The 260,200-nt window shown below is 38.8% G+C and overlaps 2 protein-coding genes and 1 non-coding gene across 10 annotated transcripts; 2 read left to right on the plus strand and 1 right to left on the minus strand.

The window, feature by feature from the left end:
• The first annotated feature begins 37,539 nt into the window (after nucleotides 1-37,539).
• Nucleotides 37,540-39,361, plus strand: CD24 (CD24 molecule). The gene has a single exon (XM_032620944.1). It carries the CDS (start codon nucleotides 37,620-37,622, stop codon nucleotides 37,854-37,856), a length of 237 nt encoding a protein of 78 aa, XP_032476835.1. The 5' UTR covers nucleotides 37,540-37,619; the 3' UTR covers nucleotides 37,857-39,361.
• A 70,237-nt stretch (nucleotides 39,362-109,598) lies between these two features.
• MBNL3 (muscleblind like splicing regulator 3) lies at nucleotides 109,599-238,104 on the minus strand. 8 transcript variants are annotated; one of them, XM_032620138.1, is made up of 11 exons: nucleotides 237,233-237,335; nucleotides 236,914-237,108; nucleotides 178,485-179,389; nucleotides 141,812-141,976; nucleotides 128,811-129,002; nucleotides 127,385-127,621; nucleotides 124,345-124,495; nucleotides 122,488-122,523; nucleotides 119,977-120,071; nucleotides 118,971-119,044; nucleotides 117,080-117,208 (listed from the first exon to the last, which is right to left on the minus strand). In XM_032620138.1, the coding sequence occupies exons 3-10, from the start codon at nucleotides 178,659-178,661 to the stop codon at nucleotides 118,988-118,990; spliced, it is 1,110 nt and encodes a 369-aa protein (XP_032476029.1). In that variant the 5' UTR covers nucleotides 178,662-179,389; nucleotides 236,914-237,108; nucleotides 237,233-237,335; the 3' UTR covers nucleotides 117,080-117,208; nucleotides 118,971-118,987. The 8 variants fall into 8 exon arrangements, with proteins under 8 accessions (XP_032476034.1, XP_032476035.1, XP_032476029.1 ...); XM_032620139.1 differs by lacking the exons at nucleotides 236,914-237,108; nucleotides 237,233-237,335 and adding an exon at nucleotides 237,882-238,104; XM_032620137.1 differs by lacking the exon at nucleotides 237,233-237,335 and having other exon boundaries at nucleotides 236,914-237,159.
• Nucleotides 165,158-165,264, plus strand: LOC116748232. Its single transcript, XR_004348242.1, has one exon. It is a non-coding gene; the product is annotated as a U6 spliceosomal RNA (small nuclear RNA).
• Nucleotides 238,105-260,200: the final 22,096 nt, after the last annotated feature.

The following is a 260,200-nucleotide window of genomic DNA, read 5'->3' on the forward strand; positions in this document are numbered from 1 at the left end:
GAGAATCTGCCTGCCAATGCAGGGGACACGGGTTTGAGCCCTGATCTGGGAAGATCCCACATGTCGCGGAGGAACTAGGCTCGTGAGCCACAACTACTGAGCCTGCGCACCTGGAGCCTGTGCTCCACAACAAGAGAGGCCGCGATAGTGAGAGGCCCGCGCAACGCGATGAAGAGAGGCCCCTGCTTTCCGCAACTAGAGAAAGCCCTCGCACAGAAACGAAGACCCAACACAGCCAAAAATAAATAAATAAATATTTAAAAAAAAAAAAAAAAAAAAAAAAAGACTGGCCTCTGGCTGACAGCAAGCAAGGAAATGGGGACCTCAATCCTACAACTGCAAGGAACAGAATTTGGTAATCAACCTGAATGAGCTTGAAAGTGAATTCAATTCCAGAGCCCCAGAATGGAATGTAGCTGATGACACCTTGGTATTGACCTATGAGACTCAAATCATAGAAACTAGCCAAGTCAAACTGTACCTAGACTTCTAACCTGCCGAACTAGGGGATAATAAATGGATGATATTTTTTTAACATCTTTATTAAGAGTATAATTGCCTTACAATGGTATGTTAGTTTCTGCTGTATAACAAAGTGAATCAGCTATACATATATATACATATATCCCTATATCCCATCCCTCTTGCATCTCCCTCCCACCTTCCCTATCCCAGGCAATGATTTCTTTGGTAATTTGTTACAGTAGCCTTAGAAAATGAATATAGCACCCTTTAACTCTGAGCTCAAACATCATACTTCTGGGAAGGCTTCTCTAAGGCCTTCTTCCGGGTTCCCATAGTTCTCTATATGTTTCTTTACAATGGCAAGGATGACGTTATATGGATGTCATCTGGGTGCACAGCTGCTTCCCTCCCTAAGTAGTGAGTACCTTGAAGGAAGGGACCATGTCTTATTCATTTTGAATTTATGTCTATAGCACTTAGCACAGTGCCTGACAGTTAGCAGGTAAATATTGCAGAGGAAAGAAAATGAAAATGGGAGGAGGAATATGTGGCTAAGAGGCTGAGAGAGAAAGGGTAAAAGAAAATGGAATGGCTGCCAATAATTGCTGAGTCAGAAGAGCTTAGGAGCAGTGTGGTAGTGATAGTGGCTGGAGTTGTAAATAAATGCAAAAAGGAGACCTAGGAGTTAGAAGGGATCCAATCAAAAAATGGGCAGACTTGAATCGACATTTTCCCAAAGAAGACATACAGATGGCTAACAGGCACATGGAAAGATGCTCAACATTGCTAATTATTAAGAGAAATGCAAGTCAAAACAACAATGAGACATCACCTCACACCTGTCAGAATAGCTATCATCAAAATGTCTACAAATAATAAATGCTGAAAAGGATGTGGAGAAAAGGGAACCCTCCTACATTGTTGGTGGGAATGTAAATTGGTGAATTTACATGTACCAATGGAGTACATGTATTGGTACATGTACTCCATTGGTACATGTATGGAGTTTCCTTTAAAAACTAAAAATAGAACTACCACATTATCTAGCAATTCCACTCCTGAATACATACCCAGAAAAACGAAACCACTAATTTAGGAAGATACGTGCACCCAAGTGTTCATAGCAGCACTATTTACAATAGCCAAGACATGGAAGCAACATAAGTGTCTATCCATAGACCATTGGATTAAGAAGATGTGGCATATTACACAGCCATAAAAAAGGAATGAAATTTTGCCGTTTGCAGTAATGTGAATGGACCTAGAGAATATTATGCTTAGTGGAATAAGTCAGACAGAGAAAGACAAATTCTATATGATATCACTTATACATGGAATCTAAAATACAATATAATACAATTGAATATATATACAGAACAGAAACAGACTCACAGACATAGAAAACATGCTAGTGGTTACCAAATGGGAGCAAGAAGTGGGGAGGGACAAATTAGGGGTATGGGATTAATATACAAACTACTATGTATAAAATAGATAAGCAACAAGGATATACTGTATACCCATTATCTTGTAATAACCTATAATAGAATACAATCTGCAAAAATACTGAATCACTGTGCCATATACCTGAAACTAACACAATACTGTAAATCAGCTATACCTCAATTTAAAAAAGAGTTAGGGGCTTCCCTGGTGGCGCAGTGGTTGGGAGTCCGCCTGCCGATGCAGAGGACGTGGGTTCGTGCCCCGGTCTGGGAGGATCCCACATGCCACGGAGCGGCTGGGCCCGTGAGCCATGGCCGCTGGGCCTGCGCGTCGGGAGCCTGTGCTCCGCAACGGGAGAGGCCACGGCAGTGAGAGGCCCGCGTAACACACACAAAAAAAAAAGAGTTAGAAGGGAATACCAACAATAAACAAGCTTGGAGGACTCTAGAAAGGCTCTAAAATCGCAGACATTAAGTTCCACCCACCAATTATGCAGCACAACTTCCAATGTGTTTTTTAGTTCTTCACTCTACGGGCCTAACCGCTCCATGGCATGTGGGATCTTCCCGGACTGGGGCACGAACCTGTGTCCCCTGCATCGGCAGGCAGACTCTCAACCACTGCACCACCAGGGAAGCCCTAGTTCTTCACTCTTAAACAAGAATGTATAACTAAAGGTCACCAGTCACTTGAAAGAAAACTCTAACTTGAAAGAGTTAGGCCAACACAAAGAGAAAAGAAGGAATTGAAACAATGTAGAGAGAAGAAGAAAATGTCTATGAAACAATAATTAATATCTTTAAGAAATAAGGCAAGATATTGTATCACTAAAACAAGAACATGATTATATGAAAGAAAAATTAAAGAACAAAAGAGTTCCTGAAAATTAAAAATATAATAGCAAAAAAAAATCAATTAATAGGTTTGAAGATAAAGTTGAGGAAATCACATAGTAGAGCAAAAGTAGAGCAAAAAGATAAAGAGATTTCATTCATCAAAATGGCTTGAGTACTTATTATGTGTCAGATACTGTTCTACACTCTTGGGCTATATCATTACATTATCATCATGAACAACAACAAACAGATAAAATCCCCTGTCCTTATGTAGCTTACATTTTGGTGGACAGTATGAGAATAAAGAAAAGTTGAACAATCCAAGCTATCCATCATCAAACTAATAAAAATTTCCAGAAAGAAAACAGAAAATAGTGGGAGCATACTATCAATGAGATAATGCAAGATTGTTTTCCCATCTCCAAAAGACATGAGTTTCCAGATTTAAAAGGCCCATCTAGCACAAGAGCATTGTGAGATTCCAGAATACTAGAGATAAAAAAAGAACCTGAAAACTTCCTGAGAGAAAAATAAAATAAGTCACACACAAAGTATTGGGCTTCTCAATAGCAAAATTGAAAGCTAGAAAACAACAGGGTAATGCCTTCAAAATTCTGAGCAAATGATGATTTTCAGCCAAGAATGTTATCCTCAGTTAAGTTGTCAGTAAATCAGAGGGCAGAATAAAAAACACTTTCAGATACGCAAGGGCTCAGAAATGTTACCTATCATGCACCCTTACTCGGGAGGTGATGCTCAACCCAAACAAGGATGTAAACCAAGAAAGAGATTCACAAAACAGGGATCCCATCCAGGGGAGAGATGAAAGGCATTTACAAGATAACAGCTGTACAGCAAGTTCCAAAAGCAAATGGTTCAGGTTGGAGCAGGCCAGAGGGCCCCAGGAGGGATATTTCTAGGGAGAAAAAGCCCTCAAAACCCAAACAAAACAGCACAACATAACAAAACTTTGAGATAATCTGAAAGCTTTGCTTTCCTAGTTTACTTCCTGGCTCACCAGTGAATAACATCTATGTACTCATAATGATGCAAACTTTAAATTGTGATATAACTATTGGGAAAATAGAGGAGGGGAGGGGAATTGTAAGAAAATTGAATCCCCATCTACTATAATATGACTCCAATATATTAATTGTAATGAATCAAAAGACAACAATGAATGCATGTTATTTAGCAATATGGAAGTAAGTGTCAGAAGAGACAGTTAAAAAATTGAAAGTGAGGTAGGGCAAGTTGGGAGGAAGGGAAGACAACGAGATGGGGTCTTGCTTTTTTTTTTCTTTAGTAGTATAAGCCTTTAGACACAGTAGTATACCATTGTAAATCAGCATATATTAGATACAATAATGATTAATTTGAAAAAGAATCAATGGGGGTTAACATAAGGACAACAGGTGTTATTTTTTTTACATCTTTATTGGAGTATAATTGCTTTACAATGGTGTGTTAATTTCTGCTTTATAACAAAGTGAATCAGTTATACATATACATATATCCCCATATCGCTTCCCTCTTGCGTCTCCCTCCCTCCCACCCTCCCTATCCCACCCCTCCAGGTGGTCACCAAGCACCGAGCTGATCTCCCTGTGCTATGCGGCTGCTTCCCACTAGCTATCTATTTTACGTTTGGTAGTGTATATATGTCCATGCCACTCTCTCACTTCACCCCAGCTTACCCTTCCCCCTCCCCATATCCTCAAGTCCATTCTCTAGTAGGTCTGTGCCTTTATTCCTATCTTACCCCTAGGTTCTTCATGACATTTTTTTTCTTAAATTCCATATATATGTGTTAGCATACCTCCAGTTTCTAAATCCTCTGCCCACGGTTATCCTGTGGTTTTGTCCTGGCCATAATCAGAAAGGAAAGGTCTGATAAACTCTTTCACACCGAGATCCTAGATGCTTAAGGGGCTATCCTTGAGAAGGAGTGTCCTGGGGAGTGGAATATATATATATTTTTAAAGAGGAGTTTGGAGCAGGGCAACGCTAAGCAAGGAATAATTTCTAAATATGTATACATGGGCATTAGCACAAGTCCTGACCAGAATGGGATTTGGTTACATGGGTGGGCGGGTGATATACTTTGTAGTGTGGGAGATTTCACTATGTTCTCAAAGAGAGTCATGTAATGAAACCAAACATTTGTATTGCATTTATAAAGCACTTTCACCTAGGTCATTTTATCTGAGTCCCATAAGGTCAAGATCATCCATGAATAAAGATGGAGCAGCGCTAAGATCCAGGACTGGCCACCAGTGATTCTCTGTATCACTCCACCAAGGTGCTTTCGTGAGAATTTTATGTGGACCTCTCCCTACTGCCCCTAAAAGACTCACTTGGCCACTGAACTAACGCTGCACATGCCTCAGCTCTTCCAGAATCTCTCCACCAATCTGCCCTGCCCCCTGATTCTTTTCTTTCCAAGGCAAGCAAAGGAAAGGCAAGAGTATCAGCAAAGGACAGTCAGGCAGGTGAGGTTGGGTGGAGAAGCAGTTGGGGAGAAGCAGAGACTCAGTGTCCTTTCTGTTTGGCGACTGGAATTATAAACATGGCACCTATGTGCTCTCAGTGCTCATCTCATCAGATTTCCAGACTTGAGCCCTTTCCAGTGCCTAACACTCAAGGCAGAAGATGGGCCTTTAGGGTCCTGTGTACTAACAGAAAAATGTGAACAAAGGCATAATTGGTGCCCTTTGATCAGCAAACCACCAAAGTACAAATGTGGCAGTCTTCACAGAAAGCTTATCAGCCTTCCCAGCAAGGAACCAAAAACGACGTGCAGGGTCTGCCCTGTCAGGGCTTCCCTGATTGTCTCCACCCAGACACCTGGCAAGCTAGAGGCAATGTCCCAATCAGCACCTTGAGAAAACCTGCCAACCTCAGCCAGGAGCCTGGGAAGGTTCCCCACTGTGGGAATATTGGGAGGGGCCAAGCTTGGGAGGGGAAAGAGAGGAGTGATGAGAACTTTGTGCCGAAGTTCTTCAAGGGGTGGCCTCTGGGAGTGCCCTGGCATCTACTCTTTGGCCCAGTTTTGAGAATCTGGATCTGTTAACTATTGGCCCATTAGTGTTTGCATCTCCTCAGGCAGGCCTCCCTGTGAAGCTAGAATGGAGACGGATGGTGCCTGAGCAGTAAGGATGCCTCTGCCACATTTCTTCTATTTTCTGATAGCTCCTCCTTCTGTCTTTGAGACCAATGTAGGAGGCTGTAGATCCCAGTTTACCCCCTCCGTCCGTCTAGGAAAAACAATGAGATCAACAGAAACACATTCACATACAGGCATTTGAGATTTAATGAGACTTCACCCGGATGCTTTGCATTTTAACAGAGGAGACATGAGAGAGAGAATCTTTACATAGAACTTAAAGCACTAATACATAGCCTGTGGCTGCCTGCATTCAAAGACACATGGAAGTTTAGAGCTTGCAGAACCCCTGGAAATCACCTGTCCACACCCTCCCTTTACAGAAGGGGAAACTGAAGCCCAGATAGAGGAAAGGACGTGTTCATAGTGTTTAAGGAGTTAGTGGCAGAGAACCCAAGTTCTTCTATTTGTGGTTCCATCGTCCCCTGAAATGTTTTCCTTCTCTGCATAGTTAAAACTGTTTCATCACCACTGGGAAGGAAGGAAGAAAAAGGAAGTACAAGGTAAGCCACTTCCTTTTTTCTTAGTTCTGGGATGGATTTTATTTTATAAAAAAAATTTTTTTATTGAAGTATAGTTGATTTACAATGTTGTGAGACATTTCCTTTTAAAGAAGTAACTCAGAGGTTGCAGGCATCACTTCCCGACACATACTTAATTATATGACCACACATAGCTTCAAGAGAGGTTGGGAAATGTAGTCTTTATTCTGAGGAGCCAGGTTCATTGCTAAATCTCAGAGATTTATGTTACTAAAGAAATAAAGCAAGAGAATGGCAATGGTAGGAACATCACAGTCTCTAAACACGTGGCTGATTTGCTTCCCTGGTATGGGAAAAGGCAATTTTAGAGGGGAAGTTGTCTGATTGGTAGGCTAGGGAGGGTCTGAGCCAAAGCCAATTAAAGAGTTAGTAGTGCTTCAAAGATTGCTGGTTTGGGTAATGGGTCAGAAAAATATGTTTACACATTCTGGATTTGGCCACTCCCCAAAATTTAGCAGGACAGGATAAGGTGATACACACCTGATAAGAATGTCCCCAGTAGAGTCACTGGCTATTCTTTAAGCTGCATCACTCAGATCTCCTTACTCAGTTCCACTTTGCCTGACTTGAAAATGTCAGGTCAGTCTCCCTGTCTGTTCATATTCCTTGAGAAGGGCATCTTCTCCAGCTGAACAGAGAAGTCTGAGAAGGGGGATCTGAATATTTCTAGTCGGGTCCAGATCACTGCTGTCATTCTTTTAGGTTGGCATGTCAAGTGCTGGGAATCAGTAACATGGCATGGCTGTAGACTCACAGCTAGACAGAAGCAGAGATGCGAGCTGGATCAGTCCACTGAGATGAGGTGTAAAGCAGGGACAGGCACATGTTCAGGCAAGCAATCAGTGCCAAAAGGTCTACGATGAAGGGGAAACCTGGCCCAACAGAGGAGTCCTTGCAATAGAGGAGTCCAATTAGTGGACTGGTGCCATGGAATACAGGAGTTCAAGAAACTGGCAGTCATCTGTCCACAGGGAGCAGAGTCTCAGCCACTGACCAGGGCTCAGAGATAGGGCTCTAGCCCCCAAGCAGTGGGGCAGGTCTGAGCACTTCAGGATTGCAGGAAATAAGGAGTCAGGATAGGGACCAGAGCAGATGTAGAGTATTATGAGCTATGGTGTTCAGGTAAGGAAGGAGGGACAGTGACTCAAGAAGCAAGTATCCCAGGGCTTAAGCTTCATCACAGACTGCAGGAGAGAAAGGAGTTTATTATGCTTGCATCTCAGAAGACAATTCCTCCCAGTCCCTGTTATATCTATTATCCTCTACTCTATGTTCCAGTTAGAAAACTGGGTATCATCTTTGACTCTTCCCTCATCATCTTAACCTATCCTATTCATGATTAGCAAGTCCTATGTATTGTATCTTCTGATGTTCTCCTGAAGCAATCCAAATATTTCCAGCCCCTCTGCCATTACTTAGTTCAACCAAACAAAATCTCTCTCCTGAATTAATGCAACAGCTTTCTCACTGGGCTCCCTGACTCCACTTTTGCTGCCCTACAATCTATCTGTTATATGCTGAATTGTGTCACCCAGCCAAATTTGTATGTAGATGTCCTAACCCCCAGTAACTCAGGATGTGACTATATTTGGAGATAGGGTCCTTAAAGATGTAATTAACTTTTTTTTGATAGCTAATTTTTAATAGTTGTATAATTACAAATGGTCTACTAAACTACCAAATGTGTAAAGTACCAAATAACTAACAAAAAGATCCTTTAAAACATACTTCAATTTTTCTAAAACACAAACCCATTTTATTTTCTTTACTTTTTTTATTGGGGTATAGTTGTTTTATAATGTCGTGTTCGTTTTTACTGTACAGCAAAATGAAATAGAGTTCCCTGTGCTATACAGCAGGTTCTCATTAGTTGTCTATTTTATACATATTAGTTAGTGTATATATGTCAATCCCGGTAATAAAGTTTAAATAAGGCCATTCGGGTGGGCCCTAATCCAATGTGACTGGTGTCCTTATAAGAAAAGGAAATATAAGAAATAGGTACAGAGGGAAGTCCATGTGAAGGCACAGTGAGAAGATGGCCACCTACAAACTGAGGAGAGAGGACAAAGAAGAAAGCATCCCTGCCAACACCTTTATCTTGGATTTCTAGCTTCCAGAATTGTGAAAAAATTAATTCTGCTGTTTAAGCCACTCAGTCAGTGACACTTTCTTATGGCAGTCGTAATAAACTAGTACACAATCCTCTATACTACCTCCAGAGGGACTTAATGCAAAGTAGGTCATGTTGGTTCTCTGTTTAAATCCCTCAATGGGCTCCTGTTTTCAGTTTCACCAAGAACAACTAGAAATTAAACTAAATATTTTTTAACATCTTTATTGGAGTATAATTGCTTTACAATGCTGTGTTAGTTTCTGCTTCATAGCAAAGTGAATTAGCTATGCATATACATACATTCCCATATATACTCCCTCTTGGGTCTCCCTCCCACCCTCCCTATCCCATCCCTCTAGGTGGTCACAAAGCACTGAGCTGAGCTCCCTGTGCCATGTGGCTGCTTCCGACTAGCTATCTATTTTACATTTGGTAGTGTATATATGTCCATGCCACTCTCTCACTTTGTCTCAGCTTACCCTTCCCCCTCCCCGTGTCCTCAAGTCCATTCTCTACATCTGCGTCTTTATTCCTGTCCTGCCCCTACGTTTTTCAGAATCATTTTTTTTAGATTCCATATATATGTGTTAGCATATGGTATTTGTTTTTCTATTTCTGACTTACTTCACTCTGTATGACAGTCTGTATGTCCATCCACCTCACTACAAATAAATCAATTTCGTTACTTATTATGGCTGAGTAATATCCCATTGTCTATATGTGCCATATCTTCTTTATCCATTCATTTGTCAATGGACATTTAGGTTGCTTCTATGTTCTGGCTATTGTAAATAGAGCTGCAGTGAACATTGTGGTACATGACTCTTTTTGAATTTTGGTTTTCTCAGGGTATATGCCCAGTAATGGAATTGCTGGGTCGTATGGTAGTTTTATTTTTAGTTATTTAAGGAACCTCCATACTGTTCTCCATAGTGGCTGTATCAATTCACCTTCCCACCAACAGTGCAAGAGGGTTCCTTTTCTCCACACCCTCTCCAGCATTTATTGTTTCTACATACTTTGATGATGACCATTCTGACCAGTGTGAGATGATATCTCATTGTAGTTTTGATTTGCATTTCTCTAATGATTAGTGATATTGAGCATCCTTTCATGTGTTTGTTGTCAATCTGTATATATTCTTTGGAGAAATGTCTATTTAGGTCTTCTGTCCATTTATGGATTGGGTTGTTTGTGGTTTTGATATAGAGCTGCACGAGCTGGTTGTAAAATTTGGAGATTAATCCTTTCTCAGTTGCTTCCCTTGCAAACATTTTCTCCCATTCTGAGGGTTGTTTTTTCATCTTGCTTATGGTTTCCTTTGCTCTGCAAAAGCTTTTAAGTTTCATTAGGTCCCATTTGTTTATTTTTGTTTTTATTTCCATTTCTCTAGGTGGTGGGTCAAAAAGGATCTTGCTGTGATTTATGTCATAGAGTGTTCTGCCTGTGTTTTCCTCTAAGAGTTTGATAGTGTCTGGCCTTACATTTAGGTCCTTAATCCATTTTGAGTTTATTTTTGTGTATGGTGTTAGGGAGTGCTCTAATTTCATTCTTTTACATGTAGCTGTCCAGTTTTCCCAGCAACAGTTATTGAAGAGGCTGTATGTTCTCCACTGTATATTCTTGTCTCCTTTGTCAAAAGTAAGGTGACCATATGTGCATGGGTTTATCTCTGGGCTTTCTGTCCTGCTCCATTGCTCTATATTTCTGGTTTAGTGCCAGTACCATACTGTCTTGATTACTGTAGCTTTGTAGTATAGTCTGAAGTCTGGGAGCCTGATTCCTCCAGCTCCACTTTTCATTCTCAAGATTACATTGGCTTTTTGGGCTCTTCTGTGTTCCCATACAAATTGTGAAATTTTTTGTTCTAGTTCTGTGAAAAAATGTCATTGGTAGTTCGATAGAGTTTGCATTGAATCTGTAGATTGCTTTGGGTAGTATAGTCATTTTCAAAATATAGATTCTTCCAATCCAAGAACATGGTATATCTCTCCATCTGTTTCTATCATCTTTAATTTCTTTCATCAATGTCTTATAGTTTTCTGCATACAGGTCTTTGGTCTCCTTAGGTAGGCTTATTCCTAGGTATTTTATTCATTTTTTTGCAATGGTAAATGGCAGTGTTTCCTTAATTTCTCTTTCAGATTTTTCAACATTAGTGTATAGGAATGCAAGAGATTTCTGTGCATTAACTATGTATCCTGCTACTTACCAAGTTCATTGATTAGCTCTAGTAGTTTCTGGTAGCATCTTTAGGATTCTCTATGTATAGTATCATGTCATCTGCAAACAGTGACAGCTTTACTTCTTCTTTTCTGATTTGGATTCCTTTTATTTCTTTTTCTTCTCTGATTGCTGTGGCTAAAATTTCCAAAACTGTGTTGAGTAATAGTGGTGAGAGTAGACAACCTTGTCTTGTTCCTGACCTAAGCGGAAATGGTTTCAGGTTTTCACCATTGAGAACAATGTTGGCTGTGGGTTTGTCATATATGGCCTTTATTTTGTTGAGGTAAGTTCCCTCTATGCCTACTTTTTGGAGGGTTTTTATCATAAATGGGTGTTGAATTTTGTTGAAAGCTTTTTCTGCCTCTATTGAGATGAGCACATGGTTTTTGTTCTTCTATTAGTTAATATGGTGTATCACATTGATTGATTTGCATATATTGAAGAATCCTAGCATTCCTAGGATAAACCACTCTTGGTCATGGTGTATGATCCTATCAATGTGCTGTTGGATTCTCTTTGCTAGTACCTTGTTGAAGATTATTGCATCTGTGTTCATCAGTGATATTGGCCTGTAGTTTTCTTTTTTTATGACATCTTTGTCTGCTTTTGGTATCAGGGTGATGGTGGCCTCATAGAATGAGTTTGGGAGTGTTCCTCCCTCTGCTGTATTGTGGAAGAGTTTGAGAAGGATAGGTGTTAGCTCTTCTCTAAATATTTGATAGAATTCGCCTGTGAAGCCATCTGGTCCTGGGCTTTTGTTTGTTGGAAGATTTTTAATCACGGTTTCTATTTCAGTGCTTGTGATTGGTCTGTTTTTATTTTCTATTTCTTCCTGGTTCAGTCTTGGAAAGTGTGCTTGTCTGAGAATTTGTCCATTTCTTCCAGGTTGTCCATTTTATTGTCATATAGTTGCTTGTAGTAATCTCGCATGGTCCTTTGTATTTCGGCAGTGTCAGTTGTTACTTCTCCTTTTTCATTTCTAATTCTATTGATCTGAGTCTTCTCCCTTTTTTGCTTGATGAGTCTGGCTAATGGTTTATCAATTTTGTTTATCTTCTCAAAGAACCAGCTTTTAGTTTAATTGATCTTTGCTATTGTTTCCTTCATTTCTTTTCCATTTATTTCTGATCTGTTCTTTATGATTTCTTTCCTTCTGCTAACTTTGCGGGGGGGTTGTTCTTTCTCTAGTTGCTTTAGGTGTATGGTTAGGATTTTTATTTGCAGTATTTCTTGTTTCTTGAGGTAGGATTGTATTGCTATAAACTTCCCTCTTAGAATTCCTTTTGCTGCATCTCATAGGTTTTGGGTCATCGTGTTTTCATTGTCATTTGTTTCTAGGTAGTTTTTGATTTCCTCTTTGATTTCTTCAGCAATCTCTTGCTTATTTCATAATGTATTGTTTAGCCTCCATGTGTTTGTATTTTTTACAGATTTTTTCCTGTAATTTATATCTAGTCTCATGGCATTGTGGTTGGAAAATATACTTGATATGACTTCAATTTTCTTAAATTTACCAAGGCCTGATTTGTGACCCAAGATGTGATCTATCCTGGAGAATGTTCCATGAGCACTTGAGAAGAAAGTGTATTCTGTTGTTTATGGATGGAATGTCCTATAAGTATTAATTCAGTCCATCTTGTTTAATGCGTCATTTAAAGCTTGTGTTTCCTTATTTATTTTCATTCTGGATGGTCTGTCTATTGGTGAAAGTGGGCTGTTAAAGTCCCCTTCTATGATTGTGTTACTGTCGACTTCCCCTTTTATGGCTGTTAGCATTTGCCTTATGTATTGAGGTGCTCCTATGTTGGGTGCACAGATATTTACAATTGTTATATCTTCTTCTTGGATCAATCCCTGGATCATTATGTAGTGTCCTTCTTTGTCTCTTCTAATAGTCTTTATTTTAAAGTCTATTTTGTCTGATATGAGAATTGCTACTCCAGCTTTGTTTTGATTTCCATTTTCATGGAATATCTTTTTCCATCCTCTCACTTTCGATCTGTATGTGTCCCTAGGTCTGAAGTGGGTCTCTTGTAGACAGCATATATACGGGTCTTGTTTTTGTATCCATTCAGCCAGTCTATGTCTTTTGGTTGGAGCCTTTAATCCATTTACATTTAAGGTAGTTATCGATATGTATGTTCCTATTACCATTTTCTTAATTGTTTTGGTTTTGCTATTGTAGGTCTTTTCCTGCATTTGTGTTTCCTGCCTTGAGAAGTTCCTTTAGCATTTGTTGTCAACCTGGTTTGGTGGTGCTGAATTCTGTTAGCTTTTGCTTGTCTGTAAAGATTTTGATTTCTCCATCAAATGTGAATGAGATCCTTGCTGGGTAGTGTAATCTTGGTTTTAGGTTTTTCCCTTCATCACTTTAAATATGTCCTGCCACTCCCTTCTGGCTTGCAGAGTTTCTGCTGAAACATCAGCTGTTAACCTTATGGGGATTCCCTTTTATGTTATTTGTTGTTTTTCCCTTGCTGCTTTTAATATGTGTTCTTTGTATTTAAATTTTGATAGTTTGATTAATATGTTTCTTTTCATGTTTTCCTTGGATTTATCCTGTATGGGACTCTCTGTGCTTCCTGGACTTGATTAACTATTTCCTTTCCCATGTTAGGGAAGTTTTCAACCATAATTTCTTCAGATATTTTCTCAATCCCTTTCTTTTTCTCTTCTTCTTCTGGGATCCCTAAAGTTCGAATGTTGGTGCATTTAATGTTATCCCAGAAGTCTCTGAGACTGTCCTCAATTCTTTTCACTGGTTTTTCTTTATCCTGCTTTGTGGTAGTTATTTCCACTATTTTATCTTCCAGGTCACTTATCCATTCTTCTGCCTCAGTTATTCTGCTATTGATTCCTTCTAGAGAATTTTAAATTTCATTTATTGTGTTGTTCGTGGTTGTTTGTTTGCTCTTTAGTTCTTCTAGGTCCTTGTTAAGTGTTTCTTGTATTTTCTCCATTCTATTTCCAAGACTTTGGATCATCTTTACTATCATTACTCTGAATTCTTTTTCAGGCAGACTGCCTATTTCCTCTTCATTTGTTTGGTCTGGTGGGTTTTTGCCTTGCACCTTCATCTGCTGTGTGTTTCTGTCTTCTCATTTTGCTTAACTTACTGTGTTTGGGGTCTCCTTTACGGAGGCTGCACGTTCATAGTTCCCGTTGTTTTTGGTGTCTGCCCCCAGTGGGTAAGGTTAGTTCAGTGGGTTGTGTAGGCTTTCTGGTGGAGGGGAGTGATGCCTGTGTTCTCCTGGCTGAGGCTGGATCCTGTCTTTCTGGTGGGCAGGACTGTGTCTGGTGGTGTGTTTTGGGGTGTCTGTGATCTTAGTATGATTTTAGGCAGCCTCTGTGCTAATGGGTTGGTTTGTGCTCCTGTCTTTTCAGTTCTGTGGAATAGGGTGTCCAGCACTGTAGCTTGCTGGTTGTTGCGTCTAGCTGGGTCTTAGCATTGAGATGGAGATCTCTGGGACAGCTTTCGCCATTTGATACTACAGGGAGCTGGGAGGTCTCTGGTGGACATGTGTCCTGAACCTGGGCCTCCTACCTCAGAGGCACAGGCCTGACACCCAGCCAGAGCACCAAGACCCTGTCAGCCACACAGCTCAGAAGAAAAGGGAGAAGAAAAGAATGAAAGAAATAGTATAAAATAAATAACATAAAATAAATTTATTAAAATGTTTAAAATTATTAGAAATAAAAAATTAAAAAGTAATAAAAAAAGAAAGAAAGAGAGCATCCAAACCAAAAAACAAATCCACCAATGATAACAAGTGCTAAAAACCATACTAAAAACAGACAAACAAAAAATGGACTGATAGAACCCTAGGATAAATAGTAAAAGCAGAGCTATACAGACAATATCACACAAAGAAGCATACATATACACACTCACAAAAAGAGAAAGAGGAAAAAAATATATATAAAAAAAAGGAAGAGAGCAACCAAATCAATGAACAAATCTACCAATGATAATAAACTACATACTAAACTAAGATAAACATAAAACCAGAAACAAATTAGATGCAGAAAGCAAACTCCAAGTCTACAGTTGCTCCCAATGTCCACTGCCTCATTTTGGGATGATTCGTTCCCTATTCAGAGATGCAGGGTACATCAACTTGATTGTGGAGATTTAATCCACTGCTCCTGAGGCTGCTGGGAGAGATTTTCCTTTCTCTTCTTTGTTCGCACAGCTCCTGGGGTTCAGTTTTGGATTGGCCCCACCTCTGCATGTAGGTCACTTGAGGGTGTCTGTTCTTTGCTCAGACAGGACGGGGTTAAAGCAGCAGGTGATTAGGGGGCTCTGGCTCACTCAGGCCATAGGGAGGGTGTGGTACGGGATGTGGGATGAGCCTGCAGCGACAGGGCCCAGCATGACGTTGCAACAGCCTTAGGAGTACTGTGTGTTCTCATGGGGAAGTTGTCTCTGGATCACAGGATGCTGGCAGTGGCACACTGCACAGGCTCCTGGGAGGGGAGGTGTGGATAGTGACCTGTGCTTGCACACAAGCTTCTTGGTGGCTGCAGCAGCAACCTTAGCATTTCATGCCCATCTCTGATGTCCACGCTGATAGCCACACCTCACGTCCATCTCTGGAGCTTATTTAGGCAGTGCTCTGAATCCCCTTTTTGCACATCCCAAAACAATGGTCTCTTGCCTCTGAGGCAGTTCCAGACTTTCCCGGACTGTCTCCCAGCCAGCTGTGGCACACTAGTCCCCTTCAGGCTGTGTTCACGCAGCTAACCCCAGTCCTCTCCCTGAGATCTGACTTCCGAAACCAAAGGCTCAGCTCACAGCCCCCACTCACCCCAGTGGGTGAGCAGACAAGCCTCTCAGGCTTGTGAGTGCTGGTTGGCACTGATCCTCTGTGCGGGAATCTCTCCTCTTTGCCCTCTGCACCCCTGTTGCTGCGCTCTCCTCCACGGCTCCGAAGCTTCCCCCCGCCACCCCCTGTCTCCACCCGCGAAGGGGCTTCCTAGTGTGTGGAAACTCTTCCTCCTTCACAGCTCCCTCCCAGAGGTGCAGGTCCCGTCCCTATTCTTTTGTCTCTGTTTTTTCTTTTGCCCTACCCAGATACCTGGGGAGTTTCTTGCCTTTTGGGAACTCTGAGGTCTTCTGCCAACGTTCCGTAGTTGTTCTGTAGCAGTTGTTCCATATGTAGATGTATTTCTGATGTATTTGTGGGATGGAAGTTGATCTCCATGTCTTACTCCTCTGCCATCTTGAAGGTCTTCTCTGCATGTCTTCTTTGGAGAAATGTCTATTTGGATCACTTGTCCATGTTTTTGGTAAGGTTATTTGTGGGTTTATTTATTTATTTATTGCTATTGAGCTGTAAGAGTTCGTCATATATTTTTGATATTAACCCCCATCAGATATATGGTTTGCATATATTTTCTCCTATTCTATACATTTCCTTCTCACACTGTTGATTATTTTCTTTGCAGAAGCTTTTTGTTTTGATGCAACACTGTTTGTCTATTTTTGCTCTTGTGCTCGTGCTTTTGGTGTCATATCCAAAAAAAATCATTGTCAACACCTATGTCAAGAAGTTTTACCCCTGTATTATCTTCTAGGAATTTTACATTTTCAGGTCTTATATTTAGTCTTTAATCCATTTTGAGTTGATTGTTGTGTATAATGTAAGAGAACGGTCCAAGTTCATTCCTTTGAATGTGAATATCCAGTTTTTCTAGACCATTTATTAAAAAGACTATCCTTTTCCCATTGTGTATTCTTGGCACCTTTGTTGAGGGTCAGTTTTGACTGTATATGTGTGAGTTTATTTCTGGGCTGTTTATTCTGCTCCCTTGGTCTATACATCAGTTTTTATGCCAGTACCATACTGTTTTAATTACTGTAGCTTTGTAATGTTTTGAAATCAGGAAATATGATATCTCTAGCTATGTTCTTCTTGCTCAAGTTTGCTTTGGCTATTTGAGATTTTTTGCATCATGAATTTTAGGATTATTTTTTCTATTTCTGTAAAAAAAATGCCATTAGGATTTTGATAGGCATTGCATTGAATTTGTAAATCACTTTGGGTAGTATGGATATTTTAACAATATTAAGTCATGTAATCTATGAACATGGGGTGTCTTTCCATTCATTTTTGTCTTCTTTAGTTTCCTTCATTACTGTTTTGTAGTTTTCAGCATACAAGTCTTTCACTTCCTTAGTTAAGTTTCATAAGTATTGTGTTCCTTTTCATGGTATTGTAATGGATTTTATTTTTTTGGCCATGCTGTGTTGCATGCAGGATCTTAGTTCCCCAACCAGGGATCAAACCCATGCTCCTTACAGTGGAAGTGTGGCTTCTTAACCCCTGGACTGCCAGGGAAGTCCCCTGGAATTGTTTTCTTAATTTCTTTTTTGACTTGTTTGCTGTTAGTACATAGAGAATGCAACTTATTTTTGTATGTTGATTTTGTATCCTGTAACTTTACTGAAATCAGTTATTAGTTCAACAATTATTTTATTTGTTGTTGCTTTTTTGTTTGTTTCTTTGGTTTGGTGTGTGAAGTCTTTAGGTTTTTCTATGCATAAGAACATGCCATCTAAAAACAGACATTTTTATTCCTTTCTTTTTCATTTGGACGCCTTTTATTTCTCTTTATTGCATAATTGTCTTGGCTAGGACTTCCAATACCATGTTGAATAGAAGTGGCAACAGTGGACATCTTTTCCTTTTTCCTGATCTTACAGTAAAAGCTTTCAGTTTTTCACCATTGAGTATAATGTTAGCCGTGGGCTTATTATATATGGCCTTTATTATGTTGAGGTAAATTCCTTCTATTTGTAGCTTGTTGAGAGTTTTCATCATGAAAGGGTCTTGAATTTCACAAAATGCTTTTTTTGCATCTATTGAGAAGATCATATGATTTTTATCCTTCATTCATACACTGTTAATGTAGTGTACCACATTTATTGCTTGCATATGTTGAGCCATCCTTGCATCTAGAGATCAAGAAGGTAAGTAGGAAGTCTCAAAAAAAAACCAAAGTAGTGTGTTCGGCAGTCTCACTGTGCTAAGTAGATAAGGATTAGTGTTCAAGATCTGCCAAGGGTAAGGGTTTTGTTGAACACACCAGATTATCAGCAGAAAGTTCTGGACAGTAATGCCTTAGAAGTGGGGGCAAAAGTAAAGTAGATAGGCTTTACCAACACTGAACCTGGTTTTGATTCAGCTTAGTCACTGATTCAGTAAAGGTGATCTGCCCTTACTTGATCTGCTTAACAGAGAAAGGAGTGCATCCTCTCTGAGGGAAGATAACATCATCTGGAGCCTAGATAATTATTTATACACAATTGGTTAACACTCATTCAACACTATCTAGGAATTACAAGAGACAAGGTCATATGACTGAAAACCTAGGAAGAAAAACACACAGTAGACACAAACCCACAAGTGATCCAGATATTTAAGTTAGCAGATAAGGAATTTCTAATAACTACATATTCAAAGAATAGGGGAAAAGGTGGAGAAAATACATGAAAAAAGAATTTAATCCAATCATTGGAATCTATAAAGAATCAAATGGAAATTTGGCCTGTGACTGGCAATAACCAATAGAATGCAGCAGAAGTGAAGTTGTGCCAGTTCTGGGCATATTCTTTAAGAGGACTGGCAGTTTCCACTCCCTGTCTCTTAGAACACTCTCTTTGGGGGAATGTTGTAAGAGGTCTGGCTCCCCTACTGAAGGTGTCATGTGGAGAAGAGAGTCCTTGAACTTTTATGTACAGGAAGAGAGGGTCAGGCATCTCAGAGACCCAGGTGAGCCTCTGGATGACTCCAGCTGCATCTGACTACAACTGCATGTTAGACCCTGAGTAAGACCAGCAGAACTGCCCAGTGGAACCCAGTCAACCCACAGAACAGTGGGAGAAAATAGATTGATGTTATAGCCATTATATTTTGGGGTAGTTTGTAAGGTGACAATAAGTAATAGAAACACTGTCTTTCATAACTTCTCCATACCCCATACTATAAGGTAGGATAATGGAGATCTGATATCTGACCCTTCCTCAATGCACAAGGCCAGTTTTCCTTGCTGGAAACCTGTTCAACTCTACAAGAAAAAGGCTTTGCTCCTGGATCATCCACACTTCTGTGTGAGCCAAGCCTCAGTACAGTATCTTCCCAGAAGGTAGTATTCCAAATATCCTCTTGAGTTCTGCAAGAAAGACTTCAGTCCCAGATGCTGGCATTTCAAGCATCAATAAGCAGGTGAGGAAGATCTCTGAATGATCAGTCGCCCAAATAGGTGGTCTCTTCCCTCTACTTGTTTGCCTGTCCAGAGGCTGATAATTGCTCAATGGTATTACCTTCCTAGGGAACCATATTCACCCACTACCACTGCATACCCTTACAGGTCCTGGTTTCACTCAAAAATTCTCCCATATGAATACATGATGTCATCTTGAGTTCTGCATCAGATTGAGTTCAGAGGCATAATTCTGCTGCCTATTTAGAAGACATATCGCTGCAGGCTTTATTTACTAATTTTCATTTCCCTAAGAATTCCACTTCAGCAGGTCCTGTGAAAACAATTTGCTGCTGTAATAATTTCAAAGTATCTTTTGGAGGCAGCTGATAGGCATATCATCCAAGAAGACCACTTGTATAAAGAAACCTTCCTTGAATTGTTTTACGTGGAATGCACATCTTTATTTTATAAATATAGCCAACTCGGTTATCTAGGCTATTAAAGGGCTAGTGATGTAAATAATCTAAAACATTGGAGAAAAGGTCATTTATATCTGTTTTGGGACTGTAGTATCAATTTTTTTCCAGCAGCAGCAGGTGTTCCTAATTATGATTTTGCTTAGGCTAATACTAGAATGAACTCACACACTCTGAGCATATATGTACCAAAAACATGTTGGTAACTGAGCAGGGAGAGCTGACCCAAGATTCTTTTTTTTTTTTTTACATCTTTATTGGAGTATAATTGCTTTACAATGGTGTATTAGTTTCTGCTTTATAACAAAGTGAATCAGTTATACATATACATATGTTCCCATATCTCTTCCCTCCTGTGTCTCCCTCCCTCCCACCCTCCCTATCCCACCCCTCTAGGTGGTCACAAAGCACCGAGCTGATCTTCCTGTGCTATGCAGCTGCTTCCCACTAGCTATCTATTTTACATTTGGTAGTGTATATATGTCCATGCCACTCTCTCACTTTGTCCCAGTTTACCCTTCCCCCAACCCATATCCTCAAGTCCGTTCTCTAGTAGGTCTGTGTCTTTATTCCTGTCTTACCCCTAGGTTCTTCATGACATTTTTTTCTTAAATTCCATATATATGTGTTAGCATATGGTATTTGTCTTTCTCTTTCTGACTTACTTCACTCTGTATGACAAGACTCTTAAGAAGGTGTTTGTTGTACAATTTGCCTACAGAATCTTGAATCCTCTTTTAATGGATCTATCACGTTTCCCATATGAACTGAGAGCTGGTCCTCATTTTGACAGGCTGCATACCTATTCCAAAGATGCTATCATTTCTCACATTCTCAAAATCTCTCTTCATGATTTACCTCCAAAATCTGCCCTCCTTGTTTTCCCCTGCAGTCACAAGAGAATCTGGGCTGCTGTATCTACTCGTCAATTGTAATGTCTGTCCCTGATGGACTTTGGGGGCCAGTTGCGAGGCATGATAGGCAGGCAAGGAAGGCCTCACTGGGATCAGCCATGAGCCTGCATGGCTTCAGCCACCCTCTTTATCCTCATTACTCCTAAATTCCTATACCTGGCTCAGACCTCTCTCCCGAAATCTAGTGGTGTGTGGATATGCCTATTTATCTCCACCAAATGTCCCACAGGACCTTCACCTGAACTTCTCTCCCTCACTCCCTTCCAAATCTGCTCTTATGTTCTTTACATCAGTGGCTGATACCACTATCCATCTAGTCCTCAAGCTAAGAACTTAGGAATCCTCTTTTTCTTTTCCTTTTCTGTCATTACCCACCTGCTCTAGTTCTTGCTGATTTAGTCCCTGATTATCACTTCTGTCTGTCTACCCCTCTCCACACTCTTTTCCCCTCAGACCAAGCCTCCCTTACCTCTTGTCTGTTCTGCACAAACATTCCCATAACTGGCATCCTTGCATCGAGTCTTACTCCCCACCCTCATCCATCTGCCACATAGGAAAGACACAGAAGCACTGTTCTAATACACATATCTCATCAAGTCACTCTATGGCTTCCCATGGCCATCAGGACAAAGTTCAAAATCCTTGCCTTGCCTACAAAGGCTCTGCACAAATGTGACCCCTGCCAACCTTTCTAGCTTTATGTTATGTCTCTTTTCCCTTCTGTCTCTCCACTTCAGCCATACTCTATTTTTCTCAATCTCAGAACATACCAGGCTCTCTCATCTCTGGGCCTTTTTCAGGGTCTTTCTCTATGTCTGAGGTACCCTTTCACTTTCCCCCTCATCTGGCTAAGTCTTCCTGCTTCTTCAGATCTGGATCCAAATGTCACTGACTCAGAACAATTTTCTCTGATGCTCTAGACTTTTAGGTCTCCTTGGTTTATGCTCTAATAGCACCCTGGATGTTTCCTTTGTAGCTCTCCTCAGACTGTGAGGGCCACAAGAAGATAGAACATGTATGTCTGTGTTCCCTGCTCAAGTCATTAGCACAGTGGTTGGAACAGAACAGGAGCTCAGTAAATATACTCTGAATGGCTGACTAAGCAATAGCCCCTTAACTTGTCTCCCTCCCTCCAGAGTCTCCCCTTCCAACCTGTCCTTTCCACTGCCCCCAGGGTGATCTCCTAAGCCTAGGATCTCCATTCAAGTCACATTTGAGCTAAAAAAAAATCAATTCTCCCCCTCTCCTACTGAATGAAGTCCAAATGCTTTTGTATGATGTGACATCAAGATCTTCTGTGATCTGGTTCTAAACAACCTGGCCAACGTTATTTGTCTTAGTTTCTGCTTAGAAGAATAGCCTACACTCCAGTCAAAAGGAACTGTGCACTTTTCCCTGCCCTCACCTTGCTCTTTCTAACCTCCGTGCCTTTGCTTTTGGTGATAAATCCTCCTGGCAAAGCCCATACCGCGTCCTGCATACTAAGTCCCATCTCTCCTTCATGAGCCCGCTTAAAAGCCTTCTCTGAAGTTTTGGCAGTTCCGCCTCCCAGCTGGAAATGACCACTTCTTCCTCCGAACATCCCCAGCCCTTTTTACCTTCCTCGTGGCACTGATCCCATTACATGCACACAAGGTGCATTCTCCACTAGGCTGAGAACTACAGGAGAGAAGGCCCTGGCCATTTCTGTGTGGCTGACAGGACTCAGGCAACAGGAGAGGTGCGGGGTCTATTTGCCGGCCTACTGCTTGCTTCATAACCTTGTACTCTTAAGAGTGGTCCAAAGACGAGCTGCCTCAGTATCATCTGGGGGCTCGTTAGTCATTCAGTCTTAGGCCTCTCAGGCTTCCCAAATCAGAATCTGCATTTTAACAAGATCCTCAGGTGATCTGCATTTACATTAAAGTGTAAGAAGTCGTGCACTGTTTTATTACACAAGGGAACGTGCCTCCTCCAGAAAAGACAAACACCACATCTTGTAATTCGTTGCTCTCAGACCTGGCACCAATTTACAGATCAGCTGCACAGTGTGTGTTGCTGTTTCCATTACCAGAAGAGCCAATTTCATCAGGCTCTTAGTTTGGGACCCTCCCCTTCTCCCACGACTGGAGGAAGCCTATTTTAAGCAAGGGAAACCTTTCCTCCTATTAGAGGGCTGTGGATGCACAGAGCTGGCCCCAATCAGGGAGGGAAGCTGCGATTCTTCCCAGCTTGCCTTAATCAGTACAGTCTCTGGCCAAGCTGTGCATCAGGCCTGGTGTCCTCTGTTAATCATCAGTGAAAGGAACACCACGGAGTGATGGCAAGTGAGCTTTGGGGCTAACCACTCCTAGAAACATCTGGAGCTGGCAGCAGATCGTGACTATGAATACGGATGAGGGGAACGATTGAACAATTTGAGTTAATCATAGTTTTCTGTGTCTTGTACAAAACGTATTTGGGTTTTGATCTAAAGAGGCAAACAAGTAAGCAATACTTGAGCTTCCTAGGGTTTAGAAGAAAGGTCAAGACTCCATCAAAAGAACTTTCTTTCCTGAACTTTCTTTCTCCCCAGATGGTTTGAGGAAGAACACCCTGTCTTCTTCCCTAGGCCTTAATTATCAGCATAGCTCCAGTGCTGTACTCAGCGCCCATGTTGTCTACGGATGCTGATGGGTCATGTGGAGCAATATTTCTTACTTCCCTGCAGAGCAGCCTGATCACTGGAAGGGCCCTCAAGTCCAGGCAAAGAAGCTCAAATTGGGAAGCGGCAAAACCTGCCGTTTTTGCCTCAAGCGTGTATTTGCTGATGAATTCCTGCCCAGGAAACCTCCAGCTCTCTTTGAGCTGCTCGGCTTCTAGTCAGAACCACACCCAGACTGAGGCGGGAGCGGCTTCAGACTAGCTTCTGTCTGTCACTGGGAAAGAAAGACAAAAATGTCCCCTGCCACGGAGATGACAGAAAAAGCAAGGCTTGTTAGCAACCATGCTGTCACAGGCCCCTGACTGTGCATTTAATCAACAGTGTCTATTGTCACATAGGGCTTTGCCAGGCAAAGAAACAACTGGTTTAAATGAGAAAGTGGAAGATGACAAACAGGCCACTGATGGAAGCTGGTCTTCTAAGAAAGCTGCCCCTGGACGAAATCGGGAAATAGACACATTGCACATTTTCTCTTCACCTATTTCCCTTTGCTAGGTTGATCAGGAGCATATATATATATATATATATATATATTCCTATTGGTATGTATATATATCTTTCTTGAGAGAGAAAGAGAAAGAGGGGGAGAGAGGGAACAAATTGAGATTTTAAGGAGTTGGCTCATAAGCTTTTTGGGGCTGGCAAGTTCAAAATCCTTTTGGCAGGCCAGCTTGATGGAAACTCAGGCAGGATTTCTCTGGTACAGACTTGAGACAGATGTCCCCCTTCTCCAGTACACTAAGGCAGTTCTGGTATTTCAACTTCATTTAGTAAAGGCCATCTTTTGGTCCATGTTTTATATAAACAAACTGCTAGACTGGGCTAGCGCCAGCTCTCCTTTCTAATTATTCAAGGTTGTTGGACTGGTCCACAGAGGAAATATCGTGGGGTTCCCTGTAGAACCAGGAAGCCAGGAAAGGTAGACAGGGACATTTGTCTGATGCCCCCAGCATGCACAGCAGGAATCTCTGGGGCAGTGTCAAGAGAGCCAAACTCACAGGTTGTCATGTCTGTCAGGAGACGTCCATGGTAGGCAGTGACTCAAGAGCTATTCTAAGGCCACCCTTTGCCTTTTAAGTCACAATAGTTTGGCCCTCCCTGTTCTGTACTGCCCGGCCCTGCTAAGCTGGCCAGCTTTTCTGAATTGAAAGAGTACTCACTAGTCTCTTCCAGCTCTCACTACTCTAGGGAGCCAGAGAGTTGATCTGACTGTGCCTGCCTGTTCCCAGGAGAAAATTGTTGTGATCTCAGGTTCAGTAGAGTTCTTAGATATAATACCCAAAGCACCATCTATAAAATTGAAGTGATAAATTGGTCTTCATCCAAAAGAAATGTTTATGCTTCAAGAAAAGGATGCCACCAAGAATGTGAAAAGATAACCCACAGAGTGGGAGATAACTTTTGGAAATCATATATCTGATAAGGGTTTATAACCCAAATAAAGAAGTCTTACAATTCAATTATAAAAAGACAACCCAGTGAAAATTTAGACAAGGATATGAATAGAAAATTCTCCCAAAAAAGATATAAAATGGCTATTAAGTACATGAAAAGATGCTCAACATCATTAGTCATCAGGGAAATGCAGATCAAAATGACAAGATACCATGTCACACTCACTAGGATAGCTATAATCAAAAAGAGATAGTGTGCATTGGCAAGGAAGTGGAGAAATTGGGGCCCTCCTACATTGCTGGTGGAGATGTAAAATGATGTAGTCACTTAGGAAAACAGTCTGGGAACTCCTTAAAAGTTGAGCATAGAGTTACCACATCACTCAGAAATCCCACACATGGGTATATACCTAAAAGAAATGAAAACATATATCCATACAAAAACTTACACAAAAAAGTTCACAGCAGGGACTTCCCTGGCAGTCCAGTGGTTAAGATACCGTGGTTCCAATGCAGGGGGTGTGGGTTCAATCCGTGGTCCGGGGACTAGGATCCCACATGCCGCATGGTGTGGCCAAAAGATTTTTTTAAAAGTTCACAGCAGCATTATTCATAAGAGCCAAAAAGTGTAGACAACCCAAATATCCATCAATCGCTGAATGGATGAATAAAATGTGGTACATTCATACAGTGAAATGTTATTTGGCCATGAAAAGGAATGAAGTATGTATACAAGCTACAACATGGGTGACCCTCGAAAACATTATGCTAAGTGAAAGAAGCCAGTTACAAAAGACCACATACTGTATAATTCCATTTATATGAAAATATCCAGAATAGGCAAACTTATAGATGCAAAAAGTAGATTAATGGTTGCCAGTGGCCGGACAGTGGGGGGAATGGGGAGTGACTCCTCATTAGTATGGGGTTTCTTTTGGGGGTGATGAAAATACTCTGGAATTAGATAGTGGTGATGGTTGCCCAACTTTGTGAATACACTAAAAACCATGAATTGTATAGTTAAAGGATGTAAATGTGAATGTATGGTATGTGAATGATATCTCAATAAAACTGTTACCAAAGAACAAAACTGTCCACAGTTCTCTGTTGCTCTTAGCATTAAGTCCCGAGGTTCATTGCCTGGAACATTAGAGCCTTCACTCCTACATACATGTGCAATCCCTGGCGTGCATTGTGCCACACCTAGCCACGCTAGATTGCTTTATCTCCACTCTCCCAACAGGCTGTGCATGACTATACAACTGTGCCTTTGCTCCTATCGTTGCCTCTGTTGTCTCCTCTGCCTTGTGTATTTGGTGAATGGCTACCTATTTTTCAGAAAGCAGCTCAAGCCTCTTCTCTCTCCCTGATCTCCACTCTCTTAGGCCAAGAAGGGTTACTCTTCCCTTCTCTCTGCCTCAACTGTTCACAGCACACACCTCTCGCATTGCACTTCTTACACTGTGTGGCAGTTGTCTGTGTTTACCTATTTGTCTGTCTCCTTAACTAGGTGATGAGTTCACCGTGGGCAGGAACCATGTCGGATTTAGCTCTCTACATCCAGCACCTAGCAGAGGGCCTGATACACAGTAGGCTCCAGGTACATACTTGTTGGTTGAATGAATGAATTTAGGTAGACTATCAGTTACTCATATCCTCTTGTCACTCCATTTTATCAGAGTGATATCCAGTGACTCGGGAGCTGGCAACAAGGTCTGAACACGTGGAAGAGGAGGGCAGACATATTTGGGGAGCATGGAGAAGGCAAGTCTGGCCAGAACACTGTAGTGCAGAACCCTGAGCAACCAGAAGGCCAACAAAGGCATGTGGCCTGGAGAGAGGATGTTGTCCGGGGGAGGGGGTCACTGAGGTTGAAAAAAGTGGACAGAAAGGGGAGGGAACATCAGCACCCCAGCCTTCTCTTAATCCCACTTGCCTGAAATCATTGACTCACTGGGTGGGGAGCTCCTCAAAGGCAGGGATCGTGTCTGATTCCCTTCTGAAGGTCTGTGCCTAGCACAGAGTGGCATCAAATAGCTGTTTGATGAATGGAGGATCTTTGGTTACCTCTCAGGGTCATAGCAAATTTTCTTCTGGAAGTTTTAGAGTTTTGGCTCATACATTTAGGTCTATAATCCATTTTTAGTTAACTGCTGTATATTATGTACACTAAGAATCTGAATTCCTCTTTTTGCATGTAGATATCCAATTGTCCCAGACCATTTGTTGAAAAGATTATCCATTTCCAATCGACTTGCTTTGCCATGTTTGTCAAAAATTAATCAACCATAAATGGACTCTCAATTCTCTCCTACTGATTTTTTTTTGGCCTACCCTTGTCCCAATACTAAACTTGATTATTGAAACCAGATAGTTCTTCGTTTTTCAAAATGGTTTTGGTTATTCTAGACCCTTTGTATTTCTCTACAAATTTTGGGATCAGCTGGTCAATTTCTACACAAAAGCCTGCTGTGATTTTGATAGGGCTTGCATTGACACTATACATCGATTTGGGGGATATTGCCATCCTGACAATATTGAGACTTCCAAATCCATGACCATGGATTTTATCTGCATTTATTAAGATCTTCATTGTTCTCTCACTATAATGATTTATAGTTTTCAGTACACTGGTCTCTTTCACATCTTTGGTTAGATTTATCCCTGAGTAGCTCATATTTTTGATGCTATTGTAAATGGTATTTTAAAATATTTAACTTCTGATTTTTCATTGCTAATATAGAAATATAAGTGAATTTTGTATAATGATCTTGTATCTTGTGACTTTTCTAAACTATTTACTAGTTCCACTATATTTTTATGCATTCCCTGGGATTTTCCACATACAGGATGAAGTCACCTGCAAATAAAAACAGTTTTACTTCCTCCTTTTCAACCTGGATGCCTTTTATTTCATTTGTTTGTTTGTTTGCTTACCACACTGTCTAGAACTTCCGATTCAATGTTGAATAAAAGTGGCAAAAGCATAGACTCTCACTTTGTTCCCCATCTTATAGAAAAATATTCAATCTTTCACCATTAAGTGTGATGTTAAGATGTTGTTTTGTTTTGTTTTTGAAGATGATACCTATTAATTCTGACCAAATCGTCTATTCCTAGTTTGTTGGCAGCTTTTGTCATTAATGGGTGTTGGATTTTGGAAAATGCTTTTTTTTTTTTTTTTTTGCATCTATTGAGATGATCATGGTTTTTTCCCCATTATTCTATTAATATAATATATCACATTAATTAATTTTCAAATGTTAAGTCAACCTAACATAGCTGGAATAAATTTCACTTGGTCATGTTTATAATACGTTTTATACGTTGCTGAATTTGGGTTGCTAATATTTTGTTAAAAATTGTATCTTGACAATGGGTGATGTTGGTCTGTATTTGTGGGTTGTTTTGTGTGTGATGTGTTTCTCTGGCTTGGACTCAGGGTAATCCTAACCCCATAGATTGAGTTGAGAAGGGTTCCCACTACTATTTCTCGGGAGAGATTGTGAATACTTGATATTACTTCTATTTTAAATATTTGATAGAATTCACCAGTGAATCCGAGTCTGGACTTTTCTTTGTGGGAAGATATTCAGTTACTATATCAATTTCTTTACTGGGTATATGTTTAGTCAGACTTTCTATTTCTTCTTTAGTCAGTTTTGGTAATTCATGTCTTTTTAGAAACTTTTCCATTTCGGCTATGTTGTCCAATTTTTGGCATAAAGTTTCTCATGGAATTTTCATAATCTTTTAAATTTCTGTCATGTTGAAAGTGAAATCTCCTCTTTAATTTCTAATGTTGGCAATTTTTGTCTTCTTTCTTTTTTTTCTTGTCAGTCTAGCTTATTATTTGTCAATTCTGTTGATCTTTTTGAAGAATCAAGTTTGATTTAATTGTTCTCTAGATATTTTTACCTATTTTACTAATTTCTATGCTAATTTTAATTATTTCCTTTCTTCATCTTGCTTTGAGCTTAGTTTTCTCTTCTTTTATTGGTTTTATAAGGTGACACATATTATTGATAAGACATTCCTTCTTTTCTGATAGGCATTAAAAACTAAATTTTCTGCTAAGCTCTGCTTTAGCTGCAACCCATAAATTTTCATGTGTTACATTTTCATTTTTTCAGTTAAAAAACATTTCTCATTTCTTTCATGCTTTATTCTTTGACCTATGAGTTATTTAGAAGTGTGTTGTTTAATTTTCTAGTATCTGGAAGTTTACCAGATTTCTCTCTGTTGTCAATTTCTCACTTAATTCTATTTTGTTATTAAATATACTTTGTATAATTTCCATCCTTTTAAATTAACTGAAGCTTGCTTTATTGTCTAGAACATGGTCTATACCAGAGAATATTACTATGTGTTCAAAAAAATATGTGTTCTTCAGTTGTTGGGTAGAAGTTCTTATACATATATATATATCAGTTAGGTTGAGTTATTTGATAATTTGTTCATGTTTTCTACATCCTTGCTGATTCTCTGCCTAGTTGTTCTATCATTATTGAGAATGAGGTATTGAAATTTATAACTATTATTGGTGAATTGTCTTTTTCAATTTTGTCAGTTTTCAATTCATGTATTTGGATGCTTTGTTATATAGCATCCAATTTATAATTGTTAGAATTCCTGATTTATCCTTTTATCATTATAAAATGTCCTTAATTATCTATATAATATATCCTGTTTTAAGTCTATTTTGTATGATATTAATGTAGCTGCTTCAGTTCTATTATGTTTGCTGCTTGCATGGTATATCTTTTCTCATCATTTTACTTTAAAATTATTTGTGTATTTGAATCTAAGTTGTATTTATTTTAGAAAAAAATGTAGTTGGGTCTTGCACTTGTGTCCAGTCTGACAATATCTGCTTTTTGAGTGGAGTGTTTAAACTATTTACATTTAATGTAATTATTAATATGGTTAGATTTGCATTTACCATTTTGCTATTTGTTTCATATATGTCTTTTAAAAAATATTAACCTTTTGTGCTCTTCCCTAACTGCCTTCCTTCACATTAAATACATAATTTTGAATGTACCATTTTAATTCCTCCGGGTTTTTTAATAATATATTTTAACTGAGTTCCTTTATGATTTCTCTGGGGATTACGAGTACATTCTTTTAACTTATCACAGTCTACTTAAGATTAATATTAACTTAATTCTAGTAAAATATAGAAACTTTGCTTCAATATAGCTTCATTTTCTTCCCCTCCTCTTTGTTATTTTATTGTCACATATACTGCACCTCTATATATGTTTTAAACCTAACAGTACAGTATTTTAATTGTTGCTTTATAAAGTCTTATGACTTTTAAAGAACTTAAGGGACAAAAAAAATCTGTGTCTATAAGGTCTTTTATGTTAACCTGCCATTTCTGGTGCTCATTAATTTTTCCTGTGCATTTAAACTCACTGTTTGAAGTAATTTCTTTTCGGCCTGAAGGAAATTCTTTACTATTTTATATGAGGCAGATCTGTTAGCAATGAATACTCTCAGTCTTTCTTTATGTTGAAAGGTCTTTATTTAACCTTCATTTTTTAAGGATAGTTTTGCTGTATATAGAATTCTTGTTTTTTTTTAATTGAAGTATAGTTGATTTACAATGTTGTGTTAGTTTCTGGTGTACAGCAAAATGATTCAGTTACATATGTGTATAGGTATATTTTTTTCATTTTCATATTCTTTTCCATTATGGTTCATTACAGAATATTGAATACAGTTCTCTGTGCTTGTATATAGAATTCTTGACTGGCAGGGTTTATTTTTCCTCCAGTGCTTTGAATGTGTCATTCCACTGCCTTTTGGCTTCAATTATTTAAGATGAGAAATCAGCCATTAAGAGTATTGGTGCTCTTTGGTATGTGACTAGTCATTTTTCTTTTGCTGCTTTCAAGATTTTATTTTTCTCTTTTACCAGTTTGACTATGATATGTCTAGATGCGAATCATTTTGAGTTTATTCTTTTTTTTCTTCTTTGCATTTATTCTACTTGGGATTCATTAAGATTTTTAGATGTGCAGAATAAAGTTTTTTGTTAAATTTGGGAAGTTTTTTTTTTTTTTTTTTCCGAACACGCAGGCTCAGCGGCCATGGCTCACGGGCCCAGCCGCTCTGCGGCATGTGGGATCTTCCCGGACCGGGGCACGAACCTGTGTCCCCTGCATTGGCAGGCGGACTCTCAACCACTGCGCCACCAGGGAAGCCCAAATTTGGGAAGTTTTTAGCTATAATTTCTTCAAATATTTTCTCTCTCTTTCTCTTCTCTCCTTCTAGTACTCCAGTTACACATGTACTGGTATACTTGATGTTTCCCCACAGTTTTCTGAGTCTCTGTTCGTTTTTCTTCAGTTCTTTCCTTTCTGTTCTTAAGATTGAATAATTTCTATTATTGAGTCTTCTAGTTGACTGATTCTTTGTTCTGCCACCTCAAATTTCCAGAATTTTCCTTGAAAATCCAGTATTCCCATTTGGTTCTTATTATGACTTATGTCTTCTATTGAGAATTGAGAATCTCTATTTATTAATTCATTGTTGTCATTCTTTCCTTAATTATTTAAGCATACTTTCCTCTGGTCATTTGAACATATTTGTAATAGCTGCTGTATCATCTGCTAAACACAATGTCTGGGGACACTCAAAATTTCTGTTTAGTGCTTTTCTTCCCTCTTGACTATAGATCATACTTTTTTCCCCTTTATATGTCTAATAAGTTTTTCTGGATAACTGGAAATTTTCATTAATAGATTATAACAACTGTGGATTCTGATGTTTTACCCCTGAATATCATTGTTGTTACTGGGTTTTGTTTGTTTGATTGTTTCTTGATTTAGTAATTTTCCTGGGCTAAATCTATGAAATATGTCTCCTCTACCCATTTGCAGTTGCTAATATCTATTTTTTAAACTTTATTTTTTTTTATTGTTAAACCTGGCTTTCTAAGGGTCTCCCTGTGTCTGCATAGGTTAGTGGTCATCAATCATTGGACCAAGATTGTGCTCTACCACCTTGAGCTGTACCCAGCTGATGAAACTGTGTGCACGTAAAGGAGGACGTTAAATCTTTATGCTGTTTTCAAGTATGCCTTTACTTTTTCTTTCAGTTAGACCTTCACAGATCTCCTCTACACATTGTGCAGCTTCAGGTTCAGCCAGAAGTGTATGGTTTGAACTCTCTCGGGTCTCTGATGCACATGTGTGCCACCACAGCCAGGAATATACTTGTCCCAAACATGCAACTTCTGACTAGTAGAGATGTTGGCCCTCCCCATACCCTGGCTGCTCATGTGCTCTGTGATTGTTACCTGTACTAACAATACTGTTAGACATAGACATTGCCCATCACACTTTTGACCTTGTCTGAGAAGCTGCTAGTCCTCATGGCCTGCTCTATCTTGTAGAACTTCCATGCTGACTGAGCTGGATGGGAAATGGGAGCAGCTCCAGGCCAGACACAGATTTTATTGTTCTTACCTGAAGTTCAGAATTTTTTCAAACATAAACACTTCTCAGATTGTTGTGTGACTTTTGTTGATTTCCAAGGCACTAAACTTGTTGTTTTTGTCAATTTTGTTCAGTTGTATAGTGACTTTTGGGGAAGATTTGCCTGTCTTATCATTCAGCCATAGGCATGTGGAAGGTAAAAGAAGAAAGTGACATGCAATGGTTTGCGGGGTTGAAAGATCAATCTAACCAACATATGGAGCAAGGCCTTTGTAGGACAAGTTTGAAAGCAGAGAGACCACTTAAAATGCTGTTGAATTAACACAAGTGAAAGATGATAGGACTATGAATGGATTGTTGCCAGTAAGATGAAGGAAGGTGAAGGAATTGGGCATCGATATCAAATGCTGAAGCCACAGGCCATTTTAGTAGTCTAGTTGAGAGTGTATAAGGCCAGAGCCAGGAGAGCGTAAGTAGAAATGGAAAGTAAGAAATATTTTGAAGATATATTGCAAAGGAGGCGTTGTAAAGACTTGATGCCTGATGGGAGAACTGGAATGTGTCGAGAGGGAGGGAGGGGAGAGTTTGGGTCTGGATTACTGGTAGGATTAAAGCACCAGACACAGAAGGAACAAAAGAAGGACCGGTTGTGGGCAGAAGGAAGACAGTTTTGGAAAAATTTAGTTTTGGAAAGCCATGAGGACATCCAAACAGAAATGCCCAGTAGGCATAGGAGATTTAGATCTGTAGGTCAGGAGCAAGACAAGGCTGCAAATGTAACAGGACAAAAGACCTTTCACATTCATATTTGGATACAGTTGTCTCCATAAATCAGGACATCTTTGGTGTTACTGTTTTCAAAAACAATGTTTGGTCCTCCATATAGAATCTCTTTTTTAAAAAAAATTAAGATACATTTTATTACATCTAGAAGATAGGTGGTCACTCCTTCCTTTTCAAAGACAAGACCATGAAGAGAGGTAAGAAGATTCTCCCAAAGTCACAGAGCTGAGTATCAGAGCGAGCATTTGAACGTAGGTGTTCTTATTTATTTCTATTAACCCAGATTTCCACATCTTTAAAAATGAAAGTGATGATGATATTAAATAAGATAAAGCCTTTGAAAGTGTCCTCTTCAATGGATTGTTGTTAGAGAAAAGGTTGGAACAGGTCAAACAAAAAACTGTTGAAAAATTCTAGCAGGGAGGCAGTAGGTTTCAGTGTTGGGAAGCACACAGATCAAGATTCTTGACTTCAAAGGATTCAAACTGACTCTGGCCAAGTGAAGCAGCAAAGAAATTTGTTGGTTGGGCATTGAGTGGCTCCCAGACTTAGCAGGAAGGCTGGGGAGCCTGGTTCAGGGAAGAGGCAGGAACTAGGGAAGCTGAGTGGCCATATTCACAGCCACAGGGACCTCCATAATCTCTTATATTTGCCCACAATCCCAAGAAGGGTTTTTGTTGTTGTTTGGTTTTGTTTGTTTTTGTTTTAAGGGAATTGGCTAGAAAGTGGTCATGGGGGAGGAACATATAAAGATTAGGTAAAAGAGTGAGATAGAGGGAAGAAATTGGGATCATATGAGAAAGAAAGGACATAAGGCATACCAGAAGCTTCTTCTATCATCAATGTCCTAAATTGTGATGTGAGAACTAGACCAGAGAGCAATTGTGTTCATTCTCCCCATCCCTCACTCCTCAATTTTCAACAAAAGGTTCACCTAGTTTCATGAATATCTGTGTTTATATCTCACTTGCTTTGGCCTTGTCTTTGTCTTTCTTAGTTTCAGGGGCTTTTTTCATTCTTCATCAGTTCAATATTTCATCCTTTGGCTGGCCCACGTTTCTCCAAAAGGCTGGCAGCTCCATCTGAGAATGCAAGGGCCAATTGCCCCCAATATACCTCTGAAGTACCACTAGATGGCAGCGTCTGGGAACTTTGCTAACTTGGCCTAGATCTTCACAAGTGCCTGACTGCTGAGTGGTGGGGAGTTTCACTTCGTTATTCTGCTTTTACACTCTTGCAAACAGTTGCTAACAAAAGGAATTATACCTAGCAGGGTTCCTTTGTCCATCACAGAAGAAAACTGTAAAACACTCAGGGCTGGGAAATCCTGTTCTCTAAGCTGGTGTTTTCCCCCCACCCCACCCGCCTCAATTCTCACACAATTTCCTAGCTGCAAACCTTCCCTAGATGTCCTTTTATTACCTCTTCAGCTGTTGTTTTTTGTTTGGTTTGGTTTTGTAGGCAGATTCATTTCCCCTTCCCTCCCCAGCCTGGTCATCAAGCTGAGTTGATCCTCTTTCCTCACTTTGAACAGGGGCTTGTAGAGTCATGTGCTGTCAAAGCCTCAAGGGCTCTTATACGTCACTGAGTCTAAACCTATCATTTGCAGACAGGGCAATTGAGGCATATAAAGGAGCAGAAACTTGTTCAAGGTCATATAAAGAATTCAGGGCAGAGTCATATGGGTCAGAGTCTCTTGACATACTTGTAAAAAAGATCAACAAAACAAACATAAGATCATTTTGATCCACAAATTGTGCTAGCACAGCTATATGCCTGAGGACGGAAACAGAGGCAAGAGTTGTAAGATATGCCATCTGACCTCCAGGCACTTAGAATCTAGTCAGGAAGCCAGACTTATATACAATAAAAAAGAGATAAGGTGGTAGAAAAATGCTAACGTGGGTGAGTTGGCTCAGGGATTCAGAGAAGAGAGAGCTCTAAGGGGAAACAGGGCCATGGGTGGAGGTGAAGGGGTAGAGAATTAGGTAAAACTTGGAGGTGAGAAATTCAACAACTATAATTATTCAGAGGTCAAGGCCTAGGCTGACTTAAGCAGATGATTCTCAAAGACAAGTAAGAGATAAGGCTAGAGTGGTGGGCTGGGACTAGACTGTTCAGGCTTTTAAATGTCTGGCTAATTTCCTACTAATACTGAACAGGAACTTTCAAAGGCTTTGGATCTTCAGATTTTCTATTTTCAGTGGGAACTTTCCACTAAGTTTGATTCCCTAAGAAGCAGCCTCTTCGCTTTGCCCTACTTTCCCCCAGTAGTCTCAGCCCCACAAAGATGAAGTTGAACCAAAAATTAGGCTGGTGCTTGTTTCCACTATACCTGTTTCCTAGCGACATAACCAAGAGTAATCTGGACATTCTCTGGCTCTAAACCCTATTTACTTCATTTCCATCCCCCACCCACTCGTAGGAGTCTGAGCAACAGGGCTCTGTATCCCACAGCTCCCTTTGTCACCAGGGACCTTCCAAGAGAGTTGGAGAGCTCTTAACAGCTGAGCAACACCTAAAGGAGGTGAGCGTGATTTCACATAAATTCCAAAAGAGGCCTCCAAACAAAAGGTCTCTTTAAAAGCAGCCTGAACATGGGAGCAATACAAGACCCCTTCCAGATTGTCAAGAGCACATCAAGGCCCAAGCAGTCTGACCAGCCACATTTCAAAGCGAAACAAGGCTGCTCTCTGAGCTCTCCCTTCATATCCAGGTCTGTTTTTCTACCAGGATACAGTAGATATTCCTGCCTCAGAACCCTCCATCTAGTTTTACTCCTGCCATTTGCTGCCTCCCCTTCCTTCTCCCCAGAATACTATGCCTTACATCTTGGCTTCTGCTTGGTTCAGGGCCTGGCACATAGTAGGTGCTCAATAAATGGCATTCTCTTCCTTTAGACAGGTCTTAGAGATTATCTAGGCATTGGACTCCATGGAGTCACTTCAGGGGCCATTCGGGATACAGGTCATTGGGGAGCAGGCAGGCTGCAGACCCCCATGCCTGAGTCAACAAAAGGAACTCTTTTTATATGTTAAATAATAGTTTGGACACTGGATAGGATTTTGTTTTGGAGGGAAAGGGAATGTTCTCACTGATCTAATGTCTTCATTTTCTAGATGAGGTCAGTGAGGCTCAAAAACACTTTAAGTACAGTCAGGAAAACAATCCCATTTACAATAGCAATAAAAAGAATAAAATACTTAGGAATAAACCAAGGTAGTGAAAGACTAGTACACTAAAAGTTATAAGACGTTGAGAAAGGAAATTAAACAAGACACAGATAAATGAAAAGACATCCCATGTTCATTGATTAGATGACTTAATATTGTTAAAATGTCCGTATAGTCTTAAGTTATCTACAGATGCAATGCTATCCCTATCAGAATCCCAATGGCATTTTTATTACACAAACAGAAAATATCCAAAAATTTATATGGAAACATGAAAGACCCTGAATAACTGAAGCATCTTAAAAAGGAGAACAAAGCTGGGGACATCACATTTCTTGATTTCTAAATATATTACAAAGCTACAGTAATCAAAATAGTATGGCATTTTATACTGGCCTAAAAACAGACATATAGATCAAGGGAACAGAATAGAGAGCCCAGAAATAAATCCCCACATTTACAATCAGTGGATCTTTGACAAGGGTGACAAGAACACAAGATGAGGAAAGGATGGCCTCTTCAATAAATGGTCTTGTGAAAACTGGATAAACACAGAGAGAAAAATGAAATTAAACCCTTATCTCACACCATATAAAAAAATCAATTCCAGGGCTTCCCTGGTGGCACAGTGGTTGACAGTCCGCCTGCCGATGCAGGGGACATGGGTTCATGCCCTGGTCTGGGAAGATCCCACATGCCACAGAGCGGCTGGGCCCGTGAGCCATGACCACTGAGCCTGCGCGTCCGGAGCCTGTGCTCCGCAACGGGAGAGGCCACAACAGTGAGAGGCCTGCGTATAGAAAAAAAAAAAAAAGAATCAACTCCAAATGGATTAAAGATTTAAACATAAGACCTGAAAATGTAAAGCTGCCAGAGAAAAACATAGGGGAAATGCTTCTTGACATTGGTCTTGGCAATGATTTTTTTAGATATGACACCAAAAGCAAAAGTAACAAAAGCAAAAATAGAAAGGTGGGACTGCATCAAACCTAAAAGCTTCTGCACGGCAAAGGAGACAGTCAACAGAGTGAAAAGGCAACCTATGGAATGGGAGAAAATATTTACCAACCATATATCTAATAAATAGTTAATATGTAAAATATATAAGGAACTTGTACAACTCAATAGCAAAAACATAAATAAATAATCCAATTTAAAAATGGACAAAGGAATTGAAGAGACAGTTCTCTGAAGGAGACATACAAATGGCCAACAGGCATAGGAAAAAGATGCTCAACATCACTAATTATCAGGGAAATGCAAATCACAATGACAGTGGAATATCACCTCACATCTGTTAAAATGGCTATTATCAAAAAGATGAAAGATAACAAGTGTCGGCAAGGATGTGAAGAAAAGGGAGCCCTCGTACACTTTTGGTGTGAATGCAAATTGCTATACCTATATGGGAAACAATATGGAGGTTACTCAAAAAACTAAAAACAGAGCCTATCATATATACCAATTCTGGGTATATATTCAAAGGAAAGGAAATCTGTATCTTGAAGAGATATCTGCACCTTCCTGTTCATTGCAGCATTGTTCACAGTAGCCAAGATGTGGAAACAACCTGAATGTCTGCCAGTAAATGAAAAGATAAAGAAAATGTGGTATAACTATACAATGGAAAATTATTCAGCCATAAAAATAAAGGGAGCCCACCTTGCCTGCGCCCGCCCGGAGCCAGCGGTCCTTTACGTACCCCGCATCCAGTGAGACGCGCTGCGCACCGACGGAGCGGACATGGGCAAAGCGATGGTGGCCAGGCTCGGACTGGGGCTGCTGCTTCTGGCGCTGCTCTTACCTACGCAGATTTATTCAAATCAAACAGCTGTTGTAACGCCTTCAAGTAATTCCTCCCAGCATACCTCAGCTGCCCCCAATCCAGCGAATGCCACCACCAAGGCAAGTGCCGGTACTCTGCAGTCAACAGCCGGTCTCTTGGTGATCTCGCTCTCCCTTCTACATCTCTACTGTTAAGAGACTCAGGCCAAGAAACATCTATACTTCCCATCCTCTTAACCCACTTCAGATGGCATCCAGACATCCAGTGTGACAAGGGAAAAAAAAAAACAGGTCTTCATTGAATGAATCTGCTAGTTCCACACCTTATTTTATTGACAGAAACTGTTGAGGATCCCAAATTTGATTGGTTTGAAGAGCATGTGAAGGGTTTGACTAGATGACGAATGCCAATATTAAATCTGCTGGAGTTTCCTGTACAAGATGAAGAGAGACAACATCCAAAATTAGTTAAGAGATGATTTCCTTAAATGTGGCTTAAGAAGTATGGACACATAAAACTCTACCTTGAAAGTGAGAATAGATTTTATCTTACCTAGAGATAAAGAATGGGATGTGGAACAGAGATTCAGTTTTCATTTGTTCATTAAATTTATAAGGCCATAAAACAATGAGGTAAAACAAAGCTTCTGTGATTCTATTTATATGTACATTAGAAGGAACTCCCAGGTGTTACTGTAAATCCTCAATGTGTTGTTTCAGCAGTACTAATTTAATGCTGATGTACTCTAGAGAAAATTTTATGTTAAGCTATCGCTGTTCTCTTGGGAGCTGAACTCTTTCTTTCCCTTGGGGTTTGGGTTTGACATTGCATTTGAATTTTTATATAGTCATTGATATGTACCAGGGCAATGATGGATTGGAATCTACCCCAAATCCAAGCATAATGAGTACATTTTGCTTATATATTTATCAACTATTCTTATTCAAAAAGAGCAGTAGATTCATTTAGCTAAACAGATAACAAAGAGTAGAATTACATTGATCTCAACTAATTCAAAATGCTTTTTATTTCTGCATATGTCGGATACTTTTTACAGTTTAAAAAATGATCTGTTTTGAAGGTAAGATTGACAGATCTTGAAATTAAAAAGGCGCAAATATGTGAAGGAGCTAAACTATAAATCAGATCTATTTGGCAAGGGAAGACTGGAAGCTTGCTTTCATTAAATTCAGAAAAACTTTTGTACTCTTTTCTGTAAATACTTCTTTTTAAACTGAATCAGAATAGCCACATTTGGAACACTTTATGTTACCATTCAATATTTTTAGATAGTTAGAACCTGGTCCTAAAGCCTAAAATGGGCTTGATTTTGGAAAGTAAATCTTTTCACAACTGCCTTGATGCACAGAAACCTTTTTAAAAATAGACACTCCCTAAAGTCTTTTGTTCGCATGGTCACACACTGATGCTTAGATGTTCCGAAATCTAATATGGCCACAGTAGTCTTGATAACCAGTCATTTTTTTTTTCCATCTTTAGAAATCTACACTGGAACAACCATATCCAACAGATCTCAAGCTACTGTGTGTGTGAATGAACATTCTCTTTTGTTTCATGCCTGAATGCTGTACATCTATTTTGGATTGTATATTGTGTTTGTGTATTTATGCTTTGATTCATAGTAACTTCTCTTGTTATGGAATTGATTTGCATTAAACACAAACTGTAAATAAAAAGATGGCTGAAAGCAAAAAAAAAAAAAAAAAAAAAAAAAAATAAAGGGAAATCCTGCCATTTGCGACAACATGAATGAAACTGGAGGGCACTACACTAAGTGAAGTAAGCCAGACACAGAAAGACCAAAATTGCATGATTTCACTTATATATAGAATCTAAAAGAGCCAAACCCTTAGAAGCAGAAAGTAGAATGATAGTTGTCAGGGGCTAGAAACAGGTGGAAATCAGGAGATGTTGGTCAAGGAGTACAGTTTCAGTTAGGCAAGATGAATTAGTGCTGGAGATCTAATGCACGGCAGTGTGAATGGAGTTAGTAATACTCTATTGTGTACTTGAAATATACTAACAGGGTAGATCTTAAGGGTTCTTACCAAGAAAGAAAGCAAGGAAGAAATAGAGGGAAGGAGGGGAGGGAGGGAAAGAAGGGGAGGGAGGAAGGTAGAAAAGGGAGAAAGGAAGGAAGGGAAGGAGGGAGGGAGGAAGGAAGGAAGAAAATGGTAACTATGTGAGGTTATGGATATGTTAGGTTGACTGTGGTGATAATTTAACAATGTATACCTATATCAAAATGTAAGTTGTACACCTTAAATGTGTACAATTCATATTTGTCAATTATGCCTCAATAAAGATGAAAAAAGGGAATTCCAAAGAATCTTTATTTCTGTTTACCACTGGCTTTTAAACTAAGAGCCTAGGATTTCCACTGTGGCCTAGTGGTTAGGATTCCAGGCTTTCACTGCCGTGGCTCAGGTTCAGTCCCTGGTCAGGGAACTGAGATCTCACAAGCTGCACGGTGCAGCCAAATAAACAAATAAATAAATAAAAATTTAAAAATAAACTAAGAGCCTTATAGCCCCCCAGGGCTTAGTGGAAATGCCTTAGGTCTCACTAAGAAAATGATTCTATCCTCTTCCCCACCCCCCATCCAAACAGCTTCACTTTTATCTGTTTTCTACGTTGTAATTATACATAGAGTTCATTTAAACAAAGGGGTCCATGGCTAAACTTGACTGTTTCTACCCGTGAATCAGCTTAACCCTAAATACCAAAGGGAGAAATATCTAGACACCAAAATATAAAGGGCATCTCAAAATCAGGGAGCAGACTGCTGCCAAGAGACCACCTCAGACATGATTTAGTAGACTGATTAACCAACCCAATGCATCTGAGATAGGGGGCAGAAAAAAGGTTAAGCAACTGAAAAGAAAGAAGTTATATTGGTGCCATGGCTTTATCTGGAAGGTAAATAGAATACAAATATAAATGAGGAAGCAAGGGAAATGGGTACAGTGATGTTAAGCTATAGTCGAGAATGACATTCCTGGGGCCTGAGAGAGTTTGGATAGCCTCTGTCTGAAAATATGCAAACTGAGGCTGTCATGGGCAGGGGCACAGGTAGCAGGAACTGCCCTTAATGTTCTTGCTTTGCCACACACTTGCTACCACACAAACCTTCCAATCCTAGTTTTCCTCCTTTTCAATTGACAATAAAAATCCCTGTCCTTTGCCTCACAGAGATTGAGGGAGGCTCAGGTAAGACACTGGATATAAAAGAGCTAAAGATACTTTGGAAGGCTGTGCAAATAGTAGCTACTATTATGGTCCAAGTGTTCTGTTCTTCAGCTGTTTTTGTTTGTTTGTTTGTTTTGCTTGGTTTTAAAGCTGATGTATAGGTGTAACTTGAATGTCTGAGAAGGGTTTCCTGCTGCAGACCCATCATATCCGCTGGTCTGAAGTCCCTAATTTGGCCATTCATCAGCTATTAACACTGCATCCTGATTGAGCTTATCACATAGCTGGGTACTGGGGGAGGGCGCTGGTTCAACAGTGGGAGAAGGGGATGCTGCCTAGAGAGGTGCCCTCCCTGGAGAATATTCAAGATCTGGCATCAGGGACAGAATCACAAATGTTCTCTCTGTCTCTCTGAAAGATATTTGCTTTATATATATGTTTGTGTGTATGGGTACAGGTATATATATACAAACATTTATAACAAAATAAGGAGGACAAAAACTGGTCACATAATCGTAGCTGTTATTTATAACAACCTTCTTCTACTATTCATTCCACATTACTTTTGCCTTCAGCAAGCACCTCAGCTGGTTATGGTTCTTTACCTGGTGGGGTGACCCAAATCATTCCTGAAGGGTCTGTGCCATTATTAGTCCTGCCTGGATTGGATGTTGTAGTTTTCCTTTGACTTTAATCATAGGTCACAGTAATATTAAGAGACACTCTAAGGAATCTCCTGTATTCCAGACATAGTCTTCCTTGCCTCTGTTGTGGAGGACTGGTCCAATTTCCCCTGGGTAGTCAGGATCACTCATCCCAACCAGTACAGTAACTGTCTTCTTTGCTTATGGACTCAGAGGCACAAGGAGCCCAAAATGCCTATATTGCTACAGCTGTCCTCTTTGGGGTAGTGCCTATATATCATGCAGAACTATCCATAAAAGAGAAGAGCCTTTTTTTCCTTTGTCAGCTGATCGTAGGGAACTCCCATGAGGCCATAGGTACAGATTGGGAGAACAAGGTATTGAAGCAGGATTGGGGACCATGGGCATTTGGGCCACTTCTTTATGTAACTTACTTGTGCCTTCAGGGCCTGCTTGGGCCCAAATCATGTATATGTCACTTCCATTTGATGATGGATGCTACTGTGAACGCCCAACTTTATGGCTTGGTGGGTCAGATCACCGAGTTCATGATGGGCAGCTCAGGTCACTTGGTAACTTGGTGGCCCATGGTTAAGCGTCCAGTCTCTACAAAGGCCCAGTAACAGGCTAAGAGCTGTTTCTCAAAAGGAGAGTGGTTATCGCAGAAGATAGTAGGGCTTTGCTCCAAAATACTAAGGGTCTGTGCTGTCACTCACCTGTGGTAGCCTGCCAAAGGCTCTACACAGCATCCCTATCTGCCCTGACACTTCAGGCACCTTTGGACCTGCTGGATGCTCTGGCCCAGGTGGCAGAGCAGCTTGCATGACAGCCTGGACCTGGTGCAGAGCCTTCTCTTGTTCTGGGCTCCACTCAGAGCTAGCAGCTTTTTCAGGCTACTTGGTAAATAAGCCGGAGTAACACACCCAAATGAGGAATATGTTGCTTCCAAAGTCCCAAAAGACTCATCAGGTGTTGTGCCTCTTTTTCGGTTGTGGGAGGGACCAGATGCAACAGTTCAGCCATCACCTTAGAAGGGATATCTTGATATCCTCCAAACCACTGGAATCCTAGAAATTTCACTGAGATAGAAGATCCCACAATTTTTGTTGGGTTATTTTCCCACCCTCTAACACGATGTCACTGCACTCTCTTTCCATTTACATAATGTCCAACCTGCTGGCATCTATATCTTTGTTCCTTAGCATTACATGCTTTTTTCTCTGGCTGCTTTTCAGATTTCCACTTCATTGCTGGTTTCGAGCAAACTGATTATGATGTGCCTTGCTTTAGTTTTCTTCATATTTCATGTGCTTGGAGTTCATTGAGCTTCTTGGATCTGTAGGTTTACTGTTTTCTTCAAATTTGGAAATGTTTCAGCTATTAGTTCTTCGGATATTTTTTCCGCTCCTCCCCCCACACCGAGGCTCTGATTATATTGTGTATTAGGCCACTTGGTGCAGCCCCAAGGTTGATGCTCTATTCATTAATTTTTTTCCCTCTCTTCGTGTTTCATTCTGGATAGTTTCTATTGTTATGTATTCACATTCACTAATCTCTTCTGCAATGTGTACTTTGCCATCAATCCCAAACCACTGTATTTTTCATCTTAGACATTGTCATTTTCATTTTTAGAAGTGCAATTTGGCTCTTTTTTATATCTTCCATGTCTGTAATTTTTTAACACATGAAACACAGTTATAGTAACTGTTTTAACGTCCTTTTCTGCTAATTCTAACACAGTTATTCTCCTCATTATGGGTTATGTTTTCCTGCCTCTTTGCATGCCTGGTAATCTTTGATTGGATGCCAGCCATTATGACTTTTACCTCATTGCATGCTAGGTAATTTTGTATTCTTATAATATTGACTTTTGTTCTGGGATGCAGTTAAGTTACTTGGAAACAATTTGATCCTTTCACAGGCTAGCCTTTACAATTTGTTAGGAGGGTCTGAAACAGTATGTAGTCTTAGGGCTAATTGTTCCCCACAACTGAGGCAAGGCCTTCCTGAGTACTCTACCCAATGCCCTGGAATTTGGAGGTTTTCCAATCTGGCTGGTTGGGAACAGGCACTATGCTGGCCCTGTGGGAGTGCTCAGCACTGTTACTCCTGATCCTTTTGGGTGGTACTTTTCCCAGCATCAGCTAGTTTCCTCACATGCACTGTATTTGGTATTCAGCTAAATATGGTTGAGGAACCCTTTGTAGACACTGAACGTTCTCTCTCTATGCAACCCTCTCCTCTCTGGTCCTCTGTTCTGAGAACCCTAGCCTCCTTACTGTCCCCGTATTATCAGCTCCATCTCCTCAACTCTGGGAGTCTGTCAGCCTGTGCCTGCCCCTTCCTGTGCCACAGCCTGGAAGCTCTCTCAAGGTAGTAAGCTGGGGCAATCACAGGGCTCACCTCATTTATCTCGCATAGTTCAGGCATTACTGTTCTTCAGTTCCTGATGTCCAGTGTCTTGAAGAATGTTGTTTCATATATTTTAATCTAATTGTTTTGGTAATTTCACGTGGGAGGGTAAGTCTGGTTCCTTTTACTCATCATAACCAGAAGCAGAATTCCATCTTCAAGGAAAGTTCTTCTAAGAATCTCTCAGCTTCTTCATTCATGCTGCCGGTGATCTTTCTATTGAGCTTTTCCCCCTCTGTACCCATGGGCTACATTCAGGACACACACAGAACAGAGGCCCCTTTGTCTCTAAACAAAAGGATATATCGTACCTCTCCACCCTGATGGACACTGTCCTTGTCTCTTCAGATTGGCAAACTGACATCTCACTTGGCTGTAGGCTCTGACAATTTCCTCAGAATGAAGTTTGGTGCCTCCTCCCCCCAAAAACTGCATTCCTTGATTTTTCTAGTTTCCTTCCTTTTAACGTCAGGCATACTTAGAAAATTACCAGGGGATTCCACTGGATGCCGTCACGTCACAGGGCTCCTAAAATTCTCCTCCAACACCACCCAGTCCTAGAGGGGAAGGATGATGGAGGGGAAGTTGAAATGGAAAACTGTAGTCTTAACTGATTCAATTTAAACTATTTTACTTTTGCAAATTTTATATAAACATGTCCATGGGAACAACAGTGCTAGGTCCATTCCCAGGGCCTTGGAAGGAGTCTACACATGAGGGGCCCTGAAGATTTAAAGTTTATTAGCTATATGGTAAATGCACCTCAGCATACATCATTTTGACATTCTGCCTTAGTTCATATGCTGGAATCTTCCTTTTAGAGTCCATCTCTGTCTCTCCAGTGACTTCTTGCCAAGCAACTGATCTCCACATTTGAACTTTTAGTAATTTGTTTTGGCCACTCAACTACCTGCTTTCCAAAACACACAAAGAAGGTCATTTGCTCTTGATTAAGTTTTGAAAAACAATATGTACAAATATGAGATGTCCTAAGATAATTTTCAAGGAGACAATGATCCATGTCTATGAAAAATTTTGTCTTTGCCCACCCATCCTCACAGTGGTTATGGTGGACGAGTCTGGAGCTTGGCTCTTGAGAAGATGGTAGGATAAATTCAAGAAAAACATCTTAGAAGTGAATACAAGACTAAAGAATAGAATAGACCAGTGTGAATGGCATGACAAGGGTGATAAATGAAGGATAGAGTCCAGGTTCAGGGACCAGGAAGAAATTGGATCTCAGTGGACGCATATCAGGAACAAGCATGTATTCTTGGACACGAGTTAGTGTTCATAATTCATTTTTATGGGCCAATGGCTGTGTGGTAGTCTCACGAGGTTATTCAGTCCATTAATATAAAAAACTAGTCCATTCATGTAAACAAACCCCCACGTATCCCAAATCTATCCCTCTTCATGAGAAGTGAGCGTTATTACTCTTTGGCTCTAGCTTTTAACCACATCTCTAGAATGAACTTTAAGAAAATTAAAGATAGAAATTATTATTTCATCAGCAACTAGCAAAGACTAGAACAGAATAAAAGTTTAGTGACTATATGTTGAAGCAAATTTATTACTCTGTATTTTACTGACTGTACATTCCTATCTCTCCCACTACACAGGGGCCATTCTTATTCATTTTTCTACCCTTTATGTCTAGCACTATGCCTGGAACTTTGTAGATTCTTGATAAATGATTTCTGGGTGAATGGGAAACCTTAAAAGTGCAATGCAATGCTTTGTGAATCACTTCAAAGTCACAACTTGCAGCAGTGTTTAACACTCCTCCAAGAAACTAACCTAAAAATGTCCGCTCTACTTCTTGAGAAGGAGAGAGCTAGGGTTGATTTAAATAATAAGAGGGAAAATGGAATTGCCTGAACCAGAATTTCAGGTGTGCCTTCCTCACTGTAGCTCACTTGCCCAAAAGGAAATGGAGCCCATCCTATAGTTAGCTGTCGTCACCTTCTTCAAGTCCATTGATCTTTTCTTTTGCAGCATATAGTCAGATATTAGACCCATTCAGTGAATTTTTCACATCAGATATTGTATTCTTCCATTATAGAAATAATTCCATTTGTTTTTTTATATCTTCCATTTCTATCCTCTTAGTGTTCATGTTTTCCTTTCATTTTTTACAATGAAATGCATTCATAATTATAATATTTATATTTATAATACCCTTTAAAAAGTCCTTGTCTGATAATTCTATCATCCCTGTAATTTCTGAGTCTATTTATAGGGACTGATTTTTCTCCTGGATATGAGTCACATTTCACTGCATTTTCTGTGTTAGTAATTTTTTATTGAATGCTAGACATCATGAATAATACATTGTTGAGGGTCTGGATTTTGTTATGTGCCTGCAGAGTGTTGAAGATTATCCTGGCAGGAAGTTAAGTTACTTGTGGATCATCTCGATCCTTTCAAGGATTTTTTAAAGTTTTGTTCATACGGTTCTAGTATAGCCTCTAGACTAGTGCTAATTTAGCCCACTACAAATGCATGACCCTTTCATTCTTTTTCTTTTTGAGGATAGTTAATTTATGATGTTATGTTAGTTTCTGGTGAACAGCAAAGTGATTCAGGTATATATATACACACAGGTATATACATATATATTCTTTTTAATATTCTTTTGCATTATAGCTTACTACAAGATTTGAATATAGTTCCCTGTGCTATACAGTAGGACCTTGTTTTTTAAATATTTTAATTTTATTGGCATACAGTTGATTTACAATGTTGTGTTAGTTTCAGGTGTACAGCAAAGTGATTTGGTTATACATATACATGTATTCATTCTTTTTAGATTTTTGTCTCATATAGGTTATCACAGAATATTCAGTAGGGTTCCCTGTGCTATACAGTAGACCCTGTTGTTTATCTATTTTATATATAGTAGTTTGTATCCGCTGATCCCAAACTCCTAATTTATCCCTCCCCCTTTCCCATTTGGTAACCATAAGTTTGTTTTCTATGTCTGTGGGTCTATTTCTGTTTTGTATATAAGTTTATTTGTATCATATTTTAGATTCCACGTATAAGTTATATCATATGATACTTGTCTTTCTCTGTCTACTTACTTCACTTAGTATGATAATCTCTAGGTCCATCCATGTTGCTGCAAATGGTATTATTTCACTCTTTGATGGCTGAGTAATATTCTATTGTACATATATACCACATCTTCTTTATCCATTCATCTGTTGATGGACACTGAGGTTGCTTCCATGTCTTGGTTATTGTAAATAGTGCTGCTATGAATATTGAGGCAGATGTATCTTTTCAAATTATAGTTTTCTCTGGATATATGCCCAGGAGTGGGATTGCTGGATGATATGGCAACTCTATTTTTAGTTTTTAAAGGAACGTCCATACTGTTCTCCATAGTGGCTGTATCAATTTACATTCCCACCAACAGTGTAGGAGGGTTCCCTTTTCTCCACACCCTCTCCAGCATTTATTATTTGGAGACTTTTCGATGATGGCCATTCTGACCAGTGTGAGATGATACCTCACTGTAGTTTTGACTTGCATTTCTCTAATAATTGGTGATGTTGAGCATCTTTTCATGTGCTCATTGGCCATCTGTATGTCTTCTTTGGAGAAATGTCTATTTAGGTCTTCTGCCCATTTTTTGATTGGGTTGTTTGGTGGGAGGGTTGTTACTGAGTTGTATGAAGTGTTACAAATTCACTTAACAAGGGCTTAATTTGGAAATTAAGCCCTTGTTGGTCACATCATCTGCAAATATTTTCTCCCAGTCCATAGGTTGTCTTTTCATTTTATTGATGGCTTCCTTTGCTGTGCAAAATCCTATAAATCTGATTAGGTCTCATTTGTTTACTTTTGCTTATATTTCTATTGCCTTGGGAGACTGACTTAAGAAAACATTGGTATGATTTATGTCAGAGAACGTTTTGCCTATGTTCTCTTCTAGGAGTTTTATGGTGTCGTGTCTTTTATTAAGTGTTCAAGCCATTTTGAGTTTATTTTTATATGTGGTGTGAGGGACCCTCTCATTCTGCTCTGGGTGTTCAATATGGCCTCACCACTTTGGTAAGAATTCAAAAGTCTCCTAGCCAGTGTTAGTTCTGGGAATTATTCATATTACAGTTCCCCAGTAGTTTTTCCTTACCTGGCCTTGTGGAGTTTCAGCATATGCATGTCAGCTTCATATTTAGCAAAAGACTCAAGGGCATTTCAAGCAGTTTTCTGGGGTGTTTTCTCTGCATAGCTCCCTCTTCTCTGGTTTTCTGTCCCATAAATTCCAGCTGTTTCAGCCTCAGTGAACTCTAATCTTTGTCTTCTTAACTTAGCAAGACTACTATGTTCTGCTTGAGGTTCCCCTCCCTGAGCCAATGGTCTGGAAAGTACATCCAGTCAGAAGGCTAAGACAATCACAGGACCTTATTTATTTCCCACATCTAAGGAATCACAGTTCTGCACTTTTTGTTGCCCAGTGTTTGACAACAATTGTTTATATATTTTGTTGAGTTTTATAATTATTTATGCAGAAGGTCAAATCTGCTGCCATGTATTCTGTCATGGCCAAAAAGACTTCTGTCAACTTTAGAATTCATTGACCTACAAATTTATGTTCAGAATCTTCTGTATTCCGAAAACTTGCACAAGCCTCTTAGATAGCCTCATCCACCAAAGGGAAGGAAGCAGAAGCAAGAAGAACTACAATCCTGCAGCCTGTGGAACAAAAACCACATTCACAGAAAGATAGACAAGATGAAAAGGCAGAGGGCTATATACCAGATGAAGGAACAACATAAAATGCCAGAAAAACAACTAACTGAAGTGGAGGTAGGCAACCTTCCAGAAAAAGAATTCAGAATAATGATAGTGAAGATGATCCAGGACCTTGGAAAAAGAATGGAGGCAAAGATCGAGAAGATGCAAGAAATGTTTAACAAAGACCTAGAAGAATTAAAGGACAAATGAACAGAGATGAACAATACAATAACTGAAACGAAAACTACAGTAGAAGGAATCAATAGCAGAATAACTGAGGCAAAAGAACGGATAAGTGACCTGGAAGACAGAATGGTGGAATTCACTGCTGCGGAACAGAATAAAGAAAAAAGAATGAAAAGAAATGAAGACAGCCTAAGAGACCTCTGGGACAACATTAAACACAACAACATTCACATTAAGGGTCCCAGAAGGAGAAGAGAGAGCGAACGGACCTGAGAAGATATTTGAAGAGATTATAATCGAAAACTTCCCTAACATGGGAAAGGAAATAGCCACCCAGGTCCAGGAAGTGCAGAGAGTCCCATATAGGATAAACGCAAGGAGAAACATGCCGAGACACATAGTAATCAAATTGGCAAAAATTAAAGACAAAGAAAAATTATTGAAAGCAGCAAGGGAAAAACGACAAATGACATACAAGGGAGCTCCCATAAGGTTAACAGCTGATTTCTCAGCAGAAACTCTACAAGCCAGAAGGGAGTGACATGATATACTTAAAGTGATGAAAGGGAAGAACTACAACCAAGATTACTCTACCTGGCAAGGATCTCATTCAGATTCGATTAAGAAATCAAAAGCTTTACAGACAGGCAAAAGCTAAGAGAATTCAGCACCACCAAACCAGCTCTACAATGAATGCTAAAGGAACTTCTCTAAGTGGGAAACACAAGAGAAGAAAAGGACCTACAAAAACAAAGCCAAAAAGTTAAGAAGATGGTCGTAGTAACATACATATCAATAATTGCTTGAAACATGAATGGATTAAATGCTCCAACCAAAAGACACAGGCTTGCTGAATGGATACAAAAACAAGACCCATATATATGCTGTCAACAAGGGACCCACTTCAGACCTAGGGACACATTCAGTCTGAAAGTGAGGGGATGGAAAAAGATATTCCATGCACATGGAAATCAAAAGAAAGCTGGAATAGCAATACTCATATCAGATCAAATAGACTTTAAAATAAAGAATGTTACAAGAGACAAGGAAGGACACTACATAATGATCAAGCAATCAATCCGAGAAGATATAACAATTATAAATATATATGCACCCAACATAGGAGCACCTCAATACATAAGGCAACTGCTAACAGCTATAAAAGAGGAAATTGACAGTAACACAATAATAGTGGGGGACTTTAACACCTCACTTACACCAATGGACAGATCATCCAAACAGAAAATTAATAAGGAAACACAAGCTTTAGATGACACAATAGACCAGATAGATTTAATTGATATTTATAGGACATTCCATCCAAAAACCACAGATTACATTTTCTTCTCAAGTGCGCAAGGAACATTCTCCAGGATAGATCACGTCTTGGGTCACAAATCAAGCCTCAGTAACTTTAAGAAAATTGAAATCATATCAAGCATCTTTTCTGACCTCAATGCTATGAGATTGGAAATAAATTACAGGGGAAAAAACTTAAAAGCACCAACAAATGGAGGCTAAACAATACATTACTAAATAACCAAGAGATCACTGAAGAAATCAAAGAGGAAATCAAAAAATACCTAGAGACAAATGACAATGAAAACACGACGATCCAAAACCTATGGGATGCAGCAAAAGCAGTTCTAAGAGGGAAGTTTATAGCTATACAAGCCTACCTCAAGAAACAAGAAAAATCTCAAATAAACAATCTAACTATACACCTAAAGGAACTAGAGAAAGAAGAACAAACGAAACCCAAAGTTAGCAGAAGGAAAGAAATTATAAAGATCAGAGCAGAAATAAATGAAATAGAAACAAAGAAAACAGTAGCAAAGATCAATAAAACTAAAACCTTGTTCTTTGAGAAGATAAACAAAGTTGATAAATCATTAGCCAGACTCATCAAGAAAAAAAGGGAGAAGACTCAAATCAATAGAAATAGAAATGAAAAAGGGAAAGTAACAACTGACACTGCAGAAATACAAAGGATTATAAGAGATTACTGCAAACAACATATGCCAATAAAATGGACGACCTGGAAGAAATGGACAAATTCTTAGAAAGGTATAGCTTTCCAAGACTGAACCAGGAAGAAATAGAAGATATGAACAGACAAATCACAACTAATGAAATTGAAACTGTGATTAAAAATCTTCCAACAAACAAAAGTCCAGGACCATATGGCTTCACAGGTGAATTCCATAAAACATTTAGAGAAGAGCTAACACCCATCCTTCTCAAACTCTTCCAAAAATCTGAAGAGGAAGGAACACTCCCAAACTCATTCTATGAGGCCACCATCACCCTGATACCAAAACCAGACAAAGATACTACAAAAAAAGAAAATTACAGACCAATATCACTGATGAATATAGATGCAAAACTCCTCAAAAAAATACTAGCAAACAGAATCCAACAGCACATTAAAAGGATCATACATCATGATCAACTGGGATTTATCCCAGGGATGCAAATATTCTTCAATACACGCAAATCGATCAATGTGATACACCATATTAACAAAGTGAAGAAGAAAAACCATATGATCATCTCAATAGATGCAGAAAAAGCTTTTGACAAAATTCAACACCCATTTATGGTAAAAACTCTCCAGAAAGTGGGCATAGAGGGAACCTACCTCAACATAATAAAGGCCATATACGACAAACCCACAGCAAACATCATTCTCAATGGTAAAAAACTGAAAGCATTTCCTCTAAGATCAGGAACAAGACAAGGATGTCCACTCTCGCCACTATTATTCAACATTGTTTTGGAAGTCCTAGCCATGCCAATCAGAGAAGAAAAAGAAATAAAAGGAATACAAATTGGAGAAGAAGAAGTAAAACTGTCATTGTTTGCAGATGACATGATACTATACATAGAAAATCCTAAAGATGCCACCAGAAAACTACTAGAGCTAATCAATGAATTTGGTAAAGTTACAGGATACAGAATTAATGCACAGAAATCTCTTGCATTCCTATACTCTAATGATGAAAAAACTTAAAGAGAAATTAAGGAGACACTCCCATTTACCATTGCAACAAAAAGAATAAAATACCTAGGAATAAACCTACCTAAGGAGACAAAAGACCTGTAAGCAGAAAACTATAAGACACTGTTGAAAGAAACTAAAGATGATACCAACAGATGGAGAGATATTCCATGTTCTTGGTTTGTAGGAATCAATATTGTGAAAATGACTATACTACCCAAAGCAATCTACAGATTCAATGCAATCCTTATCAAATTACCAATGGCACTTTTTACAGAACTAGAACAAAAAATCTTAAAATTTGTGTAGAGACACAAAAGACCCTGATAGGGCTTCCCTGGTGGCGCAGTGGTTGAGAGTCCGCCTGCCGATGCAGGGGACGCGGGTTCGTGCCCCGGTCCGGGAAGATCCCACATGCCGCGGAGCGGCTAGGCCCGTGAGCCATGGCCGCTGAGCCTGCGCGTCCGGAGCCTGTGCTCCGCAACGAGAGAGGCCACAGCAGTGAGAGGCCCGCGTACCGCAAAAAAAAAAAAAAAAAAAAAAAAAAAAAAAGACCCTGATAAGCCAAAACAGTCTTGAGGGAAAAAAACAGCACTGGAGGAATCAGACTCCCTGACTTCAGACTATACTCCAAACTACAGTAATCAAGACATTATGGCACTGGCACAAAAACAGAAATATAGATCAATGGAACAGGATAGAAAGCCCAGAGATAAACCCACGCACCTATGGTCAACTAATCTATGACAAAGGAGGCAAGGATATACAATGGAGAAAAGACAGTCTCTTCAATAAGTGGTGCTGGGAAAACTGGACAGCTACATGTAAAAGAATGAAATTAGAGCACTCCTTAACACCATACACAAAAATAAACTCAAAATGGAGTAGAGACCTAAATGTAAGACTGGAAGCTATAAAGCTCTTAGAGGAAAACATAGGAAGAACACTCTTTGACATAAATCACAGCAAGATCTTTTTTGATCCACCTCCTAGAGTAATGGAAATAGAAACAAAAATAAACAAATTGGACCTAGTGAAACTTAAAACCTTTTGCAAAGCAAAGGAAACTACAAACAAGACGAAAAGACAGCCCTCAAAATGGGAAAAAATATTTGCAAACGAATCAATGGGCAAAGGATTAATCTCCAAAATATACAAACAGCTGTATCAAAAAATGGGCAGAAGACCTAAATAGACATTTCTCCAAAGAGGACATACAGATGGCCAAGAAGCACATGAAAATCCGCTCAACATCACTAATTATTAGAGAAATGCAAATCAAAACTACAATAAGGTATCACCTCACACCAGTCAGAATGGCCATCATCAAAAAATCTACAAACAATAAATGCCTAGATGGTGTGGAGAAAAGGGAACCCTCTTGCACTGTTGGTGGAATGTAAAATGATACAGCCACTATGGAGAACAGTATGGAGGTTCCTTAAAAAACTAAAAATAGAATTACCATATGACCCAGCAATCCCACTACTGGACATATACCCAGAGAAAGCCATAATTCAAAAAGACACATGCACTCCAATGTTCATTGCTGTGCTATTTACATTAGCCAGGTCATGGAAGCAACCTAAATGCCCATCGACAGATGAATGGATAAATAAAATGTGGTGCATATATGCAATGGAATATTACTCAGCCATAAAAAGGAATGAAATTGGGTCATTTGTAGAGACGTGGATGAATCTAGAGATTGTCATATAGAGTGAAGTAAGTTAGAAAGAGAAAACAAATATCGTATATTAACACATATATGTGGAACCTAGAAAAATGTTACAGATGAACCAGTTTGCAGGGCAGAAATAGAGACACAGATGTAGAGAACAAACATATGTATACCAAGGGGGGAAAGCAGCAGGGGGTGGGGTGGGAGTGTGATGCATTGGGAGATTGGGATTGACATGTATACACTGATATGTATAAAATGGATGACTAATAAGGACCTGCTGTATTAAAAAAATTAAATAAAATTTAAAAAAAAGAGTTCACATGCCACAACTAAGGAGCTCACATGCTGCAACTAAGACCTGGCACAACCGAAAAAAAAAAAAAAAAAAACCACAGTAAGTTAAAACAGAAAGAATATTCATGGCCAGAACCAGCCTGTCTCCCTACAGGGAACAGTTAAACAGCTCACAGTTCTTGTCCCCTGTGTCTCCCTTTCCTGAATCCCATGAAGGCCACCGCTTTCTGCAGCCACATTTTTTCTTCAGATGGAGCCCAGTACCATGAATTAGGTTTTTTCTTTCTGAGTTATAATCTCCAACCAGGCATGCTTCCTTTGATTGCACTTGATTATTCCCAAGTTTCCTTAACACATCTGCAATTCCTTCCCCAGGTGGTGCCTGTCATTCACTGTGCAAATTCACCACAACTTTCACTCCTGAGTGATGAACTTCCATCTAACCTCCCAGGAGGCTCTTTACTAGCTGTGTGACTTTAGGCAAGTTACCAAACCTCTCTGAGCCTTATTTTCATCATTTATATTGTTGATACTGCTTACCTTGGATGGTTGTATGGAATTAGAGAAAATTATAATAATAGTAACAGCAGCAAAAGTTTATTAAGTTCTTATTGTGCCAGATACTATGGTCAGCATTTAACATGCAATTATTTGCTTGAGTCATCTCAGCAATTCTATCACATGGGATCTCTGACTATCCACCCCTCCCAAAAAAAAAGAATCTTCTGTATTACCATACTGTGCTAAATCCCAAATTATATATAGAAGAGAAGTAAAACAGCATCCCTGACTTCGAGGAGCTTACAAATCAGCCAAAGGGAAAAGATAAACAGGTACGAAGTCACTGTTCCCTTTACTTGGAATGTCCTTTGCGCTCTGCCTTTGTGCCTGGCCAACACTTCCTCATCTAGCTCAAAGACAACTTCCTTTATGAGGCCATTCCTTGGGTAGGACCAACAATACTTTCCTTTGAACGTAACATTACCCTACACATTGTACCTTTGTTCTTTAAACACTTTCTAATATTTCTTTGTTTAAATATTTGTCTCCCTCCCTAAACAGTGAACTCCTTTAAGACAAAGGTCATGTCTTTTCCCCAGCACCCAGAAGAGGTGGAGCATGGAATAGACATGCAAGGCAATAAATAGTAGTTAAATGAAGGAATTAATGAGTAAATATTTGGTTGTGAGCTAATTAATGCATAACCAAATGCTAAACAGAGTAGTACTCACTCTTATGCAATAAAAATTGAACAAAAAGAGAACATGGAGCATTAGAAAAGTCAGGAAAGTCTTTGGAAATAAAATGATCTTGAATCGGTGTGTTTGGCAGAATGATGGTCTCTCCCAAAGATGTCTATGTCCTTATCCTTATAATCTGTGAATACATTACCTAATAGGACAAAAAGGAATCTGTGGATATGATTAAGTTAAGGTCCTTGAGATGATGAGATTATCCTGGATTACTGAGGTAGGCCCAATGCAATTACAAGATTTCTTAAGAGTCATAGAAGGAGATGTGCTGAGGAAAGAAAAACAAAAAACTAGAGTCGCACAGTATGAGAAAAACTTTGATCTGCCATTGCTGGTGTTGAAGATAGAGGAATAGAGATACTAGCCAAGGAATTTCAGAAAGGGAAACCTCTAGAAGCTAGAAAAAGCAAGAAAACAAGCTTTCTCCCTAGAGCCTCCAAAAGGAACAGTCCTGCCAATACCTTGATTTTAGCTCAGCGAGACCCATTGTGTACTTCTGACTTTCAGAACTGTAAGACAATAAATCTGTGTTGTTTTAAGCCACCAAGTGTGTGGTAATTTGTTACAGAAGCAATAGGAAACTAACAGAGTTGGACGTAAATGGTTGGGCTGAATTTGTGTGGGCCTACAAAGGAATCTGGGCTGAAGAAAGAATTGGAGACATTTGATGAAGATCCATGGGATTATCAGAGCAGAGATTAGCAAGTCAAGTGGAAGGCTTCTGGACAACTGGAAATGAAAACATAAATAGAACTGGTCTCCAAAAGTCATGCAGAAGTCAGACATTGGTCTTGACAGACTTAAAATGCAGGCACACAGACCAATATTCCCATGTGCAGAGATTTCACAGAGGGCAAGAATAACTATTTTATTTCACTCTCTCTTTGGGGGAGTTTTCTGAATCCTTTTACAAAGATGAATTTCGTTGCAACCAGTCTTCTCAAAGTGTGCTGATAGAATATTCATTCATGTACTTATTCATCCTCTGCCCAAATATTGATGAGCCACTAAATGCTTTCACTGTGGAGGCATGGTCCCTGCAGTCTAGGAAACCATGTCTAGAAGAAAAGATAGATAACTTGAATATAAGTATAGTGGTCAAGGTTCTTTTTCTCCTTAACTCTCTTCATTTCTTCTCCTCAGTTCTAGTGGGGAGAGTGCTTTTAGTATAATGATGCATCAAAGTCTCGCCATTAAAGGTAGTTCAACATTAGCAAGAAGGAAGGTCTTGCAGACGTAGAGAATGGACTTGAGGACAGGGTGAGGGGGAAGGGTAGGCTGGGACGAGGTGAGAGAGTGGCATGGACATGTGTACACTACCAAGTGTGAAGTGGATAGCGAGTGGGAAGCAGCCGCGTAGCACAGGGAGATCAGCTCGGTGTTTTGTGACCACCTAGAGGGGTGGGATAGGGAGGGTGGGGAGGAGACGCAAGAGGGAGGGGATATGGGAACATATGTATACGTATAGCTGATTCACTTTGTTATATGGCAGAAGCTGGCACAACATTGTAGAGCAATTATACTCCAAGATGTTAAAAAAAAAAAGAAAAAAGAAGAAAGATCTTATGGCTGCCCTATGCTAAATGCTTTGAAAGACCCAAGCCTGCTCCCAAAAGAGACTGTAAAGAGCCATTGGATGGAAGGATCCACAATCATATCCCCCACCACCACCACCAAATGAAGAATCCCCAGGCTTGACTACACTGAAAGCTTCAGACCGTATGAAAAGCCTGCAGGATGGAGCTGGGAAAAGCTGAGGGGAGAAGAGGGAGATCAGGGACTCTCATCACAAGTGGGCTTTGATTGGACTGAAAGAAAAGCCCATGGGTACCATCCTCTGGAATCTGAGTGTGTTTATGATGGGATACTCTTTAGAAATGGGATCTCCTTGAAGATCATTACAAGATGTTACATAAAGCAAAATGTGCCAAGTGTTATAAGAGTGACAAAGTGACATGGTGCGGGGGGGAGGTTCCACACTGATGTAATCAAAGAAGTACCAAGCATGATTTCCAACCCCTCAAATATCTCTCAGAACCTGAAATTCTACCATTGATCCCTAACACATCTGTCTTAAGCATTGCTTTCTTTCCTCATTATCTATTTGAAAGAGCAAGTCTCCCCAGTCTTAACGAGTTGGTGGAATGACAGATGGGACTGATAGTAAGATGGAAGATGTGCCTCTTTGTTCTCATTTGAAAAGGCTCTGCTTTTTATCATTTATAGATATTTCACTACTTACTGCTGCTGATGTGGTCTTTGCACTTTAGAATTCCCTGAATATGAAGTAGAATGCACATTAAAATAGAATGCAAATGAATTGCTCTGTGCTAGATTCTGGTCAAGGGAGAGATTGCTGCTCAGGTTTTGGTTCAGTTAAAAGTAAATTTCATACCTTGGGTAACAGACCCTACTGTTTTTTTGTTGAATAGTCAGTACATTTATTCCTCATTTTGGAGGGGGTGTTTAATCTTTTAAAAATAGATTTATTGAGGTATAATTTACATACCATAAAATGCACTAACTTTTTGTTTATTTTTTATTAATTTTTATTGGAGTATAGTTGCTTTACAATGTTGTGTTAGTATCTTGCTGTACAGCAAAGTGTATCAGCCACATGTATACATATATTCCCTCTTCTTTGGATTTCCTTCCCATTCAGGTCACCACAGAGCACTGAGTAGAGTTCCCTGTGCTATACAGTAAGTTCTCATTAGTTATCTATTTTATACATAGTAGTGTATATATGTCAGTCCCAGTCTCCCAGTTCATCCCACCCCCTTCCCCTCTTGGTAACCATAAGTTTGTTCTCTACATCTGTGACTGTATTTCTGCTTTGCAAATAAGTTAATCTCTACCATTTTTCTAGGTTCCACATATAAGCGGTATTATACAATAAAATTCATTAATTTTAAGGTTTGACTGTGCAACCATTATCACAATCCAGTTTTAGAAGATTTCCTTTAAAAATTTTTTTAATTTATTTTTTAGACCCTACTATTTTAAGTGCTACAAGATTTTCATTTTGTGTGCTTAAAAAACAGGTCTCTGAATAAAGTTGGCTACTCAGAAAAAGCATAGCCATGACATGAACAAAATGATTATACGACCAGAGCAGCTTTCATTGTCTGCCAGGAATAGTAGGCTAGATGCTGTCAGTGAGGGACTGCTTTTGATACTTCTAGATGAACTTTATTCAGATTTTCCCTTCAGACTCTCCTAGAATGTTAGTGCTCATCAAGTCCCATGTGAAAGTTTCTCTTTCCCTCCTTCTCTTGGGGTACATATCTTGGGTGGTGTCTCTGGTGAGGTCTATGCCTAAATGCCCCTCTGCACTATTCATGGGCAGAGGAAGTACAGCAGAGAGTGTAGGGAGCAGCTCACAGGAGACTAGCAAATGACCCTCAGGTACCCCCATGCCCCAGGCTTCTTCCTCTTTCCGCTCTCAATCACATCAATCCCAATAGAAGGGATCCAGGCCTGAGTTACATGATTAGAACAGACTTTCCTTTGTCAAATTTGGCACTATCCCTTAGTAACCAGGCAGAAGGTAGCCAACGGCAGAGTAGTGGAACCATAGAGGCAATTTAAAGATACAAAAATGCCTTCAGAGACCCATTGTTTCAGCCCTGCTGACCCCAACTCATCTGGCTCAGAGATTTCTTTGGGGCTAGGGACTTCAGGAGAGCCTTGGGAACAGTTGAAGAGATTGGGCATCAATGATCCCAATAACTTCATTTCCTTCCTTTGCCACTCCACTTTGTTCCCAAACAGAACCCAAGAAGTAGGATCATAAAGAGGAAAGAGGATTTCTCTGGAGTTCAGAAGACTGGGTTCTGATGTCCAGGTGAGTCATTATTTAGTTGTGTGACCTTGAACGAATACCTTTCAATTCTTTGGCCCAGTTTCTCCTTCTGTAAAATGAGGGGAAGTGTAGGCTACATTGCTAAGGATCTTGAAATCTCTGACATTCCAAGACTCAGAATAAAGCATACACATTTGCTCTACCATTTGTATCTGGCCTTGGGCAAATCACTTAACCCTCTTTGCACCTCGTTTCTCCATCAAGAATGTGAGAGGCTGGGGACTTCCCTGGTGGTGCAGGGGTTGAGAATCTGCCTGCCAATGCAGGGAACACGGGTTCGAGCCCTGGTCCAGGAAGACCCCACCTGCCGCGTAGCAACTAAGCCCATGCGTCACAACTACTGAGCCCACATGCGTAGAGCCTGTACTCCACAACAAAGATAAGCCACTGCAATGAGAAGCCTGCACACCACAACAAAGAGTAACCCCCACTTGCTGCAACTAGAGAAATCCCACGCTCAGCAACGAAGACCCAGCACAGCCAAGAAAGAATGTGAGAGGCTGGACTATGTTGTCACTAAGAGCCCTGCCATTCCTGACATTGTGTACAACATTTCCGAAGGCCAGAGCAAGTGCTGACTATCTGAGATGGCAAGTCCTCATTAGGTATTTTGGGAGCAGAAAGTTGTCTCGCCTCCCAGTGCATGTGCTCACGTGTCTGGCATAACTCACTAGGTTGGTCCAATTTTCCAATAGTCGCATTTTTGCTGGTTTGATTTATTGTCAGGACAAGTGTGCAATCCATTCTGGGAATGTAATTAAACAAGCAGCTAGAGATTCCAGAGGTTCTGATTCTCCCCAAAGGAGGAAATACATTTGCAGTGGGAGCTAGGTCCCAAGGGATGCCTCCCAGGAGCTAGTGACTGCCAGGCATGAGAATCAGCCTTGTGAGGAGGTGACCAGCTACATATTACGCAGTGAGGATTGCTACTGCATAATACCATCTTCTCAGGTGCTGTTATCATGCCTCCAATTCTCCCATTTAAAATCCATCCATTTCAGTATTTGCAGATTTCAGCCAGAGGTTGCAAACTGGTGTCCTGGAGGCTGACTGCAGCCTGCCAACAGAACTTACTTGGCCAATACAATTTTAAGGAAGATTTGAATTTGAATACCTTTAGGCAGAGAAATGGTTCACCTGTAGGCCATATCTTCACCATTCCTTTTTATATTACAGCTCACTGTTTTACTGTGCCCCAGGATACCTTAATGCCAGTGATTTCTGTGAAGCCAGGTTTCTGCTCCCCGCTTGGTAGCTCCTCCCCAGCTGGGGGTTAGGTACTTGGGAAGCTGATCTTCTTCCAGCCGAGCAAGAGGGTGCTAGGTAGGAGTTTAAAGGTTAAAAGAGATCTTATATGTCCCAATGCCTTCCTGGATTCCAAGGAGGTTGTTTTTTTTTTTTATTTTTAACATCAAGGAGGTTTTTATATCCTGAAATAACCTAGTTACCTTGCCTCAGCCCATCCAGAGGGTTTTAATCTGTACACCTTGGGGCCTAAATGTGCAGCTCCCTGGTGGGGGTGACTGCTGGCTCTGGCACGGAGGCTCAAGCAACTTCTCCCAAGCCCAGCCCTGACTGGGGAGGGGAACTTCTGGCAATGGCCTCTGGCAACAGAAACATGTCCCAGGACTGGCCTTTGACTGGAGAGAGAGGAAGATGACAAAAAAGCTTGAAGAATTATTCCATATTCTGTGTCATTTAAACTTCTGTTTAACTTCTCAGAGCTTGGAAAGAAGCCTCTGGAAATGCCTTTTGGACATAAAGGTCAGATTTTCCTTGGAGTCAGGAGAACGCTTTCAGGTCATGTGCAAAAGTTTCCTTTCAGTTTACCAGTCACTTAACTGTTGAACTTGTTTTTCCAGCTCTGTGCCTTCAAGTTCCCTCCAAGTCATCCTGGAGAAACTTGACAGGAGATAAACAGTATGTTATTTAGGCTTGAACTATTTCCCAGATAAACCTGTAGCTTACCTCCTGCTCTACAGAGGAAGGTCCATAGGGAGCAGACACTGGGAAGTGAGATTGGGGCTAGATGTAGGGAAGCTGTTAATAGTGGAAATGTTCTGAGAGCAAAAGAAAATCCTCTCAGAGTCAGAACGGCAAACTTCAGGACCATTGGCGCAGCCACTTCCCACCCATTTAATTAGCATTTTCTCATCTTTTTCCTGGATAAGGCTGAGGAAAACAATACTATTCCCTAGTAGAGCAGGCCTATAGAAATCCCTGGAAATCTAAAAATGTCTGTTCCCAGTGTTCGGCACCTACCTCTACCTTTTAGCCCTGCTGCCCTCTCTCCAAATTTCCATCTCTAGTTCCCTTTACTCATCAGAAAATGTTTAATGATATTTAAAGAAAGCAGGTAACTGCATAATTCATTTAATAAATTCTGATAAGACTGGTTTCAATTAGAAAAGTTTGGGTTCTTAAAGTTCATGGCTCAACTGCCCAGGTAACTTTTCACCTAATTCATGAATATGTGTTCATCAGGGTTCCAAATCTAGCCACCTTTCCTTAGCACTATTTGTACTTCAAATACCATATTTCCATGATTCTAAAACATCATGAATTGTAAGACATTCAGTCAGCAATAGCTTTACAAAACTTCACTGTAAGACGCATGATTATTTCAGAAATACTAAAAAGAAAAAAAATGCTGCCTTAATATCAAGGAAATATGGTAGAGTGGACCTTCAAGATGGCAGAGGAGTAAGACCTGTAGATCACCTTCCTCCCCACAAATACATCAAAAATACATCTACACGTGGAACAACTCCTACAGAACACCTACTGAAAGCTGGCAGAAGACCTCAGACTTCCCCAAATCCATGCAGTTGACAGGGTCTTGGTGCTCCGGCCAGCTGTCAGGCCTGAGCCTCTTAGGTGGGAGAGCTGAGTTCAGGACTTTGGACAACAACACACCTACTGGCCCCATGTAATATCAAATGGTGAAAGCTCTCCCAGACATCTCCGTCTCAATGCTAGGACCGAGCTCCACTCAATTACCAGCAAACTCCAGTACTGGTGACCGCATGCCAAACAACAGGCAAGACAGGAACACCCCACCCATCAGCAGAGAAGCTGCATAAAATCAAAATAAGGTCACAGACACCCCAAAACACACCACCAGACATGGTCCTGCCCACCAGAAAGACAAGATCCATCCTCATTCACCAGAACACAGGCACCAGTCCCCTCCACCAGGAAGCCTACACAGCCCACTGAACCAACCTTAGCCACTGGGGACAGAGAGCCAAAACAATAGGAACTATGAACCTGCTGCCTGCAAAAAGGAGACCCCAAACACAGTAAGTTAAGCAAAATGAGAAGACAGAGAAATACACAGCAGATGAAGGAGCAAGGTAAAATCCCAACAGACCAAACAAATAAAGAGGAAAAAGGCAGTCTCCCTGAAAAAGAATTCACAGTAATGATAGTAAAGATGATCCAAAATCTTGGAAATAGAATGGAGAAAATACAAGAAATATTTAACAAGGACCCAGAAGAACTAAAGAGCAAACAATGATGAAAAACACAATAGATGAATTAAAAATTCTCTAGAAGGAATCAATAGCCGAATAACTGAGGCAAAAGAACAGAAAAGTGGCCTGGATGATAAAATAGTGGAAATAACTACTGCAGAGCAAAATAAAAAAACAGAATGAAAAGAATTGAGGACAGTCTAAGAGACCTCTGGGAAAACATTCAATGCACCAACATTAGAATTAAGGGGTCCCAGAAGAATAAGAGAAAAAGAAAGGGGCTGAGAAAATATTTGAAGACATTATAGTTGAAAAACTCTCCTAACATGGGAAAGGAAATAATCAATCAAGTCCAGGAAGAGGAGAGTGTCCCATACAGGATAAACCCAAGGAGAAACATGCCAAGATACATATTAATCAAACTATCAAAAATTAAATACAAAGAAAAAATATTAATAGAAGCAAGGGAAAAGCAACAAATAATATACAAGGGAATCCCCATAAGGTTAACAGCTGATCTTCCAGCAGAAACTCTGCAAGCCAGAAGGGAGTGGCACGACATACTTAAAGCGATGAAATGGAAAAACCTACAACCAAGATTACTCTCCCCAGCAAGGATCTCATTCAAATTCCATGGAGAAATTAAAACCTTTACAGGCAAGCAAAGGTGAGAGAATTCAGCACCACAAAACCAGCTTTACAACAAATGCTAAAGAGACTTCTCTAGGCAGGAAATACAAGAAAAGGAAAAGACCTACAATAACAAACCCCAAACAATTAAGAAAATGGTAATAGGAACATACATATCGATAACTACTTAAATGTAAATGGATTAAATGCTCCAACCAATAGACATAGACTGGCTGAATGGATACAAAAACAAGACCCATATATATGCTGTCTACAAGAGACCCACTTCAGACCTAGGGACACATAAACACTGAAAGTGAGGGGATGGAAGGAGATATTCCATGCAAATGGAAATCAAAAGAAAGCTGGAGGGCTTCCCTGCTGCCACAGTGGTTGAGAGTCCACCTGCCAATGCAGGGGACACAGGTTCGTGCCCCGGTCCAGGAAGATCCCACATGCTGTGGAGTGGCTAGGCCTGTGAGCCATGGCTGCTGAGCCTGCATGTTTGGAGCCTGTGCTCCGCAATGGGAGAGGCCACAACAGTGAGAGGCCCGTGTACCCCCCCACCACCAAAAAAAAGAAAGCTGGAGTAGCAATTCTCGTATCAGACAAAATAGACTTTAAAATAAAGACTATTAGAAGAGACAAAGAAGGACACTACATAATGATCAAGGGATCAATTCAAGGAGAAGATATAACAATTGTAAATATTTATGCACCCAACATAGGAAAACCTCAATACATAAGGCAAATGCTAACATTTCCCCATAAAAGGGGAAATCAACAATAACACAGTCATAGTAGGGGACTTTGACACCCCAATTTCACCAATGGACAGATCATCCAAAATGAAAATAAATATGGAAACACAAGCTTTAAATGACACATTAAACAAGATGGACTTAATTGATATTTATAGGACATTCCATCCAAAAACAACAGAATACGCTTCCTTCTCAAGTGCTCATGGAACATTCTCCAGGAGAGATCATACCTTGGGTCACAAATCAAGCCTTGGTATATTTAAGAAAATTGAAATCATATCAAGTATCTTTTCCAACCAAAATGCTATGAGACCAGATCTTAATTACAGGGGAAAAAATGTAAAAAATACAAACACGTGGAGGCTAAACAGAACACTACTTAATAACCGAGAGACCACTGAAGAAATCAAAGAGGAAATCAAAAAATACCTAGAAACAAATGACAATGAAAACACGACTACCCAAAACCAATGAGATGCAACAAAACCAGTTCTAACTGGAAAGTTTATAGCAATACAGTCATACCTCAAGAAACAAGAAACATCTCAAATAAACAAGCTAACATTACACCCAAAGCAATTAGAGAAAGAAGAACAGAAAAACCCCATACTTAGCAGAAGGAAAGAAATCATAACGATCAGATCAGAAATAAATGAAAAAGAAATGAAGGAAATGATAGCAAAAATGAATAAAATTAAAAGCTGGTTCTTTAGAAGATAAACAAAATTGATAAACCATTAGCCACACTCATCAAGAAAAAAAGGGAGAAGACTCAAATCCATAGAACTTAGAAATGAAAAAGGAGAAGTAACAACTGACAGTGCAGAAATACAAAGGACCATGAGAGATTACTGCAAGCAACTATATGCCAATAAAAAGGACAACCTGGAAGGAATGGACAAACTGTTAGAAAACCACAACCTTCTGAGACTGAACCAGGAAGAAATTGAAAATATAAACAGACCAATCACAGGCACTGAAATTGAGACTGAAATTGAAAGTCTTCTAACAAACAAAAGCCCAGGACCAGATGGCTTCACAGGCGAGTTCTATCAAACATTTAGGGAACAGTTAACACCTATCCTACTCAAACTCTTCCAAAATATATCAGAAGAAGGAACACTACCAAACTCATTCTAAGAGGCCACCATAACCCTGACACCAAAACCAGACAAAAAGGTCACAAAAAAGGAAAAATACAAGCCGATATCACTGATAAACATAGACACGAAATCCTCAAGAAAATACTAGCAAACAGAATCCAGCAGCACATTAATAGGATCATACACCACGATCAAGTGGGATTTATCCCAGGAATGCAAGGATTCTTCAATATATGCAAATCAATCAATGTGATACACCATATTAACAAACTGAAAGATAAAAACCGTATGATAATCTCAATAGATGCAGAAAAAGCATTTGACATCAACACCAATTTATAATAAAAACTCTCCAGAAAGTAGGAATGGAAGGAACTTACCTCAGCATAATAATGGCCATACATGACAAACCCAGAGCCAACATCGTTCTCCATGGTGAAAAACTAAAACTACTTCCACTAAGATCAGGAACAAGACAAGGTTGCCCACTCGCACCACTACTATTCAACATAGTTTTGGAAATTTTAGCCACAGCAATCAGAGAATAAAAAGATATAAAGGGAATCCAAATCAGAGAAGAAGAAGTAAAACTGTCATTGTTTGCAGATGGCATGATATTATACATAGAGAATCCTAAAGAAGCTACCAGAAGACTACTAGAGTTATTCAATGAATGTGGTAAAGTAGCAGGATGCAAAATTAATGCACAGAAATCTCTTGCATTCCTATACACTAATGATGAAAAATCTGAAAGAGAAGTTGAGGAAACACTCCCATTTACCACTGCAACAAAAAGAATAAAATACCCAAGAATAAACCTACCTAAGAAAACAAAAGACCTGTATGCAGAAAACTATAAGACACTGATGAAAAAAATTAAAGATGATACAAACAGATGGAGAGATATACCATGTTCTTAGATAGAAAGAATCAACATTGTGAAAATGATTGTACTACCCGAAGCATCTACAGATTGAATGCAATCCCTATCAAATGACCAATGGCATTTTTCACAGAACTAGAACAAAAAATTTCACAATTTGTATGGAAACACAAAAGATGCCAAATAGCCAAAGCAATCTTGAGAAAGAAAAACGGAGCTCAAGGAACCAGGCTCCCTGACTTCAGACTATACGACAAAGCTACAGTAATCAAGGCAGTATGGTAATGGCACAAAAACAGAAATATAGATCAATACAACAGGATAGAAAGCCCAGAGATAAACCCACGAACATATGGTCACCTTATCTTTGATAAAAGAGTCAAGAATATACAATGGAGAAAAGACAGCCTCTTCAATAAGTGGTGCTGTGAAAACTGGACAGCCACATGTAAAAGAATGAGATTAGAACACTTCCTGACACCATTCACCAAAATAAACTCAAAATGGATTAAAGACCTAAATGTAAGGCCAGACACTATAAAACTCTTAGAGGAAAACATAGGCAGAACACTCTATGACATAAATCACAGCAACATCCTTTTTGACTCACCTCCTAGAGAAATGGAAATAAAAACAAAAATGAACAAATGGGACCTAATGAAATTTCAAAGCTTTTGCACAGCAAAGGAAACCATAAATAAGACCAAAAGACAACCCTCAGAATGGGAGAAAATATTTGCAGATGAAGCAACTGACAAAGGATTAATCTCCAAAATTTACAAGCAGCACATTCAGCTCAATAACAAAAAAACAAACAACCCAATCCAAAAATGGGCAGAAGACCTAAATAGACATTCCTCCAACGAAGACATACAGATTGCCAACAAACACATGAAAGAATGCTCAACATCATTAATCATTAGAGAAATGCAAATCAAAACTACAATGAGATATCATCTCACACTGATCAGAATGGCCATCATCAAAAAATCTAGAAACAATAAATGCTGGAGAGGGTGTGGAGAAAAGGGAACCCTCTTGCACTGTTGGTGGGAATGTGAATTGGTACAGCCACTATGGAGAACAGTATGGAGGTTCCTTAAAAAACTACAAACAGAACTACCATAAGAACAGCAATCCCACTACTGGGCATATACCCAGAGAAAACCATAGTTCAAACAGAGTCATGTACCAAAATGTTCATTGCAGCTCTGTTTACAATAGCCAGGACATGGAAGTAACCTAAGTGTCCATCAACAGATGAATGCATAAAGAAGATGTGGCACATATATACAATGGAATATTACTCAGCCATAAAAAGAAACAAAATTGAGTTATTTGTAGTGAGGTGGATGGACTTAGAGTCTTTCATACAGAGTGAAGTAAGTCAGAAAGAGAAAAACAAATACCGTATGCTAACACATATATATGGAATCTAAGAAAAAAAAAGGTGATGAAGAACCTGAGGGTAAGACGGGAATAAAGGCACAGACCTACTAGAGCATGGACTTGAGGATATGGGGAGGGGGAAGTGTAAGCTGTGCAAAGTTAGAGAGTGGCATGGACATATTTACACTACCAGACGCAAAACAGATAGCTAGTGGGAAGCAGCCACATTACAAAGGGAGATCAGCTAGGTGGTTTGGGACCACCTAGAGGGGTGGGATAGGGAGGGTGGGAGGGAGGGAAACGTAAGAGGGAAGAGATATGGGAACATATGTATATGTATAACTGATCCACTTTGTTATAAAGCAGAAACTAACACACTGTTGTAAAGCAATTATACTCCAATAAAGATGTTAAAAAAATCTACAAACGATAAATGCTGGAGAGGGTGGGGAGAAAAGGGAACCCTCCTGCACTGTTGGTGGGAATGTAAATTGATACAGCCACTATGAGGCACAGTATGGAGGTTCCTTAAAAAACTAAAAATAGAACTACCATATGACTCAGCAATCCCACTACTGGGCATATAACCTGAGAAAACCATAATTCAGAAAGAGTCATGTACCACAATGTTCATTGCAGCTCTATTTACAATAGCCAGGACATGGAAACAACCTAAATGTCCATCAACAAATGAATATGTGCCATAACGAAGATGTGGCACATATATACAATGGAATATTACTCAGCTATAAAAAGAAACGAAATTGAGTTTTTTGTAGTGAGGTGGATGGACCTTGAGTCTGTCATACAAAGTGAAATAAGTCAGAAAGAGAAAAACAAACACTGTATGCTAACACATATAAATGGAATCTAAAAATGAGAAAAAAGTTTCTGATGAACCTAGGGTCAGGACAGGAATAAAGACACAGATGTAGAGAATGGACTTGAGGACATGGGGAGGGGGAAGTGTAAGCTGGGACGAAGTGAGAGAGTGGCATGGACATATATACACTACCAAATATAAAATAGATAGCTAGTGGGAAGCAGCTGCATAGCACAGGGAGATCAGCTCGGGGCTTTGTGACCACCTAGAGGGGTGTGATAGGGACGGTGGGAGGGAGATGCAACAGGGAGGGGATACGGTGATATGTGTTTAAATATAGGTGATTCATTTTTTTATACAGCAGAAACTAACACAACATTGTAAAGCAATTATAGTCCAAAAAAGATGTTAAAAAAATAAAGTAAAATAAAAACTAAAGGGCTTCCCTGGTGGTGCAGTGGTTGAGAGTCTGCCTGCCGATGCAGGGGACAAGAGTTCGTGCCCCAGTCCAGGAAGATCCCACATGCCGCAGAGCGGCTAGGCCCGTGAGCCATGGCCGCTGAGCCTGTGCGTCCGGAGCCTGTGCTCTGCAACGGGAGAGGCCACAACAGTGAGAGGCCCGTGTACCACAGAAAAAAAAAAAAAAAAAAACTAAAATATATATATATATATATATATATATTCACCAGCTGCATTAGACCCTCGCCAAAAAAAAAAAAAAAAAAAGGAAATATGGTATCACTTTTCTGTTGATACTCCTGTATGATTTTTGGTCTTCTTTGTTTTTCTCTTTTTTTTTAAATTGAAGTAGAGTTGGTTGTGTTAGCTTCAGGAGTACAGCAAAGTGACTTTGTTATATATATTGATACATACACACACTCACATACACACACACACACACACTTACACACACACACACACACACACACACACGTATATATTCTTTTTCAGGTTCCCTTCCCCTATAGGTTATTACAAAATATTGAGTAGAGTTCCCTGTGTTATACAGTAGGTCCTTGTTGGTTATATGTTCTATACGTAGTAGTGCGTATATGTTAATCCAAAACTCCTAATTTATGATTCCCCTGCCTTTCCCCTTTGGTAACCATAAGTTTGCCTTCTATGTCTGTGGGCCTATTTCTGTCCTATATATAAGTTCATTTGTATCATTTATTTTTAGAGTCCACATATAAGCGATATTATGTGATATTTGTCTTTGTCTGGCTTACTTCCCTTACTATCATAATCTGTAGGTCCACCCATTTTGCTGCAGATGGCATTATTTCATTCTTTTCTTACGGCTGAGTAGTATTCCATTGTATATATATACCACATCTTCTTTATCCATTCATCTGTCAATGAGTGTGTTCCAATGTTTTTTCCATGTCTTGGCTACTGTGAATAGTGCTACAGTGGACATTGAGATACTCCTGAACTTTTTTCTGCCCCTCTGACCATTCTCCTGAAGTATATATCTAATGCCCACTGGAAATCTTCATTTAGCAATTACTTACTGAGGACATATTATGAGCAGGTACTGTTTGAGTCACTGGGGATGTAACAAGAAATAAGACACATAAAGTAACTACTCTTATGGAATTTACAGTCTAGTGGTAAAGACAGATGAAAAGAACACGAATCAACCAATAATAGTAATCATAATAATTGATATGCAGAGAATAAGCCCTGCTACTTAAATGGAGAGTGCCGGAGCAAGGGGATGTTGTAACTAGGGTGGTTAGTGAAGACCTTTCTGGTGAGGAAACATTTGAGCAGATTTCTGAATTATCAAAAGGAGCCAGTTATTGGGTGATCCAGGGAAGAGCAGTCCTGGCAGAGTAAATAACAAGTGTAAAGGTCCTGAGGTAGGAACATGCATTGGCATGTTTGAGGAACAAAAAGAAAGTCAATGTGATTAAAGGGCAATGAGCAGTGGTGGTTGTAGAAGAGGTAAGAGAATTAAGCAGTAACTGGGATAGGGCCCGGCAGGCCAGGATAAGAAGTTTGGATTTTATTCTAACTATTCTTCATATAAGCATTATTAATAATAGCCAAGAGTTGAAGACAACTGAAATATATATATATATATATATATATATATATATACCAATGTGGTATATCCATACAATGGAATATTATACAGCTATAAAAAGGAATGAAGTACTGATAGCTGCTTCACAGATGAACACTGAAAACGTGTTGCTAAGTGAAAGAAACCAGACACAAAAGGCCACATATTACATGATTCCATTTACATGAAATGTCCGGAATAGAGAAATCTTTGGAGACAGCAAATAGATAAGTGATTGCTTAGGGCCAGGGAGTATGGGGGCAGGGGTTATAGCTAAAGTGTGCAGGGTTTCTTGTTGAGGTGATGATAATGTTCTAAGATTGACTGTGGCAATGGTTGGAAAACCCTGTGAATATACTAAAAAACATTGAATTATATACTTTAAATGGGTGAATTTTATGTTTTGTGAATTATATCTCAAAACTGTTAAAATGAAGAGTTGGGTTTGGGACATATTAAGTTTGAGGAACAGGTAGAGATATTAGGTAGGCCATTGTATACTCAATCTAAGAATTAGAGAAAAGGTCTAGGCTGGAAAAATAAATACAGGAGTTCTTTGGATCTTTATTTCTTCTCCTCATTCCTAATGAGAGAGATTTTAGTGTAATGATAAAGACTTGCTATCAAGGATTCAATATCAGCAAGAAGAGAGGTCTTAAGACTAATCCATGCTGAAGCCTCTGAAAGACATCAGAGGGGACTGCAAAGAGCCATTGGATGGAAGGATCCACCATAACTCTACAAGAGTGATGACTTCCCAGCCCTGACCTGTATTAATTTTTTCGTAGGATTCTTTTCATAAGTTCCATTATGGGCTTGCTGAATATACCTCTTTGTTTTCATGTTAGGGGGTTGCTCTAAGATTTACCATATGCATCTTTTACTTATTAGATCCTCTTTTCAAAAACATGCTGTATCAATTCACATATAATGTAAGAACCTCAGAATTGACTTCCAATATACTTCCATTTCCCCTCTCACCCTTTGCACTATTGTTGACAAAGATTTTAATTTACATATTCATAAACCATACAATATTGTTATCATTTTCTCTTTAAAGTGAATTATCTTTTAAATAAACTAAAAATCAGGAAAAAAATTTGCCTATGTATTTACCATTCTGGAACTCTTCATTCTTTTGTTTAAATCCAAATTTCTATCTGTTATACTTTCCTTTAGGCTGAAGAACTTTAATACTTCTTGTATTACAGATCTATTGGCCAGGAAATCTGTTAGCTTTTATTAGGAAATAGTCTTCATTTTGTGTTTATTCCTGAAGGATATGCTCTTGAAGGATATTTGGAAGTTTAAAGACAAGTTCCCTTCTGACTTGTGTTGGTTTTACCCGGAAGCCTAGTCGTTCTTATTTGTGTTCTGTATGTTGTGTCTTTTTCTTGTCTGGCTACTTTTGAGATTTTTCTCTTTATTACGGCTTTACAGAAATTTTATTATGATGTGTCTGTGTGTTGTTTGTTTGGTGCTTATCCCAATTGGGTATATTGAGATTCTTGGATCTGTTGGTTTATAATTTTCATCAAATTTGGAAAACAGTTGGTCACTATTTCTTCAAATATATTTTCTACCTCCTCACGTTGCTTCTTCCTGGGATTACAATCATGTAAATGTTAGGTTGCTTGGTATTATCCCAAAGATCTTTGTTATTGGATTTGTTTTTGTTTTTACTTTTTAATTTCTTTTCTTCATTGTAGTTAGATTCTATTGCTATTTCATCAAAGTCACTGATCTTTTCTTCTGCAATGTCTAATTTGCTATTAAGGTACAAACTCTCAACAGTATACTTCCATTTCAGATATTATGCTCTTCATAGTAGATGTTGTATTTTTCAGATTTAGAAGTTACATTTCTTTTAAAATATCTTCCATCTCTGCTCTCATTACGTTCATATATTTTCCTTTATTTTCTTTACCATATTTAAAATAGCTATTTTTCAAAGTTATTGTTTACTAATCCCATCAGCTCTGTCATTTTTGGCTTTATTTCTATTGACTGACTTTTCTCCTAGTTGTTGGTTATATTTTCCTATTTCTTTGCAAGTCTAATAATTTTTGAGCTGAGAATAGTATGTTTGATCAATGTCTGGACTTGTCTTCCTTCAAAGAATGTCAGGCATTGTCTGGTAGGCAGTTATGTTACTGGCAGTTTATTATGATACTTTTGAGTCTTGTTTTTAAGCTTCGTTATAGCAGATCTATTGTAGACTTTCCTCAACGCTTGTTTAGCCCTAATATAAGATATGCCCTTTCTTGGGTCTTTACTGAATTCCCTGGGTATTCAACAAGTTGGCTCTCTCTACCTGTTTGGAACTCAAATGTCTCCTACCCCTGTGTGAACTCTGAATTTTTCAGCTTACAGCACCCTGGTAGTTTCCCTTTGGCCTGTGTAATTTCACCATATGTGTGTATGTGGCTTAGCATTCAGCAACGGACTCTGTGGTACCACTATTGCAGATTTCTGAAAGTCTTTTCCTGCATGTCTCCCTCCTCTCCTGTGCCTTGTCCAACAAATTCAACTCATTTCAGTTTTCCATAACTCCAATCCCTGTCTCCTTGAACTCAGTGTGTCTCCTGTGTTCTGCTTCACTTCCCTCTCTTTGCACTATGGACAAGAAAGTAGGGCTCAGCTCGATTGTTCTATTCTCTTATGGATCACATTCACCTCTTTTGTCCAGTTTTCTAGATGTTTATGGTGGGGCAATTGGTTTGATAACAATTACTTCACCATAGCAGAAGCAGAAGCCCTCTCAAAGTATTATTATTTTTCAGAGTATTATTTTTAGAGCACATTTCTGACTTGGGTTCTTTCTGGTCTCTGTGCCTTTGCTCATGTCCAAATCATATCCATTCTTCAAAACTCGGTGTATGCTATCTCCCTGATGCAACCTTTCATTTACCTTTCAGTTGGAAGCAATCTCTCTTTTCTTTCTTTACCAGAGCACATCTAAGCATTCCTTCATTTACTCAGTGAAAAAATGAACAATCATATAATGAGCACTTTGTATGTTCTAGGCACTGTGATAAGCTCTGGGGATATAGAAATACAAAGTCCCTCTTCTTTAAAAACACATTTTTTGAGAGTGGAAGACCATGTTGTGATAATATTTGTGGCAGAAGGATGCTCACTGGACCATGTGAGCCTAGTGGAGGGACACCAAGTCCACTGGGGGAATCAAGATACAGATTTCTCAGTAGACTGGATGATAGCTGGAAGAGGTGGGAACAAAGAATGTTCCAGAAAGGAGGAACATCATGTGCTCTTAGCACTTTCTGCGTTGTATTCTTATGTCTGTGCAAGTCTGACCCACACTGTTACTTTTCAGCCCCCAGTGCCTTTAAGGTTCTGGAGTCCAGGGATTGTGTTCTGTTTATCACCTTCCTATCCCCAATACACGCACTATTCAAAACATAGTGTGCAGCAGATAGTAACTATTTAGTAAATATTTCAGGTATAAAATTGGAGTAGCTTATTTTTTCAATGGTGGAGCTATGGTCAGAAAATGACTTGGAAATACCAAATCCTCTCAAATGGGGTACACCAATAAGGTCCAGAGAAAGAATAATTTCTCCCCTGAGACTCACTGATCCCTAGGACATAGAGGATTCCCATTTTTGAGCTTTATAGAAGAAGCATGTCCTATATATGGCTGAGAAATGGTATCCCCACTTGGCTACTACAGATTTTTGCAATGCCTTCAGACAATCCCTACAGACATCTATAAGCCATGTCTACAGGGAAGCTCTCAGGCAGGCATTTTATCTTAGGTCAAAATGAATCTGTCAGGCAGGATAAATAATCTGGCTAATTCAGCTCAATTTCTGTGTTTCTGTCTTAACTATCCAGGTGATTGCCTGAATCCTTTGCTTGGGTTCTGACATAACTTCATTGCATGTGTAACATTCATTTCTGCTGGCTCCCCTATGGCAATCAACATTCTGATTGGTGTGTTACACTAGAAAGGGGTCTGTTAACCTGGGTTCTGTTTTCAGCTCTGCAAGTCATGTCACCTCTCTGAGTCCTACTTGGGAAGATGATAATAATACTTAGAAGCTCATTAGTTATGTTCATGCCTCACATTTGATGTAAAAGTATTCAAATCATATAACCTGCTTCAAGATGTTTGGAGAATGCTTATATATAAGTATGTATGGTTTTGGTATTAGTAGAGACATTGTAGTATGGTAGAAAAATTAGTAGTCTTATGGTTGTGACTCTGTAGAAATGAGCTTTGTACCCTTGAGGAAGTCATTTTCCTCCTTTGAGACTTAGTTTCTTTATCTCTGCTTTGGGCCATTTCTGGGTACCTTAACTGAAATGCTTCTTACCCTGTGGCATACAAACTGCTGTTAGGCTGCTAAAGTGGTCTAGTTGAAGCCCTACATTTTTAGATATCCAGGTCCAATATTTAGATGTTGAGGTTCAACATTTTAGCCTTTAGATGGTAAGAAAAGGCTCCAAAAAAGGAAAAGGGAAACTGAGACTTTTCGAAATGCGTAAGGCTGAATCTGTTGACCCAGAACCCGAAGATCCAGCTAAGAGTGCCAAGACAGAACTGTCTAGGGAGAAGAAAGGAGTGTGATTCTGAGGGTTAGGTTTGGAAAGTGGATTTTATTTCACAAAGTCTAAAATGGGGGAGAGGAATACTTATGTCCAACCTTGTCCCATATAAATAAGAACTTTACGTTAGACCATCACAAAAATAATAGGAAAATTATGGCTGGAGGCTTCCCCACACGGATGTGAATAAACCAGTGCCACAGCTTTGAGGAACATCAAAAAGGCCAACTAGAATCAGTCCACATGACCGCATTTGGGAAATAACACCTCCCAGAAAGGATGACTATTGGGAATTTTAATGGTAACAATAGGCCTTGGAATGTTCAGTGACAGTTGGTATCAACAATGGCAAAAAAGCAGTCAGTTTGAAACAGACAGGAATGAAACATTACACAGTGATGAGGTGGATTCCCTAGAGCAACGGGTGGATTCCTCCTCACCCTTGGCATTATTAACATTTTAGGCCTGATCACTCTTCATTATGGGGAGCTGTCCGTGCGTTGTAGGATGTTTAGCATATACCTGGCCTCTACCCAGCAGAGGCTAGTAGCACTACCCTAGTTGTGACAACCAAAACTGTCTCCAGGCATGGCCACATGTGCCCTGGGAGGAAAAATCCTCACTTGAGAACCAGTGCTCCAGAGAAGGACAGAAGAGTGAAGGTGGACTGAAGCTCAGGGCATCAAGTTGAAACATAGGTTCTTTGGGGCACCTGTTTTTGCACGCTTCACCTAGATGACTTAGGAGAAGTTGAGAAAACGACTGAGTAAACTAAAAGCCAATAATAGCCAAGTGCAAAATGGAGAAGAAAGTAGTGAGTAAGGTATCGTAGGAGTCTCTCCTCCCTGCAAGCCAGGTGGAGAGATTTCTATTGTATAGTAGGAAGAATATGGGCTGAAGATTCAGACAGACCGGTTTGTAATCATAAGGTTCTAGTTGTTTAGTCCTAGCCAAGTGACATCACCTCTCTGAATCTCAGTTTCCTCATCTTACCTATGAAAATTGGATTTTTATTTTAATATTTATAATCATAACTTCCTACTAAGGAGGGCATATCTTTTTATTTTATTATATATTTATTTATTAACATCTTTATTGGAGTATAATTGCTTTACAATGTTTGTTAGTTTCTGCTCTATAACAAAGTGAATCAGCTATATGTATACATATATCCCCATATCCCCTCCCTCTTGAGTCTCCCTCCCACCCTCCCTATCCCACCCTTCTAGGTGGTCACAAAGCCCCGAGTTGATCTCCCTGTGCTGTGCAGCTGCTTTGCACCGGCTATCTATTTTACATTTGGTATTGTAAATATGTCCATGCCACTCTCTTACTTCGTCCCAGCTTAACCTTCCCCCTCCTCGTGTCCTAAAGACCATTCTCTACATCTGCGTCTTTATTCCTGTCCTGACCCTAGGTGGATCAGAACCTTTTCTTGTTTGTTTGTTTGTTTTAGCTTCCATATATATGTGTTAGCATACAGTGTTTGTTTTTCTCTTTCTGACTTACTTCACTCTGTATGACAGACTCTAGGTACATCCACCTCACTACAAAAAACTCAATTTCGTTTCTTTTTATGGCTGAGTAATATTCCATTGTATAAATGTGTCACATCTTCTTTATCCATTCATCTGTCGATGGACACTTAGGTTGCTTCCATGTCTGAGCTATTGTAAATAGTGCTGCAATGAACATTGTAGTACATGACTCTTTTTGAATTATGGTTCTCTCAAGGTATATGCCCAGTAATGGGATTGCTGGGTCTTATGGTAGTTCTATTTTTACTTTTATTTTTATTTTTTTAAAATTTTGTGGTACGCGGGCCTCTCACTGTTGTGGCCTCTTCTGTTGCGTAGCACAGGCTCCAGATGCGCAGGCTCAGCGGCCGTGGCTCACGGGCCTAGCCGCTCCGCGGCATGTGGGATCTTCCCAGACTGGGGCACGAACCCGTGTCCCCTGCATCGGCAGGCAGACTCTCAACCATTGCACCACCAGGGAAGCCCTATTTTTACTTTTTTAAGGAACCTCCATACTGTTCTCCATAGTGGCTGTATCAATTTACATTCCCACCAACAGTGCAAGAGGGTTCCCTTTTCTCCACACCCTCTCCAGCATTTATTGTTTGTAGATCTTTGGATGATGGCCATTCTGGCTGGTGTGAGGTGATACCTAATTGTAGTTTTGATTTGCATTTCTCTAATGATTAGTGATGGTGAGCATCCATTCATGTGTTTGATGGCAATGTGTATATCTTCTTTGGAGAAATGTCTATTTAGGTCTTCCGCCCATTTATGGATTGGGTTTTTTGTTTTTTTGATATTGAGATGCTTGTGTATTTTAGAGATTAATCCTTTATCAGTTGCTTTGTTTGCAAATATTTCCTCACATTCTGATGATTGTCTTTTCGTCTTGTTTATGGTTTCCTTTGCTGTGCAAAAGCTTTTAAGTTTCATTAGGTTACATTTGTTTACTTTTATTTTTATTTCCACTTCTCTGAGAGGGGGGTTAAAAAGGATCTTGCTGTGATTTATGTCAAAGAGTGTTCTTCCTATGTTTTCCTCTAGGAGTTTTATACTGTCTGGCCTTACATTTAGGTCTTCAACTCATTTTGAGTTTTTTTGTGTGTATGGTGTTAGGAAGTGTTCTAATTTCATTCTTTTACATGTAGCTGTCCAGTTTTTGCAGCACCACTTATTGAAGAGGCTGCCTTTTCTCCATTGTATGTTCTTGCCTCCTTTAGCAAAGATAAGGTGACCATATGTGCATAGGTTTTTCTCTGGGCTTTCTATCCTGTTCCATTGATCTATATTTCTGTTTTTGTGCCAGTACCATACTGTCTTGATTACTGTAGCTTTGTAGTATAGTCGGAAGTCTGGGAGCCTGATTCCTCCAGCTCCGTTTTTCTTTCTCTAGATTGCTTTGGCTGTTTGGGGTCTTTTGTGTTTCCATACAAATTGTGAAATCTTTTGTTCTAGTTCTGTGAAAATTGCCACTGGTAGTTTGATAGGGATTGCACTAAATCTGTAGATTGCTTTGGGTAGTATAATCATTTTCACAATGTTGATTCTTCCAATCCAAGAACATGGTGTATCTCTCCATCTCTTTGTATCATCTTTAATTTCTTTCATCAGTGTCTTATACTTTTCTGCATACAGGTTTTTTATCTCCTTAGGTAGCTTTATTCCTAGGTATTTTATTCTTTTTGTTGCAGTGGTAAATGGGAGTGTTTCCTTAATTTCTCTTTCAGATTTTTCATCATTAGTGTATAGGAATGCAAGTGATTTCTGTGCATTAATTTTGTATCCTGCTACTTTACCAAATTCATTGATTAGCTCTAGTAGTTTTCTGGTAGCACCTTTAGGATTCTCTATGTATAGGATCATGTCATCTGCAAAGAGTGACAGTTTTACTGCTTCTTTTCCGATTTGAATTTCTTTTTCTTCTGTGGCTTAAATTTCTAAAACAATGTTGAATAATAGTGGTGTGAGTGGGCAACCTTGTCTTTTTCCTGATCTTAGAGGAAATGGTTTCAGTTTTTCACCATTGAGAATGATGTTGGCCTTGGGATTTTCATATATGACCTTTATTGTGGTGAGGTAGGTTCTCTGTATGCCTGCCTTCTGGAGAGTTTTCTTGTTTGTTTGTTTTTTGTGGTACGTGGGCCTCTTACTGTTGTGGCCTCTCCCGTTGCAGAGCACAGGCTCCAGATGCGCAGGCTCAGCAGCCATGGCTCACGGGCCCAACCACTCCACGGCATGTGGGATCCTCCCAGACCAGGGCATGAACCCATGTCCCCTGCATTGGCAGGCGGACTCTCAAACACTGCGCCACCAGGGAAGCCCTCTGGAGAGTTTTTATCACAAATCGGTGTTGAATTTTGTCAAAAGGTATTTCTGCATCTGTTGAGATTATCATATGGTTTTTATCCTTCAATTTGTTAATATGGTGTATCACATTGATTGATTTGTGTATATTGAAGAATCCTTGCATTCCTGGGATAAACCCAACTTGCTCATGGTGTATTATCCTGTTAATGTGCTGTTGGATTCTGTTTGCTAGTATTTTTTTCAGGATTTTCATGTCTATGTTCATCAGTGTTATTGGCATGTAGTTTTCTTTTTTTGTGACCTCTTTGTCTGGTTTTGGTGTCAGGGTTATGGTGTCCTCGTAGAATGAGCTTGGGAGTGTTACTCCCTCTGGTATATTTTGGAAGAGTTTGAGAAGGATGGGTGTTAGCTCTTCTCTAAATGTTTGATAGAATTCGCCTGTGAAGCCATCTCGTCCTTGGCTTTTGTTTGTTGGAAGATTTTTAATCACTGTTTCAATTTCATTGCTTGTGATTGGTCTGTTTATATTTCTATTTCTTCCTGGTTCAGTCTTGGAACGTTGTGGTTTTCTAAGAATTTGTCCATTTCTTCCAGGTTGTCCATTTTATTTGCATATAGTTGCTTGTAGTAATCTCTCATGATCCTTTCTATTTCTGCAGTGTCAGTTGTTGCTTCTTTTTCATTTCTAATTCTGTTGATTTGAGTCTTCTTTTTTTTCCTTGATAAATCTGGCTAATGCTTTATCAATTTTGTTTACCTTCTCAAAGAACCAGCTTTTAGTTTTATTGGTCTTTGCTATCATTTCCTTCATTCCGTTTTCATTTTTTTCTGATCTGATCTTTTTGATTTCTTTCCTTCTGCTAAGTATGGGGTTTTTCTGTTCTTCTTTCTCTAATTGCTTTCATTGTAAAGTTAGGTTTTTTATTTGAGTTGTTTCTTGTTTCTTGAGGTAGGATAGTATTGCTATAAACTTCCCTCTTAGAACTGCTTTTGCTGCATCCCATAGATTTTGGGTCGTCGTGTTTTCATTGTCATTTGTTTCTTGGTATTCTTTGATTTCCTCTTTGATTTCTTCAGTGATCTCTTGGTTATTTAGTCATGTATTGTTTAGCCTCCATGTGTTTGTGGTATTTCTGATGTGTTTGTGGGGAGGAATGTGATCTCCGCGTCTTACTCTTCTGCCATCTTGAAGCTCCCAGATATTCTATTTTGTCCCTTTTTCCTCTTGGTAGTACTATTGTACCCCACCTATTACTTTAAAAATTCTTCCTTTAATTCCCACCTCCACCTGCCGTATTGACAGAGGATTATCAGTCTCTGATGTGACCTTTCAGCACTAAAAGGGTAACCTTGGAGACTCAGTTTCTCTCTTCCTTATCTTGTTCCCCTTGCTTACCATGGTGGCATTTCTTTGATGTGCACCTTGCAGCTGTACCTGTAAGATATTATCCACTGTGTCTCTATGTCTTCCCCCAAGCCCTCAGCCATCTGGAAGGATGATTGCTTAATCCTTGTGCTCCACCCTCAGTTAAAGTCAGAAACCTTTGATCTGTCCTGTTCACTAGATCCTATATCATGACATATAAAACTCCTGACAACTACATTTTTATTAAATTTGCTTTCCTGGGTTTTAGTCGTAGCACTAAAATTCAGTCCCAACATACAATTATTTTTTAACCTATTATCAGTGTGATTTTACAGTTACTATAGCAGTAAAATCTGCACTCAACAGCATTATTACAATTTTCCCTTACTTAGAGGATATATTTGGTTCATGTTTTCAAGTCAAGGAAGGAAAGAAGTAAATAAAATGATTGCCATCAACACTACTGCAGTCTTTTGTATCCTTAACAGTCATCACCTGTGATACATATACCAACGGATTGCCTGTAAACACACAAAAGCCCTTCTTGGAGAAAGTGGGCTTTTTGTTTCCATCATGGTGAAGGCCAGGTCCTTTGGCAGGACAACTGATGACAAAGATAGGAAAGGATGAGAAGACCTAGCTTTGTGCACTCTACACCAGCACCCTGTAGATACATGAACATGAACAGTGGCCTGACCCCTCTTAGCTTCCCGAGATCAAGTGACCCAGACTACAATTTGCTATTGATGAGTGGAGCAGCCCTGGGCTCTGGCAGGAGCAAGTGGGTGATGCAATCCTGCCCACTCTTAATTAATCTTTCATTTTACAAAATGTTCCTTTGTGCAGGATGTTTAGGGGATGGTAGACTTGGCCAAACTTTTTATGCCTGTGAGTCTCAGTTCCTATGACTCCTGAGAAGCTGGGTGTCTGGACCTGGTCTGGTTCTCCTTTCTATATACCTGTAGAGGAGCAGGGATTATCTGTATGGAGATGGCTAGTTTGGAGAGTTGGTTTCTGGGTAATCCATGCTAGAATTGAGATATTACATGTGAAGCAACATGGGAAGCATTAGACAAGAAAATCAGTTAATACTAATGGAAAAGTCCAGAAGGCCAGTGGCAACATGAAGATTGAGGTTTAGTGTCAGTGGGAGACAGCCAATGGGTCCTCTTGGGTCTTTGCCCATAGCCTTGCAGATAGGTAGATGCATCGTGTGTGAGTTGATTGGGTTGGCTTGGCTTATGGCCCCTGTGCATCTAAAAGCCTTATTATTTCAATTCTGTGTATCTACTGCCTAGCAAATATCCACTCATCAGACTCAACACTAGGATTCCTTCAGGAAGCCAAAAAAGAGGCTCATTTTAATGGATTCCCTTCTACTGTTTTCTTTCAAGAATAAAACCCATGGCTCAATACCTTTGTTCTCAACTTCCCCATTCCTACCAACCCCCATCAGCAAAATTTGTTTCAGTTTCAGTATCGTAAAACAATAACTGTTTTTGGTTATTTTGAAAGGCTTTATTACATTTAAACTCTTAAAATATTTCTTTCTTTTTCATATTCTTCTCAGAGCAAAAGTGTATCAAAAAGAGCTAAGCAGGAAAAATGAAAACTCCACTTCCCTTCTGTCCTGTTGGAGGCCCCTGAAAAATGAATTGAAGTCTTGCCACAGAACTTCCATAGAGTTGATTCTAGATAAAGTTTTCATTAAATCGGACTCACAAATACTGAAACCCAAAGCAGGAAATAAATTAGTGTTAAAAATTTTTCAAATGTTGTATGCCAGAAAAATAATGCATAGATGTGTGAATGATGTGACTTTGTGTAATAGAGGTGAACATCTAATCTACAAATACAGACTCATGTAAATTTAATTAGTACAAGTAAGACATGCTTCTCCATGGCAATCTAGACTCAGGAACAGTCAGAGGCTTTAACACAAGGTCAGTGATATTTGGCTCTGAGCCCCACAGATTTTGGTTAATAGACTACAACCTTCTTCTTTGTCTTAGGCCTCTCATTTTCCGTTATAATCAAGGAGCTCTTTCTTGGCCTGAACTGCCACTCTCTGTAGTTTTGCACTTGCTCCATTGGTCCGCACCTCCAAGGTTCCACTTCCAAGGTTCTACTTCACAACTTTCAAAGTTGGAGCACAATCATTATCCTTCATTGATTTCAGATTTCGTGGTCAAATACAAATTGTCTAGCATTCAAGAGACTACAGATTTAAGCTCCTTCTGTCCACTCTCCAACCCCCAAGAGTACCTTTCAACTTTATGGTCTTCTTTGAGGAACATTGGAAAAGTTCACCATGAACCATTTGTGGGGACATTTTAGTGACACCTCTTCATGCTGCCCTGGGAATATTCCTCTCATCCTCCCTGACCTGGAACCACAATACAGGATGTTTTGACTTTCTGACTCCATGGTGAGTGATCTGACTTCTAAGGATACCATTCCATCCTCCTTCCAGAGGTTTTATTGAAAAGTCTTTTTGTGAATTGCTCTTCAGTGCTTAAATCCCCTTCCCTCTTGCTGCCAGGGTGCCCCTTGTAAGTTGGAGTCCATTTGGCTGTTCCCTAATATCCTCAAGTTTCTAATGTATATTTCAAATTAGGGCCCCACACAAGAACCTTGCAGTAGTCTCCTCCACCCAACCTGTGACACTTTTACCATCTCTTTAAAGCTTTCGCATTCACCCAATATCTCCCCTTTTAAATGATGTCCTTGGAAGTGTTTCCTTAACTTCACTATCCACTCTGAACTCTGCATCTTGGCATAGAGTAGGTACTCAAATATTTGCTGAATGAATCAATCAGTGATGAAATTATGGAAGGAAGGAATGATTGAAACAGATTTCCAAATGCCAAACAGTACTGAATAGGCAATAGAAGTGAACCAAGACAAAGGTTCACTTTGGGGTTCATCCTTCCCTATCTTTGTGTTTTTGTTTTGTGAAACCACAGTAGAGGGAACCCTAATAGTTTCCTAGTTTAGAGGTATGCTGTACCCTGCCGAGGTGGCAGTAGCTATTTCAAAGTTGACAGTGTTTTCCATAAATTAAAAGGTTTTCATGATTCAAATCATTAGTCACTCCAACATTCTTGAATTTGTTCCCATAATCACTCCCTAATTTCAAGGTAGCCACAGACTGTGACTGACATGTTCGACTCCTGGTTTACAACACCAAGCCTAAGAGACCAAAATCCTAGATTAAAAATATGGCAAAAGACAAGTAAGGCAAGGTCAACTTCACTCTCTGTGCTGATCCCATACCCTGATTCTTTTACCATCTCTTAATAAAGGCCATTGAGTTCAGACTGAAGAGAAACAAAGAGATATTAATGGTCACAGCCTACTTTCCCAAGGGCCAGGGAGATGTGGACCTCATGCTTTTCTACTATTTTGACTTCTCCCAGACACACCATACCTTCTGAAACACCAGGGGTAAATTCTGATTGCTGATGCATCCAACCAATAGATAACAAGCATTATCACAGTAACAACATAACAGCAAGTTTTCCTCAGAATTACTTGCCCTGTATATTTGAGTAATGCCTTCTCAATATCCATTTGCTCCTTTTTATTAAAAAACAGAACTCTTTATTCAGGGCAGCCTATCCTGCATATTAGGGGTAGCCATATTTCAGAGTTAAGAGGGGTAGCCAGTTAAATGTAAACAGAAGTCTAATAGATAAGGCTATTAGGAAAGCTGTTTTCCTTCTAAGAAGATAGAGATTCAGCTATCATACACAGTTTTGCCTTTGCTCTTTCCCCCTTTTCCTTGTCTGGACCGTGGATGCAGTGCCTGGAGCTACAATAGCTACCTTAAACCTACAGGAATAAAAGACAAATAGTAAGAAAGACAGAAAAGGAAGATTGGATCAGGACTGCTCTTGAGCAACTAAACCAACCCTGGGGTGCCAACCACCAAACTTGTAAAAGGAGAAGGGAAAACTCCTTATTTGCAGCCAAACACTCCTAAGTGATCTCTCTCTTTAACTCTGAGAGCCAACAAGTTCTTTCTCAGGGCAAATCTCTGCCATGCAAAGTTCTCACCTTCTCTTACCACCAAGAAAGGCCATGTTGAGAGATTCTGTGACCATCTCAGTTACTTCTGCTGTCCCTCTTCTCACTCTTCTTCCACAGGTAGTTTTGTTTTCCATGGAAAGAGGTTGAGAGTCACACATTCTTATTCCACAGGGGGAGCTTCCACTGAAGTTGAGGGAACCCAACCTCAATCTAATATACAGGCTACCATTATCTATGGCAAAAGTAGAAAAATAGTGATTTGAAGGGGAAGATAATATCTGTAGAAATATTTTGTGTTGGCCTGCCCAGTGTTTTAAGGCATTTGAATCCATTGCCAAGAATTACAAGTCATGGGCTTCCCTGGTGGCACAGTGGTTGAGAGTCTGCCTGCCGATGCAGGGGACACGGGTTCATGCCCCGGTCCGGGAAGATCCCACATGCCGCGGAGTGGCTAGACCCGTGAGCCATGGCCGCTGAGCCTGCGCGTCCGGAGCCTGTGCTCCACAACGGTGAGAGGCTCGTGTACCCAAAAAAAAAAAAAAAAAAAAAAAAAAAAAAGACAAGTAAGAATATTTTTCATAATTTCTGTATTTCCAGCATCTCATGAAAATTCCAAAGAACTGACAACACTGGGCCCTAATGGCAACAACTGACTAAAGTAGCACCTTCTCCATTGAGAAGGGAGTATGCACTTTGCAGATTACCAGAGTTCCCAGCTTTCCTCCACATGGCCCGCTGTCTACTGACTGTGCTCCCTACAGCCAGTGACAGGGGGTAGGGTGGCGGATGTGCTGCATGGCTGCATCTCCAAAAATGTGTGTACATATTTGTCAAAACTCATTGAACTACATACTAAAGTGTGTGCATTTTATTGTTTTTGTTTCTATAAAAGGAATGTTGAACAGATTAGACAGTAAGCATGTATGTCAATATAAGTAAACATTTTATGTATAAAATATTAATCATGTCTAATTTATTGGTCTAAATAAAGGACAAAACAAAATATTGGACCAAATGGCCTGTTGTTGGCAGGCATGGGAGGAGCATTGCTTGGAGTTAAAATGTACTAACATCCATGTTTTTTGTGGGGGAGGGAGATTAAGGTATTATTTTCAACTTTAGGCTATGTTATGAAAGAAAATTGTACTGATAACGACTTAAAGAATATTACTTGAGAGACTTTCCTGGCGGTCCAGTGGTTAAGACTCCATACTTCCACTGCAGGAAAAATGGGTTTGATCCCTGGCCAGGGAGCTAAGATCCCGCATGCTGTGCAGCATGGCCAAAAAAAAAAAAGAAAAAAAGAATAGTAGTTGATATATAAATTCAAACTGTTATAGGAAAAGGGAGTGGAATGTGAAAAAGAATAAAATACAATAATTTTACCATAACAATCATAAGAGAGAAAGAATTACAAGAATAGAAAAAGAAGTTTGAATAGAAATGAAACAGTAAGATGGTAGAGACAAATCCAAATATATATAATCTCAATAAATAAACATTTCTAAGAAGGGTTGAAATAATAAATTATCAAAAGATATACCAGAGGGGGAAAAAGATGTACCAGGCAAAAGAGTAGAATAAAGAAAGCTAGGATAGGGGCTTCCCTGGTGGTGCAGTGGTTAAGAATCTGCCTGCCAATGCAGGGGACATAGGTTTGAGCCTTGGTCTGGGAAGATCCCACATGCCACAGAGCAACTAAGCCTGTGCACCACAACTACTGAGCCTGCGCTCTAGAGCCCGTGAGCCACGACTACTGAGCCTGAGCACCACAACTACTGAAGCCTACAGGCCTAGAGCCCATGCTCTGCGACAAGAGAAGCCACCACAGTGAGAAGACCCCGCACTGCAACAAAGAGTAGCCCCTGCTCGCCACAACTAGACAAAGCCTGTGCACAGCAACAAAGACCCAAAGCAGCCTAAATAAATAAATAAATGTATGTATTTATTTATTTTTTAAAAAAGAAAACTAGGATAGCAATATTACTAAAAGATAAAAAAGACTAAGACAAAAAGCATTATTAAGGCTAGAGATGGTCACCACAGAATAAAGGCTAAATTCACCAGAAATATATAGTAATTCTAAACTTGTTTGCATACATATATAGCCTTGAAAATTCAGCAGTGGAGTAAGAGAGAAACAAACAAACAAAATATAGAAAGCAAATAGCAAAATGGCAGGCACACAGTCCCACCTTATCAGTAATTATATTAAATGTAAATAGATTAAGCACTCCAAAGAAAAGGTAGATATTAGCAGAATGGATTTTTAGAAAATGATCCACTATATGCTCTCTAAAAAACACACACATTAAATTCAAAGGCACAAAGAGTAAAAGGAAAGATCAATGACCTAAATGTATGAGCTAAAATTATAAAACTCTTCAATGAAAACATAGGGATAAATCTTTGTGACCATGGGTTAGGCAATAGATTCTTAGAGATAACACCAAAAGTACAATGTCAACAGAAAGAAATAGTGAAACTGGAATTCATCAAATTAAAACCATTTCTGCTTCAAATGATACTGTCAATGAAGTAAAAGTTAACCCACACAATGGGAGAAAATATTTGCAAATTATATATCTTATAAGACTTGTATCTAGAATATATAAAATATTCTTACAACTCAACATTAAAAGCAAATAAATCAGTGCTAAACTTTTGGTTTCCGGTTTCCCAAGTAAGGAACTTGAAAGTCACCACTACGTTCTAACAACAGGTAAAAAGCTGAACAGACTGAAAAATCAACAACTTTTCTTAGATACGTAATAGAGAGGCGAGGACACAGGACAAACTGCTGCCCCCATGATTGGAGAGGCAGACAGGCAAATACAGGGAGTCATGGCTCACTAGAGCTGACTCACAAGTGAAAACTGCCGCGGCAATCGGTGCCAAGGTAGGAAAACCCAAACTGTAACTGACAAATTGCTCGAGGTTCAGTGTAGACAAGACCGAAAATTAAAAAATCCAAGGGGGCCCAGTCATAGAGAGGACCCCATGCTTTTGTGAGTTTTACATCCAGGAACTCAACCAGGTTCTCACAGTAAATGTTGGAGGAAAATTCTATAAAAAATTAATAAACAAAAACCTCAATTAAATAGCGTTAGGGGACCAGAAGGGGGAGCTCCTGTGCCCTGTGAAGATAGCAGAGCCCAACAGGAAGAAGAAAGACTCCTATTCTTTCCTGGCAAAGACTCAGCCAATGAAAACACATGGACTCTTTGTTTATTATAACCCTCCCAACTTCCTTTTCCTCTCTGTAAAAGAGTTCTCCTTCCCTTTGCCATGCAGGACTTAGCTTGCTATGGTTGCAGACTTCTGAATTGCGATTCTCTGCTGATCCCAAATAAAACTATCTTCCCTGGACAAATATCTGGCAGTCTGTTTGTGTCAGGTCAGCAATTCCCTTGTTCTTCTGGCAAGGGGAGAGGAAGAAGAAACCATTTAGAAATATGCCAGACATTCTGTTTTTCTTTCTTGTTTTTTTTCTTTTATTGACTATTATATGTAGGTATAGTTTATTTTTTCTTTTAACATCTTTATTGGAGTATAATTGCTTTACAATGGTGTCTTAGTTTCTGCTGTACAACAAAGTGAATCAGCTGTATGTATACATATATCCCCATATATCCTCCCTCTTGCGTCTCCCTCCCACCCTCCCTATCCCACCCCTCTAGGTGATCACAAAGCACCAGGCTCATCTCCCTGTGCTATGGGGCTGCTTCCCACTAGCTACCTATTTTACATTTGGTAGTATATATAAGTCCATGCCACTCTCTCACTTCATCCCAGCTTACCCTCCTCCATCCCAGTGTCCTCAAGTCCATTCTCTACATCTGCGTGTTTATTCCTGTCCTGCCCCTAGGTTCTTCATAACCATTTACTTTTTTCCCCTTTAGATTCCACATATATGTGTTAGCATATGGTATTTATTTTCTCTTTCTGACTTACTTCACTCTGTATGACGGACTCTAGGTCCAACCACCTCACTACAAATAACTCAATTTCATTTCTTTTTATGGCTGAGTAATATTCCATTGTATATGTGTGCCACATCTTTATCCATTCACCTGTTGATGGACACTTAGGTTGCTTCCATGTCCTGACTATGGTAAACAGAGCTGCAATGAACATTGTGGTACATGACCCTTTTTGAATTATGGATTTATCAAGGTATATGCACAGTAGTGGGGTTGCTGGGTCATATGGTAGCTCTATTTTTAGTTTTTTAAGGAACCTCCATACTGTTCTACTTAGTGGCTCTATCAATTTACATTCCCACCAACAGTGCAAGAGGTTCCCTTTTCTCCATAACCTCTCCAGCATTTATTGTTTATAGGTATTTTGATTATGGCCATTCTGAGTGGTGTGAGGTGATACCTCATTGTACTTTTGATTTGCATTTCTCTAATGATTAGTGATGTTGAGCATTCTTTCATGTGTTTGTTGGCAATCTGTATATCTTCTTTGGAGGAATGTCTATTTAGGTCTTCTGCCCATTTTTGGATTGGGTTGTTTGTTTTTTTGTTATTGAGCTGCATGAGCTGCTTGTAAATTTTGGAAATTAATCCTTTGTCAGTTGCTTCATTTGCAAATATTTTCTCCCATTCTGAGGGTTGTCTTTTGGTCTTATTTATGGTTTCCTTTGCTGTGCAAAAGCTTTGAAATTTCATTAGGTCCCATTTGTTCATTTTTGTTTTTATTTCCATTTCTCTAGGAGGTGGGTCAAAAAGGATCTTGCTGTGATATATGTCATAGAGTGTTCTGCCTAAGTTTTCCTCTAAGAGTTTGATGGTATCTAGACTTACATTTAGGTCTTTAATCCATTTTGAGTTTATTTTTGTGTATGGTGTTAGGAAGTGTTCTAATTTCATTCTTTTACATGTAGCTGTCCAGTTTTCCCAGCACCACTTATTGAAGAGGTTGTCTTTTCTCCATTGTATATTCTTGCCTCCTTTATCAAAAAGAAGGTGACCATACATGTGTGGGTTTATCTCTGGGCTCTCTATCCTGTTCCATTGATATATATTTCTGTTTTTGTTTCAGTGCCGTACTATCTTAATTACTGTGGCTTTGTAGTTTAGTCTGAAGTCTGGGAGCCTGATTCCTCCAGCTCCGTTTTTCTTTCTCAAGATTGCTTTGGCTACTGGGGGACGTTTGTGTTTCCATACAAATTGTGAAAATTTTTGTTCTAGTTCTGTGAAAAATGCCATTGGTAGTTTGATAAGGTTTGCATTGAATCTGTAGATTGCCTTGGGTAGATTAGTCATTTTCACAATGTTGGTTCTTCCAATCCAAATACATGGTATACCTCTCCGTCTGTTTGTATCACCTTTAATTTCTTTCATCAGTGTCTTATAGTTTTCTGCATACAGTTATTTTGTCTCCTTAGGTAGGTTTATTCTTAGGTATTTTATTCTTTTTTTTTTTAGCAATGGTAAATGGGAGTGTTTCCTTAATTTCTCTTTCAGATTTTTCATCATTAGTATATAGAAATGCAAGAGACTTTTGTGCATTAATTTTGTATCCTGCTACTTTACCAAATTCATTGATTAGCTCTAGTAGTTTTCTGGTAGCATCTTTAGGATTCTCTATGTATAGTATCACGTCATCTGCAAACAGTGACTGCTTTACTTCTTTTATGATTTGGATTCCTTTTATTTCTTGTTCTTTCTGATTGCTGTGCCTAAAACTTCCAAAACTATGTTGAATAATAGCAGTGAGAGTGGACATCTTTCTCTTGTTCCTGATCTCAGAGGCAATGGTTTCAGTTTTTCACCATGGAGAATGACGTTGGCTGAGGGTTTGTCATATATGGCCTTTATTATGCTGAGGTAAGTTCCCTCTATGCCTACTTTCTGCAGGGTTTTTATCATAAATGGGTGTGAATTTTGTCAAAACCTTTTTCTGCATCTATTGAGATGATCATATTGTTTTTATCCTTCAATTCATTTATATGTTGTATCACCTTGATTGATTTGTGTATACTGAAGAATCCTTGCATTCGTGGGATAAACCCCACTTGATCATGGTACATGATCCTTTTAATGTGCTGTTGGATTCTGTTTGCTAGTATTTTGTTGAGGACTTTTGCATCTATGTTCATCAGTGATACTGGCCTGTAGTTTTCTTTCTTTGTGACATCTTTGTCTGGTTTTGGTATCAGGGTGATGGTGGCCTCGTAGAATGAGTTTGGGAGTGTTCCTCCCTCTGCTGTATCTTGGAAGAGTTTGAGAAGGATAGATGTTAGCTCTTCTCTAAATGTTTGATAGAATTCGCCTCTGAAGCCATCTCGTCCTGGGCTTTTGTTTGTTGGAAGATTTTTAATCACAGTCTCAATTTCAGTGCTTGTGATTGGTCTGTTTATATTCTCCATTTTCATTAATATTGTTTGATCTTGATCCTGCAGTTTATTTTTACTCTAACCCTTCTTCAATATTTCTTACATGGTCACAGTTCTTCCATGTACATCAGTCATTTACAGCTCTAAAAATATTAATCTCTTTTTTTCTTAATTGTGATCAAATACACATAACATAAAACGTACTATCTTAACCACTGTTATGTGTACAACACGGTAGCATTAAGTACATTCACACTGTTGTGCAACCAATCTCCAGAACTTTTTCATCTTCCAAAACTGAAACTCTGTACTCATTAAAAAAATTATCTTACATTATAGGTTATTACAAGATATTGAATATAGTTTACTGTGCTATATAGTAAATCCTAGTTTCTATCTATTTTACATATAGACTTGCAAATACTTTCTCCAATTCCATAGGTTGCCTTTTCATTTTGTCTAGACAAATACTGTATGGTCTCACTTATATGTGGTATCTAAAAGAAAGTGAATTCATAGAAATAGAGATGAAAACGTTAGCTAACCTTATTATGGTAATCATTTTGCAACATATACATATATCAAATCATCAAATCATACACCTTAAACTTACATATGTCAAATATGTCTCAATAAATTTGGAAATAAAGAGAAAAAAAGAAAAGTGAAAAAGAAGAATAAAACATTACTTCTGGTATCCGAATATTTACAGACTAACTGGGAAGGGGACAATGCATGCCTTGAAAATAATCAGCATGGGAGTAAAAAGAAAAGAATGATTTGTGTCATTCCAATGCTGAGTTCGTGGATTTTGAGATAGGCAAAAACAGTGTGGATCAGAAAACCACAGAAGTGAGAGGAATGGCTCTAGAGTTGTCAGTAAAGAAGGTATTTTCATCAGTAGTCTTTTGTTTATGATAGAAATCCTACTCTAGGTGTCTAAAAAATTATGTGGAGAAAGTTTTTTCATTTGTTCACACAGTTAAAAAACTTCTTGGAGTCAGTCTGGCTTAAGGAAAAACTGGGTTTGGGGGCTCAATGATATCATCCAGGTGTTCCCCATGTTTCTCCATCTTTCATTGCCCACATCTCAGCTCTGCCTTTCCTTATGCTTACATCATTATCAGGCAGACTCTTTCCACATGATGACAAAGATGGTTATCTGCACCTCCAGGCTTAACAAGCCCAGCAGAAACAGAGTGACATTTATTTCCTAATAATTCTAACAAAGTCCCACGTGTAGCTCATTTTGTCACGACTTGTGTCACCTCTCCATCTCTAAATCTGATACTGTGCCTGTTTGGTCTGTCCTGGGTCATATATCCCCCTCTGGAACTGGGTGGGGTATGGGGTAGGGGTTTGAACTCTGCTACAACTCTATTGATTGAGTTAAGAGGAGTTGGGGTTTCCCAGAGGAAAATCAGGATTTTGTTACTTAAAGAGGGGGAATAAGGTGTTGGGCAGTTATAAATAGCAGTTGTTTATTTACAGTGTCTTGACAAAACATAGCCCCAGATTTGAGTCACTTACAGACTCTTTGGGAATAGAAGATTGTTAGAGGGAGCATTTTTCTTCCTTGTGTCTTCCTTCCAAACTTGGTCTATAAAAAGAGGGACTTTCACCCCTTCATCAATATTGAATAGAGCTTATGCTCTTTTTTCCTACCTCTCACTCACTGTTTCTATCCAAGAGGAATGACTTACATGTTTGGTGAAATTGGGAAAAATGATTGAATTTGGTTAGTTCAGACCTGCCTTCCCCCAGTGTGACAATCTCTAGGTCCACGTGGCTGCAAATGGCATGAGCAACGTGGTAAATGCACCGAGACTAGGCTTCTTTGTTCTTTGTCTTGGTAGCAAGTCAGTCCAGTTTGATGTGGGAGAGGGGCAAAGTGACAGCCATTAGAATCCCATTTGTGGCCACAGATCCAGGCCACATTCTCCAATCAAGCCTTAGCAACAATAAAGCTGATTTTTTCGTCTCTGACTCCATGTCTATTTTTCAGATGTTTCTAAATGAAGGTGGTCAAAGGGATATGACCAACACAACTGGAACTGGTGTGCAGGGGTAAGAAGTATACCAAGTTGGAAATCAGGTGACCTAGGTTCCAGACAAGCAGGTAGGTCACGTCTCTTCTCTGGGATTCAGTTTTCTCATTCATAAAACAAGTGAGTGAGCTTTGGAGAGCTCTAAGGTTATCTCCAGATTTAGCATGTCATGATTATCACTGGGCAATAACCTGAGTCCTGAAGGCAATATATGATTCAGATTTTGAAAGACAAAAAAGTGAAAAGTTGGGGAGAGGCTAGCAGGGATGAAAGCAGCAAAAGAAGAGTTAGCATGGTGAATATGAAGAATAGAAAGAGGAAGGACTGATTGTCCAGCCCAGGCATTTGCAGACTGATTCACCCTGACAACCATTATAGTTTACATAATCACATGTAGGAGGAGTTTCACTGACGCATGTCTTGAAAAATCTTCTACTGATCTGATGAGCTTTATGATCCGATCTTAATAAAGGTTCCAAGCAGGAAGATGAAAAGTATCACTAAATATATTTTAAATCTCTATAATTCCTATCTTAAAGAACAGCAAAGTGATGGGATCATGGACTAACCACTTGTGATTACGTTTTTTGCCTGGATTCCTTGTCTAATGAACATAGCAAGTTTTTTCCTTAGGATCCATTTCATGAGTTTAACATTCATTATTTTGGCTTCTCTGACCTTGTCCTGTCTTTGATTCTGATTCCAGATCTAACATGTCACTGTTATCATTGAGCAATGATAAGAAAGCAGAATAAAAGATATTATATATAGTTATATATAATATAATACAATGTATTATAATATATAATATATATCATGATACAATGTATTATAATATATTATATATCATATGTATATTAATAATATAAATATAATAATTAAGTATTAAAATTTAATATAAATATAATATATATTATAATATATATATGATATAATCTCAGCTTATATTTCTTGCTTACTCAAGTCCTGCACTTAACAGCTCTGAGGAGCCCATTTGGGTACATCACACTCATTCACCGGAAAAGCTATGAATGTGTTGATCATGTCTCATCATGTCTTCATATCTTCAGGCAAAAGTTCTGCCTTCCTAACCTAGAATCCTTCGGGCTGGTACCAGGGTATATTCAGAGACATCTTTTATATTCGTCTTTAGTATTTTTAATTATTGATTTAATGGTTATAAGAGCTCTTACTTGAGGCCATAATCATCGTTTGAAGGAGAAATAGTGGCAAGGAGGCATTTGTTCACCAACAGAACATATTATTAAGTTGGGAGTTCTTTCTGAAAAAGACAGCATCTTACCACTGTAAGATGTGTGGAAGGCAGGGCCTGACCCACTATGTAGCCTGACCTGATACTAGAACACTTCCTAAGCTCCAGCCAAAGCTATTTTTTAAAAAAATTTATTGGAGTATAGTTGATTCACGATGTTGTGTTAGTTTCAGATGTACAGCGAAGTGAATTAGTTATACATATATCCACTCTTTTTTAGATTCTTTTCCCATATAGGTCATTACAGAGTATTGAGAAGAGGTCCCTGTGCTATACAGCAGGTCCCTATTAGTTATCTATTTTATATATAGTAGTGTACATATGTCAGTCCCAGTCTCCCAATATATCTCTCCCTGCCCCATCCCCAGGTAACCATAAGTTTGTTTTCTACATCCATGACTCTATTTCTGTTTTGTAAATAGGTTCATTTGTATCATTTTTTTAGATTCCACATATAAGTGATATCATATAATATTTGTCTTTCTCTGACTGACTTATTTCACTCAGTATGACAATCTCTAGGTCCACATTGCTGCAAATGGCATTATTTCAGTCTTTTTTATGTCTGAGTAATAGTCCATTGTATATATGTACCACATCTTCTTTATCCATTCCTCTGTCAATGGACATTTAGGTTGCATGTCCTAAATGTCCATGCAATCATGTCCTCCCAGCCAAAGCTATTAAGTGTTCATTATTTAGCATGATCCTGGGCTGTAGTCTTTGACAGTCCTAGTGACTACTACTCCCCCAGCCACTTTCTGAAAGAAATCAGCCCCAGGATTTTTTCTGCATAAAGTTGCAAGAGCCTATGCCATATACATTGAGAGCAGATAACCCTAGGAATAGAGTTAGCTCCAGCCATGATATGTTGAACAAGAGATTTGCACATAATTAAGGATAACTTTATCTAAGACTGTTTGGCTTGAAACACTGTCTTATAATAGTGTCCTATATTAAAATGTACTGGTAACAAGGGCTAACATCTATAGAATGGATGTGAAGACTCTCAGTCCTTTTGTGGCTTATTGAGAAACCTGGTCTTACAGGACCTATAGATGTAGAGGAGGTAGAGAAGAAGGAGTCTCTAAGGTTCTGAATGAAAGCTGATAATCATCCAAGTCTAGGGATTACTGGGATCTAAAATACCTTTGTGGATAAGATGATAAGTTCCATTTAGAAGCAGTAGAGCCTAAAGGTGGCGTGCAGACTCAGGAGCCAAACTGCCTGTGTTTGAAGACTAGCCTGCCAATAGATAGCTATGTGATCTTATGTAAGTGCCATCAATTCTCTGTACCTTAATATCTCCATCTGGAAAACTGGTATAATAACGGTATCTGCCAGACTGAATTGTGAGGCTGCAACAAGTTTGTACATGTCAACACTTAGAACAATGGCTGGCACATAGTAAATGCTCAAAAAGACAAAAGCTCTTAGTATTATTTTATCCTGTTTCTTAAGTGAGGCAAAATAACTTGTTGAGGTGCTGTTTCTTTTCCCCCTATTTTCCCTTTCCTGTATTCTAAAGAGGACTCCAGGTCCTTTGTTCTCTCTTTCCTGGGGAGAGAGTAGGTTGGGGTTCAGGGCCTAAAGTCTGTCTTCCTAGCTTTTGTTTACCTGGAATCCTGAGCCTATTGTAAGGATTGTGCTCAAAGGAGAGGAAGGAAGTAGTTGACTTTAGAGTAGGCAGAAGGACTGTGATTTCTCCAAGGCTTGGGAAGAACTGACGGCTGCTAGTTTGGAAGTAGTAAGGATCTGGGGCCCCTTCCTGGCAGAACCCCTGGGGGTGATGTATCTGTGGTCAACCTTAGGAGGCTAACTAGACTCTAGGTACTGTGGCTTTCACCTAGGCACGGGAGAAGTGTAACTGCTTGCTTTTCTAGTACCATGCAGACTTGGACTAAAAAACATGATGGCCTGAGGATTAGAGATACTCTTCCTGTTTGACACTTGCAATGCAAATCTCCTGATCCTCAAGAGGGAAGAGAGCTCCAGGAAGTGACTGGAATTTAATTTTTTGCAGTTCTGGAAGTGCAGAGATGTGGAGTTGAAATAAATTTGATTTAAAGAAAATAAAGAAATATAATAGTTTTTGTATACTCAAGTCTGAGGAGTACATCGAAACCAATTACACAATAAACCATTATTACCAAAAGTAATTTAGTTTTTTATAGGGTCTTTTTTGTCATATTAGAAAGACTAAATGATATATAATTTTGTGCTAAGAAATAAATTACAAAGAAAAGATCCTTAAAGGGAATGAGAGGCCAGAGGGGTGGAGTGGGTAGCATCAAGGATCTCCCCACTTGAAGTCATTGTTTGTAATGGTGGACTCATTGATGAAGGTTTCCTTCAGAGTTAAGGTCAGGCTTTGGGGCACATGGCATCTGTCACTTTAGAGTATATATTAGTTTCCTAGGGCTGCTGTAACAAGGTACCACAAACTGGGTAGCTTAACACAACAGAAATTTATTCTCTCACAGTTCTGGAAGCTGGAAGTATAAAATCAAGGTATCGTCAGGGCCATGCTTTCTCCAAAACCTCTAGGGGATAATTCTTCTTTGTCCCCTCTAGCTTCTGCTCTTTGCTGGTAATCCTTGGCCTATCTTGGCTTATAGATGAATCATTCCAATCGGTCTGCATCATCTCTGCCATGAAGCTTCTTCACTGTAAGAAATGTCTTCTTCCTTTGCACTGCTATGACATCTAATTTTCAACTTTCTTGTGGTATATATGTTATAGCACAGTTATTTATGATTATTTCTGTAGTAGGCACCTTTTCAGTTGTCTGCTCAGACAACCAAATTTCTACCTTGGAAATAATAGTACAAAACAGCAAGGGAGAGTTCTGTCTGCCATATTCATAGTACATGATCCTTGGCCCCTGATCGTAGCTCATTTGATGAGGGGTGGACAACTGACCAAATTGAATCAGTAAAATTCTCTCCCTAGGGAATTTGAATTTGAGACTCAGGGATTCTGGTGAGTCTTAGTGCTTTTGATTAAACTGAAGATATGTTAACCCAAGCATTGCTAGGACCAGCAGAAAACTCAGAGAAACAAAGAAAGTTTTTCTGAACAAACGAGAATGAAGTAGATGTGCAAAGAGGGATGGCTGTAGTGTTAGGAGAAATTAGAGGGAAAAAAATCAAGATGTTGGCATTTACTACTTACCTCCTGTTGCTTTCACCAAAGTTCTACAGGAGAGGAATTAACTCAAACTAGACCTGAGGAGGTCTGCAAGTAGATATAAAAAGAGATACAGTATTTCTAAGGTAAGTACTTTCTGCCTATAGACTGTAGTTTAAATTGACTGATTGTCCCATAATTTGGAGCCTTACAGGATTGTAAAAACCACAGGCTCCTGTATCTCAAAACTGAAGCTGGCACAATCAGTGGCAAAGAATGGCAGGCACAGCAGAAGATACATTAGTGGTCTAGGCCTTTCTCAAGCAGGTTCTGTTAAAAAATCCTCTGCCAGACCAAAGGGAAAACTCTGTTGACAATGACCCAAATATGAATGATGTCTCATCAACCAAGGTTATTTTAGGGCTAGGGAAATCCAAGTGCAGAGATAAGTAGATAAAAAAGAGATACTTTAAAAAAAAAAAAAAGAAAAGAAAACACAGTGGAGTGTAAGAATAGGGCCTGGAAAAATTCAGATCCCCCTGGTATCCCCCAAGCACCTACTTTTATCAAAAGGAGAGGCAATACCTCAGATGCCTCTTAAAATAAAGGGGAAGATTAGCTGTGCCTCTGCTACCCTAAGGTAATTGAGGGACTAGGGGACCTCGGCAGAGTCCTAGGTCCTGTTGCTAAACTTAAGACAGAAATTTCTAGGCTAGTGTGAAGATTCAAGGATGTGAGTTGACGACAACTCTTCCTTTGACTACCACCCCATGGAAGAGAATTTAAATCAAATCTATTGTGGTAGAAGGTAGAATTTTAATTGCCTACCCCAACATCTATTTTCTCCTTCTTTAGTAACAGATTCCCGGTTCTTATCTGGGCATATTGCCATTTGGAATGAAAAACTAGACAACATTTCCCTACCTCTCTTACTTAGGCAAGGCCATGCATTTAAGTTCTCGTTAATAAGACATAGGCAATAGTGTTTTGTGGGCCTTCTGAGAAATCTACTTAGAAGGGAAGAGGCTTTCCCTTCTTCACATTTCCCCATCCTACTGCCTGGAATGTGGATATGATAGCTGGAGTTCTCTCAGCCATCTTGGGCCATAAGGATGACAACCATACCCTAGGGATAGTGGAACAGAGAGCCAAAAGGAAGTTGTGTACTTCATACCAGCTCTGGATGATTTACGTCCAGACTTATGAAGGAAAGAAAGAAACTTTAATCTTGAGTAGGACACTATTCTTTGGGTTGTTATCTTATAGGAAACTAAATTTAATACTAAGTGATATATCTACTAATTTTAAGGAAGTACATTGCCAGACAAAAGCAAAGCCTGGCCAAAACAAACAAAAAACCCAAAGGCCTATGATTTTTCAACCCCTAAGGCAATCCCCAAATCACTGAACTCACATCTACAGGAAGTGAGTTGCTGAAATGGTACAGTCCCCAGAAGGGTAAACCTTCCCAATGCCCCTTTCAGGAGTAGCCAAGTAGGAAAATGGACAAGGGAGATACTCTCAGAGAACAGAATCTGAGATATCCAGCTGGTTTGAACAAGAACTCACTCTATTGCCAAGTCAAGGAGCTGTTACTATTCATGTATGTGGTACATAAATGGATATGATATTGTTTAAGTAATCTTTGTATATTGTATCAATTTTTTTTCCATTTCCAAATGGGAGGTTTTATTTAGTTCATCCTGTTTTCCCTCTAAGGAACCAGCTCTCTCTCTTTCAGTCCACAGGTTTGAGCAGAGATGTCCCATTCCCTGTCCCATTCCCTGGTTCAAAGAGTAGGTGCATAAACTCTAACCTGGCTTCAAGAATGGGCATGTGATCTAAGCTGGTATAATCATGTGCCCAAAACTAGGCCAGTGAACCAGCCCTTGGAATTACAGTGGAACTATTGGGAACAATGCACTCTCTTCTTCTGGATTGCTAATCTAGTGAGATCTAAGTGTGGACCTTCCAGTGATAAACACTGAGCTTGAGCACCAGCATACAGCTGTGCCTGAAACTAAACCATCCATGGACCTTTCAACTATATGACCTAATAATACATGCCCTCCTTTTTAAAACCAGTTTATTTTGAATTCAATCATTTATAATCAGAAGAACTCTGACAAATAGACACCCATATCCTCATAATGCACCCCTGCCCCCATTATACTTATGCTAAGAATCATTTACTGATAGTAGCTTGTGGTTTTTTCTCAGGGCTATTGGTATTTTTCCCTCCCATATTTATTCTTCCTTGTCTGATCTGCTTTTTTTGTAAAAAAAAAAAAAACACATCTTTATTGGAGTATAATTGCTTTACAATGGAGTACAATTGCTTTAGTTTCTGCTGTATAACAAAGTGAATCAGCTATACATATACATACATATATCCCTATATCTCTTCCCTCTTGCATCTCCCTCCCTCCCACCCTCCCTATCCCACCATCTAGGTGGTCACAAAGCATCGATCTGATCTCCCTGTGCTCTGCAGCTGCTTCCCACTAGCTGTCTATTTTACTTTTGGTAGTGTATACATGTCCATGCCACTCTCTCAATTTGTCCCAGCTTACCCTTCCCCCTCCCTGTATTCTCAAGTCCATTCTCTAGTAGGTCTGCATCTTTATTCCCATCTTGCCCCTAGGTTCTTCATGACCATTTTTTTTTTAGATTCCATATATATGTGTTAGCATACGGTATTTGTTTTTCTCTTTCTGACTTACTTCACTCTGTGTGACAGTCTCTAGGTCCATCCACCTCACTACAAATAACTCAGTTTCATTCCTTTTTATGACTGAGTAATATTCCATTGTATATATATGCCACATCTTCTTTATCCATTCATCTGTCGACAGAAATTTAGGCTGCTTCCATGTCCTGGCTACTGTAAATAGAGCTGCAATGAACATTGTGATACATGACTCTTTTTGAATTATGGTTTTCTCAGGGAATATGCCCAGTAGTGGGATTGCTGGGTCGTATGGTAGTTCTGTTTTTAGTTTTTTAAGGAACCTCCATACTGTTCTCCATAGTGGCTGTTCTGATCTGCTTTTAAGCCACACGTGAGAAGCCAACTCCCATCCTGTTTGTTGATGCTGCTTGTTTTTAAGCATTGCCTTGTGTAAAGAACTATTCTGGATAGTCCTAAAGGGAGAAAGAATAGAGGTGAAGGCTTGGAGATGCAAAAGACAGAGAAGGCAAAATGGGAGGGAGGTTTGGAAAACTTCCTGGGAGACCTAGAAGACCAAACAGGAGGAAGGGTATTCAATTAGAAAGCTACTGCTATTTTGTTGTGCACTCTGTACCCTCTCAGTGCTCTGGGGGATATGGCAGAACCTCAGAAGGAAATGACTGGGTGGTACAATGAGGGAGGCAGATCCTAAGAACTGTGGCTCCCAGTCTTGCAAGTGGGATTCTTATGTCCAAGCTTAGAATAGAAGTAGCAGTGGATTCATGTGCTTTTTTTTTAATTGTGGAAAAATATACATAACATAAAAGTTGCCATCTTAAGATGAATAAAGAAAAGGTGATATATATATATATACATATATGTATACATATATAATGAAATATTATTCAGCCATAAAAAAGAAGGAAATCCTGCCATTTGCAACAACATGGATGGACCTTGAGGGTATTATGCTAAGTGAAATAAGCTAGACAGAAGAAGACACTGTATGATCTCACATATATATGGAATCTGAGTACATTGAACTCATAGAAGCAGAGAGTAGAATGGTGGTTGCCAGGGGCTGAGGGGTGGGGAAAATGGGGAGATGTTGGTCAAAGGGTACAAACTTCCGGTTATAAGAAGAATAAGTTCTGGGGACATAAAGTACAACATAGTGACTGTAGTTAATACTATATTGTATGCTTGAAAGTTGCTATGATAGTAGAGCTTTAATGTTCTCACCATGACAACAACAACAAAACGGCAATTATGTGCGGTGAAGGATGTGTTAATTAACCTTATTTTGGTAAACACCTAGCTATATATATGTGTATCAAATCATCACACTGTACACTTTAAACTTACACAAGTTATACAACAACTATATCTCAATAAAGCTGGAAAAAGTTTACTATCTTAACCATTTTTAAGTGTACAGTTCAGTGGCATTTAAGTTCGTTCATGTTATCGTGAAACCATCACCAGCATTCACTTCCAGAACTTTTTTCATCTTTCAAACCTGAAACTCTGTACCCATTAAACAATAACTCCCCAGTCCCTGGCAGTAACCATTCTACTTTCGATCTCTCTAGGTACCTCATATAAGTTGTATTTGTCCTTTTGTGACTAGCTTATTTCACTTAGCATAATGGCCTCAAAATTCATCCATGTTGTTGCATGTATCAGTATTTCCTTCCTTTCTAAGGTTGAATTATATTCCATTGTATGTATATGCCACATTTTATTTATCCATTCATCCATTGATGGACATGTGTTGCTTCCACATTTTGGCTATTGTGAATAGTACTGCTATGTACATGGGTGTACAAATATCTGAGTCCCTGCTTTCAGTCAAGTCATTTACTTTTAAAGAAACATGAAAGCTTGGATAAAGAGCATATTTGTGGTGACTAGTGTGGACATAAGACCAGAATACCTCTCTCTGAATGTTTATGGCTCTGCAAAACACTCAAGGTCCTTGAATGAGCATCTGGGGTAGGGGGCAGTGGTGGGGGAGTTTTTAATTCTTTACCAGTCCATCAGGTGGGGACTCAGAGAAGATTAAATTGGAGAAATAGGGAAATTCCTTATACCCATTTTGTAGAGTATTTTCATAGCTGCTATACTGATTTGACTAAATTTTCATTACTTGCTGCAAAACGAGACTTGACTCTATTTTCTCCTCTCTTAGTCTATAAGGTCTTTGCAACAGAATCCAAGTCTGAGCAGTTTCTTTTTATTCCACATAGGAGAAGTATCACACACAAAAATGGTTAATTGAAAAAAATAAAAAATAAAAAGTTTAATTGTATGACATGCTCCTAAGCGATCAGTGATAAATCTCAACTCTAAAGCTATCAGAGAGGACAAAGGGCCATTCTATGATCTTTCATTCAACATAGGATACTACTTTTTAAAAAGTGTGGTTACCCACTAAACAAAAACTCGCCATTCCCCTCTCCCCCTACCCCCTGGTAACCCCTATTTTACCTTTTGTCTCTATACATTTTCCTAATCTAAGACCTAATATAAGTGCAATGATTCAATGTTTGCCTTTTGTGTCTGGCTTATTTCACTTAGCATAATGTTCTCAAGGTTCATACATGTTGTAGCATGTGTCAGAATTTCATTCCTTTTAATGGCTGAATGTATTCCATTGTACATATGTACCACATTTTATTTATCTCTTCATCTGTTGATGGATAATTGGATTATTTTCACCTTTTAGCTACTGTGAATAATGCTGCTAGGAACACTGGTGTACAAGTATCTGAGTCCCTGCTTTCAAGTCTTTTGGGTATATACCCAGGTGTGGTATATACTGCTAATTCACATGGTAATTCTATGTTTAAATTTTTGAGAAACTGACGAACTGTTTTCCAAAATGGCTATACCATTTCACATGGCTACCAGCAAAGCTGAAGGGTTCCAATTTCTCTACATCCTCAGCAACACTAGTTATTTTCCATTTTAAAAATTATAGCTATCTTAGTGAGTATGAAGTGGTAGCTCATTATAGTTTTGATTTGCATTTCTCTAAGATGATGTGGAGCATCTTTTCATGTGTTTATTGGCCATTTGTATATCTTCTTTGGAGAAATATCTGTTCAAGTCCTTCCTTTGTCCATTTTTGAATTGAGTTATTTGGTTTTTTGTTGTTGAGTTGTATGATTATGCTTTTTAAATCCCTAAGTTAGGTGCTGGAAATATAGCAATGGGTAAGACACAGACTCTGTCCTCAAGAAACTCACAAGCTAGTGGGAGAAGCAGACAATATTCTAATGCAGTATGGTGAATCCAGTGATAATTGTATGCTCAAGGTATTATGAGAGTTTCAAAGAGGGGTACACTAGTGGAGGTGGGAAACAGACGTGGAAGTTTTCTTGGGCGATATGGTACTTAAGCAGAGTCTCAAAGGATGCTAGCCAGGCAAAAAAGGGGTGGGGTGCACGTTCAGGCAGAAAGGAAGTGATGAGCAATGGCTTGCAGGCATAGAACAGTAGGGGATGTGCTGGAAACTCCAAGCATTTACCTGCTGTTGAAGTGGCAAGTCCAATGTAGGCAGTGGCAAGGGATGAGGCTAGAGAGCTAGACAGGGACTGGTCATGCCAGATGTTGTAGGCTGTTGTAAGGTGTGTTTATGCTTTATCCTGAGAGCTATGGAGAGTCATTCAAGGGTTTTAAGCAGAGGAGTTATATAGTGAAACTTGTGTTTTAGATCAGACCTTTCCAATCTTTCTTCATATTACATCATGGTATACATAGCATGATGAGATTTGTATGGCATTCTGAGGTAGGTATACTTGTAGCTGCATGCTGCTGGAGATGACAGGACCAGACTTTAGCTGCCCCAAGTCCAACACAGCTGTCTCAGGAGCTAAGGTTGGGAAGGTGTTTTAGATAGATCATTCTGACAGTCATGTGAAGAACAGATTGGAGGAAAACAGCACCGGAGGCAAGCTATCAACCAGGTATAGTAGGGATAGAGAAAATAACTAGGAGATAGAACTGATGGGACTTGCTAGATTAAAGATAGAGGGTGGGGGAGGAGGAGTCAAAAGTGATTCCCAGGTTTCTCGCTTGGACCATTGGGTGGAGGAGCAGCATATTTAAGAGGGAAGATTATGATTTTAGGGCTGGATGTAAAGATTTGATTTACTTTGAGATGACTGGCTGGAGATGCCCAATAGATGGTCAATATGTTCTTATTGGCTCTATTGGCTATGGAGAATTGAGCTGCAGAGACCAAGAATCCAGTTCAGTGTGGAAATTCTTATGGGAATGACTATACCAGGGATCCACCTTCTTTGAAAAGTTTCCCATTCCACAGCCTCAAAAAGGCAACCTTTTGTATATGCCATGTGACTTCAAACTTTGTCCACAGCTGCATGTTATAGGGATAAACATTTGACTCATCATTCAAATGATCTCTCATGAGAATCAGGCATTGGGGCCCCATGACTTAGTCAGTTTGGTGGGGAACCAAGCTTGAAGGTCCAATAGATCCATCATTCTCAAATTGCATCCCCAGATTATCAGAATCATTTGAGAACTTGTTAGAAATTCAAATTCTCATACTTCATCCCCTAGCTACTGATTCAGAGACTCTTGAATGGGTCCCAGTAATATATGTTTTACAAACCTCCCTTCTGGTGCAGGCTATCATTGATAGAGACTCTTGGGATAAGACTGCCATTCTGAGAGGAACCCTGATGAATCACCCAAGTGCTGATAAGTAAGCAGAGGAAGCTGGTTTGCAGAGAGAAGCAGGAGACTGAAAAGAGACAGACAGACAGACACAGAGAAACAGAGGCAGAGAGACAAAGAGAGGAGAAACAAGCTACCTGATAACTTCCTGGTAACATGAGTCCCAGTTGTTCTTCCTGCAATTGGAATTTGTGAAATTTCCCTGCATCACTGCATAAATCCCTTTTATTTGAATGGGGTTTTCTTCTTTATAATAAAAATGCCCCGATTTCTTAGTCGATTATTTTTCCAAAAAATATATTGTGCATTTACTGTGTGGCCACTGTACAAGACATCATAAATGATAGCAAGGTCGGGCTTCCCTGGTGGCGCAGTGGTTGGGAGTCCGCCTGCCAATGCAGGGGACATGGGTTCGTGCCCTGGTCCGGGAAGATCCCACATGCCGCGGAGCGGCTGGGCCCGTGAGCCATGGCCGCTAAGCCTGTGCGTCCGGAGCCTGTGCTCCACAACGGGAGAGGCCGCAACAGTGAGAGGCCCGCGTACAGAAAAAAAAAAAAAATGATAGCAAGGTCAACAAGGGTTATTGCCCTTGAGAGGCCCCGTTTAATGTAGGAGGAATATAGATAATGTTAGAAGCCCTGTAGGGGAGGTGGCTGCTGAGATTTGAGATTACTTGGTAAGAACTAAATAAATACAGATCTTCCTTAACTTACGATGGAGTTACACCCCCATAAACCCATTTGAAGGTGAAGATATCATAAGTCGAAAATGCACTTAATACACCAAACCCACCAAACATTGAAGCTTAGCCTAGTCTACGGTAAATGTGTTCAGAATGCTTATATTAGCCTGCAGTTTGGCCAAGTCATCTAATACAAAGCTTATTTTATAATAAAGTGTGGAATATCTCATGTAATTTCTTTAATACTGTGCTAAAGGTGAAAAACAGAACAGTCTTATGGGTCCAGAATGGTTGTGTTTTGGATGGTCACCCCCGTGACCACGTGGCTGACTGGCATTGTAAGATCAAAAAAATCGAAAGTTGGGAACTATCTGTAGTAGCTGCATCTCAGTGGTATCTAGTAAGGCCAGAGGAGACTCCAAGGAAGAGGTGATAGTTGATATATACCTTGAATGATGAGGGCAAAGAAGAGGAGGAAGAAGAGGGGAAGATGAGAGATAGAGAGAAAAATAGCACAAAGATAGAGAGAAAAATAGCACAAAGATATGGGAACTGATGGGGTGCGTGTGGGAAACGGTGAGTGGTGTAAGGGCAAATTCAGATTAAAACTGAGATGCTTAATTCTCCTTGTTGAAAATAAGTGAGGAGATGTCTCCCATTTCTTTCCAAATTTCTTTCCCTGACCCTTACAAATGAATGTAAATCTCAATAATGGCTAAATCAACCTCTCGATAGTCTCACATCTCACAACTCCGGGATGTTTCCTCAAGGATCTGGGAGCCATCTCTTTGAAATGCAAACATCAAGGGAGATAGAGCCCCATCTTTCAGTTCCTGTGGGAGTTTAGGAGCCTAACTTCCCTGGGCACCTTGCTCCAATTTGCAAGACTATCTTTGATAAAGATATGATAAGTTTGTTTCTCCTACAGATAAAGGCAACACAGGTGGCCTCCCCAGTGGATGAGAAAGTTAGGATGAACTCTGAATGACCACAGGTGCCCGTCAAGTCCTCTTAGTTGAGGACTAGTTATTGTTTACCCCGAAAACAAGTATGGAATGGGTTGTATCTGTTTGATTACATAAGGGGGGTGAGATTCCTTTCTGTCTCTGCAATCACTTAGTGGGGTGCCTCTGATGCTCATCCCATTCCACTTTAATGTTCATTCAATAATAAAAATGTTTTCTTTCATGACTACCTTTGTGGAGAGGATTTGGGCGTTGGAAGATCTCATTTTTTCAATTTCCCCAACAGAGGTTTGGTTTGTCTGGAGTGTACAGGTTACAAAAGGCGGGGGAGAGATGAAACGAGAAGGTGAGCATAAGGCCAGAGCACAAGTGTGCTATGTGAGCAGGTCAGTGTTATTCCACAGGCAGGGGAGGAGCTATGGGAGAATTTCAGTCAGGGAAATTACGTAATGTTTGACCTTAGAAAAATGACTCCAGCAGTAACATATAGGGTGGGTTGGAAGAGAGAAGGGTCTAGTGTCATAGCACTGCATGTAGACACAATAATAATTGAAAAATACTAGTTAAGGGCTTTCTTAGTGCGTTACTACTCAAAGCTTATTCTTGGACTGGCCTTTCCCTAAGCCCCCTATGAATATCTGGATTTTTGTTTTGTTTTGTTTTGCGGTACTCGGGCCTCTCACTGTTGTGGCCTCTCCCGTTGCGGAGCACAGGCCCCGGACGCGCAGGCTCAGCGGCCATGGCTCACGGGCCCAGCCGCTCTGTGGCATGTGGGATCCTCCCGGACCGGGTCACGAACCTGCGTCCCCTGCATCGGCAGGCGGACTCTCAACCACTGCGCCACCAGGGAAGCCCTGGATTTATATATTTTAATTTTTACCACAGGGACATTTCTCCAGGATGTGGAGAGTAGTGTCTTCAGGAACTAGACTATCTCTGATGATTTCCACCAGGAGAAGGGGAGTTGCTTATTACAGTGGTCTCTGCCATTGGCTGGTGCTGAGTTTATGATAAACGCTTGATATTCAGTGAGGTCCTGTACACCAGACAAACTGCGGTGTGCCGGTTAGCTCAAATGCCTCATTTATTGGCAACCCCTGCTGGAAGCCCCCAACAGTTACCATTGATTCATGTGAGTTCAGGCTTTCCTAGTATAACAACCCATAAATGGATTTCGGCACCTGGGACTTTGTAAACAGAAATTGAGAAGAATCAAAACACTGTGAATGAACTGCATACACATTTATTAAATGGTTAACAAAGGCACATCAATAACCACTTACTATATATATATATATATATATATATATATATATATATAACACAGATATGATTCTTAACTTCCAATTTCCTCAACAAAGAATTGTCCGACTCTTCAGGGCACGAAGGCTAAGGGCAAAGTCTCAGTCCGGACCTTATTATTCCCCACCCTCTTCTTGAGAACTGCGTTGATCTTCAGAGTTAACCATCATTTTCTGTAGCCATAATGTCTCTAGAAGCATGCTGACTGCAGAGCATCCTCAGGTTCTTTCTGCATTCTCAGGTCCAGTTCATGAACAGGCTGTCTGCTTTAACAGGTGCTGTTGCTACTGCTTGCTGCTATTCATCCAGTTACTCTATGATTTTCCACCAATTTCTCTCTTTGCACTCGGACATGCATGCTGTGCACTGAATCACTTATGGGGTGAAACCTCCCTCTCTCTCATCAGGAAAATCTCTGATTTTTCTTGCATCTATCTGTTTTGCCCCAGGTGTCCCGCCTGCCTTTGCACTGCACTCTGTTTACGTGCAAAACACGAAAATGCTGGGCTGACCAGAACTTCCTTCTCATACCAATTGCTACATCCACTTTGGAATGGGGCATCTATTTGAAAGGACAGGAATCAAATCTCTGTTCCTCTCACAAACCTCACCTTTCTGTCTGGGTGGCTGCCCTTCTTATCAGTGGAGCCCTTGGCTTTTGTTCCCCAGACTCCCACTGTCCTCCTGCTGAAGGGAGAAGTCTAAGTCCAGGCACAGAAAGGAAAAGCTGGGAGGGCTCAGTTAAATGGGCACTTCTAGTACAGGGAAGAGTCAAGTAAAAAGTCAGAGTATGTTGGATATTAGCAAGCACAGGCATGAGGCTACTCCAGAAATGTGACCATTTGTCAGGCCCATCATTCTGTTATGCTCTTTACTACAGAGGTGGACCATGGCGTGGATTCAGGTCTGTGGAATTCGGGGATGCTCAGTATCAAGTCAGTATTTTAGGTTCATTATGGTATCAGAACTTTCCTGACAATAACAAAATGACAGGAGTCTTCCTTTTTCGGCCTTCTTGATGTGGTGAATGATGGTACCACCCCTCCATGGGAATTTGGTTGCTGGTTAAATGCTGTGATTCAAGTGCCCAGATTTTTGCTTCACTAAAGCATTTCTCCATCATCTACGCATGTGGCCGTCTGATACTTGAACACTGGAGAGTTTTTAAATACAAACACTCCCAGGAGGGGCCGTGCATTAAGCACTTCTGGTCTATAACACCTTAGTGTGATTTGTCTCTTAGCAGCTATGAGCTGTTCTCCATAGCCTGAGATGCCCACCAGGAAAGTTCTGAAGGAAAAAAATCCATTATGTATCTGGGGAAGCAGGCCTGATAAGCTGCTACCATGGGGCTTCTAGAAGGCCAGAGGCCACCATGGGGGATGAGAAAAGGAGGGGCTTAAAAGGATGCTGGGAAAAGGCTGAAAAGTGTCAAGGTAAACTTGGTTGACATCTGGTTTTGCCCCTGAGTCAACTTTCTTCTGACCAATAGAAACTCCATTTTGATGACCATGGAGAATGCCTGCCCTGAATTCTTCCTTCTGTCATTCAGCAGCTTCAAAGAGAGGGACATTAGCTGAATTCTTTAGAGGCTAAAGACCTCTTGTAAATGTCTATATACTGAACTGGTTTTAGTGCTGGAATTATGAGAGTCACAGAAACATATCAAACACGTCAAAGGGCTCAAAGTTGGCTAATCAGGAGATGCCACAGTGGGAACCACACTTAGAAATAGTCAAGCAGGCCACAAAGGGCAAGGGAGCTAGTAGCTCTGTATGATTCAGCTGATATTGGACAAGGACCCAACCTCCTCCCTGGCCCTTTTTACTGTTCTAGACACGTGAGTAATACTTTACTCTGTTACAACCTCTCATCCAAAGTCTCTTCACATCACTTTTCTATCAGCCTGACTACTGAACAGCAGCGATATGGAGAAGTTCCTGATTAGTGTTTTTAAGTGTTTACAAATCTGACCGAATAAAGAATTATCAAGTTACATTTTGCTTTCTTTAAAGAACAAAACCGATTATCCGTTCATTCCTGTGCCATTTGTTGGAGATAACCAATTTTAAGTGAGATAAAACATTTTAATGGAAAAAGTCATGCATCCCGTTGTTATGAGACCATTGATGCCCATCTTGAAAAGAATAAAATGAATGACACTGGTTTCATATGTTACACTCAACATGCAGGATAGAAATGAATAATAGGAAAATACAAACTAATAATAATAATGTATCTTAGGATATGCCTCAGAATTTCTGAAGCACAATGGAAACCAGTAAGTGTTATCACAAAATTTTTAGTGTTCTTTTGCTAAAATATAAGTGTGTCTTTCTTGTGTTAATGACTTCAATATTATAGGAATAATACATCTAATACAATGGATGTATTAGCTATATAATTCAAAATACTGAAGGTATATATTTAGTAATAAATTTATTCTATGTATGAAATATAGCACTGAACCAAATCAAATCTTATATTAGAATTACTATTAGGATTAATATACTAGAAGACAAATAGCTTTTAGGTGAACTCGTAATGTGTGAATATGGATTCATAAAAAAAGACAAAACCAAGAAATTTACACATTTTATTGAAAGAACAAAAAATAAACAACATAGAAATAGCATACTAAAATGAATTGCATAATGCACACTTCTAAACACAAATAAGCAGTACAGCACTATAACTTGGAAAAAAAAAACCCCAAAATCAATGCATCTGCCCTATTGATAGCAGTTGAGGGAATGAGCTATTGCATTTTGGAGGCAAAACATTATGGGAACAGTTTACATTTATTAAATACAGTGATCATTATTTAAATCTATAATTGTTGCACAGGGCTAATAATTTTCTTATTGATAAGTATTTTTAAATTGGCATTTTTCTGCCCAAAATATGTGCTTCCATTTTCTACATTATACTGGATTGTTGTTATACAAATGCATAAAATTAGCCCTTTAAAAGAGTATATTTTGGAGCATCTTTTAAAGAAAACTTATTTAAATTATTGTAATTTGGGGGCATGTCACAAATTGTTCATTTTCTAATAATTAAAGCAACAACAATAATAAAAGGAAACTTATTTTGAAAAGGGCAATCCCAGAGTCCAATGATATAATGGTCATGTAATTCTCTCAACTGCTAGACACAAAAGACACAGCAAGAAAATAATTTGGTTTCCATCATTAACAAACAGCATCTGTATACTGGAATAAAGCTTTGGAATCATGCAGTTCTGTGACAGATCAATGTTTTAGGTTGTGTGTTTGGGGAGAAAAGAGCACTGCTTAAAGTTGGGTTACTTTTAGGTCTTGTTACAGGGTTGTTTTTTTTTTAATTAAAGTAATAATGATATACCTGTGACTTATTTCACAGTGATATGCTATAATTGAGGATGGGTTCTATTTAAAGATAAAATTCCTCTGGAATAACCCTGCTTTGGAGTATTGATGGGTGGTTCTCTTTCAGTGAAGAACAAGTAGAGGGGCTGGAAACTGAATTAGTCAAACTAAATCCTTTCCTGGGCTTAATAATAGAGGTCCTTTCATTCTCTAATTTTACTTACTTAAAAGACAGCACTGTGTTTAAGCTCCAAAGAGTGTGACATAGTGGCTGTCAGTATGCACCACATGCCATCAATTAACTGGTTATCTTTTGTGATGCTTCTAGGTTCATTCTTACTATTTTATAGGTGATTCTGCCTGACTTAAAATCTTACTATATTTCTATTGACCTTATGAAAATATATTCGTGTGGCTTATAGTTTCACAAGGAAATGTCAACACAAGAACATGGGTTAAGTTGGGGAAATATGTTGGTGATAAGGTTAAAGTTGGAGTTCCTAACTACAGAAGGAGTGAATGCTTACATTTTCTATCAATGGAAATACTGGTCAGATGGTCAGGCTGTTAGCTGTATGGCTGACTCTATGTGGTTATGGGCTCAAGGGGGGGAATAAAAGGACATTTCTAACCAACTGGCCCTGAGCTATTGGACAACTGTAAGGCTTGGATTGCTTTCTGGCTTTGGCTTATTTTCCTGTCTCTGTAAGTGAGAACTATCAAAATGGGTAGCAATATTAATAACAACTCCCTCAATCCCAAGATGGGCTCCTTCTCCAGGGCAAGGACAACAGGCCTCAAGATGGGAAGGACTCAAAGCCCTCATGGTGATCTATCCTTAAACCTTTCTAACCTCGACCTTTTCTAGGCCTCATCGCCTGGAGGCAACAAAAAGATAAATGGTGATCTGTAGGTGATGTGGGAGCTGAAATTGGCAGAGATGATCTGATTGAAACATTCTTTTACAGCTCTGATGTACACAAGATTTCGGCTAGTTCTCTTCTGTTTCGTTAAAAGAGTAGGAGGCTGAAGTGGCACAGTGAAGCGCTGTCTCATCTGATAAAGGTAAGTCAGAAAACAGCCATTTCTAAAATTGTGCCAGAAGCATTTTTTCCTTTGCTGAAGGGAATGAAATGCTCTGTGCTGGCCATACTTAACTGTTAAATTACATCTTTCAGTAGTTGTCAATTTGGTTTTGGCTTCTGGATCTTGAAGGGGAAATAGTGGCAAATGTTAGCAATTTGTCACTTAAATACATGTTAATTGATGTAACCGATATATCTCAATCGACCATTTTCTGTGAAAGATGAAATCTAAGTAGATCAGAATGGGAATATCCATCTTGCAATTTACAACTCCTTGCAACCATTGAAAGAAGACCTCAGCCAGAAACCTGCTGCGTGTGTGTGTGTGTGTGTGTGTGTGTGTGTGTGTGTTTACAGTGAGGATTAATTTAAAAACAAACGATCTCTGCTAGCAATCTTGCTAAAAGCTGAAGTACCTTAACTTTTGTTTAGTGCCGTTAGCTCAAGTTGACCTGTTAACCTGTAACCAGTCTTGTCTTATGACGAGCCCTAGCAAACTAGAAAGCCTCCACAACAGCAAAGCAACATCATGTTTTAGTTAAGTGTTGTAGCAAAAAAAAAAAAAAAAAAAAACCCTTCTTCTCAAAGCCTTAGAAATAACTCTCTCTTACTAACTTTTCCACTATTATCACAGACTTCTTATATCAAAAAAAAAAAAGCTCCAAGGATCGCTCTCATGGACTATGTACATAAGTGCAAAAAAGGTGTGTCTCACACGTTCGCACCCTAACTGAGACCGTCAGTTAACTGCAGCATATGTCTCTTCAACACTGTTATGGGGTCATTCCACAGTATCTGTATGGATGGTTTCACAAAGATGAATTAATTTAATCTGTGCTTTTGTCATTCTTTAACCCTCATTTGGATAGATTTGTAAAAGAGAATTTTTGTAGCTACAGCTATGCCACTTGAATAGAATGATTCTGAATAAGTAAGGTTATGGAAAGAGATCGGGGCATATTATAAATACGATTGTGTTTTGGAGTCTAAATACTGTGGAATAACCCTATCCACACAACAAATTCTATCAGCTCTAAAGCCTGATTCTAGAATCCAGATGTTGTAAACTTTTTGCCTAAAAAAGTCACACAAGGACACAAATTCAGTTTTCACATGGGAATTTGGATTAAAAAGAAAAATCCACCATATCTATTTCTGAGCTTTGAGCTGTATCTGCTACATGCTCACACTGTCAAAAACCACAGAGTTTACAAGTAAAATTTTCACGCACAAAAAAATGTCTAAAGGTAGCCATGTTGTAGGTTTGTTGCTAAAGCAACAACTAAATACAATTAGTTAAAAATTATTATTTGTATATAAAGTTAAGTTTGTTCTTAAACTGTGAACTGTAAGGAATAGTTATGAACTATACTCTATACCTTGTTGTTTTTCAGTGTCAGTTGAGGACCTATCTAGGCGGGTTGAATGCCTGTAGTAAAATCTTAAAGCTTCTCTAACTCTCCTTCAAAATTAAATTCATACTAATGATACTTAAAGATATGAAAAGGGAATAAAATAAAAACTTTAAAAAGTAAATAAGAAAAATGAAAACGTGGCACCAGTTAGTGAGTTGGTGCCCAGAACCTCTATTTGTCATTATATTTACAGTTTGATTAGGCTGTCAACTAAACTTGCAAAAAAAACTTGTCATACTCTTTTACATAGTGTTTATTCTATTGCCTTTGACAGGCACTGGTAAAATTAAAAATGAGGCCACTATCTTCCTAAATCTATTCAACAGAATTGGGAAATCATATTTCCCTCAATCATATTTCCCTATTTATTTCAAAGTGTGTGAAATGTAGAAGAGATCAAAGAAAGAAGATTCCAGTTTCAATTCGTTCTGTGCATCACAGCCTACCCTACAGACTGAAATAACTTGAAAACGTGTGGCTGCATTTTATACCTAAGAGCATCCTCATGTACTCTCCAAAGGAGTGGAGGGAGGACCAAATAACATTCCAAGTAGCACACAGGCCTTCCCTACATACTATTTAATAAAATTTGATGTCAATGCTGTCCTTAATCAGACATCACTGTGCTTACTGGTCATGCCATGAAAAAGAGATTCATGTTGTAAAGATTAATTTTATTTGGTTCCTGCTGATGGTAAGGAGGAGGTACTTGCTTTGCCCCCATTGGAGAGCTGGTGAGCTGAGGCTGCCCATTAGTGAACACAGCCTAGTGGTGTAGGACAACACTTATGGCAAGATCAAAGTGCTTTAGCGTGTTCAGAAATGGATGGCAAAGACTGATGGAATAGGGAGAGGATAGCTTTTCATATCATGATTAACTACAAATTAAAGACTCTAATTTAGACAAATGCAATGAAATGTGACAGCTAGTTGATGAATCGTGCTCCAATTGCAAAAGCAAATACTGCACGGATTTTATGAATCCATTTAATTTAAGTTTCTTAATCCTCTTTAGAATATACTTATGTTGTGGTCACATAGTGCTTTAAAAAATTTGACACTACTAAAACCCTCTTAAAAGAAAACCTTTAGATTATTTTCTCTGTATACATGACCTGTTTTATCCAAGTTTCAGCACGCTTGCATATTTTGCAAAAGGCTGAGAGGAATGGACAAAAACAATAATTTTGGATAAATAAAAAGAGGCCCTTGTAAATTAAAAAGCTTATAAAATGTTAACTAAGAATCACAAGTGATTAGAATTTTATATATACAGTCCATCCAGTAAATTGTTGTTTAGAGTCACTGATTAGTTTTGTGACTTGTCTTTTTCACCAGAAATTTATAGTCTAATGACTTCTTTTCTTTTCTTGAATAAAGATCACTTGAATAAGTCATTGCACAACTAGTTAAAGAGTGCTATCTTAAAATTGCATTTTTGTCAAAATTCTTTCACCTCTGATCAAAACCTTAGTGCTTTGAGTTTTCTTTCTTTAAATTCACTCACAAAGCAACTTTTAAAATGCCAACAATATCAAAAATTGTTGCACCAAAAATACCGCTACCCTGAATATCTCTCACTGAACCTCTTACTAAAAAATACATCATTATTCATGTCTTCCAGTGCTTAAGGCAACATGCAAACGGCTGTACCCTAGGTTTATTGTCCATGTACATCTTTGTCAGAAGTTTAAAAAGTTAAGCGAGACAGTATGCTGTATCAAAATGTGAAATGACAAAAAAGTTCATTTCACACTGAAAATGTCTCTGTCTCTTTTAAGGAATACATCTAGAGTAGCTCAGGTGCATCCCTCCTGGATTCATGTGATCAAATCTGCCCTTCCTGAGAGGCACCAGCACAGGTTTTACAAAACTCAGTTCCAAACACAAGTAATTTCACAAAGGCATATTCTACTTTCTTCTCTAGCAATGTCAAGATTTTGGGAAACAGAAATTAAGTAGTTCAAAGGACCAAAAGGTAAAAGTCAAGACACCTCTTGCTCTCTAACTCCAGACAATACTGTTAGCAGATGACAACGGCTCAATACAAGCAAGACCATTTAGAAATCCCTGATGATCATGATTTGGATTGATAATTAAGATCAACAGGATATCAGCTACTGAGGAGTTAATTTTGCTCTTTTGTACTCTGAGCCAAAATGATCTGCCTTGGGATGGAGTCTCAAATGTTCTGAAGCACAAACAATGTGAAAAAGGAGAACAACCAGGAGTCAGGAGATATTTCTGGGTCCAGCTGCTACCAAGTAGTTAGGCAGCCCTGGGCGAATCACATGCCCTGGCTGTGAAAAGGTTTTGCCAGTTCCACTGTTCTGTGATTCAAACACTACTAGCCGGCTTAAGGTATCCTAAATCAGATTTTCCCTTTGCTTGTCATTTTCATGAAGGAGAAAAATAAACTTGGTATAAACATCAAATTTGATGATTTTATACTTTCCAGTGAGAGAACACATATTTAGTAGAAAATATTAAATCTATCTAAATCAATGCAAACTATCATATGGTTCTACCACTGATTAATAATAGTAACTTTAATTACTGAGTAGGGTGGAAGAAGTATGTGACATACCATGGGAATTAATTGCTATTTTACTTGGTTATACAATTATTTCAAAAGTATTAGTAATGTGAATTCAGGTCAGCTCTGTGGAGTGTAGCCACTCTGTCTCATCCAAAGGGTGTTACAAACCTCTCTATTCGTCTCTATTATGATTTTCAAAACATATAAAAACAAAGAAATCCAAACAAACAAAAATAGAGGCTTGGTTATGATATGAGAGATTCCGCTGTTAATAAAGTTTGGGAAGGGCAACACTTAACATATTATATCACAGGCACCTGCTTCTTCACTGGAATGTTTAACAAAACTGGAAACTCAGCTGAACTGAGGCTAAAGACAACTGTGGACATCCTTCTTAGAACTTTTAAATAAATCGAAGAGTAATTTCAAATGGCTCCCTCCCTCCCTCCCCAGTCCCGCCATTTCTCCAAATCTATACTCAGACTCCAGCTGTGATGAACAGAAGAGACTGTCCATTTGGGGAGGAAAGGCCTCACTTGGAACCAATTCTCCTTCACCCTGACTGACTTTTCCAGACTGCATCTTACTTATTATTCAAAGAGTAGTCTAAAGAGCATAAGCCATTTGCATTCAGAAAGTGGCACTTGTATCAAAGGTTACATTGCAATGGTTTTTACACACTTTCCTCCAAAATGTAAAAACTAGCTCCAAGCCCCGCTCTCTCTGCTTAATTTATAACCTGTCATTAGAATACCTTTAAGCTTCTAAGAACCAATTTTTCAGCTGAAAATGACAAATGGCTCAGTTTTAGACACTCAACCTAGAAGACAGGATCCTTGAGCCACAAAAAATGTAATGGGCACTTTACATGATTTTTAGTATATATGCTGAGAAATTCACTTAAAGGTAAATTCTAGTTTTTCAATCTACTTAAGGAGTGAAATTCGGGTTAATGTTTTAAGAAGTTCCCTGTTATTTTCAGGTAATTATTTCTCTCTCACAAAAAAAATCCAGTAATGTGATTGTACTATGCAAGGTCAGATCTACGGGTACAAATTATACACATGCATGTTTATGAACAGGTTTTGGACACACTCAAAAGTGAGGCCTTTTAAACGTCTGCCTCAAGAAACCTACAGAAATATTCTAAAGAGAGAGAGAGAGCATATCAACATTAACCTGTCATGTTTTTCAAGCACATGTGTTTCTGTTTCCCATTAATAGCATTTTAGTTAAAATCAAACACCACACATTACAGCAAAACACTACAGTATGTAAAAACCTAACACAACACACCACAATACAATACACTGCAATACAGTAAGGGGGAAAATGGTATTGGATATATTTGTTACATTCTGAATCAAACCAACAGACTACTGTGTAAACAAAACGGTAAGGTAACACTTCCAAACAGACCGAACATTTATCCACCAAGAATGCACAATAAGCCAGCAGTCCACTGTAGAGATTCACTCAGCATAATGGTTATTGGAAAATCACAAAGAATAGTGTGATAAATTACAAAATGTTATGCTGTTCTACCTAATAATTCAAATAAGAGAGACAGATGGTAGTTGTTAGTTTTCTGTTGGTGTTTTAACATCTCCATTGATTGTTTGATGCTTTGTTTTTTATTCGAATTTGTTGGTTGGTATGTTTGTTTTGTTTAATATATTGACTGCACCATGCTTATTGTTGTGTTGGTAGAAGAGGACATACGTGAATATACATAGAAAGGCCATATGGAGGTTCTCACGGAGAGATTCTGATACTCCATAACTCTGTTGTTCAGAATTTCAACTGAAATGGAAGAAAAAAAAAGAGAAATATTGGAGGGTTATTGAAGTAGGGGTCAGGATACTTGGTTCTTGTTCCAGTTCTGTGTGTGAACCATATGCCAAGATATTCCCCACTCTGAATCTACGAAAATCGAGCTGTTGGAAATGCTCACTAAGGAGTCACATAGCATGACCGTCTGATAGTCTGTGGTTCTCGCTGAGTGACAGTGTGGACAGTTGCCCTAAGTTAACAGAGATACACTCGGTTGTTTAAGGCACTGTCTACACCATGAACATCCACCCATCCATTCACTTCCTCCAACAAGCATATATTGACAAAACATACTGGATTCCATTTTGAAATATGCAAATATTAGACAAACTTTAAACTTTTTATCTGTATGTTTTGGAGCCGTGCAGGAATAGCCTAAGTGTGAATTCTCGGTATACAGTATTTTACAAAATTACATTTTTGCACTCTGGAGAAATTTTCAACATCTGTTACATATTGCAATGATTATGATGTGCCAAATACCTCTAAATTTTCTAATGGAATCAAGTAAAAAAGAATCACTATTCCCAAACATGTTCTGTTGGAAAGTTAACTATATTTGACCACTTTTGTTTACCTTGATGTGAAGCAGCCCATGAGAATCAGGCAAGTGTTTACAAAGCCTATTATTCTCATGTTCGGTGCTATTGCCAACTTGCCACTATCCAAAATGATACCCCTGAAAACTACTACAATATACAGCTACTTCAGTTATTCCGTGTGCTCAAAGATGTCTTTTTTAAAACGCTCCTTATGATTGAAGGGACCTGTTATCTAATGTACAGCTATCTATATGCTCTGTCCAGAACAGTTAGTCTTCTGGGCCTGTGTGTCCTCAGCAGGAAAGAAATGCTAGCCAGGTTCTGGGGAACTAGTCCATCAAGAGAACAGAACTGTTGCCTTCTTTAACCAAGTGAAACACTCCAGGTGTGAGAACTTCAAGCTTTCAATGACTAATGGATGCAACTCAGAATCAGTGTATTTGTTTAATAACTCCCTATAATTATTAATTAAGATGCCTCAGCGTCTTGAGTGACTTTAAAAGTCACATGTTCCAAGTGAACAACTGCTCAAATTAAGTGTGTTGCCATTACGGGCTCTGGACCAGGCAAAGGAAATCAAAAGTGAAGGGGGAAAAATCCGAAAACAACAACAAAAATTACCAAAAAACAAGGTGCCATGATGTGAATGAAAATAATGATTAAATTACTAAATTATGTCACTCAAAATTGAAAACAGCTGGAGCAATTCTGCTAGACTTACATGGGAAGCAACACAAAGTGGCAGAATGTGAAAGCGCTATTTTCCATAATGTCTTTAGAAAAAGCATACTGCCTACTGTCTTTAAGATAACCATCTTAATCAAATTGTGACAAAATTACTTTGCTTTATTTCAATTAAAATAAAACAAAGCTAGAAAAATGTTAAAAGATTAAAATTCAAAATCGATCTGTGCCTTTGGCTAACCAATCATACCCCTTTAATAATGGGAAAACATTTGGGAATTTGTAAGCTCATTGGGAAAATACAATAACAGCTGTTATTTTCATATTAAAAAATTGCATATTTGCTGTCCATATTTCATTGTGGAAAATTTAGAATGCTTAAATCAAGCTGTACGTTATAAGCAGTGCCTATTAATGAAAATATTTACCCAAGTCTTTAGCAAATGCAACTGTGTAGATAAAAGATATAACCTACAAATATTATATTAATACTTAAAGAGACTTACTGTTCTACTGGTAACTTCTACATCTGTGAAACAAACATGCTGCTATTCAGTTCATCTATTGATAATGGGGGTATCTATAGTAGTAAAAAAGATTTTAGATTAAAATAGTTTCTTGAGAGAATTCCATTTATTTTGTTCACTCCTTGGACATGGTAATCAATAACCGTAACCAATTTCACAGAAAAATTTAGACATACTAACCATATCCAATAATAGTTAACTTTGCGAAAAGCACAGGTTAGAATGTGGTTTGTTTCCCCAAAGGATTAATGCTCTGTGTCCTAAATGTTTATCATACTTGTAATTGAAACAGCAGTGGAACTTGCAGTCTTTAAGAGTGGTTACCACTTTAACAAGGCAAAATGGCCATAATATTACACAATAATTATTGTAAGTATCTCCTTATAATTTCAAGACTCACCCCAAATTCATAATTTGCCTTGTGACTGCCTGTAAAAACCTCAAGCAAATGAAAATTAAAACAACACAAGCACATCTCATGTCGGTATGAGAAGGAATTTCGGATGTAATCACTGGGTAATGATAAGCATATCTGTGCCTTGGAAAGAAATGTGTTATCTTTCTTTCCAGTAGATCTAAAGGTAAAGGTGATGATAGTACTAAGTGAAAGTTCAAACGCAATAACCAAAACTGGTAGTCAACTAAAATAAATTCTCCTCTCAACCAATGAAGAAACATTTAAAAAATATTTAGTATATACCTTTGAGGATTGGTGTGGTAGCAACAACTATATATATAAGATGTCAAGAGTGACATCTGTAACCAATTAAAAAAGAACACTCTGCTGACTCATCTCAGGATGAGCAGCAAAGCAGGAACATCCCTCTAGAATATACACAAAAAGAGAAATTCTAAATGTAACAATGGCTAAAGAAACACTTAAGAATAGGGACTAATGTCTCTCACCAATCCCAAAAGCATATACTGTGCCTTACCAACACACCGTAGTTAGCTAGGTCTGAACAGGTGAAATAAATGGCCAAACCTGATTGATTGTAGCTGTTGCAGCGAAGGGAACGCTGGTGGCAGGTGGTGTTGCTGCAGACACAGTGGTAGGTGTAGCACCGTGCATCATGGGCACTTTCAGTAGGAAATCATGGAAGCAACACACGAGGGGGTGGAGCATTTACGTAACCGTGACATACACGATGGAATGGGGCGTGGCAGGTATCACAGCAACAAGCCATGTAACATCATCATGATGGATACACCAGGGTGCAACATGCAATCACAGTCAGTGCAAAGCAACACAGCATGGAAGGGGGAAATATTTAAAAAGAGAAAAGGGGAAAGCCAATTATAGTTACCATTAAGGAAAATGGAATCATTCTCAACATTTAGTTAGTTTTTGAGCAGAATCACACTGTAGTTGACTTCAAGGGCCAAATTTTCAGAAGGGGTTACAATGGGTACCTATGACAAATCTGAGTTTACCAAGGCTATCTCTGTGGACAGCTAGTCAAGCAGAAATCGCTATGAACAGCTAGTCAAGCAGAAAAGTAACTGGGTTGCGCATTCAAAACGGGAGTAGGGAACTGTGAATTGGTGTTTGGTTTCGCTAACTCATGACAGACATGAGTGCTGTCACTGGATTTGCAGGTGCAAAGATATACTTACCTGATCTGTATACAAAAAGATCGTAGTTTGCTTGGTGGGTATGTGGTAGGGGAGCAGATAAAGAATACAGTGGCCTATGCACGCAGGTTTTTCAGCACACCTCTGGCAAACCCCTTGCACACTTAGGCTACTTATGAAACAACATAGGCCATTTATTTATTGTTTCATAAACAGCCGAAATTTCCAAGGGGTACTTCATAGTAAATATCCGACAAAATCTTGTCTTCACTGCAATATTACAGCGACAATGACTAGCAGCTGCAACATCTCTTTCAGGCTGATTTCTCTTTGCCTTTTCTAGTTTCTATGTCATTTTGAAAGCTTCTGGGATGCTTTCCTTATTTCTAGCTCATTTTGGATAGCAAGCCAAGGAATTAATGTGTGAATGGCATGTGTGCATATGTGATAATTTGCATCTATAATATATCGATTGAATTCAGATTTTCTGAAAGTCTACAGAGAAAATGAATGGCCTGGAGAGAGGAAAATCAACACATGCAACGTCACAGAAACCACAAATGTACCCCAAATGGTGATTAACAGAAACTCTGTAGTTATCTCTCATGCTCATCTCATCTCTAGTTATCCATTACCTATCAACATCCCTTATTGTAGCACATGCCAATTCTAAAAACACTCTTGTTTTCCCTTTGGGAGCACAACAACTGTGCAGAAAGCAGCACCACTGAAGCATGCAGTTTGCATTCCTACACTGAGCTCTTAGGTGAAAGGACAAGGGAGCAGAGTCACAAAATGGGAAGATGGAGACACATTTCACGAACTTGCAGAAGTATGCTCTTCTAATCATATGCATATGATGCTTCTGTTAGTACCAGTGGAAATGTTTTTAATTCTGACAGAGCACAGCTAATAACAGGGGCCTTCTGACAAAGCACAGCTAATAACAGGGGCCTCACCTGTTAGTGAGTGCTACGACTATGTAGTTGTCATTTTGACCTTTTTGTTTTATCTTGATAAACCTGTTAGTCCCTTTTGGGCTCTGCATCGACTTTGGTTGACCAATGGGATGGAGGTCAAGCTGTTGCGAACTCTCAAAAAGGATAAAAGGAACTGGATTGATATGAGATGGTGGGGTGAGGTGGGATAATTCCTCCCTGTATGGAACAGAGCTATTTTCTCCTGGTCTGTTCCTGGCGCCCATGGAAACTATAGGAGCTGTGAACTCCCTAGGAGTTCTGAGAGGGAAACAAGTCCCTTTCCTTGTCTTCTTCAGTGTTAGTGATGTACAAAATGGTTTCGAGATGGCTACCATATTGAATAGGTGGCTAATTAAAGGATCTGTGTGCAACTGGTTATTAAAAATCACATACCCCCAAAGAGTCATTTTGAAATGATTCTGTGGTGCCTGGTTTCCGTGCAGATGGCACTTCCTCCTAGAAATCATCACAAAACACTACAGAATGCTCTAGCTTTGCTTTTTTGCAACATCTGAGTATTGAATAATTTTGATCTTATGGATAACTTTTTTTTTTGGAGGAATTGTTGTGTTGTACTTTACAAATTATACATTTAAAATATTTTAAATATTTTACAATTTCTTAGTAACAGATGTAAAGCTAAGAATAAAACTGCCCATTCTGGCTAGATAAGGAAATGTTTCAAAATATTTCAGCTACTATTTTTAGGGTGAAAATACAGAAATGGCAGGGTCGGTATTTGACCACAGTGGCAACCAACTGTGAGAGTGTAGGACTGTTGTGATTCCACAAAGACATGTAACAGACAGCACCATATTAAACCTTAAATACTCAGAAAATGTCCAGCCACGTCATCCAGTTGCTTGTCTCTTTCATAGTCACGACAGAAAAACACTTTTTTTCAGACTGTAAAAAGTTGAGAATTTTTGTACAAAACCTACCAATACTTGAAGCAGGTACCATGCACAGTATTGGCCCTGTACACCATGCAGAAAAGCGTGAAAAGTAAAGAAAAGAGATATTTCATTATTGAAGTTTTACTGATAGAAATAATTTCTAACTAGAAAGATATTCTTAGCAATATTAATCAATCAGCACATGCATATCCAGTAATCTCCCATGCTCACAATTACAGCTTAAGATCCCAAACCCAGTTAATCAAAGTAATTCTTGGATTCTTAGGTATAAAAATGAACATTAATTTTTCTTTAAGGGTATTAGCTCACTTAAATTACATATTTATTCTGGACGAATACATCCTAAGTGATTTTGATTATGAAAGGAAGAATTTTAATTTATTATACAGACAATTTTCAAAATATGCACCAGGATCTGGCAGCTGGTGCCAATAAGTTGTACTTAGGGCACTAATCTATTATCATTGCTTTCTCCACCTCGCAACCAAGGACTTGACTGTGAACATATGGCAAATAGGCTTTTCATCAAGAGGGGGCTCTCAGCCTGACAAGTTTTTCTTTTGCTATTAATTAAGGAGAAAGGGTTTCTTCTGATGTTTTTGCTTGTAAATCTAGATTTTAAATTAGCCAAATCCAGCCCAACAAGTCTAAAAATTGTGTTTTTAAATGATATCATGAGGAACTATTGTGGTCAGTTAACTAGACAAAAGACTGGATTTTTATGGCTTCTTTCAAAATTAATTAACTGATTAATGTATCAGTTAACCAATGGGTTTCTTCACGTCCAGGCATACAATACCATGTGCTTAGTATGTTTATAATAAACAAGGTTTCTAAATTAATTTTTAAAGCATGTAACTTTCATTTAACAGTTTCCAAACTGGGGCATTTATGATTCTGACAAAAAAAAAAAATCTACCATACTCCCAGGGGTTAGTATTTTCAACTTATTCCTAAGAGACTATATGCTTGTTCTTAAAGTACTGAACCACTGGAAGAAAAGTAATTCCCCTCATATATGATATTTGTTTGACCTCAGCTCTTCTGCTTCTGGGCCTTGCATGAATGCTGGTTTGAGACCATATCTGGTCATGGAAATAATTTCATTTTGCCAGCTACAAATCAACCAGCGGCATGTGGGATCTTGCCGGACCAGGGTTCGAACCCGTGTCCCCTGCACTGGCAGGTGGATTCTTAACCACTGTGCCACCAGGGAAGCCCCCTATGATATTTATTTGAAAAAATTATGGCTTAAATTTTTCTTTTCAATTTAGTGCAAAACTGTTATGCTATTAAATATAGTTGAATGTAGGAGGTAATAAAATATGCCACAAAGTGTCAGGAAAATGTGATAAACTGCTATATATTTTATATTAACTGGTTTAAGAGTTAGAGGCTAAAACTACCTGTTTTAGATATATACTACGCTGTATTATATTGTAAATGCAAGGGTAGTTTTATTATAACTATCTTTGGCATATCAAAGATATATGGACTACCTATTTTTGCAATGCTGAAGCTTGGAAACTTCCTCTTTTTTTTTTTGAGGGCAGACCATTGTCTTTGAAAGTGATACCTAAGAATCAAGGAATTAGTTTGAGACTAAAACAAGTGAATCAAACATGAGAAGCAAAAATTAGGAAATGCTCAAAAGAAAAATGTTGACAGTGTTTCCTAGTTTGATTTCAAAACCATTAATTTTCAGGAATCACAGGAAAACAGTTTGTTCAGTGTACAAACAGATTGAGCATAGCTGCCTTGTTTTATTTCTAACCACAGTATCTGTTGACCGTTCTCACATAAATGCTCTTTGGAAGCTGGTGGGCACTGTATTCATTCGCAACATCAAGCAACTCATGGTGCCCAGAGCCCCGTTCTCACCTGCAGGGATAAATGCCGGCTGCGGGAGTTGCAGGTTAGCCAGAGCCTGCTGGCAGTGGAAAACACTGGGATTAAAGACCGGGGTGGCACCATTGGTCTTTTCAAGCGCCGATCTCTTTGGTATCAGTTGAAGTGCACCGGGCTGCAGGGCCTGTGAGGGAAGGGTGGATTAATAAATAGTATTAAGGAAAGTAAAATATGTACACAAACCAAGCAAGCAGCAGTTAGATAAGGTCTGGCCTGGGAACCCTTTGCAAGGGTCGTCATTGAGCAAGGTAACCAACTTCAGAGATGAAGCCGTTGACTATATGAGTACATACTCAGTCCAAAACAGAAAATAAACATACAGGGGGGAAAAGAAGCTTTTCAACGTCACTAATTTAGACAAATTAATGAAGCTGAAAAGGACCTCATCGTGTGGGCTGGATGCGACAGGATGCTGTTGCCAGCAAATAATCATTTAAAATTAACATCTAAAGGATGCTCATCTCCTAACCTATTAAAATGAGATCAGCAGAAGCAACAGATATAGCAGGAAAGAAATTTTTGCCAGTTACAATTCCAATATAAATCTAGGAGATAAATGGTATGTAGGTGAAAAAACAGATGTCAGTAGATCAGAGTCTAAAGCTCCAAAATCCAAAATTCAATTTATACAAGGATTTCAGGTCCAAACCCTATAACTGTATATTTCCCAACTAACATGTAAGGAAAAAACAAATGAATTAATCTGCCCCCGCCACCTCACCCAGATACCATAGATAGTTAGCAAAATGTATGCAATTCTCACTTATAGAGACTTGCTGTGCATTCCGATATGTATTGCCTGCTTTGTTGTAACGTTTAATTCTGAAACCTCTTAGCGTTTTAAAATCCTCCTTTCATGTCTACAATTCTTTCAAAATCCCACTGTGCTTAAAATATTCAGTCAAAGCTCCCCCTGGATCAGATTCATTGGAGAAATTTGACATTACTTTACATTTTTTCCTCAGCAGATTGCACAGTACTTAAAAAACTTGTCCCAGCAACAACGATTGGGTATGCTCCAAATCCTTAAGGAGACGGGCACACTTATGCTGAGTATCTAGCCTTCCACAAGCCGAAAAGGGGCATGCCATGACCTCCTTATTCCTATGGACAAGAAGGCCTAATGATACCTCTATTTTCATTTGGGAAATAAATATCACCCCTCGAAGTCTTTCCTTTTAAATGCATACAAGCTGCTTTCAGTAAAGTCAACCTGAGCTATGCACACGAACGCGAACAGGGTAAAAATCTCTGCTTCGCAAAGCGTTTCAACTCTGAATCTTTAAAATATAGAAAGCTTAAATTTCTTCATGCAGCCTCCTTTGTTTAATCTTACCTCAAACAAATTCCTATGGGCCAGTGTTACTTTACCTTTAAGACGCTGCTCTGATCAGCCACTCAGAAAAGAATTCTATATTGATGTTCAAAAGTACCAGTTGAAGACCTTACTATATATAGTATGTTTAACTCTCTACATGGAAATTTGGGGCTGACTTATATGCATTCTAACAAACACACCAAAATCATCAGAAATAGGCACATACATACGAAGGCTCCATGACTGAGCATTGGACAGGTAGGTACACCATGGCACAGGCATGGTATTCCTTGTACATCCCATGCATATGAGAACCTTTATTTTTAGGGGGCCAACTGTATTCCTCTCCTTTACAACAGGGTGCGTTGTTTCTGAACTGTGTGCCACCAACAGAAATAATCTAACAATTGGAGGCTTAAATTCTGCATTGAATATTCTGGATTCCTTCCTATTTTCATAGCTTAAAATTCCCTCATTCAAAATAATTTAAGACAAAAGATATTTGGTGAATGAAGTCTTTTTTAACGTTCATTAACAAATTCTGCTGTCCAGATCAAGGCAGAAAATAAGTTTGTTCTATTTTGGTACTCAGCTCTTTCACAAAGTATTGGGTTCAGTTCTGAGAGAGCAGGGGTACTGAGAAAGAGAACAAGTCCAAATTTGGGGTGTTTGGCTTAGGGAAAGGACATGAGAATCAGGCTCCTATGAAATAGGGATTGGCATGTTTTGCAATAAACTAAGTGTAAGTTCCAGTTACAACAAGATAGGTTTTAACTTAGTATGAGGAAAACCTTCTCAACAAATAGGGATGTCTGAAAATAAATGTATCTCTCTTATGAAAAGGAAAGGTCTCTGTCATGGGCTTCAGGGTCATGGAGGTGATTTTTTTCCCACAGTCGGGAAAAATGAGGTTTCCTCAGGGTTTTGTCCCTTATTGGGGTTATACCCTATTACATGAGGAAAAGCCCAGACTATAAAAGAAATGAATAGCCCACAGCCTATCAAAATAATTGACAGCTGTGACAAGCGTAAGTAATCATAATTCCTATTTTTTAACCTATCACACTATAGTGTTATGCAAATAGTTTCCTACCTCCTATCTTTTCGTGGTTCAGTAGGACTAACTTTTCCCCCAAATTTACTTACTAGGGCAACTCAATAGGCAGACCTCTTCTCCAACCATGTAGAAATTCCACCCCCCCCCCCACCCAGCCTTGGCTGGCTGCTGACTTGAAATCATTAACCTTTGGGAAATTAGAACCTATTTTCCACCCCATCCTCCAAGTCCTCTGTTTGTGAAAGGCATTAAGGATGTTACCAGCAAAGTGACCATCTAGGTGGCTCACGGGGCAGAAAGGCAACTTTCTGCCTTTTTACGATATTAAGGTTAGTTAGGCTATAAAAACCACTCCAAAATAATTTACTGTTTAAGTTGTATAATTTACTCTTTCTTAAAAAGTGGGAGAAAAAGCACAGTAAGTTAAAATCATTAGGAAAGATTTTAAATAGTTATCTTTAGAAAATTTTAGTGAACTAGAATAAATAGGTTCTCTCTTTTCCAGCTTATAACCTGGGCAATTCATTTTAAGGTCCCCTCATGACTATCCAAGATCATGGTTCCAGGATATTAGACAAATTGAGGGCTATAAGAATCATTTATCCCCAAACAGTCGACGAGTCCTGGCCTCTTCTTACCATGGCAGTGGCAGCTGAATGGTTCATCTGGTGATGAGCTGCCTTGAGTCTGGCTTGCAAGTGCGCAGGAGGATGAAAGTACTTGCATTTCTCCCGGGAGCATCGACCTTTGATATAATCCATGCAGATGGTCACGGTATTATCACTTGCCTCAATCATGGAAACATCAGTAGGGTGAGCATAGCGGCAATCGTTCTCACCACGGGTACAATTTCCACGCTGAAATTCACGGCAAACCTTAAAGAAAAAAAAATCACATTGATGCTTGGAAGGTGATTAGCTTTTATTTATTTTGCCAGTGAACGTATAAGAGCAACAGTATACATTCTTTTGTCATCTATTTAGGAAAAATTCTAAAAGCTGAAGGATAATGTCGAGCCATATTCACTATGAGATGTAAACCTAAACAAAATTTCTATTCCGAGGAAGAAAAACTCCAATCTTCCCAAAGGAAAAGTTTGTCTACTTTCCTTACATTGAAATGCAAGTATCGTTGAAAACCAGTTTTTAATCCTCCACTTGATACACAGCCTAAAGTGTAATTAGCTAAGTTTGCAAGAGGGGGTTATTTTGTTAAGCTCCAAGATGTGTCTTTATCACACAGCAATGTGCTTTCTTTTGTTTTTAAATTAATTTATTTATTTTTGGCTGCATTGGGTCTTCGTTGCTGCGCGGGGGCTTTCTCTAGTTGTGGCTAGCGGGGACCACTCTTCATTGCGGTGCGCGGGCTTCTCATTGCGGTGGCTTCTCGTTACGGAGCACGGGCTCTAGGTGCGCGGGCTTCAGTAGTTGTGGCACACAGGCTCAGCAGTTGTGGCTTGCGGGCTCTAGAGTGTAGGCTCAGTAGTTGTGGTGCACAGGCTTAGTTGCTCCGCAGCGCGTGGGATCTTCCTGGACCAGGGCTCGAACCGTGTCCCCTGCATTGGCAGGCAGATTCTTAACCACTGCGCCAACAGGGAAGTCCGGCAATGTGCTTTTTACAAGCAGACTTGTGGACCATGACTAAAGGACACGCACAGATTCCAGTTCAATACATGGCAAGGCATTTAAGGAGCTGCCAATGGAGCTGACTTTTTGATTATTCTAGCAAGTAGAGACTCATCAACGAATACAGTAATCCCACTCTGCAAAGCTGGAGCCTGGCTGAAAGGAGCATTCCCACCAGACTTTCTGCGCCATAGCAAAGGAGATGCACAGTCTGCAGCTGGGTGCACTAAGACATTGTTTGACCTACTATACAACCGTGCACTTCATAACAGGGTAAAATTGCAGTAATAAAATGTCTAACATTTCTCTGAAGTTATATTCCATAAGCTTAAAATTCAGATGTACTTATTTAAAGCATTGAAAACATTGGGCTCTAAGAATGTTTATGCATAAGGTTAATATCTACCCCATAGGGATTTATATATTTCTACACAAATACCTCCAGTTTATCTGAACGCATCGGTTTTGGACCAGGAGCTCCTGGCAGTGGGAGAGGCGGGTTTCCAGAAATCAGCACAGGTGCATTTGGTAAAAGTTCGGCAGGGACCAGGCCCATCCCAGGATGAGGTAAGTAGGGATTGAAAGCCATGGCAGGATTAGCTGCCAGGGATGGAGTCACAGGAAAAGAAGTCTGTATGATTAAAAGAGAAAAAAAGGTGTTAGAGGTCAATAGAATATTCCTATTATTACACAAGGAAGCATTCTTTCAAAAAGCTCAAGTCATATCAAAAGTTACCATTGTATTTTCTGCTTTATTTTTAGTCTCATACTAATTCCCATAAAGGAGGAGTTCCTTTTAAAACCACAAATCTCTTTGAGTAACAAATTTATTGGTAAGCTGATAAGCCAAGCCACATAATTTTAACAGTCATAAGTATATTAAATCCCACTGATGGAGTCTGTTCCAAATGTGTTTTCTCTAGCACTTCCATTTTTACCTAAAAACCATGTCACCAACGATATCAAATACGTGGGCAATCTGCCTTATCTCCTCACACAAGCATGGCCTTTGCACACAGACTTCAGGTTCTCCCCCTTCATCCCACCCTCTTCCTTCCCTTCCCCTTCCTCGCAGTACTGCTTGGCTCCAAAGCTGCTGGTCCTACCATGGTTCCCAACTGCCCTACCAAACACTTACTTGCTTCTTGGCCCTATCAATTAAGGAAGAAAGCAAGAAGGCAGGAAGAAAGGGGTAGATTTTGAAAAGTGAGAGCTGTAAGAGCTTCTTGCTGTCTATCTAAAATGAAATTAGTACGGTCATTTTTTTTTAGAGGTCTTATTTTACAAATGAATCTGACTTGCCTAGCCTTGTCTTTATCTGAGGGATCAGATGATGTGCACAGTTTAAAAGGGGGCCCTGAACATGCTACGAGAATCCCTATTAGGCAGGAAGAGATAACAGGATTATAAGGTACATACACTAGAGTATAACTGGTAAAGAAAAGTCTTGGAAATGCAAAGGAATCTTACTGGCTTTTCTATTTCTTTTTTATTAACAGGTTATTTTATTTGACTCAAATCTTATTGTAAACATCACAAAAAATGTTAATCTCCATAAATACTCAACCTTTATGGAGACAACAAAAAACTAATTTAGGCTAATTGAAAATAAATTCTGAACTGACAAATACATATAATGTATGGTAACACAGCATAGTTATAAACACTTCACTCTAGATGATACACAGTTTTGTTATCAATTCCCACTTAATCTAAATGGAAATTATTGAAAACTTTTAGTCAAATGTTTGGTTTTTCTTTTTTTTTGACATCTTTATTGGAGTATAATTGCTTTACATTGTTGTGTTAGTTTCTGCTGTATAACAAAGTGAATCAGCTGTACATATACATATATCCCCCTATCTCCTCCCTCTTGCGTCTCCCTCCCACCCTCCCTATCCCACCCCTCTAGAGTTTCATATATGTACTGCCTTTATTATCTGTAACCACATAATTTATCACTTTACTGTGCTGTTTTCCAGTTTGTTCCCTATGTGGGTGTCTTTTCTTCTCAATGTGGTCATAATTTCTTTGATAGTTCTCTTGTCTCCCCTATAGTACCCAATATATAGTGAATGACTGATATAATCAATAACGTAATTTAAAAATAATGTAAGCATTTTAATGAATGAATAACAAATCATGGTTAAATATAGTACATTTCTAATAGTGACTTTATAAGGTAGGTAGCGCATTGTCATGCAAATGGTGATGTCTCATGTATTACTAATAGCATTGTTCTTTCTTGCTTTCTTTTTATTTCTTTCACTAAAACAATAATCTGTTGCACTGCCAAGCTATGCCCACACCTTCTGCTAAATCACATTAATAGGAACAGCTCTAAATGCAGGTAGAATAGAAGTCTATTGAGTATGAAGTGAGGGGCGATCTATGTTCATGGCGCCACTCCCTAGTCGGACTTGAAACTTTCAATAGCACAGCCTTCTCCGTGAAACCCCTGTTATAAACAACATTCAGCTTGGAAGGAAGGACTTCCCCATTAGCACTCTACCTTAGATGAGTTTATCATTAGCTAACTGGCAAATCTGGAAGGGCAGAAAGAGCATGCCCCCTCCTCCCCAAACTGGCAAGACTCACCAGGGTTAAGCAGAGAAGGCATGGTGGCCAAGAGCTTTAAGAGGAAAGGGGTGACGTCAGGTGGCAGGAAAGATGATGGGGCAGTCAGGGAGGTGCTTTAAGGTTCGAGGACAAAAGCCAAGGGCTGACCCAGCCTAACTAGCGCTGTGATGTAACAGGGAATAGGGACATGTCATACTTCTCATGGAATGAAAACTATTGAATTAAAAGGAAAACTTGCAGGTGAGTGAATTTTCCAGATTAAAAAATCATTAATCACTAATAAATAACCGATCAATTAATAATATTTAAGAATAATGTACATGTAAGCAATGCTTCCTATTTATAATAGCTCTGAACGTCTGTATTTTTTCCTTCCTTTTTTTGGGGAAATTTCCTGGTTAACTTCTGCTTTCTTTAGAATATGTTTTAACCCTCTCACGTTTGTTATATGTTCCAATTGTATGAAAACAAGCTGAAAATGAAAAGTCTATATAAATAGTGCAAGGGACTTGCTGAAAAAGTTTAGGGTTTGTAAGGTTATACTGTGCCATGTTTAGGTTTTAAAGTTAGTATTGTAGATTTTATAACCATTTTCCTCTTTGGTATAAACTTCATTCTATAACTCTGTTTATTGAGAAGAAGCAGGTTTTTTTTATTCCCAACCCTCGGGCACAGGGAGGAACTCCTGAGTTTCTTATTTATTTTCAAATGGACATTTCTGTTTCTCACCACCACCTCTGCCCCAGGGTAACCACTCCATTTTCATGAATTTGAACATTCAAGGGCTTAGCTTTAGTTAACAGCCACCTGTTATATCAGGCAGCCTGCAAGTTCACACATTCAATTTTAATAAGCGACTTTAATCCTTCCTATACCTGTATTGCAGCCTTTGATGTCAGTTGAGCTAACATGAACCAATTAGTGGGGTAATCTTAATATTAAAGAAAAAGGTACCTAACAGGTTGAATCTGATTTCTATTTACAACCTGAATGGTCTGGGCACTTAAATATGTTTCAGATATTCACTCAAACCTAAATTATTTCCTAAATATTTGAAAATATGAGAAAACTTTCCCTCCTAGAACAGGGGTATGGATTTTCATCTTTCTCTGAGACTTATAAAACCAACAAGAATGATGGCGACAACTGACTATATGAATAAAACGATCACCTAGACAATTATTTACCCTCAATGTCTCTTGCAGTATTAGCTGCTAGGGTAGGAATTCCCGCGAGCTACCAGTTACTTGCACAGTACCTAGGAACTATCAGGGCCTTGGGAAATGCTTTCTAAAATTTGGTGAATTGCCTCTAGAACAGAGGCACCTAATCTTTTTCGAGTCCTGAACTTCTCTGAGAGTCTGACGAGAGCTGTAGACCCTGTCCACGGAAAAATTCATATGTGCATAAACTGCATGTGATCTCAAGAAGTTCAAGGACCTCATGAAACTCACCCCTGGTGTGGGGTTATGGACGACTTACTGTTTAAGAGCTTGTGTTCTAGGGTAACGGTTGGCAAACCACAGGTCCTGAACCAAATCCAGCCTGCCCTGTTTTTGTATGGCCAGAATGGTAAGAGTGGTTTCTACATTTTTATTTTATTTTTTTTTAAATTTTATTTGAATTATAGTTGATATACAATGTTGTGTTAGTTTCTGGTGTACAGCAAAGTGATTCAGTATATATATATATATATATATATATATATATATATACACACACACACACACACATATACTACTTTTTCATATTCTTTTCCATTATGGTTTATTATAGGATATTAAATATAGTTCCCTGTGCTATACAGTAGGACCTTGTTGTTTATGCATTCTATATGTATTAGTTTGCATCTGCTAGTCCCAAACTCCCAATTCAACCTCCCCACCCCTCCCCCCTGGCAACCACAAGTCTGTTCTCTATGTCTGTGAGTCTGTCTCTGTTTTGTAGATAAGTTCATTTGTGTCACATTTTAGATTCCACATATAAGTGATATCATATGGTATTTGTCTTTCTCTTTCTGACTTACTTTACTTAGTATGATAATCTCTAGGTCCATCCATGTTGCTGCAAATGGCATTAATTCATTCTTTTTTATGGCTGAGTAATATTCCATTGTATACATATACCACATCTTCTTTATCCATTCATCCACTGGTGGACATTTAGATTGTTTCCATGTCTTGGCTATTGTAAATAATGCTGCTATGAACATAGGGGTGCATGTATCTTTCCAAATTATAGTTTTGTCTGGATATATGCCCAGGAGTGGGATTGATGGATCATATAGCAACTCTATTTTGTAGTTTTTTGAGGAACCTCCATACTGTTCTCCATAGCGGTTGTACCAATTTACATTCCCACCAACAGTGTAGGAGGGTTCCCTTTTTTTCCACACCCTCTCCAGCATTTGTTATTCTCTACCTTTTTAAATGGTTGAAAAAAAGTACAAGATAAGGTAATATTTCATAACACATGAAAATTATATGCAATCTGTGTTTCAGTGTCCATAAATAACTTCCACTGCACTCACTCATAGACCTATATAACAAAAAGTGTGGATATCTGTTTTCTCTCTTGTTACAGAATTACCTACATAATATCCTCAACTTTGTTTCTTTCCCACAAATCCTCAAATACTTTTATTAGTCATTTAGAGAAAATTTTGCTGACCCTCATTCTAAAGGATTCCAAAAAATAAAGCACTCCATCAATTTCTGAAGTAAAGCACTAATTATATAAAAATCTATTGGTGTGAATTTAATACTTGTAGCAAGATTCCATAAGCTGAAGAAGTTAAACTTTAGAAACAGATACTAAAGCATTCACTAAAATGTTCTTTTACATAGTTAGTAAAATTCATGTTCTTAACTATTTGTTTATAAAACAATAACTACTCAGTGACTAAGAATGGGGAGATAGATGGACTCCTGTAAAGGTAAAATTTTAGGAGCCACCACATTTTGGCCTTAAAGGATTCTGAAGCACCTCTGAATAATAATACAACTCAGTGAAAAATGATGCCTCAAATAAATATGTCTAGTTCACATATACATCTTAGTAACACTGATTTATTACTTAAAATGAGTTATTCCTCAAGCTAGTATAAAGAAAAAAAATTAAATGTTATGCTAAATCCATCTCTGTATCTCCCCACAGCCTAGATCTATTTGTAGTTACTTGAATAATATCCAAGGTCAGTTACAATTATTGTTGGATGAATGCAAGACACTTAAGTCACTTAGGCTAATCCTGGCCTGAAGTCAACATCATAATTGAGGTCTCCTCTCTCTAAACTCCTGTCTAAAGGTGGACGACTAAACATTTTCTTTCATAGGATGGTAAACATTTGGTAACAATTTGTTGACTTGATTTTAATACCAGAAAAATAGCACTCTTAACTTTATCACTCATAAGACCTTAATTTCATTACTCATTTACAAGCATTTATACAGTACAAAATGAAGCCCCTTTCCCCAGTCACCATGCATATTTCTATCCTTAGATAATCCCAAAGCACAGTGAAATGTATCATTTTTGTTTCCATCAGACTTTACTAGCTGTTGACGAGGAGCACAACTGAATCGTTTTTGTTTCACAGTTTTTGCTTGGTCATCTCCACATTCTCTGAGCATTGTTCTAGGGGGACTGAAGTGGCCAAAAGGCACACTGCAGGAGGCCCACATAACCTCCAGACTAGTTAATTGGTCCCTCAATAATTGAGAGTGAACTTTATAAACAGATGCAAGCTGATAGTGGTGTTTATGTACTAATCACACTTGTTAATGAATAAGTCACTGTGGCCCAAGAGAGAGTGAAGAAAAACAAATACATTCAAGGGTCAAAGTGAATAGTTATCTTCACCTAGACCTGGCTTTTCTGACCTTATTAATCGTGGAAGTCTCCAAATAAGGGGAAGCATTGAAGGAAGACAGGTAGGGGAAGGGTCGATAGATTATTGTGCGTATAAAAGGTGTAAAGTATCACAAGAAAGAGGGAACAAGTCATGGTTTGGATCTGCCTGTAGGTGGTGGGAGAAGCTGCAGAGCAGGTCAGGAATTATAATCCACAGCTGATTCCTAGAGGTAAGGATCTGGCAGAAGGGTAAATGACTTCTTCCTCAGATGGGTGAGGGGATTTTAACTTTGCTCCTGAGACGTGAACAAGAACTGCCCTAAAAATTATTTGTTGGTGAATCACTATGTAATAACAGTGACAATTCAATTAACTTTAGTATACCACTAGGAAAGAAAAAATATTTAAAAAACCAAGCGGTTACCCAATTTTTACAACGGGTATGAAGAAAAGAAGGGTTTGGGGGGAGGGGGAAATGGCAAGAGCTGAGAAAAGCAAAGAACCCACAGGAAGCCTGGAGACTAGAGACATCTCGGTGCAAATCCAGGATAAATGGATGCAAAGGGTTATAATTATCAGAGGTTCAACAAAGCACCACCACCACCGCCACCAAAACAACAACACAAACTAAAACAAAACCTTGCATGGCTAATATAAAAATACTCTACGGAGGAAAAAAGAAAGCCCAAAGCTACAAAAATACGGAGGATCAGGTACAAAGCAGAAACGATGGGGATCACGAAAACATTAATCCACCATTTCACTACTGTTAGATCATATATTCCTAGAGGGTAGAGACTGTTTCTAATTCACCTTTTAATCCATCTCTTACTCTTATAAATGCCTGGCACAGAGTAGATGCTCAAGAAATATTTAGTGAATTGAGTCAAAAGGGATTCCTAAGCCATTGATTACTTTTAGGTTTACCAGTTAGAAAAATCCAAATCAAAAATCACCAAACAAAAGAAACACTCAGGGATCGAAAGTTAGTGGCAGAGAGATTGAAAAATCCATCAGTTTTGGTCTCTATCGGGGAAAACTTTAAGCAGAAGGCCACTCCCAAACGGTCTTTTGAAATGCTAAACAGTATTAGAAGCACAGGGTACTGTATAACACATACACATGCATGTGCACGTGCACGTACACACACCCACACACATGTATGCATGGCAGTTTTTAATTGGAGTGGCTAAATCATCAGTATCAAAAGGTATCCAATGAAGAGTCTGGGGAAAAAAACGGTTTAGTGATACTACAGACTGAAATATGCGACTTCTTATTACAAAATGTGTGGTCCCAGGGGACGATTGAATTGCTAATGTTTCTGATATGCACAGAATGGTTTAAGAGGGGAGACTAGGTGAAGAAGGTTTTCAAATAATATTTAGTACATCTATAAAGATTATTATGGCAGATTAGGATTATTTGGGGGAAAGATTATTATCAGGTGGGGAGGGCAACCACACTTTTTCACACTAGGTCTCCTGATGGCCCTCTCAGTGACAAACCACTGAACTCTACTGATCTGAGCAAGAGGATGGTGATAAGAAAAAAATATCATCCTCTCTGGGTGAGATTGCCAAGCATTGGCTTTGTTTCTCGTTGCTGTTGTGATTTTTTATCCTCCGTCAGGGAAAACGATTTTCACAGATCCTCCCAACTTCCTCGCCTTCACCTCACTGGTGATGAACGGCAAGCCATGCTGAGGTAGCTGCTGGAGCTTAGACTGTGACCGCAAGCAGGGAAGCTAACGGGCCCACATGGTCTCGTTAGCACCAGCCTCTCACCAACCGAGCTAACCAGATCCAGAGGAGGACACAAAATGGGCTGAGAGGAGATTACATTTTAATTTATCTCCTGGGAATATATGAGGGAGGCTAAAGGGAGAGTGTTGAGATTCCTCACTATCAAAGAAACTGCGTACTGTAAAGATATCATGTACAAATGCCCTCTGTTTGACAGCAAAAGTATAGCATCTTCATTTCACTTTAAAAAAAAACAGATTTCACATTGTATATTAAGCCGAGTGGGGCAAGGCAGCAAACCTCCAGCTGGTGTGATTTATTTTGCTTTACTCTAAAAGGAGCTTTAAGCTGTGTGACATGCACAGCCTCGGGAAAGGACCTGAATAACTACTCTACTTTGGACAAGTAATTGCAATCAGGAGTGAATCCAGGATCTGTGGGGCCCCAAGTTTAGGCCTTCAGAACAAAGGATACACAAATATCTTTGGCAGATTTTACAAACACACTGTAAACACATTGCTACGCCTCCTCCCGGGGCCCTGGCACGACACCACGCTAGTGAGGGGCACTGAGCCTTCACTAACCTCAAGGTAAGCCTACACCTGGGAACGATTTGTGGGACAAATACATAATATTAGGTCTCAGTTGCTACATCGAAAAGTAAAATCTTTTCTAATTTTTTAGAAAACTTAGTAAAATCTTGATAAAACTTTGGGCTTTTAGCATGGTATCACTCCAAACACTCCTGTGATATGATCTGCTCAACCTCGGTCAGTGTGGAATTTCACATGATAATGACAGTCATAATTATATTAAGAGCATATTAATCTTATAATTACATAACGCCCGTCGTCCACTGACTTGAACATTTTGCAAAAATCACTTTACAAGACACCGAACGTCACCACATTGAGATGAAAGACGTAAAGGCTGTCATTCATCGTTTCATGAGTAGGTAAACTGAGAGACTCACTGAAGAATCTTCATTAAAATTCACTGTAATTTCTGTATTGACCATGAGACTGGTAATCTGGAAAATGGATAGAATTTCCTTTTCCATTAAATCTACAAAATGTCTTGCTCACCTTTTTAATGATAATTTTTTAATAGAAGAGCCCTGACAACAGGGAGATAGCATATATACTTCAGTCAATCAAACTAGTTTATGTGAGCTAGAAAAACTATAACTCTGGATGAATATGCAAAATGTAGAATGTATCTTGGTGAGGGAAGGATATTATCCTTTCATCTTTAACTACAAAATCATTTAATATTTTCAAAAGTTAAAAAGTAAATACATATTTTGCAATTTTACTTCTATTCACTTAAATCTGTCCTGGTCCAAAGTTGCATAGAGTAATATAATATCTTAGAGGTCCTATTTAATTAAAGAAGAAAAACGTTCAAAACACGGGAGCCTAAAAATACTGAAATTATTCACTAATTAGTATATCTCCCTTCCTCTTATCTATTGCAACTTCCTATTTTTCCCCATTTGGTCCTGAAGTGTTACATCACCTTCATTCCTTACTATATTAATGTCAGACAGACATATAAGCTTGTTTCTGAGAAATATATTTGGTAAATAGAATTGTAAAAATGATGCAAAAAGGTGGGGAGGGTCCAGACGGACATGAGATGATTCTATCTGTGATAAAGAAAAAGACTGAAGTCCCGTGTTTATAGCCTCTGTGGTTTGGAACACCATGACTTGGCCACAGGAATGCGAGTCATGAAAAGCATACAGCAGACCAGAGGATTTGGCACACAGTGATGGATGATCCAGTAATCTCTGTATGAATCATCAGGTGAATACACCCGACTGGGTCAAGTTTACCTGCGTGTAAAGAACTGGTTCCATGTGAATCATCACATTCAGAGAAGCAAAAGGAATTTACTAGATATAGACAGGTCTAGATTATACAAAATGTCTGAGCCAAAAATATTTTTAATAGCCTTCTAACATCACATCCACCTTTTACATGCATATATTACATCCAGCAGTGAGAATCCTTCCTTGGAAATTTCTTTCTGTAATGAAGATTCCAAGTTGTGAAAAGACCTGAAATTTTGAAACATTAGCTTTGCTTGAGAGTTGGAATCCAATGTGTCTGCTTGCCCTAAAATTCTTCTCCAGTGCTCGTGTTTGCCTCTTAATTATGCCAAGGGGAGTTCTTAATTGTACAATCGTTTGCTGTGAACATCAGCAACTATCTCTCTTAAACTGCACTGAAAAATACTAGGGAGTCACACCCTTTGCCTCACTTGCTAAACTTCCTCAATAAAGCTAACAAGAGCTTTCTGAGGTGGAATTTTATACGTGCAAATGTCAATTTAGACCTGTTAGATACAGTGAACAAACTTGCCTGCTACAGCAAGCATTCTACCCGAATTGACTAGGTGTGGCTTTTATTCATTGTTCAGTCACACTGAACAGAATCTGTTCTCTAGCTACATTTAGGTTGACGTTCCCTTTATCTGGGGGCTTATAATAAGCAAAACAGACTCAATTTTCCAAAAGCAGATGTGCTCTTCTGTTATCCTAGAAACAGATCAAAGTGTGCTTTGTGGGAAGACCTGAGGTTCAAGGCAGTGATACCAAATGGGTCTTAATATGCAGCCAGACAAACAGCAGGACTGGAAATTTAAACAAAAGCTTGAATATTTTAGAGAAAAGAATCAGATGATCAGGGCGGGAGGGGGGTGCGGTTAGAAGGGATAGAGAGTTGTTTGGGGAGAGTAGGTACCAAGGAAATGAAGTAAAATTATACGTTGCTTCCATAGTAAAATCAAGATCCATAATAAAGAACAGTTCTTTCAAGTCAGACTGGTAAATGTCACTTAAAATTGCTCACACTAGCTCAATTACAACATGCCCACAAGGCAGCTTTCTAGACCACAAAAGAAGATCATATCAAACATCTCGAGGTTAGCTTTTTGTACACATAGTAACTACAGAAATCAATCTTTTATCAGTTTATCACATCACAACAGCTACTGTTAAATAATCTACAAGGTGGAAAAGCAATTTCCAATTGTTCCCTGGGGTCTTCTAAGCAATGTCGTGTGTCTTGTGATATGCTATAAAATAAATTGTATTCCTGTGAGTCGTATCAGTCATATTCTGCAGCCTGAAATTACCCTCATTGAAGAAAAAAGGGAAATGTATTCTGTTATAGAAAGCATGGAGGATCAAATTAGAAAGCACAAGAGGCTGAAAAACTCAATGAATCTCTCACTGGACTCTAAAAAGCCACTCCCTAATCAATAATGCATGAAGGGTTGAGACCTGGCATGGAGATACTTGACTGGAGGCTGAAGGGAAGATGAATAGTCTGCCCTCTGTCTTTACCCCTATTTTACCCCAGGCCCTTGCTCTATGATTCCCTGAAATAGGGTAGTTGACTGATGTCCCTTGACCTATGAAAAAATGTATGCTCCAGCTGTATAGGAAATGCTGGGCTCAGGTGTGTGATAAAATCTGGCTCCTATTCTTTGCTCAGTCTGAAATTGGGACATCCCACAAGAGGCCAAGAGTAGTAATGGTGGGTTAAAGGCTCCCTTGCTTTATTCCCCATCTACTCACATTTTCTGGACTCACCAAGCATATCCATTTCTCTGTGGCTTTGTTCATACTATTCTCAGTATCTAGAACACTTTCTCTTCCTTATCCCTTCAGGAGTAAGGACAAACTGAAATACTTCAGTGTTTGAAAGCTAAGGACAGAGTTTGAAGGAGTTCAACCATGTAAAGTATTACTAAAGATCAAAGGGGAACTCCAGGGAGCTCACTGGTGACCTTCTGGGAACGAATTTATCAATGTAATTAATCAGCACTGAATTCCAAGGCAAATGTTTCTGGCAAATGAATAGCGTAAAACATGAAATCTATTTATGCTACTTAAAATTTTCTAGACATTCTGGAAAGAGTGTCATGGTACAAAATTTTAGTGACTTGTCAATGCCTCAAGCACCTGTTTTTTGCATTACCTATAAAGATGTACCAATTAAGGAGTGCCCTATCTATACAGATGTCCTTGAGTTCTGAGAAACAACTTTCTAATGAGATACACTTTGCTGAGAGCAGATTGACCTATTCCCACATTTTTGTTGCATCTAAATACTATATACATCTTTCAGTTTTCAGTGTGTTCATTATATAGTCACCAATGAAGTGGGTTACAAAAAAGAAAACATAAGCCTTTCAAATTAGTATCCGGATAATGGTTAAAAGGAAATAGGCCAGCTGGAATTAGAATGAGACACCATGGAACTAAATTTGAGACCTGGAAGAACTCAGTAGACAGGGACAGTTTTCAATTCCCCCTTAAAACTCTAAGACCAAACTACAACTTTATATTTTAAGGTATCAGGACAAGATGAATTCTCCGTAGGACAAAATTACTTTTTAGGTGATCCATTTTAACTCACTGATCCACACAAATACTAGACATTGGTCTAGAATGACGCCAAAATATTATTAATTTCAGCAAAGGGAAACTGTGGCTAGATTAAGTTAAAACCCCCATCAACTACCTGGCCAGTATTCCTCAAGACTGTCAAGGTCATGGGAAACAGGGAAAGACTGAGAAATGGTCACAGACCAGAGGAGAGAGGGGAGACAGGATTCAAATAAATGCACTGTGGTATCCTGGATTGGACACTGGAACAGAAAGGGTGCACTAATGGAAAATCTGGTGAAGTCTGAATAAAGTCTGGAGTTCAGTTAATAGTAATGTGTAAATGTCAGTTCCTTAGTTTTGACAAATATACCATGGAAACATAAGATATTAACAGTGGGGGAAACCAGGTGAGGGGTAATATGGGAACTCTCTGTACTATGTTTGCAACTTTTCTTTAAATCTGAAATTATTTTAAAATAAAAAGTCTATTAAAAAGTCACAACAAAACTACCATCAAAGAGCAAGGAAATTTGTTTGAATTAATATGCTAAAATTAAAAGGGTTATATGTAATAATAATCAAACCTCTTCCTCCTCTTAAAATGGCCCTGCTCCTTTATTAATATTCTTCTATAAACTACATTCATGGTTCCTGCAACCCAGGTTTTAAATCCAACGCACCTGATTGCTCCCTTCATGTGCACAGCAGCTTTGTAGTGTCAATTACCTATCAGCCTGCATCCTCAATCCTTTGGTGACTAACTTCCCAAAGGCCCTGCAAGGTTATTCCAATGTAGATATATATCCTTAAAAAATAAAAGACATACATATGCAATTTTGAAAAAGCAGCACTGTGACTTACAAGTGATGGCATTTGACCATTTTGGAGCATAAACTGCATCTGCTGGGCGAACATGGCTGCAGCAGTCTTTTGTTGAATCAGATTGTTCCGTCCATTAATTTCCAGCTGCGTTTTTAAATGCGGAGGAGGGTGAAGGTACTTGCAGTTCTCTCTAGCACACCGACCCTGAAAATGAAGGATTAGATGAATTTGCATGAATATTTCTAAAACTCTGGTGTGGTAAGAAAAGTTTATTAATCTCTTAGCATATGTGATGTACTTATGTATATGTCATAAGTACTTTACTTGAATGAATGCATTCAGTCTTCATACAAGGCCCCTAAGACTGATACTCTCATAATCTTCATCTTCCAGGTGAGGAAACTGAGACTGAGAGAAGCTTGCACAGCTAACATGTGACAAAACCAGAACTAAAACCCAGTTAGTCTGATTCCAGAACTTATTCTCTTAGCCACTTTGCTCTGCTCTACTTTGATACGCATCAACTTATGTTTAAAATATAAAACATTAGAAATAGTGTATCATCATAACATTACAGATTTATATAAAAGTTTCCCAACATGAGACATCATGCATGTTAAATATGATTTAGGGTGTGGATCTACACATACAATCAGGAAAACTGAGGGAAAATGTTACATATATACACATAAATGTATCTTAAAACTTTTAGATCCATTATTCTGGACAATTTTGGCTCTAAAGTTTTTTCCTGAATCCATACAATGTGAGAAACATCCTGAAATCCACTGATATTTTGTTAATCAAAGAATAAATCTCTACCTTGGGGCTATGCTGTTCTGTAGATTCCAGAGGCACTGGCCCTGGATCACTTGGATAATTGAGACCAAAGTGTACTTGGGAGTGTCCGGTATTCGAATGTTTTATGGATGGTTTAAGCACTTCCAGACAGGATCATATGTCAGTCCTGTGGAACCAAACATGCGTTTGGTATTACCTAAATGCTGATATGGCTGATAATTATGGTGTTGACTATGTGGTAGCAAAGGATGTCACTGAACAGGTATTTATCACATTCTCAAATGTGACCTGTTGTGTTTGTTTAACTCTCAACTCTCGAGCACTGGGCAAAGCAGCTAATGATTCTCTCATTTGGATTACTAGGTCTGCCATAATCCTTTTAAGATAAGCACAACTGCAAGCCATTCTTTTTCCCACAGTTGCTAAGATCCTTCATAGTGCGTGAGCTTACTGGAGGGAGGGGTGGGAAAAAAAGGCAACTTTTTTTTGAACCCAAGAGCGCAAGTTGCTAGGCCACCCGAATTCCCAGGAGAAAGTCAGTTAGTTCATCAAGTGTTTTCAACACATGCTACGAGTTTTCCCTATTTATGATGCCTTAACGGATTATGTAATCACTTCTCCATATTTAGTTATCTTGTTATCCAAGCATTCCTATAATTTCACTGAGAATCAAGGTGTGTCCTTCAAAATTTTAGAGAGTTACCTATAAAGCAAAACCAGATGCACTGCAAGTGCTCTTTTAAATATCAGATCAGTGGGACGAGGTGGCTCTTTTATTTTACCTCCCCTGCCAGGAAGCTGAGTATAACTTAAAACATAGCTTGAGAAGTCAAGGAAGCCACTATTGTTTTCCGTCAGGCTTGTCCTGTTGTTTCTCCAATTTGATCAAATTTTTAATCAAATTATTTATAAAATCAAATAATACCTTAGTTTCAATGTGCTTTTATATTTCTCTGGAAATCCTGGAAAAGGAAGAATTTCTTGGTAGTAAGAGTTGAGGGTGGTATGAACCCAGTCTTCCTGAACTCATTAAGTAGCCTAGGAAACAGCTACATAATTTTAGTACATATAAGGACTATAAGGAAATCCTTATATGCGCTAAAAATTGCGGTAATGGAGGGTTCCCCCCAGTAATGTCCCCCCTAAGAGAAAACATAAGCTTCTTTTGTTTGTTTGTTTTTTGCGTTACGCGGGCCTCTCACTGTTGTGGCCTCTCCCGTTGCGGATCACAGGCTCCGGACGCACAGGCTCGGCGGCCATGGCTCACGGGCCCAGCCGCTCCGCGGCACGTGGGATGTTCCCGGACCAGGGCACGAACCCGTGTCCCCTGCATCGGCAGGCGCACTCTCAACCACTGTGCCACCAGGGAAGCCCCATAAGCTTCTTTTTACACCTACTACAACCTGCATCAAAGCAAAGATAGTCACAAGGATTTTAGTTCCCAGATTCTCCACCCTCCACCCAGTATAACTGGGATTATCTGGCTCAGAATTAACAGCTCAGGGGAAGTAGTGACACTTGGTGGCTTCCAGAGCCAAGCATGGTAGTTTATACTTCCGGGGTTTCTCTTTTCCTGCCACACCCTAACATTAAAGATTTCCCCAAGGTACAGTCCTAAATCCTCTGCTCTCCTCCTTAATCTCTTTCCCCTGGAGAAATGAAGTGCTGGTAAAATTTCATCTCTCACTGCAATTGCTCAGATCTTAAATCTCTATCTCTACCTCTGACCCCTCTTCTGAATTTCAGGTCTTTTTATCACTAACTGCAGCTGCATTTGGAAATCCTGCCCCCTAACCAGGTCTAAGCAACTTAGTCTTGACCTTCCTTCTCCTTAGACTATCTTTCCTCTTGCTGCCTACTAGCATTGGGACAGTTGCATAGCAGCCCTGAAAAAAGAAACCAGGCACCTGCTGAGCAGGATTGCCTTAGGATCACAAACCCACCTTGATAGCTTTCCCAGACAAGTGGCAAACACAACCATAAACATTTAAACAGAACACAATTTGTAACCCACTCCCTGCGCCCCCAAAATTAGATGAGGACTCTCTCTTACATTCAGGAATTCCAAACAATAGATCAGTTAAAAAAAAAAAAGGAAAAGGAATACCTTAGGATTTTTGCCATTTGTTACAGTTTAGAGTCTTAACGTCATTTACACTGAATGTCATCAGAGAGGAGAGGAGAATGGAAGGGAGTGAGAGAACATGGTGTATTTGGCACATTTCCTGCCAATCTACAGATAAAGAATTGCTACCTGCCTTTGTGCTGTTATGTTACTGTCCTTTATATACAATAACTTTTCTTAAGCTTTTTCTTGGGAAACTAATGACATTTTTACAAATCAAAAATGGTACACAGAAATAGAAAAAAAATTACACTTTAAAAATTACATCAAGTTAGGCTATAAAACTAAAGTATGGAATATGAGGCAGCATAAGATTTTAAAAAACGTATTCATCTTAGTTATGAGATTTTACTTGATTTATAAAGCATTCTCTTTTGAATGACAGAATCCATAATTTAATTCTATAACAATGCAAATGTACAGAAACACTACCTTACCAGAGACTGCTTCTTATGTTAAAGAAAGCTTATAAAGAAAAAACAACAACCTGCATTTTCTATCCAAACAATAGATGAGAACAAATAATTTAACATCAATGTTATCTGTGGAACACAATATTTCAAAAGAAAGCCAAGCCCCTCAAGTTTTTTCAAAACGACTTTAGGACTCAGGATAATATATTTATATGCACAACACTTGGTGATAACAAATCTCCCCTGTATTAATTCTTCAAGATGCCCAAACTTAATCATAGGCCAAAATACTTTCATTGGAGTTGGGGAGAGGGTGGCAAACTTTGCTCTTGACGTTTGCTAACATTTGATTTTAGTCCTTGGAGGGGATTAAGGCTTTGATAAGCATGTATGAATGGGATGGGGTGGAGGCTGAGGAGGGATCTGCCCAGCACAGTATGTAATCACTTATTGTTTTTGTCCTTTGGAAAACCAGAGACTATGGAGTAGAAAGGTTCCAATGTTTTCCTGAGGCCAGCTAAGCACTCTTGAATGGGCCACAAGACTCCCTATCACATCAGGTCTATAACAGCCCAGAAACCATCTTGCGCTGAAAAAAATCACCCATTGTGTTTCCCAAGCCAAGTCAATGTTGTCCAAGCCCTCCTTCTAGACCCACAGGTTCAGAGTTGCCATGTGCTCAGTGCAAAGTAGGACACCATGTCATAAACGACTCTAAATGTTGTACCTGTGAAAATTGCCATCCACTGGTAGAGCTGGCTCTATCCTAAAAACAGCAGCTAAGGCTGGTCAAGACGTGTAAACCTCTCTCCCTCCCCTCCACAGACACACAAAATTAAAGCATTGAAGAGATTAGAGTGCAAGCTGATTTAGGCTTGCCTCAATTTCACTCCTTTTCCATTTCCTTTGGCCTCATTGGGTTTTTCACTGTGATACGGAGTCAAGAAAATAGCAAGGTGATTCAATGGGAAAGTGATTCTCTGCTGAAATAAGCACTAGTATATCTAGCTTCCCGCTCCCCTTTCCCATCTACTCTCTTTGAAAAAGCACCCGAAAAGCAGCAGGGGAATAAATGACCAATGAAATTTCTGAAGTACATCAAAAAGTTGATGACAGACAAAGGAAAAAGTTGCAGAGCATTCATAAAACCTCCCAAATTCAATCTATTTCCTTTTTCCTACCTTCAGGCTTTTCACAAATGAGCACAAAGAGTACTTGAGTGAAAGAGAAAAGTAGCATTTTAGAGATTCAAATCCCACCCAAGTCTTGGGAGTTATGAGAGTGAGAGTCTGTCAGAGACAAGGCTTCCCGGGCACTTGGTGGTAGAAAACCCCTGTGAAGTGTACTTTTTTATGTTCATGAGAGGAAGCTGTACCATCCATCAGAATAAGAAAAGGACCCCAGGAAGCTGAAAATTACCCTTTGTCAATCACCAGTATATTAACAGGAACAGCTGTTTGCAGAATGACTTGCTTCTTCAAATACATTAGGAATTATGGGGGGAAAAAAGCTCTCAAATACAGTGGTAACTGGATTACTTTTTCAAAGACATCTCACTGCTCTGCTAGACTATCAAGAGTTAAAAGTTAAATGTTAAATAAAGGCAATGAAGAGATGATTTGATTTCTATGAAAAAAATTATTTCATTTTAATGATAATGCGTTAAATGAAAAATCCTCTTGATTATGCTGCCCCACTGAAACGTACTTACATATGCATAGACATGGCTTCTCAGAGGAAGTAACAGTAATTTTAGAATTACAAATGATACGTAGTAGGTTGCCTGGTTCCTACAACCATCACGGACCTATTAAGGGCTAGGAACAATCTGAAATGGCTAAAAGTGAGGCAACATGAACATAAACTGAGTATTAGCCAGATATCAGTATAGTGAAGGCAAACTTCCCACTTTCTTCCTCTTAGAGTTCTGTTTTTATAAAAATGGATATCCTCCAGTATTGTACCATCTATGAATATTGACATATACGCACGCACAAAAAGCATCCTTAAAGTCTTGCATACAACTTTTCATTGAAATTTGGGATGCAGACAAAAAATCCTTTTAAAAAAGTCTTTATTAGACCATTTCCTGAGTTTATTGAAGGCAAAATGAATGAGCCAGCCAAGCACTCCCCCACTGCAGTCAGCACTATATCTCTGCTGCACTCTGCCTTCCTTTTGTTACATTTTATTGAAGTAGAGTTGATTTACACTGTCATGTTAATTTCTGCTGTACAGCAAAGTGACTCAGTTATACATATGTATACATTCTTTTTCATACTCTTTTCCATTACGGTTTACCACAGGATATTGAATATAGTGCCCTGTGCTGTACAGCAGGACCTCGTTGTTTATCCATCCTACATATAGTTTGCATCTGCTAATCCCAAACTCATGAACTCTGCTTTCTTGACATCCCATATACACATATACAGGGCAATGACTTCGGTGCAAACCAGACACCGAGTCTGAATAGGTAAGAAGCTGGAAGGAGGGCAGAAGAATTTTCTCGCCTATCTGCCTCAAGAAATCTTACAAGTGGTGACCTCCAAAAGATGAAGGGAGGAGTAGGCTCAACAATCACACCATTGTTCTCTGCAGCAGCCTGCTAAGATAACCTGATTACCAGAATCGGAACATTTAGGGCTGAACCGGATTTTAAGGAACATCTGTGCACTTTTATCTTACAGAGAAAGTGAAGGCCAAATTGATGAGACGGCTTGTCCTAATTAACAAGCAGCTCAGTAAGGACAGAAGCCAAGTTTGCAGACTCTCACTACCCAATATGGATTTTCACTTCAAATGACTCTTTCTCTGTAAAGATCTTCCTGAACCCCTCTCCCCACCCCACCCCCACTTCCCTCTCCCTCTCCCTCGTTTGTGTCTCCAGCCGCATCTTGCACTCCCTTTTATCATAGCACTTATCACTGTGTACATTGATACATTGTTTGCATGCCTATCTCCCCATTCCACCTTGAGTTTGTCTAAAGGCAGGACTATATCTTACTCATCTTTGAACCTCCAGGTCTGTTTCTGTGCCTGGTGAATAGTGACCACGCCATAAAAGTTTTCTGAATGAATGAATAAACTTTGTGAGAATAATTTTATAGGGCATCACACTAAGTCGGCCTTAGAGGCCTAATTGCTTCTCTTGCCATTTCCTTTCCTAAGTTCGTTCTTCTTCCTCCAAGAAGAGAACAGGAGGCAACATATGACTGAGGCTGTTCCTGGTTTTCTGTTGCAAATGAACCGTTATTCTATTCAGGTCCAGAAAATAGCTACTTCGTAACAATTTTTTTTCTACGAATATATACCCTGGGGTGTGTGTGATCATCATGGCTGAAAAATCCTGGTAATTCAGTATAACTGAATCAGAAATGTTAGGAACCCATGAGGCACAGACACAAACCCTGGTCTCATTCCCAGGGGTCTGTGGTCACAAGAACCCCCAGGATATAGGGGCCCACAGAGCAGAATAAAGGAATCTGCAGCAGATTCACATTTAATCAGCACCTGGGCCTGCCCAAGGGGAGCACTGCATTTCTAGGGTCAGCTTAGAATAAACTGCCTTCTTCAACTGCTCCATCCCCACCCTGCATTTCTCTAACCAGCTGCAAGTCAAATTCCCTGAAGCCACTGAGACAAAGGTGGAATACAAGGCTTCAGGATAATCACATGGAGTGGAGGCTTCTTGTGCATCTCTATTGCATATGCTGACTTCTTACAAGAAAAATGTTCCCGCTGTGCTTTAAGACCCATGTTCAGCTGCATTCACATTAAACATTTATTTTCAAATAATCATTAGCTTGAAAAATTTTTGAAGAACAAATAACACCAAAAATCATAGTTGCGGCCATAGTGAAACCAAGCCTGCCTCCCCAATACCCCAGATCTGCTTCCTGCCCACCCCCCAATTTTTCCCCTCTGGTCTAATCAAATACCTTCAACTGCTTGAGAAAAATATTAACTGGATATCTGTTCAATAATATGCTCCTCAGGAATGTATGATCTCTGTTTACAAAACAGCCAACCAGAATCAAATTAAAACCCAAAGACAACTGAAGCACACTGGTGCCGAGTTACCGAAAGTCAGAAGGCGTTTCCGATGCTAAGGATTCACGGACGCTGTCTTTAAAGTAGCTGATGGCTGCCAATGTAAAATGTCATTAAAATACAGAGAAAAAGGAAAGAAAAAAAGAATGACATTGAATGTTACTCCAAGAAAACAAATACACAAAATCATGCAACTTCAAGAAGCTACTTACTACATAGGCTTTGTTACAAAACAACATAAAGGGGTCTCTCCCTTGGCCCTTAGGCAGTCAAATCTCTGGCTCTCAGGGTTCTCGCGGCTTCCTTCTCCGGACACCCCATCCAGTCACTAACCACAGCGATTTGGAACCAGGACAAAAAGGATGCCGGCTGCTTGCACCCTTTCTTCCCAGCTAGGGCTTCTGCCTGGGATCCTATCTAGGGTTGCCAGATTTATCAAATGAAAACACAGGACTCCCAATCAAATTTGAATTTCAAATGAACAAGGACTAATTTTTTAGGATAAGCATGCCCCATACAAAAATATTATACGGCAACCCTCTCCCTATCTATTCTCCACCCTTGTGAGTTGAGCTAAATAAAGTCAAATCCTCAAAAACCCATTTTCATCCCGTTACCTTAAAGTCATAAGCAGCCCCCTCTATGGAATCAGCCCAGGCTCTACTAGGCCTTCAGTTGCCCAGAGCAAAGCAGAAGGCACTCTCAGCCCCAGCTTACCTGACCAGCTGCAAGGAATTTAAGGAAGTTGACTGTTGGAGAAAGCAATTTTTTATTCCCTGGCTCCTCCCACCAAAAGCTTCGCACGTCTCCCTACCCAGTCAGCCAGTCCACTTTCCCAACCACCGTGGCGCAACTGTATATTCAAATGACTTTGATGCCTGCCTGCCGGAGCTCCTCCTTTAAACTGGGATGGGGGAGGGTGTGGTGAGTGACCACCATGCCGGAACTCCTGACTCTAAATTCATATACATTTTTGAACATATGAATTATTACAGGAAGATGAGGCTTTTATGTTTTTAAGGTTTTTGTTAGTGGGGGGAGGGAGAGGAGGACAGGTTAACCTTAATTTCTTCAGTCCTGTCGGTGGTATACTTAAATTCAAGCAAAAGTCATCCATTAAAGCCCAGGAAAACATCTGCTTAAGTATTATGTTTCCACATGCACACATAAGATCGATGCAGATACATATTCAAAACCTGCAAAAAATGGCATGAATAGCCATTATTTGCATAGATGTCTTTTTCAGTCAACCCTTGATTACTCATATTAAAAGAGAGGGAGATGTAGAGGGGCATGGTTAATTCTAATGAACAAAATAATATATTCAGCAAAAATGGCAATCCATAACAGCCCCACATGACAGAACAGGTATATCACAAAAGTGGCAATGGTGAACATTTAGGAATCAGTTACTAGACACAATCCTGAATTTATTTTTTATTAAGATTGCAGTCTCCTTTGTTGGAATTATCAAAGAGTCAGAATTAGTAAGGTCAGAGAGAATGAAATTGTACTTCACTGGGGAAGCTTATATGTTATAGACAACATGTCATGGAAACATTAAAGCTGGAAAGGCTCTTAGAGATCCTTCAGTCTGTGTACCACAGACCACTATTCCCAAGAGAGGAGCCTCAGAAACTGAGCTTCCTGGTGAAATACTTGTAAGGAATGGTACTCTCTATTCCCCTCTTGGAGATTAACATTCCACCGGAGCATACTAAAGGTTCCCTCTCACATGTCCTAGAGTAAAGAAACCTGCTGACTTGTTAACTGAAACACAGTTCAATCGCAGAAACCATGCCTCTTCTTTTTTTTCCATAAAATACCTTTTAACATATCTCGTTAGAGAATCGTTATGAAAATACTGATTTAATTCAACTCCCTCCTACTAAAGCTCAAAGCAAGCCCCATGGCATACAGTGAACTCCAAGGAACTGGATCGTCCGTTGAAATGACATTGAACACTCCTGCCCATACTCGATCTCTGCACAGCTAACAAGATGTAGATTTTTCCTATGATGGCTACAAAGAAAGATCCCACAGTCAGCTTCCCAGCGCTCCTTGCCAAAGTTGTAAGTTCTGCCAGAGCTTTCCAAATGGCTGCCGGGGCTTTCTTCTTTTTGTTTGAATGCTTCAGTCAGGTAACTTCTGAAATCACAACTTCAAGCCTTCTCTGTCTAACTGGCTTTCCTACACTGTGACTTCTATCCCTTGAAACCATGCCAGTTACCTTAGGTTTTCCATGACTTAAGGGTCTCAAGTGAGTTTTAACGGCACTAAAACTTGGGAAGTAGGAATGTATTTGGCAATCCCTCCAATTCCTAAGGGTCTTAGTTGTGCACTAAACAAACCTTGCGGTTTCCACCTGGCAAAGTTAAATTTCCTGTCTCTAAGCAAAAAGAAAATTTCAAAGAAGAATTAAATGTAGACAAATATCTTGCAAACTTAAGGGGAGTAAAAGGTGAGAAAGGCACTGATTATTGTTCAGATGTAAACAATTTATCTTTGCAACGCTCAGTATGCTGCTAAGAATAAATTAAATAATTACATCTCTAGAGCCAGCCATGTACCCCTCCACCCAGAGGTTATATAAAGGGCAGATACAGTTATTGATTTACCTCTGCATTTTTGAAATTAGAGGCACAGAGATAAAAATCAGTCCTTTTCTTTTCTTTTTTTTTTGCCAGACATAAGTTTTCTTTCAGATAAAGAAATTTAAAAGCATGATACCAAGTGGTTGTTTACAGGGTCTTGCTAAATTCATAAGTAGAAATCATGTTTCAAACGCCGGAGCCAAATGTATCCACTTTAAAATACGCATTTTTCTCACAATCCTACCCAACTACCAAACTAATACCAAATATGCAATTTCCAAGCAGAAAGGTTTACTTGGTGACATGGACTGCATTAAAATGCTTTGAGGCATGGACTAGCTCTACATTTCGTTAATGATAAATATATTTTTATCACCAAAAGCCTTACTGAAACCTTTATGCTAACTTGTTATTAAAACTGTAGGCATTTTAGAGTATCAGACAAATCTCCAAAGAAAACTCCAAACTCCAAATGCACTGTGTATTTAAATAAAGTGGGGTTTTTTTTTTTAACCAAGTGATTCTTTATTAGGCCAAGTTGCTGTTTGTTTTTGTTCTGACATAAAAGCAAGCAATTTATTGATATAAATTCTTTCTCTTTTAAAAATAAAGATCTATTCTGCCTGGCCTGATTATTTACCAAATATATTAAGTTTCATCCAAAATATATTTCAGAGATGTGAACAGAACTGACAATGCTCTAGATGAAACTACCGAGACTACTTTTTTAAAGAATATGTTTAAAAATGATCCTCTCTCAGTCTTACTTAGTAAATATAGCAACCTTGTTAAACTCACCTTCTGCTTTCAGTGAGCAGTTAATATTTGATGATGATGAAACTGTTCCTGGTATTTAAAGAACTAAACAAGGCGATCCACAAACAATGTAACTAGAAATGGGGTTGTTTAAAGAAGATAAAATGATAAATGGAAGTTTTACGTTTTAAAATAAATCAATCCCTCAACCATAAATGTCTCATATCTTTACAGAGAAGAAGTTGAAATATGACCCCTGCCAAAGAATGCCTATCTCCAAATCTAAAACAAAGTAAAGCAAAGGACAGCGAAAGTTAATTAGTTTTAAAAATCTATTAATTGTTCTCCGCAAGTCAGTTTAAGCAGCTAGAAGAGTTAGTGGGTGAACAGTGCACTTGTAAGGATGCAGTGTTTCTTAAAACCATAAACCCTCTATATTAAGTACAACAAGGTTTCTAAGGTCTAGTCACTGCCTTTTAATTAGTGGAATCCTTATTCTGGTGAGGGGAAAAATAAAACAAATCCCTAGCTTCATTGTGCCTTCCCTGAAAATCAGAATAAAATTAGAAAACTTCAGAAAACATGTCTTTCTGAAAAAAAAAGAGCCCAGTTTACATGTCTCTTATACAAGGTAAATCAAATTCCATTCTAGAAAAATATTTGATCAAGTGATACAGAGAAATAAACTAGGCCATATAAAACATCAGTGTGCCAATATTTCAGTTATTTTTCTACTAAAGATAACTGGAGCATTTAACCATTTTTGTTTTGTTTCATGTTTTACAGACTCTAGTATATAAGGTCAAATGACCCTTCAGATGTGAACTAATTCTGACCATTTATGAGTGGGCTACAAAATAACTGTATCTACAGGTTTAGCTCATGTAACTTGGCATGTGATGATTGTTGACACACATTTAGAGACCACGTTGAGGCCCTTGTAAAATTATATTTTCCATTAATATCATGAAAGTAGTCATAATGACACAACTCATTTGAGGGATTTATTGAACACTGTGGTCAGGTTTGCATTTTTTTTTCACATCATGACCACCTGAATAATAATAACAACTGACTTTATAGTAGGTATATTTACCATGTGCCAGACACTGTTCAAAGTGCTTTACGTGCATTACCTCATATAGTCTTCACAATATAACCCTAGGAAGTCAGTGTTTTACTGAAGAACTGAGGCACAGAGATGTGAAGAAACACGCTCAAGGTAACAGAACAAATGTCGCAGAGCTGTGATTTGAACCCAGATGGACTGAGTCTGCAGCTCACATTCCTAACCAGTACACTAATGCCTCACAACACCATGGTGTGCTAAACTGAGGAATGAGCTCGTTCAAATATTTCTAATGGTTGGGTAACTATTTTCCTTCTAAGATTATAATAAAGATTGCATACCAACTGGCCGTTAGGTATGTCCAGAAACTATTTAATAGATAAATGTATGTCAAGTGGGATGTTTTGTTAAGTACCTGGGGATCTTAGGTGACTTGAAAATGAATAAGACAAGATAACTGAGTGTCCAATGTTTTTTACACCACATCCACCTGAATAACTTTACTGTGTATTTACCATGTGCTGGGCACTGTTCAAAGTGCTTTAAACGGATTATAAGTCTTTCATCCTAACCAAAGCAGAACAATTAGTACATATATCTCATCTCTTAGCACAGCTTTTTAGCAAATGTCTGCATGATAGAATTTTGCCAGTTGGTCTGGGAGAAGCAGTGTCCTGGAATCAGGAGTCGGGTTATAAGAGCTTAAGCACAAATGACCATGGCCTGACAAAAGTAACAGTCCTGCAAAACCCCATGGACATAGAGAACAGATGGAAGTGGGGCTCAATGAAAGGGTTGGTTGTGTGCCTTTTTGTGACTACTATTATTACCACTCTAAAAGAAGAATCTTAAAAAAAAAAAAAACCACCACAGCAGTGCCATTTAGAAGCAGGTTTACTCAGACCATAAATGTCTGGGTGCTGTAGGTTCAACACTATGACAAAGCAGAGAAAATCCCAAACGATGACAAAAGATCAACCTTATCACAAAGAAGTACAAAGTGTTCTTCTGAAGCATTTCATTCCACAAAGAACAGACAAATAAGGATTCACACACACCACACATACCACCTCACAAAAGACTACGCCACCAAAAGCTCAGTTTTAGTGGGGATTTGACTTAAATGACTAGAGAATGTATAAAAATATATAAACTTATACATGGGTGCATGTATAAAACACATGCACCCCATGTGCAACATGGGGTGATGATTTGTGGGCCTGGGAACTAGGATTTGACTTTTTCAGTGCTTCAACTCTGCCTGTGAGCAAGTTATGTTTATTTATTTTCTTTTCTATATTGTCAATTTATTTTTGGTTAAGTAAACATTATTCACAAAATAAGACTAAAGACTTCAAATGCAAATCAACATGTAAATGCATCAGGTAAACATATAAACATGATGTAAACATATCAACTCTATTCACTCTAACTTAGCATTTAGGTTTTTCCACAGCTTTTAAAAGACAAAATATTCTAGGTATTTGCTGATGATGTAGTAGGGAACCTAGATCTCATATAAGTGACTAGACAATTGAACGTGTAGAATCCAAAAGGGTACTTATACTTTTAAAGACAATTTGATGGGGAAAATAATAATGATAAATAAATCCAATGTTGAAATGAATCAGCTGTTTGGAATCAGGTTGCAGGCAGTTCATACTCTGACTTCTAACACATTTATTCTGAGACAAATCTAAATTTTTAATATGAATGCAGTATTTTACTAAATATGAATGCAGCATTTTATTAGGAAGAGGGCTAAACTGGGATTTAAGTGTCCTGCATTCTAATTACCTTTAGATCATGGCTAAATTATTTTCCAATTCTGTTAATCAGTTTTTCTAGGAATAATTCCTGCCCCTACATACTTCATAAGTACTTTGAAAGAATAAAGGGAAAAAGTGAAATTTAGTATGCTTTGGAAGTAAAATCAGTAAAAAAAAATACTTATTTTCTTTATTAGTTAGTTAGAACTAAAATTGTTGCTGTGAATTAAGTATAAAAAATTCAATAGACTACAAATTATGTTTTACCATTTTACCTCCCCACAGAAGATAATGCATTATTATATGACGAATCCTTGATTTTGTGAGTAATATAAATTATCATGTGCCTAGAGAGGGAATTTATATACAATGTTAGAAAACCAAGGACACTTCTCTTCTTAGAACCAGATATTGTTACAGTTGCTGCTCCCACAACTCAGTAGTAATGGTAGGTGAAAGAGCAGAGGATAAAGAAGCAGATCCAAGCTTTAATCTTATCCTTGCAAATAACTGAAAAGAGAAAGGAATTATTGCTCCCTTTACAATTGGCAATAAGCCAGTGCCTACTTAGAAGACCAGTTTACCTAGTCAAGAGGCACTTCTCTACCATCACAAGCTTCTTACTTTAAGATCTCACATAATGAAAATTCACTTTAGAATCATAATGAATAAAACATTCAAAGTAATCTCTATCATATGAAAAACTTGGGAGCATCACATTTTTTGGTTGGTACTTTTTATATTTTAATTTTGCCAAAACTGCTGTTATATTTTATTTATAACACATATTAAAAGGATATAAAGAAATCAAGCAAGTCATTTTTTTCCTGGTAAGTTAGGAGGATAAAGCAAAACAAGCTTTAGGCTATAAGAGAAGATGTTAATGGTGCTTAAAATACTAACAAGTAATTAATTATAGCAAAGGGATTTTGAATATTATTTATATAAGTTGGTAAAATAATAATGAATCTCATTATAAAACTGTTTCTAACTATTTGAACAGATTTTCATTTTTCTTATTTTTCATCTCAACAGGCCCAACTGCTTAGAAGCCAAGATTGACTCATATAAATGTGAAACATGTTGGAACATATATACTTATACATTGAATACTCTTATTGTACTGAAAATTATATTGAATGCATATTTCTATTGTAAAGAACTAATAATAAATATATATTATATACAAATATATATTATTTATGTTATATACATATATAAGCCCTTTTTGTCCCCACACTTGCTGCATATAAAACTTTGAAAGTCCACTTGTGGCAGCTAGTAACACCTACAATAGACCTTTTGGGGTATAAAAAAGTCACTAATCCTTCCAAAGGGTTACAAGAGACAAGTGATTAAAATAATCTTTTTCTTCTTGGTTTCACACATTTACACACCAATGTTATTCTTGTCCAGCTACCTGTGATGAGATGTTCAATGGGAAGTTTCTATGTGCTCCACAAAAACAGGGTTTCTGTGGTAAAAGAATTTTGAGAAATGTTGAGTGTAACAGAAGTAAACTGCTCTTTCGTGCAGTACGTCTCAGAGCCTTATCTCAGCTAATAAGCACTGTGGTGCTCCCTAGGGAGAGAAATATAATAAGTTTCCCAAAGATATATAAGTCTTCCAGAACAGATGTCATTTTCTTTCCACCAGATCTGAGTATAAACAATAAGCCAGAGTGCTGAGAATTCTGAAACTGAGAAACATTATCTTTAGTTGATACTCTCTTGGACTGTTAGGGTTTTCTCTAAACCAGTGGTCCTCAAACTTGAGTGTTCATCAGAATCACCAGGAGGGCTTTGTAAAACACAGACTGTCAGATTCACCTTCAAAGTTTCTGATTCAGCAGTTCTGGGTAGGGCCCAAGAATTTGCATTTCTAACAAGTACCCAGGTGAAGGTGGGGCTGCTAGTCAGCCAACAACACTTTCCCAACACTGTGGGAATGGCTGTCTTATGGAACAATAGATTTAGCTATTTACTAAGCATTTTCTTATGTCGCTGATAATCAGTTTCTAAAAGGTCATATAGACGGGGTTTTGATATCTTAATTCCACATCTCTGACCTCAGTAATGATGTTAGCAGTCGTATAAAAGAAGGCCAGTCCAGGTCACACAAAAAAAGGATTGGACCTCTCAAGATTCTATTCTACTACTCCTAGAAAACACATTCATTTTCTGTTTACAAAGTAGTGCTATTAGTTATAAAGGTAAGTATATAAGAGCTCTGTATTACATGTTGCCTATGTTTGCTCTACAAATCTCCCCAGAGTGTTTTTCAAAATGTTTGCTACATACCCAAATTTAAGCAGATAAAGGATTTTCTAGTAAACTCTCCTCGGCTCTCTAATAAATTAATACCTTTACTCACTGCAGGAACCACACTCATTTGAAAGTACTACCTCTTCTCCTCACCCCCAAAAAAGATATCTGGAAAAAAGACAAGCTCAAAGGAGGGAAATACTTTTCACATCAAATAAGCAAACAACCCAATGTTGACCACAGCATTTCAACATGGATAACCAAAAGGTGAAGTATTGATAGACTCCCAAACCTCAAAGCAAGCACCAAATACAAAGTTCATCCGTTGTACCCTGCAGTGATGCAGTAAGGAAACAGGACATCCCATACAACACTTTGTCCTTTTCATTGTGAAGAAAATAAATACCTGGCTAAGGAGTTCCAAGTATTTGTTATCATTTCCTTTCTGATTAAGAATAGTCTCAGCAGTACTCGGTTTACTTCTATCACTGGCAGTCTATTTAAATCTGAAGCCCCCAGTTTGCAATACCATAATGCTTGCAATACATTGGCACGTCTAAATGAAAAACACTCAAATAGCTTAATAAGCTGTAAATAAGAAATTCAGAAATAGAATTAGCCCCTTCCCTTGCCCTCTCACTAGGTATACAACTCCATTCTTCCACAAGGGCTTGGAAACAACTTACAGGAAAGACACACTTCCAAAAACAGCATTATCATGGGCCTAAAGAGTAAGAGTGATATAATGGGGAAGGTGGTGATAATTACATCAAAAACTTCAAAAATCTAGATAAGGTTAATCGCTTCAGCTGGGCCCTAAATGTAGCTCTGCGCTTTCTGGCAACCACTGTAAAGAGGAAAATGTATTGAACTGCATTGTTCTTATTGCTTGATAAAAGAAAGTACACTGGTTAATAAGCACCTCTCTGTAAAAGAGACTGCTGGATACTATGGAAGACAATGAATAGGGCAGGGAACCTGCCCACAAGGAGTTTGCCTATCTTATCTCTTCTGCAACTGCAGAGGCCTGAGGACTATTGCTGAGAGGGGCTCTAGCACTTGACATTATGGGATAGAAATCAAAGGAAAACAGTGGGGTAGAAATCAAAGGTGACTAAACTAGAGGTCTAGAGGTGCTATTGAGGAGGAGGAGAAATTTGATGGGGAGAATGAGACGCCTCTGAGCCATAATTAATCACAGCTCTTCATCTTTGCTTCAAGGAAAGCCAAGGAGTTTATAATGTGTGATAAAAATGGCACAAATAATTCTCTCTCTGGCAGAGTCTCACTTTCTCTATCACCACCACCCCCTTCATTAGTATGTTATTTTATTCATTACACTTTCATTCTGGTTTCGCTTCAAATACATTATTATTGGAGCTGAAGTATTTCAGAATGAAAAGCTTTTCTCAAATAGGTGTCTCCGAATTTCTTCTTTTTTTCTCTACAATCTCTGGCATGGAAGTAATGTCATTTTTTTCCTTAAGTGTTTCTCTAGTGAGGAGAATAGGAGATTTGGGGGAGGAATAGTGAAATATGATTAAATACATTTTATCAGCAATATTTCGTAGATGGAATAAATGTCATGTGCCACCGGAGTGAGGCCTTGAGAATTTGGGAAGAGTGAAAGAGGGTCTTGGTTTTGTCTTAGCTGTCAGTTGCCTATTAAAATATGCAAGTCACAATTATGGATATTATTGTAAACTATTAATGACATCAGCTGAATGCTGCTAAATACTTAAAACCATTTTAAGTTTCCTTCTTTGTTGAAACATTTTTCTAAAATGGTCCAGGTACTTTTCTTATTTTTGAAGTAGAGTCAGTTGCCCAAACCTGAATCACATCTCAATTACTAAGGATTGCACCCAAGGCCTCAGGATGGCTGTCCTGAGAAACAGAAATCACTATGCCAAATGGAGATGAAGATGGAGAAGGTATAAGAGATTGAGCTGACTGCACAAATACCAAGGTACAGCTCATAAGCCTAGAAATCCTTTTTTAAATTCCATCTTGAAATTAGTTTCCCATTTCTTATTACTTTCCCATTTCTTTTAAAAAGCAGATTGCTAGGTAAGTTTATTTTAAAAAGTCAATGCACAGGCTCTCTCGCTAAGAATTTTTCTTTGCCTTTCTATGCTGAAACTCTTCAGACTTTTTAAATATCACTGTACATTCGAAGCAATCATTATTGATTAAACTTTAAATATATATTTTTACTGGATTAGGCAGTCACCTTTACACAAAACCCTTTTCTGCAGATTATGACCTGGTACTTGACTCAGAATGACCTTATTAGTGCTAATCATGCTTCCAAGAATACTTTTATTTGCAAGCTAGCCACTTGCTGTAAAATTCAATTTCAAACATTTTAAGGCAGAAAATGATGCTTGAATATTACTAGATTATCACACTAATTACTTTAAAATAATATGTAACAGTGGTCATTCAGTAAATTTTTTAAAAATCCACATAGAGGGTAAAAACACTCAAATGCTAAACTTGGAGAGTATCCAAGGCGTTTGGCCAATGAACATTTCTATAATGCCAAGGGACAGAATTAAATTCACAAAAATCAGCAATCTGTAGGCCATGAAATCTAGGTTAAAATGTGGTTGAGTGAGGAAAGTTGGCACATGGGTGTATACAATTTTCATTCATATTTAGGTAAAAACTGAACTGGAAGTAGAAGTACAGATGCAGGTGGAGAGATGACTAGGCACCTTGCATGGGAGCCCATATTGGTTCTCCCTCTGTCAAAGCCATTCAACAAGCTCATGTTTCATTCAGTGAAACACTTTTCAAGCTCCAATATGTACTATGTGTGCTAGGCACAAAAGCTGTGGTGGTGAACAAGACACCGTCTAATGTGAAACCAAAAAAAAGTATGACAAATCTTCATTTCAAATTCAATGAAATTGGATATTAAGGTGAACACAATAGCAGTAGGTGGAAGTAGTATTTCAACCAACCCCCTCTTACTTAACCATGTTGACTTGAGCAGCATCTCCACTCCATCACTGGCTTCTCCTTCCCATTGCCACCCCCTAATTCAAATTCTTATCATTTCATACCTTCAATATAAAGCTTTCTAAGCTTCAATAGCAGCTTTCTAAGAGGTCCCGCTGTGGCCAGTCTCTTTTGCTCTATTCATTCATCTTGCATAGGCTGATGATGCCACTTCTCTACTCAAAATTGTCAGATTCCTCAGCGCTACAAAATCAAGTTCAAGCTCCTCACTTCCTTTGAAGGCTACTCCTCTACCAACACAGGCTCTATGCTTCAGCCAGGCTGACTTAACACTCGACTCCCCAAATCCACACTACAGTTTTTTTCCCCTCTGTCTTGCTTAGGTTGTCCTTTCTGCTGAATGTCTTCCTGTCTCTCCTTCCAAGAATATCTCACACGGTACCTCTCCCATGACTACTTCTTTAACCACCACAGCTGGATATAATCCCAGCCCCTCCCTCCCCCCCTTGGACTCTTTTAGTGGTTCGTTTGTACCTGGCTTATGGCACATAACACAAGCAGCTTCACACTAAAAGGTCAGGCAGGGACCATATCTTCCATAACTTTGTATTCTGTGCAGTACTCAGCCCTGTGCCTAACAAGTAATAGTTTTCAATAAATGTTTGTTGAATGAATCATTTCTTTGGGGAATTGAATGTATATAGATAGAACTCTTAATGGATTTAACAGGACTTTCAGCATTAAATGACCCCTGACATTTATAAAATCCATGTAGTAAACCACAAGCAATAGTCCTGCAAATTGAGTACTGCTGCTTGCTCTTGTATGAAGAGAAACAGAGGTAGGTAGGATTCTCATGACTTCCTCAAGGCCACACAAGGAGCCTTGGTTAGAGCTGTTATTACAAGTCAGCATTTTCTATGTTTATGCCACTTGCTGATACCATGCTTCACATCAAGCATTTCCATGGTTACATCTGTTGTTCACCCAAGAAAGAGGCATTTATCAAGACTACCTCTAAGGCCTCTATGAAAAATAAGACAATATTCCAAAATATATACAATGGAATATTATTCAGCCATGAGAAAGAAGGAAATCCTGCCTTTTTTGGCAATATGCATATACCTTGAAGGCCAGACACAGAAAGACAAATACTGTACAATTTCACTGATATCAGGAATCTAAAAAAGCGAAACTCATAGAAACAGAGTAGAATGGAGGTTACCAGGGATTGGGGGTGGGGAAAATGGAGAGATGTGGTCGAAGGGTACAAACTTCCAATTATAAAGTGAATATGTTATGGTAATCTAAGATACAGCATCGTGACTATAGTGAACAAAACTGTATTATATACTTGACACTTGTTTAAGACAGTAAGTCTTAAACTGTTCTTACCACAAAAAGAGTAACTATGTGAGGTGGTCATCATTTCCCAATATATACTTGTATCAAATCATCACGTTGTACACTGTAAACTTACACAATGTTATATGTCAATTAAATCTCACTAAAGCTGGAAAAAATCCTTCCTCTAGTGGGGTACTAGCAGAATAAAAATGGACAATTAAAAAAATTTTTTTCAGTTACTTGGAAGTAAGTTAAGATTGAATTTGTTTCTATATAGAATGCTTTCCCGGCTAATAGAAAAAGCGAAATAACCAGGAAATGGCAAAAACAAACAAACAAAAAAAAACACCTCTAGAGATTATGTTTTTATACAAGTTGGAAAAAATTTAAGTTCGTTGAATAAAGTATGTGATAAATATAAACATTAACAACAGAAAAACAACTTCTGGGAGAGGTATTTAGCAAATGTTTTAAAACCACACAGAGTTCTTAAACATATTCAACGTTCTCAAATGGTTACTTCAGGGTTACTATTTTTTCATAAATAGGATGAACAATTTTAAGGCAATATGACAATGTGATCTTAAAACAATGTCATCTTAAAAATATAGTCTCCAAAATGTATTTGGAATGGAATAAGAGATGATTGATACTATAATGCTGCCTACTCAATGTACCTAGACACATATAAAAGATGGGTTAAGAGTTTAAAGTCACAAAGCACGTGACCGCCTGGAGGGGTGGGATAGGAGGGTGAGAGGGAGGGAGACGCAAGAGGGAAGAGATATGGGAACATATGTATATATATAACTGATTCATTTTGTTGTAAAGCAGAAACTAACACACCATTGTAAAGCAATTATACTCCAATAAAGATGTTAAAAAAAAAAGAGTTTAAAGTCACAGAGAAAAAGGTTTTCTGTTTGCATTTCTGCATCCTAGAGACAGAAATTAGAACCTTAGTACTATCTAGTTAGCTGGCAAATCATGGCTGACACATAGGATATCTCTTACTTAGTTCAGGAAATTTGCCATATTTAACACAGTTATATCACTGTGACTCTATGTTTTCAAGCTGTTGGATGGTTTTCAGTGTGGAAACTGCCTTCACCGTTTACCCACAAGAACATGTGTAGGAGCATATTTTCTACAAATTCCCAGTGGGTAAATAAAAATCTGAGTTTCAACAACAAAAAATATGTCCACTTACAATAGAAAAAGCAGTCCAATTGAAAGCATACATTGACATGTATGACATTGACAATGTATGACATCATACATTGACATGCCTATGACCAAGCAACAGCAAAAACCGATGGATCGTTTTGTCACATCTACTTCTGTAAGTAACAGAGTTTGACATGACACTAAGCCATATTATACAAGCTCATCAGGAATAATATTGGAAAAATAATTTACTCCAACTGTAGACAACATGGTTAAGTCCAAATAGTGGAGATGACTTACAAAACAAAAGGTCGTAGACCAAATGGAATCTTTTACTGACTTTTAAGAAAACAGTATCAAGAAAGACAGGAAAAAGCATGAATTAAACTTCTCATTATGTCTAGCAGTAAAACTTGACTTTGTGGTGAGAACTGAAGGCACAGAAATAAAAACATTGAAAACCTAAGCAGGGTTGCAAATCTGGATTAGACAGCAACAGCAACAAAACCCATAAATTTGGGGCTTCCTTGGTGGCGCAGTGGTTGAGAGTCCCCCTGCCAATGCAGGGGACACGGGTTCGTGCCCCGGTCCAGGAGGATCCCACATGCCGTGGAGCGGCTGGGCCCGTGAACCATGGCTGCTGAGCCTGCGCGTCCGGAGCCTGTGCTCCGCAACGGGAGAGGCCACAACATTGAGGGGCCCGCGTACCACAAAAAACCAAACCAAAACAAAACAAAACACATAAATTTAAGAAACCAAAGATTGATTACACAGTGGAGGAAATACAGAAAAAAAATGAAAAGATTATTTAGAGATAATGAGGAAAGAACAGATGGCCAGATGGCTAAAATTCCTCTGGAATATATACCCCTGTAGGTCAACAATCAAGCGGCCAGCTGAGATAGAGGAAAACAAGGCAAACCTGGGGACTTTACAATCAGAAACCTAATCTGTAAGGGCAAAAACAGCAGTGAGTAAATGATGTTCTATGAATAAAGTCATGTTCCTAGAAGAACTAATTGCTATTTCCAGATGCACAGAAGTACCTTGTATCCACATTTCACAAAAACGTGAAGTAAAGAAAAAAATAATATTTATAATGACTTCATATAGCTATGTGACATGAGAGAATTATTATATGATCAAGTAAGATCAGACATCTATTTCCATAACATGTAAAGAGCTTCTTCCACACAAAAGAGTTGACATATAGTAGACAGTTCTCAAACTTCAGATATTCAGATCTCTCGTACTAAATGGGGTTCCTGTGACAAAGGGTCCATCTTAATGGTACCAAATTTTGGTTGAAGAATACATCCCTGGCCATATCACAAGTCCTTTCTTACCAGGTAGCCAATTGCAGCCTTGGCTGCAAGGGGGAGAGAGAAATGATCTTGAGCTATGCTTCCATAAAACAACATTTTAAATTCATTGGATTAGATTCCAAATTCTTTTACAAAACTGTATTTGACCCATAACAAGGCTGAGCTGCTACTGCAATATTTTCAGTTAATCTGTGACAGGTACCTCCCTAGCTGGCCAGGACTTTGTACTAATGAGTATATCTATAACAGCATCAGACATCAAAGAGTTTCATGCAGTGAAGATATACATGATCCACAGCCCGTTACAATCCCTGACTCTGGCTAGCTAACTCAGCAATACAGGGTGTGAAGAAAAGGATGGACGAGGGAGTAGAGACAGCTCAGTGTTCTGACTCTTGGTGATTAAACAAAGCTTAGTATCACTAAGTTAGATAACATGGTCTAAAAATAAAAACACCCTGCCTCACTTCCTCCTTCTTTTCAAAATTAATAGCCCAAATGACTGTCAGAGAACTAAATACGAAACTTTAATTAAAGTCTTCATCTAAACACAATGTCATGAAACAATAAATGAGGGAGAGATTAGGAAGGGGAAAGTTGACTTTTTCCCCCTTTTGAAATAACAGAAAGTGAAGGAGAAACACAAAACGTTGAAAACAGGGCATCCCAAAGTCATGTGGGACAGTCTGATGTGATAAGCACTGGATGCTTTTGGTTTAGTAAAACAATAGCCCAGTGCTTGCTTCGACAGCACATATTCTAAAATTGGAAAGATACAGAGAAGACTAGCATGGCTCCCGCACACGGATGACACGAAAATTCGTGACGCGTTCCATATTTTTGAGCAGTATGTTTCTTCTCTTAGAATTAAACGAATGCTGCAAAGATCAAAAACAAACAAAACACAATAAGCCCAAATGATGTTTTCTCCATCTCCTTCTTCACCACAGGAAAAAAGACTGAAATGATTGGAAGAACACTGGAGTTCTCAGGATCTTTTGATAACTGCTTATGTGACATTGGACAAGGGACTCTCCCTCACTGGATCTCCAGTTTCCTATTTGTAAATGGTGACAATCTGAAATGAATGTTCTACACTCAAAATTTTTGATTTGCTAGGTTTGTGAAGCGCTGTTATGGGTATGAGTGCTTTCTTAACTATTTAAATTATCCCACCCATCTAGTTAGTTGAGGTTAGTTCCAAGACCAGCCACTCCATGGATTTCAGAGTTTTCTCATTACCACACCCAAAGTTTAAAAAAGAGAAGAAAGAAAAAGTAAAAGAAACATTAGGACTTTCCTGGTGGCACAGTGGTTAAGAATCCGCCTGCCAATGCAGGGGACACAGGTTCAAGCCCTGGTCTGGGAAGATCCCATATGCTGTGAAGCATATAAGCCCGTGCGCCACAACTACTTAGCTTGCGCTCCAGAGACCGCGAGCCACAACTACTGAAGCCCGTGCTCCGCAACAAGAGAAGCCACAGCAATGAGAAGACCGCGCATCGCAACCAAGAGTAGCCCCCGCTCGCCACAACTAGGGAGAGTCCGCACACAGCAACAAAGACCCAATGCAGCCCAAAATTAAATTAATTAATTAATTAATTTAAAAGATTTTTAAAAAGAAACAATAATACTCCACTGTATTTCAGAGCATCAAAAGACAGGAGATGCATGTGCAAGACTAAGAAAGTTCTTTTTAAAACATTTAACTTTGAAATAATTTTAGACTTACAGAGAAATTACAAAAATAGTACAGAGCGCCCCTGGAGACCCTTAACTCAGATTCCTGTAATGTCAATAACTTACATACCATACATAGCACAGTTATAAAAACCAGGAAATTATCTTTACTACAGTACCATTAAATAAACTAGAGACCTTATTTGAATTTCACCAATTTTTCCCCTTATGTCCTCTCTCTGCTCCAGTATCCAATCCAGGATCCTATATTGCATTTACTTGTCATGTTTATTTAGTCTCCTCCAATCTGTGACAGTTTCTCAGTCTTTCCTCATCTCTTGGTCCATTTTCTCCTCCCTCCCTTTCTTGATTGACAGTAGAGAAGTGTGTTACCCATCACTTCTAAGATGGACACTTCCACATTTTGACAGCTTGGATATTGGGATGATCCTTACCATCAATGGTATGTTGAGGAGATGTTGAATAAATGAAGAAGATATTTATCGATTTTCACAAGAGGAAAACTTTACAGCACAGAAACCCAGCAGACACCATCTTTTATCAGGTGATTAAGGTTAACATGAGAGAGGAGATACATCAACATCAAGTACTCTCGAATATGACGCACATCATTTCTATGGTTTTCTTGCCAAAAATGCATGACCTCAGTCAAATCATGAGAATGCATTTGACAAACCCAAATTGAGAGGCATTCTACAAAATAACTGACCAGTACTCATCCAAAGTTTCAGGGTCATGAAAGACAAGGAAAGGCTAAGGAACTGTCACAGATTGGAGGAGACTACATAAACATGACAAGTAAATGCAATGTGGGGTCCTGGAGCAGAGAAAGGACATTAGAGGGAAAATTGGTGAAATTCAAATAAGGTCTCTAGTTTACTTAATAGTATTGAACTAGAGTTATTTCCTGGTTTTGATAACTGTGCTATGTATGGTATGTAAGTTGTTGACATTACAGGAAGCTGGGTGAAGGGTATGCAGGAACTTCTTGTACTATTTTTGCAACTTTTCTGTAAGCCTAAAATTATTTCAAAATAAAAAGTTTAACAAGTGAGGCTGAGCTATCAATCAATATGTATTTCATTGGGTACTGACTGTAATTCCATTTTTCTTTCAAAAGAGATTTTTGAAATGTCCAAAATAGCATTGACTTTTACCAGTCAAAGATACATCCTTTTTAAGGTCAATAATAGAAGATAGAGATCCTTAAGTAAAATGTTATTTTCCTTGAGTCTCAGGATGACAGGGGCTGTCTATGTATCTTTACAATACAGGCAAACCCCTCTGATCAAGCTCATAAATGATTCTAAATCTTGCATAATTCAGCAACCCTTGGGATTATATTGCTAGGAGTCTTCTGCTCCCAGTAAGTTTTCCCTTAGCAAGCAGGGATGAGATAAATATTCACTCAAAAATAATCAAATTTTAAACTGGTGAAAACTGCTGTGACTAGTGATACTAGTACAGAATATACTGGTAACTCAGGACAAATTGACCTACAAGGATAGATTCACACCCATACGTCTATAAAACAAGTTTCACTTGCCAAAATATTATTATGCTTGCGATCATATGTGATGTTTGAAGACATAGTATGGGGCTGTTTTGTGTGTTTTCCTCACCCAGTCCTCTGACTATGCCTGCTGCTAAGGCCCTTGCCAGGAGATTTTTGTCACAAAACTACCCAAGGTGGTGAGTGCAGTGGGCAGATGTGATGGGTGTTGATCTTTCATAATTAAATAATGACAGCATTTATATCCTCCCTAGATAACAAGTGGCAGGTATCACAGTGCTTCAAGTATGGAGAAGAAGGTTTAAGACACATGAAATTGCTGAAGCAGAATACATGAAGACAATATTGGCTATGAAAACAATCACAGATTCTAGTATTTTCAGTATTTTCTAGTATTTTCAGTAATGATCTTTTGTTAAAGTCAAGGGACAGTCGCTAAAAATACCAACCTAGATCAATTGCAAACTGTAATATCAAGAAATTGGCACAGAATGGGTTAAGCAATACTTTGGAGAGAAATTCTGAAAAAAATTGTGCCAAGCCGACTAGGCAATTGAGTCACAAAACAGCTGTATATCAACATGATGCGAGACTCTTTTACGTAGCTGGAAATTAATCTATGGGCTGTGCTATCTAGATCTCTATCTGAAGATGGTGCAAACTTCATCACTGAACACTCAACATTCATGGAGTGATGGGCACAGCACTTCAGCACAATGCACAATTAGCCATCAAGCTTGCCCTCCTTATTTTCATAACATTCCCTCATTATGAGGTGAGTATAGGATATTGTTAACTATTGTGCCTATTATGAAGGCAAAGAACCATCACCATCTGGTAGAGTACCTAGCGCTAATGGAATCCTTATAAAAACAACAAAAACAAAAGCAGCTGCCCAAAACTCATCAAGTGATTGCTTGTTATTTAACCACTCATGGAAGAAGAAACAGTGCACAGATACATTTCAAAAGTGTTTCAATCACAGAAACTCAAAGTGGGTAGCAAATGCTGCAATAACCATCGAGGTATGTTATTTTGTTATTTGTGTATTATAGATATGATAGTAGTACAACCCACGTAGGTCAACTATTGTCAACTTGGTATAGTTTTCATGCTTATCATGGATAAGGAATAATATAAGAGAACTACAAAGCTTTTATGCAGACGTGGAACTGTGATGCATGTGCTATCTAAATGACTAATTAATTGTTTGAAAGGCACTGTATGTTTCAAATACTAAGATTTTCATTAAAATTTGAGAATGTAAGGATTATGTAAATCATCTTTATCTTGTGCGACTGGTCATCAAGATTTTAACATATCAAAAATTATTTTAAAAACACTGGATATACTGAGTAGACAGTGTATTTAAATAATTAAGTGGCTTATTACTATTCATTGGCCATTATCTATGTAGTCTCTGAATTAAACATTTTCCAAGCTTTAAAGTGGTAGTGCAGTATGCATTTTGTTAACAATCATGTTCCATATTACTTTTCTTCAAAATGTTTCCATTATGGCATTCTTTTGCCTTTAAATGGGAGAACTGATCTGAAGTATATCAATGATTAGTAATATCACACATCTCTTTCCGCCAGACACCTGAAAAGACAGAATTTACAAAGCCTGCAAGGAACTCTATATCTAAGAGTAAGCCATAAAAATAGTGATACTTAGCTTGAAGAACTAACATCACACTCATGGCAACTGGATGTGGGCATGTCCATTTGAAACATGAATGTGTAGTTTTAGATAATAAAACCCTAACTAAATAGAACTGTTTTGAAGAACTCCTAAAATAAGCACCTTAGTTAATAGTAAGAAGATAACTTTTCATTTAATTCACTTTTTTTTGGGGGGGGCACGTTATGTGGCTTGCAGGATCTTCCCCAACCAGGGACTAAACCCGGGGCCATGCAGTCAAAGCACCGATTCCTAACCACTGGACTGCCAGGGAAGTCCTTAATTCACTTTTATAGTGATACATGGCTTTTCATTTATGTTATCTCATTGGAATCTCCACAATATTCATGGAAGTTAGGTAGAGAAGAATTACCCATGCATTACAGATGAAGCAACTCAAGCTCTGTCAGATTAAGTAGCTAAAGTCAAAAACAGTAGTGGGGCTGGGACTCCTGAAACAAGATTTGTAAAGTGACTAGTGCAGTGCTGGACACTCTATACGAACTGGCTAAAAGACATCTCCTTTTGTCCCTCTTGAACTAGTCCAGAGCTCTTTTCCATTTAAGGCACTGCACAGTCCTTGATTTAAGTAATACACAGAAGATTTAAATAATACATAAAATAATTGTAGATGAAACCTGAATGAAAATGAAATGAAGAAAACAGAATAAGCCCTTTAGTCATAATATCTGCTACAAAAAAGAGCAATTCAGACATTTTCAATGTTAGGAATTGCCATTATCTTTATAACTAGTTCCCATTCTTGAACTGGAATGGTCTGCAACAAAAACTAGCAACCACGAAATAAGCAAAAGTAACTACTTAAGTAGGATATCATGATAAAATGTTTTCTGAATAAATGATCACACGAAGGAATGCATCTCTATTAGCCAAAGCAGCCATAAATAAAAATGTGAACGAGGTAAAATAGGTCATGGTGAGGATAAAACAATATCAAGAAATTGAGGCTTCGTCGGGCAAGATGGCGTAAGAGTTAGACGTGGAGATCACCTTCTTCCCCACAGATACACGAGAAATACATCTACACGTGGAACAACTCCTACAGAACACCTACTGAACGCTGGCAGAAGACCTCAGACCTCCCAAAAGGCAAGAAACCCCCCACGTACCTGGGTAGGGCAAAAGAAAAAATAATAAACAGAGACAAAAGGATAGGGAAGGGACCTGCACCAGTGGGAGGGAGCCATGAAGGAGGAAAGGTTTCCACACACTAGGAAGCCCCTTCACGGGTGGAGACTGTGGGTGGCAAAGGGGGAAAGCTTCGGAGCCGCAGAGGAGAGCACAGCAACAGGGGTGCGGAGGGCAAAGCGGAGAGATTCCCGCACAGAGGATCGGTGCCAACCGGCACTCACCAGCCCGAGAGGCTTGTCTGCTCACCCGCCGGGGCAGGCGGGGCTGGGAGCTGAGGCTTGGGCTTTGGTCAGAGCGCAGGGAGAGGACTGGGGTTGGCGGCATGAACACAGCCTGCACGGTGTTAGTGCACCACGCCTAGCTGGGGAGGGAGTCCGGGAAAAAGTCTGGACCTGCCGACGAGGCAAGAGACTTTTTCTTCCCACGTTGTTTCCTGGTGCGCGAGGAGAGGGGATTAAGAACGCTGCTTTAAGGAGCTCCAGAGACGGGCGCGAGCCGCAGCTAAAAGCGCGGACCACAGAGACGGGCACGAGACGCTAAGGCTGATGCTGCCACCACCAAGAAGCCTGTGTAAGGGCACAGGTCACTAACCACACCCCCCTTCCGGGGAGCCTGTGCAGCCCGCCACTGCCAGGGTCCCGGGATCCAGGGACAACTTCCCCGGGAGAACGCATGGCACGCCTCAGTCTGGTACAATGTCACGCTGGCCTCTGCCACCGCAGGCTCGCCCCGCAGTACGTGCCCCTTCCTCCCCACGGCCTGAGTGAGCCAGAGACCCCAAATCAGCGGCTCCTTTAACCCCGTTCTGTCCGAGCAAAGAACAGACACCCTCCAGCGACCTACACGCAGAGGCAGGGCCAAATCCAAAGCTGAGCCCCTGGGAGCTGTGAGAACAAAGAAGAGAAAGGGAAATCTCTCCCAGCAGCCTCAGGAGCAGCGGATTAACTCTCCACAGTCAACTTGATGTACCCTGCATCTGTGGAATACATGAATAGACAACGAATCATCCCAAATTAAGGAGGTGGACTTTGAGAGCAAGAGTTATGATTTTTCCCCCTTTTCCTCTTTTTGTGAGTGTGTAGGTGTATGCTTCTGTGTGAGATTTTGTCTGTATAGCTTTGCTTCCACCATTTGTCCAAGGGTTCTATCCATCCGGTTTAAAAAAATTTTTTTTTCTTGATAATTACCTTTTATTTTAATAACTTTATTTTACTTTATATTCGTTCTTTCTTTCCTTCCTTCCCTCCTTTAGACAACGAATCATCCCAAATTAAGGAGGTGAACTTTGAGAGCTAGATTTATGATTTTTTCCCCTTTTCCTCTTTTTGTGAGTGTGTATGTGTATGCTTCTGTGTGAGATTTTGTCTGTATAGCTTTGCTTCCACCATTTGTCCTAGGGTTCTATACGTCCGTTTTATTTTTGTTTTTCTCTTAATTTTTTTTATTTTAATAACTTTATTATAGTTTATCTTACTTTATTTTACCTTATCTTCTTTCTTTTTTTCCTTCCTTCCCTCCTTCCTTCCTCCCTCCCTCTCTCCATCCTTTCTTGCTTTCTTTCTTTCTACTTCTACTAATACTTTCTTTCTAATTTTTCTCCCTTTTATTCTGAGCCGTGTGGATGAAAGGATCTTAGTGCTGCAGCCAGGAGTCAGTGCTGTGCCTCTGAGGTGGGAAAGCCAACTTCAGGACACTGGTCCACAAGAGACCTCCCAGCTCCACATAATATCAAACGGCGAAAATCTCCCAGAGATCTCCATCTCAACACCAGCACCAAGCTTCACTCAACGACCAGCAAGCTGCAGTGCTGGACACCCTATGCCAAACAACTAGCAAGACAGGAACACAACCCCACCCATTAGCACAGAGGCTGCCTAAAATCATAAAAAGTCCACAGACACCCCAAAACACACCACCAGACGTGGACCTGCACACCAGAAAGACAAGATCCAGCGTCATCCACCAGAACACAGGCACTAGTCCCCTCCACCAGGAAGCCTACACAACCCACTGAACCAACCTTAGCCACTGGGGACAGACACCAAAAACAACGGGAACTACGAACCTACAGCCTGCAAAAAGGAGACCCCAAACACAGTAAGATAAGCAAAATGAGAAGACAGAAAAACACACAGTAGATGAAGGAGCAAGATAAAAACCCACCAGACCTAACAAATGAAGAGGAAATAGGCAGTCTACCTGAAAACGAATTCAGAATAATGATAGTAAAGATGATCCAAAATCTTGGAAATAGAATAGACAAAATGCAAGAAACATTTAACAAGGACCTAGAAGAACTAAAGATGAAACAAACAACAATGAACAGCAAAATAAATGAAATTAAAAATACTCTAGATGGGATCAAGAGCAGAATAACTGAGGCAGAAGAACGGATAAATGACCTGGAAAATAAAATAGTAGAAATAACTACTGCAGAGCAACATAAAGAAAAAAGAATGAAAAGAACTGAGGACAGTCGCAGAGACTTCTGGGAGAACATTAAAGGCACCAACATTCGAATTATAGGGGTTCCAGAAGAACAAGAGAAAAAGAAAGGGACTGAGAAAATATTTGAAGAGATTATAGTTGAAAACTTCCGTAATATGGGAAAGAAATAGTTAATCAAGTCTAGGAAGCACAGAGAGTCCCATACAGGATAAATCCAAGGAGGAAAATGCCAAGACACATATTAATCAAACTGTCAAAAATTAAATACAAAGAAAACATATTAAAAGCAGCAAGGGAAAAACAACAAATAACACACAAGGGAATCCCCATAAGGTTAACAGCTGATCTTTCAGCAGAAACGCTGCAAGCCAAAAGGGAGTGGCAAAACATATTTAAAGTAATGAAGGAGAAAAATCTGCAACCAAGATTATTCTACCCAGCATGGATCTCATTCAGATTTGATGGAGAAATTAAAACCTTTACAGACAAGCAAAAGCTGAGAGAGTTCAGCACCACCAAACCAGCTCTACAACAACTGCTAAAGGAACTTCTCTAGGCAAGAAACACAAGAGAAGGAAAAGACCTACAATAACGAACCCAAAACAATTAAGAAAATGGGAATAGGAACATACATATCGATAATTACCTTAAATGTAAATGGACTAAATGCTCCCACCACAAGACACAGATTGGCTGAATGGATACAAAAACAAGACCCATATATTTGCAGTCTACAAGAGACCCACTTCAGACCTAGAGACACATACAGACTGAAACTGAGGGGATGGAAAAAGATATTTCATGCAAATGGAAACCAAAAGAAAGCTGGAGTAGCAATTCTCACATCAGACAAAATAGACTTTAAAATAAAGACTATTAAAAGAGACAAAGAAGGACACTACATAATGATCAAGGGATCGATCCAAGAAGATATAACAATTGTAAATATTTATGCATCCAACATAGGAGCACCTCAATACATAAGGCAAATACTAACAGCCATAAAAGGGGAAATGGACAGTAACACATTCATAGTAGGGGACTTCAACACCCCACTTTCACCAATGGACAGATCATCCAAAATGAAAATAAATAAGGAAACACAAGCTTTAAATGACACATTAAACAAGATGGACTTAACTGATATTCATAGGACATTCCATCCAAAAACAACAGAATACACATTTTTCTCAAATGCTCATGGAACATTCTCCAGGATAGATCATATCTTGGGTCACAAATCAAGCCTTGGTAAATTTAAGAAAATTGAAATAGTATCAAGTATCTTTTCCGACCGCAACGCTATGAGACAAGACATCAATTACAGGAAAAGACCTGTAAAAAATACAAACACATGGAGGCTAAACAATACACTACTTAATAACGAAGTGATCACTGAAGAAATCAAAGAGGAAATTAAAAAATACCTAGAAACAAATGACAATGGAGACACGATGCCCCAAAATCTATGGGATGAGCAAAAGCAGTTCTAAGAGGGAAGTTTATAGCAATAAAAGCCCACCTTAAGAAACAGGAAACATCTCGAATAAACAACCTAACCTTGCACCTCAAGCAATTAGAGAAAGAAGAACAAAAAACCCCAAATTTATCAGAAGGAAAGAAATCATAAAAATCAGATCAGAAATAAATGAAAAAGAAATGAAGGAAACGATAGCAAAGATCAATAAAACTAAAAGCTGGTTCTTTGAGAAGATAAACAAAATTGATAAACCATTAGCCAGACTCATCAGGAAAAAAAGGGAGAAGACTCAAATCAATAGAATTAGAAATGAAAAAGGAGAAGTAACAACTGACACTGCAGAAATGCAAAAGATCATGAGAGATTACTACAAGCAACTCTATGCCAATCAAATGGACAACCTGGAAGAAATGGACAAATTCTTAGAAATGCACAACCTGCCGAGACTGAATCAGGAAGAAATAGAAAATATGAACAGACCAATCACAAGCACTGTAATTGAAACTGATTAAAAATCTTCCAACAAACAAAAGCCCAGGACCAGATGGCTTCACAGGCGAATTCTATCAAACATTTAGAGAAGAGCTAACACCTATCCTTCTCAAACTCTTCTACAATATGGCAGAGGGAGGAACACTCCCAAACTCATTCTACGAGGCCACCATCACCTTGATACCAAAACCAGACAAGGATGTCACACAGAAAGAAAACTACAGGCCAATATCACTGATGAACATAGATGCAAAAATTCTCAACAAAATACTAGCAAACAGAATCCAACAGCACATTAAAAGGATCATACACCATGATCAAGTGGGGTTTATCCCGGGAACGCAAGGATTCTTCAATATACGCAAATCAATCAATGTGATAAACCATATCAACAAATTGAAGGAGAAAAACCATATGATCATCTCAATAGATGCAGAAAAAGCTTTCGACAAAATTCAACACCCATTTATGATAAAAACCCTCCAGAAAGCAGGCATAGAGGGAACTTTCCTCAACATAATAAAGGCCATATATGACAAACCCACAGCCAACATTGTCCTCAATGGTGAAAAACGGAAAGCATTTCCACTAAGATCAGGAACAAGACAAGGTTGCCCACTCTCACCACTCTTATTCAACATAGTTTTGGAAGTTTTAGCCACAGCAATCAGAGAAGAAAAGGAAATAAAAGGAATCCAAATTGGAAAAGAAGAAGTAAAGCTGTCAGTGTTTGCAGATGACATGACATTATACATAGAGAATCCTAAAGCTGCTACCAGAAAACTACTAGAGCTAATCAATGAATTTGGTAAAGTAGCAGGATACAAAATTAATGCCCAGAAATCTCTGGCATTCCTATACACTAATGATGAAAAATCTGAAAGTGAAATCAAGAAAACACTCCCATTTACCATTGCAACAAAAAGAAAAAATATCTAGGAAAAAACCTACCTAAGGAGACAAAAGACCTGTATGCAGAAAAGTATAAGACACTGATGAAAGAAATTAAAGATGATACAAATAGATGGAGAGATATACCATGTTCTTGGATTGGAAGAATCAACATTGTGAGAATGAAAAACGGAGCTGGAGGAATCAGGATCCCTGACTTCAGACTATACTACAAAGATACAGTAATCAAGACAGTATGGTACTGGCACAAAACAGAAATATAGATCAATGGAACAGGATAGAAAGCCCAGAGAGAAACCCACGCACATATGGTCACCTTATCTTTGATAAAGGAGGCAGGAATGTACAGTGGAGAAAGGACAGCCTCTTCAATAAGTGGTGCTGGGAAAACTGGACAGGTACATGTAAAATATGAGATTAGATCACTCCCTAACACCATACACAAAAATAAACTCAAAATGGATTAAAGACCTAAAGGTAAGGCCAGAAACTATCAAACTCTTAGAGGAAAACATAGGCAGGACACTCTATGACATAAATCACAGCAACATCCTTTTTGACCCACCTCCTAGAGAAATGGAAATAAAAACAAAAATAAACAAATGGGACCTAATGAAACTTCAAAGCTTTTGCACAGCAAAGGAAACCATAAAGAAGATGAAAAGACAACCCTCAAAATGGGAGAAAATATTTGCAAATGAAGCAACTGACAAAGGATTAATCTCCAAAATTTATAAGCAGCTCATGGAGCTTAATAACAAAAAAACAAACAACCCAATCCAAAAATGGGCAGAAGACCTAAATAGACATTTCTCCAAAGAAGATATACAGACTGCCAACAAACACATGAAAGAATTCTCAACATCACTAATCATTAGAGAAATGCAAATCAAAACTACAATGAGGTATCATCTCACACCAGTCAGAATGGCCATCATCAAAAAATCTACAAACAATAAACGCTGGAGAGGGTGTGGAGAAAAGGGAACCCTCTTGCACTGTTGGTGGGAATGTAAATTGATACAGCCACTGTGGAAAACAGTATGGAGGTTCCTTAAAAAACTACAAATAGAATAATCATATGACCCAGCAATCCCACTATTGGGCATATACCCTGAGAAAACCATAATTCAAAAAGAGTCATGTGCCAAAATGTTCATTGCAGCTCTATTTACAATAGCCTGGAGATGGAAACAACCTAAGTGCCCATCTTCGGATGAATGGATAAAGAAGGTGTGGCACATATATACAACGGAATATTACTCAGCCATAAAAAGAAACGAAATTGAGCTATTGTAATGAGGTGGATGGACCTAGAGTCTGTCATACAGCCTGAAGTAAGTCAGAAAGAGAAAGACAAATACTGTACGCTAACACATATATATGGAATTTAAGGGGAAAAAATGTCATGTAGAACCTGGGGGTAAGACAGGAATAAAGACATAGACCTACTAGAGAATGGACTTGAGGATATGGGGAGGGGGAAGGGTAAGCTTTGACAAAGCGAGAGAGTGGCATGGACATATATACACTACCAAACGTAAGGTAGATAGCTAGTGGGAAGCAGCCGCATAGCACAGGGAGATCAGTTCCGTGCTTTGTGACTGCCTGGAGGGGTGGGATAGGGAGGCTAGGAGGGAGGGAGATGCAAGAGGGAAGAGATATGGGAACATATGTATATATATAACTGATTCATTTTGTTGTAAAGCAGAAACTAACACACCATTGTAAAGCAATTATACTCCAATAAAGGTGTTAAGAAAAAAAGAAATTCAAACGGTTTTTAAGGTTAATTCATTTCCCCCCCATATCCATTTTAACATAGTTTGAAAAAAAATCTGAAATGAATCATAGCAAATCTTACTAATTCAACGAGGATTCTATTATTATTTTTTACTCCTATACTTTAATTTGTACGTTTATGCTTAATTTAAGGATAACCATGGATAAAACATGAAAATCAGTGCATTTTTCGTTCTGCAATCATATATGTTCTATTCTACATAATATCTCACCTGTCCTCATATTTTGTTTATACTCATGTACATAATATTCAGGTTTGATGACCTTGGCAATAGACCTATCCTTATAAAATGTGCTCACAAATATGAAATTGGTCAATCAGTTGCTCAGGAAGAAAATTACATGAACCTAGTTTTGTAGCAAATATGTTTAAGTTAAAGGTTCAAAATATCCTTTAAGTAAGAAAATTCAAAATGCCATCATTTTCCTCCTGGATGGTGAGATTTTCACCTTATACTTTCTCTGTCTGACTTTATTTATCCTCTGATTGGTCCCTGCCAAGTATATTTTGATAATATAGATAATAAGCTATATTTCAGTGAAGGACTTCTCTATGTTGAGGACTATGACCACTGTATTAAAATCTAAATAATATACACAGACGTAAAGTACAGCAAGGCTACAACTTCTCACTCATACAAAAATTTTTGAATTTTTTTTTATTTAAGTCTATCTATCTCGGTCAGTGAGCTTTGATTGGTGAGCTTTAGTCTGGCTTAGTTCTACAAAGTCTACATCCTGTCTTAAAAAACAAACAAACTTACTGCTTTCATGCTATCATTAACTTGACTAATTTCAAGGCACAACATATTTCAAAAAAAACCCAGAGAAATCAACAAGTTTCAATTAAAAATGATGTGCATTTAGATGAGACTCACCTTTAAAGAATCAAAACAAGCCATCACACGACCATTTTCCACATGGCAAACTCTTGGCGGATGGGCAAACTTGCAATCTGCATCAGCTCGAGAGCAGGTTCCTCTCTGAAATTCTCTACAGACTTCCAAAGTCAGCCACTTGGTATCACGAACCAGGGCAACATTGACAGCCGTCATATTGAAAGCAAAGTTAAAATCAAGTGCACCCTCTCTACAACACTATTACTGCTGTTGTTGAAAGGTTAAAAATAAATTCAAGCTAAATGTGAAGAGATAACTGGTTGCTTTGGTGAAAGGTTTCTTTGTTAGCACTTAAGTTTTCATTTAAGTGAAATTTGGTGGTCTAGTCAAACAAAAAGCCCACTATAAAATAAAAATCGTATCAGAATAACTAAAAATCAAATTAGAGACCAAGTCCTAAGAAGGCATCCGTCAAGGTTAAGATATTGAGTGCTTTATTTTTTTCCTCTGCTGAAGTTACTTCAAATAACTGGCAGAGTTTCAAAAGGATTCTGTGCTCTCCAGTTGATATTTTCAATTATTCTTGCAAAAAGCATATGCTGCTGGCTGCCTGTCAATGTGTGGAATGGTCTCAAGTCAAGGGGAGAAAAGTTTTTTTACCTATCTCTTGGCTTTAAAGATTAATAGGATGTTACAACTGCAATTTTTTTTTTGTTTTTGCTGCAAAATCGGGAGGAGGAAAAATGACTATGAAAATTGAGAATCAAAGAAAAAAAGAATGAACGAGTTGCTGAGAATGAACTACAAGCACACCAGGGTTTTTTTTGCGGGGGTGGGGCGGGGAGAGGTGGCAGTGATGGTGGTAGGGAGAGGGCTTTATAAAGAGGCAGCTCGAAAGTGGAATCCAATCAGCAGAGTTTTCAGAAAAGGCACTTTCCAGAAACCTGCAAAAAATAAAATAAAATAAAATTAGCTAATATAACACATTGCTTCCGTTTTAAACTCTAGATTTGGAAAAGTAGTAATATATCCTCTTTAAAACAGGAAGCATCTAGATACTGACAGTGCAACATAGGAGACAGTCAGCCATTGTCAATAAAAAGGGCATTTCCCAGTATAGAACGGTACATAGTAAAAGGAAGCAACCACTTCGATTTACTGTTGAAATACGAGACTGGGCAACAACCCAATTAAAAAGAAAAAAAAGATTATTTCATTTTGGTCTGTTTGGGGGCAGAAATTCATTCAGGGGTCCACTGCACAGAAAGAGCCTGACATGTCAGCGCTTTATGTAGTCATGATCCACCTGTGTGTCTTCAGGTTTTAGAGGCTACCAAAGACCTGCCATTAAACTGGCTTTACTATGATCTGATCGAAGGCTTGATGATCTGCTCTCAAAATCCAGAAAACAGAAATTGCTAGGAAAATTTAAGATGCTCCAAGAGGTAACTGTGTATTTGAAATGTAATTGTTGATGATCACACAAAACAGATATGACATAACAAGCTGGAGACCCACTGCAAATGAGGTAGGGGAGAGACTGTGAAATGTAAAATGTGCTTCAGATCAAGAAAGAAATCCTTTGAAAAGATGCTGGATTTTTTTTTCTATGTATGCTCTATTAGTTCTTAGTCTTTATGAAGGGATATTGGAACAACTCAGAAGGAGGTTTCAGCATGGACAAATAAGTGAGATCGAAAGCACTGTTCATACATTAAATACTGTGCAGCTTTAGGGTTTGTACTTTAAACCAGTGTCGACCAGCAACAATTTCTAGGAACTCAGCTGAGAAGATAGATTAAATGTTAATTTATTGGCATTATGCCATGAACACATACCAAAATAACAGGGATTTTCTAAAGCAAAAGTAAGCTCTGAGTATCAGACAAATCAAACTAATTGTTAACTTCATCAAAAAAGTAGAATTAAAGTTCTTGAAGACATTTCATTTACTTTTTTAAACAGTTTCTTCAATAATTTTACAGAATCTGAATTTTTGCTTTATTCTTTACGCATTCAAGATGAAACTCAATATCACCTAATTTTTCAGATACCATTAGGAAATTAAGTATATAGAAAATTCATGCAGGCTTATCCAGTTAAGAGCAAAACGTGTTTCTCTAAGTCATTCTTCATGGAAATATTTCTAAAATGTATTATATGTAGCTTTGCCTTCTTAAAAAATACTGAACATAATTTGGGCTCTGGTTGAAGACATGGGGTCATAAAATGCCCTGGTAAGTATTACAGTTCTCTTTCAGTGGCAGATTGTTAATTGTCACTTCTACTGTCACTTCCCTTCCTGCCACAATATCTGCCATGGTGGATTGTCCAGCTCCTTTCTGGAATACATAATAGCTAATCATGAGCGTTGAATAAGAGTTAGTTACTCACTGTATGAGGGGCCTGCGGGCAAAGTGCAGGGCTTTCACGCAGAAGGTCTGTGACTACTCTTACTGGTTTGGAAACCCTTTTGCAGTATGTTCCATTCAGGACCACGTTCTAGAGGGTTAAGGTTGCCAGGTGAATGACCTCTAAAAATATTTAAAATATATATCTATTTTAAACAGCCAGATGGGGGAAATGCAAATGAAAATCACAATGTGATACCACTTCACACCCATTAGGATAGCTACAATAAAAAAGAAAAATTGGAGGGGTTTCCCTGGTGGCGCAGTGGTTGACAGTCCGCCTGCCGATGCAGGGGACACAGGTTCGTGCCCCAGTCTGGGAAGATCCCACATGCCGCGGAGCGGCTGCGCCCGTGAGCCATGGACACTGAGCCTGCGCATCCGGACCCCCTGTGCTCCGCAACGGGAGAGGCCACAACAGTGAGAGGCCCGCATACCGCAAAAAATAAGAAAAAAAAAAGAAGAAAAATTGAAACTATCGTACATTGCTGGTGGGAATGTAAAATAGTGCAGCTGCTGCAGCAGTATAACAGTTCCTCAAAATGTTAAGCAGTTACCATATGACCTAGCAGTTCCATGCCTAGGTATATACCCAAAAAAACTGAAAGCAGGATCTCGAAGACATATGTGTACACTCATGTTCATAGCAGCACTATTCACAATCGCCAAGAGATAGAAACAATCCAAGTGTCCATCAGCGGATGAGTGGATACACAAAATGTGATACGTCAACACAATGAAATATTACTCTACCATAAAAAGGAATAAAGTACTGACACATGCCACAACACGAATGAACCCCCCCAAAAATGATGCTAAGTGGAAGAAGCCAGTCACAGCGGCCACATATTGTATGGTTCCATTTATATTAAATATCCAGAATAGGTAAATCCATAGAGTCAGAAAGCAAATTAGTGGTTGTGAGGGCCTGGGGAAGGGGAGAAAGTGGAGCAACTGCTGAATGTGTATGGGGTCTCCTTTGGGGGTGACGAAAATATTCTGGAATTAGACAGTGGTGATGGTTGCACAATTTTTTGAATATACCAAAGCCCATTCACTAAACTGTATACTTTAAATGAGTGAATTGGATAATATGTGAATTATATATCAATAAAGCTATTTTTTTAAGTCTAAAGAGACATGACAACCAAAAAAAAAAAGCTTCATAAGTGATGGAATTGGCTACCCCAATCTTTTCTTTCTTAGATTCTTCTTAGACACACATTCTTCTAAGTAGTGTTCTGAAGTTGAATTTCAAGAATAAATTCATTTCCACGCTTGTATTATAGAAAGTACTCTAATAAAAGAGTATGTTCTGTGAGTTTGTAAGTTTAGATTTAAAGATATATTCAAATTTAATCCTATAACTAAATTACATGGGCTGCCTGAACACATTTGAAAGAAAAATAATGAAAAAGAAATATATATATATATATATAAAATGGGTTTTTTCCTCAGAACATAAACGGTGAGTGAGGGTCTGGAGAAAGATTTTTCTACAGAGGTCTATCAAGTATAGAAACAAATAATAAATTTGAATTTTAAACTTTTACAAATGAAAAAATACAAACAGGAATTGAACTCTGGCCATGCATTTTATGTAAGACAGGGGGAATGGGAGAAGGAATTTTCTTCATTTTTAAAATTGACCTGTAACCTCTGATGGGACCCTGGCCAGCTCCTCAAAACAGTTCTAGCCAGCACATATCTGCATGTCTTCCTTCAAACTGGAACTATTTTTGGTGCTGGCACAGAAGAAGCTAGGTGCAACAACTAAAAAGAGCTGGTGTGACAGTGGAGAGATGTTCCGTCCTGCCGCGCTGCTCATCTCTGTATAAAAGACAGGGAGGGGGGTCCATTTCAAAGATCAACTTTGTTTGGGGGACAATACAACTTTATCTTCACTACTTTAGACTTGAGTAATAGGAATACGAGTTTGCTTTTCATGATTTATAGTCCTCTAATGTAGAACATGAAGTTACCATTTCTTAGTACATTTGTACTTGTATGGTATTCGCAGCTTGCAAGTGTTTTTATTTCATTGATCTTTGGAGCTCTAAAAAATACTCTAAACCATGGGTGATAACCCAAAAAGACCAATGAAGGAAATGAAGCTCAAGGAAGCTAAATTACTTATCTGAAGTTACAAAGCCTTAAGTGGTAGAACCATGGCTCCAGGCAAGATCCTCTGACTCTAAATCTCATGCTTAGATCCTGGCAGAGAAATGTAGCAGTGATCATTTCTTATCTCTTGTCTCTCTTGGGAATCTTAAACAACGAAAGCCAGTCATTTCTGTGTAGTACTTATGATTCCTTCTCAAAATTACGTTCATGCCTGTTGCAGTGCCATCTTCATAATATTCCTGAGTTGTGCTGCACCAACATTTATCCACATCCACTATATGCCGAGCACCGTTCTAGATGTGGAACAAGACTGATAAGGTCCCTGCTGTCGTAGAACTTCCTATGCTCATTTAAATAGAGAAGAAACCAAAGTCATAGCAAAGAGAAATGATTATGAGAGTTTATGAAGGGGTGGAAGCAGACTCTAGGTATTCTGATTCCAACACAGCTCTCTCATTCTCCCATGAATGGTACACCAAGCACTCTAACTTAACAATACTCTTAAACACACACTCAAACACTATTGCATAGAAACGAGTCACTAAAAGGAACACCCCAGAAATTACCACACCAAGTCTTACTGCTCTCCGGACTCCTCTTGAAGACAGTACTACTGTTCCCATTTTACAGATGGGGAAACAGAGGTGGAGAAGGGTTAAGTCTTGCACAAATTCATGTAGCTACCCTCAAGCCATGGTTCAAACCCAGGCAGTCTGCGACCAGAGCCCACCTTCTTAGTCATGTCATGATACTGTGTCTCCCTTATGGCACAGATCACATTCTTATTATAGGCCCTTAAGTTTTCTCCCTTATCAGACTGTAAATTCCATAAAAGTAGAGATCATGTTTTACTTAGTTTTGCTGACTCTATCTTCTCATTGGAAGTTAGAGCATGACAGCATTTCTCAGGATTCTTACTTCGAAAGGTCAAAGATTAAATGGTAACTTAACACTTCCAAGCAAGGATTTTTGTCAGTTGAGCATCCTCTAGGCTGGCTGAGCTTTGGTCACCTCTGTCAGTTTCATATCTATCAGATCTGTAAAGTTGAGTATTTTCTCATAATTCTAGCTTTCAAATTGAAATGTTAATACCTGCAATTCTTGATATATAGAGCACTCAGTTTCGATAAAGAATGGTCTATTCCTGCTCTTTTGGTAACAGAAAGATCTTGGATTTAGAGTAAAAATATGAGATAACCAAATGACTTTTCTCTATATCTTTGGATAGTAGGTTAATTTTTGGAATGTTTTTGCCCAAGAATCAGTGTGATGAAACTGAACTGGGAGTGGGGTGAAGGAGATTTCACTTTGAGCCATAGGAAGAAACAAGAAACATCCCCGAAGTACATATTTTTCCTTGAAAGTAAAAGAGTTATTTTTGAATTTTAATTAATGCTCCTTTACAAAAATTCTATATTAGATATAACATAAGGAAAATAAAAAATGTTTTTACTTCAAGAAAACAATCCCTTTTAAAAATCACATTAAAAACATTTAGGAATAAACCTGACCAAGGAAGTTAAAAGACTTATATGTTGAGAACTATAAAACATTGATAAAGGGAATTGAAGATGATTTAAAGAAATAGAAAGATATCCCATGTTCTTGGACTGGAAGAATTAATCTTGTTAAAATGACCATACTACCCAAAGAAATCTACAGATTTAATGTGATCCCTATCAAAATATCCATGACATTTTTCACAGAACTGGAACAAATAATCCTAAAATTCATATGGAACCATAAAAGACCCTAAATTGCCAAAGCAATCCTGAGGAAAAAGAACAAAGCAGGAGGCATCGTTCTCCCTGACTTTAGGCTATACTATAAAGCTACAGTAATCAAAAAGCATGATATTGACACAAAAAACAGACATATGGATCAATGGAACAGAATAGAGCCCAGAAATAAACCGACACACTTACAGTCAATTAATTTTTGACAAAGGAGGCAAGAATATACAATGGCGAGAAGACAGTCTCATTGCAGCACCATTTGCAATAGCCAAGACATGGAAACAATCTAAGTGCCCATCAACTGATGACTGGACAAAGAAAATGTGGTGTGTGTGTGTGTGTGTGTGTATATATATATATATATATATATATATATATATATATATATATAATGGAACACTACTGAGCCATAAAAAAGAATGAAATATACCCATTTGCAGCAACATGGATGGACCCAGGGAATAGCATATTAAGTGAAATATCAGACAGAGAAAGACAAATATCATATGATATCACTTATATGTGGAATCTAAAATATGATACAAATGAACTTCTTATTTACAAAACAGAACCAGACTCACAGACACAGAAAAAAAACTTATGGTTACCAAAGGGGAAAGGGAGGGGGAGAGAGAAATTAGGAGTTTGGGGTTAGCAGATACAAACTACTATATATAAAACAGATAAACACAAGGTCCTACTCTATAGCATAGCGAACTATATCTAATACCTTATAGTAAGCTATAGTGGAAAAGAATATATATACACACACACCTGAATCACCTTGCTGTACACCAGAAACGAACACAACATTGTAAATCAGCTATACTTCAATTTAAAAAAAGTTTTTACTTTAAAATTACATACACACTAGATTCATTATTAAGTAGATTATCTATATTTTTAAGGATTCAAACATTTTCTCATGGAATTGTTCTTGATGGTAAAACAAAATAAATAAATATTTTCTACTGATATAATGGAAATAGTACCTTGTTCCAGAGTGGCTTGCAAGGCCACTGCCAGCAGTTACTTTTGTCCCACTTTTTCTTACACTTTCCTCGTCTCCTCCTTTCTTTTGCCTTCCCTTCACAAGCCAGCACATAACATAGAAACATTGCCAGTGTCTGGTCCAGAAGATCACAAAGACGCTCTTTGGCACCTAAAGCAATATCTGAAGAGGCATTTCTTTAAATGTATTTATCGACCTCCGGAATAAACAATGAAAACAATGTTTTCTTTTCTTTCCATTTTTAAGCTTTCCTTACATCTGTATTACCACAAGGAATTCCTTGTGGCCATTTATTTTGGCTCTACGAATATATGACACGCCTGCTACATGCTGCTTGAATTGGCAGGCTAACAAGGCTTAAAAGCTTACAAGTTTTCTAATTTGCTTCAAGTTCTATTTCCCTCACATATTTAGCTTAGTGGTCCACCAATCCAGTTCTTTAAGGCATATGAGAGGTCCTCAGCACTGCAGATGGAAGCCATGATTTCACAAGCATCCTATAGAAAACTGAGTTTTATGTCTGAAAAAAATAAGTGTGAAAATAAGGACATTTCACCTATGTGCAGAACTTTTTCATTAAGCTTTTCTTTTAAGTTTCATTGAATTTTTTTCACAATATTCCCAGGGTAACAAATTTATCTTTTACAAAAAGCAGGTAAATCAAGTTATTCTGTTTCATAAAGCAATTAAAAGACCCACCTCAGTGCATATATATGGTCATAAAAAGAAAAAAAAACAGGTGCTACCCTGTCTCTTTCAAACATAGCTCTAGCAACAAATGTGATTGGTTTTGTTAGTCAGAGGAGTTCATCTTTTTTTAAAAAAAAGATATATCTCTTTTAAAATAATATATGAAATTATGAGAACTTGCTAATAAATGCCATTTAAATATTTTAAACTAATCCAATTTAATATAAAAACAACCTAAAACCTGGATTCTGCACACAGCTGTTATCAAACAACACTGGTTAATTGCTTGCTTATGTCCATGGGACAGAAATCCCAGAGCCATTAAAAGATCACCAGAAAACTGGATTTAAAATTGAAGACAGTAGGAACTTAACATATTTGGCAATTTAAGTCCTATAATGCTCAAGCATTTGAGATGAGAGAAATACAAAATGTCACAAGACATTGCATTTAATATATGCAGGGTGATTTTGCTGAAGATTCATTCAACAAATATTTATTGGGCATCTAATATGACCTACGTACTGATCTAGGTGCTGGGGATGCAAAGTTGAACAAGAAGATTAAATCCCTGTCCTGAGAATCATACATTCAATTGGTTGGCCATGAATGGGGATGGGGGGGTGGCGAAAATAAATAAAAAATCATATCCGTCATTCATTTTATCCATTTAACAAATACCTATTATGATTCCCTAAAATTCAAGCCAATGAGGTCTTTAAAAATGTTCATGTGGAATAACAAATATTGGTGAGGATGTGAAGAAAAGGGAACCCTTGTACACTGTTGGTGGGAGTGTAAATTGGTGCAGCCACTATGGAGAACAGTACAAAGGTTCCTCAAAAAACTAAAAACAGAACTACCATATGATTCAGCAATCCCACTCCTGGGCATATATCCCAAGAAATGAAAACACTAATTTGAAAAGATACATACACCCCAATGTTCAGAGGAGCATTATTTATAATAGCCAAGATATGGAAGCAACCTAAGTGTCCATCAATAGATGAATGGATAAAGAAGATATAGTATACAATATACTATGGAATACTACTCAGCCATAAAAAAGAATGAAATGTTGCCATTTGCAACAACATGGATGGACTTAAAGGGTATTATGCTTGCTGAAATAAGTCAGAGAAAGATAAATACTGTATGTTGTCACTTATATGTGGAATTTAAAAAATAAAACACACTAATGAATGTATCAAAAAAGAAATAGACTCACAGATATATAGAACAAACTAGTGGTTGCCAGTGGGGAGAGGAAAGGGGGGAGGGGCAAGATAAGGGTAGGGGATTAAGAAGTACAAACTATTATGTATAAAATAAGCTACAAGGATAGATTGTACAGAACAGGGAATATAGCCAATATTTTATAATATCTATAAACGGAGTATAATCTTTAAAAAATTGTGAATCACTTGTATACCTGAAACTTTTATAATATCGTAAATCAACTATATCTCAATAAATAAATAAATAAAAATGAAAATGTTCACGTGGGAAAGTGTCCGTTAATCAACAAACATTTATTGTGTCCACCAACAATATGCACAGACTTGTGTCACACGCTTCTGGGGAACCAGACGAGCTTTAAAACACTGCCTGTGTACTCAAGAAACCTCTTTTGAGTTGGGGAGACAAGAACAACATAATATGAAATAAAAGCAAACAATGTAGACAATTAAGAGCAAAATTTAGTAACATTAACAACAAATGTGATGAGAGTTCTGAGAAGAGGATGTCACTCAGGCCTGAAGTTGTCAAGGGAGTTTTCCAAGAGGAGAAAGTGGAGCTGGGTCTTAATGAATGAGAAGGACCTAGGTGAGGATGGAGGGGCAGAGAGACTTCCTAGAAAGAGGAACAGCACGAATGAGGATGAGATGAGAAGATTAGGTATCAGGTATTTGTAGGATGGTGAGCACACATGGGCGGGCTAGGATGGCAGGTTCATACTGTGGAAGACAAATCATTTGTGCGTTGTTTCTGAAGATCCTTGAAAATGGCTCAAGGACTGTAATGTTTATTATAGAAATAGGAGCCGCTCTCAAAGATTTTAAGCAGAGTAGAAACTTAGTGGCCATAAATGCAGTACGGTAACAATGATCTGCCCTTGCAAAATTGTTTTATTTAAGGAGCCCACAACACACAATCAGAGCAAAGTTTACACATCTGACATACTCTGCAAGAACAAAAGATGAGAGAGAAGTGGGTGGATGTCAGAGTGTTTCTCTAGTTCACAGGCTCTGTGAGGACAGGACAGGCAGTGATTCAAGTCAGGCTGCCATGAAAAGTGGGTAAAAAAACAGACTGAAAAGTGCAGCTTCTTGCTTTCATTTTGCTAATTACACATTTATCAATGACCCCCATCATTAAGGACACATAACTGTATTCCTATTTTACAAAGTGACTCAAATGTTTTTCAGTCTTACTCTCTGCAAGGTAAATTCCTTTTAAAAATGTAGTTGAAACTTCAGCAAGAATTTCTTTTCTTCAGTTAGATTTTGCTACAGAACAAGCTCATGCCAGGAGTTAAATTTAGATAGCAACTTTTTGGCTGTAATGGCATCCTGTAAATTCCTGCTACAGGACTTTAACCAGCACCCCAGTGGCTGGAAAGTGTTCGTGCTCCTCCCAAAGTACATACTGAATTGAACTCAATTCAATTTTCAGGGCCAATTTACTCACTGATAAGATTTGGTTGAACATTCACTATTCACCAACACACACACACACAAACACACACACATTGGAAAACAATCATCAGAAGCTATCACAAAATGTTTATTTATCCTTTAAATACTTGAACAGCTCAAGTAACTCTAGTCAAATTTGTGAGTCACATAAGTATGACTATTTGTCAGAGAGGTAAACTAAACTAGCATCTAAGTGATTTGATCATGTAAAGGGATTCATCACTGTATCTAGTAAGCATCCAGTGAGGGCTTCCTTACCCGACTTCATCACTGGTATTATGCCCAATAAATTCAGATTCTCAATCTCAGTACAAAGCCTCCAATCCTTATTAGGAGCACTTATAAGACTAGTAAAAGATTGAGGAAAAAAGCTTTATGGCTAAAAAAGTTGGGAGAGGACCAAAGGTACCCTGATTTCAAGGACCAAGTAATTTAATACATCAATGCCAAAAGTTCTAGTAAGACGTGAAGGGAGTTTTCTGGGAAAGTAAATTTCTTAAGCAAGTATACACAAGAGTTCTATCGTCTATGTCTGAAGTTACTGTTGCTAGAGGCATTATTTCACATTCATATTATACACAACAGTGACATATCTGTAAGCTAACTGCCTAGAGTTAATTGGAAAGCTGGGTACTTTAGTAAAGAATATTCATCCAAGAAAAAATAGGGAGATTGACTCAAAATCAGAAATAAAAGAGTAGATATTACAACTGATGTCACAGAAATACAAAGGATTATGGGAGTACTATGAGGAATTATATGCTAACAAATTGGACAATCTAGAAATACTGGATAAATTCCTAGTAACATACTACCTACTAAGTCCAAATCATGGTGAAATAGACCAGAACAGACCAATAACAAATAAGGTGATCAAATCAGTAATCAAAAGCCTCCCAACAAACAAAAGTCCAAGACCAGATTGCTTCACTGGTGAATTCTACCAAACATTCAAAGAATTAATATCAATCCTTCTCAAACTCTTCCAAAAAAACAGAAGAGAATGGAAGTCTTCCAAACTCATTTCACAAGGCCTGCATTACCCTAATATCAAAACCAGTCAAAAATGCCACAACAGGATTCCCTGGTGGCGCAGTGGTTAAGAATCTGCCTGCCAATGCACGGGACATGAGTTTGAGCACTGGTCCAGGAAGATCCTACATGTCGTGAAGCAACTAAGCCCATGCACCACAACTACTGAAGACCTGTGCTCTAGAGCCCACGTGCCACAACTACTGAAGCCTGTGCGCCTAGAGCCCATGCTCCGCAACAAGAGAAGCCACCACAATGAGAAGCCTGCACACCGCAACAAAGAGTAGCCCCCACTCGCCGCAACTAGAGAAAGCCCACACACAGCAACATAGACCCAACGCAACCAAAACTAAATAAATAAAATTTAAAATGCCACAAGGAAAGAAAATTACAGGCCAATTTCCCTGATGAACATAGATACAAAAATGCTCAACAAAATATTAGGAAACTGAATTCAACAATATATTAAAAGGTTCATACTCCAAGATCAAGTGGGATTTATTCCAGGGATGGAAAGATGGTTCAGCATCTGCAAATCAGTCAATGTGGTACAAAACATTAACAAAATGAAGGGGCTTCCCTGGTGGTGCAGTGGTTGAGAGTCCACCTGCCAATGTGGGGGACACGGGTTCGTGCTCCAGTCCGGGAGGATCCCACATGCCGTGGAGCAGCTGGGCCCGTGAGCCATGGCTGATGAGCCTGCACTTCCGGAGCCTGTGCTCCGCAACAGGAGAGGCCACAACAGTGAGAGGCCTGCGTACCGCAAAAAAAGCAAAACAAAAAAAAAAATGAAGGATAAAAATCATATGATCATCTCAACAAATGCAGAAAAAGCATTTGACAAAATTCAACACCCAGTTATGATAAAAACTCTCAACAAAGTGGGTAGAGAGGAACACAGTAAAGGACATATATAACAAGCCCACAGCTAACATCTTACTCAATGGTTGAAAGCTTAAAGCTTTTCTGCTAATATCAGGAGCCAGAGAAGGATGCCTATTTTCAGAAACTTTTATTCAACATAGTATTGGGAATCCTACCCAGAGCAATTATTCAAGAAAAAGAAATAAAAGAAATCCAAATTGGATGGGAAGAAGTAAAACAGTCGCTGTTTGCAGATGACATGATATTACATATAGAAAACTCTAAAGATTCCAACAGAAAACTCCTAAAACAAATAAGTGAATTCAGTAAAGCTGCAGGATACAGAATCAATACATAAAAGTCTGCTGTGTTTCTATACACTAATAATGAAGTATCAGAAAGAGTAATTAAGAAAACAATCCTAAAGTAGCAGGACACAAAATTAATGCACAGAAATCTCTTGCATTCCTATACACTAATGATGAAAAATGTGAAAGTGAAATTAAGAAAGCACTCCCATTTACCACTGCAACAAAAAGAATAAAATACCTAGGAATAAACCTACCTAAGGAGACAAAAGACCTGTATGCAGAAAATTATAAGACACTGATGAAAGAAATTAAAGATGATACAAATAGATGGAGAGATATACCATGTTCTTGGATTGAAAGAATCAACATTGTGAAAATGATTCTACTACCCAAAACAATCTACAGATTCAATGCAATCCTTATCAAACTACCACTGGCATTTTCCACAGAAGTAGAACACAATTTGTATGGAAACACAAAAGATCCCGAATAGCCAAAGCAATCTTGAGAACGAAAAACTGAGCTGGAGGAATCAGGCTCCCTGACTTCAGACTATACTACAAAGCTACAGTAATCAAGGCAGTATGGTACTGGCACAAAAACAGAAATATAGATCAATGGAACAGGATAGAAAGCCCAGAGATAAACCCACACACATATGGTCACCTTATCTTTGATAAGAAGGCAAGGATATACAGTGGCGAAAAGACAGCCTCTTCAATAAGTGGTGCTGGGAAAACTGGACAGCTACATGTAAAAGAATGAAATTAGAACACTCCCTAACGCCATACACAAAAATAAACTCAAAATGGATTAAAGACCTAAATGTAAGGCCAGACACTATCAAACTCTTAGAGGAAAACATAGGCAGAACACTCTAGGACATAAATCACAGCAAGATTCTTTTTGACCCACCTCTTAGAGAAATGGAAATAAAAACAAAAATAAACAAATGGGACCTAATGAAACTTCAAAGCTTTTGCACAGCAAAGGAAACCATAAATAAGATGAAAAGACAACCCTCAGAATGGGAGAAAATATTTGCAAATGAAGCAACTGACAAATGAGTAATCTCCAAAACATACAAGCAACTCATGCAGCTCAGTATCAAAAGAACAAACAACCCAATCCAAAAGTGGGCAGAAGACGTAAATAGACATTTCTCCAAAGAAGATATACAGATTGCCAACAAACACATGAAAGAATGCTCAACATCATTAATCATTAGAGAAATGCAAATCAAAACTACAATGAGATATCATCCCACACTGGTCAGAATGGCCATCATCAAAAAATCTACGAACAATAAATGCTGGAGAGGGTGTGGAGAAAAGGGAACCCTCTTGCACTGTTGGTGGGAATGTAAATTGATACAGCCACTATGGAGAACAGTATGGAGGTTCGTTAAAAAACTAAAAATAGGACTACCATATGACCCAGCAATCCCACTGCTGGGCATAAACCCTGAGAAAACCATAATTCAAAAAGAATCATGTACCACTATGTTTATTGCAGCTCTATTTACAATAGCCAGGACATGGAAGCAACCTAAGTGTCCATCAACAGATGAATGGATAAAGAAGATGTGGCACATATATACAATGGAATATTACTCAGCCATAAAAAGGAATTAAACTGAGTTATTTGTAGTGAGGTGGATGGACCTAGAGACTGTCACACAGAGTAAAGTAAATCAGAATGAGAAAAACAAATACCATATGCTAACACTTATACATGGAATCTAAAAAGGAAAAGAAATAAAATGGTCAGAAGAACCTAGGCACAAGACGGGAATAAATATGCAGACCTACTAGAGAATGGACTTGAGGATACAAGGAGGGGGAAGGGTAAGCTGGGACAAAGTGAGAGAGTGGCATGGACATGTATACACTTCCAAACGTAAGATAGATAGATAGTGGGAAGCAGCTGCATAGCACATGGAGATCAGCTCGGTGCTCTGTGACCACCAAAGGGGTGGGCTAGGGAGGGTGGGATGGAGGGAGATGCAAAAGGGAAGAGATATGGGGACATATGTATATGCATAACTGATTCACTTTGTTATAAAGCAAAAACTAACACACCATGGCAAAGCAATTATACTCCATTAAAGATGTTTAAAAAAAAACAATCCTATTTACCATTGCATCAAAAAGAATAAAATACCTAGAAATAAATTTAACCAAGGAGGTAAAAGACCTATATATTGAAAACTATAAGACATTAATGAAAGAAATTGAAGAAGACAGAAATAAATAAAAAGATATTCTGTGCACATGGATTGAAAGAATTAATATTGTTAAAACGTCCATACTAGCCAAAGCAATATACAGGTTCAATACTATCCCTACCAAAATTCCAATGAGATTTTTTACAAAAATAGAAAAACAGTCCTAAAATTAATATGGAACCATAAAAGACCCCAAATAGCCAAAGCAATCTTGAGAAAGAACAAAGCTGGAGGCACCACACCATGGTCCTTGATTTCAAACTATATTACAAAGCTATAGTAATTAATGGTATTGGCATAAAAACAGATACATAGATCAATGGAACAGAATAGACAGCCCATCAATAAACCCACTCGTATATGGTCAGTTAATTTATGACTAAAGAAGCCAAGAATGTACAGTGAGGAAAGGATAGTGTCTTCAATAAACAGTGTTGGGAAAATTGGACAGCCACATGCAAAATAACGAAACTAAACCACTATCTTACACCACACACAAAAATTAACTCAAAATGGATTAAAGATTTGAGTATAAGACCTGAAACCATAAAACCCCTAGAAGAAAACATAGGTAGTAATAAGCCCCTTGACATAGGTCCTGGCAATGATTTTTTTTGAATCTGACACCAAAAGTGAACGCAACAAAAGCAAAAATAAACAAGTAGGACTACATCGAAATAAAAAGCTTCTGCACAGCAGAGGAAACCACCAATGGAATAAAAAGGCAACCTACTGAATGGGAGGAAATATTTGCAAAGCATATATCTGATAAAGGGCTAATATCCAAAATATATAAAGAACTCATACAATTCAATAGCCCCAAAACCCCCAAATAATCTGATTTTAAAATGTGCAGAAGATCTTAATAGATATTTTTCCAAAGAGGATATACAGATGGCCAACAGATACATGAAAAGATGCTCTACAACATTAACCATCAGAGAAACCACAATGAGATACCACCTCACACCAGTCAGGATGGCTATTATCAAAAAGACTAGAAATAACAAATGTTGGTGAGGATGTGGAGAAAAGGGAATCCTAGTGCACTGTTGGTGGGAATGTAAATTGGTACAGACGCCATGAAAACCAGTATGGAGGTTCTTCAAAAAATTAAAAATAGAACTACCGTATGATACAACAATCCCACTTCTGGGTATTTATTCAAAGAAAACGAAAACACTAATTTGAAAAGATATATGCACCTCCGTGTTCACTGCAGCATTATTTACAGTAGCCAAGGTATGGAAACAACCCAAGTGTCCATGGATGGATGAACGGATAAAGAAATTGTGATATATAAGTAGATATAATGGAATATTATCAGCCATAAAAATGAATGAAATCTTCCCATTTGTGACAACATGGATGGACCTTGAGGGCTTTATGGTAAGTGAAATAAGTCAGACAGAGAAAGACAAATACCATATGGTTTCTCTTACATGTGGGAAAAAATACACACACACACACACACACACACACACACACACACACATATAAAATCCAAGTGTTCATAGATATAGAGAACAGATTGATGGCTGCCAGAGGTGGGGGATGGGAGTGGGAGAAATGGGTGAATATTTTTGTTTGTTTAAATAAATTGAATTTTAAAAAAAGAATTAGGAGTGAAGAGTTCAGAGCACAGACAGGTCAGAATCTTAAGTTCTACATTTCCCAAACTTCACACTGAGAGTATACTTTACAGCCTCTAAAATAAGAATTCCAGTTTTCTCTTGATATTTCAGAGTGATTTATACTGGATTGGAAATTATGGGTGTCTCTTTATAGAAAAATTTAGAGAAAATGTAAAATAGGCTGTCTTTTTAACATCTTTTAACTGAATTTTGGACAAGTAGTCAATGCCCTTGCTAACACTAAAGAAAGGTGTGTAACTATAATACTGTCATTATAAAGTTGTCTTCCTGGCCCAGATAGAATAGTTCTCTTCTATCGTTCAGTCAATCTCAACAAGTCTCAAAGGAAAGATTACAAAACTTCCAAAGCAGAGGGGGGCGAGGAAGAAGATTGCTTCAATTGTACCATGAAAATGGAAAGCAACACCTAAACCCTGAAATGTAATACTCATCTTCTATAAGAACAATTCTGTGAAATCTATCAATTTCAACTCTGGTTTGCCTCAATAAATGGGAAAATAACTTATGTTCCTACTTCTGTAAGGTATATAACTTAAATCCAGATTTCATATTTTAAAAGGAAGGTATAGAAAAATCAAGCCCACATCAAATATGAAAATACCCCAAATAACTGTAAATGTGGTCACAGCAGAATTATCAAAGCCAGGGCTTCCCTGGTGGTGCAGTGGTTAAGAATCTGCCTGCCAATGCAGGGGACAGGGGTTCGATCCCTGGTCTGGGAAGATCCCACATGCCGCGGAACAACTGAGCCTGTGCACCACAACTACTGAGCCTGAGCTCTAGAGCCCGCGAGCCACAACTCCTGAAGCCAGTGCTCCTAGAGCCCGTGCTCCACAACAAGAGAAGCCACTGCAATGAGAAGCCCGTGCACCGCAACGAAGAGTAGCCCCTGCTCGCCGCAACTAGAGACAGCCCGTGCACAGCAACGAAGACCCAATGCAGCCAAAAATAAATAAATAAAATAAATACATAAAATAAAATAAAATAAAAATAATTATCAAAGCCAGTGAGGAGCAAAGTAACCTATTGATTACTTCAACCTTGAACAGTGGCCCAGAATGGTTCATCTACTTGGCTAAAATGCCTGAAACTGTTAGTGTACACATGAAGAGCACATGGTCCGATTTCATCATATCTGATACCTTGTCCATCTGCGGTCAGAATGGGTGGGCAGATTCCCAAAGTTTAACCCAATTGTCCTGATTCATTTAGTTTCTTTCACTGACAACACATATCCATGTTTGAGCTTAATTCCTGGCTATGGATGAATTTCACATTGCTGAAAACCAGAAGGGCACTCTCTGAAGCTTTGAATCCCTGGGGAAAGGCAGTCCCTTGCCACTGATATAAGGATTTATTGACCCCTGTGAGTCTGTGTCTTCCATTAATTTCAGTGCAACTGCCTTGACACCCTCTTTCAGTTTCAGAGACCACCACCTTCTTTACACACATGATTTTGTCCCAACTGCCTCTCTACTGTAGACAAACTTTAGACTCTACTTTTCTATGATGGTCTACCTGGTCTTCTTTAATTTCTAAAACCTTTTAGAATCAGAATCAGTTTATCTGCTTATAACCATCTGACTGACCCTCCCGGCCATAGTCTGTTGCTAGCCAAAACATATGATCTGGCATATTTCTCCTGCTAACCAAATGTTTGGTTTTGGCTTCTCTTTTCCTATTTCTACCTACGAGAGTCCATTTCTCCTGCTATCCTCTGTGGTCAGGATAAACATAAATACCAACTATTCCATTAAGAACATTCTCTATATCAATTTCGAATCAATTGAGACACTGGGAATTTTATTGAGTAAAAATTCCAAAAGTGAGTTTAGGGTTCACAAAATAACCACTAAAACACAATAAGAAGGATAAATTTGCTTTGCTGAGCAGATTTAATGATGTATTCTAAAGTGGTATCTTAGTTATTAGACAACTGGTATTTCTAGAGGTTAATACTACTTAACATTTACGGAGCTCGTATTCTGTGCCAGACACTGTGTTAAGAGTTTTATATTCATTATCTCATTCAATCATCCCAATACTCTATGAAGTAGATAATATTAAGGAGCAATGTTAAAGTCTAATTTCAAAACAAAATCTGTCACAAATTTCAGTTCCAGACTTGTCACCAAATAGTAGTATTGAGTTTTTCAATATTTAAAGTTCTCAGATGTCATAATAATAGAGCTATGGGCACTAATTTAAAAATCTCCAGTTTCTCAATTTTCTTCCCAGCTTCCTGTAATTACAATATGAAAGCTCATTACTTCCTATCCATGGAAGCCAGAGGATCCTGAATTGCTTATAATTTTTTGAATATATCTTTTCATGCATGTCTGGCAAATAAGTTAGAAAATGCTTGACACATTGGGTTTAAAATCTCCCATTCAAAAGAACATGTGGTCCAGAAATCTGGCATCCAGCTGGCAGAAGGGAAGCATAAAAGCCTTTGGGCATACTAAATCCCTCCCCCAATAATAAAACTCTCTACAAAAAAAAATGCTTATCCAAATCAAAGTTAAAACTTTGAACCGAGATTGAGAAATTATGAAAAAACTGTGAAGCTATAATACTACAGCAAAGTAGTCAGCACCTATTAAAACTCTCTCTGTTGCTAATTTGTAAGCTTGTCATATCAAAACCTGGAGTATGCAAATCAAAAGGAGAAGACAAAATAAAAAAGATTTCTCCACATGAGGATTTCACGACATGATTTGAGTAAGAGCCTGAAAAGAAAGCAGGATTTGAAAATAAAACTCAAGGAAAATGCTGAAGTCAAACCAGCAAGGAAGTCTGTACACTAAGGTAAGCACCAACATATATGGAAACTAAGAAAATACCTATAGATAAGAATCATTCAAAAAATCGACTCATTTTTAAATGGCCAAGCAAAAAAGGAGGAGAAGGAGTAATGGCTTAAATATTGGATTAAAGAGAGCATTTACATTTATACTCAGGTGAACGGAATCCCATTAAAACTGATAAATTCTATACTGTAGTTACCATGTTGTGTTCATCAATTTAAAATCATGTGAGTATACCTTATAGGAATGATGAGGAAATTAGGTTAACATGATATCATCTATATCACCAAGTACTGAATGACTAAAATGATTAAATTGGACTGCCATATAATTCAATGTATCAGTGAAGGAAACCAAAATGCCTTGATTCTATCTTAAATAACAGTATATCTCACAAAAGATCATAAAGTTCTCAGCATAACAGAAACTTCTTCAACTCACACTGACATAAAACTGAACTTAAATTCCCAGGGTCCAAATATGGATGATATCATCAATCACATGTACTTGTTCCACTAAAACCATTCAAGCCTCAAGGAACAAAACAACTTTCACATTAGTAATCATTGAAACAATACACCCTGGGTTATTAGGTTTGTCAAAAGTCAAACAAGACTCGTTCATCAAAGGATAAAGACTTTAAGAATGCTAGAGTTGAAAGTAATCCTGAAAGATCAAATCCAGCTCATTACCTTCAGGTAAGTAAATGAAGGACTCTAAACCATTCAGGTAGATGGCTCATATCCAGTTATTGAATACATATTGATAATAGTTCTCCATAATTTCTCTTTCATAAATACATTCTTCAAACAAACATTTATTAAGGACTAACTTCAGGGACACATAACTAGATGTCAAGGGTATAAACACAGATAAGCCACAGCTCCTCGTGTTTGCATTTTATTTTTAAAATTTCAAAAAAATTTGGAAAAGATAATCTTAGTGGATAGGTGACATGATTTCAGGAATCCAGATGTTATATAACTCATTTTAAAAAACCTTATGTTTAGGCCCACAAGGTTACTGATGAATAGGCCAAACCATAATATCCTCAGGAACTCATTCACTCCATGTGTGACCATGTCTCTCAGGAATCTTCCCATTATCTCTTTTAAAAAAAAATTATTTATTTATTTTTGGCTGTGTTGGGTCTTCGTTGCTGCACACGGGCTTTCTCTAGTTGCAGCGAGTGGGGGCTATTCTTTGTTGTGGTGTGTGGGCTTCTCATTGTGGTGGCTTCTCTTGTTGCGGAGCATGGGCTCTAGGGGCACAGACTTCAGTAGTTGTGGCTCGCGGGCTCAGTAGTTGTGGCTCGCGGGCTCTAGAGCGCAGTCTCAGTAGTTGTGGTGCACGGGATTAGTTGCTCTGCAGCATGTGGGATCTTCCCGGACCAGGGCTTGAACCAGGCGGATTCTTAACCACTGTGTCACCAGGGAAGCCCTTCCCATGATCTCTTGAGCTGCAATTCTGTCTCTCCCACAAACATCCATGCAACTTTCCTACAGTTCAGCTCTGCCTCTCTCTCAAGGAAGGCTTCCTAAGCCTTCATTGCTGGAATATCTTCAAACTGATTCCTCCTCTTCCTCACTCTCAATCACTCCTGCACTCACTACAAGATGGATTCCATCTCCACCATTCTATTAAAACTGTTCTACATTCTACAACTGCATTCAAGAACAATGCTAATTTGAATTAAACATTGCTAGAGCTGTAGGTACGTTCACTGTTACCTTCCCTAGCACAGGACCTAGCACAACTAGGTTCTCAATAAGTGTTAGCTGAGTTGAAAATTATATAAATAACAGAGGTGGCAGTAGGCATAAGATAGTAGTTACTCATTAAAAAATCTTTGAATTGTCAGTCGTGTGTAGGTAAGAGTCCATATATTTACAAAAATGTCTTTTTTCCTTCATTCATCCTCCAAATATGTATTAAGTACTATATACAAGGCACTGGACATGGTTCCTCTTCTCATGGACTTTAGTAGTCTAGCAAACTATAATTGTGATGCCACACACTTAGTAAACCTGTTTATAGAAAGAAGAGTACAACATGATTTTTTTCGATGTATCTATTTTATGGTAGAATAGAATTATAGAATGTGCTTCTTTAGAAAGGGAGAAATCTCACTTTTTCCTCTAGGGGCAGCTTCTCACCTCTACCAAGAAGAAGGCATCACTGGGTGCTCAAACAGAACTCTCCGCCACAAGCTTATTATGTCATAGTTGTGTAGCTATTTCTGTGAACCACTTTTGCGTAGGACCTGGCCTGGTACGTGACGCTTAATAGGCTCTCAATCCATTTGTTTTCATTGCACAGATGAGAAAACTAAGGCCCAGGAAAGTGAAGAAAGGCTAGTTGTTCTGGACTGTATAGAATGAGCTTTAGAATCACAAAGACCTGGATTTAACCTTTGGTCAAGATATTTAACCTCAGCATCTCAGTTTCCTTGCAGGAGTAAATCATATGACAGATGTGAAAATCCCTGGTGTGAGGTAGGCACTCCATAAATCCAAGATCCAGGTTAATGACACAGAACTGGTTTTAGACATGGTAGGACAGTTGTTAGGAATTTAAAGAAAGTGAAAAATATATAAATGAGCAAATTATGGTATTTATTTGATGTTTTAGGCTTGAGCCAAAGCAAACATTTAAATAAATTCAGTGTAGGAGAGTGCAAAAGACCTAGATGGAAAAAAGTAGAGCTTCCCTAGGGACAGAAAACAGAGCTGATGTAACAGCATCCTTAGAGACTGGAGTAGAACTTTCCCAGATATTAGCAACATCAGTTAACTAAATCGGAAAAAGTTTTATATAATCAAAATAAAGGTATAGTGCTTCAAGGTGGCAAAAACAAACAATAAATGAAAGATCTTTAAGCAGTACCTTTTCCAGACCTTTAAAAAGGAAACAATTTAAAATAAGTCTCATGAAAAATTGGAAACTTTAAACAGCTAAGTACTAATTTATGAGAATGAAAAAGAGAAAAAAATTAAATGACCCAGCTTAAAAAATAAATTTAAAAAAACCCTAAAAGATATCCCATCTTTGCCTAGTGGTTGAGAATAGGATTTTGGAACAAGAAGCCCTTATTCATAATCTTACCTCTTACCAGATAAAAGATCTTGGGCAAGTTATCTAAATCATCTGTACTTCAGTTTCCTCATCCATAAAATGACAGTATCAATGACAGTATCAATCTCACAGGGTTGGATTGTAGATTAAAGTGTGTTAATATTTATAAAGCACTCTGAAGAGTGCTTGGTACTAAAAAGTGCTTCTGAAATAAATCATCAGAATTCATTTTGTTCAATATGGAAATAGGAATCTCACAAACCTCATCCCATGACTACAATGACTAAAAAAATTTTTTTAATGTTTTGCTATGTATTTACTCTGAAGCCATCAAGTTCCTTATATAAATACTTAGGAAGTGAGGAACTCTGGAGATGAACAATATAAAGGCAAGCAGTTGACTTGTTTTCTGTTTCTCCAGAAGGATCTAGGGGTGAAAATATATAGAGAGACACATGTTAGCTCAACACAGTGAAGGACCAGCTCAGAGCTTGAACTGTCCAACAGTGCACCGACCTGCTTTGCTAGGTGGTGCGTTCTTCTGCACTGGGTTTCTATCACACTGAATGGGAAGTTGGACTAGAAACATCAAAATCACCATACGAGGCTAAGATGCCATGAGTCAGTAACTTTTTGTCAGAGAGAGGAAGTGCACTGCTAACTTGTAGGCTATGTGCATTGTACTGCATTTGGTCTTTGAGCGACAAAAAAAATGCATATAAGATAGATTCTCTTCCCTCAAGGAGTTTATAATCTATTTGAGGAGACAACCTCACCTCTCCAAATTATTAGAGGTAGCATACGACTAAGTTCTGAATGTCCCTTGCTTTATAACCACAAACTCCTAGAAATACAGAGAGAAGCTGTGCCCTCTTAGAATACTCTCTCTTATCCAAAGGTAATATTTCTTGTAAATCAGAATGACTAGGTCTATGTGAATGAAAGAAATAAGCATCCCAGGGTTCCTGTTTTCCTTTAGTGTGAATATGAAAGTGTTATATCTACCAGTGTCTCCCAAATGTGAAGCACTGCCTTGACAGCAGCAGGTCCAGGCAATGCAGGAAAGGAGAGGAGAAAGAGTGAACCTATACACTTTTATTACGCATAAAAATCTGTGCCTTTTATTGGTAGTTGAGTTGTTTAGTCATGAACTCAAGCAGACCTGAAGCTAAGATACATTCCCCACATTTTTGCTTTAATACGAGCCTGAGTCACAGACTCACAATGTGGGCAATGATGATCTACAGGCCAATTCCTTCATTTTCCAGACAAGATAACAGGACTATAAATGAGAAATCACTTGGTCACAGTTACAAGGAAGTTAGTGACACAGCCAGCACAGGAGATCAGTTCTAACAACCAAAATCGAATACTTTGTTCTACATCTTGGAGAAGTTTTAATATCTTTCTCTTTCTCTTTCTTTCTTTCTTTCTTTCCTTTCTTTCTTTCTCTGTTTCTCTCTCTGTCTCTGTCTCTCTCTCTGTGTGTGTCTCTCTCTCCTCCCTTCTCCCCTTCCTCCATCAGTATCATTCTCTCTCTCTTTCTTCTTTCTCTTCATATTTAAACTCTTAATTTTCACAGCATGAGAACACATGTGATCATAAGAACTGAAGCCACTATGTCTCTACTTAAAACCATTCTATTTATTGAAAGGGAAGTTGAAATAAATGCTTTCAAAGGTTCAGAAGAAATAGAGTAATGGCATCTTTTTACAAAGCAGACTATAAAACTGCCAGGAACTTGCTAGGGAAGTTAATAGATGATCTTTACTATTTGATGCAAATTAGCTTTTAAAACAATCCAAGCATCAAAGTCCAAAGGAAAGCAGGAGTTAGAATTAGTGACAGTGGCTGGCAGCTAGCTGGTGGAAGAGAGACCACCACGGGATTTTTCAGAGACTAAAAGAAGTTATAGCCACTTATCTACATGTGTATATTATACTGCTGGAAGCCAATGCATGAAGGGAGGGAAGGGTGCACGCACTCGGGGTGTGTGTGTGTGTGTGTGTGTGTGTTGTTGGGTAAGGGATAGAATCTTATGACTGCTGGCTAAAAGGGGGCTAAACCTAGTGAGACTGTACTGAATACATGACATGGTTCTTTCCTATATAAAAAGTGCCAAGAAATAATACTTCATCTGAGACATAAAGAAATCAGACCTTAGTCATTTAGGGCAACTAGAACTAGCAGCAAAGCAATTAACTAGGGCAGTAGAAGAGAAAGCTATAAGCAGAAAGCCTATGGGAAGCTGTATAAAGGCATATAGCCCAAAGCTTCTTAATACACAAAGTTAAAAGGAAGAGAAAAATTCTCCCTAAAGGAAAAAACCAAAGAAAGCATATGAGGTTATTAATAACAAAGTTTGATGGGAGAGAGGTACTCATAGTCATGCACTTTCATTTCCTTAAATATTACTAAAAATGCTATATCAACCTGTCTATAATAGGTAACTGATGGAATATTTATATTGATCATTTTAATAATTAATTTTCATTGAAAAAAATCTGATTCACTTGTGTACTATAAACCTATTCTCGCTGTTATTCACACGTGGGAAGCCCAGATGGTTACAATTTACAAACAGGCACGACCTAGTGGCAGCTAACAGAATTGCAAGCATAGTGGCTTGCCTGCATAAGGCTAGCTGTACAAGCATAATTTAGGAAGAAATATGTAATATCTCAAAAATGTCACCAAATAACTAAGGCCATGTCTTTACAATGACTGCTTTTCTCACTTTGGTAGAATTTAAAATACATTCATATTATTACAGCTGAATCAATTGCACAGCAATTTCTATCAATGGATAAGATTTAGAAAATGAGTGGATTTCTCATTCATAATCAATCAAACAAACATGATCTGTATAGATGGTAAATTAAACAAAGGTCCAGCCATCACTGTACCTAAAAAGAGGTTAGCTGAAATTTTTTTAAGGGATAAGAGGAGAATAATCTGGCATTAAATTGTGAACATAAAAAATGACTGGGGCTTCCCTGGTGGTGCAGTGGTTGAGAATCCGCCTGCTAATGCAGGGGACACGGGTTCGAGCTCTGGTCTGGGAAGATCTCACATGCTGCGGAGCAACTGGGCCCATGAGCCACAACTACTGAGCCTGCGCGTCTGGAGCCTGTGCTCTGCAACAAGAGAGGCTGTGATAGTGAGAGGCCCGTGCACTGCGATGAAGAGTGGCCCCTGCTTGCCACAACTAGAGAAAGCCCTCGCACAGAAATGAAGACCCAACACAGCCAAAATAAATAAATTAATAAACTCCTACCCCCAACATCTTCTAAAAAAAAAAAGACTGCATGAGAAGAAATAGCTTTTCTTCATCAGTTTTATGAAAAGATAAAGCACACTATTGTCCAAAATCTGTAGCTCATATAAAATAGATTCAATTAATAAAAACACCGGGTGATCCTTTTTATTTTTTTATATTTATTTGTTTTTTTAATTTATTTACTTACTTTTTCTTTTTTTGTGGTACGCGTGCCTCTCACTGTTGTGGCCTTTCCCGTTGCGGAGCACAGGCTCGGGACGCGCAGGCTCAGCGGCCATGGCTCACGGGCCCAGCCGCTCCGCAGCATGTGGGATCTTCCCAGACCGGGGCACAAACCCGTGTCCCCTGCATCGGCAGGCGGACTCTCAACCACTGCGCCACCAGGGAAGCCCTTACTTACTTATTTTTGGCTGCAGTGGGTCTTCGTTGCCGTGCATGGGCTTTCTCTAGTTGTGGCGAGCGGGGGCTACTCTTCGTTGTGGTGCACAAGCTTCTCACTGTGGTGGCTTGTCTTGTTGCAGAGCACGGGCTCTAGGCGCGGGGGCTTCAGTAGTTGCAGCACATGGGCTCAGTAGTCATGGCTCGCGGGCTCTAGAGCACAGGCTCGGTAGTTGTGGCGCATGGGCTTAGTTGCTCCACGGCATGTGGGATCTTCCCGGACCAGGGCTCAAACCTGTGTCCCCTGCATTGGCAGGCAGATTCTTAACCACTGTGCCACCAGGAAAGTCCTGGGTGATCCTTTTTAAAAGTCATGGTTACTAGAAACCACTTTGGTAGAAATCTTTTCAATACATGTCCCCCTTTTTTTTATTTTTTGCTTTTGGTCTTAATAAACAACATACAGTAAACCTAACTAAATCTTTCTTTCATTACTAGAGATATTATAATGGCTAAAGGCCAGCATTCCTGGACATCAATTCTTCTCAAGGTTAATAGAAGCTGTTGGGGTTTGGCTTGAATATGAATTGACCTTAGACTACAACACAGGTAGTTTTTTTTCTTATAATCTCTGGTAAATTCATATTTTATTTCTCCTAATGACCAAATGCAGATAAAATTCTTATTGATTGTGGGTTTCAGACAGTTGAGTTCCATTTAACAGTTCACTGTATTTCACAAAATGTATCAACAACCCTCAGTAAAAGGAAAATGATGATCTTACAATGTAAATTCAAAATTAAATATATCTTATAATGCTAGCTAAAATCAAGAAAATCTGCTCCTTACAATTGCAAAGGTTGATAACATAAAGAATGGAAGAACATTCAATTTTCACATCTAGTAGGAACTAGAAATGAGACTTAAAACCTGAGAAAACAACTCATTCCATATTCCATTTCTTTACTAGGTTATTCATACCAATAGATAAATCAGGAAAACGATTAGTAATAAGTGGAATAGTGCTGTACCTACTAAAGATGGTATACTGTGTTTGCTATCCAAATATACCAGTTATGCTAAGCAGAGGTAAGAAGAGCATGCTTTAAAAACTATCTGATGCAACAGAAATGCCGTTTCCTAAAAGCAGTGGTAAGCTGAAATGATAAAACAGGATCAAAAAAGAAAAGGGAAGGGAGTAATGCAGAAAAAAGGGAGCTAAAACAGACTTTTTAGTGCTGAGTGCATAGTAGGTTTTCACAAATACATGTTAGCGTAAATATCGAATTCTAACATAGAGCCAATCAAAAAGCCTCCCTCCAGTAAATTACTTTGAGTATATATATTCGCACCTAGAAAACTCTATTTAGGGCACATCTTGTAAACTACTATGTATTTATTTTGTTATGATAGCAGTAACTCTTTTAAATAAATTAGAATATTTGTTGCTCATTATACTGTGAATGATACAAAGCTGAACTTAACTTTGAAAGCTCTGCTTCTGAAGAAAATGCATGCGGTTTTCCGCTAAGCACACACAAGCGACATTTCCATCTGTATGGTATTCTTTTCAGGAGATTACTCCCTCTAACACAGGGTAGCACGAGCATTCCATCCACACAGAACTTGAAAATCCTTGCATAAGCAAAGTGTTACTGTTATTTGGAAAAACTTCCACTGGCAAACTGAAACTCAAAAAACATTGTAAAGTGTTCATCTTTATTCTACTTTTAGCCCACATTTCTATTTCTAAACAATGAACAAATATTTTGGAGTGTGTATGAAACTGATGAAAGAAAATAATCTTCCCTCCAGATACAAATGCATATTTATTTTTTAAAATAGGTGCACATGCAAAAATTCAGTGGTGATACCAGTTTTAGACTCTTTTTTACCAGGCTGCCTTATACTACTATTAGTGAGAAAATAATTCTTCAATTATATTTCATTGAAAAAGAGGACACAGAAGATTAATATTCTGTATTCTTTCCCCCCAACAAACTCTATGAATTTGGAAGTGCTTAAACTGAAAGCAGCTACCTCTTTATGATAATGATTCTGGTCCCAAAGTAATTTTCTCAATGCTATAATTTCTATGACAAATGATTTTTATTAATATTGCTGGCCCATCAGATACTACAAAAGTCCATAAGTTCACATTAGGGTCTTGTTACAATAACACCTCATTTATTGGAACACTATCAGGCAAGGAGGTATTCAATAAAATTGAGATTTCAAAAAACAAAACTCTTAAACATGAATATTTGTCTCATCATCGATCTGGAGACAAATCTTTCTGAAATGTTTTTAAAATTTTGTTGCTTCCTTAGACATAAGAGAGTAAAAAAAGAAAAGTTATACTTTTTCTGATAATTCTAGGTCATCATTACAAAGAAACATTAGTCATGCCTTGAAGGAAATGTTGAGCACTTTTTAAATGTCCCAAATGCCTGTGTGCTTGGAATCCTCATGCCTACTTTTATAGCCTGTCTGTCTTCCTCCTCACTGGCAAGTATTTATTAGCTGTGACTTCAAGAGTACAACTGCCTCTGTCACCTGCCCTACAAACACACTGATTAAATTTTCTGTTTTACAAAACCAGATTCAATCAAAGAAAACATAGCAGACAACTGCTCTGTGTAAGGTGTTAACTCAAACATGCTAGATTTGTGTCTTGAAATACAAATGATGTGGGCTCTGGAATGCTTTTAGGGAGCGCTTGGGGGCTTCTCTATGAGGACAGTTCAAAAGCTTTAGGATCTGGCTTTCATGAGATCTCAAGTGTCTGTTTAGAAGCTGAGGTCTGGAAGTAGTGCCCCATCTCTTTATGGGACATGACTCTTCTCTCAGAATGCTAGTTAGCATTTAAGATGCAACCGGGAGGAAACAGTCCATGAAAAGACCGTGAAGGTCTTAGAGCTCCAATGGCATGGGTGGTGGGAAAGGGATAGATCTCACAATTGGCTATGAGCCAGGAATGATATCCAAAATATTAAACACCACTTCTAGCATGGGCACAAGCCAAACAGGACTGATGCTACTCTGCTAGGAATTCCCTTTTTTTTCTCCCCCTGAATCATGGGGGTGACCAGGAAGTGAGCAGTGGAAAGCGTGCTCTGGTCAGTGCCTATTTACCAACTAATAAGGAATTATTCCAATAAATATTTCAGTAAGATATGCCCATACAGATGTATACTGCTAGACTATCACACTGATACTTTGTGCTAGGTGCTTGCTAATGCATGCCACATGCTCAGATCCCTTGACATTACGTGCACAGTGTAAAGGGATGTACAAAAGCTTGTTTGAACTTAAGTTGTTGAGCGAGAGGGAGGCTTAGATTTTCCAGGAAGCCAACTAAGAGAAAGCATAGTTTGGATTCCTAGGGAGAGACAGAGCCCTTCTTAAATCTAAAATATGACTAAAAGGCATGCCAACGATTAGGAAATACAAGGGAACTGGTTATTGCTGCTTCTGTTTATTTATCTTAGTACAAACTTTGGAGTTACTCATTGAACACATGATGATTTCGAGAGATAATTACAGTAGGTTATAAAGACTACTTGTGGGTAAATTTCTAAGCCCAGCTTCACTGCTTACATATTTTATTTAAGGGAACTTCAGATTAAAAAGTGATAATGACCATACATGTGAAAGCTATAATTAACCCATTTACTTATTGCTACTGAGGAAGCTTTCTTGGTGGGCACAATATTAATATGTTTCCATTTAATGACAAAGATAAAATTGTAATCTAAGTGTAATGATGAGGACATTGCAACAACTTGGTCCATAAAGGCTGGAAGAACAAAGTGGATTTCCCCTGGACCCTGGATGAGCTGCACTTAGTATAGCATCTAGTCCCACCAGTCTTCTGTTTTCTGTGCCAAACTGGCTCCCTCACTCCTTCCTGTCATTTTCAGCATTTTTTCATGTGCTTAATCCTGAAAATGACTATATCATCATTGTACTAGAAAGAATAAATGTGACATAATATAGAAAGATGAAAGGCTAACAATAATGTGAACTAAGGCAAAAACAGTAATCTCGATGTTAGTTTATTATTATTCTAAATGACTTTGTATTTGTCAACTGTTTTGGCCAAGCAGAATTCCAAAACACTGCCAAAAACCTTTATCAGCAGTAGGAGACTGAAAGTCACCACTAAATTCTGGCCCCTAGACAGCATATTGGCCAATGATGCTAGTGGCTGACTAAAAATACGTCCACATAAATCACAAGACTGGCAAACAGAATGGCATCAATGGAGTCAAGAAATGTAAATCCAACTCTGTTGTATGCTTTATTTCTTGGGGATTTTAAACTACACATCAAACATTCTAACAGCATTGATCCCTTAGCACGAGCTAGTGCGTGAGCTACGGAAATTTTATCAAGATAACTGATAGGAGATAGTCACGTAATTTATTGTAAAATGCTGTGGCCTTGTAAAAGGAGCAAAAAGGAATGTCAAAGTTGACCTCTCGCTTCCAAGCAGAGATAATAGAGAGCCTACTCGGCTTTTGGTGTGAAAAGACTCAAAGGACTATAGACTCTGTGTAAGGGAAAAGTTCACATCAGTTTCCAATTATCTGAATTTCATTTAAAGGTGAGTGTGTATGATTTATGAAAAACAGAGTAATAAAGCATGAAAGTTCAGATGAATTGAAAATATAATAACAGGAAATATGCACACTGTGTTTACTACGTGCCTGGCACTAACCTTAGCATTTTCATGTACATTACTTTATTTACTGTTCATAACAATCCTATGAAGTAGATACCAGCATTTTCCCCATTTTATAGATGAGGAAACTGAGATACTGAAAGACAAGTAATTTGGTCCAAGGTCATACAGTGGATGAGTGGAAAGGCCGGGTCAAATTCAGGCATGCTCTAGAATGCTTGCTGTCAATCACTACTCTGTACTGCCTCCCATGGGCACAAAAGTGAACAAACATAACCTAAAATTTAAAGGCTTATTCCTAGGTATATATTTTGGCACAGAATGAATCCCAGAACCTTTAAGTTCTATTAAGATATAATATGATTTCTGGAGGTGCCGAGCAATACTAACAACAGCTCTACTTAAGTTTTATTTACAAATGAAATATGTAATTGCATTGCATTCATAGATTTAATGTCAAAATACATGGCATTTGGTAGATTAGAAAAATGCAGTTTAACTTCTTCTTGGTAAAAAGTGAGTGCCTTCTTATTGGATGTGCTCCAATGTAGGGGAGAATGCCTCAGATGGGATATGCATATCAGATGAGTGGATGAATGAGATCCAGACACCGAACCATACTCAGGGTTTCAGCATCCCCATCAAACATGTCTGGCCACCTCCATCTCAACACTTGTCACACTATAGTGGAACCCTTGCCTCTCTGTTTGCTCAAATGTCAGCTCCTCAAGGGCATGTGTTATTCATCTTCAGTGTCTGCTCAATACCTCATATATACTAAGTTCCTAACAAATACTTGCTAAACCAATGTAAGTAGTGAACATCTGCTATATGGAAGACATTGTGCTGGTGGGCAAACAAAGATTTGGTCCACATGCAGGGTAGCAAGGCAAAGTGCCCAGTATATGGTGGGACCAATAAAGGAGGCACCCCAAAGAACAGAAATGGTCAGCGTGAGTCTTTATGTAAGAAATCAACTTTCCCCATAAAGGTTACAGAATAAGTGGGAATCCCAACATGTCCCAATCCATTGCTTCTCTTTAAAAGTAGATCAACAACCCCCTTCCACTTCTAACAATTCATAGTTCTATAACTTGGAAGTGTATTGCAAAGTCTGCAGCATCTGGTCATCCCAGATGTTTACTTCCTTCAAGCAGCACTGTCTTTATCCAGTGCTCAGTCCTAGATCACTAACACATAATGAAAGAGACAAGCAGCAAACTCAGGTTCCCAATGAAGCCTTTTTTATGTTTCCATAATATAGCCACAGGGGTTATAAACATAGACTATGGAGTTAGAAAGTTAAGTTCAAGTTTGGACGCTGTTGTTTACTAGTAGAATGTCTTTGAGCACGCTACCTAATCTCTCGGAGCCTAAGGTTCCCCATCTGTAAAAAGGAGATAAATAATAACACCGACCTCACAGGGTTGCAATGAGGATGAGATGAGATAATATGTGTAAAGTGCTTATCACAGTGCCTGGCACAAAGTCAGTAGCTGTTTCCATTAGAAAAGAGTACAAAATTACATCACCTCTTCCTATCACTTCTTAATATGGTCTTAATATTCGTTTTATTTTCCTTTTTTCTCCCTAGTAAATTGCTCTAGAGTTAGGCCTTCTCTGCAACTAAAAACTGGTTATCAATTAATGTTATATTTAAAGAAAAAGGAATGACTTTTATTTTAGGTCAGATATTACATGGGAAGATATACTTGAAAAAGATCCAAAGATACTACATATCTATAATACAACCATAATCTACTACAGAACTCAGGTTTAAATAGAAGTTAAAACTGTTCCTGTGTGTGTTTGTGTGAATATGTGTTGGGGGGGAGGCATTTAGTACGTAGGATACCCTATTATAAACTCCTAATAAACATGTAATCGTAAATATGCTTTTCAAACAAAAAGAAGATACACTGTCTAAGATATTTTATTGTTGAGGCAATTTTCCAAGGTTGTACATATAGTGATTTCCTGGTCAAAGGCTGCTTTGGAGGGGTGCCAGGGTTGATATGCTGTAGAAAATCAACTGCAAAAATCACACATAGCTGGTGTACCTAATTTTTCTCCATGCATTTTTTGCAGATTCACTTTTTTCATATGAATTTGTGTAGCTTGTTGACTGGAGTCAAGATAAATTGCCCCCTTTCCCCTTTTTCTATCTACTGCTCTGCACATATAAGAGTACAGTGTTCAATTTGAATATTGGAAGAATCAAATTCCTTCCAAGAAAAGAGGCTACAGACCTTTGGATGTCAACACGGATATTTAGGAACATTAATGTTGTTCCAGGAACTGAGGTTAAAGGGCCAAATTTAAGCTTAAGCTTACCTTTTGAGATAAGAGGGAGCTCCGATGATGAACAGACACAAAAGAAATCGAATAGAATTGGAATCTGAAGAAATGAGTAACTACCTCTCAAAGTTGGCAAGTCCTTTCTATTAAAAAAAAAAAAGACAGCAAATCCGACAAAACCAGACTTCCTTAGCTTTGAAAAAGACAAGGTACTTGGCATCCTAAAGTAAATTAAATGTTTCTCGCAACTTAATGCAGCTGGGCAGAAGTGGAGGCAAAGGCTTTTACTGAAAAGCCATTTTAAGAGAGGTCTGTTTGGAAATACTCTCTCATCACTCACTTTTGTCTTCGTTGCTGGAATTTTTCCACTTGAAGCTCGACAAACAAGTCGTTAATCATACACGCAAACACACACAGAGACACACAAAGATAATTCAGTAAAGACTTTGGGAAAAAATACATTTTCTACATGTATTTTTATTTTAATTATTTAAATCATTAATTATTAAACATTCAAATGAGTGTTAATAATTTTGCTTAGTTAATTTCAATGTGTAAAGCTTGTTGTTAAAAAACATAATTTCACTGAGCAAAAGGACTCTGGGGTTGTTATTATTGATACTATACAAACCCCAAAAGAATCCATTTGCAAATTCAATGTCTTTACTGAATCCAATAAATAATTGTAATAATTATCAACCAGAGAGCAGACCCCGGGCAGAGGAGCTGGGATGCCTGAGAGGTATAGTTAATTGGTAATACAGAACACAGCCTTTGAAGAGATATCAGATTAAATTAGTTCGTTAAGAGATGCATAGAGTTCACAACTTGATTACCAAACTGTCTGATTCTCTCAAAACAATAGCCTTAATTGAAACCAACCATATAAACTTGCTTTCGTTTGCAATTCTTCCAATTATCAAGCAAAGAGTTGAAAATTGTTGATCACAGATTTAATCAGCCCATCCAGGCTATTATTTCAAGTTTGGATCTGCTGCCTATTTTTACCTGAACAGAGTAAAATATACTCAGTAACTGAAATGTGAAACCATTTGGTGTGCTTCTCTATTTAGGATAGTACAGAAATCTATTTTCTCCAGTACAAAATGGTAAGGAAGAAGTTGAAGCTACAAATCATAAACAAGAAATTAAAGGCAAATTCTTCATAGTCATTTTAGAATTACACTTAACATTTTCCCTGCAGTAGGGGGAATCTTTTAATCTAAGTTACTGCTGACTTTGTGCAGTGTGTTCTCTTGGCAGGAAGATGTTATTAAACCATTTTGATTCCTGTTGATGAAGTAGTCTTAAATTCTTATCAACAAGTCATGTTTGCACAGTAATTTGAAATGCAGCACAAAAAGCCAAAAGCTGAAAAAAAATTATATACATATATACACTCACTCATATATGTATGCATATATGTATACATATATGTGTGTGTGTATAAATATGTATGTGTGCGTGTGTGTGTGTGTGTATATATATAGTTTGGGGGGGGAAGAGGGAATGTAGCTTTAGTACAATTTAATCCTCAGAATATGGTATTCATTTTAATCATCAATTCCCAGGCATTCCACCTAAGAAGCCCTTTTTTACTTCCTGGAATATATGGCAAAATAAACACAGTTTAGGAAATCCTGATTTAGATAATTAGTACCTTTACAATAACTTCAAAGATTTAAGTTTTTCAACATGTCACAAAATTTGCATCATCATCTCTATAGAGTAAAAAGCATTTTCAGAACCTCAAAGCAGCAACCATTTCTTTTTGACTAGAATCAAACATCACCCTAGACATTATATACAAGGCTTACATTAGAGATATTTGTACCAATAATCATCAGCTTCTAATAAAGGAAGAACAAAATATGTTCAAGAAGAAAGAACTGGGATAGTGATTAAAACAAGGGGAATTGAATCTGGACCCAAGGTTTACTTTTTAAATTACATGTTAAAATATAAAATCCACAAAAAACTGAAGTTGCCAGATGTGACCCAGGGAAGCTGCTGCACATGTTAAAATTTCTAACTTGATGAAGGACTGACACTGAATCTTAGTTTAAAGGGAAATCATAGAGTAAAAGTCCATCCTTGGCAGTTATATTGGAATCCTTATTATTTTTTATAGCTTTTCCCACCTTCTCTTTTGTTTTCACTGAGCCTGACCTATAGAAAGATGCCAGTCACATTTTCACTAATTCAGTAGCACTGACTTCTCTCTAAAGCCATTTAAAAACAATCCTATCTATTATTTTGGGTGAATTCCACTGTCTTTTTTTTTTTTTTTGTCCAAAGCTATCCCAGTTCTTTAATGACAAGCTTAATCCTTTACCTTAAGGGCAAAACGAATAAACACCAGAGCTCTTCACAGATTAATCAGACTGCACAAATAATACTGTGCATATTAACCGAGACGCTGGGCAAGTAATATAGGCACTCGATGCATATTTGGTGATTTACAGACATTTCTACACTTGATGAGTAAAGATGGAATGAAAGCTCTGCTTCACCTCTGCGTCCCTGTCAGCACATCTAAGTCACTCCTACCCTAAAAACAGCAACAAGAGAGGGAGGGGAAGATGGCGGAAAAGTAAGATGTGGAGATCACCTTCCTCCCCACAGATACACCAGAAATACATCTACACGTGGAACAACTCCTACAGAACACCTACTGAACGCTGGCAGAAGACCTCAGACCTCCCAAAAGGCAAGAAACTCCCCACGTACCTGGGTAGGGCAAAAGAAAAAACAGAGACAAAAGAATAGGGACGGGACCTGCACCAGTGGGAGGGAGCTGTGAAGGAGGAAAGGTTTCCACACACTAGGAAGCCCCTTCTCGGGCGGAGACTGCGGGTGGCGGAGGCGGAAAGCTTCGGAGCTGCAAAGGAGAGCGCAGCCACAGGGGTACGGAGGGAAAAGCGGGGAGATTCCCACACAGAGGATCACTGCTGACCGGCACTCACCAGCCCGAGAGGCTTGTTTGCTCACCCACGGGGGTGGGCGGGGCTGCGAGCTGAGGCTTGGGCTTTGGTCAGAGTACAGGGAGAGGACTGGGGTTGGCGGCATGAACACAGCCTGAAGGGGTTAGTGCACCACGGCTAGCCGGGAGGGAGTCCAGGAAAAGGTCTGGAGCTGCCGAAGAGGCAAGAGACATTTTCTTCCCTCTTTGTTTCCTGGTGCGCTAGGAGAGGGGATTAAGAGCGCTGCTTAAAGCAGCTCCAGAGACGGGCGTGAGCTGTGGCTAAAAGCACACAACCTCAGAGACGGGCAGGAGACGCTAAGGCTGCTGCTGCCACCACCAAGAAGCCTGTATGTGAGCACAGGTCACTATCCACACCGCCCTTCCGGGAAGCCGGTGCAGCCGGCCACTGTCGGGTTCCCGGGATCCAGGGACAACTTCCCCGGGAGAACGCACAGCGAGCCTCAGGCTGGTGCAACGTCACGCTGCCCTCTGCCGACACAGGCTCGCCCCGCACTCCGTGCCCCTCCCTCCCCACGGCCTGAGTTAGCCAGAGCCCCCGAATCAGCGGCTCCTTTAATCCCATCTTCTCTGAGTGAAAAACAGACGCCCTCCAGCGACCTACACGCAGCGGCGGGGCCAAATCCAAAGCTGAGCCCCTGGGAGCTGTGAGAACAAAGAAGAGAAAGGGAAATCCCTCCCAGCAGCCTCAGGAGATGCAGATTAAATCTCCACAGTCAACTTGATGGACCCTGCATCTGTGGAATACATGAATAGACAACGAATCATCCCAAATTGAGGAGGTGGACTTTGAGAGCAAGAGTTATGATTTTTTCCCCTTTTCCTCTTTTTGTGAGTGTGTATGTGTATGCTTCTGTGTGAGATTTTGTCTGTACAGCTTGGCTTCCACCATTTGTCCTAGGGTTCTCTCCATCTGTTTTTTTTCTTAATTTTTTTTCTTTCTTAATAATTATTTTAATAACTCTATTTTATTTTACTTTATCTTCTTTCTTTCTTTCTTTCTTTTCTTTCTTTCTTTCCTTCCTTCCCTCCTTTAGACACCGAATCATCCCAAATTGGGAGGTGGACTTTGAGAGCAAGATTTATGATTTCTTCCCCTTTTCCTACTTTTGTGAGTGTGTATGTGTATGCTTCTGTATGAGATTTTGTCTGTATAGCTTTGCTTCCACCATTTGTCCTAAGGTTCTATCCGTCCGTTTTTTTTTTTAATTTTTTTTCTTCATAATTATTTTTTAATTTAATAACTTTATTATATTTTACTCTATTTTTTTACTTTATCTTCTTTCTTATTTCCTTCCTTCCCACCTTCCATCCTTCCTTCCTTCCTCCCACCGTACCACCCTCCCTCCCTCCCTCCTTCCTTTCTCTCTTTCTTTCCTTCTTTCCTTCATTTCTTCTTCCTTCCTTCTTTCTTTCTTTCTTTCTTTCTTTCTTTCTTTCTTTCTTTCTTCCTACTTCTACTAATTCTCTCTACTTTTTATCCCTTTTATTCTGAGCTGTGTGGATGAAAGGCTCTTGGTGCTGCAGCCAGGAGTCAGTGCTGTGCCTCTGAGGTGGGAAAGCCAACTTCAGGACACTTCTCAGCAAGAGACCTCCCAGCTCCACATAATATAAAACGGCAAAAATCTCCCAGAGATCTCCATCTCAATGCCAGCACCCAACTCCACTCAACGACCAGAAAGCTACAGTGCCGGACACCCTATGCCAAACAACTAGCAAAACAGGAACACAACACCACCCATTAGCAGAGAGGCTGCCTAAAATCATAATAAGTCCACAGACACCCCAAAACACACCACCAGATGTGGAACTGCCCAACAGAGAGACAAGATCCAGCCTCATCTACCAGAACACAGGCACTTGTCCCCTCCACCAGGAAGCCTACACAACCCACTGAACCAATCTTAGCCACTGGGGAGAGACACCAAAAAAAAAACGGGAACTACGAACGTGCAGCCTGCAAAAAGGAGACCCCAAACACAGTAAGATAAGCAAAATAAGAAGACAGAAAAACACACAGCAGTTGAAGGAGCAAGATAAAAACCCACCAGACCTAACAAATGAAGAGGAAATACGCACTCTCCTGAAAAAGAATTCAGAATAATGATAGTAAAGATGATCCAAAATCTTGGAAACAGAATAGACAAAATGCAAGAAACATTTAACAAGGACCTAGAAGAAATAAAGATGAAACAAACAAAGATGAACAACACAATAAATGAAATGAAAAATACTCTAGATGGGATCAAGAGCAGAATAACTGAGGCAGAAGAACGGATAAGTGACCTGGAAGATAAAATAGTGGAAATAACTACTGCAGAGAAGAATAAAGAAAAAAAAATGAAAAGAACTGAGGACAGTCTCAGAGACCTCTGGGACAACATTAAAGGCACCAACACTGCAATTATAGGGGTTTCAGAAGAAGAAGAGAAAAACAAACGGACTGAGAAAATATTTGAAGAGATTATAGTTGAAAACTTCCCTAATATGGGAAAGGAAATAGTTAATCAAGTCCAAGAAGCACAGAGAGTCCCATACAGGATAAATCCAAGGAGAAATACGCCAAGACACATATTAATCAAACTGTCAAAAATGAAATACAAAGAAAGCGTATTACTCAGCCTTAAAAAGAAATGAAATTGAGTTATTTGTAATGAGATGGATAGACGTAGAGTCTGTCATACAGAGTGAAGTAAAGTCAGAAAGAAAAAGACAAATACCGTATGCTAACACATATATATGGAATTTAAGGAAAAAAATGTCATGAAGAACCTAGGGATAAGACAGGAATAGAGGCGCAGACCTACTGGAGAACGGACTTGAGGATATGGGGAGGGGGAAGGGTGAGTTTTGACAGGGCGAGAGAAAGTCATGGACATATACACACTAACAAACATAGTAAGGTAGATAGCTAGGGGGAAGCAGCCGCAAGGCACAGGGATTTTAGCTCGGGGCTTTGGGACAGCCTGGAGGGGTGGGATGGGGAGAGTGGGAGGGAGGGAGATGCAAGAGGGAAGACACATGGGAGCATATGTATATGTATAGCTGATTCACTTGTTATAAAGCAGAAACTAACACACCATTGTGAAGCAATTATACCCCAATAAAGATGTTAAAATAAAAAATAAAAAAAAAGAAAGCATATTAAAAGCAGCAAGGGAAAAACAACAAATAACACACAAGGGAATCCCCATAAGGTTAACAGCTGATCTTTCAGCAGAAACTCTGCAAGCCAGAGGGAGTGGCAGGACATATTTAAAGTAATGAAGGAGAAAAACCTGCAACCAAGATTACTCTACCCAGCAAGGATCTCATTCAGATTTGATGGAGAAATTAAAACCTTTACAGACAAGCAAAAGTTGAGAGAGTTCAGCACCACCAAACCATCTTTACAACAAATGCTAAAGGAACTCTATAGGCAAGAAACACAAGAGAAGGAAAAGATCTACAATAACGAACCCAAAACAATTAAGAAAATGGGAATAGGAACATACATATTGATAATTACCTTAAATGTAAATGGACTAAATGCTTCCACCAAAAGACACAGATTGGTTGAATGGATACAAAAAGAAGACCCATATATTTGTGGTCTACAAGAGACCCACTTCAGACCTAGAGACACATACAGACTGAAAGTGAGGGGATGGAAAAAGATATTCCATGTAAATGGAAACCAAAAGAAAGCTGGAGTAGCCATTCTCACATCAGACAAAATAGACTTTAAAATAAAGACTATTAGAAGAGACAAAGAAGGACACTACATAATGATCAAGCAATTGATCCAAGAAGAAGATATAACAATTGTAAATATTTATGCATCCAATATAGGAGCACCTCAATACATAAGGAAAATACTAACAGCCATAAAAGGTGAAATCGACAGTAACACGTTCATAGTAGGGGACTTTAACACCCCACTTTCACCAATGGACAGATCATGCAAAATGAAAATAAATAAGGAAACACAAGCTTTAAATGATACATTGAACAAGATGGACTTAACTGATATTCATAGGACATTCCATCCAAAAACAACAGAATACACGTTCTTCTCAAGTGCTCATGGAACATTCTCCAGGATAGATCATATCCTGGGACACAAATCAAGCCTTGGTAAATTTAAGAAAATTGAAATTGTATCAAGTATCTTTTCCGACCACAACGCTATGAGACTAGATATCAATTACAGGAAAAGACCTGCAAAAAATACAAACACATGGAGGTTAAACAATACACTACTTAATAACGAAGTGAACACTGAAGAAATCAAAGAGGAAATTAAAAAATACCTAGAAACAAATGACAATAGAGAGACGACGACCCAAAACCTATGGGATGCAGCAAAAGCAGTTCTAAGAGGGAAGTTTATAGCAATAAAAGCCCACCTTAAGAAACAGGAAACATCTCGAATAAACAACCTAACCTTGCACCTCAAGCAATTAGAGAAAGAAGAACAAACAAACCCCAAAGTTAGCAGAAGGAAAGAAATCATAAAAATCAGATCGAAATAAATGAAAAAGAAATGAAGGAAACGATAGCAAAGATCAATAAAACTAAAAGCTGGTTCTTTGAGAAGATAAACAAAATTGATAAACCATTAGCCAGACTCATCAGGAAAAAAAGGGAGAAGACTCAAATCAATAGAATTAGAAATGAAAAAGGAGAAGTAACAACTGACACTGCAGGAATGCAAAAGATCATGAGAGATTACTACAAGCAACTCTATGCCAATCAAATGGACAACCTGGAAGAAATGGACAAATTCTTAGAAATGCACAACCTGCCGAGACTGAATCAGGAAGAAATAGAAAATATGAACAGACCAATCACAAGCACTGTAATTGAAACTGTGATTAAAAATCTTCCAACAAACAAAAGCCCAGGACCAGATGGCTTCACAGGCGAATTCTATCAAACATTTAGAGAAGAGCTATAACCTATCCCTCTCAAACTCTTCCAAAATATAGCAGAGAGAGGAACACTCCCAAATTGGTTCGATGAGGTCACCATCACCTTGATACCAAAACCAGACAAGGATGTCATAAAGAAAGAAAACTACAGGCCAATATCACTGATGAACATAGATGCAAAAATCCTCAACAAAATACTAGCAAACAGAATCCAACAGCACATTAAAAGGATCATACAGCATGATCAAGTGGGGTTTATTCCAGGAATGCAAGGATTCTTCAATGTATGCAAATCAATCAATGTGATAAACCATATTAACAAATTGAAGGAGAAAAACCGTATGATCATCTCAATAGATGCAGAGAAAGCTTTTAACAAAATTCAACACCCGTTTATGATAAAAACCCTGCAGAAAGTAGGCATAGAGGGAACTTTCCTCAACATAACAAAGGCCATATATGACAAACCCACAGCCCACATCATCCTCAATGGTGAAAAACGGAAAGCATTTCCACTAAGGTCAGGAACAAGACAAGGTTGCCCACTCTCACCGCTCTTATTCAACATAGTTTTGGAAGTTTTAGCCACAGCAATCAGAGAAGAAAAGGAAATAAAAGGAATCCAAATTGGAAAAGAAGAAGTAAAGCTGTCACTGTTTGCAGATGACATGATACTATACATAGAGAATCCTAAAGATGCTACCAGAAAACTACTAGAGCTAATCAATGAATTTGGTAAAGTTGCAGGATACAAAATTAATGCCCAGAAATCTCTGGCATTCCTATACACTAATGAAGAAAATTCTGAAAGAGAAATCAAGAAAACACTCCCATTTACTATTGCAACAAAAAGAATAAAATGTCTAGGAATAAACCTACCTAAGGAGACAAAAGACCTGTATGCAGAAAATTATAAGACACTGATGAAAGAAATTAAAGATGATACAAATAGATGGAGAGATATACCATGTTCTTGGATTGGAAGAATCAACATTGTGAAAATGAGTATACTACCCAAAGCAATCTACAGATTCAATGCAATCCCTATCAAACTACCACTGGCATTTTTCACAGAACTAGAACAAAAAATTTCACAATTTGTATGGAAACACAAAAGACCCCGAATAGCCAAAGCAATCTTGAGAATGAAAAACGGAGCTGGAGGAATCAGGAGCCCTGACTTCAGACGATATTACAAAGTTACAGTAATCAAGACAGTATGGTACTGGCACAAAAACAAATATAGGTCAATGGAACAGGATAGAAAGCCCAGAGAGAAACCCACGCACATATGGTCACCTTATCTTTGATAAAGGAGGCAGGAATGTACAGTGGAGAAAGGACAGCCTCTTCAATAAGTGGTGCTGGGAAAACTGGACAGGTACATGTAAATGTATGAGATTAGATCAGTCCCTAACACCATATACACAAATAAGTTTAAAATGGATTAAAGACCTAAATGTAAGGCCAGAAACTATCAAACTTTTAGAGGAAAACATAGGCAGAACACTCTAGGACATAAATCACAGCAAGATCCTTTTTGACCCACCTCCTAGAGTAATGGAAATAAAAACAAAAATAAACAAATGGGACCTAATGAAACTTAAAAGCTTTTGCACAGCAAAGGAAACCGTAAAGAAGATGAAAAGACAACCCTCTGAATGGGAGAAAATATTTGCAAATGAAGCAACTGACAAAGGATTAATTTCCAAAATTTACAAGCAGCTCATGCAGCTCAATAACAAAAAAACAACCCAATCCAAAAATGCGCAGAAGACCTAAATAAACATTTCTCCAAATAGACATTTCTCCAAAGAAGATATACAGTCTGCCAACAAACACATGAAAGAATGCTCAACATCATTAATCATTAGAGAAATGAAAATCAAAACTACAATGAGATATCATCTCACACCAGTCAGAATGGCCATCATCAAAAAATCTAGAAACAATAATTGCTGCAGAGGGTGTGGAGAAAAGGGAACACTCTTGCACTGTTGGTGGGAATGTAAATTGATACAGCCACTATGGAGAACAGTATGGAGGTTCCTTAAAAAACTACAAATAGAACTACCATATGACCCAGCAATCTCACTACTGGGCATATCCCCTGAGGAAACCATAATTCAAATAGAGTCGTACCAAAATGTTCATTGCAGCTCTATTTACAATAGCCCGGAGTTGGAAACAACCTAAGCGCCCATCATCGGATGAATGGATAACGAAGATGTGGCACATATATACAATGGAATATTACTCAGCCATAAAAAGAAACGAAATTGAGCTATTTGTAATGAGATGGATAGACCTAGAGTCTGTCATACAGACTGAAGTAAGTCAGAAAGAGAAAGACAAATACCGTATGCTAACACATATATATGGAATTTAAGGAAAAAATGTCATGTAGAACCTAGGGGTAAGACAGGAATAAAGACACAGACCTACTAGAGAATGGACTTGAGGATATGGGGAGGGGGAAGGGTGAGCTGTGACAAAGCAAGAGAGAGGTATGCACATATATATACTAACAAACGTAAGGTAGATACCTAGTGGGAAGCAGCCGCATAGCACAGGGAGATCAGCTCGGTGCTTTGTGACCGCCTGGAGGGGTGGGATAGGGAGGGTGGGAGGGAAGGAGATGCAAGAGGGAAGAGATATGGGAACATATGTATATGTATAACTGATTCACTTGGTTATAAAGCAGAAACTAACATACCATTGTAAAGCAATTATACTGCAATAAAGATGTTAAAAAAAAAGAAAACAGAGCAACAAAACTCTTCCTTCCCTAGATCCTACTTCCTTGTTAAGTTCCAACATTTCTCATCCTTACTCATCATCTCAAAAAAGCAATCACCACGACTTTCATTTCCCAACTTTTCATTTACTCCTCAACCCTCTGTAAACTTGTTTCTGGTCTCTAAAATGTCACCAACGATCTTTTAAATACCAAAACCAGTGGCCTCAACTTACATAATTCCTTTGATATTTGTTGATTTCCTAACCCCCCCCAACCCCTAGAAACTTTCTTTCTCCTTTGCTTCTGTGGCACAGAGAGATTCCTCCCCTGATGCTCTCCTTGGGGTGCCCTGGCCACTCCTAGGGGTAAGAGACTGACTTGCAAGGTTTTGCTCTGTTATTTTCTCTGCATTTTAGACAAGTTTAATCCAACTTTGTTCTAGGTTTTGTTACATAGCTGTTTCAGCAGCACTTTCACTCAACATCATTTCACACTTCTGACGCCTTACTCTTCATCCTGTTATTTCCCACCTGACTGCAGCACCATCCACCAGATAGCTAAACCAGTCACTTTTTCTATCAAGATGATTAAGAGATTAATGTTGGCTTGACTTAAAAGGAAATAAACGTCTTCACTGATAGAAGAGGCAGGCTATGGGTCATGAGATGGTCCCCATATAATGAAGAGAATATGACTAGACAAAGAAGAAATGATTTTGTGTTTGTGGGGTTGTATTAAAAAGTGAGCAAAGAGCTGAAGGTGCAATTTTTAGCCTGATATCTACTCATGCCAAAGAGAGTACTTGCCTGGCTAGAACCAATTGCATTTCATAGCTAGGGAAAATGTTGTCATAACAATAATGAAAGCACGTAGCAGAGCATCTGGCTACAGTAAGTATTCGATAAATGTCAGTTGACTCTAAACGTCTATTATAGGACATTTTTACTGGGCCTGAAAATGGGGGTTCAAATTTTATTCCTATATATAAACTCCTGCCTACAGATATTAAGATTGGAGGCAAAGGTGGTAGTAAGCACTGCCACCCAAGAACTCCAAGAGCCAATGTCTGGGCCTGCCAGCATAAGAAGGTGTCAAGGGAAGTCGCAGGCCTCTGACATCTCACGTGGTTAAGTTCTATGCCACTATTCACACCCAGCAAATCAGAAACAGACCCTTAACGACACAAAAGCAATGGTTGTTGATTCTACTTTCTGACTTTTTTTTTTTTTTTTTGCAGTACGCGGGCTTCTCACTGCTGTGGCCTCTCCCGTTGCGGAGCACAGGCCCTGGACGCGCAGGCTCAGCGGCCATGGCTCACTGGCCCAGCCGCTCCGCGACATGTGGGATCCTCCCGGACCGGGGCACGAACCCGTGTCCCCTGCATCGGCAGGCGGACTCTCAACCACTGTGCCACCAGGGAAGCCCTCTGACTTCTTATTACCTAAGTTCTGTCCTGATCTAGGAAGCTAAAAATTTGAAGACTCTGAAGTCTGCATGTGTGCTTCACAACACTCCCTCTACAGGGATTCAAGGAAACCCAGCTTATTTTCACTTAAGAACAAACCAACCAACCAACCTCTCATTTCAAGAGGGGTTTGTCTTGTCTTGTTTGAATTATTACTCGACATGAGGAACAACAGGAACCAGAGCTCCTGTCCTGGAGCTGAGATGACCAGGCTTTTGTTTTTCTTATGTCCAATCGTGCAGGCTTCCTGAAAGCACTAATGGTGGTGATTCTTGGAACCAAGAGGTTTTCCTCACTTATCAGTTAGGAAAAACTCTGCCAACAACAATACCAACATCTTAATTTTCTTTTGGCCAATAGGGTCCCACGAAAATGATGAATATGATAAAAGGAATTATCCAAGCAAAAGACTAGCAAATCTAGCATCTCTTTCTTTCTTTCCATCTTCCTCCTTCATTCTAGAAGACAGTTTGCCCTCACAGTCTTATTGCCTTCTGAGGGAAATTTTCATTCACAATAAACAAAATAAACTCACCTGCCGAAGGTCTTGTGTTCCATGTATACCTTGAAGTTTTAAATGAAATTTGACAGATGTGTTACACAAGGGATCATAATATTTCGCAGACTGAGAAAAGTGAGGATGATGTGTGAAATGAATGACAGCTTGGGGTTTAGTTGGATTTAGCACACCTTCTTCCATAGCTTTTTCTTATCACTATTAATTTGCCAAGTATTCACAAAATAGATCCACAGGGCTAAAGTGAAAAAAGTAGCTAAGTGTTCATCAACAGATGAAAGGATAAAGAGGATGTGATATGTACACACACACACACACACACACACAAAATGGAATACTACTTAGCCACAAAAAAAGAATGACACAATGCCATCTGCAGCAACATGGACGGACCTAGAGATTATCATACTGAGTGAGGTAAGTCAGACAGATAAACACAAATATCATATGATATCACTTAAATGTGGAATCTAAAAAAATGATACAAATGAACTTATTTACAAAACAGAAACAGACTCACAGACTTCAAAAACAAACTTATGGTTACCAAAGGGGAAAGATCAGGGAAGGGATAAATTACGAGTTTGGGATTAACATATACACACTACTATATATAAAATAGATAATCAACAAGGACCTACTGTATAGCATGGGAACTGTATTCAATATTTTGTAATAACCTACAGGGGAAGGGAATCTGAAAAAAATTATATATATATATATATATATATATATCTCACCTTGCTGTACACCCAAAACTAATACAACATTGTAAATCAACTATACTTCAATAAAATTTAAAAATAAAAATAAATACATATATTGCAATACGACTCAGCCATAAGAAAGAATGATATTTTGCCATTTGCAACAACATGAATGGACTTGGAGGGCATTATGCTAAGTGAAACAAGTCAGACAAAGACAAACACTGTATAATATCACTTATGTGTGGAATCTAAAAAGTACAACAAACTAGTGAATATAACAAAAAAGAGGCAGACTCACAGATACAGAGAACAAACTAGTGGCTACCAGTGGGGAGGTGAGGGGCAATATAAGGGTGAAGGAGTGGGAGGTATTGGGTATAAGAAAGGCTCAAGGATGTACTGTACAACACAAGGAATATAGCCAATATTTTGTAATAACTGTAAATGGAGTGTAACCTTTAAAATTGTATAAAAAATTTAAAAATTTTAAAAAGTAGCTGACACCCCAAACCAATGACTAATTTTGTTTGCCCAAAACATACAAACAACCACATGCTTGTTGCAACTGAAAATCCTGAATAACTCACACTTAAACTGCCCACATCTTATTCTACCTACTCTACGCTACTAAAATGTTGTTTATGGTGAAACAGATGCTATAGGCAGAGTTATCCTGTGGCCTAAAAACATACATATTAGTGCTCTCTAAACAGCTTTAACAAACAGAATAAGAAATAGTTAAAACCTGTCGCTCCAAAGATCGGGAAATGTATGCAGATTAATCCATCATTTTTTAGTTTTTATCATCATGAATAGAGTAATGCATGGAACGTTTTTGTCGGTGATGGTATAACACTTTATTATGATGCTTAATTTGTTTTACATCCCATTTAATAAATTGATTGCTAATTACACAACCATTAGATGTGTAAGCCTTTCTCTATTCTTAACAAGTTTTGAATATGGTATATCTGAAGAGGGAGATAAGAACTCATTTACAATTGACAGAATTTAGTTACCAACTGATTACAGCTGAGATTGTATTTTATTTCCAGAGTAGTAAGTTAAGTTTACCATTTAAATGTCTGCGATGAAAAGCCTAATTTCATTTCAAATTCTCCGTGTGGAGAAAGCAGCAGTGCATTAAGGCTCTGAAAGATGTCCACAGTAAAAGACCTTTGGGAATGAAGTCAGCATGTACAGACATAAAGGAGATTTCATGGCACTGGCAGAGAACTGGGGATGGGGCTGGGTGGGTAAGGACAATATCCTTATGATCGTACGTACTGGAGAGATGCAACAGTACCCCAGAAGGCAATATTTTCCTCCCCCTCACAATGATCTAATTCAAAGGAATATGCACAAATTGTCCAGATTTCTAAGGTGGTCTCCAGTCTCTTAATGGATTATACTCAGTACCTCATATGAGTAAATCTTTTTTTTTCCTACTGCTGGGCCTAATTCTCATCAGTACAAAAAAGTAATTAGAAAGGCTATGTGACTACCATTGTCTTTATTTGTGTAATCATTCCCATCAATATCCTAGGTATATTTAACAGACTCTCGGCTTATGCCTCCCATCCACAATTTTAAAATTCATTTTAATATGTGCCTTTTTTCACTGCAGAAGAAAATAGCCACTCACAGGTTTTCTTCCAAACATGGTAAATGTGTACATTTATATTTATTTAAAAAGCAGCTTTCTTCTCTCTTGATATGACCATTTTAGATTTGTAAAAACCAAAGCCAATTTTTGAACTCATTAAACTCATATTAATGTGGGCTTTTTTCTACATTTAAACTTTTTAACCATTCTTTTGCTGCTACAAGCACCTCACACCCAGCCATCCCAAGATTTTTAGTTATTGTTGTTGTTTTTCTAAGATGTCTTTTTTTGTCTTCTGTTCCTAGCTAGCATTATTTTCTGTGTCTCACGGTCTATCAATATCACTTGGTAAATACATAATACTTACATAAAGTGTATACCCTCGGGACTACAACATATCATAGACATTAAATCTTACAGCATTCCTACAGCAATATGTCTCACTTCTCAGTTTGAAAAACAGACACACAACTGTGAAGGAACTTAACCAACATCATTCAGTATGTCAGCACCCAAGACCCCAGTATCCCTTGACCACTTTCCCTTCAAAAAAAAGAGGAAAAAACATTTCTGACCTGGTTTGAAATAACATCTACTAAAACACTGACTTTTAAACCATTTCAACAGCAACAAATAGTGAGAAATACATTTTACATCCTAAGTACATATGTGCATAGATCTGAAATAAGTCTCACAAAAAATATCTAAGCCTACTACACGATATAGTCCGATGTTTTCTTGCTGTATATTTTATTCAATTTTGTTTAAAAGTAATGTTAGTCATAACCTACTAAACAACTTCATTATGCACTAATGACTTATTGCCCACCACTTGAAGACTACGCTGATAGAACAAATAGACTTTTCACACGCCACAAGGTAATGGTATTGGCTTCACTTATAGTAGGGTAAATCTTCATTAATTTTGAGGCCACTAGTACAGACTGTGGTAACTGAATCCGAACCAGCTTGAAATATATTTGGGGATAACCTACAAAGAAAGGGTTTGCTAAACAAAACATGATGTCAAGAAGATGGAAGGGGTACTTAAACTCCTAGAACAAGATACTTCTAAGGTTTCTGGATCATTATTTAAATGCAGCTGTGTTGCTAATTACAAATGTGTGTTAATTCAGGTAATAGGACATCTACTCAGAAGAACCTTATTTGTTCTTAATCCAAAACATTTTGTAAATCAGAATATTGTCTTTAATCTGAGCTCGCAGAATTTTAGTGTATCTTAACATTCAAATGCAAGAATGCTCAAAATAATAAAATCATGTTTTCAAATTTTTTTTTAGTTCATCCAAGTCATTTCTTTGTTTATAAATGTGCTCGAGGCCTCATCTAATAATAACAACAGTAATTGGTATACAGTTCATTTGTAGTGTTTTAAACTTTGGAAAACTTTTATTTTTTGAACTGGTTATAACCAGCAATCTTTGGATTACTGAATATTTTAAAAGCATGTAATGACATTTTCCAGACCCAAAAATGAAACTTAATATTTGGTTTGTGCCGCCTGTGACAGATTTCTCAATCCCATGAAGAAACCCAGGTGTCTGGCCTATCATGATTGCCCGTATTTTAGAGGTTCAGTCCACCCCTGCCATCCCCCCACCAAATCTGATAGATATGAAAGAAAATTTCAAGGTAAAGGACCAAGCCAAGTTCTGAAGTCAGGGTGTCCCACAACCTCCCTTATGTGGAGGTATCTATTAAAGAACTTAGAACAGATGTTTATCCTTTATAAACATTTAACATTTTAGCAAATTGAAGGCTTAGGAAGCTAAGGGAGCAAAGGACAGGCCAGGAAGTCAGTAATTCCTGGATGTGAACCTAATCTCGGTCCTATTCTGTTTTCGCTCTAAATCAATGCCAAATTCTTCACACCTCAGCTGCTTTATAGCAGACAAGAATTATACTGCGGACAAAACTGTTTCCTGGGAATGTCTTAGGTTAAATGGTTAATATTACAGCCCTCAAAGGTGCTTCCACAAGAGGCAAAGCATTCTTCATACATATTATTTACCTTTTCTTTATATTAGGGAATTGAAACAGAATATCGGTGTCCTGCTAAACTGACCTTGAAAAGAGATCATTCTTTCCATCCCTAAATTCTTGTCCACTTTGGCAATGATCAGTTATTCAACCAATTAGGAAATTCAACCACGTGATCGTAAAGGTTTTTAAGGTAGCTGTAACACCTGTGAGTTGACCATTTTCAGGCAGCTAATACTTGGCAAGTTCAGGGCCCTTATCTTTATTTGTCCCCTCTCCACTGGGTCATCAACCTGAAGGAAATGCCCTCCTCACCCACGTCTTGATTTGGCACCCTGTGGGAAAGTCAGTTGGTCCCTGTCATGAAAAGAAGCTCCGTTCTTCATACCACAAGGCAGCACATCCATATCTGGTTCTGCCGGCACTGCTTTGGGCTCTTCAAAAGGCAGACTGCGTTTTCACTTTCTCCTAACCACTTCGTGATAAAAGCGCCCTGGTCCCTTAGTGGCATTTAATGAATGGTTGTCTCTCCCTGGATTTGGACTGTTGGCCTTTCCGACCAGTCATTAACTGGCAGGAAATGCCCTTCTCAGCAATCACTATTGTGTAAATAGAGCTATAAACTTTCAAAGGCCCATGCAACCCCAGACCCTAAAGCTGCACGTGTGTGTGGTGGTGGTGGGGAATCTTGACTGTAAAAGCACTGCCTTCCAAATTAAACTCAAACCACATGATAGTCCATAAAATATATAAAACATGCAGTCCAGTGACAGATTTATTGTGGCCCTACAGAATAAAGCCCAAAAAATCTCTATACAGAAAACACTGCTACTTTTGACCCAAGTAGCCCCCAAACAGGAAGTTAAAATCAAATCAGCCAGCTGTGGCCTCACTAAGTTATGAAGGAGACCAGCGCAAACGGCATTTCCTGTCATTGCTTGTCACCATTTCTCACTGCCTCCGTCTGAACTGTTTTCATAGGTGGCTAAAAATACTATGGAAATTTATTTGGGGATAGATGGAAGGGCAATGAGGAGGGCTATTAGATGATCTAAGCTTGCAAGTGAAAAAAGTAACTTTTCCAAAAAATTTTCCTTAGCACAGGTCATACAACCAGTCACTTGAACTTCTGCACTTTTAATGAATACAGGAATAACAGACCACATTAGGAAAAGTAAAAGTGCTCATAATCAGACATTAGATAGCCTAGATGTTTCCTGTTAATTTTGGGTTTATTTTCAGATCCACAATTTGCATGCATCTGATTAGTAAGAGAAAACTGCAGACTACAATATCCCAGAGAAGAGGAACTAGCTTCGTAAATTTCGTTTCTCTCTCCCTCTGACTCTCTGTCTCTTTCTCTCTCTCACCAGCCCACAACATGACTTGTGCAACTTCAAAGTATGTGCATGTATGAGAGCTCTCTAAGGGAATCACATTTTAGATCCTTTATTATTATCACCACACTCTTCACAACATATGGAGGTATTCTCTTCTTTTTCTAGCACTGTGAAATGCCAAGCCCTGTGTCACATTTCTCCAGCCTGTCAACTTCTCAGTCACAAAAGAGCTTTGGAGGGGAAGTTTCAGTCGGGAAGCACAAGCATTTTGCCCTCGTATTATTGCTACAGTATGTCCGAATGAGTCCCCCAGCAAAACCAGGTTTATCTCTCTGAGAAAGAGGATTAATAAATGGTAGCAGGGCAGCTAGTTGGCCAAAGTTCCGCCAAACTCTAATGTCTTTCTCAAAAAATGCCTTCCCTTGGGGAGCCTGTCAACCTGATTCCAGCCCAGACCCTGGCTTCAGAAAGCCGCAGAGCACTTATTGACACAGCCCGCGTCTGTGGCTGAGGCCACTGCTATAGGCATTCATGAAACAGATCAGATTACACAGCACCTCCTCGACCACGCCCCCCCCATGTTTTTCTGCATTTGAAGACTTTAGACATAAAATGTGACCCTATAATCTGTACTATTTTTCACTTCATACTTCTGCGTGAGCTAATAAGGTTTTTCTTGGTGCTATCCAATTACTTAGGAAAAATGCTGACATCAACGACTTAGGAGTTTAAATTTTTCTCAAAATCACTTCTGAAAAGAATCCACTTCTCTTCTTTGGAATCCTCATCTATCACAGATAGCAAGAATTTGGGGAAACATCAACGTGTTCTTTAACAAAATAGCACCCACAATTGGGCCAGTTATTGAATGCCTGCTTTTCAGAGGACAAACGCAAACTCCAGTTGGGTGCTGAGGTGAAATGTGATCTCTGCCACTGTGCCATGCCTCTGGTTGAGCGCGTTTCTCTATACGTTTTAAATAGAACTCAGAAAAACCACTATATAGTACATGAATCCAATCATAATAAAGCAGCCACCTTAACATTAGGTGACAATCTCATTTTCTAAGTTTGTAAAGCAAACAACTGGGGAATTATACTATGGGATGTATGCCCAAGCTAATATTGTACACGGTGCTTTTGTTCTGCTTTGTTTTGTTTTCCCGCGTGAAGGTTGAAGACTAAAAACAAAAGGTGAAATGCAAGCTCTCTGGTTCTTTCACTCTCATTTTTTGCTAACAGGCCACCCCCCCCCCCAAAAAATAAACCCCACCCCCTTGTTTGGTTTCTTCATGCCGCTATATAAGGAGAGGCTACAAAAGCTGTACCTAAAGACTGATGGTCCTCCGGGCACAAAAGATGATTGTGGTGGATCTGAAATGGCAGCTCTTGTCTCTTCCACTGTGTGGACTTTGCTTTCTGGACACAGTAAAAAGAGGCGCTATTCATACCTGTATCTTGGTAAATAAAAACCTATGCAAATTCACCCTCTAAATGGGCAATCAGTGTTTGACTGAAAATGAGACAGCTCTCAGTGTCCTTTTTGGGTTTTGTCTCACTTCATCACTTTCTAAACTATACATGACACGAGGCATCTGAGTCACGGTATTTCTGATTTTGTTCCTTTTTTTATCTGGTGAAATGATTTGAAGGACTGTTGCTACATAACTTCTTGTGGCAGACTGATTTCTCTGGGATGTGCTGGAGATATACTAAATGCAACTACAGGTGACAGAAAAAGAGCAACTGGTTTTCAGGCTACTCCTCGAGGTCTCAGCCCAAAGGTTGCCATTTCTTGCTTTTCCCTGGACTTGTGAGAGAGCTGTTATCAACGTCTCCAGCAGGATATTCTGTTTGTTGTTGGGTTAATTTTTTTTGTCAATCAAAAATAGATAACGCTACCTGAAATCACAAGAAGGCTGTTCATAAAATAAAAGAACAAGTTAGAAAGACTATTCTCCCATTTACTTAACCAAGTTTTACTGACAGCCTAGTATGTGCCAGGCACTGGTGATATGAGGTAAGGAGACCCAGGAACTTGCCTAATAAGGAGTTACTCATACATTCAAGGAAACCTGAATAAGCCTTAGAAACCATTTTCAGATTTCCACACCAGTTGCGGGCAATGCCAAGAAGCTCGAGATTCAAAGAATAACTGTTGGGGACAATTTTAAGCTAATTTGAGTGATCCACACTGGAAAACAAGATCCGCCAAACTGTCAGTCCCTAGGATGCCCCCATGGCCTAAGGAGATCACAGAGCCTGCTGGAAGTCTAATACCAACCTCCTGCAATTCTGCCCAGACTGCCTTTCTCAGCTGGAGGCCCTTCACTTCTGGGCCCCTCAAGTTCACCCACTGTATGGGCATAAAATGAACTCCTGCCTAACGTCAGAAACAAAGCACTCCTTCTACTCATGAGCCATGGAGGAAGGACTTAAGAGTGGACATAATATTTTAACAAGCGTGCCTAATTGATTCCTAAATCTCTCGTTGGTCTCCTTTTTACCCCTTAACACTTTGCTCTCATGGCTATTATAAAGAGTTCTGGGGTTACCATGCTTGAGTTTCTTGAATAGGATCATATACATATAGAGGGAGAAAAAAGTATATATATATACGTGTGTGACATACGTATGTGAATATACACAACATACATGTTATATACAATGTACATGTTATATACATTCATATGTATATTCACTTATACACACACACACACACACACACACACACACACGTGCAAGCTTCCTTTCATTTCTGTTTCCTCTTGAGTTGTGATCAATGTATCCTTTCTCTGAAAGTTAACTGACTGGAGTTGAACATACAGAGCCTCAGAGAGAATCATGTAATACAAGCATTTATTATTTATGCTTTTAAAAAAAGAAGCATTTTTTCTTTCATTCTTAGAGTTGGAGGATTGCTGTAAAAATAGGTATTTTTCCCATAATCTTCCAGGAATAAATCAATGCCCGGCTGTATAAATTGTCGTAAAATGAAGACTAGTTTGCACATGTGTGCACATGTGTGTGCTTTCCTGTGTCCAGACAATTTGGGAGTACCTTTATTTCTCAAATAAAAATAAGGTCCCTCTTCCCAGATTGCATTATTTCTCCATCACTCTTTTAAAAACACTGTCACTCTATTTAAAACCAAGTAGAAGTAAATGATGGTTTCATATTGTCTTTACTAGAATGATCTGGAAAAAAAACTTTTCTGACCCCTTTTAGGTCACATGGATGTCATTAACACCTGGTAATGTAACTGATAACTTATTTATTCTAATTCTCCAAGTTGCCTTTCCAACATTGTCATTTGGCTGTCTTGAGGCAATATATAACCATTCAGGAAGAGCAGAATGCCACAGACCATCTGGATTCCTTAAGATCTAAAAGCCTACATTAATACAGATTTAATTGCTTTCTTTTGGATCATAATTTGTATTTGTTTGTTTTGGGTTGGTTGGCAATTAAACTACTTGCTCCCAAACAGTTTATTCTCTTAGAAGAAAAATGCCCACTTCATTTTATCTGAGGCACGGGTTTCTTTCTATTTTTTGGATCGAGAACTGCGTCACACGTAGGGAGAGGCAGAAAATTCCCCCAAAGAAACAAAACTGATTTCTACTTTCTTGACATCACATACATTTATAATGGGGAAAAAATCCATCTGTTCACCCTACTAGACATTGTTATAAGAAAACTCAACCGTATGGAAGCACCTTAACGAAGTCAAGGTGAGTGTAGCCTGACTGCTCTTTCAGACACTTGATAGTTTTAACATGGCAGTGACCATTATCTAACTTTAATTACAGGATCAAATTACTTGTCAAACATGGACTGTAACTTATTCTTGTCTGCTAGGCCCCAATCCCTGTTTGTAATCCTATCAGACAACGTGATTTATTTCGAAACAGAACAATTCTGCCACCTTCCTGAATTGACTGCGCTGTTAAGCAGGATAAGTGTACATTTTTCGGAAGGAAAATCTTCATCACGTTAGGGCTTCTCACTCTCTTCTTTCCTTCCCTTCCGTCTCGCATATAAAGACAGTTGGGTGGAGAACAAAATTGTACTTCCGACTACACTGTCAGCATCTGAACAGCAGCCCACATATGGCCACTGTTCCAGCACATGCAGTACTGTACAGCCTCCAAAGACAAAACCTTTCTTCCCCAGGCTGCTGTGATTACTTTTTCATAGGGTAGAGCTGGGCAGATAATAATACACCTACTGGTCAGAAGGATGAATTACACAAGTGCCTAGCACTGCGGTGAGAAGCAAGAGAACCCATTTGAGGCAAATAAAATGCAAGCAATTAGGGGGAATGCTGTTCTAAATTACTTCAAATTTTGAGGTTCTTGCCAGCTCACAAAAAACAGAAAATCTTCTGTTTAAATTAAAAGCTGAGCACGAAATCTGCTCCTCTGTGAGTTTACCGACTACTCATTTTTCTTTTTAACTTCACATTTATTAAGCACCTAATTTGTGCAAAGCATTGCTTAGGTAAAAGGTAGGTTCAGGAGATTACCAAAGAGAATTCAGATACCAGCTCAGAATCATAGGTTTTATCCCCCTTAAAAAGCAGCTGTTGTGAAATGCCTTCAGTGGACAGTTGAGGGAAAAAAGGGACTTTATAATAGTCCTGGGAATCATTATGAGGGCTTAAAGCAGCGAAGGAAATTAGAGAAATGAAGTAGCTCTTAGAAATAGAGCGAAACATTCAGTCACCACACCCAGCCCAGCACTATATCAATTCTCTCTCAAAATATTTTTTTTTTCTGACAAACTCCTTCACCTGTTTTCACACAAGGTCTCCAATCTCATCACTATATGAAGCCACAGAATGTTTAACTGGCAAAATGTCTTCCTAATGTCTCTGACACTAGTTCAGCTTGTCTGTTCTGGGCCCAAGGTTTAGCACCCACCCCAGCACCCCCTTTTTAAGGATGCATTTGGTCCAAAGTCATTCAGCAACAAGGCAGCACATGAGGAAGCAAAGCTTCATGAGCTGAAATCTAAGGATATAATCACTAAAAACGTGGGAAGTTGCTTTTGGTCACCCCTGCTCTCTTGCAAAAATGCAAGTATCTATTTCTCTACCTGCAGGAGGAACTCTCCTTTCAGATGTGAAGCAATGAACTGCCCCAAACACTTCTCCCAACAATAATCTGGAAAACGGATTACATAGTAACTCCACTGGAAACAGTTAAGTTCTTTTTAGGCACACTACAGCATCTGGGCAGGAAAACTGCACCATTTCTAATAAGTGCAAAACAATCTCTTTTCCCCCGCCACTCCCCAGAAGCTTGCTTAATTTAATAACAGGAGAATCTGCCAGCCAAGTAGCTTCTACTGCTTTGGGAGAAGTCGAAAGTGGACAGAGGTAGAATAGTATCAGCTGGGCTATGGGCAGAAGCCCTTTTAGGCTATGTTTAGGGAAGTTTCAATAAATATGAAAGCATCCCCCCAAAGTATTACATATTGAGAAACATTTTTTAAACAACTTTTAAAAGTATTTAAACATTAAGGGGCTTCCCTGGTGGTGCAGTGGTTAAGAATCCGTCTGCCAATGCAGGGGACACAGGTTCGAGCCCTGGTGCGGGAAGATCCCACATGCCACAGAGCAACTAAGCCCATGTGCCACAACTACTGAGCCTGCGCTCTAGAGCCCGCGAGCCACAACTACTGAAGCCCGTACACCTAGAGCGCGAGCTCCGCAACAAGAGAAGCCACTACAATGAGAAGCCCACGCACCGCAACGAAGAGTAGCCCCCGCTCGCTGCAACTAGAGAAAGCCCGTGTCCAGCAACAAAGACTCAACTCAGCCAAAAATAAATAAATAAATTTATTTTAAAAAACCATTAAGGACTAGATTTTCATAGGCAAAATGGAAAATGTGAATGTAACTAGAAAAATCTGAGGTCTCTGTTAAGCTTCATTGACAATATGCCTTTCATCAAAGGGAAAAAACCTCAGGTCAATTGTATTAAACACCGATGTCTAGTCTTTTGTACAGCTATTTCAACAGTCTACTTTCCAACCATTATATCAGTAACCACCCAAAGACATTAAACCAGGGAGTCAACAGAGCGAAAAATTATCAACCATTTCAAAATTAAATCTTGCAATAGTTTTGTTTTAATTGATGGTTTCCCATGAACTCAATACATGTGTAGCGTTAGGCTGTGGGGATCCATGCCCAATTCATAAACACTAGCATTTAAGGAACATCTAAGAAAAAAGAACTTTTGGAAAACACACTACCTTAATTACAGCAACAATAAATTCACCCTCACTGTTGTATCAATCAATAGTCAGAAAACACACAGTAGGTCTACTAATGATAAAACTACACAATTGAATCACCTGAATGTTAACTTGGGTTGCTCGTCTTGATTTAATTTCATTTTCTGACCATAAGAGCTATTTGTGTGAACGCTAAAAATTAAAGTTACCTTTTCAATAGTCTCCTAAAATCTACCTTCAGGCCCTTCAGATGCCGGTAGTAAAAGCAAGCTGCCCAAATGTGTTGATCCAGAGCGGCAAGAGACACGGCTCAGCATGAAAGCTGGGGCACTGCCCACGATATCGCATGGCCACGGGGAAATGAGTGGCTAGAAGCATTTGCTGATAATATGCCATGCAAGTTCCTTTAAATTACAAAATGTATATTATATATATGTTATATATGCAATATATATAAAGGAAGAAGAAGTAAAAAGAAAGGGAAAAAAGAAGGAAGCAGAACAATAAGAAGACAGATCAAAGCCCTAAAATTGCAAAAAGTTGCAGGATTACTTTTCCTTCTCTTTGCCATTTTGAAAAGTAAAGTTTAAAAGGCATTCGATTTCGTCGGCGTCCTAGGAAGGCAGCCACGCTCACCAACCCCAACTCCTCGCCATCCTTACCTTCGGCTGCTACCGCGAACCCAGAGCCTAAGGGGTCCGGCTCTCAGCGGCAGCGGCGGGGGCAGCAGCAGCGACAGCAGCACATGCCATCTGTTAGCGGCAGAAGCAAAAGCAGCGCTGCGCGAGGTGGCCCCGGTGCCGGGAGAGCCTCTAGCAGGGGTGGATACTCAATGCCGCCATTTTAAAGCGAGGCTCCTGAAATCATTAGATATAAGCAAATTAAAGCCCGCCCCACCTACAGAACTTCAGGGCTGGGACGGGCAACCCGGCTCCGAGTCGGCCGCGGTGGGGTATAAAATGTCAAGCGAGAGACACGCACACGGGGACTCCAGGACAGAGGCGACAATCCCTCCGATCCCCTCTTCCCCCCACGCCCCGTGCTTTGGCGAGCCTCATTTCGGGCCCAGAGGCCAGAAGATTTTCTTTTACTCGACTACTTCGGGGCCCTTCCCCGGGGCCGGCCGGCGGGCCGGGGAACAGCGGGGAACCCGGGCCGGCCCTCCCCGCGCCTCCCTAGCGCTTGGTTTAGTCCACTTGGAGCACACCTAGAGCTCCCCGGCTCCCCAGCGGCAGGCGGGCGTGGGGCTCCGGGCCGGGCTAGCGGCTGCCATGGCAACCCCGGTCCAAACCCCGCCCGGCCGCAGCCAAAGGCGTGCCCTCCGCCCGCCGGCCCCCGGCAGCGCCCGCTAACCCGGCGGCCCAGGCCCCTGCGGCGGGCAGGCCCTCGCCGCGCCCAGCGCCCGGCACACGCGCGGCGCACCGAGGGCATGGCGCCGGCGAGGGGGCTTCGGGCGCCCGAACAGCAACTCCCGCCAAACTCCGCCGGGCAGTGGAGCGGCACGCGGGCGCTCCCGGGCTGGGAGGCGGCACGCTGCCGCCCTCGGCCGCCCGGCCCCGCCCCGCCCGGCCAGGTAGCGTGGCACACCACGCACCGGCCCCGCCGCCGCCGCCGCAGCCGCCGACCTCACCTGGTCCGGCGCGCGTCGCTCCCAGCCCCGGACGCGTGGGAATGGGGCTGCGTGCTGCCCCCGCTCCCGCGCCCAGCCCGGGACTCTCTGTCCTCCGCCTACTTCTCGCTGCTCCCGGAGAGCGCCAAAAAGTCGCGCGCCGGATCCCGCTCTGAGTGCGGGCACTTTCTTCCTGTAGGGCGCTGTTCCGTCGCCAAATATATTCTTTGTGTGGTTCGTTCATTCGTGCTCGGTTCTCCCGGAGCGAAGCGCGGGCTTTATTCTCAGGGGGTGTGGCGCCTTTTCCCCCCAACCCGCCGGCCCAGCCCCCGCTGCAAAGGCTTTTTATTTCATTGTTAAGGGAAGGGGAGGGGGGACAAATCATAAGGCTCAGGTTTTACAAAAGCGAGAACAAACAGAGCTTGCACACAGCCCCGGAGGGGGCGGGGGAGGGAGGCAGCAAAGTTTCTAGAGCTGCAGGAACAGTGCCAATGAGAAATGCAGTGTGGTTCAAAGCTGTACTTTTATAGTCACTTCGGATACAGGTAAGGTGAAATAGGTAATTCCAAAAATGACCTTAGTGAATAAATATGTCGGCCCACTGAAGGCAAAAAATATATATTTATATACACACCAATACTCACCACCTGCCTTCCTGGGTCCTGTCCCTTCTATAAATCCTTTATTTCCCTTTAAGACGCTAACCTCAGAAAGGGAATCATTGATCTGTGCGAATAGTTCCCCCTCTTTAACGGAGTTTGAAGGGTAGGAGGAGCCCTAAGGTAGGGTACCAGATACTTTTGAATGACAAATGTACAAAGAAAATGCAATTATATATTTTGACTTAAAATAATGTACATCTGGATAGCTAAATTACAAGTTTTGATTTAATGCAAGTGTAATAGGAACACCAGCTGTCCCTTAATTGGAGCCCCACAATAATAAACGCATGCTTTTATTTAATCTTAGGAGGACAGTTGTAGCTGAAAACACACACATATGCAGGATCCTCAGTGACAAGCTCATAGCAATTCATGGGCTGCTTTCCTGTAATGAGCTGCTTTACCCCAGTACAGAGTTCTACATGCTCTGCAGAAAGTGCAAAAACATTACAGGAGATATTTAAGCAGCAGAGATAGAAGAGTGGAGTGAATTCTCAGGCTCATTACGTTTTAAAAAATTCTGCCCGACTGATCCAAATAGAATTCTCCAGCTGATATTAGGCAAGAAATCAATCACTGTTAAATGTGGGATAATAGGAGCAGTTTGTGCTCTTTAAATAATTGAGAAAAACCCTTTGTGGCATCTGACAAACACTGTGAAAGTTATCAGGACAACGTGCAGGGGCGGTGTCTGATAGGTTTGTAATAGTGGGTAGAATCGTAGCATAAGTCAAAGAGAAGGCAGGAGTTTCTAGTTATTTGGAAAAAGGGAAAAAAGACACTTTCATTCCTAACCACCTTTCCCCACCTCCCTTCCAACTTGCCAAATGACCTGTCCTACTCTAAAAGTCAAAGTTGGCTGACATATAGGAAATGGCTTTTGCAGTCCAGGAACTGCCATAGCTAAAAGTAGGGGGTGTTGGCTACCACAGTAGGCTGGAGAGAAGGGCAAGGCTGAATTATATAACTTTATACCCAATGATCTAACAAATGAGGAACTGTTATCACAGCGAGTCAACAAAGGAGTCTTTATGCTAAACATAACTTGGGTCAACACTGGTTCCCTTACCTCTGCCCACCGTGGCAAACCACATCTCCTGTGGGACACTCTGGCTTTCCCTAATCCCACACAAGCTGGCTTGATTTTGTTGTTATTGCATGGCTGAAATAATTGTTTTATCATAAATTTCAAGTCACAAGTAGGTCAGTTTGCTGGTTCTCGGCATAGCACAACTTCAACGCTGTCTCTTGCTGGAAATTTTTGACCAGTGAAAGTTGCAAATGAGACTTTATTATTCTCTCTTTTCCACACTGAAGGGGAGAACAACCTTATAAACAAATTTGAGCCTGGTAAACTGTCCCCCTTGTATCCAGGGTGGTGTGACAAATGAAGCTAGGCAAATTTCCATGCCACCAGGTCATTAGGGAGTGTTTTCAAAGGCAGTAGGAAATTGCTGTCCCCTCCCCTCAGCATTTTAAAAGGGCCCATTTGCTCTCTGGGGTAGACTCACCTTGGAATTACTTTCCACTTTAGTGGAGTGGGTAGAGCTAGACAACATTTTCTTTTCTTCTCTTTTCCTTCGGCGTGATTGGGGTCACGACCCAGGAAAAATCAAGTTGTGTACTCACTGACCCACTAGATGAGTTCTGAAAACAATGTATGTACATTATAGTCTCTGAATAACTTACACTTCTCTCGTTGCATTTTGGGATAGCCTCAGAACCACTGCTCCTAATGGATCTTCAAAGGTCAGTGCTTCACATTACTTGGATTTAAATTTTCACTCCTGTCCCTCTCCCTGCAGCCAGTCAAATACAGCAGGTAAGCAAACATTTAAATACACTTAGGGAATGTACTCTCGTTATGTCTTAACACACATACAGATGTAAACCTAAGACTGTAGGTAAGGACGCAGCAGCCTCTCAAGTGGCCTGTTCTTCCAATAAATCTAATTAACTTGGATGGATACAGGAAAGAATTCTAAAAGTTATGTAATGGTTTAGTAACAAAAGGATTATTGTAATCCATCACCAAACAAATGTTGCTGTGTTTTTAAAGATGATGAAAAGTAAAACGCTCTCAGATATCAGTGCCCCATGGTTTTGAGGGACTTTTGAACTCTCAACTTATTCTACCAGAATTATGTTTTTACTCCTCTGCGAAGGCACATAACTCATTTATTATTCTTTTTCAAAGATGGTCAACTGATGCTACAGTATTGGACATGCGGGCAGGGTCGTGCTATGCACAAAAATGTGAAGCACCTCCTTTCTCTTTTGAACCTGTGGAATTATTGTCACCACCTAATGTCATTAGCAAATAGTCCTGTTTGCTGCTGCTGTTCTAGCAATGGCTCCACAGCCTGCAGCCCCACGACATCATTTGTGGCCACTCCATACAGGAGCCTCTGGCTGTTTAAGGGTGGTTGAAGGGCTACAGACACTGATTATTTATCCATTTCTGACAAGCCTTTTCCACTTTCCATTCAGAGCTGGGAATTGGGGGGTTGGGGTTCACACAAAGGTTCTGATTAGATAAACAGGAAAAAAGGACAGCAGACTCTCATTTTTAAAAAGGTTTAGACAGTCAAATAAATGTCAGCTTCCAAGGTAACCCCTTTGTAAAATGATGCAGACTGTATGTCTTACAGAAGGAGTGATGAGGCCATCCAATAACTAGTTGCATCTTGAAATCATTGCAAACATAGATAATGACTAGATCAACATTCTCAGGTTGCAGAGAAAATTTCTGAAATTCATATTTTTCTTTCACTTGGACAAAACTGTCAGAATTATCTGAATACGTTCTAATAAACGCAGAAGAAAACAGGAGAAATATTAAAGACTCACACGCTCCAAAACACACCCAGGCCAGATGGATTTATAAGGTGATTTTCTTCCCCAAGCCTTTGAAGGATATGCTGTACAAATTATCCTTGAGTACTGAAACATATGGTATATTTCTTAAAATTCTCTTCAGAGGGAAATGTGGTAAGAATGATACAGATAAAAACGATACAAAAATGTAAGAATAGATTCAAAAGATAAGAATGATATAAAAAAGAAAAACATGGCTTATTATCACTTAAGCATATGATCTTTATAATAGCAGCCATTTACTATGGAACTACTCCATGCCAGCCACTGTACTAAGCATTTTTCACAAGTTAGCTCATTTGATCCTCACAATAATCTCTATAAGGTAAATATCATTATGTCCCCACGTTAAGAACAGGAAAGTGAGGCTCATCCAAAGTAACGAATTAGCAAAGCTATTAAGTGGCAGAACCAGGATTCAAAGTTAGTTGTCTCTGCCACTTATGCAGAGACATGGGGTGATTATGGGGTCCAGCTGGATTTGAACTCAGACACTTGCTATGCCATACTGCCTCTCACTGATATGGGCATTTTAATCAAAATGATGCCAATAAAATATAGAAACTTACTAAAATCATTTTAAGCCTTGATCAAATATTGTTTATCCCAGATATGTAAAGATGATTTAGTCAAAAATATCAATATTATGGAAAAATGTATGGTCATCTCAGTAAATGCCAAAAAGGCATTTGAACCGTATGCTAACACATATATATATGGAATCCAAAAAAAAAAAAAAAGGTTCTGACCAACCTAGGGGCAGGACAGGAATAAAGATGAAGATGTAGAGAATGGACTTGAGGATATGGGGAGGGGGAAGGGTAAGCTGGGACGAAGTGAGAGAGTGGCATGGACATATACACTACCAAGTGTAAAATATATAGCTAGTGGGAAGCAGCTGCATAGCACAGAGAGATCAGCTCGGTGCTTTGTGGCCACCTAGAGGGGTGGAATAGGGAGGGTGAGAGGGAGGGAGACGCAAGAGGGAGGGGATATGGGGATATATGTATACGTATAGCTGATTCACTTTGTTATAAAGCAGAAACTAACACACCATTGTAAAGCAATTATACTCTAATAAAGATGTTAAAAAAAGGCGTTTGATAAAATCCAACTCCTTGTTATGGTTGACATCTTTTAAATATAGGAATAGTGAACTACCTCTTTAACATGATAAAGGATGATAAAGAATTAATCTGCCTATTGGAAAAACAAAGTCATTTCCTATAAACTGGACCTAAATAAGGGAGCTTTTACTCATGCATAAGCTTAGTGTTTCTGGAAATTCTTGTTTTGGTAATAAGGTATGAAAATAAATTAGAAGTGGGGCTTCCCTGGTGGTGCAGTGGTTGAGAGTCCGCCTGCCGATGCATGGGACACAGGTTCATGCCCCGGTCTGGGAAGATCCCACATGCCGCGGAGCGGCTGGGCCTGTGAGCCATGGCCGCTGAGCCTTCACGTCTGGAGCCTGTGCTCCACAACGGGAGAGGCCACAACAGTGAGAGGTCCGCGTACCGCAAATAAATAAATAAACAAATTAGAAGTAAATATTGGAAAGGAGGAAACTAAAGATAGAGAATTTTTAGATAACATTAGTATATACCTAGAAAAGCCACAGAATTAACTTCAAGTGATTAGACAAAACTACAGAGTTCAGCACATCAAAATATCTATCAGTAAGGCAAAAAGGAGAAAAGGTAACACATTTCAATAAAGAAAAACACTAAAGTATTTGGAAATAAGTGTGAGAAAAAGAAATAATATGAAAACTTAATGGCAGAAATAAAAATATGGATAAATGTAAAGTCATGCTACATTTCTGAATGGGAAGACCGATAGTGTGAAGCTAATACTTCTTCACAGATTGATTTATAGATGTAGACAATTCAAATGAAACTATGTCTTATTTCAAAAAAGATACCACATTCATTTGTAGTAACAATGGTGCATGACTATCCTAGAGAAACAAAAGTCTAAAAGAATTATCAAATATTAGAAAGTGCTAAAATTAACACTAGTTGAAATGGCAGAATTCAGATGCAAATCAGAAATATCGATTAGTAAACACGAAAGTGAGACCACGAAAAGGCTCTAATAAATGTAAGAATTGAATGTGTGATGAACAAAGCATAACAAAACAATGGGAAAGTACCCATTATGAAGTAAATTCACCTGGGCTATCTGGTCATGGATATGGAGAGGAATTAACATAAGGCTTTATCTCTTACCATATATAATGATTCTTTCTACATGAAATAAAAAATTAAATAAAGAAAATTTTAAAAATTAGGAATTGACTAGAGTATTTAACTTAACTGTAGGAATTTTAAAAGCTTTGAAGTAATAGAAAACACTGCAAAGAAAAGACTGGTCAGAGAGGACAACATAATACAAAAATGTAAAACCATTATCGAAACTAAGATTAAATGGTGGAAATGCTAGGAAGATCATAGATATATGACTAGCATCTAAACTGTAGACAGAGATGCTATACAGGTACAAGACAATTATCAGATACCCAAGGGACAAATGGTCAAAGAACATCATCACCCTAGAAGAAATCTATATTGTTCTAACTAGGAGACACCATTTGATACTTAATTTAATTGCCCCAAATAACAATTTATAAAACCCAATACTCTACAGGCTTTGGAAGAATAGGCTCATTCAAGTTGCTGATGGCATTGCAAATTGGGTCAACAGTCATAGAAATGTCCATAGTCCTGGAACTAGGAATCCCAATCCTGGGAAATTACTCTAAGGTAATAATTCAACAGAAGAAGAAAAAAGCAGCCTTAGTTTGAATATCAAAAGCCTTGAAGCAACCTAAATATCCAACAATAGGGGAATGATTGAGCTATTTATTATATATTAATACAACAAAATTATTTAAGCACCGTAGAAAAACAAAAACTTGTACAGGAAATAACATTAATAAAAGGTTACACTGCAAGATGAGATTTTCACTTTAATTGTATCCATGAGTATTCATAAGAATAATGATCAGGAGAGCCCAAAGATTTATAGCTAGGTTTTTAAAAAGCTAATAAAACTGGGGAAATTTGTTAAATTTTATTATTTTTGCAAGCTAATAAAAACACTATTAAATTGGAGAAATATTTGACTTCTATTTCAAATAAACTGCTTCTATTTTTCTCACCTTCTGCCATTTCTTTCTGTCTTTCCCTGCATTTCTCAATGTCTGTTCTCTAACCTTCTATGAATATTTCTCTGGCCCTCTGTCTCTTTCTTCATTTCTCTCTATTTCAACTCTCTCTCTTTTCCTCTTCTATCACCCCCTTTACTCCACCATTTTTCTTTTTATTCTCCTTAGCTTTTTCTGTGCTTCTGCTCTTCGAATGGTTAAAAGAAGAGACAGCAATATATTCTATTTGTTTTACCTGTTGAAGTAAACATTGTTTTTGTTCATTTTAAAAGTGAATGAGACAAATTCATTAGGTTTGAATTCCCTTTTAAAAAGGCATCCAAATTGAATTGTCTTTTAATGATGTATGCATGACCAAGGCCAAATCAAATGCTTCTACAAGGCCTTAAACGATGTCAAGTGGAAAACACTCCATATCATAATTTCATTAGATTTATCACCACAGAAAGAACAATAAACATAAATATGAAAGATTTACATTCACATGTATAGGAAACCCTTGCTATTCCAATTTTCAAGGTTTCAAATATCTAACTTTTAGTCATGCTAGAACATGCTCTAACCTCCATGCAACATGTTGATACAATAATTACAATCTCATTGCATTTTGCATTCATGATATTGTGAATAAAATATGGTTATGGATCGGTACCCTTAATCATGGAACCTGGAATGATACTGAATGATAATGAACAAATGCAGAGAATGGGCAAGAAGCTAAAAAATATTTATTGGTAATATAGTAACCTTGGACAAGTTATTTAATCTCTCTCAATTTCCTCATAAATAAAATCCAGATAATTCTAGAACCTTCCTTGTAGCATATATTGTAGTATTAAATATGATAAAGGGGGACTTCCCTGGTGGTGCAGTGGTTAAGAATCCGCCTGCCAATGCAGGGGACACGGGTTCGAGCTCTGGTCCGAGAAGATCCCACATGCTGCGGAGCAACTAAGCCCACGCGCCACAACTAATGAGCCTGCGCTCTGGAGCCCGCGAGCCACAACTACTGAAGCCCGTGTGCCTAGAGCCTGTGCTCTGCAACAAGAGAAGCCACCGCAATGAGAAGCCCGTGCACTGCAACGAAGAGTAGCCCCCGCTTGCCACAACTAGAGAAAGCCCATGGGCAGCAACGAAGACCCAACACAGCCAAAAATAAATAAACAAATAAATTTACTAAAAAATATGACAAAGGTTTGAAAGCCCTTACAGGGCCTGCAACATAGTAAGTGCTCCATTAGTGAAAGAAGGTGGAGGCCATTGCAGGTTTAGAGGCATAGTGTGCACATTGGCTTAGAGGCAGGAATGCAGAGGGCTTGTCAGGGACAGTGAAGAGACTGGCTTGGCTATAGTCATACTGGAGGCTTAATTTGGCACATCTTCTTTTTACTTTTAGAAAATAGGATTAGTCACACTTCAACAGATCCTTATCAAACCTTCAGAGCAGCCACCAAGTTTAAGCATTCCTTCCCCTTTTGGAGTGGAGTGGGGAAGGGAGGGCTTGAGAGGCAGTTCCTTGTCAGTCTTGTGCAACACAGAAAGGAAGAAAGTGATATCAGCCCCAGAGTAACTCGGGCTCCTACTAGCAAGGTCAGAGTGCCAGATACGTGACCTGTCTCTGCCCTGCCAAAGTGGGGGCATGGCATGAGAATGTGTGTCTCAATGGTGAGTCTCTGTGAGCCAGTGACTATGTCTGGTCCATCTGCTGATGCTATTCAGAAAGGGGGAACTTGAATTTGGGATGCTGATGAGTATAATATGATGATTAAAGGCATGGATCCTACAGCCCCACTGCCTGTGTTCGCAAGTTACTTCCCCTCTCTGTGCCTCAATTCTTTTATAAAAACTGGAGACAATGATAGTACCTACTTCATGGCGTTTGTGGTGAGAATTAAATAAGACAACATATGTAAAGCACTTAGAATGCTGCCTACCAGATCATGAGTGCTGGCTATTTTTATCCATGAACAAATAGCTCATTTCCCAGCTTCTTTTGCAATCAGGAGAATTTTCTTCCTGGGTCCAGAGAGGAAACATCCCAAATACAAAAGAAGAGGATCATGGGTTTTTCCCTTTAAATCACACTTGGGTGGGGCCTATTAAAAGCCATAAGACAGTGGCATTGGCACCAGGCAGATTTTGTAAATGGCCACAGAAATCAGACGAAGGCTAATCCTGAAAGCCTGAGTTGGAGGGGGGCATTCATCTCCCTCCCCAGTCTGCAGTGAGACCTGAACTTTCCTGCCATCATGCCATAATGTCTTCAAACCCCCCTCTCAAAATGAACAAATTACCCAGGAAGAATAACACATTAACCTGTTAGCTTGATGAACACTTTAGCACAGGTTACTTTTATCAGATTATTTAGCTCCTGGAAGCTGGACCCTGAAGCCAGCAGATGAAGGATGGCTAAACGGTGCTGGGAGGGAAGAAAGAGGGAAAAGGAATCTGGAAGCAGCCTGAGGGCTGCTGAGGACTAAAGCTGGACGAATCCAATGTCTGCATGGGCCCCTGGATGGAGCATAGAACTCTCTGACCCCTACGGTCTTCCCTACTCCCTTTATCCTCTTTTATTTTCCTCTTCTCTCTTTTTTTTTTAATGTGTGTGTACCATACATCACATAGCACAGGGCCAGGCACACAATCAACAGATATTTATGAAGTACCTGCTGAGTAAATAAGTGCCTACAGTGGACAGAAGTCTCCAATTGCTGCAGGGATGTGCTATCTTTTTTTTTTTTTTTTGCGGTACGCGGGCCTCTCACTGTTGTGGCCTCTCCCGTTGCGGAGCACAGACTCCGGATGCGCAGGCTCAGCGGCGATGGCTCATGGGCCCAGCCGCTCCGCGGCATGTGGGATCTTCCCGGACCGGGGCACGAACCCGTGTCCCCTGCATCGGCAGGCGGACTCTCAACCACTGCGCCACCAGGGAAGCCCGGGATGTGCTATCTTGAACACAATTAGCTATGGTTCTATAACTACTGACTAGGAGGGCTTATATTCTGGAGGTTTACCTGCTCCATACCGTGAGGCAGGCACTTGAGGCTGGGAACTAACATGTACTTACTAAGAGAGTACTCAAAAAACAAGTGGGATATAGTGATGGGCTCGAGAATCAAGCAGGGGTAGAAGATCCAAGAAGAAAGGCAGTACACATTCAAGAAAATACCAAGTCAGGATTCCTTCCAAGAACCAGGAAAAGGCTGAGTTTCCGAGAGAGGAAATTAAGAAAAGCAGCAGCTTTTTATTGAGTGCCTTCTTTGTGCCAGTCACTTTTACTGACCTTGCCTAAATTATTCCTCACAATCGGACCAAAAGGAACTATTGTCCCTATTTTTTAAATGGGAAAACTGATAATCAGAAAAGCTGGGCAAATTGTAGCATACTGTAGTGGCTAAGTGCATTGACTTGGATCTGAACTACCTGAATTTGAATCCTGGCTCTGCCACTCATTAGCTGGGTGGTTTTGGGCAAGATTGTTAATCTCTCTGTTCCTCAGTTTCCTCTTCAGTAAAAATGAGAATAATAACAGTGCCTACTTCCTTGAATTATTATAAGGCTTAAATGAGTTACAAAGCACTTAGAGCTGTGCCTGCCACATATGGAATGTTACATGAGTGTGTGTGAAATAAATAAAATAAACTTGCCCATGTTTATGTGACTAGTATGAGAAAGAGGCAGGACTTGAGCCCAGGTCCAAAACCTTCAGTCCTAGCACAATTCTTAACTCCTCCATGGAACCCAAATCTTACTTTTCTTCAAGGACTCCGTCAAGTCCTCAATCCCCCAGAAAACTTTCCCTGACCACTCCCTACTTTGACTTACAGCTTAATACTCAGTGACAGACTGCTTGCCTAATGATTTGGAGTTTTTTCCTGCACGTATCTTGTTTTCCAAACTAGCTTATACAGCTCTTCTTAAGGAGTTGACTTACCTCTTTTTATGCCGCAAAGTGCCTAGCATTTCTCTGTGTTTTGAATTGAAATCTTGCCCACAGCTCTTGAGACAAGTGGTGGTCTTACAAAGTTTTGAGTGGGGCAAGTGTATTGCAGGTCATAATCGTTCAGGATCCTTTGGTGTATGAAGCACACATTTTCCACATCTGCCCATTTGTTTTCACAGTTTTGGTTTCACTCTAACCAATGGATGTAGAAATGATACTATGGTTTCTAACCTATTCAATATAAAGTTTTAGCATGTCTTTTCTGTGGGATTTTTTTTTCTCTTTTTACCGGTACACGGACCTCTCACTGTTGTGGCCTCTCCCGTTGTGGAGCACAGGCCCCGGACGCGCAGGCTCAGCGGCCATGGCTCACGAGCCCAGCTGCTCTGCGGCGTGTGGGATCTTCCCGAACCGGGGCACGAACCCGTGTCCCCTGCATCGGCAGGCGGACTCTCAACCCCTGCGCCACCAGGGAAGCCCTCTGTGGGATTTTTTAATGATTTTCTCAGTTGTTATCATTTTAAAGCATTTGCTGAAGTGTAGTTAATAAGAGATAGAAACAGAGAAGCAATATGGTACCACCAAAGTTCCAGTAAAAACATAATTTTCTGTGTTATCCCTTTCCAGGCATATGGCACTGAGTCATAAGAAATAATAGCAATGGAAAATGGCCAAATGCACACTGGTGTACTTGAGCTAAGTACAAAAGGAGATATAGAGTTATTTTTAAGATACAATCTATTTCTAAAGTGCTTTCTGAGCCTTAAAGGTACTGTACAGTCATATCTCTGAAAGAAAAGAGAAATGTACCTAAGTTCTAAAAACACTTGCTGAGACAATAAATGAATGTGCTCGATTTCCCTGATCAGAAACCTTCATTCCAGTTTGATGCAAGCCATAAATGAAATGACTTGGTTGATTATAAGTCAGTCCCCCATGAACATTTGTTTACATCTGAAAACCACTACACATAATTGCTGTCTCCGCTCAGGGGAGGCCCAGCTGGGATTACAAGAAGTGTTGCAAGGTTCTACTGAGGTGTTATCACCAGTTACGGCATGAATCTGGCACCACATGTCCACGCTGTCTGTCTTGGCAGCTGGATCCATCAGTCTCCCTCTTTCACACAAGTAAAATTAGCCAAAAAGACAGCAGAAGTCTTGGGAAAGAGAACATAGAGCAGTAAATAACATTCAGATCAGGTATATCCTCTTTGCTCCTGAGACATAGTCTGAGACACAGTCTGTAACACAGTAGTTACCATGTTCTTTCAAAAAGCCAGTGATAGTACGTTTTCATTGTCAAAGAGGAGGGCTTGGAGAAAAGTCAAGATCAAGGATGTACCATAAATATTGATTTCCCAGAAAAATTACAATTGGCAATTTTTCTTAATCATCTTTTTTACCTTTTATTATTGTGAAAGCAGTACAGGTTTGTTTTTTTTAAAGAAAAACAATTTATTGAGTTATGTTTGACATAATAAGCTGGACGCACTTAATGTATACAAATTGATGAGTTTGGGGATAATTTATATATCCATAAGACCAACACCACCATCAGGGCCATAAACATATGCATCACTTCCTTAAGTTTCCTCTTTATTTTTTATTGTTGTTGTTTGGTGGTAAGAACACTTACTATAAGATCTACCTTCTTAGCAAATTTTAAGTATATAGTACTGTTAGCTACAGGCACTATGCTGCACAGAAGATCTCCAGAACTTATTTTTCTCACAAGCTTTGTACCCTTTAACTATCACCTCCCCATTTCCCTCTCCCCACAGGCCCTGGAAACCACCATTCTACTCTCTGCTTCAATGAGATTCAATATTTTACATTCTACACATAAGTGAGATCATAAAGTACTTGTCTTTCTCTGTCTGACTTATTTCACTTAGCATAGTTCCCTCAAGGTCCATCCATGTTATAGCAAGTGGCGGGATCTCCTTCTTTCTCCTGGTTCAATAATATTCCCTCAAATATGTATGCCACCTCTTCTTTATTCATTCATTCATTGATGGACATTTAGGTTGTTTCCATATCTTGACTATTGTGGATAATGCTACAATGAACATGGGGATGCATATATCTCTTCAAGATGTTAATTTCATTTCCTTTGGATGTTTACCCAGAAATTGGATTGCTGGGTCATGGTAGTTCTTTTTTAAATTTTTTGAGAAACCTTCATACTGCTTGCCATAGTGATGGTACCAACTTATATTCCCACTGACAGTGCACAAAGGTTGCCTTTGTTCCACATCCTTATCAATACCTGTTATCTTTTGTTGTTGTTTTTATTGTTGCTTTAATAATAGAACATCCTAACAGGTGAAGGTTTTGATTTTAATTACCTTGATGATTAGTGATGTTGAGCACCTTTTCGTATATCGTTGGCCATTTGTATGTCTTTTTTAGAGAAATGTCTACTCAGGCCTTTTAAGCATTTTTAAATCAGGTTATTTGTATTTTTTTTTTGCTATTGAGTTGTATGAATTCCTTGTATATTTTGGATATTACCCTATCATCAGATGTATTGTTGGTAAATATTTTCTCCCATTGCATAAATTTTCCTTCACTTTATTGATTGTTTGCTTTGCAGAAGCTTTTTGTTTGAGGCAATCTAACTTGTTTATTTTTGCTTTTTTGCTTTTGGTTTCATACCTAAAAATCATTACCAAGACCATGTGAAGGAGCCTTCTTCCTGTTTTCTTCTAGGAGTTTTACAGTTTGTGGCCTTAAGCCTTTCATTCATTTTGAGTTGATTTTAGTGTATTGTATAAGATAAGGGTCCAATTTCATTCTTTTGCATGTGGGTATCTAGTTTTCAAAACAACATTTATTGGAGAGACTATCCTTTCCCCATTGTGCATTGTTGGTCCCTTATTGAAAATTCATTGATCATGTATGTGGGTATTTATTTCTGGGCTCTCTATTCTGTTTCATTGGTCTATGTGTCTGTTTTGAATGCCAGTGCCATATTGTTTTGATTACTATAGCTCTGTAATGTAATTTAAAATCAGTATGTGTGATGCCTCCAGCATTGTTCTTCCTGCTTAAGATTGCTTTGAATACTCAAGAAATTTTGTGGTTTCATACTAATTTTAAGATTGCTTTTCTTATTTCTGTTAAAAATGCCATTGGAATTTTGATAGAGATTGTGTTGAATCTATAGAACACTTTGGGTAGTATAGACATTTTAATAATATTAATTCTTTGTTCCATGAGCATGAGATATCTTTCCATTTATTCATGTCTATTTTAATTTCTTTCATCAACGTTTTATTATTTTCAGTTTACAGATTTTTACCTCCTTGGTTAAACTTATTCCTAACTATTTTATTGTTTTGGTGCTATTGCAAATGGGATTATTTTCTTAATTTATTTTTCAGATAGTTTATTGTTAGTGTATAGAAATGCAACTGATTGTTGTATGTTGACTTTGTATCCTGCAATTTTACTGAATTCATTTATTAGTTCTAACAGTTCTTTGGTGGAGTCTTTAGGGTTTTCTAATATAAGATCATCATATGCAAACAGAGATAATTTTAATTCTTCCTTTCCAATTTGGATGCCTTTTATTTTTTTTCTTGCCTAATTGTTTGGCTAGGACTTCCAATACTATGTTGCATAGAGGTATTGAGAGTAGGCATCCTCATGTTGTTCCTGATCTTAGAGGAAAAGTGCTTTTAGCTTTTTGCTATTGAGTATGATTTGGTTGTGGGCTTGCCACATATGGCCTTTATGTTCAGGTATATTCCTTTTGTTGTTATATTCCTAAATTGTTGAGAGTTTTGGGTTTTTTTAATCATGAAAGGGTGTTGCATTTCTCAAATGCTTTTTCTGCATTTATTGAGATGTTCATATGATTTTTATTCTTCATTTTTTTAATGTGGTGTATCACCATAATTGATTTGTGGATGTTGGACCACCCTTGCATCCCAGGAATAAATCCAACTTGTTCATGATATATGATTCTTTTAATGGGCTGTTGAATTTGACTTGCTTATATTCTGTAGAGGATCCTTTGCATCTATGTTCCTTAAGGATATTGATCTGAAATTTTGTATTCTTGTAGTGTCCTTGTCTAGCTTTGGTGTGAGGGTAATTATGGCCTTGTAAAATGAGTTTGGAAGTGTTCCCCCCTCTTCAATTTTTTGGAAAAGTTTGAGAAGGATTGGATTAATTCTTCTTTAAATGTTTGATAGAATTCATTGGTGAAGTCGTCTGGCCCTGGGTTTTCTTTGTTGGAAGGTTTTTGATTACTGATTCAATCTTTTTACTTTTTATGCTATTGGTCTGTTCAGAGTTTCTATTTCTTCATGATTCAGTCCTGGCAAGTTGTATGTTTCTAGGAATGTATCCATTTCTTCTAGGTTGTTCGACTTGTTGGCATATAATTGTTCATAGTAGTCTCTTATGATCCTTTGTATTTCTGTTTTACAAGTTATAGTGTGTCTTCTTTCATTTATAATTTCATTTATTTGAGCCCTCTCTTTTTTTCTTAGTTTAACTGAAGGTCTGACAATTTTGCTTACCTTTCTGAAAAAAAACAACCCTTTCATTTCATTGATGCTTTCTAATATTTTTCTAATCTCTACTTCATTTATTTTTGCTCTATAATTGTTATCGCCTCTCTTCTGCTAACTTTGGGATTAGTTTGTTCATCTTTTTCTAGTTCCTTGAGGTGTAAAGTTAGGTTGTAAATTTAGATCTTTCTTTTTTCTTCATATAGGCATTTTTCACTATAAACTTCCCTCTTAGAACTGCTTTTGCTGCATCCTGTAAGTTTCATTATGCTGTGCTTCCATTTTCATTTGTGTCATGGTATTTTTTTTAATATTTTTAAATATTTATTTATCAAACAACCCATACATTGTTAGTATAGACATCGTGCAAGGTTAAAACATATTCAAACATCAAGATCCACATTCAGGGTTTCCCTGGTGGTGCAGTGGTTGATAGTCTGCCTGCCGATGCAGGGGATGCGGGTTCATGCCCCAGTCCGGGAGGGTCCCATGTGCCGTGGAGCGGCTGGGCCCGTGAGCCATGGCCGCTAGGCCTGAGTGTCTGGAGCCTGTGCTCCACAGTGGGAGAGGCCATGGCAGTGAGAGGTCCACGTGAGTTCTAGAGGCTGGTCTGGGGTCAAGGTGCCAGCATGGTTGGGCTCTGGTAAGAGCTCTCTTCTTGGCTTGCAGATGGTTGCTTTCTTGTTGTGTCCTCACATAGCAGAGAAAGAGAAAGAGAAAGAGGAATAGGAAGAGGAAGAGGAGTAAGAGAGAAAAAGAGAGAGAGAGAGGGAGAGCTGTGTCATGGTATCTTTTTAATCTTCTTTATGATTTCTTCTTTGACCCTTTGGATGTTGAGGAGCATGTTGCTAAATTTCTACATATTTATGAAGCTAATCATTTTTATTGGAAAAAAATTAGTCTATTCCATTTGAATGTGGAATGATTATGGGAGAGTAACATGTAACTGCTTCTTTATTAACAAATTTGAATTTAAAATAAATTTGTTTAATGTCTGTAAATTAGGGATATAATATTATATACCTCAAGGGTAGTTGTGAGGATCAAATGAGTTTACAACTTTCAGAAGTTATAGAATACTGTAAGCACATAGAAAGCCCTATGTAAGTGTTTGCCATATAAATAGAAAAATAAAATCTGAGAAGAAAAAACTAATAAACATCGTAATCTTTCATTTTTTTACGGCTGGCATTCACATGTAAATGACAATATGTAAAAAAGGATTTTTGTGGTACAGAATTCCTCTCATCGCCTAGCTATACAATATAGATGCATGACATATTCAATTCCATATTTTACACACATGCTTTTATTTTCTATTTGTAATGTGACCTAAAAGACGTTAAAGCTTGCCTTGAGAGTCTGTATCATTGCCTCCAGCACTATCGATTTATTATATATTCCATATTCTTAGAAAAAATCACCAACCATCTTATTCCCTCTGATATAAGCATCTTATCTCTAAAAGGGATATGGGCCTATTTCACAAATATGCTTCGGAAAGAATTGAGCTAATTATTCCTTACCCTTGTCTTTATTATTAACAAGTAATGATAAAAACAGGTTACCAGATTGGTTCTGTTGTTGCTGTTATTTTTCTTAATGTTCAAACCTTGTGAAACAAAACCCTCTGATGAAGCCTTCATAAAAAGAGTCCCTTGAACTTGGTCATGCAAGTAACTTGAGTAACATTTCCAGAAGGTGTCATGGTTGGGGAATGAGGTGTTTAGATTAAAGTAGGAGAAAGGAAGACGCTTCTCGCTTTATGGAGTAAAGCTGCTCCCTACTGATCCTACCCCAGCAGAGTGGACTCCTCTTCACTTCCAGATGAGGGTGGCAAGTGCACTAATTGGTCTAAGCTCTCAGCTATGGATGTTTAGAAATACAACTCTTTACCAACCCTAAGACTTCGCTCTTATAGCTATGCCATCACCCCTGGTGACAGCTCACTTAGAAAGAGATCTATGAAGATCCAAAATCTAGGCTGTCTTGGGTAGATCTGGCTGAGCAGAATAAGCCTGTGGAGAGGTAAAAGGAAGAAGAGGTAAAAGGAAGAAGAGGTAAAAGGAGAGGAAGTACTGAATCTTCCCTCTAATCATCCTCTCTGGCATCCTGTGTTCCACAGGAGACTATAATTTTGTTTCTGTGTAGTTCTTTCAGTGAGTGATTCAGGTATCCTCAAGTATGTATAGGAAGAAAGCCAAAACTTGCTATTACTGTGCTGACGTGTGACACCAACAAGGCTTTAGGCAGCTCATCTTCCTTTTCCAGGCTTTGTTTTCTTCATCAGTAATGGTGTCACCTGCTCTTTGCATTATTATTATGTTTTAAACTTAGCTAGGCAAAAGTGATCATTCTCCCTAGGCTATGAACTCTTTCTGAGCAGGGACAGTGTCTTACTTATATTTGGATCACTGTCACTTTGAATGTAGTGAGCGTTTTAAAATGTTTGGTGAATAAATGAATGAAAGAAAGAACAAATTAAAGAACAAAAGAATAGTGAAAAGGGTTGGACTAGGTATCTTCTGAGAGCTCCCCATGACAGGCTGAATCAATACCTCCCCACACCAATGAAAACGAAATTTTGTATGGGTCCAAGAATAGATAACAGAACGATTCAGAAGAACATAGGAAATTATAGGTGAGTTCATTAAATCTCTCATATTCCTTTTGCCGTCTTCCCCAATTCCCACATCCACTCTTTGTCCCCTTCACCCTAAAGGCTAAGATTTGCTTTCCTATTTTCTAAGACAAACAGAGAAAAAAAATTGACATTTGCACTTCTCCACTGGCCTGTGTCACTGTTTACTCAAAAAAACCCACCACTTTCTAGTGCCTTAAAGACAGTCCATGTATGATGCAATATGTCTTTGGTAAATGCAGCCCTTTTTATACTAATCTGAACCCTTTCCCTCAGGTGCACAAAAACCCATAATGTGCCACAACAAGCAGAAGAAAACCACAGAATCCCTTCAGTTCCAAAACTCTTGATGGTTGCAATTAGCATATGTGAACTATTTCTAAGCAGCTTCAACCTTTCCCCCCAGTGTGGGAAGACTTAGGCAGCCATCTTGGGAACGCAGGCATCCTGGGCAGTGCTTCGCCAGATTTCACCTGCAATGGAAACTTCTGCCAGTTGCTTGAAGGTTCTAGTTGCCTCCGGGAGTGTGACTATAATACTGTTTAGACCTTTACGTTTTACACTAAGGTCAGGGGAAAAGGCAACTTTTAAAATGGCATATACTTAAGTTGTACATTTATCAAAGTTTTTTTTCTTATATACTTCTGGTATTATGTGAAATTGAAAAGCTCCACACACTCAGGTAAAATAGAAGACCTCATAATGCAGGTGATTTTGAGAGAGAAAGAGAAGGGAAATGTGGAGATATCAAAGGACTGTTGGTTTCTCTTAATGCTGTTTCCAAGAAACAATTCCTTTAATGGACCTAGAAAGGAAGACCAAGGAGGACAGTATGAGGAAAGGCAGTGGAATTTAAATCGATGGTTCATAATAATGTGTAATGAATGACTAAGGCTTAGATCAAAGCCCAGAAGGAAAAGAGCAGTCCATCCTTGGCTGTAAAAGTCATAAGTCAAAATGTAAATTAGCGGTGGCCCTCTCTGGACAGTACCATCCCTCTGTATGGCTCTTTCTTTTTTAAGGAAACATATGCCATAGAGAAAACTCGAATCACTAGTGGACATTCTTAAAGGAGTAGCTGTGTGCTCCTTTGCTGCATAATGGTTCAGGAAATGAGCCTCCTGACTGTGTCATTGCATAATATAATAGAAAAACCCAAAGCTGGCAACCCAGGGTTTGTAGCTTCTAAGAACCCTAACCAAGTCTAATTTCTATATGCTTGCACTTTCCAGACAAAGCATTAGAAGGAGAGGCATCAGGGCTTCTTCACAGGAGTATGAAAATCTGGTGACCCTCAGGCAAGACACTGAAAGTTTCTCTCCTTCTCTTTGTCCCACTTCTGCTGTGTCATGTGCTGTGTGCAAGTGGGCTGCATGCCCTGCCACCAAGAGTTGGCTGCATTTCAGTGGCAAAGAAGATGCCACAGAGCTGTGACTACTCCTTACTGCTTCTGAATATGATTTCTCCTGAATCCCATTACGTATTTTTCAGCATGTTTCAGTCACTGGACCCTTAAAGTCCTTTTTCGCACAGTGGCCACCCAGCATTAAAAGGATGTTGAATATTGCTAATTACACTTGTTGCTCAGTCCTGAACTGAGTTCACCGTTCCTACTAGCGCAGTATAATCTGCATGCAAGCAGATTTTTTATATTTGGAAGATTTGGAGAAAGTTACCTAAATTTTGAGATTCCTCAGTCCAATCAACAGAGGTGTTTCATTAAGATGCTTCCTACATCAGTAGGACATTCAGTTCATTCTTCATTTTGATCCAATGCCTACTAAGGGGACTGAAGAGGCTATGTGTTATTTAAGTAGGCAAGGCCTAGGGTTTTCAAAATAAGTGACTCCTACTGAGTAGTTGAAACCTTTGTTCTACAGAAGGTGTGGTCAGTGAATGTAAAATTATACTTAAATCATCAGCGAACAGGCTTGTCCCCTACCCTGTAATGACCACTGCCTGCCTAAAAAGCAATGAGACTACTGTGTTTCAGTAAAACTCTCAGTATTTAAAACATCCAAGTGACTTTTGTCTTTCAGAAGTAACCTGTTCAATGCCAGTATTTCATATTTTGGAACACCTTGGGAGAAATGCCTTTGGAGCCAGTATCTGAGTCATACAAGAAAAGCACACTTATACCTTCAGATCCACACCTAATCCTTAAACAAAAACAGCATTACCCAGTTTGATCCACCCCCCAATTGCTCATAAGACTTGGATTTCAAAGACTGTATGCCCTTTCCAAAGATTAAATCCATTCTCAAAAGACCAAATTTTTATACCACTGAGAGTCATAAGAATAGGCCCTGAAGGCCGTTCCCAAAATAGTGGGTCAAAATAGGGGCAACCCCAGAATCCTACTGGAGTAAATGCATGGTCCCCAAAGGGACAACCCTTATTTCTATGTTTAAAATATAGAATGTTACTTAAATAGTGAGGAAGGGGTAAGAAACCTCAATTTAAAGTAGATTTTAAAAAATCTAGGCTCCCTCATTTTTAAAGACAAAAATTGGGGTTAAAAACATTGATTTCAAAGGGCTACTGTGATAAATAAATGAGATAGATGGATCCATTTTATAGACCCCAAAGTAGACATTCAGGAATAAGATGGATGTGTATGTAGACAAGTAAGCATAAGTATTTATACATAAAGTCAAATCTATTATATTCCTGTCTTATATCCATAAGGGAAACACGAGGAAGAGTTAAAGAGGATAGAAATGAAAGGAATGAGCATTTGAGTTTAGATAGATTAAAAGAGTAGAAAGGTGAATGTAGCTTAAAAGTAGAATAGGAAGGCTTGAAATTTACTAATGATTCACTTTTCCTATCTTAATGCCAAATGGCACTATTAAAAAATAAGGTTAAACCCTTGAAGAAGAGAGGACTACATTTAAATATAATGAAAAAGGAATTCTCAGTAACTGCTAATGGCGCCTAATTACTCCCAAATTGACTTAGGATTTCTTATTCTTCTTATACTGGTATTTCAGTACAAAACACATTTAACCAAAGGAAGCTAAATGAATGGAGTAGCTTAATTTTAGTTCATTTGAACAAAATTTTACTGGATGAATTTCCTTTTCAGAAATATAACACTTGATGCAACTCAAGACCCTTAAAATAAAGAGTAGAATACAGAATTTATCACAGATCTTTGAGTGAAGGATTTGTTTTTAATACTTTTCTTTTCCTTTTCAAATTATACACTCAAAGAATCACAAGGATATTTCTCAAGTTAAACTCAACTCTAAGTATATTGGTGGTAGGTAAAAACTCAATTACTTGGAACTCAACCAGTTAGAACTCTCAAGTTACTGGAATGTTACTGTTATTAACTTGTACTCAGAAGCAAGTAACAAAAAAACAAATGAAAGTCAGCCAATTTAGTTAACAAATACTCCCAAATCTTTTGGAATGGAGGGTCTCTTAGTTCTACACTGAGCCCCAATTTTCTACAATTTTCCTATGATAGCTATATAAGAAAATAAAGAAAGCAATAAAGGTTTATGAAACACTTTCTGTGTGCCCATCTGTGTGGTCTGGCCCTGGCTAACATTTTGTACTTATTCCCTCACATATCCTCTCTTCCAGTCATCCTGAACATCTGCCATTTTGTTTAATCTTGACAATAACTCTGTTTTAAAAAGTCATATATTTTAATTTTACAGATGAGGAAACTAAGGCTTAGCGATGTTAAGTAACTTGTCCGAGGCCATGAAGTTAAGTCACTTGTCCAAGTTCACATAGTTAGCAGTAATAGGCCTGGTATTTGAATCCAGGTTAGTTACACTCCTTAGCACATATTTGAATGATGACCCTTGAACACTGTAAAATCCTCAACCAGCATAAAAATATTGTATTGGCATTCATTAGTATCTCTGTCCTGAGTGGCCTATGAAAGTAAATTTATATACATAAGAAATATCTCCAGCAAAAGATGAAATGAAAATGGCCTTCCATTTAAACTTCAGTTAACTATGGTTTCTTCTAATTCTAAAATTCCAAGTTAAAAGAAAAACGTCCATCAATTAACAAAATAAAGTTATTCATATGGAGTAAGTACCCATATGATCACAATGCAATAATATTAGACATTAATAACAAAATTCTCTCAAAACTTGATACTTGGGAAAATATTTAAATGTCCTTACAGAATGAGTCAAGTAACATCAACAGAAATGACAGAGTGGGGGCCTCTGAAATTCTTTCCTAAAAGCAATGAAAAAACTGGCAAAAACTTTCAGAAACAGCTTTTTCAGAACTCTGGATTGCTGAAAGCCTTTGTTAATTTCCAGAGTTCTGTAAAAATATATACCATACAAATGATAACAAACAGAGAGCTAGAATGGCTATGCTAATACCAGACAAAATGGACTTTAAGACAAAAATTGTTAATGGAAAAAGGGGGACATTTGACTCATAATGATATATGAGTTGATCCTTCAAGAATATATAACAATTATATATATAGGCACCTAACAACAGAAGACACCTAACAGTCCTAAGATACATAAAGCAAACTG

Source organism: Phocoena sinus, chromosome X, assembly GCF_008692025.1.
Source record: "Phocoena sinus isolate mPhoSin1 chromosome X, mPhoSin1.pri, whole genome shotgun sequence".
NCBI classification, from domain to species: domain Eukaryota; kingdom Metazoa; phylum Chordata; class Mammalia; order Artiodactyla; family Phocoenidae; genus Phocoena; species Phocoena sinus.

What these genes read in the sequence shown, in the direction of transcription:
- CD24 (XM_032620944.1), top strand. Translation starts at nt 37,620, where the DNA reads ATGGGCAAAGCGATGGTGGCCAGGCTCGGACTGGGGCTGCTGCTTCTG.
- MBNL3 (XM_032620139.1), bottom strand. Translation starts at nt 178,661, where the DNA reads ATGACGGCTGTCAATGTTGCCCTGGTTCGTGATACCAAGTGGCTGACT. An exon ending in CTTGTTTTGATTCTTTAAAG is followed by an intron (nt 141,977 to 178,484) that starts GTGAGTCTCATC and finishes CTTCATTTTCAG; the next exon opens with GGTCGGTGTGCTAGAGAGAA. An exon ending in GCCGGCATTTATCCCTGCAG is followed by an intron (nt 122,524 to 124,344) that starts GTGAGAACGGGG and finishes CATGGTGTACAG; the next exon opens with GGCCAATACTGTGCATGGTA.